At 40.1% G+C, this 282,136-nt stretch overlaps 11 protein-coding genes and 3 long non-coding RNA genes across 20 annotated transcripts in view; 2 read left to right on the forward strand and 12 right to left on the reverse strand.

Annotated features, from left to right (window-relative positions):
* LOC145436177 (uncharacterized) overlaps window positions 1–3,152 on the reverse strand; it is a 4,067-nt gene extending 915 nt beyond the window's left edge. The window contains exons 1-3 of the mRNA XM_080313520.1: window positions 2,926–3,152; window positions 2,517–2,630; window positions 1–168 (exon numbers count right to left, since the gene is read on the reverse strand). The exon at window positions 1–168 is cut by the window's left edge and continues 30 nt beyond it. Coding sequence (XP_080169646.1) covers window positions 1–168; window positions 2,517–2,630; window positions 2,926–3,070 — 427 coding nt within the window. The 5' untranslated portion in view covers window positions 3,071–3,152. The remainder of the gene's footprint in view (window positions 169–2,516; window positions 2,631–2,925) is intronic.
* A 23,876-nt stretch (window positions 3,153–27,028) lies between these two features.
* Window positions 27,029–29,057, reverse strand: LOC145436178 (uncharacterized). Its single transcript, XR_013914205.1, has 3 exons — window positions 27,674–29,057; window positions 27,290–27,612; window positions 27,029–27,151 (listed from the first exon to the last, which is right to left on the reverse strand). It is a non-coding gene; the product is annotated as an uncharacterized LOC145436178 (long non-coding RNA).
* Window positions 29,058–58,107: 29,050 nt separating this feature from the next.
* LOC145436179 (ficolin-1-like) lies at window positions 58,108–64,831 on the reverse strand. The gene is made up of 4 exons (XM_080313521.1): window positions 63,293–64,831; window positions 63,119–63,215; window positions 60,767–60,863; window positions 58,108–58,647 (listed from the first exon to the last, which is right to left on the reverse strand). Exons 1-4 carry the CDS (start codon window positions 63,338–63,340, stop codon window positions 58,338–58,340), a joined length of 552 nt encoding a protein of 183 aa, XP_080169647.1. The 5' UTR covers window positions 63,341–64,831; the 3' UTR covers window positions 58,108–58,337.
* A 10,726-nt stretch (window positions 64,832–75,557) lies between these two features.
* LOC145436180 (uncharacterized) lies at window positions 75,558–81,559 on the reverse strand. Its single transcript, XR_013914206.1, has 2 exons — window positions 79,688–81,559; window positions 75,558–76,837 (listed from the first exon to the last, which is right to left on the reverse strand). It is a non-coding gene; the product is annotated as an uncharacterized LOC145436180 (long non-coding RNA).
* Window positions 81,560–84,945: 3,386 nt separating this feature from the next.
* Window positions 84,946–89,364, reverse strand: LOC145436245 (uncharacterized). Its single transcript, XM_080313607.1, has 5 exons — window positions 89,026–89,364; window positions 87,755–87,961; window positions 86,245–86,370; window positions 85,782–85,979; window positions 84,946–85,158 (listed from the first exon to the last, which is right to left on the reverse strand). Exons 1-5 carry the CDS (start codon window positions 89,129–89,131, stop codon window positions 85,052–85,054), a joined length of 744 nt encoding a protein of 247 aa, XP_080169733.1. The 5' UTR covers window positions 89,132–89,364; the 3' UTR covers window positions 84,946–85,051.
* An 8,734-nt stretch (window positions 89,365–98,098) lies between these two features.
* LOC145436247 (uncharacterized) lies at window positions 98,099–115,801 on the reverse strand. The gene is made up of 5 exons (XM_080313610.1): window positions 115,659–115,801; window positions 106,545–106,751; window positions 105,850–105,963; window positions 99,618–99,812; window positions 98,099–98,345 (listed from the first exon to the last, which is right to left on the reverse strand). The coding sequence occupies exons 1-5, from the start codon at window positions 115,762–115,764 to the stop codon at window positions 98,236–98,238; spliced, it is 732 nt and encodes a 243-aa protein (XP_080169736.1). The 5' UTR covers window positions 115,765–115,801; the 3' UTR covers window positions 98,099–98,235.
* A 10,100-nt stretch (window positions 115,802–125,901) lies between these two features.
* LOC145436244 (uncharacterized) lies at window positions 125,902–168,453 on the reverse strand. Of its 3 annotated transcripts, none has more exons than XM_080313605.1 (5): window positions 168,245–168,389; window positions 166,965–167,171; window positions 165,516–165,629; window positions 165,070–165,267; window positions 125,902–126,146 (listed from the first exon to the last, which is right to left on the reverse strand). In XM_080313605.1, the coding sequence occupies exons 1-5, from the start codon at window positions 168,348–168,350 to the stop codon at window positions 126,040–126,042; spliced, it is 732 nt and encodes a 243-aa protein (XP_080169731.1). In that variant the 5' UTR covers window positions 168,351–168,389; the 3' UTR covers window positions 125,902–126,039. The 3 variants fall into 3 exon arrangements, with proteins under 3 accessions (XP_080169731.1, XP_080169732.1, XP_080169730.1); XM_080313606.1 differs by lacking the exons at window positions 165,070–165,267; window positions 165,516–165,629; window positions 166,965–167,171; window positions 168,245–168,389 and adding exons at window positions 127,215–127,412; window positions 128,111–128,233; window positions 130,172–130,381; window positions 130,899–131,046; XM_080313604.1 differs by lacking the exon at window positions 125,902–126,146 and adding an exon at window positions 164,266–164,478 and having other exon boundaries at window positions 168,245–168,453.
* On the reverse strand, window positions 149,646–159,977 carry LOC145436182 (ficolin-2-like). Its single transcript, XM_080313522.1, has 5 exons — window positions 158,328–159,977; window positions 156,208–156,341; window positions 156,035–156,131; window positions 153,641–153,737; window positions 149,646–151,510 (listed from the first exon to the last, which is right to left on the reverse strand). The coding sequence occupies exons 1-5, from the start codon at window positions 158,440–158,442 to the stop codon at window positions 151,201–151,203; spliced, it is 753 nt and encodes a 250-aa protein (XP_080169648.1). The 5' UTR covers window positions 158,443–159,977; the 3' UTR covers window positions 149,646–151,200.
* A 14,312-nt stretch (window positions 168,454–182,765) lies between the features above and the next one.
* Window positions 182,766–200,042, reverse strand: LOC145436246 (uncharacterized). Its single transcript, XM_080313609.1, has 5 exons — window positions 199,880–200,042; window positions 190,274–190,480; window positions 189,572–189,685; window positions 184,278–184,472; window positions 182,766–183,008 (listed from the first exon to the last, which is right to left on the reverse strand). The coding sequence occupies exons 1-5, from the start codon at window positions 199,983–199,985 to the stop codon at window positions 182,899–182,901; spliced, it is 732 nt and encodes a 243-aa protein (XP_080169735.1). The 5' UTR covers window positions 199,986–200,042; the 3' UTR covers window positions 182,766–182,898.
* On the reverse strand, window positions 192,360–196,381 carry LOC145436256 (uncharacterized). Its single transcript, XR_013914234.1, has 2 exons — window positions 195,400–196,381; window positions 192,360–194,800 (listed from the first exon to the last, which is right to left on the reverse strand). It is a non-coding gene; the product is annotated as an uncharacterized LOC145436256 (long non-coding RNA).
* A 15,413-nt stretch (window positions 200,043–215,455) lies between the features above and the next one.
* On the reverse strand, window positions 215,456–221,694 carry LOC145436183 (uncharacterized). Of its 2 annotated transcripts, XM_080313523.1 has the most exons (7): window positions 221,415–221,694; window positions 221,050–221,112; window positions 219,045–219,248; window positions 218,727–218,846; window positions 217,817–217,897; window positions 216,334–216,531; window positions 215,456–216,134 (listed from the first exon to the last, which is right to left on the reverse strand). In XM_080313523.1, exons 1-7 carry the CDS (start codon window positions 221,620–221,622, stop codon window positions 216,028–216,030), a joined length of 981 nt encoding a protein of 326 aa, XP_080169649.1. In that variant the 5' UTR covers window positions 221,623–221,694; the 3' UTR covers window positions 215,456–216,027. The 2 variants fall into 2 exon arrangements, with proteins under 2 accessions (XP_080169649.1, XP_080169650.1); XM_080313524.1 differs by lacking the exon at window positions 217,817–217,897 and having other exon boundaries at window positions 221,415–221,676.
* A 19,185-nt stretch (window positions 221,695–240,879) lies between these two features.
* Window positions 240,880–254,015, forward strand: LOC145436186 (potassium channel subfamily K member 10-like). 3 transcript variants are annotated; one of them, XM_080313531.1, is made up of 6 exons: window positions 240,880–241,328; window positions 242,388–242,508; window positions 243,748–243,902; window positions 247,385–247,469; window positions 250,041–250,163; window positions 252,191–254,015. In XM_080313531.1, the coding sequence occupies exons 1-6, from the start codon at window positions 241,128–241,130 to the stop codon at window positions 252,403–252,405; spliced, it is 900 nt and encodes a 299-aa protein (XP_080169657.1). In that variant the 5' UTR covers window positions 240,880–241,127; the 3' UTR covers window positions 252,406–254,015. The 3 variants fall into 3 exon arrangements, with proteins under 3 accessions (XP_080169657.1, XP_080169658.1, XP_080169656.1); XM_080313530.1 differs by having other exon boundaries at window positions 240,885–241,328; window positions 247,289–247,469; XM_080313532.1 differs by lacking the exon at window positions 242,388–242,508 and having other exon boundaries at window positions 240,882–241,328; window positions 247,289–247,469.
* Window positions 254,016–255,625: 1,610 nt separating this feature from the next.
* On the forward strand, window positions 255,626–262,773 carry LOC145436187 (potassium channel, subfamily K, member 16-like). 2 transcript variants are annotated; one of them, XM_080313533.1, is made up of 6 exons: window positions 255,645–256,237; window positions 259,192–259,312; window positions 260,093–260,247; window positions 261,510–261,690; window positions 261,766–261,888; window positions 262,583–262,773. In XM_080313533.1, exons 1-6 carry the CDS (start codon window positions 256,043–256,045, stop codon window positions 262,690–262,692), a joined length of 885 nt encoding a protein of 294 aa, XP_080169659.1. In that variant the 5' UTR covers window positions 255,645–256,042; the 3' UTR covers window positions 262,693–262,773. The 2 variants fall into 2 exon arrangements, with proteins under 2 accessions (XP_080169660.1, XP_080169659.1); XM_080313534.1 differs by lacking the exon at window positions 259,192–259,312 and having other exon boundaries at window positions 255,626–256,237.
* Window positions 262,774–263,263: 490 nt separating this feature from the next.
* Window positions 263,264–279,959, reverse strand: LOC145436184 (carboxypeptidase B-like). The gene is made up of 13 exons (XM_080313525.1): window positions 279,809–279,959; window positions 278,423–278,495; window positions 278,260–278,360; window positions 277,523–277,649; window positions 276,396–276,494; window positions 275,449–275,544; window positions 275,265–275,369; window positions 275,116–275,206; window positions 273,176–273,237; window positions 272,749–272,886; window positions 272,606–272,690; window positions 263,569–263,680; window positions 263,264–263,507 (listed from the first exon to the last, which is right to left on the reverse strand). Exons 1-13 carry the CDS (start codon window positions 279,871–279,873, stop codon window positions 263,426–263,428), a joined length of 1,236 nt encoding a protein of 411 aa, XP_080169651.1. The 5' UTR covers window positions 279,874–279,959; the 3' UTR covers window positions 263,264–263,425.
* Window positions 279,960–282,136: the final 2,177 nt, after the last annotated feature.

A 282,136-nucleotide genomic window follows, 5' to 3' on the forward strand; every position in this document is an offset into this window, starting at 1 on the left:
TGTAATGACCATTGATTGCGACCCATTGGTTATGTTTAATCGCTCCATACACAGGTTTGCCTTTGACACAAATTTCCGAGGCATAACAAAGTCGTCTTCCTTGAAGTCGGCAGTGATCTCTGGATGAATCGTATGTAGCGGTCTGTCCGATGAATCGGTAACTTACGGCTGGAATTGCGATATATGTATAACGGTGACTCCTGTTTTAAACGTCCCGAAGGATAAATAGATCGTATCCGAGAAATAGATTCGGAGGTGATCTTTGCTCACTAATTAAATACTAGTTCTGGAGAGTTATCTAACATATTTTGCGTACTTCCTACAACACCTACTGAGCTGACGTGATTATGTTTCAAGACTATTCCAATTCCATTTGAATAGTTTTTGACAAAAATAATTACCATTTACAATTTCCATTTTAAACGTAGAACGTGGTATTGACATACGCTTGCATCAATTTTATGGGGGAAATTGTCATTTTATAAAATTGACATTGTTAGCCAAAACGCACTATTTTTCATTAATTATATAGTGGACGAGGAAATATGGGGATAATATATCAATGTTTATATTTAAAACAAACCAAACATTGATTACATGATAACATACTCGCGGTCAGAAACATTGATAGGTTTATCACTGTTCATCCTTGATAACCAATTTGTAAAAATTAGGGATAGAAGTCGGTTGTGCCGATTCTTAAAAGAGGATATAAAGTTGAATATGTAAGGAACGATATGTTCTTAGATTTGCTGATTCTACTTCTGGTTTAGCTCCAGGACATACAATGCTGACGGTATCGTGTTGCCTCAAATACGCTTTTACAATATATATATATGATATTAATCTAAAACACTCCTACACATTTCGAGAGCGAATCTACCAAACACACGCACGAATCGGTATCTCGAGTACAGCGCTAAATGTAACAAACTTCGTGAACTTGACAATTCAAAATCACACTCTTTGAAGCAAATTATATCAATTCCGTTTCGGCTTTCCATGATGTTTAGCAATAGAAGCTTTTGAAAATGCGTGGGCCCTGCAATCGGGCTATTGCACTAGCAATAAAATATAAATCATAGTAAACCAATACCATATCATTGTCATCTTGAAACATATTAGGAAAAACGGATGTCAAGACGCTGCAACCTGCAATAATTACATTTTTCTTGCAAATTATCTTTTCTTGAGGCTTTCGCGGACCGCATGCAGCCAGTCAGCCGTAACTCACCCACCCACTCCATCAACAGGGTCATAATTAATTTAGTCGTGACGTGTACTGATTTACCCGCTGTTGAAGCAATTGCAGCGCTTTTGAGTCGGATATACCTGTCTGCATGCGTTATTTGTAACAATTATACCGTTCATTACTAATATTCGAAATATATTCGTGGAACATCGGGGCATGCAGCATGCGGGACCCAAAGCTGAGTTTTCTCTCATCTCGCGACCCAAGCATGACTGCATTTTGATGTCAGTATGCTACCAATTTTCCGGCATCTATGAAATAGAGGCGATCTGCCATTTGAACGCAATCTAGCTCTAAGAAACATGTGTGAAGCACGCGATTTTAAATCGGGTTGTAATATTGTCCTGTGCGGGTTACATTTGTAGCGCAGAGCTCAGATTGTAAAGACGAGACTATTAGGTGCCAACCATTTCGAAGACGGAAGTATCAATGTTGAAGGTTTTGCCAACCAGCCAAGGTTTTATCGCATTCATTCGATGTTTTGGCACCGTATTTTGGCCAGCCAGATGTAGACCAAAACTTCATGTTATCCCGTGTGTCTACGTGGGCGGAAAGGGTGGAGTCGACACACCGTTGCACACCCCCTAACGGTATCCAGCGGCGTTACGCGATGTTATGAATATATTGCTCTTTTCCAATCGCATATAAAGTTGATTGATCACTGTAAATTATGCGTATTCAAAAACATATCGAGTGCAGCAGTTACGGCCACGCTCGTTCCCTCACGCTATACCCTGCCTGAGTATTACCCACGCCAGATAAATTTTTCCGGGAAAACCAATGTCTGAGATATTATGGTTACCCAACACTGTGACCTTGCTCATGAACAAACCAAGCGCAGAAGGACGGCGAATGGCGAAGATTGTTGTGGCAAGGAATTTAGCAATTGATTTGGGCGGTCACGACCCAAATTGACACTCCTAACGATCCATGTTTAGGTCGCGACCCAAACTTTAGGAAACCCTGTGAAGTCGGTATCTCCACATCAGATCCGAGTATACGATGTCTTACAGAAGACCAGAGCGAAAGTTGAACGTATTCGGCATGTTCGAGATGACGAAAAAAAAGTTGGTCTGGTGTAAAATGACTAATATAGTTAAAAGAACATTCAGACTCGAACAACAACAATAAGTGTTCGTAAGCTTTTTTGAATTGGAGAATATAAATCGTATTTTGATGTGCTAAATATATATCAAACAATTTCAATATTGTAATAAATCTGAAGGAAAAACACGATGGAAGGGTCATCAAACGGTATGCTCACCCGGCTCTGTATGCGTTGATGTATCTTTACAGCAATACACATATCCCTTATAGGATCTCGGATGAGTATCTTCCCCCCACGACAGGTTAACTTCCGAGTGCCAACACGAAGTCTCTGTATTTAAAATATATTACAGCCATTTCCTTTGCCCTCATATAATTATTCCTCGATTTTAAGCGTGCAATCTCATATCGAATCGAATCGAAATCCAATTTGGTTTCACGTTGCACAAAATGAAATTTCTTGAATGTTCATATGCTAGCAAACATTTTATCTCTCCAGCGCTAAGTAATACGACTACGATCTAAGTTAAGCAAATGGGATATCCCTACTACGGATGGTGTTAGACTGGGACAATATAGCCTACGTTTAAACGTTAAGTGTAAGGAGCTTTATCAACAATACTTACGAAAATTGTCGCCTATTTGGCCCCACCGACGGCCTGCAACCGCCACCCAATTATTTCCAGGAATTATATCATGGATAAATTGCCTCGCACCGTCAATCCACGGGCACAGTTGATCAATCGTGCAAAGAGCCCGATGTTCGAACATCTCGCAATACCCTTCACTGATATCCCAGTTTATTGTTGGGAGGTAGTAGTACCGCTTTGGTTCTGCGAACAGAAATTCATGTGGTAAATTTCTGTTAGAGTGTGTATTTCACCTCGTGCCCGTATTATCCATTGTGTATCAAAAGTTTGCAGTCACCAGATTAATGATTTATGTTGGCCTTGTTTCAGACTGTTTTAGAAATTATACCTAACAAATGGTTATTCATCGTATCTCAACCAAGCGGGCAGCTACATGTTTCAACTACCGTGCTTAAAAGACTTTCAATGAAAATGTTGGCTTGTATTCGACTTGTTCAGGAAGTTTGAGTACCCTAAAATAAGATAATACTGCTTACAAGGCCGCAATATCAATGAGCCGGCTGTTCGAGTTTGTTCAAGTGAAAATCACCATTGCTCTATAACAGAGGTCTCAAACTCAAATGTGCTCGCGGGCCATTTTCCAGTTTTGACGACGCCGCGGGCCGCAGCATTTATAGGGGTATTCTAAGTTTTTCCAAGTAGGCCTTATTTGCCGGGGATGAATTCTCCTATTGAAAGTGAGCCGATTCAACAGACTGACAGTAAACAAATATCGTCAAATTTGATTGACGTTTGTATCAATTTAGGCCTGGCACGAAAAGAATCATCACATTTATAACTATTTGAATAGAATTGCTGTTGTACTTGATAAATATTAACTATAAGATACAGACACCATATGGGCGGACAAATGTATGATGCCATCATAAAAGCTATCAGGTTATAATTCTCAGCTACTATTAATATTTTGAATCCAACGGACTGATGATAGAGACTGATGTGATATCAAAACATTTTTAAGTTGAGCATTGTAATTCCAATCGAGGATTCGGGTATACTTCTGATAAGTAGGCTATTAATCTCATGGCCAAATATCTTCAAATATAGGAGCAGAAAAAATAGAAATGTAATATAAATATATTAATGAATGTGTCCTAGTGATTGAGATGTCGGAACGCCGAACGGCCCACTGCTGTTAGATCGTTGGAGCGTACCACTACGGTACTCGGTACCTTTAAGTGGCCTTAATAACATGGTTTAGCGACCAAAGATGTAACTAACATATTGCCAATGGTTGCCATAACTATAATTGCTTGGTTAGCGAAATACCAAGCTGCGACCTTCTGATCTATACTAGTCCCCTGATACGCGATGAGTTTGTTACGTCCATGGTTCTAACAAATTTAAGGCATTCGGAGTCACTTCAAATCCACTCGAGTCATTGTCATTTTCCCATCAAGCAGGGCTGTGGAGTCGGATTCGGAGTCTGGCTACTTTTCTCTTGATGAAGTCGGAGTCGGAGTCGTGAAAACTATAATGGCTGGAGTCGGAGTCAGAGTCGTGGGAAAAATACTGACTGGAGTCGGAGTCGGAGTTTGTGAAAATGACCCTGACTTCGACTCAGACTCCAACTTCTCTATCATGAAAACATTAGCTTACAAAGGATTTTCAACAGAATTTTTATGTACCACCAATCACTGTTAATAATAACCATACAGCTCAGGTGCGGCAATTCTGTGGCAGGCAGGCCAAATTTGGCACACGAGAAGGTTTGGTGTGGCCTGCGAGGTAATTCTCAAAATTATTTATAACATCAGGTACTATTGTAAGGCCAACCAAAATTTGATTAGCATGACCGCGAATTTTTATGATGACTGAAACAACAGTTCTGATGCATTGACGTATTCAGGGGCCAGCCACATTTATCCCCGATCTTCGTATATGGCCATAACGTAGAATATAGCAGATTTATTTGACTTGAATTTTTTCTCGGTACTTCGCATGATTCCTTGTCACTAGATTCTTTGCATTCGGTATTGAAGCCCCCTTCTGAAAATTATAAATACATCTTATTAACAGAATTGAGTCGAACTGTATTCGCAATTAGGAGATAACGTGTCGTCCAACATGCAGCTTCGCTTGTGCACTCGCAGCGAGATCGTCAACGACGAAACATCATCATCATCATTGGTTTATTAGCAATTTTATCAGTTCAATACACCACAAAAAATGCGAGACAATGAATAGACAGGAAGATGTCGAAGCGACTTGGATTTGTCAATGGAATCGGACACCCACCTTGGCCTAGGCGTAGTAAGGAGGAGGCATGCACACTGAATGAAAGTAAAGAATACAGTATAGAAAAAGAAAGCGACAAGAAATAGGGCGGCATGTCATGGGAAGCGAGATCGATAGGTCAGTCGTGGTCCGGTAATCTTGAGGATGGACTGTATTTATTTAGTAGTAATTGCTTGTATTTCGACTTGAATGTGGACATGCTCGTCGACTGTCGGATGGCCGGCGGGATACTGTTCCACACATCAGGTCCGGCATATTTGATGGAGCGATGATCTTTTAGGTCGATCATATGATATTTGGACGACGTGGACACGCGTGTGTTGTACTTGTGCGCTTTTGATTCAGAGGTAAAGAAGTCATTGAAATATTCGGGGCAACGACCGCAGTGAAACTGATACATAAACTTGGCGATTTCTAGTTTCCGCATATCTTCTATGTTTAGGACGCCGAATCTCTTCAGCAGCGACTTATTGGATGGGCAGCCAGGCCCCTTTGGGGCCCTAGCTATGATTCGGAGCACTTTATGCTGTAGTTTCTGCAGTGGCTTGAGTGCAGTTTTACTGGCAGCCCCCCAATAGAGGATGCCATAATGTAACTTCGATTGGATTAAGGATTTAAAGAGTATCAGGAGAACCCATGCTGGCATGAAGCGCCCAAGGCTGTAGAACAGGCCGCACTTCGGTGATAATTTAGTTTCTAGGGATTGAATATGACTCTTCCAGGACATGTTCGAGTCCAGTAAAACTCCGAGATATTTGGCATTATCTGTGTTGGAAACGGGCTGACCAGCGATATTAACGGTTAGGTTATTTTTTGAATTGACTGTCAGCAATTGCGATTTCGAGGCGTTTATGCAAAGGTTGTTCTGGGCCGTCCACTCATGGACTTTGGGCATTTGGTCACCAGTCAGGGCATCCAGCTCTGCCGTCGAAGATGCGGAAGAGAGGAGATGAGTATCATCAGCGAACAGTGTGGTGTTCAATGAGGAGGTTTCAAAAATGTCGTTGACATATAAGGTGAAAAGGACCATCCAAGTACTGAGCACTGGGGCACACCACAGGTCCCGGGTGAGGAGAGGACAAGGTGTCTGAGATCGCAACCACTTGTTGGCGTCCAGTGAGGTAACTTTTCATGAGCTCAAGTTGTGGGCCCCGAAGTCCGTAACGCGCCAATTTCGAGATGAGAATTTTATGATCTACGCAGTCAAACGCTTTTTTTAGGTGGAGAAAAATGCTACATCCCACATTTCGCTTCTCTGAGATATCATAGTACTGTTCGGCCACTGTCAGGAGGGCATGAGCGGTTTGGTGTTTGTTTCGGAAGCCAAATTGTTGAGGGGAAATGACAGACATTTTGGCGAGGAATGAGGACAGGCGGGAGAGCAGCAACTTTTCGAATACAATCCCGATGCATGGGAGAACGGATATCGGACGGTAGTTGGTGACATTAGTTCTATCCCCAGCTTTGTGTACAGGGACTACTCTGGCTTTTTTTAGATAGCTTGGGTAGACTCCATTTTCTATCTTGAAGTTGAAAAAATGGGCCATATATTGACCGATATGCAGGCTTATCATTTTTAAAAACCATGATGGGATTTGGTCATAGCCGTCGGCCTTGTGCGATTTCAGTTTGTGGATGGCTACTTCTACTTCGTATTTGGTCGTAGGTTCAAGCACAATTGACTGGGATATCGATCTCACCTCTGACCTGGCCGACACAGGTTTTGTAATAAAAGAAGCAATATTTGGGCCTACGTTACAAAAATATTCATTGAAGTGATTCGCGATGGCCGCCGGGTCTGAAAGTTTGTTTCCGGTATCCGAATTCACAATTTCCGAAACAGACTTATGGCCTTTTTTTCGATGTAGGAGAGAGTTAAGTCTGTTAAGTCTGTTAAGTCTGTTAAGTTATGTGTCTGTTGAAAAATCTCTCATTGTACTTTGCTTTTGCCTTGGAAATGAGATGCACGGTGCGATTCTTGAAACGTCGAAATCTTTCTCGTTCATGTTCTGGGCAGTTCTTGGTGTCTATTCGGTTATGCCACCGGTTACGTTTACGGATAAGTTGAATCAGCTTTGTGGTCATCCACGGATTTCGCTTCAATTTTCTTTGACTTCTCGAAAGGCGCTGTAGAGGTGCAAATTGTTCCAGCAGTGATTTGATAGCAGACATAAACTCTACAAATTTTTCGTCGAAGTTGTTTACCGAGATGTGGGGGATGGCTGATGTTTTAAATTGATTGAATGCGGCATCATCGAGCGCTTCTTCGTCCACTAACTCTCGTCGTCTGCAGAGGTGATATGTTTCGGGGGGTGTCCTTTGTTGTTCTTGTGATAGAAAACCAATATGGTTGTGGTCACTGATTGTTGCCGAAATGACAAATGGAATGATTTCCATGTCGCGCGAGTTGGTATATATGTGGTCGATCAAAGTCTTTGACTTTTCGGTTATGCGTGTAGGCTCGGTGATCATTTGGTAAAGACCGGCGGATTTGGCGGCGTTGGAGTATGCGTTGCCTTTGTGTTTTAGAAGGTTTATATTAATATCTCCCGCAGTGAAACACATCTTTTTGTCGCTGTTGACTTTGTCCAGTGAGCGCTCCAACGCTTTTGCGAATTGGTTCATGTTTTTCGTGAGATGACGGTATAATACCGCCACAAGAAAAGATTTGTGAATTCCAATTGGGTGATCAACTTCCAGCCATAGCTCTTCGCAATCTTTGACATTCAGATCGTAGTCCGTGCAAATTTCGTAAGGAATTTTTTCATCAATGTAAAGACCAACACCTCCGTAAGATTTCTTTGACTTCGGTGCCGGAGTATACTCGAAGTTGTAGCCCGATATATCAACGTTTTGCGTGGGTTTGGTTGAAAAGTTTATTTCTGAAATTGCTACGAGGGTAGGTGACTTCAGGTCAACGATAAGGTCTTTTAACTCATCATGGTGGGAATTAGATTGTAATCCTCTGATATTTGTATGAATCAAACTAATTTGTTTACCCTTCGGGGCTTGCAGAATTGATGCCGTCTCGTTGATCGATATTGAGTTACACTTTCTGATCAGTGGGAAACTATTCTTATTCGACATGATTCCGAGTTGACCCAAATTTCCATGTTAGCTTGTCAGTGAATGGAGAATTGGAGATACTTATGCGTTCGCGCAGTTCGATTCACGTCACGCAACGCTGGCTTAATCCAATTATGTGGGCGAAGAGCGCTACAATAGCGCTACAGTAGCGATTTTACAGTAGCATATATCGAAATATATTAGCACCAAACCTTTGGATGAATAATATCAAGTAGAGTTTCGGTTCAAAATTGCTATGTATTTTGTCCAACGGTTGGCGAAGCTGGGTCCAAATCGGTATTGATTGTCTGACGTTTGGTGAAGTATTGCAGCCAATGGCAAATTTCCCGATGTAGCAACCACAGTTCTGTTCAGTCTTGATATCCTATTTCCAAATGATATATCCAGTTCATCAAACTTTTTGCGTCTTCAACCGATTTCTTGCTGTATCGTTGGTGTATCAATTTGATTGGTGAAAATTCTGTCTATCTGCCATCCCAATAAAACATCAGGTTGTCATCAAAGCCACGCTGCAGACAAGGTGGCAACCCTGTCGCTCAGCCAAAGTCGTGCTGGAGTGCCTGAATCTGTTGGATATAACAGTACCTTGCCAAGGGCATCGACTCTCCACCAAACAGAATCATTTCACACATTTTGACTTCATGCGCGTTAAATTTGTCGTGTGGGCGATGGACCGTGTCTAGGTTGTTTAAAGTATGAGTCGCGATTCCAGCAGGGATCGAAAGGGTCTGATTTTTAGGTCGCGACCGTACCAGCGCGAACGTTTATTGTGTATGTAACATGTGCTAAGTTTCATGCAACAACACAGTTCTTATTCACGCTTCGCTTAAAATCCTGTGGGTCATTTATAAATGTCAAGTGCACTGTGTTTGATACTACAAACTATAAGCGCAACGCGCAGAAGATTGGTTATACATTAACATACCTCCATTAGGACGTATAATTACTGGCCCTAAATTTTGGGAGACACCACCTACATCAGGTCTACCGCTATATCTCATCACGTGGCTTTGAAAGACCAATAAATATTAGTAATGTAAGCAAGCACATATGTTATTGACAAAATACATTAATGAACTTCATAAAATTTCGAACTTTGTTATCTAGGGTTGTCATGCTACTCTGATTTAACGTTTACTCATCCGGTCGCATCCCAGTGGAGAGTCGTCATTACATCTGGACGACAAATAAACATCGCAAATTGACTAAATGGGAACTTCGCACCGCGCATAGCCCTCGTATCGTTCTGTGCTATCACCGATTTCTTGAGATACACCTTGCGTGTAAGCTTTTCTAATTATTGAAGCAGAGAATTTCAGCAAACTTACTATGTATACACTAACATCGCGAGTATAAATGTCAGAAAAGGGAACTGGGATTCGGCTTCTGTTCGCCCAATGCAGGAAAACTTACTCAACATCTTAAATGAATTTCGTCGCTAATATTGATAGTTCTCCATATTACTGTCAACAATTTATCAATTCTGATCCATTGACGGTAATAGGTAAAGCTAATAGAGGGGTGTCTTCAAAAAAAAATTGGCCACAAAAATAATGATGATGCGTCTTTCGTTATTTTTTTAATCAGTTTGTTGCATGTTTTCATTGCTTGAAATCCCAACAGGATTGTCTTGAATATGTCATGAAAATATTTTGAAATCACCCAAACCAACCAGAGATACTTCCATTTGGGAGACGCACATGTTTCTAATTTGGTATATCTTTATGGGGCGCATCATTTCCCTCTGCACTTCGCATTTGTACGATGTGGCTCAGATTGCAAGGAAAATAATGTTATATATCCCAGAAACACAGTAAGCGCAAAAATATGAGGACTAATTAAACGATGACAACATCGGGAACCCATTCGTAAATTAAAATAGAACAGCATATTAACGGTCACCGATACACGCTAATCTAATTATGTACAGAGCTGGATCAATTGTAATTCGTAATTGAGCTGAATGTAATTGATCACATTTTTCATGTAATTGTAATTGAAGCAGTTCTATTGTGTGTAATTGTAATTGTAATTTGATACAAGTTTTGCCTAATTACAATTTCAATTACATTGTTATTGAAACCTGCCAATCACAACATAAAATAAATAGCCCATGTACTAGGGTGGTCCTTAAAAAACGAATTTTGGATAGTTGTTGATCTGAACCTGTCAAAATGTTCCTCCAAAACGCCCTGCGTAAAATTTTATTGGGATTCATCGATGTTTAGAGGTGGCTCAATGGATCCGGAATTCTACCCCATAGTAGGTATAGAGCACATGTGATCACTTCATAGTTGCTATTGGGTCAACGTTTGAGAGCCTGGAATACCTCGTCTGGGTAATAGGTGATCAATTGCAGGGCTGCCATAATAACCAATATCATTTTATTTTGCCAATCAAGCTCTGCCTTGGGGTTTTGGAGCACATTTATGCGGAGGTCGGCAACAACCCCAATTGCAAACTGCAGTTGCTCATCATTTTTCGTGATATGGCCATAAACATCCTCGATCATTGCGTGGAACGTTCTGTGTGGTAGTTGGAGACAAACAATGTGAGTGTGAAGCTTTTGGCAGCAATACAACTAGGCTGCTCATTCTACTGTGCTGCCAGATATTCAAGAGAACGACCGGAAAGACTCAAGTCTTCGTAAAATAAGTGTTGTATTATTTGTTAATTTAAATCTTCTCTGAATGCTTTTGGAGTTAATTATCACACACTCTAATAGCTATTCTTCCACTTTCGTCACTTTTATAGCAACAACTATCTTATCCTTGGTGACCGTGTCTAGATCGTCATCAAACAACGCCACACCAATGAACCCCGCAGACGGAAACCACAGTCGCCAAACTATATTCCGCACTGTAGCTTTAGATATGTCTAAAATATTCGCATGGTACTTCTGCTGCAGCTTCAGAAGCTTAAAACCTTCATATCAATGTTGGTTGTTGCCCGTGTTTCAACGCGGATGCGAAATAGGATATGCACACGCACAGTTCCCGCAACCCTCGATGCTAGCTGCATAACTGCCTAAACCACGAACGAAACATCCAGATCTTGGAATATTCAGATCACTTTCGCCATCCATAGGTGTTGGTGCTTGGTTCCGGGAGTTTCAAAGTGGATGCCTCGAAAAGGGACAGCGCAATTAAAAATAAGGGCCAGCTCCAGTAGATCTCTGTAATGGTCTCTCGTCTCAGTGACTTTCACAGTTGTCTCCAATACCTTTGCTATCTCATTTGTCATGTCAGTCACAGCATCGGATGTATATTGATCAGTTGACGAGTCCTCAAATGTAGTGTGGTCAATACGACGTCATCTTCCTTTGAAGTAGCCTACTTGTAAAAGAGAAAATCAGGAGCAGATGAAGTTACCAGGTCTTCCGAAAAGACTGATGCAGGCAGGCCAAGCATCTTCTCTAAAATATGCCAGTTTTTAATGCCCCTCGGCATCGAAGCATACCCCCTGGATCTTTTTGTTTGAATCTCCGTATTTCAGAAGATAGCCTCAGCTTGTGCTTTTCATATCCTATATCTTGATGATAACTTTGGGAATTAGTATTAGCAGTGATTGACCAGTATTTGTCACCAGCATAGGCAGCCCGTCAACAGTCTCCATTCCAGTGACATCCGGGATTAGTTTGCCATCCCCTTGCACAATGAGTGGAAACTGTGGGTCTAACTAATATTTAATTTATTCTGAGATGATTTTACTATTAACTGTTGAAGGAACTATTAAAGCGAGTAATTATGAACTTGAAAAACATTCGGTAGAACACTTCATTCAACTTGATGACGAAAAAATCACTAATTATTTTAAGAAATTCGCGCCTTTCAGATGTTTTTCTTGAATACCAGGATGCTTAGAAAAAGAAGCAACCTAGTTTCATTGCCGCAAACACTTTTATCAGCACATTGGCTGTCACCAGCTTCCAGACTTAACGTTCCATACCCTTTTTCTTGTCATATCACAAAGAATAAGGTGCAACTGCATTTGCATTTAGCGTTTTTGCTGACCAACGCGAAAAAGCTTCATAACACCATGAAGCTGACCTTACTTGGCAATGGCAATTGCTATTGGTCATCATGACACCCCAACCCCTGAACAGCTAATATCTACGCGACGGAATCCAGGCTTAAACGTTGATCGGCGAGCAGCCATAGAAGTGACTATATATGCTTTATACTGCAAAAGGGTGGAATTTTCGATCATTGAGCAACCTCTGAACAGTAATGAATATCAATAAGATTTCACACAGTTTTTTTTGCCAGAAGGCAGCGTCAGACAACCAACTTTCCAAAAGTCGTTTTTAAGGACCACCCTAATGTACATGGGTGTTCCATTCAGATAATTCAGCTCTGCTAAACTGTTTCCCATTCTTCAGCAGCAACGGAAAACTAAGTAAATTACAATATTGGCTAGAGGGGGCGCGCCTCCCTTGAGAGGCGTGAAAGCATATGAAGAGGGGGGCGCAGCTCTGGTAAAATGATTTTTATTTGCGTTCGATGCGATTTACTTCCATTTCATAGTTATTGCTCTGTGTATAGAACGAATTTCATATTGGAGAATTCTCTCATCAACAGTCATAACCTTCCATGCCATCAAACTATCTGTTAGGATTGCAATATTCTGGTTTCATTGTGTGATATGACGGTAAGCAGAGCACGAAATATTTCACTGTCATAAATAGGGGCGTGTCTAAAAAACTATGAGAACCACTGGGCTTAACTAAATCCCAATATTTCAAACATGGATGAACAGGAAATTAGCTCATCTGAAGCCTGTGCCGAGCCATTTCCCACACCACGGTATGACCAGTACGGAGGCTTGCTGCAACAATTGCAGAAAGAAATTCAAGTTTTCGACAAAGGCTTCATCAAACTTGATCACGCATTTGTAAAGATGTTATCTGAAATCCTACCTCCAATCTTGGGCAAATTTACAGGGCCAGTAACTATGCTCACCCTAATCTTCATCTCATCAAATCCAATCCAACAGTTTTTGAGCGAGTAAAAATGTAAATGCGAACCGAAAATTTGTAATTCGTAGTTATCAGGAGCTTTTTTCCTTTTGCATTCATTTAAATTTTACACACCTTATCGGTATATTCCTTATCGCTGACGCATTACCAATTACATTTCATTTGCCTCACTCAGCTCTGAGTATTCGATTGATTACATTTCATCGCCTGTCTTGTAGCTTATTCGCTGTTAGTCGTTGCCAGTCGCTCAAACTTTTGGTTGTTAATAGTCGTTCAATTTTTTTTTCTGTATTTCTATTTTTCGGTATCATGATTGGGAATAGTCGGAATACGTTCGAGTTGTTTTTAATTAAACGGTATTCTGTGTATCATGAATGAAACATGGATAGCTTGATATTGTGGCTAAGTACGTCGCTACAGTTGTCAAAGAGCACCATTCCACCGAATTATTTACTCGTTTAACAGTAATTGCAATTGTAATTGTAATAATTACATTTTTAACAGTAATTGTAATTGTAATTGAACTGGATTAATGTAATAGATCCTAATCTGATGTACATACAACCGCACAATTATTGTTTACGGCAGCATGCCCTATCTTAATCGAAATAAGGATGAGCAAGACTGCAATGTATAGGAAATGCTTAATATTAATCAGGGCTTGAGATTCCCGAGGAGAGGTGGTCAGGAGCGAAGTACTTTTATCTTTTCAAGTAATCAAGTAATTCCCCTCCATTTCTACAACTTACTCAAGTACAAATATTTTTTTTCGCTAGTTCTACTTGTACTTCATAATATTTTGTGATTTACGTACTTTTCTCCATTTACAGTATGTGAAGTAGACGAATTATATTCTTCCAATGAGAGAGAGAGAGAGAGAGAGAGAGAGAGAGGGAATGAGACGAACAAATTTAGGGACTTTTTTCGTGAAATACCGTCAATAATTTACCTATCATAAAAGTCAAGGACAGTTTTGAATTTTCGTCGTGCTTCGCGCAAAATAGATATTGAGTGACAAATAGGTTTTAAGGAAAGTGTTGGTCACTATCTTTCAAGCAACATACCTGTATCTACAGAATTTGAAGGGATCGAAACCGCGTCAGCTAATATGCGGATAGATTATTATGCGACCGAGTCATAACTTTCAATGCGACACCTTACACCTATAGGAACTTCAATCTTTAGATACTAGAAATCCGCTTCGGGCAGCCGTATTTATTATCTTTAAAATTGTATTCGCTTGCTCCTTTTCCTAGCACCGACTGTGTAGCATGGATCCAATAAGCTCGGTTTGTAACCATACGGAGCAGCTACTCGATATACATACCCCATGGATAGATATTACCATCCTAATGCTCAAATCTGCCTCCTGCTGCATAAGCGCGAAGCAAAACAACAACAGTGCCGTAAAGTATATTTAGAGCGTGAAGGCACGTGATGCTCGCGAGTGTCGCATTTACCTTAGTTATCTATAGTATTAGCCAACGTCTGTCCACCCGGGCACTGGGAAACTCGGACACTGCTTTGATAGCCCTCGGCAATTATGTGTTTGCTGGGCATCTTTAAGCGGGCGTACGGTCTTGTATATGGCACGTAGGGAATCCGAGTATTGTAAGTAACTCGCAACATAAGAAGAATACTTACAAGCGACGGTTATAGAGACGCTAAAGTACAATTTAAAGCTATAACATTGACTCCCCCTAAAATTATCTTATTCGAATCAATTATTTGAAGCTTTGAATCAACATCATGTGTGTACGACGTAGTTCCTTCATAACATCGGCTGACCACTATATAAAATTTGATCTCCGCGTCACTGCCGGAGCGTGAAGTTGCTGTGGAAACCTTTTTTTCGTTTTGCCCATCAATTTGAGACCACATCATTTTTAGAGCGCAGTGCCCCTTTAATAATAATTGTTGATAACCCTACTTGCATTTGGTCGTTTTCCGAACAGTGGATTTCGGTTAGGTTTTTGACAAAAAAAAACATGTTCATATACCCATTAGGGTATACTGATAACATTTTGAAACTTGGCACTTTTGGAATATTAATTTCCGCGACAATGGCGTTTCAAAAACATTGCGTTTTGCAAATCAATGAGATCTTCTGCTGTAAAACGGTTGCTCGTTTGGTTGATTCACGGCTGCTATGGCATTCCTTGATTTGATTGCTTGATTTATGGCTTCTGCGGGATTGAATATACCCACTTATATTATTTGCTCGCAGCAAATCTTGAAAAGTATATTGTTGACGAGGGTATGAATTACAGAAAATTTGCTCATGATATGCGGCATGATTTCCAGTTTATTAGTTGATTTGAAACGAATCAAATAATCACCTATCGAAGAGGTTTGACAGCCTTTTTAGTCGCACCTGTGGCCTTATGTTGGATATTATATACAGTGTATTTCCAAAATCCCAGAAAGGTTTGTGGCACACTTGAGTATACGTGGGGGTGTACTGGTGTGCCGCGGCACACAGTTTGGGAATGACTGCTCTAGAGTTTTGAAATTGCTGGAAGGCTAAATATGTATCAGGGTAGATAACCGGGACCGCGGCCTTATTGGTATCGGCTCAAAAATCCGATATTGGCCAGTATCCCGATGAAAGGAAGAAAGTCAGGACGCCCACGAATACAAAGACAAAAAGTCATAGTTGTATTTCGGAAGCTTCGAGGCGGTGCTTTAACGACCATCCGCTAACTGATGGACTTGCATGATAGAAGTTTCCAAGCTGTGGTCGTCAATAGTAAAAAGGCCGAACAGAATACTGCTGGTGTAGTTCGATGTCAAAAGAATTTGACACGAACATCCGACTTGATTCGTTAAATCGTTCCAAAATATTATTAAGGATTAGAACGGGTGGAACTGGGTAATCGGTAAAGGGCTGTGTTATTGTTACGTTGGGTAGTGTCATTGTGTTACCTCTCGATTGTCCGGTGTGTTTGGATCGTTTCAAGGAAGTTAACAGCACACCGTCTGTTTGAGACCCTGCCTGTAGAATATCGTCCAAGATAACAAATAGCTATTTCTTCTATAGGTAGCAGCATCAATAACACAGCTTCGGAGTGCAAAGGTTTAAAGTCGAGGCACTACAAATCGAATACCGAAATAAAAGTCGTGTATTTATTAAAATGACAAATTCGAACATAGGCAGTTAGGCAGTCGACTTTATGCCGAAAATAGTTCTTTACTCACGACTTCTGCGGTAGGTCACTCGCTTATATATTTAATGTTAGCATCGGCCGTAGCTAGAAAGAACAATTTTCCAAAATCCATTTTCTTATGATGTATAATTGCATATAGTCTCATCCGAATCGTCACTCTGGTTAATATTCTTGAAGTAGCTGTCAGAGGAAGCAAATTAGTTGTAATCACTACTAAGTAGAGCAATTTTTTATACGTCAAAAAAGTCAAAATTTTGTCAAAATTGTAGCGTTACAAACTCAAAATATTTTTGCAGCCTGCATTTCGTTTGTATGGTAGATTTCACACTGTCGGTGAGCTTATCATTTTACATTTTACAGCGTGTAGACTTCTTAATAGACCTACCGTTGTAGACGGTCATTATCTGCTCATTGTGAATCATAAACATATGAATGATACAAATAGGTTGACATGGTGATATGCTCAGCGTACTACAATATCCCAACTGAAGCATGACTGCGTGTACATTGCATGGTTCTCATGCCAAGAAGCGCATGGTGAAAAATTGTGATTTAGACACCATCGTCAGAATGAAGCAAGATGGTGTGTCACCAGTGATCATGATCGTGATCATGATCGTGATCCGCATCTCAGATCTTCGCATAAGCGATGACTTAAAAGCCTTGAAAAGGGCGCGGCTACAAGCTAACTGTTCTACAGAATCAAAAATAAAGAATATCGGCCGGTTGTAAATGACCATTGTTGTCGACAAACACCATGAACCCCACAGAATATACAACAGGTCTCCGGGCAGCCAAATGTCCATTTTATAGCTCTGGACGTATCTGGATGGAGGGCCTATACTGGCGCGACCACTTGGATTGCTGCATTGATTTTGATACTATTTTGCTATTTTGACACGATTCTTGTCCTCTAAGGTTTTACTCAACCCTGAAATCTTTTGACCAATGTTATTTTTATTGAATACGCGAGTGTCGAGTAGCTTAGTGGTAAATGATCCAACTCTTTAATTTGTGTGTTCAAGTGGACATAGGTGACCTCACATTATCTATCTAAAGTGTCGGAGCTTTATTCATAATCTACTGAGAGACTTTTCATCGTCATCCGATCCGGCTAAGCATTATGATACCAAATTCTAAAAGAATAGAGGGCCATGCTATACGTCACGAATGTTATATTGTTATATAGGGCTGCTGGTGTAAAATGAGCATTGATATCGAGACACCATGAATAGAAAAATGACACTGAGTACAATAGTAGAATGGATTTCCTTAGTCAAAGAGTATACTGGCGATTCAGAATGACAAACTGAGCAAAAAGTTATCTCGTGACAATGAAAGGTATGGATATTGCGATGGAAATAACCCGGAAGTGTGGTAAAGGCACCGTAACAGTCAACTCCGACACCACGTTCCAGAATAATTATTGGTAAAATGATGGTTTTTATAATATATTTGAGACCATCGTTGAACTGATGTATTGCATATATAAATGTGCGAAGCCGGTTTCCGCTGTTTCTTTGATAGTAACCATATTTACTATTAATATCATCCCAACTGCTCACTTGAATACGGTTTCATTTTGAGCTTGACAATTGCTGTTCATTTGTCACCCGTAAGGCGATTTTTTAAACTTAGAAACCGGAAGATTTTCACCTACAAAATCAAAATTTTGACATTTAATGACCTAAAAAAAACTAATTTTGACCTCACGTATGCAAAATATTTGTTTTTCACGCATAATGTCAACGTTTTACTACTTGTCTTCATTTCTGGTTGAAACTGCTAGATCTTACGAAGTAGCTCGGTCTGAAAAAACGTTTTTGACATAAAAAGTGACTCATTTTTACATGAAAACAACTTGTATTTCAACGAAATTTAACCCTATGAAGAATTCCAATAGTTACATACATCACGCAATAAGGTAGAAATGTTTAAAATTTGTTGTGGCGCAACGAAAGATATACTTTCCTACATTCTCTGGTAGAAAGTGCCTGTCCTTATACCAAGTAGCATACTAAGAATGGAGAAAGAACGTTGAACAGCAGAAATTGTTGGCTTACAACCCTGAAGTTGTGCGTGCACCGCTGGGGACACATCGTGTTGCTTCATTCTGACAATGTTGTCTACCTACATCACAATTTTTCATCATGCGCTTCACGGTATAAGAACCATGGAATGCCCAAGCAGTTTTGATTCAGTTAGAACATTGCGGTATGCTGACCGTAACACCATGGCAGCCTGTTACTTTTCATTAAGTGTACATGTCTCCTGTTTTACATCGCCTTGGCGAGGTGGATGTCTGATTTCGAAGGCTACTCCAAGTCGTTTCGACACCATCTCATCTTTCATTGTAGCGCAGTCTTGTGGTATATTGAAATGATGAAAATTGAAGCAATAAATTGAATTGAATTGACCATTTTTGATTCCCAATGAGCAGACAATGGGCCCTCTACAACGGTAGGCCAATAAAGTAGGCTACAAGCTGAAAAATATAAAATGATGAGTTCGCCGACAGTGTAAAATTTCCAATACAAACGAAATGCAGTGGCGAAAACAATTTTGATAATTTTGTGACCTATCGCTACAATTTTGACAAAATTTTGACTTATTCTGACATGTCAAAAAAATCCCCCTAGTCATCAGTATTGATGGTGGCTCTCTGTTGGTAGTACACCACTTCGCCTGCTGTTGAACGGGTCGCAGGGAAATTCCGCTGTGTATATTGAACTGATACTAACAAGTATCAAGAGTAGAACGGAAGCCGCAGAGAATGGCATATAATTGGGACATCATTAATTACAGTCGAGAACGCTTAATTCGGACACTTTGCCCCCGATCACTCAAGTTATGCGGAAAATCATTGAGGTGGACATTCAGCATATTCGTGGCTACCCAATGGCCAAGCATTTTTGTGGCCTGCCACAAATATTCCGTGGTCGTCCGTGAAAAGTATTTATCATGGCTGACCATGAAATGTCGTTATTGGCCGGCCATGAATGAATTTCATGGAGGTCGTAACGTATCAAGTATGCTACAAGCATTGATGATCAGTAGTCTAATGTCCGTGATCCAATCGTGGTCAAATATATGTTCTGTTATTGGATGACAGTTGATAGCACTAGGTGAGAGTGAAAATATTTTGTTCAGTCACTTTAGTGCAGGGGTGGGCAAACTTTTGAGCTCGCGGGCCGCACTGGATAAAATTGGGATTATAAACTAAAACGCAATATCGGCATTTGATTATATAGTGAGGACATGGAAATAATATGTGTGATTATTAAAAGCAAACCAAACATTTCTTTGATGATACCGTACACGCGTCTGAATCATAGTGGCGAGATCTGTTCCTAGATTTACTGATGCCACTTTGGGTTCAGTTCCAGGACACACAATGCTGATAGCACCATAGCCATGTTGGCGTCAAACACTCTTCTAGTATGTGTAGATAAGATATAAATAATAAATACCCTTGTTCTCTGCATCGAACGAATCTACCTAAGACACGCGCGAATCGATTTTGATAAGCACATCACTATAATAGTTAAAACTGGAGTGGCGTCAATCTCGTTTAGGATTTCTGTGATTTTTGGCGGTTGAAATCTTTCAAGCTGCGTGTTCTTTGAGATGTTCGCACCAGAAATTAAACATAAAAAAATAACATAGGACATATTTACCTTAGAACTGTGGTTCTCAAGCTTTTTAATACATACCCCCCTTGTGATGGCGGAAGATTTCGCCCCACTCCTTATCGTCATATCACAAAACGCAACCAGGATGCTAGCAACCCTAACGGATAGTTTGATGGCATGGAAGGTTACGACTATGGATATAAGATTTTTAGATATGAAATTCAGTCTAAATACAGAGCAAAAATTATGAACTGTGTGTAAATCGCGCAGAGCGCGACAAATTTTTTCAGTTGACCTCAGCTTCGCGCCCCCTTCAGATGCTTTCACGCCCTCAAGGGGGGGGGGGGGCACTTTGAGAACCACTGTCTTAGAATTATCATGGTGAAATATACTAAGAAAAAGTTTATTCAAGTCCCTGCAATAATTCGATATTTAGTATACGCATTTAATCAATACTTTTAATAAGTTTCTTTAGACTCTCGCGGGCCGCACATAACGGTGTTGCGGGCCGCATGCGGCCCACGCGCCGTAGTTTGCCCACCCCTGCTTTAGTGTATGAGAAATTCTTACAAAATATCAGATTACCGATGCAATGAAACACTAGGAAGAAGTCTGGAAAAAGGCATGTGCTATTATTGAAACCGACAAATACGTAGCATAGCGAGAAGAAAAAGGTAAATGTTTCGCACCCTGCATTGAAGAATTGGTCCTGCAAAGTTTTGCTCTGACAAGCTCAAATTGAATAATATCAAAATGAATTCGAAAATATTCGACTACCACTCGTTAGTGGTAGTCGTCTGCAACATAGTAGCGAATTAGTAACAACATTGTAGCCTACACCCAGTGTTGGAATGACTCGAGTCACCTTTTTCGTGTGAATTGAATTGACTTGACTCGAGTCACTGTGCAAAATTGTCTTGATTTGACTTGACTCGGCGTTACAGAAATGCGGATTGACTCGTGACTTACAGTAAAATTTACGAGTCAATTTCAAGTCATCAATTACCGATTTTGATAAAAATGACTGAATTTGTATATATTAGGTTTTTATTCGCGAAGCGCTCGTGTGACCTGTGAGAGTGAGCAATCTCTCAATAGTTGTTCGTTTAATTGAGCCCCCATTGTTCTAGCAAAAAAATTACCACAAACGAAGTGATCGGAGCCTACAGATTATGTTGTCGTAAACTAGTAGTAACGTAATATCTAGTGGAAAAAATAGCCTATTTATCTCTGTTCTATTGGCAGTTCATTGTGAGCGGTGCTCATCTTATGGTTTCCCGTAATAAAATTAGGAAATATGGAGATACTAAATCGCACGAAGAAAAAATTTAGGTTGAATTCATCAGCCCCTTCGTCCCCTATGCTACGCCAATGTATACCCCTACTTATACGTAATTTAGCAGATTTGCACATGCGTGAGCAATACGACGCTTTTTAGGCATGTTTATTTAATTCTATATTCTTACCTCGATTCAAAATAAAGGCGACTTTCAAACAACTATGAAAATGCAATTACGTAATTATGCCTCTTTCTTCAAAAAATCAACTTGACTCTTGACTTGACTTGACTAGGCTTGACTCAAGTCACTTACAAAAATCAACTGACTTGACTTGACTCGAGTTACCTTCAAAAATTGATTGACTCGACTTGACTCGAGTCAACATGTGTAATGGCTCGAGATGACTCGTGACTCGAAGGTAGTGACTTGATCCCAACACTGCCCACACCAAAATATGGTAAAATCTCTAGAAGTCCCACAAAAGATGTGAAGTTCGCGTGAAATGCGAACCACAGTAAGGAATTGTTTCTAATTTTTTAATTCTGTTGAATGTTTAAGTTGAATTATGGATAACCTCAGATTGATATTGTGGACCAGTGGCTCTCAACCTTATTTTAGACACGGCCCCCCTTTGTGATAGTGAAAAATTTTACGGCCCCTATTCGTCTTATCACAAAATCCAACCGGGATGCTAGCAACCCCAAGGGATTGTTCGATGGCATGGGAGGTTGACTGTTAATAGGAAAATTGAAAATATTATTTCGATCGATATGTATATAAACACGTGTGAATTAGAGGTAGAAAACTTTTTTCAGGTTACTGCTTCTTCGCGCCTCCTTCAGATGCTTTCACGTCCCTCAATGGGGGCGCGCTCCGCAGGTTGAGAACCACTGTTGTAGACCATCGTGATTCCTATTAAACAAAAATACACTTATCCTTGACACATGTTGGTGTTTACTTCAGCAGCGGCTTAACAGGCATGCGTAAAGTCATTGAAACCCTCAATACACACACGATTTATGATATTTATTTCCTCTTTAGTTCTCCCTATGGAACTAATTGTGCAAAATTAGTTAAAATAAGTAAATTTTACCTTCGACATCCACATGGGTGAGTCTAGATCTTATTTTCAATGTTGATGATGGCCTAAACTGATCAAATATTCGATTTTATTAACTGCAGGGCAGGGCAACAGAAAACCCATGACATATGTAGCCAACGGATTTCATAGAGATATCCAGGCATGCGTAAGATCAAATAGGATTGAGATATATGAGGAAGAGATGGGAATCGAAGCAAAGGTCGGCGGGAGTGGTGTTCCGGTCGAAGCGGGAGCAGCGTATAATAATCGTAAGCATCTACAAATTCGCAATAATCAACATATATTCTATTCCGATTTTACTATACTTTGTCATTTAAATTTAAATTCCACGATTTTTGTGATCAGGTCAAAAGAAAAAGTATGTGACGCAAGATCCTGGATTTGCAACCATAAAGCCTGGTTCTCATTTCGGATTTGCCGAGTCAGGTGTTGACGGACGTGTCTTCGTAACAATACAAATCGCGTCAGACATCCCACATTCCAACGTTCAAGTGCATAACAACTCGAGTGTACTCATTGATAAGGAGGGATCTCTAAGAAACGTCAAGGATAACAAGATATGGACTGATACCTCAGGAAGAATACACCTCGTGGGCACTCCTGCAAGTAAGAAACGCATTGATTTTATATCAAAACGAAGTACCCCGATGACTCGATGTCAGTGCTCTTCAACCTTTTTGGGGCACCATTGGCACTCATTTGTGGACTTGTATGCTTGAATGCCCTCACCCGGGATTAATTGCCTGAGGTGAATAAGTCACCTTTCCACGAAAACCGTTGTTATTCTGCGCTAGGGCACTTCAAGTAATATTGCAATTGATTTAGTGCAAAAATGCAACATTGAGTTCTCCGTATAATTGCTAGCTACCCGATTGGGCCATGATGCATGACGAACAAGTCACAACTTGATACTCAAAACAAGACTTTGGCGAGTTGAAATTTGCCAAATTTGTGTTAATTTTATTGCGTTCATTCAATTATCCTTGGTATTACCATATCAAATGTTACGGAAATGTGCACACTTTTACCAGTTAATGATGTTCCTCGAAATCGTATTGGTATAGGGAGTTTTAAATGAATCTTTGGGTTATTCGCGCGATAGCAATATCATAGTACAGCGGTTCTCGACCTTTTTGACCTTGCGGTACCCCATAACAGGGTTGTAATGACTCGAATCATGACTCGACTCGAGTCCGACTGAAGTGACGATTTTCCGACGACTCGACTTGACTTGAGTCATTTTCTAAAATTACGGAAATGACTCAACTCGACTCTAATCGATCTGCGTATTTACTCGACTTGGACTTGAGTCATTGCGCATGACTCGAACACAGTCATATGACTCGAGACTCAGACAGCCAAGAAAGATATTTCATTGTAATTTCGATGAACAGTAAAGCAACCACACCATTGGGATTTCTTCTATTGGTACTGGTTCTTGAAAATGCGACCAGAAACTGCTAAAGTGGGGGAAATTAGTATATTATAAATGAAAACCATTCTATATCACCAAATATAGTTAGACTCGAGTAGTGTTATTATGTCCGTTTCGTGCAGGCCAATCATAGAGCGCCACGTCATCCTGATTGCCACGCCTACAGGACGCCCATTGCCACGTCACCCTAAATGCCACGCCTATATGACGCCCAATGCCACGCCTAGACATTCCAATGTTTTGTGAATTTCAATACCGATTTTCCATGTGTATTTAGCAATATGTATTGAATAACTTGCTTCTGAGAAATGAATAACATTCATTATTCGTGAGATGATTAAATTCCGAGACTTTATAATAACTTGCTTCCGAAAAATAAAATAAATATAATTCAGATTATACATAAGTTTCGAAAACTATGATGTCTATGCAAGGCTATATTCGCCAGATAATATTATCATGTGTATTTGGACTTTGTATTTTCAAGGATAATATGAGCAACGCTGAAGTAGGTGTGGTTTAATGATGATATATCAAAATTCTACACATCATCACTAAATAATTAATATAAAATGCGATTTTGAGCGCTGCGAGTTGATAACATTAATCCCTACGCTTCTGATGCATGATTTTTTATGATAAGGACCTTGGTAACACTCAGAGTCTGCAACGATTGTTTTGATATACATTATAGCAATACCCCACATAACTATAGGCGGTTATATTACTGTATTGGTCAGAGATAACTCATCCGTCCATATCTTTAAACTTGATTTTATGTATACTAGTTACGGTCTCTGCTGGCTCCACATTTTACGACTTATTTCCATTAGACACGGGCAAGCGATTCTCAAGTTCAGAGTTACTGAAACAAATCACTCGCATGTGCGCGTTTCGAAGTCGTAACAGCTTCAGTAGCATATACGCAAATCCCAAGGCGAAAATAATCGAAAGAAGTGTAGCCGCAGGCGCGAGATTCGCAGGGCTCTAATTATACAAACACTCTTTCTGCCTGTACGTGAACCCTAGCGTTATAATGACATGGTCCAATTAGCGCATTCTGACGCCATAAATTTATTCAACATCAAGAGATAGCCATCATTTAAAAATGGTAATCGAGTGTGACAATAGCACTCGTCAAGATTATACAAACATAACCTTGAACTAATCTTTACTTCACAAAATATAAAGTTATAAAAGTAAGCAGATTTGTATGAAAACCCTCTACATAGAAGTAAAAGTAGTCTAGAAACATAACTACTTACTGAAAAATCGTTACGTAGAAGTGGGGTTAGTCTACGAACTTAACCACTTACTTACTTTGAAATCTCTACATGTACTTGTATTGGAGCAGTATTGGGACCGATGCATTAATGATTTTATTACTTTGTATTTTAAATTACCCACCCCTATGAATCGAAATGTTCTTAAGTAACTCATGTTTTCAATATCACCTAAACGCAAAGTTTCAAAATTTCAATGTTGATCAAATACTACAAACTTTGCTTGCTTTCAGAGTTAGTAACAAAGCGCATAAGAGAATTCACCCAAAAAAGTCGGTACTCCGAAAATTTTGTAAAATAAAGCTTTTTGGTGATGGACGTAAGTTCCAATGAACCAGTGTTCACGTAGGTTCGAATCCCACACCCAGTACGTTTTACGAGAATTAACATTTTTAGATTCAAATATAGCGCATTGAGTAGTTTTTCAGCGCATTAGAGACGTTTACAATAAGGAATTCGTAAGCTTTACTTGAGTTTTTTAAATTAAGGTAGAAGTAGCCATTTCCGAGTAAGTAAAACGTTAGTATTTTAGGTCAATTTCTGCTTAATACTATAATTATCATGGTGTTGAAGCAGTCCAATACCATAAACACTTGAAAGAATTTGTTGCATGCTGCTAAAAAACTAATTGAGTACTCTGAAGAAGTACAAGTAGCACAGTTTGTGGTGTTTGTATGACATCAAAATTTACGTACTTTGCGCTTCCCTTATGTTAATAGTTTTCCTCGTCTATCTACTTTACAAGATTCAGTGTAGAAATTCAGTAGAAATGTAAACACGCTTGAATATGACTAAAACTCACATAAGCATTACACCATGATTGATTATGTCAATTAGCAAGCATAACAGATGATCACCTAATGAGTGCAAGCGCGAGTTCGCAAGTGTAAAATAAGTCAGATCGTTCGAAATTATAGTCCCGAGTTGCGTAAAGCTAATGTTTTTCCAGTAGCTGAGATCAAGGTTTGCAATTTCGCCTATGGGAATGAGGTATTAGAAAATACCAATTCGAGAGGTTCTCTAGTAGATAGTGCCTAGTTTTCTCTATCGCCAATACCTGACGCTGTCGGATAAGTTTATGAAACTGACACCTCTCATCTAGAGCAATGACAAAAGTACATTCCAACATTTTATTATCACTAAATTTCTACTAAAGTACAGGAAGTGCAGATCTCCTACAAGTGAAAAAGTACGTAATAAAGGTATAGTTTGTCAGATAACTGAAAATAATAAATAAAATTAAAAAATTAAAAAGCGCGAAATATTACATTTTATCCTGGAACGCAACAAGAAAAATCTTATCACTTTTGTAAAGTAGAAAGAAAACTACACCATTCCGATGTACTGAAGACTTTTACACTCCGGATTTTGTATAGTATATACTAATTTTACATTGCGGGGTATTCAGTAAACTTTAATCCAGTGATCCTCCTATTTTCAATCACGCTCCTCTTATTAGTCTAGGCTTCGAACCCCACATCCAGTACGTTTTATGGGGATTAATATTTTTAGACTCAAATACTTTTCCAATGTAGTAAAGTCTTACAGTACGGATTTTGTAGAGTAGATAGAAAACTACTTTTAAGTCGATAGCGAAGTACTTGTTCATTTTGGAGTACTCAAGAATTGGTTTTATCTTGGTAGCAATATACTCAATCAAGTGATTATCTATTTACAGCGCATCTACTTCTAATTCAGAGTTTTCGGTTTTCAGACAAACTATTCCTTCAATACTGATTAATTTACTCGCTCGGAAATCATCACTTCTTCACTTTACTAAAAATTTACTGATACTAAAATGTTAAAATGTACTTTTTTCAATGCCCTCGATGAGCAGCGTCAGTTTCAACTATATCCTATCATGAGTTTTCGAGAATCTTTCACCGACATTATACTCCAAATGCTGCGCACAAATTCCACATAACGTGCAGTTTCACTGAATTCCGGATGCTTCTTACTATAGGTCGTCAAGCCTACAATGGTGGAATCACTGAAAACACCTGCAAAAGAGTCAATAAATAAATACGTCAGCTTAAACCAACATTTAGCAAGTCTACTGAGATAACGCTACACACAGTAGCCAAGCCACACAGAAAGCAATAAACTACTTTTCATCAATATAGCAATCATATACTTACTTAAAGCATGCTTAGGTGACGTGCGAGCGATGTTACTTGGATTCAAAGAAACTTGTTTCAATTCATGAGCGATCTTCAAGGTCCTTTCCTCTTCAAGGGCGTGCAGTTTCTTAATGTGCTGGAAGTCCGCAGTGCAGGACATGCCAAGTATGGATTCATGTCCTACAAATAGAGGGCACATAACTCCTTTGTTGACAAAATTATTGAATATATTCTTGAAATTGTGAGTAAAATCGAACATCAAGAAGAGGCGTTCACCAGTTCGGTAAGGATGCTCGATACTGTATTCCATTTTACCACCACACAATTCGGTGAAAAGTTTCCTAAAAATGAAGAAATTGGTATAATCTGACCCTGAAGAAAAGCATAAGCATTCCCTTTTACCTATTGCAAACACGATTGTCCGTTGAAACTGCTACCACAAAGAGATCTTCATTTATTGCCTACATCACTTTATGGAACCATTTCTTGAGCATTGGTGTGTCAATTCTATCAACAGGAAGCAGGCATACAACATCCTTGTATTTCGCAAACATGGATTGAACCGTGAATGCAAGCACAGTTTTCGTAGGAGTGCCATCCTGCGGTAATCCTTCAAACTTTCCATTCGTATACTCCACTCTTTGTGCAGTATAAACTTCATCCACCATCAGTGTGACAATTCGTTCGCGTGCTTTCAGGTTAGCTGTTCTCTGCTCTAGTTAATCCATGTTCAATACTCCAGTTTCAACAGCAATTCCCTGCGTGAGTTTAGACATGTGACAAATTGATGGAAGAATAAATAGTTGAAGCATTTTTCTGTATAGTGTTCGACTCGTTAACTTCCACAAAAAAGCGGTCATTAACATATTTGTTGAAAACCGGCGACCATTCTTTGAAGTCTGCATTAAACTCAGTTGTTCAATAATGAACTTAATAAGATCAATTCTTGATTCTTCCTTCTCGGTTGCATTTTGTGGAGCGATGTAGTTTTCGAGGAAAGATTTTGTTATTTGCAAGTGCAAGTTGTGATCTCCCTCAATTCGCTTCTCGCTAATACATCTGCATAGCGCAAGAATATTCGTCAGCTGACTGTGAGTTTCCAAATGTCCAGTGCTCAGAATATGTTTATACACGTCATGTGACAAAAGGCAAGAACAGACGAACGGCTTCACCTCCAGATTCTGTGTTACAATAACAGATGCTAAGAGCTTAGGGGCTTCTTTTTGTGCTTCAGAATGATACTTTATGTAGTGGAGCGCAACATCTTCATCAGTTGTGACACAAATATAGCCACATAGGGCTGTTACATCTTGCAGTTTTCTTTTCAACATCATGAAGTTTTCAATGATATCTTTCTTCAGAAAGTCGAAGTTGCGGCGTTCAATAGCTAAATTTCTCCGGACAAGACGAGCTGATGAACCAGTGTTCTTGCTGCGAGGAGATGGGGAAGTTCTACTCAAATAACTTGACAATTTTGGAAATATATCAGGAATAGCATTAGGTTTCAGACAAAATCTTAATAAATCTGCTGATTTACGCTTGCGAGTACGGCGCTCTGTCTTGTCACAGGTACTTGTTACAAAATGGTCCCGACTGAAATGTTTAGAGCAAACCGTGTGGTTCACCGACAGTGTCCAGTTCTGCCTCGGTATCGCCCTGATCCATTTCTCCTTAGATTTTTCGTCCCGTGGAAACTTGAGCAGTGTAGCAGTCGCACCAGTTTCACTACTAGACCTGTACCAAGTGCTGCATTCAGGAATTCAACATGTATACCACATCCTAATTATCAGTGATAGTCATTGTCCCTGGGTTAACAAAGTCAAAATAATAATGTGAACCGATAGCAAGGTAGCTAAATGACTTAGTAGTAGTTATTCATATAAAGACACAGCTTAGTATAAATATACAAATAGGATGGATTGCCTGGGCAGGGATTTCAAGCTACTAACACAATACAAGGAAGCCTTTATATATGAGGAATTATGCTTTCAATTAAATGACTTGATAAACTACTAAACATGCTTCAAATACAACCAAGAGCCCCGCTAGTACAGGTGTTCGTGATAACTAATAATATATCAAAACAGTTGCAGGAAATGTAGCACAATACCGGTAATGTATACTGTATGTTGCCGGCACACTAGAATATGGATATCTGATCATCCATCACATACCATATATTAGTCTACATCCTCAAAATTGATCTAAATCTTGGTAAAATAAACACTGCAACATCTCCTTAAGCGCGAGAACCGTCCGACTCAAGAACTCAGCGAGAGTGAACTCTGAACAAAGAACATGTGGCACTCCTGTCGCTCGGCGCTGAGAGTGAAAACGAGATGGTTCGTCATCCCGGAGTTTTAGATATCCCTGCCAGAAGGTGCTTCAGAAGGAGTTTCACATTTTCATTTGCTGACGATTGCACTCAAAGAGTGTCAGCTCGAAAAGCTTCGGGTTTTTATATATTTCTGCAATGAATATATTATTAAAAAATAATATTATTTCCCGCATTCATTAGTATCTTCGCGACATTTCCACTTTTTTCATAAGTATTTGTCTGAGTCTTGCAATATTTCCTCCTGGATGCCATCCACACCCACGTTTGATAAACAGAAGCAGGTAATGGCAGTTTCCAGATTTTTTTTGCTTTATGAATGTTTAGTGTCTACGAAACAAACCTAAAGCATGACCGAAGGACGAACGCTGCTTATATATATGCATCTGAAACTTTCATAAAAGCTTCATCTTGATGTGTACTGTGTAATGATGTCTACTGGATCCCGATATGACTGCATATGCGTTCTACGAAACAGTAGCAAATGCTCCGTCGAAAATTCCTAGCAATCGCTCTGCAATGAATTGGATATTGACGGTATTGTAACAGCAGAGGTATTGTAAGCAGAGGCCGTCAACCCACACCAGGGCGGTGCAAAACACAATTTCGCTTACGTAGTTTCTATGTCAGCTACGCTATGAATTGCTATGGTAGAACTGTACATTTCGGGTCAAATATCTCATTCTCGGTATTGATTTTCTCGGTGATATCTATTCTCGGTAGCCAGCTATTACTATCTAGTGGTATTAGTAATAGTAACTGCGTCATATTTATCAATACAGATATGGAAGTCATTTCATTGGCCAGAGGACTGCTGAAAAATGCGGACGGCGATCCTCGAGCATTAGGTTTGATCGTGGTTCTGTTTTGGTAGAGCCGGTTTGGCACATCTGGTTCATTTGCCGCTTTCACAATATATACTTACAGCCTGGGTGAAGCCCGCTAACAGAACGGACGCGATAGAAGATCTTCTTTGTCGTTATCGAAACAAAGGACGGTTGAAAAAGTGAATGCCTTCAGTGTCGTCAGAAACCTTTAACTCGTTGAAATGAAATCTATTCGCAGATGTTTCGGGACGAAAGGCAATGCCGTAGGACAGATGAATCATCCACAGGGCATTTGCTCAACGGCCTCTGACGATATCGTGGTCGTAGACACCGACAACCATCGCATCCAGGTTCGTTGGTTGTTTCTACAACTCTTCTATGACTCAACATAATCGTGCTTTAAGATATTCGACGTGAACGGAAAAGTAAAGGGAGTCTTCGGGAGCAACGGAACATCAAAAGGACAATTCAATAGCGTGGCTGACGTGTGTGTGACGTCACGGGGACGTATTGTCGCTTCAGACAAAGCCCGAATCCAAATATTCGACGAACAAGGGAGGTTCATTCGGAAGTTCGGTCGCTATCCTCGAGGTGACGTGTGTGTTTGTGTGACGTCACAACGGACCGTTGAGAAATGACGCATTTTTGGTTCAGGAGATGTAAATATGAACAAGCCTGTTGGAGTTGCAGCGGACGATAAAGGTTTGATCTACGTGCACGCCGGTGACCGAATTAGAGTTTTCTCGGAAGACGGAAACTTTGTTCGGAAGTTCGGATCGAAGATCCTTTATGATGCTGAGAATATTATGCCTACTAGCATCCCGCATTATCTTTCCGTGGCTCCGAACGGCAGAGTAGGCGATTCGTACTTCAATTTGAACTCTCGTGACGTCTAACTCTTTTTGCAGGTGGTCGTCAGTCAGCCAGCCGAAAAAAGAGTTCTTGTTTTCGACTCGCACAGCGGCCGTCTGCTTTTCGAGTTTGGAACGGAAGGAACGAAGGAGGGTCAGTTCAATCACCCGTTTGCAGTCGCCACAGACAGTCTAAGCAACATGATCGTGTGCGACTGGGACTGTGATTGCGAGCACGGCCAGGTTCAGATTTTCACGAGCAGTGGAGAGTTCTTGTCTTGCTTTGGCAGCTTCGGTTTTGATCCGGGACAGTTGGCGTTACCGACAGGAGTTTGCGCTTTGTCAGACGGACAAATCGCAGTGAGTGAGTCAGGCAGCCACAGAATAAATATCTTTTGAACATTCGAATGAGTTTTTCTTGCAGTTCCAATGTATTTGAAATATTGTCCGTGTAGTCTGCATATAACGGTTTCGCATTGATGATCTCACTTCTGCGAATAACTACTTTTTAGTCCAATTTTCCGAAAAAAACTCTTAGCCCATGTTCACTTTTGCCTTCTCGGAATTCGGTGTCAATGTCATATACTTGTTCCTAATACTGTCCAGACTGGATTGAAACTGTAACACTGCTGCCGGATGGGTAAAATGGTGCTACATTTGCTGTCTTTATTTGTTACTTTAATCTCAGCATTTGTTAGAAATGTGTTGGATAATACAAGCATTTTATTTTTAATGAGAATTCATTCGCGAGCCGGATAAAACCATCCGGAGCACTGGATGCGGAACCGGATCAGTTGACTAAAGAAAAAATGATCAATTGGGTGTTGGACAGTTGAGATTGAAATTGCACCAAAGCAAAATATCCCCGACCGCAAGGCCCACGAGGCTGCAGCAAACTTTTGGTTCCTTGTTGACACCGAAAAGTATAATGGTGTATGTATAGCAACTATACATATATATATATATATATATATATATATATGCTTTGTAATAAAGTGTTCAAGTGAGATGCAAAGCGTGCGGCTGGCGATGGCCGCAAGCATTTGGAAGGTTTGAATGAAGCCGTCGACGTAATTTGAGTTTGACACCCCAGGTTTACACACCAGGATATTTAATTTCATACGGCCATTCTTTTGCTGTGGTTACTGAAGCATTAGCAGTTTGAAGCGAAACTGCTTCGTGATTTCCCTAATTTTTAAAAAAGTTACAATTTCGTTTTCAATCATTTTGCAAATTTAGAGGTCTCGCGGACCCCTGAAAATGCTTCACCGACCCCCAGGGGTCCGCTGACCCCCGGTTGAGAACCACTGCCTTAGAGAACGCACAGAGAACGGTTGTAAGCAACGCAGCACACGCTATATCAAAGTCAGGTGTATTATATTCTTCTGCATGTGGATTTTGTGCGACTGTCTACTCAGATTGCAAGGACAGGACTATTCAGCGCCGATTATTTCGACGACCGGACATATTATTATCGAAGAATCCGGCCAATCGGCTACGGTAAATTTTGGCCTAAGTTTTATCGCTTCTGATCTTTTTTGCACTGCATTTTGGGAAGTCGTACTTCATGTCTTTATAAGTCTCCGCCACGGAAGGGACTTGCCTCGAAATAACTGTGTTTCGTAGTTCCGCACCAGCTCGTTGTACACCCTTGCACTAAAGCATCCCAACCGCCACCGACGGTGGTTTCCAGGGAAATTAATGTCAGACAAACTTATCACGAATTCCAATCAACTCGTATATTATTAAGGTCAGCATATTTTCATAATCAAGCCATATTGTATAATAGGCTTTTCTACGTATGTTGCTCATTAGTTATAGTACCCAACACAGTGACCTCGGATATAGACAAACTATCCACAGGAAATCGCGCGAAGACCGAAGAATTTTGTTGTTGCTAGAAATTATGACAAATATTAAATACATATTAAAAGATATCTCCGGTGCCGTTGCGACCCATGCTTTAAGAATCCCTGCTATATACGGTATGTTTACTCCCGCTATAGTGGTGACGAAGGAGAAGACTAGCTATTTCGTAAGCATATCGTACCTTTGTCCGACTGCATGGGTACAATTGTACGCATTCCATTTTTAAAATACGACAGTCTTTTTTCTAGAAACCCGAGAGACCTGAAACTTCCTGACATCTCTACATTTCTGTGTTAGATTATGCAGACTAAATGTCGGCTAAAAATCTTTACACGTTACCGAGATTTAGTGTCGAGTTGTTTTTACACCCTTAACAGGCGGTATGGGTACAATTGTACCCTTGCACATTGTGTATCTAAATAATGCCAGTATACATAACACAAAGACAATTTTTTGAATGTTGAATGAAACAGAGTACAGAAATGATTTATTTGACACAGAAATATGAAAGAAAACTTAGTCGAGATGGATTTAGTCAGTGTCACAAGTAATACACTTTGTTTTTGTTATGGAGTGTTCGTCGCACACAGGCTGAACGCAAGCCATGCGGTTGGTAGAGCGAGCTTCCACTGAAGGCATACTTAGCAGTTTCGTAAGATCTTTCAGGAACTTTCTCCGTTGGTCATTTTTCCTAAACACTGGCTTGTGTTCCCTGTAGATGATAAACGACGCTAAGCCAGTGATGTTGATCATGTTATAGAAAAACGCCAAAGTCCAACGCACTGTCCGTCGTTTTACTGTGTATTCACCCAGCATTTTGTCCATTGTGTCCACCCCCCCCCCCTTGGTTTTATTATAGTACCTGATGATCTCTGGTTTGCTTCATTGGGTTGCTTCGACTTCTCCAGTCATGTGCATGGATAATAGAACCACAACAGCTCTGTTTTTCTTTGGCACATATAAACAGACTGTTTCATCTCGATGGTAGGCGAAATTGGTCGAGTGAAGTGCTCTTTCCTTGCCAGGCTGCATGTTACTTGGCAAAAACCTCTTTTTTCTGACTGTTCCAACTAAAGTCATGTCCCAGGTGTTCAATACTTTAGCTAGCTGCATACCTGTGAAGAAATTATCAGTGGTGACATTTCTTCCAGAGCCTTTATACAAACAGACCAGGTCCAAAACTGTTCGCTCACCAACATTTGTTTGTCGGGGACCATCTATTGGTTTTCCAGTATAAAGCTGACCATGCAGTGGGTAGGCGTTTGATGCATCACAAGCCCAGAACACCTTGATACCATATTTAGCTGGTTTAGATGGTATATACTGTGTGAATTTGGTATGTCCTCGAACTGGAAACAATTGTTCATCTATCGTGATACATTCATGTGGCTTGTAGGCTCTCTCCAAATTTTTATTCAGCATTAGCCACAGATCTCGTATTGGTGCAGCTTTATCTGTTTGCACACGCTCTGCACGTGTATTATCGTTGTCAAATCTGATAAATATGAACATCAACTTGAAGCGGTCACGAGACATAGCTGCACGTTTTAGAGGCAAAGCATCTACTTTCCACATATTGTCCAGATTGTCTATGTTATTCCTGTGTACACCAGCAGCAATAAGGATGCCAATAAATGCACTAAGCTCAACTTCAGTAAAGGGCTCGAATGTTCTTAGTGGTGGCCGTTCAGAAGCATTACGAAATCTTTCTGCGAGATTGTTGTTGAAAGCTTCATAAACTCTTCTAGCCTTCGATTTGTTTGTCTTAGTATGATGTCACACATCTCTGGACTCATGATGGATTTGAACAGCTAAGGCAAGAGACGAAGGGAGAGGACGACTGGCATGACGATAGCCAGGGTTGCCATCGACATGGACCAAAAAATAAGGACAGTCGAAAAATTAAATTAGCATGAAAAAGCGTTTTTGTACATATACTGTATTTATACGAGCCGTGGCATATCACATACCATACTTTTCACCAGAAACAATCTGCTTCAGCAACTCCCTGTTATTAGAAAGTGCTTCATGGATCTCGCGACAGCTCAGTTCTAGGTTTATCTCTATTTAGGGCCGAAACAGCACTTCGTCAGCCCCCACCCCCCAAAAAAATACCGTTTGTGTTGCCCCCTGGGGTGATAAACCAAATTTCGTCACCTCGTTAAGACGAGGCGTCAACCAAGATGGAAAAAGGCCGCACACCAAGTTTAGACAAATCACTTTTGAGCGTATGGAGCAACAACTCCAGTAACAATGCTTGTCGTCTTGATCCTGGCCGAAGAAAACTTATTTGCAATGTTGGAATCGGAGAATATTGCTTTGAACAATTGCGATGTGTAATCGTTGGTGAGGAATGATTGCTGGTGTTTGACAGTATAGAATGCCTAGGTACTCTCTGCAGCTGCTGCCTTGTAGTCTGAGGTCGTTGGTGGTGATCGACTTGTGGAAAAATTATTCATTGACTGGCTCAAATTAATCATCATGACACACTTCTTGTGTTTTGGGGTATCAATGTAAGTTGAAGTAGCGGTCTCTCCTATGGCCTCCAGGTTAATGTCACAATTGCAGATATTGCTATGTGCGAAACACTCGCCCTTCAATCTTCGTTAGATACCGTTAAATTCTCTCTCATAATCGACACGAAAAACGTTTTTACGCCTGTTTATTTCACTAATCAGATTTAGTCTTCTTTGTAGCTAAAACTATATGCGCAAGTGCAATATAATTTGGAGAAATTTATCAATGATTTATAGCTTTACTACTTTTTAACCAATGTGTCGACTGCACTGCGCCTTTTTTCACTACGCAATAAATGCGGCTTTCCCCACAGCTTGAGCTTATTCTGCTGTGGACCAAACAACAGTAACCTGGCATTGCTGTTTACTGCTAAAATGACGTCCGCTGCGGTAGCTTGGTACAGCCGAAACTGCTGTACCCCCACTTACTGCCCTAGCTATCTCACGATTTAGAAGTCAAATCTTGTGGTGTGTACGTCACGAGAGTTCCTTTCATTTATGATGTCATAAAATCTCGACGAATAAGCTTAATTTTAGAATATTATGCAACATGCAACATAGATACCAGAGGAAAACGATCGAAGTTTTGTAGCGGTTGAAAATAAGACAAAATAAGGACGCAAGTCGAAAATAAGGACATATCTTAGAAATAAGGACAGACGACTTTTCTAAGACGTGGCCCTTCAAAATAAGGACAAATCTTAGAAATAAGGACGGTATGGCAACCCTGTAGCTGATCGCGGGGGCAGAAAGGATGATAAAAATAAAAGGGGAATGGAGAGAGAACTGGTGCAGCAACACGTGCTATACTTCCCTAGAGCAAGTATTTAAACGCTCTGACCAATAAATACGGCATAACGTACAAAAAATATAACTAACTTGGAAATTTCAATGGAAAATGTACGTGGGTACAATTGTACCCATGCCGCCTGTTAGCGGTGTAAAAATATGCAGTCGGACAAAGGTTAAATAAAGGTTTACTTACCATGCGGGTGGTCTTTTCCAAGTGCCGGAAATATATATTATTTTGGTTCACAATAATGATTATACGAAGTAATTTCGAGGGGGCTTCATTTTGGTGCTTATATCAATATGTATAATGTATATAGACTATGTAGGCAGAGTGTGTAATATTGGCAAACATTGGTGAGAAATAACGGTCGTTCTGTTGCGGTTTTCGCACCGCACGTGGTTTCTACGTCGAAGTATTTCGTAACTGACTCCAAGAAAGGTTTATTTTCTACACAATCTAACAAGCCGCGACATGGATTTGTAGACTCTCGTCGAAGATTTTGTTGTTTCGTCAGAAGTGTCATAGAAGACAAACGCATACCAGGATCGGGTTTAGCAACGCTTAGCTGGCCTAAAGCTTTGATCGGGCAGGTAATGACATGTGTTCCTCAACATGAGATCCATTCGGAGACGCATTCGGAGACTGTTTAATAAATGAGAATTTTACAGTCATTTCACAGTACAAGTCCCGATGGCATCGGTTTTTTACGACACGGTGATCATGTGACAACACAACGTTGTGTAAAATTCTTCGGTCTGCCAAAGCCCGACCATGCTTGCAACCCAGATGAGATGATATCGCCTTTTTGTACGGTTGACTCAAAAACTGCCTTTGATAATTTTCCAGTTTATGAAACCATACCTACATGGCATATCTTGGCCTATTTAGCCCTGACCGCTACTTCCTTCACTCATAAATGATTAACATTAATCATGAAACTACACTCTCTTTCACAATAACTTTGGCGTCGATAAAGGCTCCTCAGCTTGAAACAAAGGCGATGAGTCACTGGAATCCACTGACGGATGTATGGTTGATACAAGTATATTTTTAATTATTGATATGGCTACACGTGAAGGATTCTGACTGGTGGCAGTACAAGTACATCTTTTCATGTTTTATATACGAGCATGCCTGGATATTAGCGCGGATTTAATTTGATTAGCCAATCTAGCATATCTTGCTTACATACGGCCTGTTGAATCTTGGTATTCGAAATCACTACGCGATATCTCAGTAAAATTTTGTCGGGTGAAAATTTCGCTACTGAATACGGCAATGCGCCGGTAAGGTTTAATGATGAAATTTTCAAGTATGGTATGGAAATTGTTTCCCATATTAATTTCATACTTTGGCAGTTCTGCCAGAACCATGACAATAACACGACTTTCGACTTGTCAAATCGATTGTATACCTACGAAAATCGTTCACTGACCGGTCCATGCTCATTGTTTATATATCAAATTTCGACTCCGACTCACCCACCCTGGTCCACATCTATTTGAAGACAAAAAATTTTACAACATATTATTAAGGATGATAACATTAATGATATTTCTCCCGAATAATGTATCATTACCGCGTTACAGCTTACACCTCCCTCATCGTAACTTCCACTACGTCTAGGGTGAACAACCCGTGACCCGCGTGCCCCATGTGGCCCCTGAGAATGCTCTGAGTTACCCACCCGGTCATTACCGACATATTTATTCAATTATTTGACTTATTCATTCAACTTGAAATTTATTCATCGCTCTACACGTGAATACGTGTGACTAGATTTCTTGCTTTCAATATGGCCTTCCACCTCCAGAAACAAATTAAACAAATTAGTATGTTACAGAATTGCGTTTAACTATGTCAGGTATAACTATAGAAAACGCTACTTATGAGAGTCAGTTGAAAAGCTTCTAGCGAATAAATTAACAATATAAAGTTACTGTTCGTGTCATTCTGGAGTTCTGTACCCAAAATGGCTCGTTTAAATATAGTCATTGTATTATGTGTACATATTTAATGTAGTCATTAAATATGCGCCCTGTCGGCCTCGAACACATTGCAACTTCATCAAATCTGATTATCACGATAGACGAATGGGAACTCCGTTGCTGGCTAATGAAAGTTATGGGTATGACCCACACATTGGTGGGGTAAATCGACATTTGAATGAAAAATCCCTAATGCTCGTAGCTGTGTAAAATTGTATTCTATGATACATTGTAATAAGTCAAAATGAAATTGCATGGAGATAAAATTGATCCATCAGGGCTTATTAAATGGATAATTACTTCCAAAATAATTAAAATATAAATGCTGTAAAATTTCTACACGTCAAAAATAGAATAGTATCTGAGAGCAATGTTCCCTCTAAGCTGGTGCAGTGCTCAGATGGTATCTGCGCACAGAGAAGCTAAGTTAAGCACAACAGTATTGGGATGACTCAAGTCAACTTTTTCGTATGACTTGACTTGACTCGAGTCACTTTGCAAAAATGACTTGACTTGACTTGACTCGACGCTTCAGAAATGGAGATTGACTCGTGACTCGGAGCAAAATATACGAGTCAATTTCAAGTCATTAAGTGAACGATGTCGATCAAATCACCATATCTTATGCATGTTCGGATTGTTCGCGATACGCCAGTGTCACTTGTGAGAGCAACCAGTCATTCACTGATTGTACGATTCACTGATCCTCCATTGTTATATCACAAATAAATTGACCGCAAACGAAACGATCACAGCTTACGTTGTCGTAGTTATAGTAGATCAGAGGTCTCAAACACGCGAGTAGTTAGTATGATCGGTCTGGGGGTGGCATGGGTTCTTATGGGCGGGGTGGTGATGTGCCTGAAAACCCGGGGTGATGATGGTACCCTTTTTGACCCCCCTTGTGGTGGTGATGTGCCATGTGTTCTTATGGATGCGGTGATGATGGTACCCTTTCTGGTATAGGCTGCGGTGATGATGTGCCGTGAAAACTCGTGGTGATGATGGTACCCTTTCAGACCCCCATGTGGTGATGATGTGCCGATGTGGTGATGATGGTACCCTTTCAGATATATGCTGTGGCGATGATGTGCCTGTCATGTATTCTTACGCGATCTCTGGTGATTCACCGTGTGTTCTTATGGATGCGTCGGCATATCGTACTTTCGAGTATAGGCATCTCTCGCGCGGTGTTGAATATGTACGAGTCACCAACAATAACCGCACAAACCGAAACGTGGTTTGTTGTGAGGATTAAACAGTGCGACCTATATTTCGAATGACCTGTGCGCTGAATTATTTCTCGTCCAGCCGCTACTATCGATTATTACACTAGACCGGTCAGTGCGAAATAGTTTGATCGTAAATTATGATATATGATGTCGTAGTTTAGTCGTGTCAAATGACCGATCGTGTTCTCTTTCCTCTCTATTGATTGCTAACTGAATAATACTTTCGGTTTATTCCGCTGTTTCGCGCCTACAGAATAGTCTGCTGTTCACAACCACAACAAGAATCACAAGTATACACATTTACACATTCGTTTATTACTCTGAAATCAAACTCTTCACAAAAGCACGTACAATCGTATCATTAAATTTTTTATCATCGCCAAAATTATCCAAGTATTCCTTAGCTGAATATCCTTGAGCTCTTTTTATCAAGAATGCAATAGCATGATCTCCACACACATCCGAAGTTTTACTCTGTAACTGTTTCCCAGTCACGGAAAATTCATCCGGCTCCAGGAATTCGATTATCTGAGGTTTTAGTGGTCCGAAACCTAGCGAATCATGAAAATGAGTATCGTCATCTCTGTATATAGACACCCAGTGAGACCAAGGCAAACTCGACTCGTCGTAATTAATGATGATAGCGAATTTTCCGCTAATTGGTTTCTTCGGTAACTGGTCTACTGGATAAGTTCCTAGATATAGACTTTGTGTGTCAGGGTGTTTATAGAGAATATCATTGATCTCAGACGTATTCATATTTCGACGACTTGTCTTTTTTGATTCAGCTGTAGAAGATGTTGAAACTCCTTCAAACATAACAAGGTTACGGAGGTTGGTAACGGCTTCGACGTAGTCAAAACCAGATGCACAGTTCCTGTCTTATGAAGTTGATAACATCCCATACTATTATCGGGTGTCAAATCAAACACAAAAAGAGTGTATCCGTTGACATAATCTTTGCGTGAAATATTTAAAGGTGCCTCGGATTCCCAGCGACCTGTCTGAGAGAATAGTGTCATATAACCTTCGAGTCCGCCGTGTTTATCAAAATCGAAATGAAATTCGCGTCCGTTAATTTGACGCCCATCCACACTTAACGAAAGATTTTGAACATCAAAGTGTTTAAAGTTGAATGGATTTTTGGTCCGAACACCGTTAAATGTCGTGGTCTCGACTAAACCAATTACGATCTTCTTTGGCATGGTGCCGCTAACTAACTCTCTATCAATTTTCGATAAACCCGCGGCGAATGTATGAGTCGACATTTGTAAGCGTATCCAGGGGTACTTGGCAGTATTCTTCTGTAATACAGACTTGTGTGCTAAGCTTACACTTTCAGCGATCTTCATCTGTTTGACATACACCTCCATTTCGAGTAAAACAATTTGTACATCTTCCGCATCACCGAGCAGACAGAAATTATCTTCGTTACGTGTAAATTTTAATTTCATGTCGACATTATCCAACATACATCTAGACTGTTCAAAAAGACTCATTCGAATTTTTCCGATCAACTCTAGCGGAGTGCTGTTTTTTGTAAGGTCTTTTCGTTTAACATATCCAGTATTCGCTGCACCAAGAACATCCATAGATCCAGCGACATCTTTATAAAAACCTTGTCCTTGCACAAAACTCTCCGCGGCCCCGTGAGTATCATTCAACAACCGAGAGATATAAGCTTTGTACGCATGACAATTATCCGAATTTGTGATAACCTCATTTGAAATAGTTACATCGATTTGTTTGAAAAGAGAATCCAACATGTTATTGACCAGGCCCACTTGTGTATCGTTTGCTAAATCAGTTCCATCGCGTTTAGTGAGCTTCAAACGTAATCTCAAGAACGTGTTTTGTAGATCCATATATCGATCCGTCCTTGGTAATTGTACTTCCATGACATTACCTAAACTATGGGGTTTGACGACGACATATTGCGATTCCTCAATACTATGGTTTGTGTGTGGGGTATACTAAATATGTTTAATCCGGAGTTATGACATTCTCGGGAACCCGCATGCATCAACATAGTTCTTAGTCGAATATATCCTGTTGTTTACGACGACGTTTGGATGAAGTGTTCTTTGACTTTGTTTTTTTCCTTTTTATAGCTTTTGGGGTTAAAATTTTATCAATCACTCGACCGCCAGCTTGTTTACTTCTCTTGACAACACTAGACTTGATCGAGTTACCCCGTAATAGATCTCTCGCTATTTCACCTCCAGTCCGTAACAATTGACCACCAGCGTATTTCGCAATAGGTGTCACTAAACGACCGAGTGATTTAAACAAACTCCCGATACCGGAACCCGCTTGAACTCCACCACTGAAATATCCATAACCATCGCCTGTCTGGTTATAATGACGATGGACAGAATGATGATCACACGTGAAAACAACTTTCATAATCGCTTCCTAATGTTAAATGTAGCTTGCAATGAGCGACTTATTATATTTATAGGTTCCCCAAACTCATCCCTGAGGTAAAGACATACAGAATCTACAACATCTTTTGAAACAGGGAAATAATACGGATTTGTCGCTACCCAATTATGCGTGACATCACCAGTTGTCAGCGGTATAACTCGTAATAAACGCGCTAACGTATCTCCAAGTAAGTGAGGGTGAATAATATCACAATACACAAACAAATATTGACCAATCGCCGGTTCGGTCAAAGTGAAATCGATATCCATGAGGGCTAATTCACAATATCTCGTCGGGATGTTGTTGATGGTGAGTAGTCTGTGTTCAAAATCAACACCAAGCATAGAGGTGGTTAACGTCACTATTTTCATCGTGCGTGGAGTGTCAATGTGGTCTCTATATCATGTACTAACTGACCGTATTGGTCTCGGATGGTGATTTTTATATCGCGGATGTGGTTAATCGACACTGGGAAATAAAACGGTTTTTCATATACAACTTCTTGTCTCATACACGTCTCGTTATTTACTTGGATCACGCGAAGCAATTGACTCATGTAATCACCCACCGGATGATGTCGTAGTACATTGATATACACAAAAAGATATCTGAGGTGGGGTTGAGTTGGTTTAGGTTTGATCGACGTGACATTACATACTGGTGTCGACACTTGATCAACTACACTGAAATAATTCGTGAATATGTCCGTGGGGTGGAGTGTGATACGTTTCGAGTAACGAATTCGGAAAAGTTCATCGTTGATTCTTTCGGTGAAACAGTGTTTGAAACTTTCAGATAATATTCATCGCGTCAACTCGAGGTTGTTTGCATAATTCCCAAGTGGTGTTAGGTACGCATCTACTATTCGGTCTTTCTCATTATGTAGCTCCCAGAGTGCTTGATCGTGATTGATTATAATTCGATCAAGAGATTCACTGACAAAACTCATATCCATCAACGCGAGTTCATTACAAATAATTTCATTCGGTAACACCGCTGAGAATTCGCCCTGGGTGCCAGACAGCGTGATGTAACTCATATTGAATCAACAGCTCTACGACGGAAGCGTAGGGTCACTGTCACTGGTGCTTTTCGAAATTTAATGGGGTTGCCAGCCGCATCACGTAGATAAATTCGTATTGTTCTAAAATTGTTTTTCGCTAAAGCAAAGAAGTATGGTTTTGGGAATATGTTGATTTGGTTTTCATTCGGTTTAGCGGTTACAGTAACCACCCGTAAAAGTTGTTGCAGCTTGTTACCGTGTGGTCTTGGTTGTATCAGATCACAATACACATAAACCTTATCAATCCGTTCCAACTTTATCGCGGGTGTAAAGATAAATTCTACCACTCCACGGCGACGAGATACAACGCGTCTAAATGTTATTGTATCCAACACAGAACCAAGTGGTATCAATCCGTAAGGCTCGGGTGAATCATGCGTGGTACGGGGTATGTGTTTATCGCTAGAGTCTGCGGTATCGGTATTTATGGGTACACCCCGCTTGTGTCTTTTTTTACTCGTGACTAATCTTCTGAATGTGATTCTAAAGTCTCCGAATCCTTGTAAAATGAAAATGTCCCCCATGTAATATTTCTCGTACCATTCTAACATTTCACCGATGCTGTAATACGAGCCTTCGGGAATATAATACCGATCGGTGTATCCATTCGCATCGACAAATCCAAAACCGATACTTTTCGCTGTCACTTCAATTCGCGGTTGAAAATCATGGGGGAAGGTCAGCTCACATAATCCTAGCTCATGGCGATTCATTTCTAATTCTTTGTAAAGTTCCGTTTGAAAATCTGTGCTAGTATTCGGAAATTTATCCAAACTCGCATTCGAAGGTAGAGTCAACAACATTTTATTGTTTCTTTCAACATATACGGTGAGGTGATGGATTCGGTAATAAATACCCAAGTGAAGAAGACAGTAGCGTTAAATATATTTCACGATCCACCCCGACGGAAATTTGATATAACGAACACACGATTGCACACACTAACATACAAATCTGTACAATGAACACAATCTGGTTTTTCAGACTGTTCGAGACTTGACCCATGCGAGATGAGACGGAATCAGAATCCATAGTTTGGTTGAACAACATTTTCAGCGTCTATTTATACAAATCCGAGACCCAGGAATTAAATTTAGACGGGTAACCCAACCATTTTACAAGATATTGCGTTTTCATTCCTTTCCCGCGAGTAGACAGGATTTTCTCGATATTATAAATATTATTATTTTTAGTTATTGGTTGTAATTCTTCACGTTGGAAGCGACCGTCTATAACTTCACCGTGGTAGTCTTTCAATTGATAAGTGGGAGGGTCACCTTTACGACATTGAGATACGAAAAAGATTTCTTCGCTCCAACTCGCCAAGGCACTTTTCACAAAATTACCACGTGATTTCGAAATCCTGACGGGTGTGCCGATAGTTAGTCTGGGTTTTTTAGGGGTCATGTCACCGTATAACCTATGGAAAATTTGTTCTTGATTTGAATAATTAACATCCGCTGGAGGGCACCCTATAGCCACGTGAAAAGTAGTGTTATACCCCTGGCATATCTCGGACAGGACATCGATATAATTCAAAGTCTTATTATGTGTGAAATAACGGTATAACACTTGCTTCACAGTACGAATAACACGCTCGCATATCGATGCTTTCAGGTCACTATTTGTATGAAAATGTCGCACATTGTTATCTTTCAAGAAAGTCTGAAACGCACGGTTAGTAAACTCAGAACCCTGATCACTTTGAATAACATGAGGTATACGATCCTTGAATATTTCCTTGAATCCACGAATAATACCTTGCGAGGTTTTGTTCTTGAGTGGATACAGATATAAAAATCGGCTGAAACAATCGATCGTCACCAACACATATTTAAAATTGTCGTTTTCTTTTGAAAGATTTTGCATATGCATGAGATCGGTTTGATACTGAACACCAAGACCGGACGTAATCACTCTAGGTCTCTTAAAATTCTTTCGATAGGGAAAATGTTTCGTGTACGCGTCCTTGCTCGAAAGAAACTCCTTGACTTTGACTCTATTCCGCCCTCTAGAGAATACGTATGCACCACGGTAACTACCAGGTAGCCCTGGCGTGAAATACTTAGTATGGCTCCCATCCGTATCGTCTCGGGGTCTTGGGTGTACGACCGCTTTTCGTCGGGGCATGCTGAGTCTTTACTTTGCTTCGTTGGCTACTCGGTGATGGTATAGGAATCCTTGATCGTTCACCCTTGATCAGGCGTCGCAGTGCGTCCAACTCACTAGCCGAAAATAGATTCCTTTGTTCTGATATATCGATTTTCATCGGTTGATTCAATGTGTCGTGTTTTGTTTGATAACGATTTAGTGCATCGTTATATAAGGCTAATTTTCGTTCTTGGGGTATGTTCATCTGTAGTATGTCACTCATACATTTGTCGATATCCAAATTCAATTTCTGAACGTCAGCTCCGTTGACCGGATTCGGATTTATGAAGATTTTTTTAAAAGAAGTCATTTTTTGAAAAGATTACCGAGTAAACCAGTGACGACGGGTAGGATGCTTGATAATAGAGTCATAAACATACCACCATTCTGATTAACCATACGTTTCTTATGTCGAATAGGGATGTCTTTCCTGACAAGTCGACGTAAACTACATTTATGAGCTGATAGTCGCTTTCTTTTATACTTTGAAAGAGGGATGTTACCGTTTAAAATGTTCTTTGTACAATCGCATATACACTCGATCAATTCTTTGCTGGCCCCCGATATAATTTGCTTGCGTATCTCGGGTTTACTTTTATGTAGGAACTCTAGTGTGGGTATATGCCGCCGTGTCCGAGCTGGTACCTTGGTCATTTTGAGTTTAAAGTCGGCTCTGTACTTGGCTATTTATACCATCGGGCTATAAACCACCATGGTTTCACCAGGAAATATATTGGTCATAACGCGTCGATGTTCAGGTGCTTCTTGCGTGAGATCGATAAATAAATAACTATGAGGTTGTCTAGCAGCGTCACGATAAGCCTCTGTTAAAAATCCAGAGTTTGGGTACATTTGTCGACCAAGAAAACTGATCTGCTGTTGGTCGCGCGGATTCTTGAAAATCACCATATACGAGCTCGAGAGACTCAAGTCACGCGCTCCTTTACCCTTGTGATACAGGTTCTGTGTGATATAGCAAATTGGCTTGGCTGAATGATGAGAAAATCTTGTAAAGTAGTCTGCAATTTTCGCTGTCTCAGTCATGAAATCATCCACTATAATCAAGGTGTCTTCAGAGCAAACCTTCAACTCTTCTAAAATATCTAGACCGGCGTGGAATTCTACGTTACGCATCGTCTTGAAAACCTCCTGATAATTATTGTAACAATATACGACCCTGGATACACTTGGTTTAATCATCGATGTCGCATGCCTAATCAGCTTTGCAACAAAAGTGGTCTTCCCACTTCTTGAAGGACCACTCACAATACACGCGAATGGGTGGATCAATTCCATCATTTGTTGTTTATTGAAAACTCGATAAAGTGTATGTGTTTATATATCAACAAGGTTGGGAATATCGACTGTTGTAGTCATCTTGTTCTAGTGGAATATATAATCCCAGTAGAGTCCGATTTAACAATTTTCCACGGGTTATGAAATCTTCATCTGTTTCTCATCGTCAGTGGAAGTTGCAGTGTTACGAATGCTTCAGGTCATCAAGCAGCTGATCCCAATCTGTAAAATAATAAATTACATAAGAGGATTCAAAATACGTTCATAGCGCTTCAAAATCTAACAGTGTTACTATACCAAACTATAGACCTTACCACGGATCACAAGTTTTGGTGGTCTGCTTTTCATCAATCGGGTATCATCGACGTTGGGAGTTGTTTGGTAGAACCAAGAATCATGAACTGTGGTAATTCCCGCTCCAAGGTAATCATCTCTACATGTAAACCATTAAAATCTAACGACACGACAGACTTTAGATAGGTAATAGTGTTATCCATCTGGAAAACAAATGATACATGAACACACAATACAAATAAATCACATCAAACATGCAGTATATACAAATAAATTAAAGTCACACAAAATATATACAAGTACACCACAATAACATTCAATGTCATGCTTAATTTTTTCTTGGGTCACTGCGAAAACGATTGAGACCACGGAAAGATGCATCGGTGTCGTATCTCACTTCCATCAAACCAGGTTGATGAAGATAATGAGCATACGTATCTTTACAGCATTGTCTCGAGCGGTCAAAAGAAATCGGATCAGTCAAGAATTCGTTTCGATGGTTATCACAAAAATAACGTGGAAACCAATTCTCGTAATCACAGTAAAATTCGTTCCTTTTCTCGGAAATGAGAATATCATCGAGCGGTGCTGAATGCGCGATGAAAAACGAGTTGATATCCACCGAAAGTAGCATGAAGCTGTCGGCACGAAAATATTTGCATAAACAGTCATAAAAAAACGACAACATCCGTAACTTGACATTATTATACAACCAGAACGATACTTGAATGCAGTTATCTTGCTCGATCTTTTGAGGGTGCTTCGTTATTTCAAATAGATCTGTGTTTAATTGTTCACACTTGATGAAAAAGCGATCCTCCACATTTGTGTCCAATTCACTTTTATCACAGAACGTGGTTTGTTTGAGTTTACGCGGATTCATTAACTCACGATCATAACAAGAATTCGCAGCGAGTTTTTGCGCTAGCTCAATAATCGCCATGTCAGGATTGCGACCCCCAGCACGTCGACAGTCTGAGACATTTTTTGTAAAGGTAGCAAAACAGGTCTTTTTGGTGAATTCGACAGCCTCATGAATTTTTGATACCACCAACCCGTGATCTACATACCATTTGATCAAGTCGGAGGTTAGCAAGATTTTCTTACCGCAGTACGACGCAACCAACATGTCAGTGGGTTTACTGGGTGATTTCCGATCTACAGCAAGCTGATTCATGTCACTTTTCACGGTATCGCGAGACACTGTGGTATTTTTCAATATCGGGCGGAGTTGAGCGAATTGCTTTTTCGAATGTGGTCGAGTACAAATATCAACCAGCAAACAACCAAAGAAAGTACCATTCATCACCATCTCCATCAATTTCTGTGGGGTGACAGACTTGGTACGAGTCAGTTGTGGTTGAATGCCATCGAGATATCGCACAATATGAGGATTTCTCTTCTCAATATTCCACTCACATTCCCATTTACATACAACCTGATAATTGAGACTTTTGTAATAATCATGAACACGTTTAGCTCGCTCTCGACGGACTGGGTCATCACATCCGAATCTGCAATCGTGGGCGTGAAAATCACATCTAAGGAACGATAAGATTACCCCTTGTCCGGCCGAATTACGATAAAACCCATCAGGTCGATAATTGCGTATCCCCACGTGAATTTCAGACCCGTTAAAAGCGTGGTGAACATGCACCTTATGAATATGAGAATACCAATTCATCCACTGGGTTACAGTCTCTGAGCATTTCGGCGCGGTCTTGACAGGTTTGAATTTAGTACACTCGGCGTCGATTGGTTGCCAACGTATCGCAAATCCAGTTGGACTTGGTCGACTTAAAGCATACAGATAGAGTGAGTCGCTGGTCAAACTTGTTATATGTTGCGCAATCTGTGCATTTTCCTTATAGACATGTTCTTTGATTCGAGTTACACCCGGTTTTGGGTATCGATGGAAAATGATAGATGGTCCACCCACTAAATTATCTCTGAATAGCGAAACCAGGTCTTTATGTTTGTCGTTGAACATTGTGAAATCACGCGGGATGCTAATAAAAAGATGTCTCGATACAACCCCGAGCAGACAGACCGCATCCTTGAATATATCCATATTGAATTGACTTTTGAAAGATTGGAATTGTTTTTCTAAAACCTCTATGAGGTCGCGAGTATCGTTCGCGTTGCACCATCCGAGATAATCACGCAGAGAGGTCATTTTGTTGTCGTTCCAAACCTTCAAACAGTTTTCATATTCCGATGTTGATATATTGTAACCTTTTAGTGGGTTATAAAACTCGTCGTGGCTAGGAAGACTCGAGTTATCCAACTTTTCCAAACTAGTCAGAAACTGGTGCGGGAAGTGAGCTTTAGTAGTGCTACATTTGAAGGCTTCCAAATATGAATCATACGAGAACCCGGGTGCCAAGTAATTCACAATATCCAAGAATTTGAGTCTGTTGGTCGTCATTGAGTGAAATTTGTTACCGCGTTTCAGTACACTAAGATTGTCGTCAACGAGAAAACCAAACAAGTACGCTTTGAGCCAGTTCAAGTCATACCGATCACCATTGAACGACAAAACAGGAATTTGACGTAAATAACGCATAAACTCCTCCTGTAAACGTTCAAGGGGTATTGGGTGTTTTGAAGGGTCAAGCGCTTTCATTTCGGTAATTTTTGATTTGAGCATGTCCAAGTAGGGTTGATATTCTGTGAGAGACAATCTGAATGAGTCGCTTTGAATATCATGAAAATGATCAATCATTTGTGCGCCCAAATCGTTTGTGTCACCGCTCGAGACAATTACATGCGACTCCGAGTAACCTTCCACATTAGACGATATGCTAACAGAGATAGGAATGTTCTGGTGCTCTCGCAAAGTTTTAGAGGTATCATACAAGCTCTCTATACTAAACGCGATACGGTATTTGAAATAACGAAGCTGGTGGGGAACGAATACCCCTTCAAGATCGAGTCTTTCGAAAATATTCAGAGGGGGGCTATAAACCCAACCGGGGAACACTTCAACAGGACCCGTTACACATTTGTGTCTGGTCAAATCATATTGTTCAGTAAACAATCGTTGACAAACATCACATTTATAGGTCTGTATATACCGCCTCATATCAGTAATGAGACAGAAGTGTGTATTTTCTAAATGTAAGTACACAGGTTTTGCTTCGTAGGTACTACGCCGGAGTGCGACAGCTTTACCTTCGGTTTTTGTGTACACGAATATGGCCACATTAAACAAGACCTCGATATCATTCAACATGTCAAGAGTTACACCAGATTCTACGTTGATCCCATATACCGAGGTGAATTGTTGAGTCATTTCCTTTGTATCTTTTCCTAGCGAGTGGGCGATGCAGCGAAAAGCACAGAGATTGTCATTATACAGTTTCCGATTTTTTCGTCGTAACATTGTCAAGATGCATTTCGATTTTGTAAGCCATGTCGGCAGCTTAATACTCGCACAACCAATCAACACACCATCGGCAGGATATTCATATAACTGCGGGTTGATCAGACAGATCGATTGGGTATCTTGGAAAACATCCGATCGCTTACGATTGATGACTCGAATATTATACACACGGTTACTGTTCGCTACATACGATTTCACCGCTTGCCAGTTCTGAGATGTAATTTGTTGGTGTTGGTCGTCGATCTCTGGCGCTACATTCCCATCCTCGTGATTTCCCCGTCGTCGACTCATCTGTAGAAGCGATAACACACAGTCAAATTCAGCACTTGGGGAACATTAAACTAGTCTTACTTACAATCTATTTTCTTTGTCGGCGTCTTCCTTGACTCTTTATGCTTAATAAAATCGGCGACATATTAAACTACGCTCGCTAACGTTGTGTTATAGTGGATAACTTACCAGTAGACTTGTGTGTTGTTATTAATCGTTGAGTTTGCTCTGCCTGTTCAACAACAAAAATCGTTACATCACACTCACTAGTTCTGAACAGTAATAACTCACCAATCCAATTCTTTGCTCAAATTTCGATGATTGTTTTGTCTGTAGTATAAACAAATAATAAATTATATTCATAAATCAAAGCACTCGTGGCGAATAACTTACTCATTAAACCCTTGATCCCTGCGTCGATGTAATCTCTATATGTAAACTATTTAAATCTAATGACATAACCGACTTGAGATATGAAATAATGTTATCCACCTGAAAAACAAATGATACATTAACAAACAATACAAAAAAATTCATATTAAACAAACATAATGTACAATTAAACCTCAATAACACCACACCCATTATATACAAGTACAGCACAATAAAATTCAATGACAGGATTATTTTCTTTGGTCGCTATGAAAATGATTGAGATCATGAAAAGACACATCGGTGTTGTAGTTTTTTTCACCGTATAAATGGTGTGGCACATCTTGATTGTGCAAGTCCTGGCGGTATTTCGATATCAGTTCAACCAATCAATATGCCGTTGGTGGGTTATACATAAAACTGTACATTAGCCAGACAGACCGCCCTGTATTTTGTATCTGGTTGAGAGTCTTGTAACACATCTAGTGCCGTTTCCAACCTTATAGATTCAACAAATTCATCGAATTCAGCTAGTGATGTAATCGCCGCTGGGACTTCTAATACGCTATCGATGTTCGCCGACGCATAAAAATACCGAAATCTCCCAGCCGCGATGTTATGTAAAATGATTCCATACGCGAAATTGATTTTGAAACGAGTCGACTCTGAGAAAAATATAGCTTGTATATCACGGAAAACATCCGCTAGCTCCCGATCGATGACTCGAATATTATACACACGCCGACTCTGATTCACTACATATGATTTTATCGCTTGCCAGTTCTGGGATACAACTTCTTGGTATTGATCACCTGTCTCTGGTGGTGTGTCTTCTTCCTCGCGAACACGACTCCGTCTGCGTCGACTCACCGACTTCAGCGACGCCTGGCGCGCTATATCTGCATGGTTTGGTCGCATTTCGATCGTTGCCGTAAGGTCGCGTTCTGCGGATTCAACTCTTAAATCAGACATCATCAGCTCACCAGGATTAATCGCGTCAAAGATATCCGCATTCTCTTCAAATTGCGATTCGAATGCATTTGGTTCATAACCAAATTTGTCAAGATTATCTATCTGAGCCTCGGCCATTGTACAATAATTAATCTAACTGATCCAACCAACGTTTATGTCTGGGACAGAGAAGTATAACAATCAGATCGCGGTGTTGGCTATTTATAGATTTAATTTTCACACGCTTACACAGACCCCTTCTTTCTAAGTGATCGAGCGGTATATTTCACCATTTTAACACCTCGCGGTGTCATGGTTTACTTTTTCAGTTGATAGTTACTCGTTATGGCAACTAGTGTGATTATTGAGAATTACCTTCTGTATTATCATAACTTGACAACCCCCACATTGAGTGAAATGGAAAAATTCATCCACAGAGTGCTAGATTTCTGTGTACATGGAGAAAACGTGAACCGTGTTCGAAAGTGTGATTTCGCCGCATTGGTTAACTCGATTCGGTTATACGGCGTCGACTGGAAGGGCGTTTTTAGTGTCATAAGCATTGCAGCGATGAAAAGCGACATTCATACCATCGCGGTGTACAGAGATTTAACAACAGACATCTTGAATACTCACTACAGTACATTGATAAGTGACTGGGTAAGAAGAAAATTCATTCGTGTCATTTACCACTTGTGAATGGTGTAATTTCCTACAGAATTCCTGTAAAGTCTACTTCAAACCAAGTCTATTCGCACGGATCATCAGCGTTATACAAAGCCTGTTAACCTGTTTTATAACACGTGGTTAATTCTATAAATGACGATTGATTTGCTGATGACTCTCACTTTACCAAACAATATGGCATCGAACAGCGTCAACAGTATGCAAGTCGGAGCAGTTTCAAATTTTCACGTCGGTGTCAAATTCGTTTCGTCACCCAAAAGAGGTGGCGTTTGTCAATATCTCAAAGGTATATTCATCGACAATAATAATGAAGAGATATCTTTCACGTGTTTCAATCGTGATTTGTTCGGGAACATTGAGAAAGCATTCTCCAAACGAAAAAAACTCATGGTCAAATCCGGTTGGGTTCAAATTGATAAATTTACTGGAAAACCCGCTGTATTACTTGGTCGGGCTTCGTCAGTAACTCTACATGGAAAATCGAGACATACGACTGAAGAATACCCATTATTGACCTGTGAATCGGTATACGGAAATAAAGATGAATACGTCTCGATCGCCGCTACTTGTGTTTCTCGAGAGGAGAAGATGGTCAATGTTGGCGTCGGAAAGGAGTTGAAATTATACAGTTTTACATTGAAGGATGATACTGGCGAGGTGGTTTTGGATCAATGGAACAAAGCCTCGCTCGTACCCGGGAAGAAATATCAACTCACTCGTGTTAAAAACTGTGTCGGTAGCTTGAAAATCGATTCGTTAACTAGACTTGTTGAATTGAAAGAATAGTTTGCATATTTGTATACCACAATATTTCATTTCGCGTAAAATGTATGACCTATGTGATTCGACAACTGGGTTAGTGCGGTGTTGCTCTACTGATCGAGGTGTGAAAATTGTGCTATCGCGATGAAGTTGTGACTGTGAACAGCAGACTAATCTGTAGGTGCGAAACAGCGGAATAAGCCGAAAGTATTATTCAGGTAGCAATCAATAGCGAGGAAAGAGAACACGATCTGTCATTTGACACGACTAAACTACGACATCATATATCATAATTTACGATCAAACTATTTCACACTGACCGGTCTAGTGTAATAATCGATAGTAGCGGCTGGACGAGAAATAATTCAGCGCACAGGTCATTCGAAATATAGGTCGCACTGCTGAATCCTCACAACAAACCACGTTTCCGTTTGTGCGGTTATTGTTGGTGACTCGTACATATTCAACACCGCGCGAGAGATGCCTATACTCGAAAGTACGATATACCGACGCATCCATAAGAACACACGGTGAATCACCAGAGATCGCGTAAGAATACATGACAGGCACATCATCGCCACAGCATATATCTGAAAGGGTACCATCATCACCACATCGGCACATCATCACCACATGGGGGATTGAAAGGGTACCATCATCACCACGAGTTTTCACGGCACATCATCACCGCAGCCTATACCAGAAAGGGTACTATCATCACCGCATCCATAAGAACACATGGCACATCACCACCACAAGGTGGGTCAAAAAGGGTACCATCATCACCCCGGGTTTTCAGGCACATCACCGCCCCGCCCATAAGAGCCCCACGCACCTCACGACCGATCATACTAACTACTCACGCGGCCCGCATGCGGCTCGCGAGACCATTTTGTGCGACGGCATTTTGGATTTCAAAGTATTCGACAATATTTAACCACCATCTTTTAATTTGAGATCTTAGAATTCGCTCTAAAACTACTTCAGAAGCCAGAAACTATTACTCGTCAAACTTCCCTATTACATCCCTTTCTAAACTTACATCGCAGTAGAAGATTACCTATCACGTGACATTACTTCATTTTGATGGTTAAATATGACCCGTTGATGATGCGTCCTGAAAATAGTGATTTGTACTTGGGCGCAAACTTTTGTAGAATTAATCGAAGTCGGACTCAACGGGTGATAAAATAAAAACGACTCGAGTTGAGTCGCGTCTAAAAGATACAAGCAGGGAAGGACTTTTGTGACACGGAACGCCGTAACTTGGTACAACCACGGATGCAACAAACCATCAAACCTGCATGGAAACGCGATAGCATTTCTTTTCTCACATGGTGTCTACAACTAATTATGTTAACAAACTATTCCAAGTACAGCAGCAATTTTACTCAAATATCTAAAAAATGTCATTTTTCCGTGCCAGACGTGAATTCACAATACTAAATAACATTCTTACAATGCGTGTGGAATGTCAGTCTGCAAGGTCCCGTCATATAAGGCCTAGCCTACTCGGAAATACATTGAATTCCCCTATATAACTGGTGCTGCGGCCCGCGGCACCATCAAAAAGTAGGAAATTGACTCGCTAGCAAATTTGAGTTTGAGACTTCAGTAGTAGATTAATCTAATAGCAACGTATCTTGTTTCTTCTACGGCTGAGTTCTTACCTTGCGTGGTGCTTACGTTTACCAACACTCTTGAATGATTTAAATCGGACGAATATAGTTTACGCGTTTATATTCTCACGGATGTGTTGATGGTAGTACATTGTACCACATCAATTTGTTCAACTTCTCGTGGCTTCGTATTCGATCCTCTATATTGGCTGATCCTGATAATAAGAGACTGTAGCATGTAGCTATACAGTCACTCACGCATTCATTAGCAGTTCGACCTGTTTTTTTTTTTGTTTGTTTATGGGGTATTCATGGTGTTTGTCGACTGCTATGGTCATTTACACCAGGCCGATACTCTTCATATTTTTCGTAACTGCCGACTTATAGCACGGCCCACCAGTTATACCTGTGCGTGAGCGACACAACACATTTTGTATGTATATTTACCTTTATATTCGTTATTTGATTCAATATAAATGACCAATTAGTCTGTCCTTCACCTAGTTAGCAAAATGTAATGACTTCGCATCATCCCTTATACTTCGAAAATTCGATTTGACTTGAATCGAGACTTGACATGACTTGACTCGACTTGACTCGAGTCACCTCCAATAAAACGAGTGACTTGACTTGACTCGATTCAAAACGTGCAATGACTCGAGATGACTCGTGACTCGAAGGCAGTGACTTGATCCCAACACTGGTAGGTATAGTGGAAATATATTGGATTCGTGTAAACGCACCAGAAATAATTTTTTTTCGCGCACGATTTCAAGTTGGTATTTCTGTATTGGGCGCTTCATTTTCCTCTGCTGTTCGTATCTGTACTGCGGGGCTCAGATTGCAAAAGACGCGATTCTATCAAAATCGAAAAATGAAGTATAGCATTAAATCGCGCATAGCGCGAAAAATATTTGAAGATTAATTCATATCTTTCGAAAATTCGGGAGTAAATTCGTAAATTCAATTTGCCTGTCGACGGCGGCCAACACAACCTAATTACATTACGTGTCACAGCCGCACAAATTTCCTGCTACGACCGCAAGTTGCCCAACCCTGGTCTAATCTGGCTGATTCACGATATATGTTAAGAAAAATCCGCTCCTGTATACATCAATAGGGAAGGCATTGTCAGCGAGACGTCATATGTGTTTATACCCGACAGAAGGCGCTAAAGAGTGTCCGGAATTTGGGCCACAAAAATATGGTATCTCTAATTTACACCAGGTCAATTTTCTTCTTTTTTAGTCCGTAATTGTCGACTTGTAGCGCGGTCCACTTCTAATCCATCATATGACACCGCATACACGAATGACTGAACGAAGAGGAGCCAAGATAAACCTTCAACACGTAGGCAGGAATTCTGGAGTCGACCTCGGTTGAACTCGAACCCGCAATCCATTGGTGTTGCAGCTGTGGGTTATACAATACCCTATATCCCCACCCACTGATGCTAGTTCAAGCAATTGCCTATCCTTGACTGAGTCAATGGATTGGTGACTCGAGCTGTACTCGGTCTCGGCAGAATTAACACTCGATTTGCGATTGCTGCCTGCGCTCTGACAAAACGACTTTCCGGTCTATTCGTAGGATCTGATATAAACCCATTCATACTTCGAAGAATCACATGGCGCGTTCTGTCGTCTGCGGCACTTGCGATCTCTATTTTCTCTGGCACCTTTCTGTGTAATTTCGTTTACGTTACTAACCGTAGTCTGCGTTTAGGTGAACCAAAGGTAGTGACCTGTTACCAACTCCGATAAATACTCGAAATAACTTAGTGAAAGCTGAAGGAATATCTAGCTTGGAAAATGGTCGATGGATGACACAGTTTGAGAATCACTCGAATATACCAACAGATTTAATTGTAATGTATATCTAATATATATGATGTATAATTGTGTACTTGTTACACTGGTCAACACATATTTTTAGGCAGACAAAGTAACAGTGGTTTTGAGGGTTCTGAAACGCACTAATTCCGAGTAGGACCTTAGTCTATTCAAATTAGCTCTAGTTTTGGAGATAGCCCATGGGGCTATTTTGACCAAAATCTCCCATTTTCGCTGTAATGGCTAGATATAAATTCGTCTTAGTCGTACTATAAAGTTTCGAAATTCAATCTACTTGTTATTTTTACATACAGAAGATTATTTTAGAAGAGGATGCAACAACAACAATATTATATTTTTGGGTATTAGATTTATCATAGTTATAGATTTTCACGGATATCATGTACATTAATAAACTCCAGTCATGCATATATTTACCTGAATACTGAAATAACGTTGCATTCGTTCAATCAGTTTAACGTCAACCGCCTATTCTAAATTTTGAAATGATCAGTTTAAATATAATATAATTTATTTCTAAACACAATGTTTTTTTTGTACGATTTTCACCTGTCCGCAATTTAGTGCGGTTTCTCGAAAGGTTCAAACAATGGTCTGCCGTAATATGTTCATCTCATCAGCCCTGATATCTTTTTATTGTTGTTTTGGTGTATTACTGGAGCCTCTCCCCATGCTGATCAACAAGATGATCAGGAAATATATCAAGATTACTGAACAGGAAGTGAACTTTTATGCTCATGTTTGTTCCATGCTGTTCATATGCAGATACGAATGCTCGGACCAACTGTTTGTAGTTGGGTGCATTGTGACCATCGAAAAAGTTTTAGTTACTACATATTAAGAGATATTCCATGCAGTAAACTCTTTCCTAATATGAAATTGGAATCTTTCATCCGTATTCGAATATGAAATCTATCAGAGACACCAGATTTAAGCTTCCCGTTTGATAGGGATACCATTGGTATACCCACTTTGTTGAGTCAGCGGAAAATTATCCATTTACGAGTCAAAAAGTGAGGCGCATATGAGTATTGTAGTTAAAGGAGAAATTTTATAGCTTAGTACTCCTCTTTAATCTTGGTAGAACGACCAATTGATGCAGGAGAATATGTATTTCCGTTGTGCAAAATTACAAATATTAGGCTTGACAAACTGCTTTTTTGACAAACAAATATTTCTCATCAGGTCACGTTAATATTGATAAATGACTGAGAACAGCATGAGCTTTCATCATAGTCAATTTTCTATCTAGTATAAAAATAGAATGAAAGATACGGATTTCTTCCTACAAAGGGAAAAATTCATAGGTAAATATAGTAATATTGGACTTTTTCAGGGGTATAAGTATATTCTGAAAAAGAGCCAATCTTGCAAAACTAATGTGATATTCGCAATCAGCAACCTCGATAACCCCAAAAAACGGCTCCCAAATGTTCTGCCAATTTTGTTTTCTTCATTTTGTTGACCATTGTTATCAATTATTCTTGGCATATAATTTCAAGCTTGTTTTATCAAAGGCGATTTAGGGTTTTCTCCGAAACTTCATTTCAGTAAATTTCATATACCTATCCAAAGAGTGGGGGTTAGGCCAAAAAACACCGGTCCAATGACGTACATTGTACTGTCCGTTTAAATTTGCTCTACTGCAAGATCTATACCACCATCCTCCTTTGTCATCTCTGGCACAGTGGTACGGAATATCTGCATCATTATCAGCATCTTTTGTGGAAAATAATTGGTAATTATGATATTCCAAGGCGTCCGAGGCGTTTCCAGAAAATCCGGACACTATAATCCGGTATTTATCGCTTTCTGGCCGGATTTCAAATGACCTGAAAGAGACAGGACATTTATCACGACGGATAACCTTGAATCCTTTTTTTTATCGCGGTCCTCATCGCAACGCAACGAGTTGCCGGCAAACTCTGACATACGCCGATATCACGCGACGTCGCAGATCTTTGTACTTAATAAAATTTAGTACAAAAAGATAGTGGAGTGTGAATCTGAAACTAATCGCAACTATTACTACATGGTAATGCTGTGATAATACCATTATGCGGAACTTGGTGAAATATGGTGAAATATTTATGAACACATTGAAATAAATTGACCTTTGAGCCTGCATTAATTTGAGAGATGGTGCAATTATCTAATATGTAGCCGACGTATACGTCTTCATAATACACAGTTTGTATTTCTCGATCTGCATGTGAATTTTGTTTCCAGTTCAGCGCACAGCATATAATGAGATTATCAATGTTGTTTTTCTTAGTATCAGCGGCTTAGGGCAGGGGTTCTTAAAAATGCAATACGTCGCCAAGAACTATAAACCAGATTATTCTGCGAGAATGACATCGTGAGTGGGACTGTGACTACCTTGTCCAATCACTAAAGCTATCTTATTTTAGGTATGAAAATGCCTGAATAGAATTGATCTTCATGTCATAACATTCCCGTCATGGACTACTTAAATTTTGGGGGTGAGTAGGCGCAACCACCCACAAAACTCGAATGGGTCCTCGACCAAAAAAGTTTAGGAACCCCTTAGGTAGGCCATTAGGGCACTCTGAGAAATTGTTTAAAACACCGTGCCTATCAGTCCTCAACTCCAAAGTACGACGGGATTGTATTTATGTGAAAACCTTAACTGCGCACAAATTATAATGAAAAAATGCTCACTGTCATTGCGCGAGGAAGATCTTTGTTTCATTTAAAAGTGCTGGAGTCAACAATTCTTCAGTTGACCAAGTCATCTTTATGTAAACTGAAGAAGTTTTTTCAAAACTAGATTTGCCATTAGTTTGTGTTGTTCCTTGTTGTTGTCGTTTCTTTACATTGTATGCTGTTACCATTGTAGCCTATCGTATATTTCAAAGTTTGTTGTTGCCATTGTTACAATGCGAATTTCATGGTGTGCAATTTTGATATATGTCATACTCAGCCTTATTGATTGCTATACAATCTGATTAAATTCTATTAGCGTGCCGATAACTCTTGAAAAGAGGCACACGAAAAGTGTACGGATTTATTAAACGGTTTATTACACATCTACAATGGATGCTGTATTGAAAGCTATCCTCAAGTTTTGTAACACGCACCAGCTATTCAAATAACATATGTTGTCATCGGGTCTATTTGATTTCAAATTTCAAGAACTGGGTAAGGTGTAGCCTACCTTCATCCAAATATCGGTCACGGTAACGTCGTATTCTAGTACGGTTTATGTATCTATATAGAGCAGGGGAGGACAGGGTAACTTTTTAGCTCAAGGGCCGCATTCAACATTGAAATTCATTCGCGGGCCGCACTACAGTGAAATCCGCATTGGAAGCTGAAACGTTATATTTTCTTGAATTATATTGTAACTCAAGACATGGCGATGCATATATATACTTAAAAGAAATCAAATATTGCTTTGACGAAAACGTACACGCGTCAGAAACATGAACGAGATTTTATACGCTGACCCTTTTCAATAAATAATTTGTTCAAAATATGGATAAAAGTAAATGTTGTACCAAATCTTAAAACATGATGGAAATATGAATCTGTGAAGAGAGATTGCGGCTTTTGGTTTAGCTGGAAAACACACAGTGCTGAAAGCGTCATAAATACGTTGCCTTTACATGCGCCTAGCAAATGCATTACTGTGTTAAAATTACCTTCTTCGCGTTCTTTTGTGAAGACGACAGCAACATAATTTTCAATTGTCTTAAACATTTCATTGATTATGTTAATTGGTTTTGTAACTCACTACCCTTATAACTTAGCAATATCATGACGAAATTTATCAAGAAAAAGTTTAATCTAGTCGATTCTAATTTTACTATTAATACCTTCAATATTTTATAACACTTCACGACGCTTTTGCGGGCAACACAAAATGTTGTGGCGGGCCGCGTGCGGCCCGCAGGCTGCAGTTTGCCCACCGCTGATATAGAATCTCACCTGTACTTTACAACGAAAGCAATTCCATCGGTATTAACCATATCGATTCTCAATTCGTATTCACCATCGCTCATCATACGGTACATTTTCTCCAGCCCTGAAAGCAATAATCATCGTGGAAAACTGCGCATAAAACGATCGGATGGAAGAAACTATATTCTACTGTAAATAAGTCACAAGGTTCCGAGTCATAGCTAAATTATACTTTTAAAGTTTCGACTCTAATCTAGTCTAGTCATTTTCAATTCACCACCGCGTCAAGTCCGAGCAAAAACCAGGAAGCAACGGGTCGAGTCTGACTCATAGTGCTGACACTCGGATCCCAAGTCCCAAGTCAGAGAGTTCCCTGTTGATTGATGAACTCACTTCAATGAAACTCTTAGGTGATATTGAAGGCCACATATTCATCATATACTCTTTTTTCTCGCTCTGAACATGTTTAATTAAACAGATCATATAGAGTTTATGCGCCGATTCTTTTACAGCAGGGCTTCCCATCCTTGGGTTCGCTACCTCAATTGGGTCGGCTGCCTATTCTCTGGGAGTAAAGGAAACGAATAAAAATCATATGGCTATTACAAGAATGCCAAGTTACCGGATGCTATCGGAGGCTCATTCCTCAAAATAGAAAACCCACACAATCGCCACCTTACCACGCAGGCTGTCAGTAGGTTTGGGCGAAGGTGCTGACAGTTTTTTAGTAATCAGAACGTCATATTGAGAGGTCTCGGAACAGTTTCAAATCGAAATGTGTCGGCTTGACCACAAAAATGTTGGTTAACCCTGTTTTTTAGTATCGGTCCCGATATACTAACGTTATAAAAAGCAATGGAAAACTTTTTAGAGCCCGTACCCCTTGAGCTGTCATGAATTGTTTCTTTTACCCTCCCCCCTCATTCAGGATCGAAACATGACATTGTCAAGGTACCCTTAAATGCTGGTCGTTGGACCCATATAGGGTTTTCAACACAACTCATGTGGATTTCAGGGACAGGAGACATTTCAACCATTGGAGATATTGATATCGTTTCGCCGATGTGCTGTGATTTTAGGGTACAAATGTTAATCGCCGCCACCGGTGCACCGAAATGTCGCAGGACTTGGCGTTCTCTGGGGCGGAAATTACGGTCAGTGCCAAAATCTCGGAGTGTGATAGTCCCGTCCAGCAGGTTTCAGAGCCCTGGACTAAAGCACTTTAATAGCCTCAAGACACAATTATCTCATAAATGCGAGAAAGATCTAGCTAGACTCAATTCTGTAACTTACGTTATATCGTATATTAAGCCTGCTATTATTTTGTCGGACGGAATGGCATACCCAAATTTAAAACAAGAATGCTTTTGAAAGGTAAGCGCGAGGAAACTTTTCGAGATTAGGAAATCCGACCAATATTTTTCCACTTCATGTTAATTTGCTAATTAATATAGAGGTAATTAAATAGCGTATAATTGCACACTGCAGTTCGTACCCCCTACTTGGGTGTTCCGTACTTCCAAGTGGTACTGTTTTAGATCATATAATATGGTTGAGTCATACGCAATGACTCGAGTACATGTGAACTCAATACACAAATTGACTCAAGTCGAGTCGAGTAACATTCGATTTTCAAGAAAGTTACTCGATTCAAGTCCAGTCAACGAAAAATTGCGACTCGAGTTATTACAGGCCTGGTCATATATGGATACCTGCAGATAGACTATATCTTCTTGGATGTGATAATCAGGATTTAGTAGTATGTGAAACAAAATTCAATAAATTTGAGCGTAATCTTCGTTTATCTTAGTCACATGACCAGGGTTGTAACCAAGTCACAAAACTCCGAGTCACAAGCCAATCTCGCTCTTATAGTTTTGACTCGAGTCAAGTTGAGTCATTTTCAATTCACCATCGAGTCAAGTCCGAGTCCAAGTCATCGAGCAGAGGTTCGAGTCCGAGTCCAAGTCATCGTGTTTGACTGCTGAGTTTCCAGTTAGAGTCTTGTTAAACACACTTTTATAACTCTGTTTGGTTATATCGAATGGTTCGCATTTATAATATACTAATTTTCCTCACTTTTAGCAGTTTCTGCTCGCATTTTCAAGTACGAAGTACCAATAGAGGAAATCTCAAATATGGTGGGCACTTTACTGTTATTCGAAATTACAATGAAATGTCGGTCTTGGCCGTCTAAGTCTCGAGTCATATGACTTGGTGTGAGTCATGCGCAATAACTCGAGTCCAGGTCGAGTCAATACACAGATTGAATCAAGTCAAGTCGAGTCATCAGAAAATCGGGACTCGAGTCTTACTCGAGTCATTACAATCCTGCGCATGACAAAAAATCTCCAAACTTTTCATAATATTGGATATTACCAAGCCAGAAGCTGTCCTCCATGTCACCAAACCCGCGTTTGTATTCATACCAGCTCCGATAAAAGCTTTCAACTCCATCCACTCGTCTTTGGAAAACCTTGCGATGAATGCATTCATTAGTCAACATGTTTGGATGCTGACTTGGGTGTATGGATTATCGTTAAAAAAGCTCACATTCCAACCGCCACCGTCCGTTTTCATGTCGCAATAAACTTGACACATACCGCGAATTGGGTGGTCTAATAAAACCAGTCCACGGTGTTGATTGGTGACTTCACTGCAATATTTTGGATATTGGCTCCTCACGGCTGTAATAATACAAATGTATACGTATGAAGATTTATTTTGACGATAATGCCTTAGGCAATCAACTGAGGCGAATAAAAACTGGAATAGGTGCCATCAAAGCAGTCTTTCTCAACCATTGTTACCGAAAACCCCACGCGCTCCCTGATTAAATCCCATGGTTTCTCTGGGGATGAAGACACGCAGTAAAATCATTCATATGATTCGTGATGATACGCCAGTCATGCTAATCATTGGCTGCAGGAAATTAGGCGCGGTCAGTAGGCCTGGGCTACTATTCAGTAGTGTGGCGATGATTGTGGTACATCGTGTGCACCGGCGTACGCAGATGGAGGTTACTGTTCGACATCGAAATCATGTCCTTTAGAAACTCCAATTCGATCACCAATATTCATATGTTCATTTCGTACATCACGCAGATTTTACTCGTATATTCTTATCATATTGCAATAACACTCACATTTATATTGACATACCTTCATAGGCTTTTTGCTCAATTATCGCTTCAATTTCGTCCATGTCAACCCCGTCATGAGAAGAAACTAATGCTAAGGCCCAGCAAACAAAGACAGCCGACGTAACAGAAATCATCTATAGTAATAATATGAGTCAAGTGTAACGTAGAGGTAAACTGCGCCATCAGTACATGCGAATTTAGGGTCGATAAAATATTTAGATTTTCATTGTTCAGAGACAGTACTGTGAGATGCATCTATATACGACTGGTTCAGAATTGTTATGGTTCGGCAAATAGATATGAAATTTTGAAATTAAATACTATGCTTCTGCGCAAACCTACATGGTCGAAAACAGTCGAAGTCTATTGACGTTGCGGGCCGGATTCACTCCTCCACATCGTTCGCTGGCCGCATCAGATAAATGATTCCAAATCATTACCTCAAAATCCATGCCTTTGTTTAACATTTGAATACGATATTATCAAGCCTGTATTCACAACAGCATATTACCTTAGGCCTATATTACGGATCATAGTGGTTCGATTCTAGCTGCACATTTATTTTCCAAACGATAGAATTGATATTAATGAGATGATTGTGCGTCTAAATACAGTTATAAACCGATGCGACAGCCGCTCTAACGATGATATAAGTTGGCATATTTCTGTATGCTCCCTGTTTTAGTGGTATGCTCGCGCCAGCGCTGTGTAGGCCTATACGCTGTGAGGAATACAAAAACTTTAATTGCAAATGCGGACATTGAAATTTGCTTCATTAATATTATACCGGGATTTGGGTTTGTCTCGAGGCCGGTAACCTATTGAGTCAGAAGTGATGCACCTCACTTCGACCAGAGATATTTTAGTTATAGATCTGTGTAACTGTTAAAATCTCCATATATCCTGCTTGGAACGGTTTCGCATTGGCGTTGTGGCTTCTATGAATAAGTGGTTTTGGTCATTTTTTCCATAAAACTCTTAACTAAATATGCACTGTTTTGCCTTCTCAGATATGGGTGTCAATATCAGCGATTCGCTCCAAATGGTGACTAAAAACCACAAAACCGCTGTCAGGAGGTTAAAATATAGCCCAGGAACTTACTCGAGAGTTCTTGGTCTTTAAGTATTTATTCTTACTAAAAATCTCAACATGTGTTAGAAATCTTGTGGATAATGCACGCATTTTTCAATCTATACTCAGAATTGCTTCCCGGGCCGGATGCGGCTCGCGTGCTTTATGTTTGACACCCCTTGTTTGAAACCAAACCCGCATAACTGGGATGTATATGGGTGACGTAGGGGGGGCTACTTTAAAAAATTCAGCGGATTTAATGCAAAAATAGTGGCGAATGATCAAGTTACGACATTCATCGAAATTGACGGCATGAGCGTTATAGCAGTAACGGAACTTCGCCAAACTGAGGCTTACGATTGCCCATCATTTCTTCCACCTCCTGGCAACACCCTAGCACCCTTATTGATAAGTGGTCTCCGTTTATGTCAATATAAAGTTCGGAACGCGTTGGTGGTGAGCGGAAAGAATATTTTTTCATCATTATTTTGCGAATTGAATCTCTCACATCCTGTCGCTGCTTTCGGAAATTTCAGAAATATCTGCTGTACTGCAACAAATCTCCTTGTTCTAATGCAGGAGTTCAAGAAACTCTTTTTGTCACATGTTGCCAGAAACAGATCAATATGATACTATATATAGGTTATGGGACAATGTAAAAATGGAACTTCCGTTAGTGGTTTATTTGATTAAATATTGAGAAGGACGACGCTGGTCTTGAAGTCAGTATTAATGTTTGCGCGAGTTATTATTTTCTTCGCGGGAGGTCTAGCAGACGGATATAAACCTGTAGATTGTGTTATATAAACTAAGCTATAGAAACTGGATTATATTGGCGATATGGCGTAACCATGATGAATGAAATCAAACAAACTTCGTTAACGCTTATAATATTGAATATAATTTTTTGGCTTTGTATGTACTTATACTTGAGAAATAAACTTATTGAATTCCCCACAAAATCGTCAAAAACATTCTGCATGTCACAATTTAACGAATTGATTATGATATGGACGTAGGCAATCATGAAAACTATTTTGTTGTAGAGCTTATGAGGCCTATGCTTCCACTTTATTGCCAAATAATCACGCACATTTAGAAAGTTTTAATTGGAAAAAACATTTTCATAAACTACGTATTTAACGACTTACTATCACAAAGCACAAGTGTGGAAAACGGATTTCACAAAATCGACATGGTTGAAAGGCATAATGCTAATGATGAAATTCCCACCAGGACGGGGCACACCCATGAGAGGTAAGGAACATTCCTACTGGTCTTGTTATGCCCTTATGCCTAACACATATTGTTTACGTAAAGCTGTCATTCGCATTGTTAGTCAATAGTGCGTGACTCGTAACAACTTAATCGTTAATGCGGTAACACAACTGACATTGCGCGTCCATCGGGAGAATCGAAAATGCTGCATTTGGAGACTTGTTACACCTGGCCATACAAGCAGTGTTCCCTCTAATTGGACGAGTCTGCGCACGCGCACCAACTCACTGCGCAAACCCTTGTACAACGACTAAAAAAGAAAAAAAAGTTCATCACTTCGGATGTTTTTGTGCGCAACTTACAATTTGAGAGCGCAGAGACTGTTTCAGCACTGCGCATTTTTGCACGTGCGCAGCTTAGAGGGAACATTGCCTACAAGTAGCTTTTTATGTGTTTCTATATATAACTAACCTAAAGAAACACAGGTCCGCTGGGCAACAGGATACGACAAGCAATTTCTGGTCACCAGATAGGCCTATGGCGCGTTTAGGGCTCGGCGCAATGATTGTAGTGCTGTAATGCAAATCCGCAGTGTCATTTGTATTGATTCAATTCGGGTAGTTAGAGAAGATTTGTTGTAGTATTGAAATGGTACACCCGATTCCGTTAATATTTATCTTACCAAGAAGACATATAGCTTCAGTGTTATTTTTTCAACAGAGAAGCCTTGAAATCCTAATTGGTTTTATCACAGCATCCAAAAAATGTTGTACAAAAGCGACGTTCGGGGAAGTGACATTTGTGTGAGGCCGTAATCAATCCACATGATTGTCACGAAGTCAAATAATTTAAGTCCACAATATACCAAATTAGCGTTATTTTTTGTAGAATTGGCAATGCAAAATACTAAATAAAACATGATCACGATATTGATACTCAATCGAAACCACTCACAAAGTAAAAATAAAATTGCCTTTTGGTCTAAACCAGGGGGTCTCAGCCCTTTCTTGGCCGTGGCCCATTTTCCGGTTTAAAAATGTGCTGTGGCCCACCTGATATCTTAGAGTCATAATCCTGTTCGATGCGTGGTCATGTACAGCTCCGATATGCCCAGGTCTCTCGAATATGCGCATTTTTTTCAGCTGATGATATTTAAATCTCGATTTCCCGGGATATGAAATCTCGCGAAGCGCGAAAAAAAAATTAAACTTGAATAAATATCCTCCAACAAACGACCAGCGACATAATCTTGGGCCCCTTCGAGTTTCGCGACTGGTGGTGTGGGTGCGGTAGTTACGGCCCTGGTAGATCATAAGCTATAACTCCTAGGTAGATTATTTTCATCCGCTGCTCCATACGCGTCGCAAAACGCAATGGTCAGATCCCCGCACTGTGTGATTGTGACTTTGGTGATATTATTGTGGGGAATATTATAATCATTCTGGGCCAGCATCGAACAATTCATTGGTGTATGGGGTACTACAGAGAATTGATGAAGAAAGATTTTTCAATATGCATTATGTACTTTGTATGTCTTGTACCAAAACAACTTAATTTGCGATGTCAGAATATTCAATCCAATGATACAATCAATTCCTGTGACTCTTTCATTATGTACAATGATTTCCAGTCCGGACATTTTAAACTGACTTCGAAGATTAATACGCTCCGATGAATCCTCAATCCATTTAGATTCGTTGAGGTGGTGCAGTATACCTTCGCCAGAAGTTGCTAATAATTTGCAATTATGGCTATTTTATCTTACAATAATACGGCCTGCCGAAGTACAGTAAATCTGCACATCAATTTCACTTCATTGCGATTTCATTGCATACCCCTTTCAACAGCATACGGCACAGCATTATCTTCCAGTTATTATACACTTGAAATTATTTTAGTTGCTGTTAGCCGTAGGTTGTCATAGCCAGTAGAAAAAGCCACCGTTTCTCCCTAACGTTATCGATTTGTACATGCTGATATCATACGTGCCACTACGTCTAATCAGGGTCGGATGAAAAGCTTTGTGGCTATGTAGCCTACGTATAATTAGGTAATACGAACATATTTTTAGCGAATAACATGAAAAATATAACTAAACTTACATTAATTCTGAAATTTTCTAAATAGCTCTGTGGCCCACCTCAAAATGCTCTGTGGCCCACCAGTGGGCCATGGCCCACCCTTTGAGAACCCCTGGTCTAAACAATCAACGGGCAACAGAACAACGACTTGTTTACATTAGGTTGAAAGAGATATGCGGCTGTCGTCGCAATCAGTACGGGGCGCTCCGATGCCGATTCCCATTTTAACGGTATGTTTGAAATATTTCGGTGGTCTGACAAAATCGCAATTTATCTTCACGTAATCAGTGTGACAGCATCTTTTGTTTAGATCGGCTGTGATAAATTATGCGTTCAGTTCCCAAGCTTTAAGATTCCTGTGTCTTTTCAGAAGGCGGCCAGAAACCGCTCAACCATACAGTCACGTATTTCTCACCTATCCGTGTGTCAGCTTTCTAATGGGGTGGTTATAAACCGCCGGATGGTATGATATTGTATTCATATTACGTCTGGCGGTAATGGAAAATAGTCAAGGTAGCACGGCAGGATGTTTAGGCCGACTCTGAAATGCTTATTGCCGATAAGAAAACCATCGACTTTGCGTGGTCGGTTAATCCACGGCCTTCGGTGCAGAAGACTGTCATCTAGTTTCGGCGATAGCACGTTTATCTGGGCAAAGCAATTTCACCTCGAATCTGTGATATAGCCGCCTTAAAATTGCATGAAACCAATCATGAACAAAACCATCATAATGTCACTTTCTAGTTTCATAATTGCGAAAATACGGTTGCATACTTTGCATTCTGGCTTCATTTCAATTTTTGAACGTTCACCGGTCCACCGAATATTTTTGAAATTTTAGCTGTCATATGCGAGTATTCCGGTGTATAAATGGGACTTCAATTGAATAAGCCACTCTAGACTATCTGCTGAGGATTGCACCTCACCTTCTGAATAACCATTGGATTTTCTACTTCCTTCATTTCTTTAGAAATCACTAGTCAATTTCTGTTAAGTCTTTCGAAAATAATGCTACAACGACAACAGCACCAACTGAAAAAGGTTTATTCAATTATTTAAATACATTTCCCTCCAGAGTTGCACCTCTCTGTGCTAAACAATTACTGAAAATTCTCCTCGTGATGTTGCGGAATTCATTTTTAAACCAAATTTAAAATAAATTCCATCGGATACATCAGCAATTCGCCGAAGTCGGTGACTGAAAAGGATACACTTTAATTGTGATTGACTAACTAAGTTCGACGTAATTAAATTCAAGTATACTGTACCACAATGAGAGCTATACTAAGCGATTGGAAGTTCCCGACACGTACGAGTCAATATACTTTCCATGGGATATCAAAGAACGTCAAGTGTTGATCTTACCACCACCGAGTCGACTTCACGCATGTCGAAATCTCAAATAAAATACCTGTAACTCCTGCACCTGGACCTTATTAAAACCAGGATGGCACCGCCAACAATCGCTTTGTAACAAGCACTCATAAAAGTCATACATATGCCTACTCATGTTATTGGGAAGTGTCGTAATGTATGCGTGAACGAGTCCTGCTTGGCAGTTCGGCTGCTATACAGCATTTTCAATATTGGATATTTGTAGTGCGTCATGGTTCATTATTCTCTGATATCAATAGTCGTTGAAAAGTTATGACGAGTCAGCAAACAACCGCAGTTATTACTGGAATTTCCGAATTACCAGTAAAATATAACTCAATTCGCGATCTTCAAGTTTCGACCTAACTTCGTGATCCGTACGGGGTAGATAAATCTATTATCCTAATGCACGGGTTCTCAAACTTTATCGAACCACAGATAAATTTATATATTTACAATTGTCCTATTGAAGTGGTTCTCGACGTCTTGACACGCTCTCAAAGGGAAAAATAATTTGGGACACCTTGTAGCAATTCGAGTAACCTGGCGACAAACAAGGTGGTACGCTGCACCTATTCAGGATTCACCACAAATGGGTCATGGGATCGAGTCTGGCGAAGGCTGAATCCAGAATCTATTCCTGAATGTTGGACATTCATCCTCGTCATTCGATCTGCATAATCGGTGTCTTATAAAGACTCAGGAGTGAAAGTGGGCCGTGCTGTAAGTTGGCCTCTCAGGAATCATAACACTGGTCAACACACATTTTGGTGCCAAGAAAGTCTCAACGGTTTCAGGATATTCTTAGGTCGCTCAATCCAAAAATGACATTTGTTTTTCTGAAATGACTCGGTTTTTAAAATATTTCATATTTTTGGTTCGGAAAGTGCGAAAAATACGCAAATTGAGACGTAGATAAAATGCGTTTTGTATGATACTAATCTTTGTATACTATGGATTTAGGGCATTCTTATGTTGCTGAATTCGAAAATGACATTTGTTCTTCCGAACACACCCTATTCTTTGAGATATTCCACATTTTTGTTTGGAAAAATGCTCAACACTCATAAATTTTGGTATAGGGAAATTTAACTTTATACGCTACAACTTGGACGAGTTCACATCTGTCTCTTCAAGTGTGTGCATACAGTATTGTTCTATTTGTGACGCGATATCGTTGAAGACGCAATCGTTAACACATAGAGCCTTCTATGCGCGAGTCCTGTTTCATGTGAAAATCAAGCAAAAATTATAAAATCAGGCGATATTAGCGGTAAACCACATATTTTTGTAAATCAAATACTGGTGCCATCAAATCCCAAACACTACGTTCAGTAACGCTCAAAGTTCAGTTAGTGAGCTGTCAAAGCACGCTAATCAATCATATACCTCCATTTTCAGTAAAAGCCTTTCGATGTCTTAGCAGTAAAATAGTGTATCTTGTTGGCTAAAATACGGAAGTAATTCTTCCTTTCTTGTACGGTAAAATGTTATTCGTGCTCTATTTCGAAACAGTTTTTGTCTATGAGTCGAATTCTTCCTCAGAGTTATGCACAGATCGCCGATAAGATTCTAAATCTGCGTAATTTCAAGTAATCTACTTACGACGATTAAATAAAATAAGTAATAAATGAAAAAATAAAAATATCGATATCTCGAAAAGTAGAGCTAATTCAGAAAATCGGATGTCATTTTCGGACTCAGCAGGCCAAACATACCTAGAAAACAATAAAATATCTTTAGCACTAAAAAAAGTTGGTCAGTGTAATAAGCAATATCGGTCTGTTGTAAAATGACCAAAAAGTTGAAACTTTTTTCAATATGTTCACTAAAAAGGAAACAAAAAAAGGTCACCAATCTACGTCAGTTCATTTTTCAGCCGTCGGTTCAGATGGCGGTTACTAGAAAAGGCTGGACACCAGCACAAGGGCGTAGCCAGAAAAGAAATGGAGTGGGCCAACAATTTGATATATTGGGTACTCAACAATAAAATAAAACTACAGAAATTATATATTGCGCGAAGAGAAATTTCAAGTTGAATACACCCTGCTCAAAATACTCCAACTTACATTAATTTACGTAAAATTTCGAAAAATTTGTGCGGGGTCATTGTCCCTTTCGCGCCCTCCTGGCTACGCCAATGTACCAGCAACGGTGCTTCCCCAAGATCGGGTGGATATTTAATTTTGAACTCCAGATGAAACTGCCAGCGGTGTCTTTAATAAACCTTAAATATCTGAGAAAGCAAATTCACTTTTTCACGTATAGTTGGAAACCCTGTCTTCTTTGCCTAATTTCCCTTTCCTTGTCGTGATCTGTTCAAGTCGGTAGTGGTGTGATAACACTCTTTAAAAGTGTACTAGCAAGCGGGATTCTCTTGAACCAGAGTCTAGACAAAAACCGTTTCTCATAACAAAAACAATTTCAACCCGAGCATATCAAGAAACCAGAACACTTCCAAGAATGTGTCATCAGTAAACAAAACAGAGGCAGTGCGATGAAAGAGCTAAGTAGCCAAATTAACATATAAGAATACTGTATTTTAACGAAATATATTGTTCACGCCATTTTAAGATTTGAGCAATAGGGAGTGTTGTGAACCTTACCTAATTCCCTGAACTGAAACCTGATAATGCCTTTGTGAGTCGCATAATTTTGTCGTGTGAACGTAGATAACAAAGTATAAATCGTACGATGTTTGGTGCATGTAATCTGTTGTGGTTATGATATATGTACGGATGTAATACAGCGTACGTATACATTCATGATTATTAGCTGATTCGGAAGTCGATAGACATATATAAATATTTCGCTGATTGAGAAAAATATATCGCATTTTGAACCGTACGTGATTGGCAAAAAAATTACAAGTCGTGGAGACGGAACAAAATATATTCGTCAGTGTGATCCATCGAATACGTGTGCAATAGACAGGCTTCGTGGTAGCCTACTTCAGCCAACAAGGTCGTACGGCGTGTACGCCGGTCGTCGAACGAAAGAAGAACACGCAGCGAATTGTGAACGCAACCTTCTTGGAGTCAGATATACAATTATACAACTACAAACATTCGCTCTGCGTTAAAGTGGTTGACCTTCCGACGTTCAATCAATCAAGACCGACCGGCCGACCGACCGAAGACAATCAATATAAAGATTCGCCTTGCACGACGGCGAGAAAGAGCAATACAGCAACGGACCACGGAAACGATCAATATAAAGATTCGCCTTGCAAAACGGCGAGAAAGACCATACGCACCACACGACGGTGAAAACGTTCAATCAACAATCAGTTACGAGGACGGACATCAAAAGTAATCGCGACGTTCTCGCACGAAGAAATTTACAAAAGTCATCGCGACGTTCTCGCAAGAAGAATTGACAACGAAGAGACGTTATTGCCAGGAAGAAATGCAGCTGGGTTGTGCTTCCGACGATCAATACGCCAAAGAGAAGACAATAATGAAGGCAACGTTTGCAGTGTCAGAAAGTGGTCGGAAATCGCAGAAGTTAAGCAGATTAGCGGACGGTTGTGCTCCAAGCATGCATCACACGGATTAGGAAAATAAAAGGTAGATCGATTTTATTTTCTTGCACTACGACGTTAGTTGGTTACCGTTATTGGGATATTGACAAAGTATAGTTTATAAAGTGACTTGCAATCATTGGTTTCTAAACCCAGGTAGGGGTCGCATTTCCTGCGAGTCAAATCTCGCGCTGCTGGCAGATGTAGGACGCAGGTGCTTATATAGCATAATGTTTTGATAAGAGATGTGTGCGGGTAAACCCGTAACAGGAAGGCTACCCTATTTATTTGATGCCATGATGCATCCAATAGCTGAATAGCTTTATGTATTGGTGATGAAAAGTGATATATTGCAAGCCTTTTGAAGAGATATTAGGCCTCTGCCATACGACGATACCCTTATGTTGAGTATATCATTGAGAAAATATGCACCGCGGTCGTGCATGATATTTGCAAACATTGCTTTGCATGTAATATAATAAATAGGGCACACTCTCGTTCTGTTGGTATATTCCAATGTTAAATGCTACGTGATATGAATTAGGAAGTTTCATGTCAATTTAGAATAAAATGATTGCAGGTGGAAATTCGATTTTTTTTATTCCCATAACAGTATCTTGCTAATTAGTTCGTGTGCGAGTGATATTATCGGTTCTCTGAATGCCCAATGTAATGTATCGTTTAATGTTGCCGTGATATCGTGTATGTATTGTTTTGAGGTATTAAGTGATGTTTGTGTTTTTTTTGAGCGCCTAATGTTGTTGATTTGTATTTCAGTAGTCTGCCTAAACAGAATGATTCTACTTCGAGTCATTTCAAGATCAGCCGAATACTATGTTATGATGGTATTTCGTATTATTAGTTACTTTTCCCCTGCATATAAAATTGTTAACTGTCTCCAGTCGCTATGATTAGTTATGACCCTAGGTATGACGTTTTGAACGATATGTTCGGTTTTTGTTACACGAAGTTCTTCGGCTGAAAGGGGGGAATTTATAACCGAACATTTTGAACAATATATTCGTTTTTTTTTACACCAAGTTCTTTTGGTAGCAAGGGGGAACTTTTAACGAAATATATTGTTCACGCCATTTTAAGATTTGAGCAATAGGGAGTGTTGTGAACCTTACCTAATTCCCTGAACTGAAACCTGATAATACCTTTGTGAGTCGTATAATTTTGTCGTGTGAACGTAGATAACAAAGTATAAATCGTACGATGTTTGGTGCATGTAATCTGTTGTGGTTATGATATATGTACGGATGTAATACAGCGTACATATACATTCATGATTATTAGCTGATTCGGAAGTCGATAGACATATATAAATATTTCGCTGATTGAGAAAATATATCGCATTTTGAACCGTACGTGATTGGCAAAAAAATTACAAGTCGTGGAGACGGAACAAAATATATTCGTCAGTGTGATCCATCGAATACGTGTGCAATAGACAGGCTTCGTGGTAGCCTACTTCAGCCAATAAGGTCGTACGGCGTGTACGCCGGTCGTCGAACGAAAGAAGAACACGCAGCGAATTGTGAACGCAACCTTCTTGGAGTCAGATATACAATTTACAGCAACAAACATTCGCTCTGCGTTAAATGTATCAGTAGTAATTGCATTAATGATGATAGATGCTGCGGGCCTCGTGTAGAGAAGTCCTGATGACACAAAAGCAGCATCAGCATCAGCATCATCGGTGATTGACCAGATATTTTGAACAGGCATTTCAGTGTACATAATGACGTCATATTTGTGCTATTATACAATTAGTTGAGTGCATGCTGTTATTTGTTATTTTTTAAAAGGGGGTCCCACCATTTTCTTGTATGGGGTAACGATAAGAAAACGGTTAAGAACAACTGCACTATAGTATCGGTGAATATAATTTTGGTAGCGGGCTGGCATGGCTTCGTTCACACCGCATTGTTGCCCTTCGCTATATCAAATATTTCATCACAGTATATAATATTATGGCTCATCATAACGTTTGAAACTGATGTTTCACAATCTAGCATTTACTTATCATATCAAATCTTATCTTATCATATCATATCATATCTAGCAGTCCATGGCGTGTCATAATCTGGAAAAGTGAACTCTGAATTTTTTTAAGTTTTAGAGGTGTTCCCAGTAAACACAGTACAGACCAAAGATGTAGAAAAGCCGTGCCGATATAGTAGATATTAGATCTCGGCAGGTTGTGGAAAGGGGGATTTTGTGTCGACTCAATTCAATGTCTTTTCCATGTTCTTCAATAATGTAAATATTATGCAGATGCTACAGCCTTTAAACATGGTGAGTAGAATGTAGATCCTACATTCAAAGAACATCCTGATATAATAACCTGTTTTCTACCACTGGGCATAACCTGATCACGGCTGCGTACACACACACACACCACATTATCTACTACATATTAATCGCATTTGCGGTAATTTAATTCAAAACGAATTGGCAAGTAAATAATGCCGGTGTAAAAAATGAAACGAACGAAATTACTTGTAGGGCCAAGTAGCAATGAATGAAACTATGAGAACAGTCAGTAATCAGAAGGTTTCATCGTCTGATGATGATAATCCCTCTGGCGTTCTCTTTTCAACACCCTGTAGAAATAAAATGAAAATGACGATTATTAGCTAAGACATTCGTACTGCGAAAATGGCAGAGGTAGCGAGTAACGAATGACTCCTACATTTTTTTTCACCCATACTTACTAAAATGGATTTGATTCTGGACTATTTCCACTCAAGTTTTCAAGTTTTTATTATTATATTTTTTATTGTTATATGACTAGAGAACTGACTTCAATCGCCACTTCTACTTGATTATCAAGATCAACGATGACTACTTCAGCAATCTTTGAAAACAGCCACTAACACAAAAAGAATTCTTAACTAAAATTTCTTCACATTCTGTCAAAAATGATCAATTCAACAATCCAAATGAATCAGTTATTTGGCAGCTAGTTGGAGAGATACATACTCAAGTCTAGAAAGTGGAATGATACTCTGCCTGGAAAGCTGAAGACCTAATAATATTGTGTACAGAGAACAAAACATTTGAGTGGCGGCACTGGTATAGACATTAACAAATTATTAGAATTGACAGCAAGATAACCAGCAAGACATTAAAATGAGAATTAGTGCAGTTTCTTAGGCTGCAGTGATACTCAGCCAGTGATTGACCTAGCAGAGAGCAAAACGTTGTAAAAAAAAGCGAGCGAAACCTCCGACAAATGATACGATAAAACATTAGAATCGACAGTCTTACTAGAAGCAGAATAACAATCATGAGGGGTTAGAGAACAGAAGCCCGGGAAGTGACCATCAGAAATTACTGCATACTGGCCGAACAAATCCATGACCACTAACAAATGGTCTTTTAATAGTCAATATTGATACCAAATGACACCACCCCTATTTCACCGCAACATTTAGCAAATACAGCGCTGCAGTCAACCTTATAAAGCGCTAACCAAACGCCCATTAGTTTTACCACCTACTACTTACTTCGCGCTTCGCGGATGGAAATACGCATTAAAGCGAATGGACGCGACTTGTCACACTCTTGCAATTTCTGCTCCCTTTTTCTCTTCCTTCCTCTTGAGGAGAGAAACAGTCGGCCGCGTTTACGGATCGTGAATTCCCGGCTTAAGGGTGATTCTTCCTCCAATGGTCAGCACCTTGAAAATTGAGAACAATGTTGTTGCAAAATGCATGACAATTTGAAAGTTACATCATTCTAATTATTCCAGTTATAGCCGTGAATCGTTACAAGTGCGGTAACCATAAGAATTATTACTATACTTCAACTACAAATACAATATATTGTATAAAATAATTACTAATTCTTTTACGTTGATCGAGTCCCAAATGGATGAAATATGTCAGAGAAATTGCTAAATTTTTTTGTATAATTTGACAGATTCCGAAATCTTCTCAAAGTGCACCTTTCAAAAATTTGATATCAAGACTCCCAACATTTAACAATTCGAAGTTGGATGGCTTTACCAATACAAGCGAACAGTTTGTATCGCAATTGACAGTTATGTAGGGAACGCTGCGAGACATGTGAGTAGGCCTACTCTAAAACGTTTCTGACATGGACATTAGGGCTCTTAAAAAATGACTTTTTTTCTCAAATCGTTCTGGTTACTTGATAAAATTGTTAGGTTACCTGATTCAAGCCTACACACCCAATTTGGTTCAATTCCAACCAGTAGCCGCATTGCTACAGGAAAAGAAAGTTTCTATTTATTATATAAAAATAAATAAAAAAAATTTGAAAATTTTCTGTTCACCCCATGAAAGTGTTAGGTTATGTATAGAAACGATGTTCATCAAATTTGGTTCCATTCAAACAAGTGGAAGCGGAGTTATTGCCATCGAAAAATTCGGATTTTATTAAAATAGTATTTACTGTGGGTACCACTATAATAAATAATTAAAGAATTGTGTCACGCTGTCATACTGTTTTACGCAACCGTTGTTATGCACTGCATTGTTGCTGTGTTCTGGCTCCATTGATGTTATTTCTAAATTCGACATTAATGCGTCATAACTCTCCATCTGGTTTTGAATTCAACTCTGTGTTGCTTCCTTTATCGTGCCGGTAGCTCTTTAATAGGCATGCGAAAAGTTCTTCGGGTTTCAATAACGTTTATCATGAAGGTACTTTTGAAAGCAGTATTAAAATTTTGTACCACCAACCAGTTATTTAATTACTATTTATCTTCAAAGTAAATGCTCATTGCATGAAGCAGGGTTGTAAGACTCGAGTCAGGATATTCTGTTGACTCGACTTGACTCAGGTCATCTTCTCAAAGTACTGAAATGACTCGACTCATTGCGCATGACTTGAGACTCAGACGGCCAAGACCGACATTTCATGATTATTTCAAAGAATAGTACAGCAAATCGCTATTGGGATTTCGTCTATTGATACTGGTATTTGAAAATGCGGCCAGAAACTGCTAAAAGTAAGGAAAATTCGTATATTATAAATGCGACCCACTCGATATCACAAAAAATATATAAAAAGCTGGTTTAACAAGACTTAAATTGGAAACTGAGCAGCTCGAGTCAAAACTATAAAAGTGAGATTGACTTGCGACTCGGAGCCTTGTGACTTGGTTACAACCCTGGCATGAAGCCTCAATATTTACATGAGTGGGGTGACTAGACAAAGAACACAGTGACATTTGCAGCATATCATGAATGTCTCTTACTCAGGGCCGTAACAGCACTTCGTCAGCCCCCCCCCCCAAAACTTTGGTCTTGGGCCCCCCAGAGGGTTATAAAACAAACTTCCGGGGGGCTTCGCCCCCCAGACCCCCTCCGGCGATACCCTTTTTACTGCTATTTATCATGTTGTTGGGAGTTTGTTTAGTGAATGAGCTTTTGTCGCCTAAGCGCGCTAAGCGCGAAAAATTTCTAGAATTCATGATTGAATCGGTCAGTATGATCGGGAATTGCATATATATTGTTATCAATTTTTATCTTCTCTCTGCTCACGTAATCAGATTTGCCGGTAGAGCTGAGTGAGGTGTATTGGACAAGGTAGGACGACTCAATAATAATTAAACATCTTCGGGCGTACCCATTGGCAGGAACGAAACAGTACCTCGTCAGGCCCCCAAAAACGTGGGTCTTGGGCTCTCATAGGGTGATAAAACGACCCCCCCCCCATCACGTTGTTCGCGCTTGTCACGAAATTATCTGTACTGCATTGTGAGCCAGCGCGAAGCGCGAAAATTTTCGATAATTTATGATAAAATCGGTCAATCAGATCGGCGATTGCATATATATTATGCTATCAATTTATTGTCCTCTCTACTCACGTAATTAGATTTACCGGTAGAGCTGAGTGTAGTGTCTTGAAAACGGGAGGGCCCGTAAATAATGATTAAACATCTTCGGGCGGACGGACCCGTTGATATGACTTCGTTACATGATGTTATTTCGTGACTTCCAGTCTGCTATATCAAAAAATATAGAATCGCCCAAACGTAGGCTTCTAAACTAAGAGACGCACACGATTTCCAATTGGTATTTCTTCACTGGAATACAATTTTTCCCAGCGGGATGGTATTTGTCTTGTGGGGTTCAGATTGCAAAGACAGGAACATTCGGTGCCAGTCATTTAGGCGCCTATGGACAATTAAACCTATATGCATTTTGTATAGCCTATATAACGAAGTCTTCGGTCTGCATAAGGGCATAGACCTTTTCGGCCAAGCTTTTCTCGCTGCCGATCGTTCTGGCACACTTCTTGGTGTCGCATGTTATATGGCCTAAAACTTGATTGTATGTCATGGTTGGTCGTGGCGCGGTAATGGCCCAATACCCTATAATATAGAGAAACGGCTACATGAAATCGCGCGCAGCGCGAAAAATTTTGAAAAAATTGCATAAATTTTCAAAAAATACTCTATGATTTATGCTAATTCACGAAATAATTTTGGGCCCCCTTCGAGCTCGGGCCCCCCCCAATTGGGGGGTTTGGGGTGCGGCAGTTACGGTGCTGCTCTTACTATATGTGATCTTGTTCAAATGGAGGTTGATGAAAGCGTATTTCCCATTCTTTCCGACTGTGCTATAATTTCACCAGACTGGCAACCTTCTTCATGATGCTTTTTGCTGACTGCCAATATTGTCGCCGCCAACGGTACGAGTGCAAATGTCTGATATGTCAATATAGGAACAGAATTAGTTGACTGTTCATGACCGTCCACGTTCAGAGTTGCATCTCAAAGATGCTAAAATAAGCCTAAATAAAATCCAAGCAATACGATCGTCCACTTTGACTGACTGAATTTCTAAAAATAATAAACATAACACCTTGATAGCTTCCACACCTTACGTTTATATATACCGTCTGCTATCGGCAAGCATTTGAAAATAACAAAACAGATTCAACAAATCACATCTCTTGCAAAGGCTTTTGCTTTCATTCAATATGTCATCAAACTTCTTTAAATCCTCCTTTGTGGTGAGTGGCTTCGTTTTATCATATACAATCTATGGCGGAATAAAAGTTTCGGATAATTTCTAAAAGGAACACAATTTTCCACACAAAAGTCAATTGCCACACGAAATGCCAAATGCTACGGTCCCATTTTACAAGGTATGGCGAGGTAACGTAGTGGTACCCTCCATTATAGCTAAACACCAATGAATTGCGGGTTCGAGCCTGACACGTCGACTTCATAATTCCTACCGAAGTGTTGGCCGTTTATCTAGGCCCCTCCTCGCCATCTGATCCGCATAGCCATGTCTTAAAAAGCCTAGGAGTGGGCCGTGCTATAAGTGGGCAGATGGTTGCCGATGAACTCGGCACTTGGTGGAAATTTTGTAATGAAGTGTATTAACAGCTATTAATATGAATTATTAAAGTAATAATAGTATTATCAAGTGATTCCTCAATCTTGTAAGGAGGTCAGGGCATCCGTAGATCACGCAGTCACGGCGTGATTAGATCACGGATTGCGTAGCCACGGGAAATAACGCAGCGCTCATATACCGACCACGCGCGGTTTGCTTGGAATCGATGGCGTGAGTGACGGTCCTGTGTCGTGTAAGTTTTGAGAAGATGGATATTGGCGTTGTATGTGAGATCGTAACTGTGGAAGATCAAGCGGCGCTTCTTCGTTTATCGATCACGACAAGCCAATGTTCCTCATCAACAAATGTTTCGCATGATCACGTCAAAATAAATTATTTTTTGCCTTTGGAGAGACGATTCCACTCTGGGGTTAGGGTGTCTTGATAATAGGGTTGAAGGATCCCAAGATTACGAGATCTACCGCGAGCCACGACACGTTTAAATTTCCTTTTTGATACTGTTCATTCATATTAAATGCATTTCTAATGCGAAGGTGTTCTAGCGCCAATTCCTCCAAGGGCCGAGTTCACCAAGTGAAGAGCGTCGCGTTATTTCCCGCGATTACGCAATCTGTGATCTAATCACGCCGTGACTGTGTGATCTACGCATGCCCTGACCCCCGTACAACATTGACAACCACTCAAAGTGCCAAGTTCACCGGCAAACATTCCAGTAACCAATCATGGTGACCGGTACCGCTACGAGATCTACCACGGCCGAATTCACCAAGTGCCGAGTTTGTGCGGCCGAATTCACTAAGTGCCGAGTTCACTGGTAATCGGGCAGATACGGAATGATAATAGGAAGAACCGGCCTGGTGTAAAATGACCAGTGTAGTCGAACCACCACCATGAACACCACAAACAAACAAACATCTAACATGGAAAAGATATTACCTTTACAACGTTTGACAAACACAGTTACCATTGAAATCAGCAATTTAGGTCTTATTCGAAAGCAGAATAACAGCTGTTTTAGCGGACATATCAAATCAAATGTTGGAAAGTTCATGTAAATTAGCCCAAAATGTTCTACAGGTATGTATCTATATGACTTATATACCTAAAAAATTCAAGCATAAATATTATGATATACCATAGGTATAGGTACCGGTAATTCAGATGTTTGAAGCGACTTCATACCAACATACTTTCAATTCCCAGTATCATATACTTTGAGTTCTAATTAATATCAGTTCTTTTGTCTGGATAACATACATGTTGAAGTATGAAAGCAAGTGTGGAGATGCCTTCAATTTCCGGAAATAAAGCTACACAGTATGCCATTTTTACGATCCAGCACCATATTTTTTATTAATCGCGAAAAGTGTTTACAACGTATCCTAAACAACTTTACCATATTGCTCTTCGATTAAACTACAGGTTTTACAATATGGGCGCCATACTATTATACTTTTAAAAACTGTTCGAGTAAACAAAGGATTAGTATCGTATTTCCATATCAATATTATCATTTCATCCCATGATGCGGACGAATGCTTTTACTGTCAGAAATTGAATACCTCAGGGCAATGCTTTTCAACCTTTTTGAGCTCCATTCGCACTTTTTTTTGAAAAATAATTTCATTCGCACCAGTCAGCCAAAATTTAGTACACGAAAAGAAAATGAAGAAACTTATCACTTTTGTATTCGAAGAGCTTCTTGGAGGTACCGAGCTTCATTATTTTGCATTCAGCGTATCGTATTATTGACTAATCAAGCACTAAAATCACTGCAGTAGAAAAATCACAGTTATCGCACTCCCGTTGTTCTCAAGAAGTTCGTTGCATTTTCAGGGGATATCGTGTAGTGATTTCGTTGGAAGCTTAAAGGGTGAACCCAAGAACAATATTTACTCACAAGTCACAACAATATCAGTTTGCCACTAAATCCACATGTTACGTCATCGCGATGTGGATGTGAATGTGTTTGCATTTAGAACGCACAAAATAGTAAAACTGCAGTTGAATCCTAGCATCAATATTGCGACTAGCACCTTTGGTTTTATTTTTCTGACAACATTCGAAAAGATGCTTCGGGTGCTACGGCTATGTTAGTTGGGGTTACCACGTCCTCCATTAGGAGGACTTGTCCTCCTTTTCCGGGTTTTTGAAAGTGTCCTCCTAGGACGGCTAAATGTCCCCCCCCCCCCTTTTGATATTTTGTCCTCATTTTTAGGAATATTGGTGAAATTTATAGCAAAATTCGACTGAGATGTCGTAAATCACCACCGAAGTGACGCTCCGGCTTGTATTTCCGGAGCTGAGCGAATGTAGACCTTTTTTATTTTAGTCAACCGACTACGAAGTGGTAAAAATTTACCCCTTTTTCAGGATTTTCCACCGGTATTCTGTGTTTGAAAATTTTGAAATACGTGTCCTCCTTTCCCGATTCCAAAATATGGTAACCCTAATGTTAGACGACTGGATGGTACGGTCGGCATTAAAATCAGTTATATCGGCCCGGGTAGCCAACTGCGGGGTGGCTCTTAGGTCAATCGTACAATATTGGAAAACCGACTGAAATAATGCCAAATTATCTTTACTATCCCACATATGCTTATACAAAAAGAGTAATAAAGTTCAACAGTCTAATTGAGCTTAAATTAGGCTGTATAAGGAATATTGTAAGACATACGGCTTGGTGAAATTGATTTTTCTCTGCAGAGGGTGCTCACTGCTCATCTGCTCAAGCTAAACCGGTGGAGTTCGGAGTATTACAAAGTTTGTAGTACAAAGGCGGTAGGAACACGAACCAGGCAAACTTTTCCTATGGATCAGCAAGCTTAGTGGAATCACCAATATGTTATATACAGGCCTATGCCTTTACGATCTAGACTTGGCCTGAGATCATCAGTCCTAGAACAGGGAAGCGTGTCTAAGCCTAAATTGTGGAGTTCGCATTACACACAGGCCATTGCTTTGGTCAGTAGATAAATTGCCCAGTGACTTGATAATTCGATCTGATGCAAGATAAATATATTCATTGGACGTAAGACACTAATGTGCTTGCACTAATTTTATTTATAACAGCCTATAATCCTTGGTTAGGTACACGAGTAAACAACACTTGTTATAAATCTAATGTGCTAATTGTTATAGTTGAAGAAACGCTAAATTCTGCAGTTAACCAACATGAATGTGTGCCAAAATTCCAATATTTTGCATTCAAATATGCCAAATGTCAACACCGGCATCAGCTACTATTACACACATTCCTACAAGGTCCGTATACAATACCCATACACGGTGGATGTATCCGAGCAAGTGAGCAACTAATACCGATCCAACTCCTTATTGTTTCCGTGCAGTGACGTAATATTCCTCTTGCGCTGAAATATTATCTCAAACTTTGCATTATACAGTTATACACGCATCAGGGGCGTTCCTCTCTTGTGAACTAGAAAAGCCTAGCTACCAACAAGTTTTTAGAATTTCTTCCAAACGAAAAAATTTACGTGCTCACTGTACTTAATATCGTGTTTATTTAAAATATTCCACGTCGGAGAAGTGAGAAACATGGACAATTTTCATTCGCACTCATCCGGATTTTTCATTCGCACCATTCGCACCACGCTTGCCATTCGCACTAGTGCGAACCGTCACACAGGTTGAAAAGCACTGCCTCAGGGTATGCAACAATATGAATCAAGCTCTGCACCTTTCCCATTGCTCAATTTGCACCTTATGACAATCTATGTGAATGAATCACGATCGTTTTCATAACTACTTACTTACTTGAGTAGATTTAAAGTCAGTCAATTCTACTTCTACTTCAAGTAGTTTTAGGTTACTTATAGAAGAAGTACTTCTTCTCGTACTTGAGTAGATTTTTTCGTCACTACTTCTACTTCTGCTTGAGTAGCTTTCTTGACTCCTTTGACCACCTTTGATTGGTAGTAAAGTGCACCAAATGATATCACTTAACAACAGTTATTATCCCAGTCAGGGGCAAACAACATTCGAACATAAATTGTCGGTCTTGCTTCAAAATGTCCATATCATTATTATACGGCTCTCATGGAAGTATAATAAAAAACATATGGTTGCAAAAATTTTCCGAATCCCGTAGGTTTGCTAAAGTGTCGCTTGCTCGTCTGTCCTTCTTCAATGTGCCACATACCAGAATGTTAGGTATAGACAGCTTGATTAGAGCAGGATTACAAACATCGCCTCGTTGTGTGGCTCTTTGGGAATTACAATTGTAGATACGAGGCTATTACGGCTCCCGACCCCTTCTGTAGTCGGTAAAGCATCATCTCAGTGATACCTCAGTATTTTATTGTGTCACAAAATAGCTTATTCCCGGGTGTTAATATGTCCTAAGTATCACTGTACTTCACTATACTGACTATACTTTGTATAGTAACCCATGTTGGAAGCGGCAAAGAGAACAAGACTCAGAAAATATTGGAAGTCATTCAGCTTTTATTGAATGGATATGATGATTGGTTTCTTAATTACGTGGAAATAGATCATAGGAACCGTGCATGGTAGCAGATCCGCCAAGTATATTACTTGCAACAGTACACATATCCGACCCAGTTTATGTCGCTTCCGTCCGTCCTTGTTCCCCACGTCGGTTGGCCGAATCTGGGACCGTGGTGGAAGCAGGTATGTTCTGCGCACAAATAAAAATTAAGTTTACTTATATCAAGAATTTTCGAAGTAGCCCAGTTTTTTATTCTATGCATTGCTACGCCCAGAGGTGGTCTACAACGAAATATGTCTATGTTTTTAAGTACAGAAGTAGGTTTTGTACTATACCTACACTACTTACTAAATAGGTTATGTTTTCAACTATTTACGCTTCTACTCACCTGCATGTGAGCCTCTGCATTTTTGATTACGTCAAGACGACATCATATCTGGGTTAGGTTTAAATTACGTTTATGAATTTTATCATTTGCAATTTCGCGTTGGTCGCGAATACGTATCTAATTCCAATTCCGAACGTAGCCACCTTCCATTGCACACTTTAAGTATACAATGCCTCGATTAAGTACACTTTCCGACAATACGTACTCTACTACAGCAGTTCATTGTAAATGTTCCTACGTCATACGTTTGAAATGGCCATTTCTACTTGTACTTGAAGAGAAATACACAACTTTACTTTTATTTTCATTTGAGTACCAACGCGGACTGCTTTGACCAATTCTGCTGATGAGTTTAAGTTATTTCTTGACATAGTTTAGGTTGGCGTGCAAAATATCTACATACAGAGACAAATCATAACATTACCGTAAGCATTCCCAATCTGTATCCATTCGTTGAATTGGCCATATATTGCGACCCATTGGTTGCCCTTAGCTATTCCGTATACAGGTTTGCTCTTGACGCAAATTTCCGACGAATTGCAAAGTCGTCTTTTTTGTTGTCTGCAGTGATCTTTGGACGATTCGTATGTGGCGGTCTTCCCAATGTACCGGTAACTCACAGCTAGAATTAGAATGAATTGTAAACGGTGGCCCATTTTTCAATGACCCCCGACTGTTCGCCGACCATTATTATTTGGTCACTGGATCGTGTAAAATTGTCTTAAAATCAACTGTTTGTGATTGTTTGGTATGGACGTGGCACTATAACTGTTTAAATTTGGGAACATAAAATAGTGTTGTGTATCAGTACATATGTATCAAAAATAATAATATTGTCATAGGTACGTGTGAAGTGCACGATGATTGTTTCCTATCAGCATGCTTACCCGGCAATTGATCTGGCGATGTATCTTTACAGCAATAAACATATCCTTTGAATGCGTACGACACGGTATTCTCTCCCCAGGCCGGGTTAGGCGACCAACGCCATGAGTGCAGGAAGCACGGTGCAGCTGGAATTAGAATACATACTATTGGGTAACTCAAACATCATTTATTTTTTCATTACCCATCGCTCGATTCGTACAAACCCATCTTTAGATATGATTTATCGCTATGATAGGTCGTGATTGAATCTCGAGAAGCCAGCAGATAACACTGTTCACCAACTTTTTGAAAACTTGTTTGCTTCCGATAAAAAAAGTTGCTGCTATATAGATTTTTGTATGGATAAATATAAATTAAAATTGCTGATTAGCTCTTGTTTAAAATATTTATCCTTTTCAATTGTTGTATGTGCTGTTCATAGTCCACATTCCACACTATAGAATACAACCTACTACAATCGGTATAATGACATAGGGCCAATAGGACGGTGATGTGTGATCGCTTCTACCGAAGCCCGTATGGAAAGTATCAACAGCGCAACGTTTCTCTGCGACGCTATTACACTTCGAAACACAAACTCATTGCCCATTGCTGCGACGCCAGCCGAGCACTCTCACTCTCTCCACGCAGCCGCTCATTTGCTCCTGAGTGGCGGTCACGTTTAGCCCGACAGCATTGTTGCGTCACACTGCCAATCTACATAACAATGAATAATTCAAGGCTTATTGTGTGGATCCCCCGGGCACCAGGTAGCCCGCGAGGACTAGACGAGTAGCCCGCGAGCCCATTCTAAAAATAAGTGGAATAGCAAACAATATAGTAAACAATATTACTATTCTGAGTCAGATAGCCGTGAAGTAATAGGAGATTTTCAATATCTGTATGCCCATTACGTATTGCATCTTTTGGCACAGCATGTTTCTCTTACACTCAACGCAGTTCAATATACAATGTTTCTAACTTTCTGTAATCGTTGCTGTGGTCCGGTATAATGAAATTTTGTCATTTGTGGATGCTGAACAGTTGGAGATTGAAATTGTAACACTGCAAAATGACCCCCACCTCAGTCTGCAGCAAACGTTTGGAGCATTGTTGATACGGAAAAGTACAGTGGTGTAGGCGCAACAGCTATGAAGGTTGCAAGCGTCTATGGTTCAACTGATTGTTGTGAATCAGCCTTTTTGGACATGAACTTCATCAAAAACAAACACAAAACACGCTAATTAATGCACATCTGGACCATTCACTCAGAATTGCAGTGTCAAGTTAAATATCAGATTACAGCGCACTAGTTGATATCATACAATGCCAGACTTCCCACTGACCGCTATAGAAACAGATAACATGATGATAACATGACAGTCCTGCTCAATGCTATGAATATCAAAGCGGAAATTCAGTGTGGTGCGGGTAAACGGCGGGAGTGAATAGTAGCCCGCCGCTTCAATCATTACGCAAAAGTAGCTTTCGGTTGCAAAAAGGTTGGTGACCCCTGGTATAGACACTTACAATGATAGTCGCCAATTTCGACCCAATCACGGTCCTTGACCGGCACCCAATGATCGCCAGGAATCACATCATGGATAAATTGTCTTGCGCCATTTATCTTCGGGCACAGTTGATCGAACGTACAAAGAGTCTGATGTCCAAACGAATCGCAAAATCCTTCTGCACTGTCCCAGTACAATGATGATGTGTAGTAGTATCGCCTTGGTCCTTCATAAGCAAACCTATACTGTATTTTACAGTTAGTTTGTTTATTTCGTTACCGTAAAATCTTATGATATGTATGCAGGAGTAGTACGACCGGTCTGGTATATCAAGAACGTACGCAGTTTGTTCATTTTTATTTTCCAGATATCATTAATAGATATTACCAATCATTTATGATGTAGCAATAAAGTGGGTTGTTGCATTTATCAAATACCATTCTTGAGCCCAGGATACTTCTGCTTTCACTTTTAACCGCGGCATGTATTCAAATAGTACAAAAATTTTGAATACCGTTGAATAGACCTATACAACTTGGATTAGCAAACTGAATCCGGACTTGAGATCCTACTAGCCTGAAGTGGTACGGGAATAAATGCGCCTTCAATTCTATAGTTTGAAGAAGCTACACTTCGCACTACCGTCTGCCAGTTATAGTCTCCCAATGTGCGCGCGTACGTGACAGAAATTGTTGCTGTATCCGATTGACAAGTCCCCTCATCGGCATAATTAATACCTTTGATATAAAAAGAACTCTCTCAATGAGCGAAATGTAATATTTACCAATTCATTTGTTTGAAGAGCTTCTGAGAAGCACAGATATTTACTTTAAACTTTATTTGGGGTGGCTTGGAGTCGTTTTGTATCGGAATGCATCAACCTATAGTTTGTGCCAACAGAAGGTGTTCGTGTACGATCTATGGATAGTAGATTTATTGAACTTAAGTCATTTCTTCGCCTCGATTATTCGAAATTTTACAGTGGTGACGTCGTATTTGGTGATAAGATTGTTGATATAAAATGTTCTTTCCAATTCTCTAATAGTTGCTGACGATTAACCCTGAAGATCGCCATCCGAATATATTCTGGTTTATTTCAATATGAATATATTATTCAGTGATCATTTTCTTCAAATATAGGCTATAGGCAATATAGAGTGCTGCTAACAAACATATACAGCGTATGAGATTCAAGCAATGTTTCTTTCACTTTGAAAGATGACCTGCATTTTTAGGTGTACACTTCACACTGTGAAGGATGTAGCCTGAGATAGGCCAGTCGCAACTCACCGGAATCATCCTTCTGCTGACTTGCTGTAGACTGTTCGCTGGCGGCGTTCCATCCACTTACCACCATGCAACCAATTAGCAACAATAAACCCTTTTCCAATTGCATTATCGCTACAAAAGAGAAGTTTACATCTATCGCCTTTCGGGGGTTCCCAATCTTTTTATTGCCACCAGCACAGATTGAAAATTTTTCGCGAGCCACCTCTCAATTTGCTATTGTGATTACTAAGAAAATTGATTAACACCATCGCCAAATCAGACTCACGGCCTGCATAAAAACCTGGTGACTCAGTGTGTATTAATCGCAATTATATAATTCTGAACTCGCCAACCCAGGCCTATCAAGACTACATGTACACAGACGTATGAACGCCGATATGTTAAAATGATTTCTGTCTATATCTAATTAAAGTAATAGCCTATAGAGTAGCATTATGACAAATCGTGCACCACGCGAAACACTACTAATCATAGTTATTCGGCCACGTCAACCGGAACTGTATGTATGATGTTAACCCATAACACTACTGGCTCACTCGTAGTTTTACCCAAACGTGAAATTCTCGTGATTTCTATACATCATTGTTACCTTAGAGTAGGTGATGCATTAAAATGGCGTTTCGACTGATACGATACCTTTTTTCATATTGCATTCCTCCAAAGTCGTCTTTGTCTAATTTGAAAAATGAACTAAAGTTTTCAGAAATGGGCCAACATTAGTATTCAGTCAATTGGCATTCTCGTAACAGTCATTGGTATTTAATTTACACGTTGCAAATCATCCCGATTCGACATGTGTTGGGTAGGTGTAAGGTATTGTGTTCCTAGCTTGTTTGAGTTTCTAGTGCATGACTGAGAAGTTTATTCCTTCAAATCACGACGAACGGGTACATCGATTCACCCCGGATTCATCAGCGGTTTCTATTGTGTGGTCCATACTGCTGCCAATTGCGGCAATACCAATATATCATATTGGCAATAGTTATGACCTGAGGAAATATAACTTCATGCCTTTACTTACAACAACATTTTAATCATCGGCGCGAATTGTTGATATATGGAGACAAAGTGTATTTAGACGATGAGAAAAAAAACATTATACATTGCCGAATGAAGATTACACTATTACACTATTTCGCTGGTAGGTTCATAGGTGACACCAGGGCTGTAGAGTCGGTAAATTTTACCACCGACTCCGGCTCCGACTCCGACTCCACACATTTTCAATATACCGACTCCGACTCCTGAGTTTTGAAACGTACCGACTCCGACTCCGACTCCGACTCCTGGGTCTTTAAACGTACCGACTCCGACTCCCGACTCCGACTCCAGCATTATTACCAATTTACTTCGAAATTTATATGCCACATTGTCGGTTGAATGATTATCCTACAACCATTAAACATATGCAAACATATGATTAACGGTGGCATGCTAAATTGTTTCACGGTGGCACAGCTCGAATTATCCACTATGCAATTAATATTAAAGAAAGATTTGCTAAATATCCTTCCTTTTTCAAGTTTTTATAGCATGGACTCTCTAATATCCTGAAATGTATGAATCATTCAAATATGGCAGATATCCAATCCTGTATTATAAAAATGTAGATAGAAAATCCAAGTGTAGCTCTTGTGTATGAGTCAACAACTAATAAAAAGATTGAACTTATTAATTTTGTCATTGCACACTATCCTGATTACAAGCACTCACACTCTTACTATTAATAGCCATTAGTTAAGTAGTCAAGGACCATAGCCTATGTCTAGTCTACATGTACTTAATCAAGTATTCAAGGATTGGGACTTGCAGTCTTTCTTAATCATTTGTTCGACACAAACAGCTAAGCCACACTACAATCATTTTTAATTTTGTCAAGTGGGAAGCATCGTTTGGTCATATTTACATCATTTTACAATTTTACAAAACCAGCCGATGCATTTGCTCTGTCACAGTATCATGGTATAATTCCAAAAAATGCATCAATTTTGACTGCATCGCGAAAACGCACATTGCGATTTTCTTCCCATGTGCAACTCACTTGTAATTTGCAAGTAATGTCTAATTTGATCTATATCAGGGGTGGGCAACTTTTTCGGCCAAAGGGACACATGAGATCTACGAACCATTGCGCAGGCAACTGTAATGTTGATAACCTTTTTTAGTCGTCCGATAGGAGCGAACCGAATTAGATAACATTGCAGACAAGGCTTATATTAATACGCTCTAAAATTGACCACAAAATATGTCATGCAACTGCGCAGTGCGCAATCAGGCCATAGTAGCGCGAAGCGCGAAATTTTTTTTCAAGATAATGACTGAATTATATCAATAAATATGATGCTAACATACATTGGGGGTCGCATCTGTATACCACTGGGCTCATTTCGCAAGGACAGGATTATTCGACGTTTAGACACAGCAAAATCGACGGTATCAGTGAACATAAAATGCCTCTATCATTTTGTGCAAATGTTTTGTCGAAGATCTCGCTGCGAGTGCGCAAGCGAATCCGCATGTTGGACGACACGTTATCTCCTAATTACGAATATAGTTAGACTCAATTCTGTGAATAATATGTATTTATAATTTTCCGAAGGGGGCTCAAATACTGAATGCAAGAAATCTAGTGACAATGAATCATGCGAAGTACCGAGAAAAATTTCAAGTCAAATAAATCTGCCATGAAATTTTCTATTTTATGGTCATATACGAAGATCTGGGATAAATGTGGCTGGCCCCTGGATAGGCCTACGTCAATGCGCCAGAACTGTTGTTTTATAGTCATCATCAAATTTCGCGGTCATGCTAATCAAATTTAGGTTGGCCTTGCAATTGTACCTGATGTCGTAAATAGTTTCGAGAATTACCTCACAGAATTACCTTCTCGTGTGCCAAATTTGGCCTGCGTGCCACGGGTTGGCCGCACCTGATCTGTATGGTTATTAATGACAGTGATTGGTGGCACATAAAAATTGTATTGAAATTCTTTGAAAGCAAACGTTTTCATGATAGAGAAGCTGGAGTCGGAGTCGGAGTCGAATTCAGGGTCATTCTCACAAACTCCGACTCCGACTCCAGTCAGTATTTTCCCCACGACTCCGACTCCGACTCCAGCTATCATAGTTTTCACGACTCCGACTCCGACTCCATCAAGCGAAAATTACCCAGACTCCGACTCCGACTCCACAGCCCTGGGAGACACCGATTGCATTTCGTTGCTAATTTATTGACTTGTTGTTGATGACCGAGTCATGATCGTGTCAAATGGCATCTGCGTAGGGTTTCATTTAAAAATATACTAAATCAAAAAACATATTTAGAACCCGACCTTTGTTAAAACCATGTTAAAAAAACAAAACAATTTATTTTAACCATAACTTCACGGCTATGCAAGTGTGACGCCACGGTATACTGACGCTGCTATATGGTCCTTGAGGAATTATATGATTTGAAAATATAGAATCAACATGGCTCCTTCGATGAAAAGGATTTCCGACCCACTTTTACACTATTCTAGTCAATGTGTATATATATATATGTAGTGTTTGAAATGTATATATATATATATGTAGCACCGTGCTATGACTGCTGAAATGATGATTATTCCGAAGGTTCCGATCATTCCAGGTCAAATACGTCGACTATACTCTCGCGAAACTACTGTACAGAAGGTACCAATTCCGGTCTGTGGCGCTCAAACCTGAACATGGTGATATCGATGCTATTCAGGATTAACCATTAGTGACAATAATAAGCGTTTGAATGACGGCATATCCTCAATGGGACCTATGACGCATCAGTTCACACTGCGTATAACGTATCTGCATAACTGCTCTGCGATTTCTGCGAACTATTCTATGTTACACGACGTTGTTAGTTTAATTACGACACACCGCGAGTTATCTCACATCACATAGAAACGTAATAAATAATTATATGCTGATATCTTAATGACGTGTTAAGGTTATTAAAAATGGAATCTTAAGTTTCGCTTTACTGTTTACGCTCGCTAAACTGGTTATGAAGGAGAATACTTGATATTTCCGTAGCATATCGTTTAAATAAATATTTACTTGCCAGGCAGGTGGTCTTATCCAAGTAGTGTAAGAACATATTGTCTTGTTTCACAATAATGATACGGATAGACAGTGAAAATGCGTCATTTTGGTGCGTATATCAATGTTCAATATTCATAGACCGTGTAGTAGAATCTTTATTATTGACAAACATTCATGAGCAACAGGCCTAACTATCGACCTGCTGCGGTGTCTTTTCGCATCGTTCGGTTTCTACATCGTAGTAGGCTATATTCCGTTACCAACTCGAAAAATTACTTATTTTGTAATGAATATCTAACCAGTCGCGACCTGTAATTGTTTGCTCTCGTCTAGGATTTTGTTGTTTCGGCATAAATCTTTTATAATCAGGCGACTGTATTAGAATTATGTGACCCTTCGTGCACTTTACAATTTAGGAGAGTAGCCTACATATCCCTACGGAGTTCTGGTTTTGCAACGCTAGCTGACCAAAAGCTTTTATCAGCACGAGTGGCATGACTGCCTCAACAAGTGATCGCTCCCGTGAATCATATTGTAGGACTAATTTAACTAGACCAGGGGTGTCAAAGTCAACTTGATCCGAGGGCCGGACTCAAAAGTTTTATTCGCTTTCGGGCTGGACCAGTAAAATTATTCCAATATGTCAACTCCAAATCCATAGCTTTGCTATTCATTGTTCTGAAATATCAGTGGTTCCTAAAGTGGGCACCAGTGCCCCCCTAGGTACGTTGACGAGCATGAAGGGGGCGCTGGCAACGAAATGGGTGATTGGGGGTCGCTGACTCCAAATTGGGCCGTAGGGGGCGCTGGGAGCAAATGGGGGCGGTGAAGGATTCGATGTCAACTGCTGCGTATTGCTGAAACGATTGATGAAAGAAACAGCATAAAATGCAGTAAAAACTGCAAAATCGGTTATGTCAAGGCAATTTATGGTCGATCCAGGCGTACCGGCAATACCGAGAAATTCGATTGTTACTTATATAGAGGCCTACTGCCCATCAATGAACTGATTCAGCAGTACGCAGAATCACGAGAAAGCGTGGTATGTTATGTGGTGAGAAGTACAAAGTGGCTTCAAAGAAATCTGTCTTCCGCGATTTTACTCTCCGTTTCGATCGGTTATGAACGGTAATGAAGTTTTCACACTGATGTAGCGTTGTCCCACAATAGTTCTGTTGCGAGAAAAGATAACGCTTATAATTGACGGACATAGGCTATTCATCAAGTGTTATGAGTGGATTTTTTCATTTTTTGTGGTAATGATGAAATCTGATCAAGATGAAATGGCGCTGTATGGATTCAGTAATAACCCTGTGTAGATCAGAGAGATTTACTAGGGCGTGACGTTTTCGAAGTCTCAATCTTGCCTGGGCTTGAAAATTTTCCCGCTCGCATAGGCCAATCTAATTTTGACGTAGTAGCAGATAGCAATCAACTCAAAAACTGCACAAGGTTTTATGGTAATTTGATTTCAAGATATATTCAAAGAAGTGCGTCACTGCATAATCAGTACATTCCGTAAAATCTCCGAGCATGAAAGGATTAGCAGCCGTCTACATTGCATAACATTTTTTCGCTCACACCAAGTTTAATATCTCTTACTATGAATCGTTCTGGATACAAAATTGAATCATATAGAATTACTTTCCCTGAAGTCGGGTTAAATTTCTCCTCATTGCCCCTCCCATGCAGCTTGTATTTATTGGAACGTGCTTCCGGTGCCGTGACAAATCTTCTGACTCACAGCATAAACCTCCTTCACATAGCCGGATGTGGAGATTTCAGATTGCTTTTTATAAAATATCAAACCAAATATTATGATGAATATGATGGCACATGTCATTTACTAAGTATTCTCATTATGTTATTGTTGTTAATCAGTCTGAGTCAGTGTTTCCCAACCCCGACCCCGAGTCCGCGGACTCATTTGAGTCCGCGGAAGGTCCTTGGTGAGTCCGCGAACACAGGAATTTTCAGTAACTTAATCGGCTCGGCACACTTTTTCTTCCACTTCCGATATGATTTCGGAACATGTAATTGACAGACCTACGGGGCTCGTTCACTTTCGGACCAAAGTCATTGCAGCCTCACGGAGAAAATAGCTTTTTGGTCCGAAAGTGAATGAGCCCCGTTCTGGTCCGGTTTCGTCAAATTCCGATTTGAGAATTAGGCTGAGTGATTTGCAAAATACCCATTTTGAAATGTTAGTAACCTTAATAGCTGTCATAGAAAATGCATAGATACCTCAAATATGTGACTGGCGGCACTCAACTTCAATAGTGCTTTCAGAACTACATTCATTGCAGTAGAATTTATTACCTCGGTGACTTTTCGGGTTTCCCTTATCAAGAATTAACGGCACCATAAAAAGGATAAAGAGTTTGTATACAATCTTTCAATATTCCATTAATATATTCCGCTAATTGTCTGTGTAACGTCTTCTGAGTATTGTATAATTTGATTCTCTATTATCCCTTTATTATGACTACCGGAGTACTGGTACAGCTGACTTTGGCCAGCTACCGTTCCTTTTTATCATTGCATTGTTACGTCATATTTTGCCAATTTGGATTTTGTTTGAATCTCTTTCTATATGCTTCTTATTGTGCCGTTACCTCTTGTTGATAAGGGGCATACGAAATTGCTGCAAGTTAATAAATTATACTGCAGTGAATGTAGTTTTGAAAGCAATATTAGAGATACCTCAATAAGTGATGTTTGGCCACGTATATTTCAAACGCAAGAACAACGAAACAGCACCACTACAAATTGATCAGCATTCCAAGCATTATTGGTTCGCCTGAGATTTTCTGTGTCTTGGGCAAACCAGTTGGTTGCAAGTATCACAGGCAAAACGGGTATGCTTTGCACATCTGTCGCATCATCCTGGTTTGATACCAACCACGCCAGGTATAAAACCCCTATTGTCGCCCACTGGAATTTTTCAAAATGCCCTACATTTATGTTCGAGGTAGACTATTGCTAAAATTGTCATAAGCAATTCTATCACGGTCATAAACTCTACATTTTTGGTCGGATTGACTTGAATGTAGTACGAATGGACTCGGAATTTAATGCTGCGTGTTCACTATTAACAATTCACATACAAAATATGCCAGGTATAAACCCCTGGAACAGCTCTCTATACACACGTATGCGGGACCGTAACTGCCGCACACCAAACCTCCATAATTGAGGGGGGACCTCGAAGGGGGGCCAAAACTATTCGTGAATTAACATAAATTATAGAGTGTTTTTTGAAAATTTATGCAACTTTTTAGAAAAATTATATCATTACATCATATTCCGAAACGTCTCACTCAGCTCGACCGATAAATCTGAATGCATGAGCAGAGATAGCATAAAAAAATTACAGCTAGATATATATAGATGCAATCCCCGATCATGTTGACCGATTCAATCGTGAATTATGGAATATTTTCGCGCCTCGCGCGGTCTATTTGAAACAAAACGACTGAATGAACGGTACAAAAATTTCGCTGAGAAGTAGCGGTCAAAAGGTTTCGGAGGGGGGGTCTGGGGGTAAAGCCCACCAGAAGTTAGGTTTATGGCCTGTGTGGCCCAAGACCAACGTTTTGTTATTGAGGCGGGCTGACGACGTGCTGTTACGGTCCTGCACGTAGGCACATTGCACAGGTTTCCGGCGCGATATACGCTGAGTGCTGGTAATTGATTATGGCGACTTGTTCACTTACATACTATTTGGAAAATTACAAATCGTAGGGACATGTGCTAATCACAGAGACAATCTATAGTTGTCTAATATAAGTGGAACTCGAGATGTGGACTGCATTACTTAATACTTGCTTGAATTGCAAAGCCGACAGATGTGGAAAGACAGATTTAAGAAAGCTTCCTTGACTCAATTTTAGCTCATTTTTTTGTTGATACCGTATTACACTCTCTTGGATAGAAAAAAATATACTTTTCAGTAATATATAGCTTGAGTCCGCGGGTATACTGGCGAGGTTGAGATGAGTCCGCGGGTAAAAAAGGTTGAGAACCACTGGTCTAAGTCAAAGACTGCTTCGCGTTCCCTCTAGGGTCCGCAAATGAGAGACGGAGAAAACGTTAGCCTGCACTTTATTGTAGAACTGAAAACATCAACAGACCGATGATAAAACATCAGATATTATGAACAGCGTTGGTGGTACAGCGTCAGTCAATCGTCAGATTGAAAGGCTGCCTGCATCGAAAAAAGTTCTTAATTAAATAGCCAGAATCCGGACAGGAACACGAACAATGATGCACAATAATTGTAATTGATGATCCGACGACCAGAGAGTTTGTGCAGCTCACCAATTCGTCATAACATTCCATTTTCCTTGTCTTTCATGGTCTACTAAATAATTTTGGCCTAAATTTAAGGACTAGTGGATACATTGTCGATCATGTGTTATTTAGTTTGCAAATCTAGTGTTTTTCACGAACCTCGAGTGGTAACATTGGTAGTCGATCGTCACGACATTGTAGATGTCGTTCAAGTTTCCGCAAACAAGTAATACGACTAATCATGCAAATGGAAATCCGATGCTAAATCAGTAAAATGGATGTCACTGGCATCGTATCTAACGATCAGTGGTTACACATAAATGAATATAGGGCCCCACTGCACCTTCTACTATCGTCTAATTCAAAGTATAGCGACTAGCAAGTAGTAACGACGCTTAGTCCTTATCGAAGTGATTGGATCCAACCGTACCACCGTATCTACGGTACCGCGACGTAGGGCGGAGTATTGGCCGGAGCCGAATTGCAGATTGCGGATGGCATGGCCAGACTTTTTAATTTTTGGCCGGATCCGGATCGGAGTAGAATTTGTACTGTTGCTGATACGGCCGGAGCAAGATCGGAGCCGGATCAGAGAATTGAAAAACAGAAAAAGAGTCGGACAAGAGAATTTGTCGATACGCTCCGCCCTCGTAAACGGTTGTTAGAATGGTACACAACGAACACATATTTTCTGTAGGACGGACACAAGAGACCAAAACTGAAAACATCAAAAATCAATTTATTTCCATCAAAAAAAAACTGGTAAATTGGCGTTTCAATTAATTTAGCAGAGGTTGAAATTACTGAACAAAATTCTCCGCGAATTCCTCAGTCCACGACGTCGTAGGAGAATGCATTACTTGCAGCAATAAACGAAGCCCAGGAAACTTCTGTGACTTCCGTCCGTCCTTGTTCCCCAACCTGGAAGGCCGTATTTAGGCCCATGGTGTCCACACGTCGGATTACCTATTCACACAAAAATTCGAAATGAACTGGTACCGCAGGCATTGCCAATTTGAAGATTAGGTTCTCAACACGATTATCACCGACGTCCTACATACTCTCATGCATTGCAATTTCCAGTAAGCTTTTTGGTTCGCCTTCATTGACTCATTTAAAAGAGCATTTAAATTAGACTTAGGTATGCAAGATTTATCAAGTAGATTTCTGCTTCATGAGAGAACGAACTTTTAGGAAAAATTATATGTGAAAAAGAGAGTAATTAAAATCCAGCGATCCCGTATTTCTAATCGCGAATTGCATGAATAAAGTAGTCCAGAGACTTGGCAGTTATCCAAAATCACAACATCAGTGACGTTCCAGAAAATCCGTGATGTGGACTCAACCAAATCGCAAGGCTGACTTAGATTGGAATACCTCATCCTCTCCATTTAAGTGAAAGCAACATCTGCCACAGAAAAAAAAGTTAGAGGCGGATTCAGGGGGGTTCAGGGCCAGTAGAATATACTATAATATAATTTACATTCGCGTCATCAGTACCGCGGTAGCTTTCGATTGATATCAATCTTATCGCATTCGGCGCGCAATCTGCAAGCCAGTGCTGTAAATTGCCGTTGGTTAAATTCAGAGAATGACGTAACTATATCATTGTTGCCACATGCCCTAATTCAAAATCTAAAATCAAAAACTGCTTTGCGGCGCAATTTAAAATGTCACACATAACCAGGTAACTTTAAAGAGAGGTCGTATCAAATAATTTTAGAACAAAAACTCTTGGAAAACTTATAAATTGATGTGAGGTCACCTATGGACCGGAAGTTACAACCATTCATGCGCAGTATGCTTCTGACAATGAAATAATATTGGGAACCCAGGGACATTTTGCTCGATTATGTCGTATCAGATGTAGATAACTTTGAAGTTACCCGCAGATGAAGGCCAATCGGGCAGAAAGGAGTCGTTTCATTATTCACGACCGGCAACATTCTCCCCTCGCATCATATTTGATACATTTTTGGTGTAGAGAGCTCTACGATTTGTGGTAAAGTTGATTTGGTGTTGCCACCAAGTTACAGCGAATGGTAGCAAATTCAAGGTGAAGTTTCATCGCAGATATTTTTTATAAAGGTAGTGAAATCTGGAGTAATATTATTCACGCGGTAGACCGTACTAAGGTTCCAACGTGTACGGAAGGCTTAGAATCATGAGCAAGGTTGTCATAGATAATACAAATGTAAACAGAACGCTCGCAACATTCCCGATGTCAGATTATATTACCGCTTGTTCCAATCTGTATCCATTCGTTATACCGATCTTCGACTGCAATCCATTCGTCATTTCTGACCACCCCATATACCGGTTTGTTTTTAACGCAAACTTCCGATGAATAGCAAAGTCGTCTTCCCTGATGACGGCAGTGATCTCTCGACATGTCATATGTGGCGGATCCACCGATGAATCGGTATGATATGGCTGGAATTTGTAAAAAAATTAAAATACAAACTCTTGTTCTCATTGATTGGTGACGTAGCAACTATCATATGATGTGCTGTAGAATATGCCAGACACTTTTCTATCGTTATCACCAAAATCTCATTATTGCATAGATTCAATCTTGAGACAATGCTTCGTGTTGAAATTCAGTTGAATATTCAGGCATATGGGGTATTCGAAAATATGTCTAGAATTTTAAATGTGCTAACTTGCTGTTGTCTTTGGTTAAGATTATTTGAGCTATTCAGAAATCCTGCAGCAAAATCCAGGAAAACTTGATTTATGGTTTATCACCTCTTCATCCAATGCCTCATTGCAGAAATTTTCATGGTCTGATTTACTCTACATATTTCAAGGGCTGTGCTATAGGCGATATCGAAGAGGACGAAGTCGGATTGGTCTTATCGGGTTTGGACTTGATTATTGGATTGATGGATTTATTGATTATTTAGCGCTTGAATCGTGTACGATGATTCCCTGACTAATTGACGATTTATTCATTGTATATATATATATATACTCTTGAGAAAAGAGTGCGTACTGTGTATTCAAACACAAAGGGTAGAAAAGGGTGATATACGAAAACAGAAATTACCTCAGAACTATATTGCGGTCATAAATCTTATGTGCCTACGTGCATATACCTTCCTACGTTCCCACGTTGTATTAAAATGTTAAACTCGATTTATACCACGGTATAAGTCTAAGGGAAGTTTGCCATTGGGATGTAAATTCACACCCATATATCAGGGGTGGTAACCGGGTGGAAATACAGACTATTTTCGTTATGGGTGTACTATTTGTATTCGGGACAACAAACAAGGCTGATGTAACACACTTCAGGCATGGGCTTACACTTATCGGGTTGAAGCCCAATATAGAAAACCAGATTCCGCCTGTGGGATTTGCGATACGGCTAGGTTGTATTGAGTTTTGTGCATTGCATTTTATAACTAGTGAATCAATTGAAAATGTGGCATAGAAGGGCTCCAATTACCCTAGTCACGATTTTCGGGCAACACGACTTGACTTGAGTCATTTCCTAACGTATGGAAAATGAGTCGACTTAAGCAATTTGTAATAACTCAACATCGAATTGTTGTTTCATATATCAGTAATCGTGTTTATAAAATAGAGCCAGAAGCTAAGTAACGAAAATTACTATGTTATCAAGGCGATGCATTCTATATGGAATAGAGTTTCGAAAAAGTGAATTCAACGATTTCATCTGGCCAGCGAAGCAATTCTGAATAGATTGAAAATTGCGTGTATTATCTAGCACATTTCTATCAATTGTTGAGTTAAAAAATAATGTATTATGCGATCCACAATGAGTTGTTTGTTTGTTTTGGGGTACTCATGGTGTTTGTCGACTACTATGGTCATTTACACCAGGCCGATATTCTTTTTATTTTCCGTAACTGCCGACTTATAGCACGGCCCACCTCTAGGCTTTTGTAAGACACCGCTGACGCGGATGAGGTGGCGAGGAGGAGCCTAGGTAAACCTCCAACACTTAGGTATCGGAATTCAGAAGTCGACCTCGGTCGGACTCGAACCCGCACCCATTGGTGTTGCAGCCGCGGATTATACCACTGCGCTATCTCGCCACATCCACAATGAGTTATAACCAAACGAATGAGAAACGAATTAATGAGAAAAGAAACCATTTTTACACAATGCACATGTAATCAAAGGTGGTCATTAATTCTACTTTTTCGAAGTACTCAAGTAGTTTTCCGCTATTTGCGGTACTTACTCAAGCAAATATGATTTCCGCTACCTGTACTTATACTTTGTAAAATTTTGTGATCTACTTACTTACTTCTCGTTATTTTCAGTCTGTCAAGTAGAAGTAGTGTAATTTTCTAATCAGAAAGATAGCCAGACGAATTTGGGGGCTGTTTTCGCGTAGTACCAACATTTAATTTTCATAAAAGTTAAGTAAAGATCAGAATTTTGTCGCGCTTCGCGCACGGTACATATTTGGAGTGACAAATATGTTTTCCCGGAAGTATCAGTGAATATACTGTAGATAGCGGGTTGTGTGGCTCAGCTCACGCCGCATTGTCGCCCATATGAAATATTTCATCATAGTAAATATGGCCGATACGTTTGAAACTACCATTTCGCAATCTAGAAATAACTTATGATATCGTAATCTAGCAGCCCATGGCGAGTGTTCTAATCTGCAAGAGTCTGGACACTGACTTTTTTGTGCGTTAGACCAGTTTTAGTGGAACACTGTTGAAATTTTCGAAACAAAATACATAAAATATATTTTCCACTATTTGGAAGTAGTAGGCTATTGGTATTTCTATTTCAATTCCCAGTATCATACTTTAAGTTCTAATTATTTTAGGTTATTTTTTTCTGGAGACCATGCATGATGAAGTATGAAAACAAGTGTGCCAATGCCTCTATTTCCCGAAACTATAGCTACAATAAATGATATTTTTTACGATCTGATATATATTTTTAACATATACTAATCGCTCAAAATGTTACCACCGTGTCCGACACAACAGCGTATCTGTGTTGCTCTTCGACTAAACTACGGGTCTTATAATATGGGGGAGGTTGCCATGCCCTGATATGTTCGAAGACGAGGTGTTCGATTAAACAAAGGATTAGTATCGCATTTCCATATCAACACTATTATTTGCATCACATGATGCAGACAAATGGTTAAGCTGTCAAAAAATTGATATCCCCTGGGATGCATCAAGCTCTCTACACGTCCCGCATCGCTCAATTCGCAGCTTTAGACAGTCCATGCGAACGATTTACGACCGTTTTCACAACTACGAACTTACTTAAGTAGATTTAAAGTCAGTCTATTGTAATTTCAGTTCATGTAGTTTTAGATTGCTTTTCAAATAAGTACATGTACTTGTACTTTTACCTTCGTAGATTTGTGCGTCGCTACTTCTACTTCTACTTGAGTAGATTTATTGACTACTTTGACTACCTCTGCATGTAAGTTACTATTGTTACGAAAGTTGAGTTGGCACATCAGATCAAGTCGATTTTCCTGGTCGGAAAATATTCCAAAATGCCTAAAACTGAGGTACAGTAATTTTAGACCAGTGGTTCTCAACCTTTTGGGCTTCGCGGACCCCTTTCGACCGTCACGGACCCTCGCGGACCCCCTCAAGTTTTAGTTCAATTTTAGCTCTATCACGGTGCAACCTTCATCCATCTTGTGCAAATATGAACTGTAGGCTTATGATAAACAGTAAAATAATGATTTTTCTTGAAAATAACATCATACTATTTTTGCAGAAGTTGGTAGACTTTTATTATTTCAAAGCTAATTTTGCTGCTGTATTTCTTGAAGTACGTGGTCGTGTCTTGTAAATACGCGTCTTCGTTTTGACATGAACGAGGACTGCCGAAAATCATTTCCGCAAAGATAGATGGAGGCTAATGCAATATTAACGCACAACGCTTCCGACGATACTTTTGGTGTGATCGCAACATTTATGACACCAAAAGGAAGAAACATATAGTTTATGAACAAATCACGTCCAGCATCTAGCGCAGGGACGGGCAACATACGGACCACGGGCCGGATTGGGCTCGCGACAGCATTTTGATCGGCCCGCAGAGAGTTTCTACCGCCAGAGTGAAATCCTAATCTAAAAGTACAGACAAATTTTATGCGCCAAAGAATGGATCCAAGTTTTCCAACCTGAGAAAGACTGTCATGAAACGACTTGTTCTGTTCGGTTTACATATATATTTACGAGCAAACATTTTCGACCATGAACAATTGAACATTAACAAGACAAGGCTGCATACCAATATAACTGGTGATATGAATTTCAGGGTTGGAGCGTAATGCGTAATGCTTTGATAGCAACGAAACACTCCTTGTTCATCAAAAAACCAGCCTTGTCGATAGGGCATCCGCAATAAGAATGCGCCAACTGTGATAGCCGAGCTTTAAGAGCAGGCATATTATTGTTCGATTTATGACGAGTGTCAGCCGAAAATATTCTGGTTCATTTCAATATGAATTTTGAATATACTATGCAATTGTATATTGAAGTTCTGTACCTCCAAGAAGCTGTTCAAATAGTGGTTATGTATTTCACGGGATGAAATGGGTTTCGTGGCGAGGTTTCAATCCATGCATTGGGACAAATTAGGAAATACTTCAGAAATATTTATTTCAAACGACTGTTCACTAATTTGATGAGACTGACAACTTCAAATTGAGAAGGTTTCGCAGACATTACGTATAGGCACCCTGATTGACGTTACTATCTCCATATTTTTACTTTTTCCACAAACCCCAACTGATCGTCTTTAAACAGAAATATGTTTGTATCAGCAGGTTATTGGAAAATTGGTAAGGAAAATGAATTTCCACACTACGATAGTTCATGTCAGACGATTATGATGATGATATGATTCATGAGGTTTTAGCAGTTGTGGTGTGAAACTGCCTCATACTTTCTCAAATAAAAAAATAAAATAAAAATTAGTATATCCCATTTTGAAATTTAGAGGTCTCGCGGACCCCCTAAAATTGCTTCGCGGACCCCTAGGGGTCCGCGGACCCCCGGTTGAGAACCGCTGTTTTAGACTAACCGCGGTATGCCACATCATCAGTGGCCCAAAAGTTTATGCTTATAAAAATGGTACCATATCAATTGGACGATTGCTGCCATTCCATAACAACGAAAATCAGTACCGTATGAGATATCAACTAGAAGGCAGTATCATTAAGAAATGCTCCGCCTCGAAACCGGAATAGATCCGCAACCCCTTGCTGGTGGGAAGCATTATCTACTAAATAGTTACTCAGAATATAATTCAAATTTCTGTGCTCCACGCCCCACCTGGAATAGATCCGCAGCCCAAATTTCATTGATTTGGCAGCGACTGCGGCGACTCACAATTATTAGAATTGAACCAAATTTGGTTTAACCTGAAAATTTAATCAGTGAACGGCTGAAATCCGAAAAAAAAATTATTTTTGTACAAATTTATTTATTATGCAGCCTACGTATCTCGGATACACAATCCCGATTCAAAATAAAGTCAATATAACAAATTATGCCGTCACTCTTTCAATATAGTTTAAATTAAACCTTCGTTGTTGAAATTGTCAAATTGCGCGATATGTGCTTTATATTGTTTCGTATACCGTTTTCGAATCCCTAATTTGTGAAGCAAGTCAATCAGCGCTCGTGATTGCCATGAGTCATGATCAAGCATACATGATGAACGGGCATGCCAAAATAGAAGGCTGAAAGCTAAAATTCAAAGTGTAAGATTTGGAGCACTAAATATTTGTTCACTGGAGTCAAGGGTAAACCTTTCTTTTTAGTTTGTGCCCAGCAGGTCGCCCAGTATGAGTTTAGACTGTCTTAAGACAACAGCACGAAGATAGACACTTGGGCAAGAGAGGGAGAGTTTCAGAACAACTGTAAGAATCGCTCAAAAACAAGGATATCGCAGTAAGATGCACAGTGCACACTGCTCGGAAGGCAGCGACCAATACAATAAGCTTTGTAGTATCGCAAATACACTGAAATGTCTTATAAATTTAAAATGTGTCATGTTCAACATTGTTTCGAATTATGAAGGCAAATAATTATATGTTTTTTTATTTATTTAACCGTCACTTTCTCATTACTTATCAACGCATCCACTGAGCAGCATTTGTTAACAGTGTGATTCACTGCTTTCAATTTAAAAATAAATTATTGCGCTGCTAGATTATTTTGACTCGGCCTGCCAACGTATTTTCATTTTTTCATTTGGCCCTTGGGGAAAAATTGTCGCCCACCTTTGCTCTTGAGTAATAATAGATGTGTTGACTATACTCTGCTCCTGTGAATCATGTTGTATTATCGCTACCTCGCACATGATATTGTGATATACGTATATAAATCTCTCACGACATGTGCACACCAGTAAAGAAGCGAGACGAAACTATCTTTGACACATTGCAACGTCTCGATAAAATGAAAATATATATTTTGCAGAGCTCTACACATACCCGGAGCAGTATCTGGTGATGTATCTTTACAACAATACACATATCCCTTCCATGGTTTTGGGTCATAAATGTCTCCCCAGGTAGGTGGATTGCCGTGCAAGAAACACGATTTAGCTGTAAATACAGTAGCAAAATCGTAAATGATGGGAGAGCCAGTGAACATTTTATTTTAATCCACATCAAAGGTAAAAATCGAAACTACGGAAGCGGATAGGGGATTAAAAAAAGAACAAGCGGACGAAATTTTCATACTGTCCGTAAATCACGAATCATCACTTAATTATTTTGCAAGATTCATGATTCAATCGATCAATCTCGACGGTAAAGCGATCTAAAATCGTATTATTTTAAATGGTTGATGCCCATGAATTCTATAATAGGAGCATGATCACTCATTTCATCGCGAATACATCGATTCAGCACGAGCAACGGTAATATACATGCATCTTACCAAGTTTTCATTTGTGGCTTTTTTAGTAGTAGATGAATTTCATAACCAGTGACACGACTGTCCATATAAACAGGTTTTTTGAATTATCAGTTGCTGACGACTACGCCTGACGAGTGTTAGCCGAAAATATTTGGGAAAACTTAAATATGACTGTGTTCTCCAAGAAAAGCGAAATATAACTTTAGCAGGAACAAGGGCAGGTATTATTACTCATTGGTATTTAAACCTTCAACACGGTACTCACAGTGCCAATCTCCAATTTCCACCCATCCGCGACCTTTGGTTGCTACCCAGTGATCACCGGGAATTACGTCATGAATAAATTGCCTTGCGCCGTTTTTGATGGGGCATAGATCATCAAAACTACAAAGATTCCGATGTTCAAACTGTTTGCAAAATCCTTCGCTGGTGTCCCATGTTAAAGTTGATTCGTGGTAATACAATCTTGGTCCTGTGAAAACAAATATCGATGACAAGCAATCGCAACTATTTCCACACCGTGTTACGATGTGTCTTGATTAACAGTTATATGGGCAAGGGAACCCCATTTCTCATCAAGCGAAAATGTAGAAACTAAATTCCAGATACGAGATAGTCCTTTACCAGATTATTGAGACAAATTAACACGAATTAACATATATCTGTCCATTTACAACACTAAATTTATAGCCCGACCGATTATCGGTTCGCCGATAATATCGAGTCGATACTACACTTTGAAAGAATTATCGGTATCGGCCATTGGCGGTGAAAAAATATCGTCAATATTCGTGACGTCACAACATGATGGTAAGAAGTAAGGAAACTATAATCCAGGACCGCTAGACTTGGAACATTGCCGCATTTCATATAGCTTAAATTTTCAAGGTGTCTAGATGCAGCCTTTCCAGTTTATTGCATGACCAAGTATGCTCAGATCATGGCTGTAAAGCTGTTGAAACAAGCGCTCTGAAGTTTTGAAAATGCGCCGTTTCAGGTAAATTCTACCTTATTTGAATATCGGCTAGATATATCAGTGTTATCGATGAAGGTGTTATATATCGGTTTTATCGGTATCGGCTCAAAAATCCAATATCGGTGGTTTGGATTATTCAGTGTCTGAATTGAGAGGATTCGGCTACATATTCCATTGCTATCCGACCAGTATTTATCATCGAAATAATACTTTATTACTTCGGAACAAAACGTTATGTCAAAAATTACTATGTCTTAACATCCTCATTGCCGCTAATGAGATTGAACCGCTCGCATAGCTGTTCATTCATACAGTCATGAAAGTATGCCAATGGTATTAAAAAATCTTGGTTTTATTCTATGAAATATCGCAGCAATAGCACTATCACTTTAATATATTGCGTCCAGTCGAAATATTTCCTAGTATTTCAAGCTATCTCCAAATATAACACACGGGCATATTTCATATATTGATACTGTCATTGCCAAAGTCAAGTTAAATCAGCATTAGCTTTTGCCTTCGATCAAATTATTATTGGAACCTATCAATAACAACTTAAATATCATCATTATTGAGACATAGTAATAGCTTTGCTTTTTACCCTTTTTAGCGATCGTACCCCCTGCGCTTCCAATAAGATTTCTCGTGGCCCTCGTCCATTTTCAACACAATTTCTGATAAAACCCATTCGCATAAAACCGCGCGTAGTTCGAAGACTATTTCCCAGTTGAATAAATTGGCGAAGAAAATATTCAACAGCATATAGGCCTATTTCCACAATGCATCTCGTACACCCTCAATTATGTGGTGTTTCGTACAACAATGAGGTCTACGGACGCTGGTTAAGAACCCCTGGAATAGAAATGCCCAATCGGCGAAGAATTCATTCGTGTTTCAGCTGTTGAGCGTACGTCTACTTTAGTCGCCACCGATAATAATATAGATGAAGAAAAGAAACAACACCCAACATGTAGTCAACTATACGTCATGGGGGTCACAGAATACCAATGGTTGCCATACTGACCTGATTAGATAGCTATAGCCTACCCTACGCAAAGCAATCTACGACCTTTTGATATATTACTAATCCCCATGACAGTTTCATAGATTGTTTCGTCCGAAGGATTACCAAGTCATCGTTCAGAGTCGCAAGTCTCCTTCTCTGATTTTAACGTTTGACCCGACTCAACTCAAGTCATTTTTATTTAATCACCCGGTCAATAAGAAATGGAGTAATTTTACGAGAAGGTCGCACCAAACCAAATCACACTTTTCAGTCACGAATCATCAACGGGTCATGTTTTATCATCACGACTAGAAATGTGACGTGATAGCTGATCTTCTACCGCATGGTAAATTTTAAAAGTGATGTGACAGTGGTATTTGTTGAGATTTCAGTGATTTTTCTAGTAGTTTTAGTGTGAACGTTAACTCCTTATATCTAAAACAGATGTATGGCACTTTAATATGTTGTTGAATAGGCTACTGGAAATTTCAAAATGCCGTCGCGGGCCGCACAAAATGCTCTGGTCTAAATGAACTAACTGGAGGCCAAATACCAACGTTAAACTGTCCATAACCAGTGCTAGTGAACTCCGGAATAATCTATTTACTCATATCGATTCATTATGCCCGCTAAATCGTGAGTAGTCATGTTGTGAATAGCCCCAGGGGCACGGTACCTACTCGCGCAAAGCGTGAATTTTCTCCCCCATTGATGAGTGAATTTCGTCATTATTATCACTATAGTTTCACATAATACGATTCAATATTTGTCCTTTAAGATTCACCGGTAGATTTGATATAGGGGGTGGTGTGTCTTCGAAATTTTAGGGAAGTTATCACTTTTGTGCTGCATCTTTGGGTGGACCAATTTTTATTAGTCCTGTTTGTTGCATGCTTTTAATTCTTAAACCCCCATCAGAATTGTCGGTATAGTGAAGAGATATTGGATTCGACCAAACGTAGGCCTACCAGAAACCAATTCCGTCAAGATGAGGATAACACCATTACAATTTGGCGTTTCTTCATGGGGAGCATTATTTTCCTCTGCTGTTAGCATATGCACTGTGGGGCTCAGACAACAAAGGACACTACTCGAAAATCAACTCGCTTGGAACCGCGCCAAGCGCAAGGAAAATTTTAAGAATAATCCAAACCTTTCATTAATTAAGGAGACAAATAATTCGTAAATTCAATTTGCATATTGACGGCCGCCAACACATCATAATCAAATTAAGTGTCGGTGGCCGCATAATTTTCCGTATACTGCCGCAGATTGCCCACCCCTGGGCTAAAGAATCGGTATCGGAGTTAGCTGGACAGGGTACTTGCTGCAAAACTATCTCCTCCTAAAGCCTGGTCTTTAGGGGAGCCCGAAGTCGTTTTCAAAGCGTCTGTGTCGTGGCTAGGGTTGCATTTAAAACAAAAATCTATTCAAAACAGATCGCCATTCGCGTCAGACCGCCGAGGTGTGCGGACGTGTCTAGATTGAGCAGCTCATCCTGCAATCAGCGTCGAGAGCTTGTTGCGAGGTTTTGGTCTTCTGGTGTAAAGGCTTACTTGTAGTAATACTCTAGCGGTACTCGGATAGGATTACGTGCAGTGAGAAGTTAATTGCTGTATAAGCCACCATCCCGCCTGATGGCAGCGGATGTTGGTAACGATGACAGGAATTTACTGTTGTCACGTCAAAACGCAGTAAAAGGGGTTCACAAAGCGAGTCTGATTGTGATAGTCCGCCATTGAAAGCAATGAATAATAAGTCTGATGCAGACTATTCTGGCCGCTCAGCCGATCCAGCTCGCACCGAAAATTTGAAAATAGTTGTTAAGGGTAAAGATAGGAAGATGAAACACTATCATCCTACCACAGTGAACAAGTGCTTACACGCAGTGATTGGTAATTATGAAGGGATCCGTGTCTTCCCGTCGGGAGACTTACTCGTCACCTGCCACAATCGCATGCAGGCCGATAAGCTCCTATCTCTAGATATGTTTACGGACGGAGTAGTGTCAATTCCAATTAATACAGGATGTTACGATGAGAGTAAATTGCATCAGCATGCGTCTAGGGCCGTTATCCGAGGTGTGCCAGCTGACATGTCAGAATACGAAGTTGTTGAATTCCTCAGCGAATCGCACGTGTGCTTTGCTAAACGTCTAAAACGCAAGTCCACTGATGGTTATGTTGCTAGTTTGTCAATGCTGCTCGGGTTTGATGTTCCAACACCTCCAGATGAGTTGTATATTGGATATCTTCGATTCAAGACCAATCCCTATAATCCTCCCCCATTGAGGTGCCACCGATGCAATCGATTTGGTCACACGAAGGCAAATTGCGGCGGAAGAAAAACGTGCTCTAAATGTGGGAGTCATGAGCATGAACATCATCAGTGCGATCAGGAAAAGAGGTGTGTCAATTGTAAAATGCCCCATAGCGCAGCTTACGGTGGGTGCCCAGTGTATAAAAGGGAAGCCAAAATACAAATAATTCGAGAACGAGAGAGTCTATCGTATGTCGATGCTAAAGCCAAAGTATCGCATGCTAAAGCAAAAGCACCAGAAACATCTTCACATACACAATTGTCGCCAGCTCCCAGCGGTAAAACTTATAGTCAGGCTGTACACAGACGGCAGGCTGTACACCAACGTCAGAATGCCTCTGCTAAGTCAACTTCGGCGAAAATCAGTCCACCGCGACAACCCCTTCCAAATGATGCGAACTTATCCTTTTTGGAGACCTCTTCTCATGTAAACGAGGCCACCGAGGCCGCCAGTACCCCGTCCGAATCAGATCACGACTCGTCAATTCTATCTATCATGTCTTCTACACATCCGTTACTATTCTTCGCATTCATATGCGAAATTGTGAACCTCACAGCTAAAACTTGTCGTTCAAGCGATGATATCGATCTTCCGTCATTGATTACCTCCGCGGCTCAGAAGTGGCTAAGCGTTTCTTTCGACCCTGAATCACTGAAAAGCCTTTTGAGCGCAGTTCCACAAAATGTATAAGAACGCTGGTGTTCTTATACTGCAATGGAACTGCAGAGGAATATACAGGAAGTTACCTGAACTGAAGAACTTTATAGAACAACTCCCTACGCCTCCTGATATTATGTTAATTCAAGAGACACATCTTATTGATAAATATGTTCCAAAGATTAAAGGGTACATCATGGAAAGAAAAGATAAAACACTTCGCAGTGGTGGGCTAGCCATTCTAATCAATAAGCAATTGTCTTATCGAATACTCGATATTCAGTCACCCGGTGGTGGTATAGATACGCTGTGCATCGAAGTGAACGGTTTGCGGATCTGTAACATATACTGCTCTCCCGAGTACCGAGTTGTTGATGGTGACTTAGACTTCTTGGGTGAACTGTCAGACAGGTCTTTGATATTAGGTGACTTCAATGCCCATCACTGGTCATGGAGTGTTGGAAACTCGAATCGCAGAGGTCACTTGTTGTATGATTCGATAAATCGGCATGGATTGGTAACCCTGAACGCAACGAGTCCAACTCGCATCAATACTGCATACAACGCAGTGAGCAGGGCCTCACTCATCGACTTGTCACTGGCGTCGGCAGATATCGCACACTCGTGCTCTACCAACGTGACAAACTCCCTATTAGGCAGTGATCATTTTGTCATACTGACATCTTTATTGGCTAAACTACCCCGCTCTAACAAACGTCCGCTTACTTGGGCCCTCTCGAAGGCAGATTGGGCGAGCTTTCGCCAGATCCTTGATCTACCCGAGGTGCCAAATTTAGGGAACAACATTGACGCCATGGTCGACAAATTCACTAGTGATGTATTATGTGCGGCCAGCCTGTCCATTCCAATCAAGAGAAGTCACAGTCGCTCATCAGTACCATGGTGGAACGACGATTGTGCCAGGGCTGTGAGAAAGAAGAAGGCAGCGTTTTTGAAAATGAGGCAAACGTTTGATGCGCAATACATTGCTGAATTTAAACGTAGTCGTGCACAGTGCAGACGAGTGATACTAACAGCGAAACGTGAATCATGGAGATCCTTTTGTGAAACACTTGGCACCAGGGGAAATCTCCAGAAAGTGTGGAGTGTCGTCCGTTCTATTTCGGGCAATCTTTCTAATAGTTCGGTGGCATCTTTGAAAGTTGAGAGCAATTATATTACTGATGAAAGAGGAAAAGCACAAATACTAGCGAAGACATTCCAACGTTGTAGCAGCTCTTTGAATTACCGTCATAGGTTGGACTTAAGAGCTTCACTCCTCATAGAAGTCGAACACCATAGGAACGATACTCTTCTGAACAACCCTTTCACGATTGCAGAGCTTGAGAAAGCACTGAAGTCGAAAAAAGACACGTCCCCGGGACATGACACTCTTTGCTACTCCATGTTCAAAAACTTCCCGCCAGATGCCCTACTCAGTATGCTTTCGGTGATAAATAACTCATGGTGCAATGGGACTGTCCCTCGCAGCTGGAAGCACTCGATTGTTATTCCAATTCCCAAAGGAAACAAGGACCGATCAGACCCACAGTCATATCGTCCTATAGCCTTAACCAGCCACCTCTGTAAAGTGATGGAGACGATGATTATGAAGCGACTATCTTGGTATCTAGAAAAGCACGGCTTACTCCACTCAGCTCAAAGTGGCTTTCGTCGGGGACGGCGGGCCCTGGATCATGTTCTCCGATTACACGATGCCACTTACAAAGCTATCCATAATGGAAGATCGGTCTTAGCTGTCTTCTTAGACATCGAGAGAGCATATGACATGGTGTGGAGGGCTGCTGTCATCCATAAATTACGGGAAATGGGTATTTCGGGGCCTTGTCTTTCTTGGATCAACAATTTCATACACGACCGTACTTTTCAAGTTCGAATCGGGACAACGTTATCCGACATTTTCCTCACCGAAAATGGTATTCCGCAGGGGAGTGTGCTTAGCCCTTTGTTATTCAGCATTATGATAAATGACCTTCCAACAGTTATCGAGTCAGACATGGGGCTCTATGCGGACGATTGTGCCATTTGGGAGGCCGGTCTTGCTGTTGACCAACTTGCTCAAAACATTCAGTCATCCCTTGATCAGATCCATCGATGGTGTGTAAAGTGGGGTTTTATGGTATCGGTCGAGAAATCCGTAGCAATGGTTTTCACGAAAAAGCGAAATTATGCACAACCTGTACTCAAACTTGGAAGTCATCAACTGAGGTATGTGGAATCCTTCAAATATTTAGGTGTCACTTTTGACAAAAGACTCAACTATAAGATACACACATCTAACGTTGCATCCAAATGCGCAAAGCGCATGAATTTACTCAAAATGGTATCCGGCACATCTTGGGGTGCATCCACTCGAACGCTATTAACCCTGTATAGGAGCCTGATAAGATCCATCATAGAGTATGGCATGGAAGCGTACTTCTTCGCACCGAAATCACACCTCACGAAAATAATATCAATCCGCAATCAAGCTCTGAGACTTTCTTGCGGTGCCATGTCCAGCACCCCTATATGCGTATTAGAGGCCTCGTGTAACGACATGCCCCTCTTTCTAAGGCACCAATATCTTTGTCTCAAGTACCGTTCCAAGATCAGAACACAACAATCAAACCCAGCACGCAGTTTACTGGAGGGTTCATGGGAGGAAATGTACAATCTACTCTCGGACCGATTTGTGACTTTCAATCTCTTATCCCGACTTCAAATATTGGATGATTTGCAAGTCAGAGGTGACCACCCTCTAACCATATGCCCTTGGTTATTGAAATGCGCTATGATTGATACATCATTACAAACAGCCCTCGGACGCGATCCACCACGTCACATTGTCGATGCTATATTCAGAGATTATATTTTTGAGCAATACCCAAACAGAATGCTAGTTTACACCGATGGATCTAAAAACATCAACGGTGCTGGGTACTCCTTCTACATCCCCGATCGCAATATAAGAACATCAAAAGTATGTTCGAAACTCCTATCAATCTTCTCGATTGAGCTGAAAGCAATATTCGATGCACTGATATGGATTTCAGAAAATTCCATCGAACGAGTTGCTATTCTGAGTGACTCTTTGAGTGCATTGCTGTCGTTGAAAAACCATCTTGGTGAAAATAACTATATTACCAATCAAATATTAGAACTAACTCACCATCTCTTACATGAAAGCCATAGAGATATTTCTTTTGTATGGATTCCAGGACACTGTGGTATTGAAGGGAACGAAGTCGCTGACCGACTAGCGAAAGAGGCTGCGGCCCATGACTTAGCTGACCAAAGTGTAGATCTTACTTCTAGCGAGGCCAACTCATTGATTTTAGGTCGCTGTAGGCAAGACTGGAACCAACGTTTCATTGAAACCGCCTCTGGAGCACATTTCAAACAGTTCTGCCCTGACATATACACAAAACTACCTACTTTTACCACGCCACGCCGTGCCGAAACCACCATTTTCAGATTACGCACCGGACACTGTCGTCTCAACTCCCATCTTAACAAAATTGGATGCTCCGATACCCCTGATTGTACCACATGCCATGTAGAAGAAACTGCAGAGCACGTTATTATGAAGTGTGCAAAGTACGTTAATGAAAGATGCCAGTTTAGAGCTGCCGTAATGGACCTGAGAGTACCCTTCACCATGGAAAATGTAATAACAAGTGATTATATATTACCTTTGCTGTGGGAATTCCTTGCGAAGACAAAAAGACAATACTAAATGTTTAGTTGACTGTATTTACTTATCGCAATATCGATACGATTAGCAACCGTTACGTCGTGACGCAAAAGACCATAGTTGTTATATGCGTCACTAAAATCGCTTTTAAATATAATAATAATAATAATAATATTCAAAACAGATATGTTTCAAACAAGCCGCTAACTTAAAACATCTTTTTTATTTCATTTTTTATTTTTTTCAAGTCATGACGTCACGAATATTCAACTGTGACGTCATAATGTTTTGACATTGACAATTGAAAATATAGGGTTAATATAGGTCCTTAGACGAAATATCTATTCTACTAATGTTGAACCGAGGGTTCCAATCATCCCATATCGATATACGTCGACTAGGTGGTAATTGTTCGTAGGCTCATACAACATGTGTTTTGGAAAGTATTTACACAATTATGGCATAATTTTACAACTTGAAAAAAAAATTTCAAAAGGCCTTTGTTTGAAACACTGTTTAAAACCTGTCCCTTCGTGTTCTTGTTGAATGACTTATAGTCCGTTACATTTAATGAGCAATGACTATGTTTCGTTGATATAAAATTGTAAGAAATAAATAATCACAGAAAGAAACTTAACCAACCAAGCTCTACAAAACTTGATATTCCATATGTTTCTTGCTTTAATATTGCCTGCTTGTTGTAGCGTATTCGCGGAAGCTTACCAGTATCAACTTCTTGGTGGCTTGTTGCTGTTTGTTCGCCGTCGTCTGCGTATACCTGTACTGCGGATACCAAAGATAACAATGCCAAAATATCTAACGAGAACATTTTATCTAGGCGTGAAGAATTGTGCGAATCAGAGATGAAGCGACCCACAAAACGGCTCGGTTACTGGCCAACACGACTTTCATGAAATGTTATTTCTTAACACGAGCACTTGTTAAATGGCTAATTCAAACACATATCCTTTGTTTTATGCATACTGTGCATTCGTGCCATATATTGTTCGAAGTCAAAATAGTCTGCTGTCAGTGAAGTCCAATCTATCTTAAAACATTTGTTCGCATATTCTTATTAGATACGTGCTTCAGTTCTCGACCTACCTAATTAGGCTGCACAGACAAGATTCGTGGCCGAGGAAGAAAAGATTTTGCACAATTATACTTTGACGGTTGCATCGTGGATACTTACGCCTAGCAATCAAGTCAGCATCTTGCTTACAACCAGAGTAATTTAATACCAAATAGTCCTTTCATGCTGCCACAGTCACGCAGCGACTAATGAATTTTCGAAAAGTACCATGTTCCGGAGTATAACGTTCGCATTGAATACCCTGCCAAGGTTTCTTCGCTAACGAAACATAGATATTATCACGATTGGCATTCCTAACACGAGAAATAACCGAATATTCGCAACATGCAAGCAAAATATTAATAGAACAATGTTTGGATCAGCTAGCCCAACAGCAACTGAATATATTGGTTTCATGTTGTGTATATTGTATAGTCGTGTAAAAGGGCCGCTACATAACCAAACAGGTGCTTTGTTGGGTATGATATTTGACTGACCCCCACTGTTAGTAGGCCTACTGTTTACTTCGTGTGTTTGGAATTCATCGTGTGGATCCAGCCTAAATTGCGCAATAATACAGATAACTTAATTCTAACAATAATATATGTACAGTACACCGACGATTTCCTGCAGTTATTTCAATTTAAACAGTCGTTAGTCATTATTAGGGCAAGTTTTTGTTGCAGTCAAATCCGTGGAAAGTTGCATTTATTTTTCACAAATATTGCACTAAAATGTTGCATTTGTGGACAATTAACTTGAATTTCTTAGGGTATAAGGTACTCGAATCGATCCGTATACCAGCTACGGTAGCATATCTCAGTATTGGCGACTTCAACAAAATTAATAGCCTGGAAAAATTGACCCAGTGAAAATATTATTTTCGGCGATCTCGCCTGAATGTAGGTAAAATCAGAAAACACCTCAAATTTAAACGCTAGTGAAATATTCCAGCGATCTATTTACATATAGTGCCTAATATTTTTAGTAAAAAGCTGGTTTCAATAAAAATCTAAAAAACCAGCAAAAAGTTTCATGAAAAAAGTTGCGTGAAAAAAATGGAAAAAGTTGCAAAAATTTGCCATATAAGAGTCTTCCAAACAGCTTAAAACACAATACTTCATAACTTCTGAGTATTTAGGAAGCTTACGGAAGCTGCCCAAAAAGTTGCAAAAACTTGCCCTCGTCGTTATTGTTGACTAGTTTTTGTGGAGGCGTATTATTTTAGTTAGACCGCGCCGAATTGCTTTCCGAAGCAAATTTCGTCGCTTGTCTAGAAACGGAAATTGCAAATCAAAAATTTGTATACTGTAAAAAAATACTGTACAAATGTAAGCGATTCTCTGTCAGTGACTTGTCTATCAATATTCCAAGGTGGGGTGTAAAATTCAACTTGGGTCGCAGGCCGGATTCAAACGTTTTGAACGCTGGCGGACCGGACCAGTCAAATCATTTCCTAATATTACCTCCAAATCCACATCTTCTGGTTTTACCGGAATGCTATATCATCAAAGTTATACATAATAGTCCAGTACATTATTTTACTCATCATATGGCTCTACGCAAGCAACACCGTTATTCGCAAGCGACAGAATTGGCAAAAATACCATGATTAACCAATTGCATAGATTTGTGAACCTTTGTTTCAGTCGTGCTGCGGCGTTCGTTCTGCGTATTCATTTTGAAGAAAAGAGATTTAATTGTAAACGCGGGTGTTGGAATTGGGTGCATTATTTTGGGATCTGAAGGTATACGACGCCGTGAAAAACGATCTTTGAATTCAAGTCTTCGTTTAACTATAGAATGTAAACATGGAATGGCAACGACCGATTTTGCAGCTTCGCTGAGGCTGTATTAAGAATTGTTATTTCGTAAGCGACTGTATAGGATTTCTGGCAATCCAAAAGTGATCTTCCAGAGCGCAGAATTTACTGATTATGGTCTTGATCGAAAGCTACTGTCGTTCCGATTTCGAAAATAAAAATTTAAATATGATCAGTCACTGATCCACCTAGAATCCGCCCTCCAAGTCTGAAATATCGGCATTGTCCGAACAATTGGAGAGCCGCGACGGGTCATTGTTTTGCGGTTATCCGATTGTTCAGAACAATGCACACTTCAGATGTTGAGGGCGATTTTTCGTCAAAGTCCGGAGCCGGAGCATAATTTATATTTTTGGAATAAGTGCAACAGTAGCTTTCGATTAAGACCATATTCAGTGAATTCTGCACTCCAGAAGATAACTTTTGAACTGCCAAAAATCCTACAGCAGCTTGCGCAAAAACAATTCTGAATACAGCCTCAGCGACGCGAAACGAAGCTGCAAAATCGATCGTTGCCATTCCATGTTCACATTCTATAGTTTAACTATTCAATTCTTTATGTACCTTAGAAACAACGGTTTGCCAGTGGCGTTTTCGTGTCTGCGAAAAACCAGAAAACGGGTGTACAGCGTGCACTTATCTGCCATATCGGATTGCGATGTCAAACTGTCAATGTCACCGACTTACTCATAATGTGAGTGAAAATCTGTCGCCGGATAGCTGTAATGAGACATATGGGCATTCAACTTGTTCGGAGTTTGTTGTCTTGTATGATTATTTTTCGTCAAAGTATTTTCTTTGGAAAAGCGCTGGATGGTACAAGCATTTTTCCATTTACTCGGAATTGCTTCGCGAGCCGGATTAAATCGTCCGATGGCCGGATGCGGCCCGGGCCGTATGTTTGATACCCTGCTTTTAAGCTGTCGTGTTTCGGGGTGAAACTATTTGCAATAAAGCAATTTATTTACGCTTCCTTTTCAAACTATACGTCATTCACAAGAGATTGGACCATGTACGGAATACCTTTCTTCAGCACTGATTTGCAATATCGGGTAAGCCTAAAGCAGGGGCGGGCAACATACGGCCCGCGGGCCGGATCCGTGATACATGATTATGGGACCCGCGGCCCCAGTCTGCCTAGATTCCCCACTACTTGATTAGTACGTCATATTTTAGTGACTGTATGTTATTATATACGTGTGTGCGCAACGTGCGAGAGTGGATCTTACGCGTAAGTTCGTCGAAGCGAGAAGACTTGCATTATCTGTGGCGAGATAGCGTAGTGGTATAATTCGCTGCTACAACCCCAATGGTTTGTGGGTTCGAGTCCGACCCAGGACGACTCCAGAGTTCCTACTTAAGTGTTGGAGATTTGTCTGGGCTTCTCCTCGCAATCGCATTCACGTAAGTGGTGTCCTACAAGAAGTCTAGAAGTAGGTCGTGTTACAAGCTGGCAGATACCGAATCAAAAACGATGAATATCGGCCTTGGTAAATGACCATAGTAGTAGACAAACACCATGAATACCACAAACATCAACAACTTGCATTATCGGTATTTACGATGTACTCAACCCTAATGTCGTTTGTGGTAATCATGGTGTTTCTTGACTTCTATGGTCATTTAAACCGGACTGATATTTCTTATCATTGATTCAGTAACCGCCGACTTGTAGCACGGCACAATTCTATAGGCTTTTGTAAGACACCGCTTATGTCAGGGGTCGCCAACTCAAAATGGGTCGCGGTCCACTTCTCAAATTGCGTAGAGGACGCGGGCACGTATTCAATATCAAGATTAATTAGTCCGCACAGTTGAACAACGACGCTCGTCACCTACTCAACCTTAAAATGAATTGATATCTTGGTAAATTTTGGGTACCGGGCTTATCGAACGCCTTGAAATCCTCATCAAGGATTGCACCGTGTGTTGATTGATCAGGTAGAAGCAGACATGGCGGCGCCTGTATGACAATGCTATTCTCAAATCACATTGTCTTAGTCATTATCGGCGAGAAATGGCTTTGAAGTTACAATACTGTCGTTAAAATACATTCATTAAATACGATTTATTCCTTATATATGTGGTTATACGGACGAGTAATGTATCGATTCAGCAATCCGGCCAGCCAAGTACTTAATTTTCCAATATCCGGCCCGCCGACTGGAGATGTTTTCCACCCCTGGCCTAAAGGGATCTTCAAAAATAAAATTGATAGTAGGCTACACTCTGAATATGTATGCCTGGCAACCGGACTCGTCAGAATAATCAACTCGACCACAAAATATATTACGATGTGATTGATATACCATTGAAACTTACATTGACATGCGGACGATGAAACGTTCTTATATGCACCGGTTCGTTATATGGTTGTAGCCGTGTGGGGATTGTCACTGAACGGCAATATCATATGTACCGTCGGCAATGTATTTTTCACAGAAATAGGCGTCGTTACTCATATTCCTTCGCGGTGGTCTCAACTTTGAGTAAACCGTTTGTTATCGAGGAGAGTATAGGTAATTACATCCGTCCCTATCCGGGGGGCATGGCCTGAAGTATGTGTCTTATTGCCGTTTTAACTATGTCAATAGAAACCTATAATATTTAGATTCATACTGCAGACTTCTTCCATCGTGATTCGGCTTATAATTGTGGTAAGCGAAGCAAAGGCCTAGAGCTAGTGTACGATACGGTATTTGTCTGTTTAATTTGTGATCACTTGTCAATCAACTTTGTTCGAGCACACAGCGCATGAGAAGATACGTGTTATGTTGCCTAATTACACATACGACCGAACAAGATATGTGTGAGTGCTAGTGTTTTCAGGTGCTGCTGTGAACTAAACGGTTACGTTATTTTAGAATCCATCATATGCGTTGAATGGTGTATATATCGACTTTGTTTACTTTCTGCTCAACAATAAACGCCAGCCCGGACTTCAAATTGTTTGCTATCTTCGTTTATATCTAGCCGAAAATAGACAGAATTGAGTAAATACTCGTCAATCGCCGAAACTCACGATATGCCTCAGTACCTTTCGGGTCAAAATGGATGATGAAATGACCATTGTTTTGACTTGGTGAAAGATATCACCGGTCGAGACGTTGTGATGTTCGACGCAAAATAAGTTTTACGTGTTTTTCCGGCTTACAGCGGAAGTTTGGGTTTAAAATCAAAATCTATCCATTTTGAAAGCCGAATAATTTATATTTCAAGGTATCAAAGTGACGCGTATAACCCTTTTACGCCGTGTGCATCACCACATAGATAATTGCACAGTTCAGTGTCATTAAATCCGTACAGTTCAGCATCTTCAACATCGTGTAATGCAGTGTCCTTGACTTTCTCGGATTCATGTTGGACCTTTGGACGAATTTCCATCAGTGTTGGGATCAAGTCACTACCTTCGAGTCACGAGTCATCTCGAGTCATTGCACATTTTGACTCGAGTCAAGTCAAGTCAATCGATTTTCGAAGGTGACTCGAGTCAAGTCAAGTCACTCGTTTTTTGGAGGTGACTCGAGTCAAGTCAAGTCAAGTCACAATTCAAGTCAAATTGAATTTTGGAGGTATGAATGATCATTCAAATTCATTATATTTTACTAGCTCTGTTAAAAAGATCAATTGGTCATTTATCTTGAATCAAATAACGAATATAAAGTTAAATATACATGCTAAAATGCGTTGTATCACTCACGTAGAACTGCTAATCAAATATGTCAGTAACTGTATAGCTACATCAGGGGTGTCAAACATACGACCCGCGCCCGCCAAATGACTTCATTCGGCCCGCTAAGAAATTCTGAGTATATGTTGAAATTGGCGCAATTTTATCCAACACATTTCTCGAATTTGTAGTAATAGAAATACTACTAATAAATATTCCTTCAAGATAGCAAATTTCGAGTATGTTCAATGTTCATAGGCCACATTATAACCACCCGACAGCGGAGTTGTGATTGTAGTCATCGTCAGGAGAAAATCGCTGACGTTGACACCCATTTCCGAGAATGCGAAAAAGTGCATATATTGAGTTAAGAGTTAGTAATATTTTGGAATCATTTGACTGATGCGGCCCGCGAGTGATCTGAATATTTGAATTCGACCCGTGACGACAGTTGAGTTTGACAACTCTGAGCTACATGCTACATTCTCCTATTATCATCCAATATAGAGGATCGAATACGAAGCCCCGAGAAGATGAAAGAAATCGATATCGTACAATACACTAGCCATCTATACACATCCGTGAGGATATAAATGCATAAAATATATTTGTTCGATTTAGATCATACAAGAAGGTTGGTAAAGGTAAGCACCGTACAATGTAAGGACAGAGCCGTCCAATAAACAGGGATACGTTGCTATTTAATTAATCTGCTACTATACGACAACGCAAGCTGTGATCATTTGGTTTGCGGTCAGTGTATTTGTGATGTAACAATGTAGGATCAGTGATTCGTACAACCAGTCAATGACTGGTTGCTCTCACAAGTTACAACGGCGTATCGTGAATAATCCGAACATGCACAAAATACATTGATTTAGTCGACACCGTTTACTTGATGACTTGAAATTGACTCGTAAATTTTGCTCCGAGTCACGAGTCAATCCACATTTTTCAAGCGCCGAGTCAAGTCAAGTCAAGTCATTTTTGCAAAGTGACTCGAGTCAAGTCAAGTCATTCGAAAAAGTTGACTCGAGTCAGACTCGAGTCAAGTCATGACTCGAGTCATCCCAACACTGATTTCCATCAGGCGCATTCACTCTTCAGGTATTTTCTCTTCATGCGCCGTCAGTGGGTCTCGGCCAATGTTCCCTCTAAGCTGCGCACGTGCGCAAATGCGCATTGCTGACACGCTCTCTGCGCACAGAAAGTCTAAGTTGCGCACAAAAAATCCGAAGTGATGACCATTTTTTAGCCATTACGCACTGTTGTCCAAGGGTCTGCGCAGGGTGTAGGTGATGCAGGACCGTAACATCACTTCGTCAGGCTCCCCCAAAGCGTTGGTATTGGGCCACCCATAAAGTGATAAACCTAACTTATGGGGGGCTTCGTCCCCAGACATCCCTCACGCTGTATGCCGTGTATCGCTACGTCTCGTATGCATTGGGGGATCGTTTAGTGAGTAAGCTTTCTCGTCTAAAATGCGCGAAGAGCAATAAATTTCTCTAATTCATGATTTAATCGGTCAATATGATCGGGAATTGCATGTATATCAACTTTTATCCTCTCTCTGCTCACTTAATCTGATTTACCAATAGAGCTGAGTGAGGAGGTGTTTGAAAAAGGATCACTCAATAATAAATAAACATCTTCAGGTGTATACCCGTTAGCAGGAATGAAACAGCACTTCGTCAGCCCCCCCAAAACTGTAGGGTCCATAAATAATAATTAAACATCTTCGGGCGGGCGGATCCGTTGGTATGACTTCGTTACATAATGTTATTTTGTGACCTGTCTGCTATATACAAAATATAGAATCACCCAAACGTACTAAACTAAAAGATAACACGATTTTAAATTGGTATTCTCTACTGGCTTATAATTTTCCCCTACGGGATGGTATTTGTCTTGTGAGGTTCAGATCGCCAAGATAGGAACATTCGGCGCCCGTCGTTTAAGCGCCTATGGAAAATTAAACCTATCTGTATTTTGTATATATAACGAAGTTTTCGGTCAGAATAAGGGCCGTCATTTTCGGCCAAGGTTTACTCACTACCGATCGTTTTGACACACTTTTTAGAGTAGCATGATACATGACCTAAAACTTTATATGTCTTGGTGCGTCGTGGTGCGGTAACGGCCAACGCCGATATACCATTTCTAAAAGTCTTGCGTATTTTATCTTGGGAAGAGTATTCAAGATATTCAAGATATTTCGTTACCTGAAATCGCGCCCCCCGCGATAAAAATTTGAAATAGTTAAATAAATTTTTAAAAAAGACTCTGTAAATTATGCTAATTTACGAACTAATTTTGGACCCCCTTGGAGCTCGCCCCCTCCAATTGGGGCTTTTGGGGTGCGGCAGTTACTGTCCTGAGTAGGTGAGTGTGTACAGACTCGTGAAAATTTAAAGGGAACATTGGTCTCGCCTGCCGACTTTTGAAAGGTGACTTACTCTAATTATTCTCGCCTTTTCAATACAGTTTATGTACAGCGCGATCGGCGATGAGGAGCCAGATTTGATCTCGAATATTTAAAAACACATGTGCAATTAATTAATTGGTATAACGCTGCTGCGTTTCGATCAAACAAAAATATGACACATAGCAAGGCGAAGCCTCGCGTTTATGGAATGGAATTTGAAAGGTAATAAAATAAATCACAATGATTTGCAATAAATATTCGCCACAATTTCTGGTTTGTGCTAAAGTCAGATTTTAAGGATCTTGTTCTCTTAAAGTCCTGTCGATTTTGTACACATATTCCTTATAATAAATACTGTATCAGATGGCTAGTCGGATGTGTGATGTGTTGGATTCATGTATTTATAAGTCAGCGAAAATTAGGGGTACGCCGAAGGCTTGAAGATTTCCGGAGCGGTTCCCAGGTTAGTAAAGGTTGAGAGCTGCTTTCTAGATTAAGCTAAGGCTCGGAAACATTATGTCGCTAAATTGCTTTCACTGTATCACATGTGACGAACATAAGAAACGTATTGGTATTGAGAAAATGCAAATAAAGCAGTGAAATAATGTGAATCTCTAAACCATTTGTTCTCAAACTGGGCCCGTGGTTCCTTTGTGCTCCATGGGACAATTTTCTTGGGCTGTGAAACAGCGATCGCGATTGCGAAGCGAAAAATGTCAAATAGCTTGTTCTGATAAGTGTGATCTATTCGAAGTTATTTTGAAGAGGGAATATTATTACCTGAGTTCACGAAAAACAATCTCCTGGCTTCAACAAAGTCGTTATCAACAACAGGCCGCCTCAAGCAACCGCCCCTGAAGTCATGGAGTGCTAATCAAGGTACACGAACAACAAGCCTGGCTTAAAATGTATGATTATTTTCCTGACTTTTCGAAGAAATCAGCACCTTTATCAACCAAACCAGAAGATCTCATCATGTGTGCTGAGAGAGGGTGAAACAATGAATAGATATAAATGCAAGTATCAATATTTTGAGCAAAATGGTTTCATTACCGACAATATAGAGAAACGGTGGAAGTCGTATGTTCGATCCGTGGCCGATCAGTCGAAAGACCTGACTAGTATCATTTATATCAATGACTGCCCCGTTTGGTGCTCAGCATTATCGGGATAGCGTGGCATGGTGGTGGTAGTGGAACACTTAGTAAGCCTAACAATGAAATATCTGCATCTTCATTATCCAGCGGCATATAGCCTACACACCATGCACTCATGGTACGAATATGGACATATCGCGAGTTTATGTAGATTGTAGATGATGTGTCAGTATGCATGCTGCAAAAACATGGAGGCCAAAAATCGTATTTCTATTGCATCAACCAAAAAAGAACATAAAATTACACTGTTATTTGTAACATTAATATACTGGTGAATTCGGTGGATATAGCAATACGAGGGAAATACATATTTGACTCATTTGGAATGTGTGATAGAAGAAATTGTTACCATTAAGTGCTGATGTTATGCTATGGTGGAAATTTGGTCGATACAAGTAATTTCTTGACCTGTGTGTTCACAATGTAGACCAGTGTTTCGTTGCCTTCTACGATCATGGACCTCTAAACAATGTTTGGCTGCTACATGGACTCCGTAACCGCAAAATGTGGGCAGCTGACGCGCGAGACAAGCTTCGGTCTAAATAACCATCAGGCCCAGTTGTTGCCTTCTAGGTCGATAACTGATGACTGAAAGTTGACAATAAGACAAAATACAGCGGAAAATCATAATTGCTGACATGTACGTCAAAAAACAATATAGTACCAACATTCCGTGTCTGAATACATTCACAGTAGTCCGCTGATCTCAAGGGGGATCATGAATCGCAGTATAAGAACCCCTGATGTCGAGTATGAGTGGAAAAGTGCAAAATGAACAAGTATATCATCTTTTCGTCTCATTTCATGCAGAAGTGTCCATTATAGTATAATTATAATATTTATTTCGTTATTATTCAACAAAAATATTTATTCAGCGTATCAATTAGGTACGGTTAAAATACGTGAAAATTCATTAAGTCGTCATTGGTGAACATGAACACCATCCAAGATTATATATTACTTGCAGCAATATACATAGCCGACCCAATTTATGTTGCTTCCGTCCGTCCTTGTTCCCCACGCCGGAAGGCCGTATTTAGGGCCGTGATGAAGGCACGTTCGTCCTATTCAAAGAATTTGTAGACATGACTACACCAGATTACGCCATATATTGACAATTGTCCGATTGCTACTCCCCAGCATTCAAAGAATATGTTTCCAACATGATGTTAATTCCCATTCTATGCGTTTTACGCGAATCAGTCATGTGATATAATTTCATGTTCAGTCAGTTTTTGTGAACATTGGATAAGTCCCTTTTACAATAACATGTCAACTATATCGATGGTGAACCAATGAAAAGTTAAGGTTCGCTTGGACATGGACTTTTATGAGTGGTTTACGGCAGAGACGAACGTGAGCACGTTCCTATGAGGTCAGATGACCCCATCACGGAACCAAATATATCATGTCCAACCACGTGGAGCAAATAGATATGATTAACCTAGTTTGAGGGAGCAAAAGGAGGACACCTTTTATATGTTACAAAAGTTGTCAGCGGAGCTAAATATGTGGGATTTTTACAACTAATGAAAAAATTTCAGATAAATCTACCGTAAGACTAGATGGGTTGTTATATTTCACCAACCCGGTCGTTCGACATGACGGGGTCCACTTTTCACATATATTATACCAATTCATCGAGAAAAAGATGACAAAATCCGAAGAACAAACTAATTAAACAATTGGGCAATTAGGAGTAAACTTTCGATTTCTTTAAAAAAGAGGACAAATCCTCGAAATATAACTATTGCTCTGCAAAAGTAGGTAAACCCCTTATCAGTTGAAGAAAGTCCTTTGATTATTCACAACCAGCTTGATATTTTAAGCAAAGTTCTCAAAAATCGATATATTCGATCAATTTCACGACGAAACCAGGTTCCTCAGTTTGCGTCGAATTTCATTTCCTCTTGCCAACGAGATGGAGCAAAAGACAGCGAATTTGCATACGGGTAATTCTATCGATGTTAAATAACTAGAAATTTCAGTTATAAAGTTTGTCATGGGTAAGCCCCTACTGACGATCTAGGTATATGGGAACGTCTGCAGCATTACTATTTGGGTTAGCATGCCGAAGACGAATGTGCACGGTACGTTCCTGCCACCCCTCCCCCTCATATAACCTATGTTACCTGAGCTGTCTCCAATCTGTATCCATTCATTGTACCGATCTTTGATCGCAATCCAATGGTCACCTCTGACCACCCCGTGTGCCGGTTTGCTTTTAACACAGACCTCTGATGAATAGCATAGGCGTCGCCCTTGATGTCGGCAGTGATCTTTAGATATGTCGTATGTGGATGTCTTTCCGATGTATCGATAAGCTATGGCTGGAAATAGGACTAATTTGGAATGCGAACTTCTGCCGTCACTACTTGATGAGGCAGCAGCACTGATTATAATACATTTGTTGTAGGCTATGCCTACATCGTGCACTTTTACAGCTTTAACATAGAAAGCTACGGGCAGCTTCCACTGCAATGGGAATTAATTGCTCTTAACACCACGCTACGTAATGCACAGTGTAGTCATCCGTGAAACGAATTACTTCATCATTTGATATTCGGAAATTTGAGGTATTAGAAAATCTGATACGATTCTGCTATTGTTGGTGATTTTGCCTCATTTGTCCGAATGCGGTGTCTTGCAGGAACACATAATGAAAATTGAATATTCGTTAAGGTTCAGCTCTTGATATTTGGTTTAATTAGATGGTATCAAGTTCCATATTCAATATTTTACAGAGTAAGCGTACATCAAGTTGAAACAATTGAATAAAAAGTTTTCTGGTCTCTAAATGGCTACTGATGACACTTTTATCTTCCACATTATGTAAAAAAGATACAGACTAGCAGAATTAGTAACTAGATACGACAACAAACTTTGTCGTTGGAACGTATCGTATGATGAGCACCTCGAAATGTAAATACAGGCAAATGAAACGGGTCAATAATCAGAATATACAGGATAATAGTCAAACAATTTTCTGCACAGTGTGACCAACGCATCCCCGTACATGAAAACATACCCGGAACAGGATCTGGTGATGTATCCTTACAACAATAGACATATCCCTTGTAGTGTCGTGTTTCAGGGACGTCTCCCCATGTAGGTGGACCCCATCTACTTGAGTGAAGAAAACACGGTACAGCTGTAAATAGAGTAGCAATATCCTCAATTTCAGCACAACCAGTTGTCATCTTTATTTTGGTCCGTATACAAGGGGTAAATGAAACTGGTGTTATCGATATGGAAGTTCAATAACAGAAAGGAAGTGAAAACAGCATAGTTTAAAGTTTCATTGTGGCAGGTGGGCCATGCGCTGGAGATCAGTACCATTGCCATACCATAACGAATTCCTCACTTACCACCTGTGACGTAATGAATATTCTACGGCAAACTGCAGTTTAAAATTAGTTACAAATATGATTACTCAAATTTTATTTTACAAAATCGTACGAATCGGTTGCAATATTCGCACGTGATGTTATGACAGCTGAATTATCAGTAAAATGCATACCAGCTACTATTGTGCTCGCATTAAATGCCATCCTCATGTTACTGAATGGAGAAGCAAGCATAAGCTGGTTCACTCCACAAAGTCACGTGTAATTGTGTTTTATAAAAGACTAACGAATCAATCAAATGGCCATAAATAATTGGGATCATCAACGATTGCAAATTGTCACGGTCGTTCATCGTATACGCGAAATTCAAATTTGTTTTAAATTCAATGGCTAAACCTCTGGTTGTTGACCTCTTTTTCAGTTGCGTCCATTTTCAAAATTTTACTACATCTGGTGCCCCCCCCCCACTAGGGCTGTTCCAAAATAACTTTTTCTTCCGAATTCCAGCCATTTACTGATTAAATTATCAGGTTACCCTAAAAAACGCTGCACAACAAATTTGGTTAAATTCTAAGAAGTATAAGACTCCGCCGATCCAATTAAAATTTTTAATTTATTAAAAAAAAAATTTTTAAAAATGAAAATTTTTCTGTCAACCCCATGAAATTGTTTAGCGGTCTTCAAAGACGATACAAAACAAATTTGAGTCAATTCCAACCAGTAGAAGCGGAGTTATCGAGTTTTTCGTTGATAATTCTCGGATTATCCATTATAGTTGGATAATCCAAAAATTATCAACAAAAAACTAAAATAACTCCGCCTCTACTAGTTGGAATCGACCCAAATTTGTTTTACATAGTCTTTGAAGACAGCTCAACAATTGCATGGGGTTGACAGAAAAATTAGAAAAATATTTAAAAAAAAATTTCCTAATAACTTAAAAATTTTAATTGGATCTGCGGGGTCTTATACTCGTGAGATTTGAACTAAATTTGGTATGCAACGTTTTTTAGGGAAACCTAACAATTTATTCAATGAATGGCTGGAATCCAGGAGAAAAAGTTATTTTTGAACAGCCCTACCTCATATCCATATTTTCAGGGCTGCAGTAAAAAACAATGGGTAAGAGGTCAACGTCCGGTTGGTCTTTTCGAGTAGGGACTTAACTATTCGAAATATTTAGCGCTTGAATCACACTCGAGGACCACTCGACTAAATAAAGCTATAATATCCGTATGTGCTCTGTTGGAATCAAATCGAGGTAGGTATAGCAACCACCGGGTACGGGCTCCAGCAATATGACTGGATCCCCAATTCACCTCTGCGATTGGCAATACGGTGAAGGTGGGCTAATTGTATTGGATTTTGTTTTATGCCTTCTTTAACTAGTAAATCAACTGAGAATGTGGTAGAGATCTTAGCTCACATTGAATTTATCACTGCACCTAGTTATTAGCTTTAACATGAATGTGTCCAAACAAAGCAACCCATATTATATAACGTGCATGTGAGGTTGTGGATCACAACAGTAGACAGGAGTATCATACTCTATAATACGATGAACAAATATTCTGAAGATTTAATTTGGTAGCTCTCAATTACCCATACTCTATGATACGATGAACAAATATTCTGAAGATTTAATTTGGTAGCTCTCAATTACAAATGTAATTAGTTCATCAATTTCGCGTGTGTAGGCCCATTTCAAGTCAGAGATATTTAGGCTTGGAACAGCAACTCACAGTGCCTATCTCCAATTTCCACCCACTCACGCCCTTTAACAGCTACCCAATGATCGCCAGGTAGCACGTCACGAATGAATTGCCTTGCACCGTTTCTCCATGGGCATAGATCATCGAAGCTACATAGATTCCGATTTTTATCAAACTGTCTGCAAAATCCTTCACTGCTGTCCCATGTCAAAGTTGATTGATCGTAATATAACCTCGGTCCTGCGAAAACAAATACCGGTGACATTTGGTATCGCACCAATCTACGCATTATGATATGGTGTGTCCAGTGAATATTTACGAGTGAAGCACATTAGTAATAATAGCATTAATAACTCATGAGTCAGTCAGCAGACAAAACAAGGTAAAAGACCCACACGACTCATAGCTCTCGGTATAACATTTGATGTATTTTGGATTTGGGTTCGTCTTACCAATGGGATCGATCTTCAAATGACAGTGCATAATTTGGATAATCACATGTTTCATAGTCTTGTTATATAGGCTACGACAATATTATCCTAACAATGAAGGGAAAATCGAGATTTATCGTATATTATCGTTATACTTCAATATCGGACATTAATTGAACAATGAATTTGTCTCGACGATGCGAATTGAAAGAACAAAAATAATCTGCGAAAGAATATATACATGGCTGCGGCGCAGATATACATTTATATATATATATTTCTTCCTTTAATATCGCCTGCTTGTCTCACCGTATACGGTAACTTACCTGTATCAACTTCTTGGTGTTTTGCTACAGTTTGTAGGCCATCGTCTTCGTATACATGCAGAGCTGCTGTTACAGAAAGCAATGCCAAAATATGTAACGAGTACATTTTCTCTAGGCGTGAAAAATTGTGCGAATCAAAGATGAAGTGGCCCACCAAACGTTTTGGATACTTGCAAACACAAAGTTTGATGAAATGTTCGTTGTTAACACGAGCAGATGTCCAAATTACGAATTCAAACACATATCTTTTTTCCGTTAGGCCTACTGTGTATTCACCTCATGAGAATTCCAGTAGCTACATTACGCATTATGGTACAACTAATTAAAAAAAAATTACATCGAAAGATACTTTACTACGTTCTCGGGTAGAAAGTGTATGTATTTTCTAAGTAACTTGCAAAGAAAGGAGAAAGAATGTTCAACAGCAGCAGCTGTTGACTGACAACACTGAAATTGTGCGACTGTGCGTACACTGCTTGTGACAACCCGTGTTGCTTCATTTCGGCAATGATGTCTACATCACAATTTTTCCTCATGCGCTTCTTGACATAAGAACCACGCAATGCCCACGCAGTCTTGCTTCAGATGGGATGTTGCTGTACGTTGAGATTAACACCATGTCAACCTATTTGTTTCATTTGAATGTTTAGGATTCACAATGAGCCGGCAATGGGCCGTCTACGACGGTCGGCCTATAAGGTAGGCTGCAAACTGTAAAATGTGCAATGATAAAGTTCACCGACAGTGCAAAATCTACGACACAAACGAACTGCAGATTGCAAATAAGTTTAAAGTTTGTGAACAGTTTGACATTTTTCGACCTAACGCTGAAATTTTGACCTAATTTAGACATTTTTTACATGTCAAAAAAAAATCGCCCTACTTATAACATATGTCGGCATATTGTTATTAGATACAGGCATCAGTTCCTGACTTCCCTAATTAGGTTGCATTCGTGGCCGAGGAAAAAAAATTTTCGAACGAATATTTTTTAGTAGTTGAATCGTGAATAGTTAACGAGAGGACTGCTCGCACTGGCTCATTTCCAGGGGCGTATGTAGCCACGGAATCAAGGCAACGTAAAGCTGAATAATTGGATGTTTTAAACAAACTTCAACAGCATACACTCTTAGAAATATTCGTAGATTTACCCAAATTATACCGGTAAATTTGTCCCGTCAGTTATATTAACGGTAAATGCCCGTTAAATTAATATACGGGCACGTCAAAAGTAAATTTACTTGTTTTTAAAGGTTAAAAATATTACACATTGAGTTCGTAGAAGCAATATACGGGATAACCAGTATTTCAGATCTACTTTTTGATTTGTAAAAGCAATTTACTGGATAATCAGTATTCCGGATTTACTTTTGCATTCGTAAAAGCGATTTACTGGATAATCATTATTTGCAACATTGCTATCGTACTTACAATTCGATCATTTTACACGCTTACGGTCTTATTATGGACATATATTTGTGATTTTCGTCATTACATCATGTTTCAATTATCAAGCAAATTACGACATCGATGGCCGTGCTGAATGCTAATCGGTGAATGGTATCCGAACATTTGGGCATTGCAGATACCATCGTTTATATCGATTTATAAATAGTATCCTTTGATACATCAAGGTCTAGCAATAGTAGCATGCCCAGCGAATTCGGTATGTTATGTAGTTTTACTGCAGGTATGATCTTTTGTGTCATTATCTGTTGGACCAGTTCTGCCACCATTGTAGACTCCTTAACGCATGTATGATGCAAACTATATATCGAAACACTGGAGCTGGCGTATAGCCGCCATGCTCCTTGGCCATTGCGACGAGAGTAGTAGACGTCCTTTACCTTTTTCCCGCGAATGGTCTTATGAATTGTTTGATCATGAATTCGTAGCTGCTCGAGCGAACAGTACATTGTGACGTCATATATATTCCAGACATAGTGGCGTCAGACGTCAGACATATCTGAGCCTTAGCACGTGCGGCTGAATGTTCCGAGATAGATATTATATCGACGCGATGTTTTCGTATTGGATAATAACAAGATGCGTTGCTGTAAGATATTGAGGGTTTCGAAGCCACAGCTTAACTCTAGCTTTAGAATATTGCAGGTGTTGATAGCAGATATTGTAGGTATAGCAGTATCCGAGCTCAAATCTGGCAAGTTATTCACAGTCCTGTTTCTGAAGACGTATGTATTTTCGTTACAGGTTAATGGTGAGCAGAAGCTATGGCTTATAAGATTCTATTACATTTTCTGACATTGAACTACACGAAAATGGAAGCGTTATGGCATTATGAATCATGACGTCGAATGCTTATGTGATAGAAAGGGATCATTTCGCCTCTCACTTCTAGCACGATGCCGTGCGAAATACATTGGACGTGCGATGCAAAGGAATATTGCCAGAAAAGTTTGCAATCACGCTGGAAAAGATGATTCAGGTACGAAGTCCTAGGCCATGGGTATCCGTATAAAACTCAACTTGCGTCGCTGGCCGGATTCAAACTTTCAAACCGTTCGCGGGTCGGATCAGTCAAATTATTCGAAAATGTTACGGTACATCAAAACAACCGACCTTACTTTTCGCTTGAATAGTTTATTATGAATCCTGTATACATTTTGCTATATTACATAACATTCACGATCATATCATATGGATATATTCTAGCAGCGCCTTTACTCGCAAACAACGGAATTTTGGCAAAAATTCAAAGATTGATCGTTTGAATTCAACCGCTAAAACACTGACTCCAACAACGGAATAAGCTGACATATTTGTATGCTTCCTTTGTTATATTCGTAATCTGCCGTTAACTCATCGTATGCGCTTTGAGGAACACAAGTGATTTAATTGTAAACGCAGACGTTAGAATTTGGCTCATTATTAATCGTCATTCGAGTTTCTCTGTCTATCTGGGGCCTTTGAGTAGAAGTGATACAGCAGTGCGACCAAATATATTTGAATTGTATTTTTTATAACTATTATATTCTCCATGCGACCTGCATATAACAGTTTTTTTTTCACTTCACGAATAACTACTTTTTGGCACATTTCTTCATAAAAATATGAACTCAGTGTGCACTTTTTAGAGTTTTGGGAATTGGATGTCAGTATCACCAACTTGTTCCCGATGATGACTAGAGTAAAACTATAACACCACTGTCGGATAATCATATCACGGTCTATGATCTTGACATTTGTGGACTTGCGGGAAGTATTTCTTACAATAACATCTCAACATTTGTTAGATAATGTGCTGGGTAATACAGGGGTTTTCAAACTACTCAGAATTGTGCCTTATGTTCGACACCGCTATCCTAGGCCATCATTATTCGAGAAATTGACAAGAATATGAAAAGTCGCAGTATGTCATACTATAGCGTCTCAAAGTTTCCAAATTGTAACTGTGTTGATGACAGCATAATCTTTGTTCAGATTATAGAAGAACCTATACAAAAGAGCATGGCCCAAAGTACAGTCCTTCAACTGCTGCTGAAGTTTTGATGAAGCGTTCTACATTCAGGCAGTTGCTGACTGATGATCTCCACAAAAAAGACTGGATTTTCGTCATTATCCACACTTACTCTTTTTTACGTGTTCCCGCACCAAATAAACCTGATTCAAATTTACTGGTCTCAGGAACGTAAAACTGCTGCAAGGGACCAGACGAGTATATTGATATTACAGCAGATTTCTGTTACCTTTAGTTACGGAAATTTTCCGTAAAATTTCCTACGGTCAGCCTATGTAAAATCATATTACGGGGAGAGTTATTTCAAATTTACTGGTCTCATCGGCGTAAAACTGCTGCACTGGACCAGACCAGTAACTTGGTATTACAGACGTTTTCCGTTACATCAGGTAACAGGAATTTTCCGTAAAAATTTTAACAGTCAGTCTTTGTAAAAATAAATTACGGTCAATAATATTTACGGGAAAATATTTTTCAAATTTACCGGTCTCAGAGTCGTAAAACTGCTGCCAGGACCAGACCAGTAATTTGGCATAGAATATTTTTAACAGTGCACGTACTGTACATGTTCATTTTTGCTATATTGTTTGATACTGAGATTGAGTAGAGTTTGAACAAGGTTTCTTCTTCTTTCGGGGGTCCGCCCACACCGGTAAATGTATATCTGGACATAGCTCTTGCTATGGCAACTATGTTGTGGATGATGGTCTGACAATTAGAATTTAGTAATCGATAATGGATATTTTAATTTCAATGAAGGCTTGTTTGTTCGAGGCTTATAGCAAGAGTACAATAAGATATTGTGTATTATTCTGGCACAACTTTATAGTAAATCTTCGATAACACGTTCTACCACCTTTCTTTGATATTTTCAGCAAACTATATATGGTCTCAGCGTCAATTCACTTTACCAACGGATATTGCATAGCCCTACAATGATAGGCAGCTGATATCGCAAACCACATATTATCGCCCGTTTATGGTAGTTCATCTACGAAATGAGGAACCGAAATTATGATATCAAGTCTACACTGCACCGCTATACTGCAGTACGGAACGTACAGACGCCTAGTTCAGTTTAGTAGCGTTACCATATGTCATCGTTTGGTCGAAATTGTCATTCTCTTTCATAAAATCGAAAATGTCCTCCGCCAAAATCTCCACTTTTTTCGGTAATCGACCTCTTTAATAGCTTTGGCAGGCACAACTAACAAACCGCCATAAATGACGCAAAATCTGCAATGCAGATGTTCGAGCGGTTAAGTCGGGAGTAGTACTAGAAAATTGACCTCTTTCAGGTAACATAAACTAAGTTTTGTGGTTTTTAACTAGTGTTTTCCGTTCCAGATAAAAAAAAACGTAACCGTAGTTTTAGCTACTAATATTACTGGCATCGCTTGCTTGGATTACACATTATGGCGCAATGCGAAAGTCCATGCAGACTTTTTAATCACCATCAAATGTTTCAACCGGAACAATCAAACACAATATTAATTCCATTAAATCATTATCTTCCGTCGCTTTGCCATTTATTTCGACGAGTACTTGAAAGGAAATATAAGCTACCGCCTTAACGGTCTTGGCTAGACCCGACAAGGTATTATTGGGGCGCGGTCAGACTATTGCTATATTGATATTGATAAAAAGTGAAAACAGTTTTATATACTTGAGACAAATATCGAATAAAAAACAAGTTACTCGGTAAAAAACATCCCAATCGGACGAATGTGGTGTTTATTATACAATAAAAAAATCACATCAAGGCAAATCCCGTATGCCTGCTAGATTTTTTTCATTAGACGTCAATAATAGATTGGTTGATAAAGCAGAATTACTGACTATTTAGCTCCTGTATTTCGTTCTTGCTATTGTGTGATTTTGAGAAAAGCTCACAGTGGAGTCACTAAATATTCACAAACGGAGATCTGCATATTCCGGGGTATACGTATCTTCTTAACTAGAGGGAATCTGGCACATCCACAATGTCAGATCCGTAATCAGTAACCCCAAAACACTACCAGATGTTCTGCAAAAGAAATCTTTTATTTTGACGACCTGTGCAATTAGACTTATTCAGCCACGCCAGGCGTGTGTGTATGTAAACTGTTAACACATTGCACTATTGGCCACTGGCAGTTTTCCAGGAATAGTACTGTAGAATTTGGTCTAAAAATGGGTTAACCTAGAAAAAATTCTTATAAAGACGTATGATATACCGTTGGAAAGGTAATTTTATCAGCTTTTTAATGATGGGTTTTGTCATTTTTTTCACTTTGGGGAAAAAAAGTTATGACCAAAAACGTGCGAAGGGGTAGAAATTTAAATTAGGGAAAAAATTGACATAAACATATGAACAAAAGGCTAGAAACTAATGAATTATCAACAGAAGAGCAAGATATAGATGCAGAAGCTATAAATGAAAATGATAGTAGAATGATATATCTGTTTCAGGGAGAAAGAGTGAGCAAGACGGGGTGGGGGGGACGTTGGGGGAGGGGGGCACCAGTAGAGCTGTCGTTGTTCGTTATAACTTCATTCTGTTATTTCTTATAAAGACGTATGATATACCGTTGGAAAGGTAATTTTATCAGCTTTTCAATGATAGGTTTTGTCATTTTTTTTACGTTGAGGGAAAAAAGTTATGACCAAAAACGTGCGAAGGGGTAGAAATTAAAATTAGGGAAAAAAATGACATAAACATGAACAAAGGGCTAGAAAGTGATGAATTATCAACAGAAAAGCAGGATATAAAGCAAGATATATATTCAGAAGCTATAAATGAAAATGACAGGCAAATGATATATCTGTTTCAGGGAGAAAGAGTGAGCAAGACGGGGTGGGGTGGGGGGACGTTGGGGGAGGGGGGAGGGACCAGTAGAGCTGTCGTTGTTCGTTATAACTTCATTCTGTTATTTCTTATAAAGACGTATGATATACCGTTGGAAAGGTAATTTTATCAGCTTTTCAATGATAGGTTTTGTCATTTTTTTACGTTGAGGGAAAAAAGTTATGACCAAAAACGTGCGAAGGGGTAGAAATTGAAATTAGGGAAAAAATTGACATAAACATGAACAAAGTGCAAGAAAGTAATGAATTATCAACAGAAAAGCAGGATATAAAGCAGGATATATATGCAAAAGAAATATATGAAAATAAAATAGAATTATATATCTGTTTCAGGGAGTAAGAGTGAGCAAGACAGGGAATGGGGGGGGGGGGGGGGCGCAAGTAGAGCTGTCGTTGTCCGTTATAACTTCATTATGTTATTGTTTACTTACTATAGTCTGTTTCATTTACCTTGCTTGTTTTTTGGGTAGTGCTTAGTCAAAATAGAAACCAGCAGTTTGTGTTAAGTGTAGAAAAGGCTATCGTGCTGGAGATTCACTGTGTCATTCGGGAGCTCATTTCTGCGAGAGTGATAGTGCCACACACATTTTAGACTAGGGTTGCATTTAAAACCAAAATCAATTAAAAATAAACATACTTAAAACAAGGCCCTAATTTAAAACATGTTTTTCATTGGTTTTTTGTTTTTAAGCCATGACGTCATGAATATTGAATTGCGACGTCATAATGGATATAAATTGACCATTGAAAATATAGGGTAAATATAGCCCCTTTGACAAAATATCTGTACTACAACTGTTGAACCGACTATTTTTTAGGGTTCCAACCATCCCAACGATATATACGTCGGCTAAATTTGGTGGTAATTGTCCGTGTGCTCATACAACATGTTTTTGGAAAGTATTTACACAATTCACAATTATGGCATAATTTTATAACTTGAAAAAAAATACAATTTTGTTTTTTAATAAGGCTTTCGTTTAAAATATGTTTAAAAAAGTGTTTCAAAACACCGTTTGTTTTAAATGAAACCCTACTTTAGACACTATAATTGGTCATGCTTTGAAACTGAATTGTGAAACGCTGATCACAACTTTTCAGAAAAATTAAGAAAATGGCCATAAGACCTACAGTACATCCACACACCATGCCGTAATTTATTGAGAAACCATGCGAGATCCAAGAAACGTTTGTGGAGGCTTTATCGAAAATTCGTATTTCTTCTCTGGAAAAAATTTTCTCTCTGAGAAATGTTATTTGACCTGTTGGGTTCAGATTGCCACGATATAATAATTAGACACGAGCCATCTAGGCAGCTATGGAAAATTAGATAGGCTTATATTTATTTCGAAGTTCCCGGTCGACATAAGGGCAATCCTTTTCGGCTAAGGTTTTATCGCAGGCGATCTATTGGCCCACTTTTCAGAGTACCATATTGGCAAATACTTCGTATGTTTTCGAGCATCGCGGTGTGGTAATGGTCGACGCCAAAATGCCTATTTTTTATTTTCTATAAATCATGCTTTTTTCGTGGGGGAAGGGTACTCAATAATCAAAAATTTGGCAACATGAAATCGCGACCAGCGCGAAAAACTTTGAAAAGAGTTGCATAAATTGTCGATAGGTGATGTATAAATAATTTATGTTCATTCACCGACATAATTTCGGGACCCCCAATTGGACGATATGGGGTGCGGCAGTTACGGTCCTGGTAAGAGGTCAAATTACGGTCGCTGTTTTCCTGTTGAGATTTTACTATTGGAAATATTTTGCGCTTCAATCGCATATATATATATATATAATAATTGCATGTGGTATATTCGGGGTCAAATCAAGGTTGTTATAACAGCCATCGGGGAAGGGTTCATACCATGTGCTTCGAACCAGATGTACGCAATAATCCGAATTCCCATTTGTGATTGGCAATACGGGAAATTAATTGCATTGGGTTTTGTTTTAGTGCTTTGTGTGTCTAGTAAATCAACTGGGAATGTCATGGAGATATCTGCCCACATTATTAATTTTAACACGAATGTATTCCAAACAAAGCTCCGCTCCGCGACGATGTTGACTTCAAATGATTTCATGAATGTAGTAGCCTTAACAGTCCCTAAAGCGCGGTAACTGAATATATTTTCGAATGTTCTACCAATGGGTATTGTGTCATTATAAACATTTTGCGTTGCCCGAGAAGATACATGTTGCGATTTCGTATGTAGCCACCTCCGACTAACTGTCGAAAGTATGCGACCACCCTCCACCCGACCAAATATACTTAGATATTTCTGCCACTTGAAGTAGTTTTCACGTGTCCTAAAAATTACTACTTATACTGTTAATTGAGTAGAAAATATAGGGAGTTACTTGTGCTACTTGAGTAGCAACGCCAATCACTACAAACTATAGTTCAGTGGTTCTCAACCAGGGGTCCGCGGACCCCTGACCCCTGGAGGTCCGTGAAGCATTTCCAGGGGGTTCACGAAGCGAAGCGAATTTACAAAATGGTTGATAAGCTAATTTATATTTTTAAAATTAGGAAAATCACGAGGCGGTTTTGCTTCATTACAGTAGAACTCACATCAACAGGATGGCTGTCTGAGATTGAATATCCTGCTGTGTGGACTCATTTTAGTTGCTAAATTGCCAATAGCCCACTGATACAAATATTCGACTGTATCGAGGTGTTTTGCTGGGCATTGGGTAAAAAATAAATGGTTTGATACGTAAAGTCAATCACGGAGACTTTGAAATGTTCGCAAAAATCCGTTTTCTCCTGTGATATAGGCCTACATAACCATTTCACTAATAACTTCAAGATGAGCTGCTAGATATAAATTAACAGGCTTGACGTTATATGTTCAATAAAAAAAAAATTGTTTGTCAATTTTGGTGTCATCATTGTTGCGATCATACCCAAATGTGTCGTCGGAACCGTTATGCCTTATTATTACATTCGCCACCGTCGTTCTTTGTCTAAATGGATTTTCAGCACTCGTTGATATGAAATCGAAGGTGCAGATTTAAAAGACACGGCCACGTATTTCAAAAAATGAATGCAGTTGAATAATTAGCTTTGAAATAATAAAAGTCAACCCAATTTCTACATAAATAGAATGCTGTTATTTTCAAGAAAAGTAATTCTGTTGCTGTTTATCACTAGCATACAGTTATCAGTTGCACAAGACAGATGACGATTGTACGATATTTGAGCTCAATTTGAACTAAAACTTGGGGGGCGGGGGGTCCAAAAGGGGTCCGCGAATACAAAAAGGTTGAGAAACACTGCTCAAGTTCGTAGTAAAAATATTACGGCAAATCAGAAACCGCCGCAAATGTAAAGCTTTTTAGATCTGGCGTTTAATATTGCAAAACACAAACAAAAAGCCTCGATACCATTTAAAAACATATCTGCCTCTATTCAAGTATGGTATTTGTTCACCAGTGTAAATGTATGGGCCGAAAAGAGCTTCTGATTGGACGATGATAGAGAATCACTGTATTCAAGTTCACCGAAAAACTCACTGATTGTGTATTACAACAACCCAGGTCACATGATAGAAGATTTCAATACCAATATTTGATCTGTTGCTATTGTATGCTTACCGTGATGTCACTAACGAAAGCTGAAATTTGATTAATTTATGAAAATGAGAAAAATTAATACGGAAAAATCTGACGTGACCGAGAAATTAAGCACAGAATCGGAGTCAGCAAACATAAATTAGCCTAAATCAATCATTAAAATTTTTGACGCTTTTTTTTTTCAAAATTCGTAAATCAGTGTTATCTCCGTCTCGGTCAATTTTTGCCCCCTTAACTTATGATAAATACCTCTTAATAAAGTTATGTTTCATTTTTTTGCTGTTCGATTGTTAGTTTGCTTTACTGAGAGTGATATTCCAAGTTATGGTGTTGTATTCTGTTACGAAGGTGTCGTGTTTTAGTTTATAATTGTATTTTAATGTCAGGCAAAATAGTGCTTTACCCCCTGGAACGTTTTTGGTCATAACTTTTTTTCCCCAAAGTAAAAAAAATGACAAAACCCATCATTGAAAAGCTGATAAAATTATCTTTCCAACGGTATATAATACGTCTTTATAAGAATTTTTTCTAGGTTGAGCGCAAATTCTACAGGACTAGAAGGAGATATTCTAGCTATAATCATATTAATTTCTATGTACCCGATCCTTTATTTTTCAGACTGATCACCATACACCATTTTTACGTGATGGCAGGTTGCTCATCAACATGACGATTCGACCTGTATGATGCCTTGTCCGTCGACTCTCATTCCTCCAGAATCGTTTTTTTTTTCTATTTGGAATTGAATCAGACTTTTCGGAAATGAGCCGCCATTAGTGCCCGGCCAGCGGGCATTTGCGTCATAGTCATTGGTATTAATTTTTCGGGTCCGCAACGCCCTGAGAATAAGCAATCGACCCCATCGGTACCGCGACTGACGTTGTTACATGGCTCCTTACGAATTATAATTCAGAATATAAGGTCAACAAGGCTACTTTGACGAAAAAGGTTTCCGACCCCTGTCTTAAACTTATTTCCGTCCATTTATATGCATAACTATGCGTGTTGAACCGACGGTGACTGCCAGGGTCAGAATAATTCCACGTCATATACGTCGACTACTCCCGCTGAACTAGAGCACAGAAATAAGCTATTCTAGTCCGTGGCGCTCAAGCCTGAAATGGTGATATCAACGCTATTCTTGATTTCCCATTGAGTAATGATAAATTCGTGTTTGAATGACGGAAATCCGCAATGTGGACTATGACGTAACAGTTCACACTGCATATAACGAATCTGCATAACTGTTATGCAATTTCTGCGACCTATTCGACATTACACGACTTTTGTTGTTTTAATTGCGACTTATATAGGTACACACCTCAAGGAATTTTACATGATATAGAAACGAAATAAATGTTGTTGTTGGAGTCCTTACAAAATGGAATCTTGACTGTCGTGTATCATGGTTCTGACCAATTCATAAGGTTCCAGGTCACAAGTCAATCTTATTTTTATAGTTTTGACTCGAGTCAAGTCCAGTCATTTTCAATTCATCTCCGAGCCAAGTCCGAGTCCAAGTCATTGTGTTGATTGTTCAGTTCCTGGCTAATGCCATGTGCAACCCACTTTTTACAACTCTGCTAGGTGATTTCGAATGCATCGTATTCATAACATACTAATTTTCTTCACTTTAAAAGCTTCTGGTAGCATTTTCAAGTATCAGTACTGATTGACGAAATATTAATAGTGTAATAACTTTATTATTCTTCAAAATCACAACGAAATACCTGTCTTGGTAGACCCAGTCTCGAGTCATATTACCTGTTCCGAGTCATGCACAATGACTCGAGTACCGCAAGTCGAGTCAATACACAAATTGACTCGAGTCATTTTTCGTTTTTAAGAAATTTACTGGAGTCAAGTCGAGTCGCCAAAAAATCGCGACTCGAGTCTGACTCGAGTCATTACAACCCTGTCGTGTATACTATATATAACAGTAGTTCTTAAACCGCGACCAAAATCTGAGTTTTTATGGCATCTCGCGACCCAATCCTGATATACATCAAAAATATTGCGATATTAATATTAGTTTGCTACGTTTTACTGGTATATGCCTTAGATAACGCAAGAGAACGGTGCAAGCAACGCAACACAAGCTATTTCAAATTCGGTTGCATTATATTCTTCTGACGGTAGTATTTTTGCGACTGTCTACTCACATTGCAAAGACGGGACTTTTCGGCACCGACTATTTCCACGACCGGACATATTATTATAGAAGAATCCGGCCAACCAGCTGCGGTCAATTTAGGCCAAAGTTTTATCGCATTTTGGCGTACTTCATGTCTTCATAAGTCCCGACGCCGAAGGGTCTTGCTCCGAAGTAGGCTAACTTTGTCTCGTAGTTCCGCACCAGCTCGTTGTACACCCTTACACTAAAGCATCCCAACGGACACCGACGGTGGTTTCCAGGAAAACCCATGTCAGACAATCTTATCACGAATTCCAACCAATCCGTGTATTGCAAAGATCAGCACATTTTCATAATCAAGCCATATTGTATAATAGGCTTTTATACGTATGTTGCTCATTAGGTATAGTACCCAACACAGTGACCTCGGATATAGACAATCTATCCACAGGAAATCGCGCGAAGAGCGAAGAATTCTGTTGTTGCGAGAAATTCAACAAATATTAAATAGATATTAAAAGATATCTCTGGTGCCGTAGCGACCCATACTTTAAGAAACCCTGCTATATACTGTAAGTTTATTCTCGCTATACTGGTGACTAAGGAGAAGACTGGCTATTTTCGAAGCATTTCATTTAAAAAGGATAACTTACCATGCGGGTGGTCTTCTCCAAGTGGCCGAAATATATATTATTATGGTTCACAATAATGATTATACGGAGAAACTTCGAGGGGGCTTCATTTTGGTGCGTTCATCAATATGTATAATTGTATATAGACTATGTAGGCAGAGTGTGTAATATTGGCAAACATTGGTGAGAAATAGTGGTCGGTCTGTTGCGGTTTTCGCATCGCACGCGGTTTCTACATTGAAGTATTTCGTAACTGACTCCAAGAAATGTTTATTTCCTACACAATATCTAACAAGCCGCGACCTGAACAGTATAGACTCTCATTGAAGAATTTGTTGTTTCGTCTGAAGTGTCATAGAATACAAACGCATACCAAGATCGGGTTTAGCAACGCTTAGCTGGCCCAAAGCATTGATCGGGCAGGTAATGACATGAGTTCCTCAACAAGAGATCCATTCCGAGACACATATTGCAGGACTGTTTAATAAAATGAGAATTTTATATTAATTTCACAGTACAAGTCCCGATGTTACAACTTCGTTTTGTGGAAGGGATTAAAACAACGAATAATTTCCTTTGAATTACTACAGGCGTGCAAACGGCACCGTGATCCGCTAAGCATGATATTTAGCCCATCATAAACTAGGAAGCAGGCCCTGCTCGCACTGACGTCCCACCTGGCATCGGTTTATTACGACACGGTGATCATATGTGACAGCACAACGTTGTGTAAAATTCTTCGGTCTTCCAAAGCCCGGCCATGCTTGCAATTCGGATGAGATGATATTGCCTTGTTGTACGGTTGACTCGAAAACTGCCTTTGATCACTTTCGAGTTTATCAAACCTTACCTGCATGGCATATCTTGGCCTTTTAAACCATGACCACTACTTCATTCACTCATAAATGATTAGCATTAATCATGAAACTCTCTATCACAATCACTATGGCGGCGATAAAGGCTCCTCAGCTTGAAACGAAGGCAATGAGTCACTGGAATCCACTTACGGATATATTGGTGATACATATATATTTTTAATTATTGATTTGGCTAACCGTGAAGGATTCTGACTGGTGGCAGTACAAGTACATCTTTTCATGTTTTATATGCGAGCATGCCTGGATATTAGCGCGGATTTAATTTGAGTAGCCAATCTAGCATATCTTGCTTACATACGGCCTGTTGGATCTTGGTATTCGAAATCACTGCGTGATATATCACTACAATTCTGTCGGGTGGAAATTTCGCTACTAAACGCGGCAATGCGCCGGTATGGTTTAATAAGGAAATTTTCAAGTATGGTATGGAAATTGTTTCCCATATTAATTTCATACTTTGGCGGTTCTGCCAGAACTACGACAATAATACGACTTTCGATTTGTCAAATCGATTGCATACCTCCGCAAATCGTTCACTGAGCGGTCCATGTTAATTGTTTATATCTCAAATTTCGACTCCGACTCACCCACCCTGGTCGACATCTAATTGAAGACAAAAAATCTGTGCAACATATTATCAAGGATGATAACATTAATGATATTTCTCTTCGACCAATGTCTCATTACTGCGTTACAGCTTACACTTCGGTCATCGTAACTTCCACTACGTCTGGGGTGACCATCCCGTGACCCGCGTGTCCCATGTGGCCCATGGGAATGCTCTGAGTGACCCACCCGGTCGTTAGCGACAGATCTATTCAATTTTTTGACTTATTTATTCAACTTGAAATTTTTTCATCGCGCTACACGTGAATTGATGTGTCTAGATTTCCTGCTTTCAATAGGACCATCCACCTCCAGAAACAAATTAAACAAATTATTATGTTACAGAATTTCGTTTATCCATGTCACGTATAACTATAGAAAACGCTACTTATGAGAGTCAGTTGAAAAGCTCCTAGCGAATAAATTAACAATATAAAGTTGCTGTTCGTGGCATTCTGGAGTTCTGTACCCCAAATGGCTCGATTAAATATAGTCATTAAACTTGTTTCATGGGAATATACGCCCTGTCGGCCTCGAACACATTTTAACTTCTTCAAATCTGATTATCACGATAGGCGAATGGGAAATCCGTTGTTGACTAATGAAAGCTATAGGTATGACTCACACATTGGTGGGGTAAATGGACATTTGAACGAAAAATCCCTAATGCTCGTAGCTTTGTAAAATTGTAAAATTGTAATCTATGATACATTGTAATAAGTCAAAATGAAATTGCATGGAGATAAAATTGATCCATCAGGGCTTATCAAATGGATAATTACATCCAAAATAAATAAAATATAAATGCTGGAAAATTTTCACACGTCAAAAATAGAATAGTATCTGAGAGCAATGTTCCCTCTAAGCTGTGCAGTGCTCAGATGGTATCTGCGCACAGAGAAGCTAAGTTGAGCACAACAGTATTGGGATGACTCAAGTCAACTTTTTCGTATGACTTGACTTGACTCGAGTCACTTTGCAAAAATGAATTGACTTGACTTGACTCGACGCTTCAGAAATGGAGATTGACTCGTGACTCGGAGCAAAATATACGAGTCAATTTCAAGTCATTAAGTGAACAATGTCGATTAAATTACCATATCTTATGTATGTTCGGATTGTTCGCGATACACCGATGTCACTTGTGAGAGCAACCAGTCATTCACTGATTGTACGTTTCACTGATCCTCCATTGTTATATCATAAATAAATTAACCGAAAACGAAACGATCACAACTTACGTTGTCGTAGTTATAGTAGATCAGAGGTCTCAACCACGCGGCCCGCATGCGGCTCACGAGACCATTTTGTGCGACGGCATTTTGGATTTCAAAGTATTCGACAATATTTACCCCCCGTTGATTTTTTAATTTGAGATCTCAGAATTCGCTCTAAATCTATTTCAGAAGCCAGAAGCTACTCGTCAAACTTCACTATTACATCACTTTCTAAACTTACATCGCAGTAGAAGAATACCCATCACGTGACATTACTTCTTTTTGATGGTTAAACATGACCCGTTGATGATGCGTCCTGAAAAGTGTGATTTGTACTTGGGCGCGAACTTTTTCGAACTCAGACTCAATGGGTGATAAAATAAAAATAACTCGAATTGAGTCTCGTCTAAAAAATACAAGCAGAGAAGGACTTTTGTGACACGGAACGCCGTAAAGGAAGGAAAGGAAAGGACGTAGTTTATTATTGTCCTTGATGTTTTTGCGGCATATACACCGACTCGTGATATACATACACACGATCTGCGCATATGCATACCATGAGTGCATGATGTGCATATGCCGCTGGACAAGGGAGTGCAGATATAGCCTTTACGACTTTCTAAGTCATGCACCACCCCTCCACGCTATCCCAGTAATTAGGGCTGGGCAAAATCGAGTACCTGAGTGATTCGATTCTGAATCACGTAAAATGCTTCGAGTCGAGTCGAGTAATCGAGTATCACTCATTATGACGTCATAGCAGAATATTATTTGTCAAAGTTCAAATACGTACCTTTTAAGCGACCGCAAAGAATATAATGCCTGTTATCCATCATATTAAGGATACTTTATTATTTTTTTCGACCATACCGATTTCATTGCACTTGGTGACAATATTGTGGGATGATAATGACTTCGGAAATGTGCTATTTCCAGTAACGTTCGTAGCTTTGTACTTCATGTTTCGTATGCTACGATAAGGCCAATCAATGTTTCAAGGCTTCAACAGTGAAATTCGCATAAACCCATTGATCATTGATAAACTCTTCGTTGATAAATCAACTTTCAGTGGCGAGGAGCGTATAATTTCAGTACTCGAAAAAATCGTCTTTTACTACTCGACTCGAATCATTAAAATTAATACTCGATTCAGATTCGAGTACTCGAATCATTGTGCCCAGCCCTACCAGTAATGCATGAGCGCCAAGCAGGGAAGCCATGGATACCAGTGTTACTAATCAGGTCTTTGGTCTGACCCGGCCGGGAATCGAACCCACGACCTACCGATCAAGAAGCCGGACGCTTAACCATTACGCTATCTTGATCGGCTTGGTACAACCACGGACGCAACAAACTATCAAACCGGTATGAAAATGCGACGGCAATTCTTTTCTCACATGGTGTCTACAACTAATTATGTTAACAAACTATTCCAAGTAAGGCAACAATTTTACTCAAATATCTAAAAATGTTATTTTTTCGTGCCAGACGTGAATTCACAATACTAAATAACATTCTTACGATGCGTGTGGAATTTCAGTCTGCAAGGTCCCGTCATAGGCCTAGCTTACTCCGAAATACATTGAATTTCCCTATAACTGCTGCTGCGGCCCGCGACGCCATCAAAAAGTAGGAAATTGGCCCGCGAGCACATTTCAGTTTGAGACCTCTGTAGTAGATTAATCTAATAGCATCGTATCTTGTTTCTTATACGGCTAAGTTCTTTCATTGCGCGGTGCTTAACTTTACCAACACTCTTGAATGATTTAAATCGGACGAATGTAGTTTATGCGTTTATATTTTCACGGATGTGCTGATTGTAATGCATTGTACCACATCAATTTGTTCAACTTCTCGAGGCTTCGTATTCGATCCTCTATATTGGCTGATCCTGATAATAAGAGACTGTAGCATGTAGCTATACAGTCACTCACGCATTCCTTAGCAGATACCTGTGCGTGAGCAACACAACACATTTTGCATGTATATTTACCTTTATATTCGTTATTTGATTCAATATAAATGACCAATTAGTCTGTCCTTCACCTAGTTAGCAAATTGTAATGACTTCGCATCATCCCTTACACTTCGAAAATTCGATTTGACTTGAATCGAGACTTGACTTGACTTGACTCGACTTGACTCGAGTCACCTCCTATAAAACGAGTGACTTGACTTGACTCGATTCAAAATGTGCAATGACTCGAGATGACTCGTGACTCGAAGGAAGTGACTTGATCCCAACACTTGTAGGCTATAGTGGAAATATATTGGAATCGCGTAAACCCACCAGAAACAATTTTTCTCGCGCACGATTTCAAGTTGGAATTTCTGTATTGGGCGCTTCATTTTCCTCTGCTCTTCGTATCTGTACTGTGGGGCTCAGATTGCAAAAGACGCGACAATGTCAAAATCGAAAAATGAAGTATAGCATTGAATCGCGCATAGCGCGAAAAATATTTGAAGATTAATTGAAATCTTTCAAAAATTCGGCAGTAAATTCGTAAATTCAATTTGCCTGTCGACGGCGGCCAACACGACCTAATTAAATTACGTGTCACGGCCGCACAAATTTCCTGCTACGACCGCAGATTGCCCAACCCTGGTCTAATCTAGTTGATTCCCGATATATGTTGAGAAAAATCCGCTCCTGTTTACATCAATAGGCAAGGCATTGTCAGCGAGACGTCATATGTGTTTATACCCGATTGAAGGCACTAAAGAGTGTCCGGAATTGGGGCCACAAAAATATGGTATCTCTAATTTACACCAGGTAAATTTTCTTCTTTTTTAGTCCGTAATTGCCGACTTGTAGCACGGTCCACTTCTAGGCCATTATATGACACCGCATACGCGAATGACTTAGCGAAGAGGAGCCAAGATAAACCTTCAACACGTAGGTAGAAATTCTGGAGTCGACCTCAGTTGAACTCGAACCCGCAATCCATTGGTGTTGCAGCTGTGGGTTATACTAATACCTTATCTCGCCACCCACTGATGCCAGTTTAGGCAATTGCCTATCCTTGACTGAGTCAATGGATTGGTGACTCGAGCTGTACTCGGTATCGGCGGAATCAACACTCGATTTGCGATTGTTGCCTGCGCTCTGACAAAACGACTTTACGATCTATTCGTAGGATCTGATATGAACCCATTTATACTTCGAAGAATAACATGGCGCGTTTTGTCGTCTGCTGCACTTGCGATCTCTATTTTCTCTGGCACCTTTCTGTGTACTTTCGTTTACGTTACTAACCGTAGTCAGCGTTTAGGTGAACCAAAGGTAGTGACCTGTTTTCAACTCCGATAAATACTCGAAAAAATGTAACTTAGTGAAAGCTGAAGGAATATCTAGCTTGGAAAATGGTCGATGAATGACACAGTTTGAGAATCACTCGAATATACCAACAGATTTAATTGTAATGTATATCTAATATATATGATGTATAATTTTGTACTTATTACACTGGTCAACACATATTTTTAGGCAGACAAAGTAAGAGTGGTTTTGGAGGTTCTGAAGCGCACTAATTCCGAGTAGGACCTTAGTTTATTCAAATTGGCTCTAGTTTTGGAGATAGCCAATGGGACTATTTTGACCAAAGTCTCCCATTTTCGCTGTAATGGCTAGATATGAATTCGACTCAGTCGTACTATAAAGTTTTGAAATTCGATCTACTTGTTATTTTAGCATATAGAAGATTCTTTTAGAACATAATACAGCAACAACACTATGTTTTGGGGTATTAGATTTATCATAGTTATAGATTTTCACGGATATCATGTACATTAATAAACTCCAGTAATGCATATATTTACCTGGATACTGAAATAACGTGGCCTTCGTTCAATCAGTTTAACGTCAACCGCCTATTCTAAATTTTGAAATGATCAGTTTGAATACAATATAATCTATTTTAAAACACAATTGTTTTTTGTACGATTTTCGCCTGTCCGCAATTTAGTACGGTTTCTCGAAAGGTTCCAGCAATGGTCTGCCGTAATATGTTCATCTCATCAGTCCTGATATCTTTCTATTGTTGTTTTGATGTCTTGGTGGAGCCTCTCCCCTTGCTAATCGACATGATGATCAGGAAATATATCAAGATGACTGAACAGGAAATGAACTTTTATGCTCATGTTTGTTCCATGCTGTTCATATGCAGATACGAATGTTCGGACCAACTGTTTGTAGTTGGGTGCATTGTGATCGTCGAAAAAGTTTTAGCTACTACATATTAAGATATCATCCATGCCGTGAACTCTTTCCTAATGTGAAATTGGAATCTTTCATCCGTATTCGAATATGAAATCTATCAGAGACACCAGATTTAAGCTTCTCGTTTGATAGGGATAATATTGGTATACCCACTTTGTCGACTTAGCGGAAAATTATCCATTTACAAGTCAAAAAATTAGGCGCATATGAGTATTGTAGTTAAAGAAGAACTTTTATAGCTTAATACTCCTTTTTAATCTTGGTAGAATGACCAATTGATGCAGGAGAATATGTATTTCCGTTGTGCAAAATTACAATTATTAGGCTTGACAAACTGCTTTTTTGACAAACAATATTTCGCATCAGGTCATGTTAATATTGATAAAATGACTTAGAACAACATGAGATTTCTTCATAGTCAATTATCTATTTATGCACAGTATAAAAATAGAAAGAAAGCTACGGTTTTATTCCTACCAGGGGAAACATTCGAAGGTAAATACAGTAATTTTGGACTTTTTGAGGATATAAGTATCTTCTGAAAAAGAGCCAATCTTGCGAAACTAATGTGATATTCGCAATCAGCAACCTCGAAAACCCCAAAAAAGGGCTCGCAAAAGTTCTGCCCATTTTGTTTTCTTCATTTTGTTGACCATCGTTATCAATTATTCTTAGCATATAATTTCCAGCTTGATTTATCAAAGGCGATTTAGGATTTTCTCCGAAACTTCATTTCAGTAAATTTCATATACCTATCCAAAGAGTGTGGGTTAGGCCAAAAAACACCTGTCCAATGACGTACATTGTACTGTCCGTTTAAATTTGCTTTACTGCAAGATCTATACCACCATCCTCCTTTGTCATCTCTGGCACAGTGGTACGGAATACTTGCATCATTATCAGCATCTTTTGTGGAAAATAGTTGGTAATTATGATATTCCAAGGCGTCCGAGGCGTTTCCAGAAAATCCGGACACTATAATCCGGTATTTATCGCTCTCCGGCCTGATTTCAAATGACCTGAAAGAGACAGGACATTTATCACGACGGATAACCTTGAATCCGTTTCTTATCGCGGTCCTCATCGCAACGCAACGAGGTGCCGGCAAACTCTTACATACGCCGATATCACGCGAATTCGAAGATCTTTGTACTTAATAAAATTTAGTACAAAAGATAGTGGAGTGTGAATCTGAAACTAATGCGAACTATTACTTCATGGTGATGCTGTAATAATACCATCATGCGGAACTTGGTGAAATATGGTGAAATATTTATGAACACATTGAAATAAATTGTCCTTTGAGCCTGCATTAATTTGAGAGATGGTGCAATTATCTAATATGTAGCCGACGCATGCGTCTTCATAGTACACAGTTTGTATTTCTCGATCTGCATGTGAATTTTGTTTCAAGTTCAGCGCACACACTATAATGAGATTATCAATGTTGTTTTTCTTAGTATCAGCGGCTTAGGGCAGGGCTTCTTAAAAAGGCAATACGTCGCCAAGAACTATAAACCAGATTATTCTGCGAGAATGACATCGTGAGTGGGACTGTGACTACCTTGTCCAATCACTAAAGCTATCTTATTTTAGGTATGGAAATGCCTGAATAGAATTGATCTTCATGTCATAGCATTCCCGTCAGTGACTACTGACATTTTGGGGGTGAGTAGGCGCAACCACCCACAAAACTCGAATGGGTCCTCGACCAAAAAAGTTTAGGAACTCCTTAGGTAGGCCATTAGGGCACTCTGAGAAATTGCTTAAAACGCCGTGGCTATCAGTCCTCAACCCCAGAGTACGACGGGATTGTACTTATGTGAAAACCTTAACCGCACACAAAATCATAATGACAAAATGCTCACTGTCACGGCGCGAGGCAGATCTTTGTTTCAATTAAAAGTGCTAGAGTCAACAATTATTCAGTTGACCAAGTCATCTTTATGTAAACTGAAGAAGTTTTTTCAAAACTAGATTTGCCATTAGTTTGTGTTGTTCCTTGTTGTTGTCGTTTCTTTACATTGTATGTTGTTAGCATTGTAGCCTATCGTATATTTCAAAGATTGTTGTTGCCATTGTTACAATGCGAATTTCATGGTGTGCAATTTTGATATATGTCATACTCAGCCTTATTGATTGCCATACAATCTGATTAAATTCCATTAGCGTGCCGATAACTCTCGAAAAGATGCACACAAAAAGTGTACGGATATATTAAATGTTTTACTACACATCCACAATGGATGTTGTATTGAAAGCTATCCTCAAGTTTTGTAACACGCACTAGCTATTCAAATAACATATGTTGTCATTGTGTCTATTCGATTTCAAATTTCAAGAACAGGGTAAGGTGTACCTTCATTCAAATATCGTTCACGGGAGCGTCGTATTCTGGTACATTTTATGTATCTATATAGAGCAGGGGAAGGCAACTTTTTAGCTCAAGGGCCGCAATCACTATTGAAATCCATCCTCCGGCCACACTATATAGTGTAATCCGCATTGGCAGCTGAAACGTTATATTTTCCTTAATTATGTTGTAACCCGAGACATAGAGATGCATATATATACTTAAAAGAAATCAAATATTGCTTTGATGAAAACGTACACGCGTCAGAAACATAAACGAGATTTTATACGCTGACCCTTTTCAATAAATAATTTGTTCAAATTATGGATAAAAGTAAATGTTGTGCCAAATCTTAGAACATGATGGAAATATGAATCTGTGAAGAGAGATTAAGGCTTTTTGTTTAGCTTGAAAACACACAGTGCTGAAAGCGTCATAAATACGTTACCTTTACATGCGCTTCGGCAAATGCATTACTGTGTTAAAATTACCTTCTTGGCGTTCTTTTGTAAAGAAGACAGCAACATAATTTACTATTGTCCTAAACGTTTCATTGATTATGGTAATTGGTTTTGCAACTCACCACCTTTATAACTTACCAATATCATGACGAAATACATCAAGAAAAAGTTTAATCAAGTCGTTGCATTGATTCCAATTTTACTACTAATACCTTCAACATTTTATAACAGTTCACGGCGCTTTTGCGGGCAACACAAAATGGTGTGGCGGGCCGCATGTGGGCCGCATGTGGGCCGCAGGCTGCAGTTTGCCCACCGCTGATATAGGATCTCACCTGTACTTTACAACGAAAGCAATTCCATCGGTATTAACCATGTCGATTCTCAATTCGTTTTCACCATCGCTCATCATACGGTACATTTTCTCCAGTCCTGAAAGCAATAATCATCGTGGAATACTGCGCATAAAACGACCGGATAGGAGAAACTATATGCTACGGTAAATAAGTCACAAGGTTACGAGTCATAGCTAAATTATACTTTTAAAGTTTCCACTCTGATCTAGTCTAGTCATTTTCACTTCACCACCGCGTCAAGTCCGAGCAAAAACCAGGAAGCAACGGGTCGAGTCTGACTCATAGTGCTGACACTCGGATCCAAGTCCCAAGTCAGAGAGTTCCCTGTTGATTGATGAACTCACTTCAATGAAACTCTTAGGTGATATTGAAGGCCACATATTCATCATATACTCTTTTTTCTCGCTCTCAACATGTTTAATTGAACAGATCATATAGGGTTTATGCGCCGATTCTTTTATAGCAGGGCTTCACATCCTTGGGTTCGCTACCTCAATTGGGTCGGCTGCCTATTCTCTGGGAGTAAAGGAAACGAATAAAAATCATGGCTATTACAAGAATGCCAAGTTACCGGATGCTATCGGAGGCTCATTTCTCAAAATAAAAAACCCACACAATCGCCACCTTACCACGCAGGCTGTGAATAGGTTTGGGCGAAGGTGTTGACAGTTTTTTAGTAATCAGAACGTCATATTGAGAGGTCTCGGAACAGTTTCAAATCGAAATGTGTCGTCTTGACCACAAAAATGTTGGTTAACCCTGTTTTTTAGTATCGGTCCCGATATACTAACGTTGTAAAAAGCAATGGAAAACTGTTTAGAGCTCGTACCCTTGAGCTGTCATGAATTGTTTCTTTTACCCTGCCCCCTCATTCAGGATCGAAACATGACATTGTCAAGGTACCCTTAAATGCTGGTCGTTGGACCCCATATAGGGTTTTCAACACAACTCGTGTGGATTTCAGGGACAGAAGACATTTCAACCATTGGAGATATTGATATCGTTTCGCCGATGTGCTGTGATTTTAGGGTACAAATGTTAATCGCCGCCACCGGTGCACCGAAATGTCGCAGGACTTGGCGTTCTCTGGGGCGGAAATTACGGTCAGTGCCAAAATCTCGGAGTGTGATAGTCCCGTGCAGCAGGTTTCAGAGCCCTGGACTAAAGCACCCTAATAGCCTCAAGACACAATTATCTCATAAAGCCGAGAAAGGTCTAGCTAGACTCAATTCTGTAACTTACGTTATATCGTATATTAGGCCTGCTATTATTTTGTCGGACGGAATGGCATACCCAAATTTAAAACAATAATGCTTTTGAAAGGTAAGCGCGAGGAAAATTTTCGAGATTAGGAAATCCGACCAATATTTTTCCACTTCATGTTAATTTGCTAATTAATATAGAGGTAATTAAATAGCGTATAATTGCACACTGCAGTTCGTACCCCCTACTTGGGTGTTCCGTACCCCCAAGTGGTACTGTTTTAGATCATATAATATGGTTGAGTCATACGCAATGACTCGAGTACATGTGAACTCAATACACAAATTGACTCAAGTCGAGTCGAGTAACATTCGATTTTCAAGAAAGTTACTCGATTCAAGTCCAGTCAACGAAAAATTGCGACTCGAGTTATTACAGGCCTGGTCATATATGGATACCTGCAGATAGACTATATCTTCTTGGATGTGATAATCATGATTTAGTAGTATGTGAAATAAACTTCAATAAATTTGAGCGTCATCTTCGTTTATCTTAGTCACATGACCAGGGTTGTAACCAAGTCACAAAACTCCGAGTCACAAGCCAATCTCGCTCTTATAGTTTTACTCGAGTCAAGTCGAGTAATTTTCAATTCGTCACCGAGTTAAGTCCCAGTCTAAGTCATCGAGCAGAGGTTTGAGTCTGAGTCATGGTATTATGTCTCCAGTCCGAGTCCAAGTCATCGTGTTTGAATGCTGAGTTTCCAGTTAGAGTCTTGTTAAACCCACTTTTATAACTCTGTTTGGTGATATCGAACGGTTCGCATTTATAATATACTAATCTTCCTCACTTTTAACAGTTTCTGCTCGCTGTTTGAAGTACGAAGTACCAATAGAGGAATTCTGAAATAGGGTGGGTACTTTACAGCTCTTCGAAATCACAATGAAATGTTGGTCTTGGTCGTCCAATTTTCGAGTCATATGACTTGGTTTGAGTCATGCGCAATGACTCGAGTCGAGCCATTTTCGTATTTAGAGAAAGTGACTCGAGTCAAGTCGAGTCATCAGAAAATCGTTACCCGAGTCTGACTCGAATCGAGTCATGACTCGAGTCATTACAACCTTGCACATGACAAAGAATCTCCAAACTTTCCATAATATTGGATATTACCAAGCCAGAAGCTGTCCTCCATGTCACCAAACCCGCGTTTGTATTCATACCAGCTCCGATAAAAGCTTTCAACTCCATCCACTCGTCTTTGGAAAACCTTGCGATGAATGCATTCATTAGTTAACATGTTTAGATGCTGACTTGGGTGTATAGATTATCGTTGAAAAGCTCACATTCCAACCGCCACCGTCCGTTTTCATGTCGCAATAAACTTGACACATACCGCGAATTGGGTGGTCTAATAAAACCAATCCACGGCGTTGATTGGTGACTTCAGTGCAGTATTTTGGATACTGACTCCTCACAGCTGTAATAATACAAATGTATACGTATGAAGATTTATTTTGACGATAATGCCTTAGGCAACCAACTGAGGCGAATAAAAGCTGGAATATAGGTGACATCAAAGCAGTCTTTCTCGACCATTGTCACCGAAAACCCCACGCGCTCCGTGATCAAATCCCATCTGGGGATGAAGACAAGCAGTGAAATCATTCATATGATTCGTGATGATACGCCAGTCTTGTTAATCATTGGCTGCAGGCAATTAGGCGCGGTCAGTAGGCCTACCACTCAGCAGTGCGGCGATAATGGTGGCACATCTTGTGCACCGGCGTACGCAGTGGGAGTTACTGTTCGACATCGAAATCATGTCCTTTGGAAACTCCAATTCGATCACCAATATTCATATGCTCATTTGTATTTAGACGATTGGTATCACATTACTGCGTTTCGCCCGTGCAATACGATGACACTTTCCAAGAAGAAGCCTCTTATTTCTGAAATGTTTTCTCAAAAGGAAAGCAGTAGTCTAATTGATCTGCAGTGAATATTCAATATTATCTTTTTGTTCTTCAAAAAATCATATTTTAAGGGCTTCGTCTGTTATTTCAGTGCGCTTGTAGCCTATAGTAATATAGTTAGGTGTGTAATGTGGTGGATAAATGGTGGGAAGGACGTGGCGAAGACGGTTTAGAGTCGCCTGCGCGGTGATTGTCGGAATATAATAGCCCACGTAATATATTGTGAGCTTGTAAGGCCAGCCAGAGCTTTTATCCGACTGACTGCGTAATCGGGGATGTTGATATCTAAAAGTACAAGTTCCGTGGTGCAGCGGAGGCCGCGTAAATGGCCCGTCCCCAACATTTGCGGTAATCTTTGTCAATTATACCATAAAGTAGTGTATTTCACGGAAAATTGATGACGATTCTGGTGCGTAGTAACATATAGGTCTTGCGTTCAACTTAATAAAGCTCTAAACCAGTGGTTCTCGACGTTTTTGCCGTCGCAGATCCCTCTTTGACCGGCACGGACCCTCGCGGACCCCCCAAAGTTTTACTTCAATTTTAGCTCAATTATGGTACAACCATCCTCAGTCTTGTGCAAAGATGAACGGTAGGCTTATGATAAACAGCAGTAATATGAATTTGCTTGAAATCAACATCATACTATTTATGTAGAAATTGGTTGGACTAATTTTGCTGCTGTATTTCTTCAAGTAGCCTACGTGGTCGTGTCTTGAAGATCGACGTCTTCGATTTGATATGAACGAGTGCCGAAAATTCATTTGATCGAGAGATGAATGCTAATGTAATATTAACGCGTAACACTTCCAACAACACTTTTGGTGCGATCGCAACATTTACAGTACCAAAATGAAGAAACAGATTTTTAATGGTCCCGTACAGTTTCGTCATTTTTATCTAGCGTCTCATCTTTAAGTTATTTTGGAATAGTGGTTACGTAGGCTATATCACTGGATAGAATATATTTCGTGGCGAGGTTTCATTACCTTCATCGAGACAAGTTAGCGAAAATACTTCAAGAATTTTCATTTCAAACGACTGTTCACTAATTTGATGAGACTGACAACTTCAAATCGAAATGATTTCGCAAACATTACGAAGTCACCCTGATTGACATTTGTATCTCCATATTCTCATTTTGCCACAAACCCCAACAAAACGTCTCTAAACAGCCATATGTGGTTCACGTTCAGGACATATTCGGTTAAATAGTTGGACATTTAGTCTCTTATAGGTCTTATAGCTTTCCTAAACTCTGACGAACAGATCTACGTTATTCTCGAACACTCTGAATAATCTTGCAAATATACGCATACGAATGAATACCGCAGTGAAATATAGTTCTACATAATAACTGGTAAATCACCATGGACATGACTATGAAGAGATTTCATATTAGGATTTGTATTGTCCTTTTGTAAATCACGCAGATGTAACTCGTATATTCTTATCATATTGCAATGACACACACATTTATATTGACATACCTTCATAGGCTTTTTGCTCAATTATCGCTTCAATTTCGTTCATGTCAACCCCGTCATGAGAAGAAACCAATGCTAAGGCCCAGCAAACAAGGACAGCCGACGTAACAGATATCATCTATAGTAATAATATGAGTCAAGTGTAACGTAGTGGTAAACTGCGCCATAGGGCCAACATGCGAATTTAAGGTCATTAAAATATTTAGTTTTCATTGTTCATAGACACTTAGACAGTAATGTGAGATGCATCTATTTACGACTGGTTCAGAATTGTTATGGTTCGGCAAATAGAGATGAAATTTTTAAATTACATAGCATGCTTCTGCGTAAACCTACATGGTCTAAAACAGTGGTGTCAAAGTCTATTGACGTTGCGGGCCGGATTCACACCTCGACATCGCTCGCTGGCCGCAACACATAAATGATTCCAAAACATTACCTCAAAGTCCATACTATATTATTATATTATCAAGCCTACATTCACAACAGCATATCACATTATGCCTATATTACGGATCACAGTGGTTAGATTCTAGCTGCACATTTATCTTGCAAACGATAGAATTGGCATTAATGAGATAATTGTGCTGCTAAATACTGTTATATACCGACACGACAGCCGCTCCAACGATGACATAAGCTGGAATATTTCTATATGCTCCCTGTTTTAGTGGTATGCTCGCTCCAACGCTGTGTAGGCCTATACGCTGTGAGGAATACAAAAGATTTAATTGCAAATGCGGACATTGAAATTAGCTTCAGTAATATTATATCGCGATTTGCGTTTGTCTCGGGGCCGGTAACCTATTTACTCGGAAGTGATGCACCTCAGTTCGATCAGAGATACTTGAGCTATAGATCTGTGTAACTGTTATAATCTCCATCTAACATGCTTCGAACGGTTTCGCATTGGAGTTTTGGCTTCTATAAATAAGTTGATTTTGGTCATTATTTCCATAAAACTCTTAACTAAATATGCACTGTTTTGCCTTCTCAGATTTGGGTGTCAATATCAGCGATTTGCTCCGAATGGTGACTAAAACCCACAAAACCGCTGTCTCGGGGGTTATAATATAGCCTAGGACCTTTATCGAGATATTCTTGTCTTGAATTATATATTCTTCCTAAAAATCTCAACATGTGTTAGAAATCTACTGGATAATACACGCATATTTCATACTATAGTCAGAATTGCTTCCCGGGCCGGATGCGGCTCGCGCGCTATACGTTTGACACCCCTTGTTCAAAACCAAACCCGCATAACTGGAATGTATATAGGCGACGAAGGTTGGAGCTACTTTACAAAAGGCAGCGGATTTAATGCAACAATAGTGGCGAACGATCAAGTGACGACATTGATCGAATTGACGGCATGAGCGTTATAGCAGTAAAGGAGTTTTGCCAAACTGAGGCTTACGATTGCCGATCATTTCTTCCACCTCCTGGCAACACCCTATCACCCTTATTGATTAGTGGTCTCCGTTTATGTCAATATCAAGTTCGGAACGCGTTGGTAGTGCGCTGAAAGAATATTTTCTCATAATTATTTTGCGAATTGAATCTCTCATATCCTGTCGCTGCTTTCGAAAATTTCAGAAATATCTGCTGTACTGGAACAAATCTCCTTGTTCTAATGCTGGAGTTCAAAAAAATATTTTTGTCACATGTTGCCAGAAACAGATTAATGTGGTACTATATATAGGTTATTGGACAATGCAAAAATGACAATTCCGTTAGTGGTTTGTTTGATTAAATAATTAGAAGGATGAAGCTGGTCTTGAAGTAACTATTAATGTTTGCACGAGTTATTATTTTCCACGCGGGAGGTCTAGCAGACGGATATAAACCTGTAGATTGTAATATATAAACTAAGCTATAGAAACTGGATTGTATTGGCGATATGCCGTAACCATGATGAATGAAATCAAACAAACTACGTTAACGCCTATAATATTAAATATAATTTTTTTGCTTTGTACGTACTTATACTTGAGAAATAAACTTATTGAATTCCGCGCAAAATCGTCAAAAACATTATGCATCTCACAATTCAACGAATTGATGATGATATGAACGTATGCAATCATGAAAATTATTTTGTTGTAGAGCTCAAGACTCCTATGCTTCCACTTTATTGCCTAATAATCACAAACACTTCGAAAGTTTGAACTGGAAAAACATTTTCATTAACTACCTATTTAACGGCTTACTATCACAAAGCACAAGTGTGGATAACGGTTTTCACAAAATGGATATGGTTGAAAAACATAACGCTGATGATGAAATTCCGACCAGGGCGGGCACACGTATGAGCGGTAGGGAACATTTCTACTGCTCCATTTATGCCCCTATGCCTAACACATATTGTTTACGTAAAGCTGTCATTCGCATTGTTGGTCAATGGTGCGTTACTCGTAGCAAGTTAATCGTTAATGCGATAACACAACTGACATTGCACGTTCATCGGGAGAATCGAAAATGCTGCATTTGGAGACTTGTTACGCGTGGCCCTACAGGCAATGCTCCCTCTAATTTGACGAGTCTGCGCGCACGCACAAACTCGCTGTGCAGACCCTAGGACAACGACTAAAAAGAGAAAAAATTTGTATGTGCATAGACCGCTTCAGCACTGCGCATTTGCGCACGTGCGCAGCTTAGAGGGAACATTGCCTAAAAGTAGCTTTTTATGTGTTTATATATATAACTAACCTAACAATAGATGCGAAACACGGGTCCGCTGGGCAACAAGATAGAAAAGCAATTTCTGATCACCAGATAGGCCTATGGCGCGTTTAGATTTACATTACCAAGAAGACATATAGCTTCAGTGTTTTTTTTTCAACAGAAAAGCCTTGAAATCCTAATTGGTTTTATCACAGCATCCAAAAAATGTTGTACAAAAGCTGCGTTCGTGGAAGTGACATTAGTTGGCAGCCGTAATCACCTCATATCATTGTCACGGAGTCATATAATTTAGGGTAAGTCCACAATTTACCAAATTATCGTTATTTTGCGTAGAATTGGCAATGCAAAATACGAAATACAATCTGATCACGATAATAATACTCAATCGAAACTACCCACAAAGTAAAAAAATAATGCCTTTTGGTCTAAACAATCAACGGGCAACAGAACAACGACTTGTTTACATTAGGTTGGAATAGATATGCGGCTGTCGTCGCAATCAGTACGGGGCGCTCCGATTCCGATTCCAATTTTAACGGTATGTTTGAAATATTTCGGTGGTCTGACTAGATCGCAATTTATAGTTACGTAATCAGTGTGACAGCATCTTTCGTTTAGGTGAGATTTAGTAAATTATGCGTTCGATTCCTGAGCTTTAAGATTCCTGTGTCTTTTTAGAAGGCGGCCAGAAACTGCTCAACCATGCATTCACATATTGCTCACTTATCCGTGTGTCAGCTTTCTAATGCGGTGGTTATAAACCGCCGGGTGGTATGGTATTGTATTCGTATTACGTCTGGCGGCCGTGGAAAATAGCCAAGGTAGCATGGCAGGGTGTGTAGTACGACTCTGAAATGCTTATTGGCGATAGGAAAACTATTGACTTTGCGTGGTCGGCTAATCCACGGCCTTCGGAGCGGAAGACTGTCATCGAGTCTCGGTGATAGCACGTTTATCTGGGCAAAGCAATTTCACCTTGAATCTGTGGTCTAGCTGCCGTAAAATTGCATGAAACCAGTCACAAACATATTTAGCTACGAGCAAAACCTTCATAATGTCACTTTCTAGTTTCATAGTTGCGAAAATACGGTTGCATACTTTGCATTCTGGCTTCATTTCAATTTTTGAACGTTCACCGGTCCGCCGAATATTTTGGAACTTTCAGCGGTCATATGCGAGTATTCCGGGCTATAAATGGGACTTCAATTGAATAAGCCACTCTAGGCTATCTGCTGAGGATTGTACCTCGCCATCTGAATAACCATTGAATCTTCTACTTCCTTTATTCCTTTAGAAATTACTGGTCAATTTCTGTTAAGTCTTTCGAAAACAATGCTACATCGACAACAACAGCAACTGAAAAAGGTTTATTCAATTATTTAAATACATTCCCCTTCAAGGTTGCACATCTCTGTGCTGCACAATTACTGACAATTTTCCTCATGATGTTGCGGAGTTTATTTCCGAACCGAATTTAAAAAAATCCTTCGGATACATCAGAAATTCGGTTTTCCTAATTTCATTTAGTTTTTATTATTTTCAATGTAGACAATGGGTTAATTAACCGAAGTCGGTGACTGAAAAGGGTACACTTTAATTGTAATGGACTAGTCAAGTTCGCACTAATCAAATTCCGGTATGCTGTACCACAATGAGAGCTACTAAATGAATTGAAGTTCTCGACACGTACGAATCAATATACTTTGCATGGGATATCAACGAACGTCAAGTGTTGAGCTTACCACCGGCGAGTCGACTTCACTCATGTCGAAATCTCAAATAAAATACCTGTAAGTACTGCACCTGGACCTTATTAAAACCAGGATGGAAACCACCAACAATCAATGTGTAACAAGCACTCATAAATGTCATACATAGGCGAACTCGTGTTATTCGGAAGTAAAGTAATGTATGCGTGAACGAGTCCTGATGGGCAGTTCGGCTGCTATACAGCATTATCAATATTTGATATTTGTAGTGCGTCATGGTTCATTATTGTCAGATATCAATAGTCGTTAAAAAGTTCTGAAGAGTCAGCAAACAACCGAATACTTCAAAATCCAAAATGCTGACATGGACCGCAAAAAATGATCGGAGCATGTGTTTGAGACCCCTGGTACAGACGTAGTAGACAAGTTTTCTGAAGCTATATTCAACTCTTCGCAAAAGTATACAAAAATTACTGTACTCTATCAAGTGCATCTCTTTTACTGCGGCCGATTAATCTTATAATTATTTACAATTAGCTTAATATTGCCAATATCATAAAATGATTTGCTAAATGAATCAATTAGCGTGTGGCGTAGTAGAAATTAATTAGCTTGTCATGATTTCATTACTTAATGAAAATACAAATAATTATTTTACAAATTCTGAACCAAAGTTTCAACTTTAGAATGCTCATTTTTATTGATTTAAGCCATACTAAATCCGGAAATAATATATCAACTCTTGGACAAATTTTAAGTTACGTACTCAAAAAGTTGGAACAAATGGACATGATGCAATACACCGGAGTTACCATACGTCCTCTTTTAATAGGATTTGTCCTTATTTTTGAATGTTTCGAGAGTGTCCTTGGAGCTCGCCCAAATGTCCTCTTTTTAAGAATTTTGGTTGAATATATGGCAAAATCCGACTGAGACACACTAACTCAGCACTGAAGTAACGCTCCTGCGGCTATTTCGGGAGCTGAGTCGGAAAGTTGAAATTTTTTTAGTCAACCGACCATGAAGTGCAAAAGATTTACCATTTTTTCAGGATTTTACTCCGGTATTGCAAGTCTGAAAATTTTGAAAAATTGTCCTCTTTTCAGATTTCCAAAATATGATCATGAACGTAGAACATAAATTGACGGTTTTGCTTCAAAATGTCCATATGGCTCTCACCGAAGTAAAATGAAAAAAAAACACATAATGGTTGCGAAAGTTTTTGGACTCCCTCAGGTATGCTAAAGTGTCGCTTGCTCAACTGTCCTTCAATGTGTCCCATTCCAGAATGTCTGCCAGCCCGACTTGATAAGAGCGTGTATACAAACATCGCGTCGTTGCATGGCTCTTTGGGAATTACAATTGCAAATATGAGGCTATATGCGGACCGCTGTAAAGCATCATACCAGTGACACCTCGTTAACTTCTTGTGTCGTAAAAGTGGTTATTACGGGGCTACTATGTCCTAACTATCCCTGTTCTTCACTAATGGATATATTTTGTTTCGTGACACTATTGGAAGCGGCAAAGAGAACAGAACACGTAAATATTCGAAGTCATTCAGAATTTATTACTAGAATATGATTATTGGTCTCTTAATTACGAGGAAATAGATGATAGGAACCATGAATGGTAGCAGATCCGCCAGGCATATTACTTGCAACAGTACACATATCCGACCCAGTCTACGGCGCTTCCGTCAGTCCTTGTACCCCACCAAGGCTGGCCATATCTGGGACCGTGATGGAAGCACGTATGTTCTGCGCACAATTAAAAATTAAACGTTAACAAATATCAATGATTTTCGAAGTAGCCCAGTTTCTCATTCTATGCATCGCTACGCCCAGAGGTGGTCTATACCGAAATATGTCTGCGTTTTTAAGCACACAAGAACGTTTTGTACTATACTTACACTACTTACGCAATATATTATATTATGTTTTCAACTATGCTTCTAGTTTCCTGTATGTGAGCCTCTGCATTGTTGATTACGGTAAGACGGCATCATCTCTTCGTTAGGTTCAAATTACTTTTACGAGTTTTATCATTACTAATTTTAGGAACTAATTCCGATTCCGGATGTAGCTACCTTCAATTGCATACTTAAAGAATGCGACACCTCGATTAAATATAGCAATTCATACGTAAATTTCACCCTCCCACTCGATGCACTTTCGAAATAAACAATACTACTTCTACTTGAAACCAAATAAACAACTTCACTTTCATTTCCATTTGACTATCAACGATGACTGCTTTGACCAATTCTGTTGATGAGTATCAGTTATTTCTTGACAGAGTTTTGCTTGGCGCGCAAAATATCTACATGAATGGACAGATCATAACATTACCGTAATGATTCCCAATCTGTATCCATTCGTTGAATTGACCATAGATTGCGATCCATTGGCTGCCCTTAGCTATCCCGTAAACAGGTTTGCCCTTGACGCAGATTTCCGACGAATTGCAAAGTCGTCTGTTTTGTTGTCTGCAGTGACCTTTGGACGATTCGTATGTTGCGGTTTTCCCAATGTACCGGTAACTCACGACTGGAATTGGAATGAATTTTCAGCGGTGGCTCATTTTTCGATGACCCCGACCGGTCAATTCCCAGTATTGTTGGGTCATTGGATCAAGTAAATTTGTCTTAAAATCAACTGTTCGTGTTTGTTTGGTATATGTGTGACACTATATCAGTTTGAACTTGAGATTATCTGTATCATATGTATCAAAAATAATAATATTGTTATAAGTCCGTGGGAAGGGCATGATGTGAGGTTCCTATCAGCATGCTCACCTGGCAATTGATCTGGCGTTATATCTTTGCAGCAATATACATATCCCTTATGGGCGTACGACACAGCATTATCTCCCCAGAACGGGTTGGGCGAGTGCAGGATACAGGGTACAGCTGGAATTAAAATACAAACTAGTCAGTAACTCAAAAATTGAGAAAGCGAGTGGCGCAGTTGGTTAAACACTGCAATCACGACACCAATGAACATGGGTTCGTATCTTTGGTTCTGACCAACTTCTACGTGTCGGAGCGTTCTCCATGCTCCTCATCGCCGACCTCACTGCTACGGTTGTGCATTGAAAAGCCTAGACTGAAAGTGACTGCGAGAGTCATTTAATGACGTACGTACGAATACAAAAAGCAAAGACCTGAACATTATGAAATTCGTGTCGTTGAGCACACGGGTTAATAAGGCGTTAAGCTCCATTTTGTTGTATCCATTAATACAAGCATACTCAAAAATCATTTCTTTCTTGCATTGCACATCGTTTGATCCGTACAAACCCATCGTTAGATAAAATTTATCATTATGATAGGTTGTGATTGAATCTCGAGAAGTCAGATACCACGGTTCATAAACTTTTTGAAACTTGTTTGCTTTCGATAGAAAAGTTGCTGCTATATCGATTTCTGTATCGATAAATATAAATTAAATTACTGATTAGCTCTAGTAAAAAAGATACATCCTTTTCTATTGTTTTGTGTGCTTTCCACGCTATAGAATACAAGCTACTATCTACAATCAGTATAATAGCGTAGGCCCGATAGGCTGGTAATGTGTGCTCTCTTCTGCAGAAGCGCCTAAAAAAGTATTAACAGCGCAACGTTTCTCCGCGACGCGAATACACTTCTATACACAAGCTCATTGCCCATTTCCGTGTCGCAAGCTGAGCACACGCACTCTCTTCGCACAGCCGCTTATTTGCTCATGAGCGTCATAATGCCAATAACTATAACATTGAAAAGTTTGAGGCTAATTGTTGGGGTTCCAGGGCCATGAGCGGAATTAAATTTATATTTTGGTAATCGGCACAGCGGCAGCTATCAATTGATTGGCCTACCCGTTTTATCAAATTTAATGCTCGGCAAGCCGGTAAAAAATCATCTTCAAATTGCTTTTAGCCAAATGGAAAGTGCGACAGAGCAATCGCAGTGAGTCACGAGATTTGTTTGTGTCCACACCATATAGGACCATGTTGTAAACATTGATTGTTGACAGATTCTGTCGACTGTGAATTTGCAGTGGATATATAGAACTGCTGTTGTTCTATTATAATCATATGTCCCTGCTTCACTCTCTACTGCGATGCAATTTTTCTTTCGCGACCCCTTTACTGCCCCCCGACCCATCGCCCCCTGGGAGTTTCCGCCCCTTTCAACATCCAGATCGCCCTTCGGGGCTGCTGGCAACAAGGTTACGAAAAACTGATCGATATTGTTGACACTTACTATGATGGTCACCTATTTCGACCCAATCACGGTCCTTGACCGGCACCCAATGATCGCCAGGAATCACATCATGGATAAATTGTCTTGCACCATTTATCTTCGGGCACAGTTGATCGAACGTACAAAGACTCTGATGTCCAAACGAATCGCAGAATCCTTCCGCACTGTCCCAGTACAATGAGGATGTGTAGTAGTATCGCCTTGGCCCTACATAAACGAACATATATACTGTATCTTACAGTTAGTTTGTTTATTTCGCTCCTCGAAAATCGTATGATATGTATGCAGGAGTGTTACGCCCGGTCTTGTATATCAAGAAAGTACGCAGTTTATTCATTTTTCTTTTCTAGAATTCTCAAATAGATACTACCAATAATTTATCATTTAGTAATAAAGTGGATTGTTGCATTTTTCAAATACCATACTTGACCACAAGGTATTTCTGCTCTTAACTTTCCACCGCGGCTTGTATTCGAATAGTTCAGAAATTTTCAATATTGTCGAATAGACATATACAACTGTGGATATCAATATTTTCGTGAATCCAGACTTGAGATCCTACTAGCCGAAAGTGGTACGGAAACAAATGAGCCATCAATTCTATAGCTTGAAGAAGCTACACCCCAAATTGCCTTCTCTCCGTTGTAATCGCATAATGCGCGCGTGCACGTGACAGAAATTGTTGCTGTATCCGATGGACAAGTCACCTTATCGGCATAATTAATACATTTGATATAGAAGTAACTCTCTCAACGACCGAAATGTAATAATTACCGATTCATTTGTTTGAAAAGCTTCTAGCTAGGAGGTGATGAACTTTAATTTAAACTTCATTTTGTGTGGCTTGGAGTAGTTTTGTGTAAAAATGAACCAACCTAGTTTGTGCCAACAGAAAGTGTTCGTGTACGATCTATGAATAGTATATTTATTGAGCTTAAGTCATTTCTTCGCCTCGATTATTCGACAATTCACAGTGGTGACGTTGTATTTGGTGATAAGATCGTTAACATACAATGTTCATTCCAATTCTCTACCAGATGCTGACGATTACCCCTGCTGAGTGTCAGCCGAAAATATTTGGGTTTATTTCAATATGAATATATTATTCATATCAAATAATTTCAAATATAGGCCATATGCAAATATAGAGTACTACGAACAAACATATTGAGTATGAGATTCAAGCAATGTTACTTTTACTTTGGAAGATGACCTGAATTTGTATTAGTAGACTTCACACTGTGAAGGATGTAGCCTGAGATAGGCCAGTCGCAACTCACCGGAATCATCATTTTCCTGGCTCGTTGTAGACTGTTTGCTGAGGAAGTTGTATCCACTTACCACCATGCAACCAACTAGCAACAATAAAGCCCTTTCCCAGTGCATTATCGCTACAAAAGATAAGTTAACATCTGTCGCTATTCTGGGGCCCCCAATCTTTTTATGGCCACAAGCACATGCAGATTTCATTTTGAAAATCTTCTGCGAGCCATGCATCTCTCAATTGGGCGTTCTGATTACTGAAAAATATGATTAGCACCATCGCTCAAACCTACTCACGACCTATGTGAAGATCTGGCGACAACGTGCGCATTAATCGCAATCATACAATTATGAACTCACCAACTCCAGCCTATCAAGACTACATGTATACAAACGTATTTAGGTCGACCTTTAGTAGCGATTTCTGTCTATATCCAATTAAAATGATAGCCGAGTAGTATTAACAGAAATCCGGCGCCAAGCGAAACACCGATAATATTTATAGTTATTTGGCTACGCCAAGCGTGTTTTTATGTATAATTTCACCCCTAGCACTACTGGCTCACTCGTATAGTATTCACCGATCGTGAAATTCTCGTGACATATATACATCCAGTCTTTTATTTTTCATAGTAATATTCTGTTATCACGGTTATGTTGTAATAGGTGGTACATTAAAATGTCGTTTAGAGGCTGATAAGCTACCTTGCCTTTTCAGGTCGCATTCCTCCAAGGTCGTCTTTTTCTAGGCTAATAGGTAGGTTAATTGACATTCTCGTAATAGTCATCGGTATTTAATTAACACGCTGCAAATTATCCCGATTTGTCAGGTCTTTGGTCGGCCAGGTATTGTGCTGCTAGCTTGTCTGAGTAGTTAGCGCTGGGCTGCGAAGTTTATCCCAACATCATGACGAAGGGTTCACCTCGGATTATCGGCGGTTTGTATTGTGCGGTAAATATACTGATGCCAATAGTTAGGACAATAGTTATGACCTGAGGAAATGTAACTTAATGCCAGTACTAACAACAACATTTTTATCATCGGCGCGATTTTTTGATATATAGAGACAAATTGTATTTATTCGGTGACTAAATATATAATTATACATGTTTTGTTCACAGAATTTGCCAAATAAAGAATGGTATAGGTGACACGATCACAATTTGTTGCTAATATATTGACTTGGAAGCAAATATTATTTTCGATCGCCGATTTCATCATGTCAGATGCCATCCACATAGGGTTGCAGTTAAAAATATTATAAAATTAAACAAACATATTTATAACATGGTCCTTGTTGAAACCATGTTTTTTTAAAATGATTTTAACCATGGCCTCACAGTAGACTGAAGCTTCTATATGGTTCCTTAAAAGTATATGATTGAAAATATAGGTTCAACATGACTCTTTTGACGAACAAGGTTTCCGACCCCTTTTAAACTATTCGAGTCCATATATATAGCGACGTGCTATAAATGTTAAACTGATGATGATTCCGATGGTTCTGATCATTTCATGTCAAATACGTCGACTCTACTCTCTTTATATTACAGTACAGAAAGTGCCAATTCTAGTCTGCGGCGCTCAAGCCTAAACAATTGCCCATGGACATTGGACATGTTGATATCGGTGCTATTCAGGATTCACCATTAGTAATAAGAATAAGCGTTGAATGACGGAAGATCTTCAATTTGAACAATGACGCACCAGTTCACACTGCATATAACGTATCTGCATAACTGCTTTGCGATATCTGCGAACTATCCGACGTTACACGACTTCGTTAGTTTATTAGCGACACACCGCGAGTTATCTTACATCACATAGAAACGTAATAAATAGTTATATTCTGATCTGTTTAATGTCGTGCTGGGGTTATTACAAATGGAATCTTGAGTGTATTCTATACCAGTGCTCTTCAACCTTTTTCGAAGTGGTACACCCTTTTAAGGTTTGCTCAAAACTCGTACACCCCTGTTCATTAGGGGTCTTCAAACATGACTATTTTTTAAATCGTACTGGCTACTTGATAAAATTGTTAGGTTACCTAATTTAAGCCTACACACCAAATTTGGTTCAATTCCAACTAGTAGCCGCCTTGCTACGGGAGAGGAAAGTTTCTATTTACTATACAAAAATAAATAACGAAAAATTTGAAATTTTTCTGCTTACCCCATGAAAGTATTAGGTTGTCTATAAAAACGATGTTCTTCAAATTTGGTTCAATTCCGACCAGTAGCAGCGGAGGTATTTCCGTCAAAAAAAATGGATTTGAATAAAATAGTATTTGGTCACAGAGTCTATTAGCAGCCAGTTAGGCAGCCCGCCACGCAAATTTAGGCTTACCATATTTTGGAAATCTAAAAAGAGGACACTTTTTCAGAAATTTGAGACTTGCAAAACCGGAGAAGAATTCTAAAAAACCGGTGAATTTTTCGCACTTTGTGACCGGTTGACTAAAAAAAAAAGGTCATCATTTCGCGCTCAGAGCTCAAAATATCGTTTTTCTCTCCGCATTGCTAGGTGGATGACTAAAAAAAGGTCAACTTTTCACTCAGAGCTAAAATCACAGATTTTCACTCCGAAATACCCGCCGGAGCGTCACTTCTGTGCTGATTTACGGCATATCACTTTGCTCTAAATCTGACCTAAATTTTCAGAAAAGAGGACAAAATCTCAAAAAAAAAAGACAAAAGGGCGTCCTCCGAGGACACTTTCAAAAAAGTGAAAAAAGAGGACAAATCCTCTTAATAGAGGACGTATGGTAACCCTACGCAAATTGGAATTTATTTCGTGTCAGAGCAAAAACAGCATGATATAACGAACGATAATCAACCTAAATGTAACAGTATTGGGGGGAGAGTAGGTAAAGCTACTGCTGCAGAAGCGGTAATTCAGATCAGCGATGATAGCAGGCGCACCAGCCTACTGCGCATCAGGCCTGCCACACACCACACACAGTCGATAGTAGCACATGGGCTGCAAGAGATGTCAGTAACCTCAGATCGTATGCCGCTTTCACAGTCTATTGTCGCTAATTTACATCACTTATAACAAAATACTAGATTGCAAATGTATGGCGAAAGATTGGACATACAATCGGCATTTTAAAACAAAAGGGTTTCGATTTCAACATGGAAGCTGTTTCGACCCTGGCTAGCTACGTCACTTCATTTATGTGCATTGCGGTATTTATTAGCGTCGGGTAGGAAGCACGGATTCAAAAAGTCTGAGCTATCGCGGCGGTTTCCTCACAAATCACTAAAAGACAAATGACTAGCTGAACACATGTTTGTTAACTGCATACTTTACAACACCAAACGGAACCACTGGTCTATTGCCGACGGCTAAATGAATAGAAGAAATATTTGCTTATGACATCACAATCAAGCGGTGTACAGTATTACACTTGAGATAATATTGTACCATATTGCTCGTTAACCTGTGCGTCAACCTGTCTGTACTGACCTATAAACCGGCATTTGTGATAGCTAGCCATCGGCTCATTGTTACTCATATCTGGTACACCCCTGTACACCCCATCCGAGTGATACACCCTTTGCGAATTCTGGTACACCCTAGGGTGTACGACCACCCCGGTTGAAGAGCACTGTTCTATACTATATAAGGTAAGTTTACGCTCGCTATACTGGTTACTACGGACAAGCTTAGCTATTTCGGAAGCATATAGTTTAGATAAAGGTTTCCTTAATACGCGGGTGGTCTTCTTCAAGTCGTGTAAGTACATATTATTTTGGTATTTTGATTACACGGCGAAACTTCGACGTTGCCTCTTCTTGGTGCTTATATCAATATGTATTGACTCTGAAGGTAGAGTTTATATTACTCACAAACATTGCTGAGCTATAACGGTCGGCCTGTTGCGGCAAGTTTTCGCATCGCACACGGTTTCTATACTCGGTAAAGACTCCAAGAAGTGCATGCTTATTTTACCCGCACTATCTAACTAGCCGCCACCCGGAATTGTTGACTCTCGTCGACGATTTTGTTGTTTCGTTAGAAGTGTCCTCTAATTAGGCGCCAGTATTAGAATTATGCAACCCTTCACGCAATACATAATTTAGGAGAGTACATACGCCTACTAGGATCGGACTTAGCAACGCTTAACTGGCCTAAAGCTGTTATCGGGCCGGTAATGACATGTGTTCCTGAACAAGAGATTTCTCCGGAGACGAATATTGTGGGACTGTATAATAAAATGAAAATTTCATACTCATTTTACAGTACAAGCCCCGGTGGAGAGATAGCATCGTGGTATAATTCACAGCTGCAACCCAATTGGTTGTGGGTTCGACTACCACCGACGTCAACTCCAGAATTCATACGTTAGTGTTGGAGGTTCATCCAGCTAGGCCATCTGATACGTGTAAGCGGTGAGTGATAAAAGCCTAGAAGTGGGCCGTGCTACAAGTCCGGCATTTACGGAATAAAAAAAGATCAACCTGGTGTAAATGATGACAGTAGTCGACAAACACCTTGAATACAACAAACAAACAGTACAAGCCCCGACGATACACCCTCATTTTATGGTAGGGATTCAAACAACGAATGATTTCCTTTGAATTACTACAGACGTACACACGCCAACATCATCCCCTAAGCATCCAAGGATATTTAGCCCATCATAACCTAGGAAGCAGTGTTGGGATCAAGTCACTACCTTCGAGTCACGAGTCATTTCGAGTCATTGCACATTTTGACTCGAGTCAAGTCAAGTCAATCGATTTTCAAAGGTGACTCGAGTCAAGTCAAGTCAATCGATTTTTGGAGGCGACTCGAGTCAAGTCGAGTCAAGTCAAGTCAAGTCACGAGTCAAGTCGCATTTCAAGTCAAGTTGCCTTTTCGAAGTATGAGGCATGATTACGTCATTGCAATTTGCTAGATGTCTGAAATACAGATTGAATGGTCATTAATTCCTAACCGATGAACGAATATAGAGTTGAATATTCTCGCAAGAAGACACTCTATCGCTCACATATAGGTAGAACTGTTGAACCTCGTATTTGCATAGCCTCAGTTTAAAGTCACCAGCCAAAATAGAGAATAGACAAACGAATTGATAAGATGCAACACATTACCCATTTACCAACTGATGATACAATTCGAGCCTGCGCCAATGGTTGAGAACTATATTAACTATATTCGATTTCAATAAGACAAGAGGTTTGGTTAAGGTAAGAACAGAGAACAGAAATAGACATTCCGCTATTTTATTACTTTACTGCTCGAGTTACGACAACGTAAGCTGTAAGCATCGATCACTTCGTTTGCGATCAATTTATTTGTGAGAGAACAATTGAAACTTAGTGAAACGCACAATATTTGAACGATTATTCGTTCTCACGAGTTACACCAGCATTTCGCGAACAATCCGAATATATGCAAGATACAGTGATTTTTATCCACTTGATGACTTGAAATTGACTCGTGAAATTTGGTCCGAGTCACGAGTCAATGCACATTTCTGATACGCCGAGTCAAGTCAAGTCAAGTCATTTCAGCAAAGTGACTCGAGTCAAGTCAAGTCTTGCGAAAAAGGTGACTCGAGTCTGACTCGAGTCAAGTCATGACTCGAGTCATCCCAACACTGCTAGGAAGGAGACCCTGCTCGGACTGACGCCCCACCCGACATCGTTATTTTTTATGCGTCACGGTAAGCATGTGAAAACACGTTGTTTAAAATTCTTCGGTCTTCCAAGGCCCGCCCGTGCTTGCAACGCAGATGAGATGATATCGCCTTCTTATACGGTTGACTTGAACGTCGCCTTTGATCACTTTCGAGTTTATGAAACCTTGCCTACATGGCATACCTGGGCTTATGTAGCCCTGTCCGATAATTCATTCACCCATGAAATGATTAACAAAAATAATGAAAGTACTTTTCACTTCACTAAATTAGGTATGTAACAAGTGAGTATTTCAGCATTAGAAATCGAGGAAACGGAAGTAGAAGTAGTAGCATACAATCCTAACTACTTGAGTGTTAGTACCAGACTCACTTTAGCGGCGATAAAGTTGCATCAGTTTGTATGGGAGTCGATGGATCACTGAAATCCACCTTCGGATATTTTTGTGATGCATATATATATTTTTATTTGGTGATATCGCTATATCCGTGAAGCGTTGTGACGCGTGGCAATTCAAGCATATCTTTTTATGTTTATATTCGAGTATGCATGGATATTAGCGCGAATTCAATTTACTGTGCCACTTTAGGCCAGTCATATTCAACCTTTTTCGTCGTGGTACACCAGGGGTCACTAACGCGGTGCCCGCGGGCCCCAGGTAGCCCGCTAGCCTGTCCTAAAATAGATCGAATAGCAGCACTTATGAGTAAGCTTTTATTTATTTATTTAGATTAGACTTACGAATGGCAATACACACTTTAAATGATGATATCGAATGTCCTTAATTACAATTAGTAATATACCAACGTCGGCAAGATGTATTCGACTCACAAGTTTGAGGATACGGCTCGCTGCCTATACAGGCGACATTGGAACGCTTCGACGGTCTTCAAATTTCGGGCGGGAGGGGATTTCTAGAGTCCGTTATGTTAGCTCGACGTCCAGGACAATGCCAAAGGAGTAAACAACATTACTATTGGGTAGCGCAGACAGTCGTAAAACACTAGCAGATTTTCGACGTATGTATGCCCATTACGTATTGTATCTTTTGACACAGCTTGATTATCTTACTCTCAACGCAGTTTAGTAGCATGTTTCTAACTTTCGGTATACGCTGCTGCTATCCGGTATAACGAAATCTATTAAGCCTGTATGCTGAACGGTTGGAGATTGAAATTGTAACAAGTACTGCAAAATGACCTCAAGGTTGGTGACCCCTGATATGGACTTGTTATATCGGAAATTTCACAAACAACAAAGCCCTACATTCTCGAAAATTAGTATAATTCTAGGAATTTTGTCGAAAATGTCAAGCTGTTCTGTTAATATTTGTGCGAATAAATGACTCCTGTCCATTAGAGTTAGCGTGGTTAGGTACTCAAGACAGGTCATGATGTGGTATGTTAAGGAATGGGGAATTTCCACACTCCATATCCGCCTCAATCGTTCCATACTAAAGTTACAATTTTCCATAACATAGCAGCATTTTCCATATCATATATATTTATACTTTTCTTACACTTTCGCGTTTGCCCAACCTCTCAGATAATATTTTATTTTTTACGTGTAAAAATTTTATATTCTAATTATTTTGGATAAAGTTATCCATTTAAACAGCTTTTCTGCACCAGTTCGATCCTCAACTCCTTCGTGCCATGTAAGCGATGTCGGTTGTCTATTCAATGAATATGAAACGTAAAACGTAGGGGTTATTTGGGAATCACAACAAAAGCTCATGACATGTTAAACTAGTGGGTTAACGCACTACTAGCAGTAATATGGAGATATCATCAACTGAATTGACATGTTTGTTTGTGGTTACGCACGTCCAAGGTAAACCATATAGTCTATATTACGACAACATGCAGAAAATATGTTTTAAATTTTTAAATCAATTTTCAATTTAATGTTCCATTTTCTCCATACAGGACAATCGCTCAATTTCTTGCATGTTCGAATTGAGAGGTAAAATTCAAATATATTCAGCGGACCGGCCGGACAGGCGTCACGGACGGTCGGTTGAGAGCCACTGTGATAAACCATGAAATAGCATATTTGATCATAATATGCGCATGCATGTTTGCTGACGGAAAACATAGTTGGTGTAGAGCGGAAAAGAGAGTAAACATGTGCTAGTCAGAGATTAGAATTTCTGATCTTAGCGGGCGTCCCTTCAGGGTTTGTCATACACTAGATGTTTATCTAGACCAGAGGTCTCAAACTCAAATGTGCTCGCGGGCCAGTTTTCCAGTTTTGACGACGCCACGGGCCGCAGCATGTATAGGGGCATTCTATGTCTTTCCAAGTAGGACTTATTTGGCGGGAACGAATTGTCCTATTGAAAGTTAGCCGGTCCAGCAGACTGACGTTAAACACACGTCGTCAAAATGTGATTTACTCTTGCATCAATTTAAGCCTGGCACCAAACGAATCATCACATTTATAACTATTTGAATAGAATTGTTGTTGTACTTGATATATATTAATTATAAGATATAGACGGCATATGGGCGGACAACGGTATGATGCCATCATGAAAGCTATCGGATTATAATTTTGCAGCTTGAATTTAACAGATTGATAATCGAGACTGATCTGATATCAAAATATTTTTAAGTTAAGCATTGTAATTCCAGTCCAGGATTCGGCTATTCTTCTGATAAGTAGGCTAATAATCTCATGGCCAAATATCTTCAAATATAGGAGCTGAAAATCATACAAATAAAATACGAATATATTAATGAATGTGTCCTATTGATCGAAATGTCGGAATGCCGAACGGCCCATTGTTGTTACATCGTTGGAGCGTACCAATACGGTACTCGTTACCTTTAGGTAGCCTTAATAACATGGTTTAGCGACCAAAGATGTAACTAACAGATTGCCAGTGGTTGCCATAACTATTTGTCTAGTTAGCGAAATACCAAGCTGCGACCTTCTGATCTATTACTATTCTCCTGACACGCGATTAGTTTGTACTGTCCATGGTTCAAACAAATTCGCGGCATTCCGAGTCCACTCGAATAATTTTCATTTTTCCGTCGAGTTAGCCCGAATCTGAATAATTTTAAGAAAGGTCGCGTCCAAGTCCCACTTACAAATTTCAGTCACGAATCGTCTAAGGTTCAGGTTTTGTCATCATGAATTGGAAATGTGGCGAAATATTGAATCTTCCACTGCATGGTAGTGTTTGCAATTGATCTGATAGTGAAGTTTGATGAATGGTTTCAGGCTTTCGGCATAATTTAAGAGCGAATTTTCACTTTATAACCTGAAAAGATATATGTGACACTTAGATATTGTCAAATTAATAAAAATCTAAAATGTCGTCGCGGACCGCACAAAATGCTCTGGCTAAGTTTGACATACCTGGTGTAGAGCACCCTGCGCAAATTCTGACGCGCCATCTGCTACTAAGTACAATACCTAGTTCGAAGCATTTTGCCGAGAACACCTCTTCCTATTGAGGTGTAATTGTATTAAGGGTGGATAAACTGAGATTTATCAACGTAAAACTCAAATAACTCCGCTTCTACTGATTGTAAGTGAGTCAAACTTGTATTGCATTATTTTGAAGTCACCGCGACAATTTGTATGGGGTTGGCAGGAAAATCTGAAAACAATTTAGTAATTATTTCTTAAAAAATTGAAAAAATCGATTGGCTCTGCCGCGACTTGTTTGTTTGTTTTGGGGGTATTCATGGTGTTTGTCGACTACTATGGTCATTTACACCAGGCCGATATTATTTTTATTTTCCATAACAGCCGACTTATAGCACGGCCCACCTCTAGGCTTTTTGTAAGACACCGCTGACGCGGATGAGGTGGCGAGGAGGAGCCGAGGTAAACCTCCAACACTTAGGTATCGGAATTCGGAAGTCGATCTCGGTCGGACTCGAACCGGCACCCATAGGTGTTGCAGCCGCGGATTATACCACTGCGCTATCTCGCCACCTCTGCGGCGACTTATACTTGTTAGAATTGAACAAAATCTGGTGTGCAGCGTTATTTAGTGTAATTTGAAAATTTAATGCAGTGCTTTCCAAAGTGGGCGATGGCGGTCATGAAGGTGGCGCTGGCGACGAAATAGGCGGTTGGGGGGCGCTGACTACAAATTTGGCGGTAAGGTGGCGCTGAGAGCAAATGGGGGCGTTGGAGGTCTAGAGATAAACTGCTGCGCAGTGTTGAAACGATTGATGAACGAAACAGCAAAATATGCAGTATGAACTACAAAATTGGTTATAGCAAGGCAATTTATGGCCGATCCAGGCGTCGGTCCGTTCAAGCGGCGGTACCGGGAAATTCGATTGTTACCTGACAATATATATATCCTGCCCATCAATGAACTGATTCAGCAGTCGGCAGAATCACGAGAAAGCGAGGTATATTGTGTGGTGAGAACTACGATGTATTTGAAAACTTCTATTGATACAGCGTTAGGTGCGATGGCTCTAAAGAAAACTGCCCTTCGCGATTTTAGGCTACTCTCCGTTTTAAACGGTCGTGAAATTTTTACCCTGATGCGACCTTGTCCCACAATAGTTCTGGTTGCGATAAAAGATATCGCTTATATTTGAAGGACAAGACCATTCGTCCAGTTCTATGAGTCGAATTTATCCTTTCTTAGTAATGATGAAATCTGATTAAAGTGGATGTGTTGCGGTCTTGAATCTGGATTCAGTAATACGCCCGTGCTAGATCAGAGAGATTTACTTAGACGTGAACTTATTCAATTCTCAAGCCTGCCTGGTCGTGATAACGGTTCTGCTCGCATAGGCCTATCTAATATTGACGTATAGTAACATACAACAATCATATCGCAAAACTGCACAAGGATTTATGGTAATTTGATTTCAGGATATATTCCAATCAGAAGTTTGTTATTGAATAATCAGTCCATTCTGTGAAATTTCCGAGCATGAAATGATTACGAGCCGTCTACATTGCATAACAATTTTACGCTTACACCAAAGTTCAATATCTCTTACTATAAATCGCTCTGGATACAAAATTGAATCATACAGAAATATTCTCGCAGGAGTCGGGTAAAATTTGCACCTCCCAGCTTGTATTTATTGGAACGTGCTTCCAGTGCCGTGAGAAATCTTCTGACTCGCAGCAGAAACCTACTTCACATAGCCGGACGTGGAAATTTCCGATTGTTGTTATAAAATATCAAACCCAATATTACGATGAGAATGATGACATATGTAATTTACCGAGTATTCTCATCATGTTATTATTTTTAGTCAGTTCATGTTCCGTATCGTTCATAATTTACTCAATAGTGTTGGCCTAAATTTAGAAACTAGCGTTCATTTTGTCGATCGCAAATCTAGTGTTTTTTCACGAACTTTACGTGTCAACATTGGTATTCCAGCATCGCGAAATTTTAGCTGATGGTTTTTTCATTTCCTGAGTATTATCGTCATGTTATTGTTGTTAATCAGTCTAAGTCAAACACTACTTCGCGTTCCGTTTACGGGCCGCAACAGAGAGTCGGTGAATACGTCGGCCTGCACTTTATTGTACAACAGAGAACATCGTCGGACTAAGGATAAAACATCGGATATAATAAACAGCGTTAGTGGTGCAGCGTCAGTCAATCGTCAGATTAAAAGGCCGCCTGCATCGAACGAAGGTCTTATTTAAATAGCCATAATCCGGACAGGAACACGCACAATGATCAACAATGATGGTAATTGATGATCCGACGTCCAGAGAGTTTGTGTAGCTCACCAATCCGCCATAGCAGTCCATTTTCCTTATCGTTCATGATCTACTAAATAGTTTTGGCCTAAATTTAGAGACTAGTGTATATATCAGTGGTCGGGAACCTTTTTTGTCTGAAGAGCCATGTTACCCCTATATCTTTCATTTCAACTCTCAAAGAGCCATACATGCCAATCAATTGTTACGTCGCAATTTAAAATTCGTGACGTCATAGTAGTACTAATTCGAACTCTCTGCATGGGATTCGTCGTGGGCGCCATATTTTCTCTGTAAAAACTCGTAGGCTCATCCTGTGATAGTGAATTTGTCGTAAATAGCTCAGATTTATGGTACCTGATAGTAATCCAATATATATATAGCCAGGGTTGCCATCGACATAGACCCAAAAATAAGGACAGTCGAAAAATTAGATTAGCAATAAAAAGCGTTTTCTACATAGGCGAGATGTGGTACCGAAGGATCACTGGGACCGAAAATACTTTGAAAATTGTCTATGATAATTCCATGATTACACTCCGGGAACTTGTCTACAGTTGCATGCTGCCAAAATCTTTCCTCACATACAAAAAAATTCGACGTGCGCGAGCTGTGCGGTCTCTAACAGATGTTTTTTTGTTTTGGGGGATGTAAACTAAATTTAAATCGACATATACATTTTTCTTTGTAACCTTCAACAGGAACAAACCAGCAATCATTTTTATCTTGAAGTGTAGGGCTTGTATCAGGCTATATAATGGCACCTATGATTTTTTTCGGTACCTTCCTTGGGTGGAATTTTTTCGATTCATGTATAAAATTCGTAGGGTGGGGACCGATGATACAATAGCCAAATGAAACAAAATAATCAAGCATACTAATCATGAAACAAGTGGAACATGCCTACGTACAGAAAATCTTTATGTAATAATTGCACATGATGTTTTATCGCTATAACGAGGTATTTCGAAGTCACACTGTCGATTTTCGGGCAATATGTATGTACCCTCAAATTTATAAGTTCGAGCCTAAATCGGAACGTGATTTTATGACAACATTTGATTTAATATTCATTCTATTTTTTGACGGTTGCGACCTAACATTCTTGTTTGGCTTGCTGTAGCTTAGATTATAATACTGAGCAAGAAAAATTGTCACGTTTGAGTTTTTTAGGGTATATGTGTCATAGGTCCCCGGGTCGTGGGCCATTGGACCCACTGGGTGGGGACCGATGATACGTTCGAGCATCAAATTTTGAACGTCCATAAATATTTTTTGAAAAGACGGATATTCATGTATATGTGCGCGATAGGTAGAGCTTGTATCGAAGTGCTGAGCCAGCAAAAGATCTGATGTTTTTGGCTGAACATTTTGGGGCCAGCGATCATTTTCCAATTTTGGATCCATCGGTACCACATCTCCCCTACTTATACGAGCCGTGGCCTATCACATTCCATACTTTTTGCCAGAAATAATCTGCTCCAGCAACTCCTAGTTATTAGAAAGTGCTTCATGGATCTTACGACAGTTCAGGTCTAGGTTTACCTTTACTCAAGGCGCTTCGTCAGTTTCCCTACCCCCCGAAAAACACTTTGGTCCTGGACCCCCCCTATAGCGTGCTAGACCAAACTTCTTCTCCTCGTCGTGATAAGAGGCATCAACAGAGATGGAAAAAAGCTGTACACCAACTTCAGACAATATCATTTTTTGAGCATGGAGCAAGAATATTATTTTGAACCATTGCGATGAGCAATCGCTGGTGAGGAATGATTGCTGGTGTTTGACTGTATGCAATGCCCAGATACACACAGTAGCGCAGCTGCCTTGTAGTCTGTGGTCGTTGGTGCTGATGGATTTGTGAAAAAAAAATTATTCATCGACTTGCTCGAATTAATCAGTATGACACACTTCTTGTGTTTTTGGGGATCAATGTGAGTTGTAATAGCAGTCTTTCCTATGGCCTCCAGGTTAATGTCACAATTAGAGATATTGCAATGTGCGAAATACTCGCGCCCTTCAAGCTCCGTTTGATGCCTTTCAATTCTCTCTCATTATCGTCACGAAAAACGTTTTTACGCTTTCTCATTTTAAATAATCAGATTTAGCGTTATTATCAGCTAAAACTATTACGTGCAATATAAATAGATAAATTTATCAATGGTTTATAGCTTTACTACTTTTTAACCAAAGTGTCGTCTGCACTGCGCCCTTTTTTACTATGTAATAAATGCCGCCTTCCCCACAGCCTATTCTGCTGTAGACTATAGCCTACAGCAGAAACATGGTACTGCTGTTTACTGCTAAAATGACGTCCGCTGCAATATAGCTTGCTATAGCTTGGTACCGCCGAAACTGCTATGCCACCAACTATGCCCTAGATATCTCCCTACTAGACGCCACGGGAGTTTCTTTCATTTATGATGTCATAAAATCTCGACATAAAAGCTTTCACAAACAGGTAATACGACTAACCAAGCAAATGGAAATCCGATGCTAAATCAGTAATTTGCATGTCATTGGCATCGTATCTAACCATCATTGGTTACACATACATGAATATCAGGCCGCACCGCACCTTCAACTATCGTCCAATTCACAGTAGCGTCTAGCAAGTAGTAACGACGCTTAGTACTTATCAAAGTGATTGGATCCAACCGTAGACAGTAGGGCTGAGCATCGACAGGAGCCGGATTGGATATCGGGCTGGACTTTTTCATTTTTGGCGGGAATCGGATCAGACACGGATCAGTACTTTTTCTGATACAGCCGGAAGCAAATCAGTACTTTTTTATATGGTCAGAATCTTTATTGATAAACATGACTTTTACCTAAATAATTACCAACCACACGCAAATAGCTGGCAAGCCAGTGCGAAAATAATCGATCCGCATTTATAAATTCACGGAATCACCGTACCGCCACGCAGGGCGGAGCATTGACCGGAGCCGGATTGCAGATTGCGGATTGCATGGCCGGACTTCTTAATTTTTGCCGGATCCGGATCGAAGATGGATTAGCACCTTTGCTGATACGGCCGGAGCCGGATCGGAGAATTGAAAAACAGAAAAAGAGTCGGACCAGAGAATTTGTCGATCCGCTCCGCCCTGGAAAGCGGTTGTTGGAATGGAACACATCGAACACATATTTTCTGCAGGATGCACACAAGTGACCAAAACTGAATACATCAAAAAATCAATTTATTTTCATCCAAAAAAAACTGGCAAATTGGCGTTTCAATTAATTTAATAGAGGTCGGAATTACTGAACAATATATCCGCGCCGTCCTCAGTTCACGACGTCGTAGGAGAATGCATTACTTGCAGCAATAAACGAAGCCAAGGAAATTTTTGTGACTTCCGTCCGTCCTCGTTCCCCAACCCGGAAGGCCGTATTTAGGCCCATGGTGTCCACACGTCGGGTGACCTATTCACACAAAAATTCGAAATGAACTGGTACCGCAGGCATTGCCAATTTGAAGATTAGGTTCTCAACACGATTATCACCGACGTCCTACATACTCTCATGCATTGCAATTTCCAGTAAGCTTTTTGGTTCGTCTTCAATGTCTCATTTAAAAGAGCATTTCAATTAGACTTCGGTATGCAAGATTTATCAAGTAGATTTCTGCTTCATGAGAGAACGAACTCTTGGGAAAAGTTATATGTGAAAAAGAGAGCAATTAAAATCCAGCGATCCCGTATTTCTAATCGCGAATTGCATGAATAAAGTAGTCCAGAGACTTGGCAGTTATCCAAAATCACAACATCAGTGACGTTCCAGAATTGCCGTGGTGTGGACACAACCAAATCGCAGGGCTGACTTAGATTGGAATACCTCATCCTCTCCATTTCAATGAAAGCAAAATCCGTCACAAAAAAAGTTTGAGGCAGATTCAGGGGGGTTCAGGGCCAGAAGAATATACTATAATATAATTTACATACGCGTCATCAGTACCGCGGTAGTTTTCGATTGATCTCAATCTTATCACATTCGGCGCCCAATCTGCAAGCCAGTGCTGTAAATTGCCGTTGGTTAAATTCAGAGAATGACGTAACCATATCATTGTTGCCACATGCCCTAATTCAAAATCTAAAATCAAAAACTGCTTTGCGGCGCAATTTAAAATGTCACACATAACCAGGTAACTTTAAAGAGAGGTCGTATCAAATAATTTTAGAACAAAAACTCTTGGAAAACTTATAAATTGATGTGAGGTCACCTATGGACCGGAAGTTACAACCATTCATGCGCAGTATGCTTCTGACAATGAAATAATATTGGGAACCCAGGAACATTTTGCTCGATTATGTCGTATCAGATGTAGATAACTTTGAAGTTACCCGCAGAGGAAGGCCAATCGGGCAGAAACGAGTCGTTTCATTATTCACGACCGGCAACATTCTCCCCTCGCATCATCTTTGATACATTTTTGGTGTAGAGAGCTCTACGATTTGTGGTTAAGTTGATTTGGTGTTGCCACCAAGTTACAGCGAATGGTAGCAATTTCAAGGTGAAGTTTCATCGCAGATATTTTTTATAAAGGTAGTGAAATCTGGAGTAATATTATTCACGCGGTAGACCGTACTAAGGTTCCAACGTGTACGGAAGGCTTAGAATCATGAGCAAGGTTTTCATAGATAATACAAATGTAAACAGAACGCACGCAACATTCCCGATGTCAGGTTATATTACCGCTTGTTCCAATCTGTATCCATTCGTTATACCGATCTTCGACTGCAATCCATTCGTCAGCTCTGACCACTCCATATACCGGCTTGTTTTTAACGCAAACTTCCGATGAATAGCAAAGTCGTCTTCCCTGATGACGGCAGTGATCTCTCGACATGTCATATGTGGCGGATCCACCGATGAATCGGTATGATATGGCTGGAATTTGTAAAAAAATTAAAATACAAACTCTTGTTCTCATTGATTGGTGACGTAGCAACTATCATATGATGTGCTGTAGAATATGCCAGATAAATGTAAAGTTGTAAACTTTTCTATCATTATCACCAGAATCTCATTATTGCATAGATTCAATCTTGAGACAATGCTTCGTGTGGAAATTCAGTTGTATATTAAGGCATATGTGGTATTCGCAAATATGTCTAGAATTTTAAATGTGCTAACTTGCTGTTGTCTTTGGTTAAGATTATTTGAGCTATTCAGAAATCCTGCAGCAAAATCCAGGAAAACTTGAATTATGGTTTATCACCTCTTCATCCATCGCCTCGTTGCAGAAATTTTCATGGTCTGATTTACTCTACATATTTCAAGGGCTGTGCTATAGGCGGTATCGAAGAGGACGAAGTCGGATTGGTCTTATCGGGTTTGGACTTGATTATTGGATTGATGGATTTATTGATTATTTAGCGCTTGAATCGTGTACGATGATTCCCTGACTAATTGACGATTTATTCATTGTATATATATATATATACTCTTAGCGAAAAGAGTGTGTACTGTGTATTCAAACACAAAGGGTAGAAAAGGGTGATATACGAAAACAGAAATTAACTCAGAACTATATTGCTGTCATAAATCTTATGTGCCTACGTGCATATACCTTCCTACCTTCCTACGTTGTATTAAAATTTTACACTCGATTTATACCACGGTATAAGTCTAAGGGAAGTTTGCCATTGGGATGTAAATTCACACCCATATATCAGGGGTGGTAACCGGGTGGAAATACAGACTATTTTCGTTATGAGTGTACTATTTGTATTCGGGACAACAAACAAGGCTGATGTAACACACTTCAGGCATGGGCTTACACTTATCGGGTTGAAGCCCAATATAGAAAACCAGATTCCGCCTGTGGGATTTGCGATACGGCTAGGTTGTATTGAGTTTTGTGCATTGCATTTTATGACTAGTGAATCAATTCAAAATGTGGCATAGAAGGGCTCCAATGACCCTAGTCACGATTTTCGGGCAACACGACTTGACTTGAGTCATTTCCTAACGTATGGAAAATGAGTCGATTTAAGCAATTTGTAATAACTCAACATCGAATTGTTGTTTCGCATATCAGTAATCGTGTTTATAAAATAGAGCCAGAAGCTAAGTAACGAAAATTAGTATATTATCAAGGCGATGCATTCTATATGGACCAGAGTTTCGAAAAAGTGAATTCATCGATTTCATCTGGCCAGCGAAGAAATTCTGAATAGAATGAAAATTGCATGTATTATCTAGCACATTTCTATCAAATGTTGATAATTTTAGATAATATATTGTGCGATCCACAATGAGATATAACCAAACGAATGAGAAACAAATTATTGAGAAAAGAAACCATTTTTACACAATGCACATGTAATCAAAGGTAGTCACTAATTCTACTTTTTCGAAGTACTCAAGTAGTTTTCCGCTATTTGCGGTACTTACTCAAGTAAATATGATTTCCGCTACCTGTACTTCTACTTCGTAAAATTTTGTGATCTACCCACTTACTTCTCGTTATTTTCAGTCTGTCAAGTAGAAGTAGTCTAATTCTCTAATCAGAAAGATAGCCAGACGAATTTGGGGGCTGTTTTCGCGTAGTACCAACATTTAATTTTCATAAAAGTTAACTAAAGATCAGAATTTTGTCGCGCTTCGCGCACGGTACATATTTGGAGTGACAATTATGTTTTCCCGGAAGTATCAATGAATATACTGTAGGTAGCGGGTTGTGTGGCTCAGTTCACGCCGCATTGTCGCCCATATGAAATATTTCATCATAGTAAATATGGCCGATACGTGTGAAACTACCATTTCGCAATCTAGCAATAACTTATGATATCGTAATCTAGCAGCCCATGGCGAGTGTTCTAATCTGCAAGACTCTGGACTTTTGTGCGTTAGACCAGTTTTAGTGGAACACTGTTGAAATTTTCAAAACAAAATACATAAAATATATTTTCCACTATTTGGAAGTAGTAGGCTATTGGTATTTCTATTTAAATTCCCAGTATCATACTTTAAGTTCTAATTAGTTTAGGTTCTTTTTTTCTGGAGACCATGCATGATGAAGTATGAAAGCAAGTGTGGTAATGCCTCTATTTTCCGAAAATATAGCTACAATAAATGATATTTTTTACGATCTGATATATATTTTTAAACATATACTAATCGCTCAAAATGTTACCACCGTGTCCGACACAACAGCGTATCCGTGTTGCTCTTCGACTAAACTACGGGCCTTTTAATATGGGGGAGGTTGCCATGCCCTGATATGTTCGAAGACGAGGTGTTCGAGTAAACAAAGGATTAGTATCGCATTTCCATATCAACACTATCATTTGCATCACCTGATGCAGACAAATGGTTAAGCTGTCAAAAAATTGATATCCCCTGGGATGCATTAAGCTCTCTACACGTCCCGCATTGCTCAATTCGCAGCTTTAGACAGTCCAAGCGAACGAATTACGACCGTTTTCATAACTACCTACTTACTTGAGTAGATTTAAAGTCAGTCGATTGTAATTTCAGTTCATGTAGTTTTAGATTGCTTTTCAAATAAGTACATGTACTTGTACTCTTACTTTCGTAGATTTGTGCGTCGCTACTTCTACTTCTACTTGAGTAGATTTATTGACTACTTTGACCACCTCTGCATGTAAGTTACTATTATTACGAAAGTTGAGTTGGCACATCAGATCAAGTCGATTTTCCTGGTCGGAAAATATTCCAAAATGCCTAAAACTGAGGTACAGTAATTTTAGACTAACCGCGGTATGCCACATCATCAGTGGCCCAAAAGTTTATGCTTATAAAAAATGGTACCATATCAATTGGACGATTGCTGCCATTCCATAACAACGAAAATCAGTACCGTATGAGATATCAACTAGAAGGCTGTATCATTAAGAAATGCTCCGCCTCGAAACCGGAATAGATCCACAACCCCTTGCTGGTGGGAAGCATGATCTAAATCAGTGGTTCTTAACCTGGGGGTAATTACCCCCAAAGGGGTAATTTGCCAATTTTTTGGGGGTAATTCAAATTGACGTTTTTTTATATACTTATAACGAAGTATTTTCAAACGTAAATATGAATGTAGGCTATCATATATTTTCTAGAGCTTGTATAATGTATATATTTCGTTTCACTTACCACACCATCCTTGCTGTGATATCATAGTAACCATTAGTGATTATGAATAACAGGGCCGGATGCAGTTTAGTATAGTGCTAGGTAAGTCCAAGTTATTTTGCAGTAATGCAGATAATATATTGTTGCGCATGCGGGCAAATTAAAAGGCAACAAGGGGCTTCTGAGTTTAACTTTGAACCTATAATGTAGCAACAATATCGTATAATTATAGTTGTTAGTATTTAAAGTGTAGTGGTCTAGTGTAGTCTATAAAATTAATTCTGAAATCATCAAAATGTCTTTTCGGTTCGCCTTCAAAAGGAATAACCAATCTTTGCCATGATGGCATTGAAATTCTGATTGAATTTCCCTCCAACTTATTGCTGTGATTACATGAGATGCTGTCTATTACCCTACTCTTCGATTCGACCAGTGGATAACACCAAAACAGCAGCCTTCTCATTGACATATTTTTAACAGGCATTTTCGTGCACATTATGACGTCATCTTTGTGCTGTTTTACAATTAATTGATTGCAAGCTGTAATTTGTTATTTTTTGAAGAGGGGTAATTGCATCCCGTCATTTTCTTCCTGGGGGTAATGATATGAAAAAGGTTAAGAACCGCTGATCTAAATAGTTACTCAGAATATAATTCAAATTTCTGTGCTCCACGCCCCACCTGGAATAGATCCGCAGCCCAAATTTCATTGATTTGGCAGAAAAATTTCAAAATAATCGTTCTAATTTTTTTAATAAATTAAAAAAATTGATTGGCTCTGCGGCGACTCACAATTATTAGAATTGAACCAAATTTGGTGTAACCTGAAAATTTAATCAGTGAACGGCTGAAATCGAAAAAAAAAATTTATTTTCGTACAAATTTATTTATTATGCAGCCTACGTATCTCGGATACACGATCCCGATTCAAAATAAAGTCAATATAACAAATTATGCCGTCACTCTTTCAATATAGTTTAAATTAAACCTTCGTTGTTTAAATTGTCAAATTGCGCGATATGTGCTTTATATTGTTTCGTATACCGTTTTCGAATCCCTAATTCGTAAAGCAAGTCAATCAGCGCCCGTGATTGCCATGAGTCATGATCAAGCATACATGATGAACGGGCATGCCAAAAAAGAAGGCTGAAAGCTAAAATTCAAAGTGTAGGATTTGGAGCACTAAATATTTATTCACTGGAGTCAAGGGTAAACCTTTCTTTTTAGTTTGTGCCCAGCAGGTCGCCCAGTATGAGTTTAGACGGTCTTAAGACAACAACACGAAGACAGACACTTGGGCAAGAGAGGGAGAGTTTCAGAACAACAGTTAGAATCGCTCAACAACAAGGCTATCGCAGTAAGATGCACAGTGCACACTGCTCGGAAGGCAGCGACCAAGACAATAAGCTTTGTAGTATCGCAAATACATTGAAATGTCTTATAAATTTAAAATGTGTCATGTTCAACATTGTTTCGAATTATGAAGGCAAATAATTATATGTTTTTATTTTATTTAACCGTCACTTTCTCATTACTTATCAACGCATCCACTGAGCAGCATTTGTTAACAGTGTTATTCACTGCTTTCAATTTAGAAATAAATTATTGCGCTGCTAGGTTATTTTGACTCGGCCTGCCAACGTATTTTCAGCTTTTCATTGGGCCCTTGGGGAAAAATTGTCGCCCACCTTTGCTCTTGAGTAATAATAGATGGTTTGACTATACTCGTCTCCTGTGAATCATGTTGTATTATCGCTACCTCGCACATAATATTGTGATATACGTATATAAAGCTCTCACGACATGTGCACACCAGTAAAGAAGCGAGACGAAACTATCTTTGACACATTGGAACGTCTCGATAAAATGAAAATATATATTTTGCAGAGCTCTACACATACCCGGAACAGTGTCTGGTGATGTATCTTTACAACAATACACATATCCCTTCCATCGTTTTGGGTCATAAACGTCTCCCCACGTAGGTGGACCATTGTGCAAGAAACACGAATTCGCTGTAAATACAGTGGCACAATCGTGAGTGATGGGACAGCGAGTGATGCCTACATTATAATCCTCATCAAAGTAATAAAACGAAACTACGGAAGTGGACGGGGATTAAAGAATAACGAGCGGGCGAAAATTTCATATTTTTGGTTAATCACGAATCCTCATCTGACTATTTGGCATGCCAAGTTGAAGATTCAATCAATCAACCTCGATGGTTCGTTAAGCGATCTAAAATCGTATTATTGTAAATAGCTGATGCCCATGAGTTTGTTAATAGGAGCATGATCAATCATCTTACTACGAATAATCGATCCAGCTCTATACAATATACAGACATGCATCCCACGAAGTTTCATTTGTGACTTTCTGACTAGTAGATGAATTTCATAACCAGTGAAACAAGCTTCGATATACACAGGCCTTTTGAATTCTCTATCAGTTACTGACGAGTACGCCTGACGAGTGTTAGCCGAAAATATTTGGGATTACTTAAATATCACTATGTTCTCCAAGAAAAGCGAAAGATGACTATAGCTGGAACAAGGACAGGTATTAGTACTCATTGCTATTTAAACCTTAAACACGGTACTCACAGTGCCAATCTCCAATTTCCACCCATTCGCGACCTGTAGCTGCTACCCAGTGATCACCAGGAATTACGTCATGAATATATTGCCTTGCGCCGTTTTTCCATGGGCATAGATCATCGAAACTACAAAGATTCCTATGTTCAAACTGTTTGCAAAATCCTTCGCTGGAGTCCCATGTTAAAGTTGATTCGTGGTAATACAATCTCGGTCCTGTGAAAACAAATATCGATGACAAGCAATCGCAACTATTTCCATGTCGTGTTACAAAGTGTCTTGATTAACAGTTATATGAACGAGTGAGCCCCATTTTTCGCCAAGTGAAAATATAGAAAATGAATTCCTGATACAAGATGCCGTAGTCTTTTACCAGATTATTGAGACAAATTAACACATATCTGTCCACTTACAACACTCAAATTAGAGCCCGACCGATTATCGGCTCGCCGATAATATCGAGGCGATATTACACCCCGAAAGCATGCCCCACACCTTTGATAAACTGGTTTGTTTACCAAGGGTTTCACAGTAGTTCTGCCAGCTCTGTTTCTTCGCACTCATGATTGTTCTTCGGCATGCAGCTCTTCGCTGTTTAAATGCTATAACATGTTGCGGGGAGAATGTTCGTTTCATTTTGAGATAAGCGGCACGTCGTAATCTCTGCGTTTTCGCACAATCTTCATTCCACCGAGGTACAGGTATTTTGCCACATGTGACTACTGGCTGCAGAGGTTGAAGGTATGGATTGCAATCCTGCATGAAGCTGGCAGCGTGTAATGAGCTCGGCGCTTTCATTTAATGTTAGGTCACTTGTATTCATGGTTGTAATTTCATCGGCAATTTCCGCAAACTTGACCCAATCCGCCCTCACAAAATTCCATCTAGGAATTTTTACGTTGTCTGATTGTTCAATATTGCAGTCTAAATATGTCAATATGACGCAATGATCACTCCCCATGAAGTGTTCGGTAACTGAGGTGGTAGCCTACATCTGTGAGCGATATCTGAAGATGCGATCGAAAGATCAAACAGACTCCATCTGCGCCTTGCGTTGATTGCCAAGTTCAATCTTGTCGCACTTGTTGTATTCAAAAGTACTAAATTATTTTCGCTAAGAGCACTGTCGATGGATTTGCCCCGCTCGTTCGAGAAGCATTTACTGGACGGCGCCAATCAGTATTTATTCCCACACTTAACAACGGTCAACTTGTTGCATCAAGTAACACAGAAAAGGTAAATTTGTTAGCAGACATGTACAGTCAAGTTAGCAGTGATAATAACTACTCCGGCACTTTTTCGAACAGAAAAGTGTACTTCGATAAAAATACATTTGACTCGCTGCCACTGGAGCTGGAAAATGATGATGCGATTAACTGCCCATTCACTTTGGACGAATTGAAGCGAGCGATATCAAAGAAAAAGCCCACTGCAACTGGGCAAGATGAGGTCAGTTATGAAATGCTAAAACACTTGAGCTCAACCGCACTGGAACAATTATTACGTTTGTTCAATGACTCCTGGAACGAGGGGACGGTGCCTAAGGCTTGGCTCGATTCCATCATAATACCGATACCTAAATCCGGGAAAACGAAGTCATCGGCAGCATCTTACCGTCCCATTGCTTTAACCCAGTGGTTCCCAACCTTTTTCATCTCGTGCCTACCTTGGCCGAAATTTGGGCCAAAATTCCCCCCTTACGAGAAATCTGCTCGAGGATTAAAGAAAGTCATTTTTACCGCGCAAACACCTGTTGACTGGATAATAAGACGAGCGGAACCGAGTGTCTGTTTCTAGAAAGGCTGTAACAACACTTTGTAGACCTCCAAAAACCATGGTCTTGGTCCCAATCAAACAAATTCTGGAAGGCTTGACTCAACAGACCCCCACACTTCCATTTGTGTTTTTCGGCTTACCAAGCACCAATCGCCAATATAACTGCTGTGAAGAATCAGTATGCACAAATTTACTGGTCTCGGGATTTTTTTCTCAAGTTTGCGTATGCATTTGGCCAATAATATTGATACTTTCATATACAGCAGGGTTGACCAGACTCGAATCACCATTTTCTGATGACTCGACTTGACCCGAGTCATTTTCTCAAAATACGGAAACGACTCGACTCGAGACAATCGGTGTATTGATTCTACTTGGACTCGAGTCATTGTGTATGACTCGAACCTAGCCATATGACTCGAGACTATAAGACGGCCAAGACCGAAATTTTCATTGTAATTTCGAAGAACAGTAAAGTAACCACCCTATTGGAATTTCGTCTATTGATCCTGGTACTTGAAAATGCGACAAGAAACTGCTCAAAGTTAGGAAAATTAGTATATTATAAATCCAAATCATTCAATATCACCAAACACAGTGATAAAAAGTGGGTATAACAAGACTTCAACTGGAAACTGAGCAGTCAACACAATGACTTGGACTCGGACTCGAGTCATATTACCATAACTCGGACTCGACTCTCTGCTCGGTGACTTGGATTCAGACTTGACTCAATGGTGAATTAAAAATGACTCCACTTGACTCGAGTCAAAACTATGAAAGTGAGATTGACTTGTGACTCGGAGCCTCGTGACTTGGTTACAGCCCTGATATATAACATACACGTGATCAGATTTCCTGCTGGAGCTCATTGAAATTTGGGACACCCATTCCGTTTCAGCAACATGGCACCAAGTTTAACATGTCTTTTTTCGATCGGGTAGCTGTTCACTAAAAATAAAGATTTGCTAGCGATCTCTTTGACTTGAATAAGTGACGTTGGAATATTTTGTCACTGTCTGAAAATGTTGACTTGAAAATATAAGATACATACTTTCACTATAGGCCTTGTTGTGATAGATTCGGCGCGACATTTGCTCGCTTAGGATATATTTGATTCAGAGGCAGTCACTGGCCTACAAAATTGTCTTGCGAACTGCAGCACATCTGAATTAATTTAAAAAAGGGGGGAATTAGTATGTGAAAAAGACATTTAAAATAGCATTTGAACAAAAACAGCCATAAGGAGCATATGTTCGGATTTAACTGGTTGACTACATGACATGAACAATTTGGGAAATCCGTTACAATTCTAAAGTGGGATTCCTCCCTAAAAATTCCGAAATTCCCCCCAAGGGGGGAATTCCTCCCCGGTTGGGAACCACTGCTTTAACCAGTCATCTGTCTAAGATAATGGAGACAATGATAACAAATCGATTAAAATGGTATCTGCAACAGTATGATATATTGAGCCCCGTTCAGTCTGGATATCGGGCAGGCCGATGCACACTTGACCATATCCTAGCACTACATGATGATATCGATAAAACGATTTACAATCAGCGCTCCGCAGTAGCAATATTTGTGGACTTCGAACGCGCGTACGACACGGTCTGGCGCAAGGGCCTCCTGGCAAAATTTTTTGCCATCGGTCTACGCCCTACGGGGTAAAATCATTAGGTGGTTGTCGTCATTCCTATCGAAGAGAACCGCTCAAGTTCGTGTGGGAAATGATCTGTCACAGACATTCGATATCGAGACAGGCATTGCACAGGGCAGCGTAATCAGTCCAATATTGTTTTTGATCATGATTAACGACCTTCCAGAGTGTCTTTCCACCAAGAACGCTCTGTTTGCAGACGATCTTGTGGTTTGGGAGTCTGGACTGAACATGACCGAGGTATACGACTCCTTACAGAATGACTTGGATTGTCTTAAACAGTGGTGCGATCAATGGGGAATGAAAGTCAATACGACAAAAACGGTGTCAGTTGTCTTTAGCAACAAAAGGAAAATACCAAATATCCAATTTAAATACAGTGGTCAGAACATAGCGACAGCAGAATCGGCAAATTACCTCGGAATTACCTTCGACAAGAGGTTATCATATAAACTACATGTTGAATCTGTTTTACATAAATGCACTGCTCGAATAAACTTTCTGCGGATGATTTCAGGAACCTCTTGGGGAGCTGCAAAATAAACTATGCTAACCTTGTATCGTAGCCTACTCTTATACGATAGAAAAAGTCGAGCGTCTGCAAAACAACGCAAGCGGCTTTGTTGCGGAGGGATGAGGAGCACCCCAATTATTTCCATACTGTCTGTCACTGGACCTACGACACAGGTATTTATGTATGAAATTCAGATCCAAGGTGAATGCTGATTCGCAGCATCCGTGGCGAGAGCAGCTTCTCCAGTTATCGTGGGAGGAACAATGGCCGAAAAGAAAGCAATTCGTTTACTTCAATCAAATTACATATCGACCGAATTGCGACGAAAATGGAGATGGTCTGTTGCAGTTATAACCCATCCACCTTGGACGTTGCGTCGAGCACGTATAGATTTGACATTGACGAGTCTGCAGTTTAAACAATGTTCCTCTTTGTTACCGCTAATCAATGAACATATCTGCAGACGATTCCCGGGATACTTGCAGATTTTCACTGACGGATCAAAAACTACGACGGGCACTGCGGCGGCGTTTTATGTATCGCGAACTATCAACGTCGCAACCACTATCATAAAGGAATCGAGTTCCTTCACTGCAGAATTGGTGGGAATAAGCTTAGCTCTACAATGGGCTGTGGAAAACAGCAATACCAATATACTAATACTCGTGGATTGCTTGAGCGCAATTCAAGCGATTGACAATATTTATTGGCGATCACATCACCTCGTCGCACCAATTTTACAGACGATCCATCGGATATCGGAGGCAGGATACGAGATCGCTATTGTTTGGATACCTGGTCATTATCAAATTCCCGGTAATGAAAAGGCAGATGAATTGGCCAGACGAGCGAGTCAAGCCAGTGTGCAAACGACTGAATTCAAACCTTCCGTACGAGACATCGCTGCTTCGCGTCGGAAGGCGTGCATCGAACTATGAAATAACCGCTATTCACTATCGGATAAGTCACAACAATATAAGGAATGTTTTCCAACCGTCTACCACAGAGCAGACGTGAATGGGCTACCGAAAAGGTATCAAGCGATCATGTTTCGACTACAAACCGGACATTGTGGACTAAAAGCACATCTATTCAAATTGGGAATAGCAGATTCAGCGAATTGCTCAACTTGCCGCCAAGAAGAGAGTGTCGCCCATTATTTATTGACGTGTCGAAATTATAGACACCAGAGAAGAGTTCTCGAGGACACGTGTCGGAGGAAGAATATCGCTCCCACAGTAACAAACGTTTTGAGTGAGACTCATATTTTTCCATACGTTGTGGAATTCGTTCTCGCAACAAAGCCATATATTTGAGTTTATATTTTGTAATGCGATACCCACCCCTAGATGATAAATGACTTTTTGGATATGGCGAACAAAACCACTTTCGTTATAATCGCCAATCAAATAATAATCAACAACAACAACACCCCGAAAGCATTATCGGTATCGGCCTTAGGCGGTGAAAAAATATCGGCAATATTCGTGAAGGCACAACATGATGGTGGGAAGTAAGAAAACTGTAATCCAGGACGGCTAGACTGGGAATATTGCTGTATTTCGTATAGCCTAAATTTTCAAGGTCTCCAAATGCAGCCTTTCTATTTTCTCACATGACCAAGTGATCATGGCTGTAAAGTTGTTAGAATAAGTTGTCTGAAGTTTTAAAAATGCATAGTGCATAGTCTCAATGAATTAACTGGAGGCCGAATACGAAAGTTAAACTATCCATGTACCTTGCTAGTGAACTCCCGGATAATCTATTGACTCATATCGGCTCACTATGTGCGCGGAAATCGTGAGTCATGTTGTGAATAGCTCTAGAGGCGCGGTTCCTACTCGCAAGAAGCGCGAATTTTTTCCCACATTCATGGGTGAATTTCGTCATTAATATCACTATAGTTTCACATATTACTATTACATATTCATCCTTTCTCAGAACATGTGAACAGATTGCAGTGGCGGCTCGTCCTATAGGGCAACTGGGGCATTGCCCCACCTAAAATTCTGTTCAATAACAATTCTTCACCATTTATAGACGCACACCTATCTATATAAACCGAAATCACAGCGATAATCGTATACTTCTAGTCCTTTCGCTTGTAAATGCCCATATATAGCGAAGTCTCTGCGAAAATCGAATTCTCTTCTGTGTTTTCGCTTTGCGAATGCCTAGCCGGGCTTGCCCCGGTAGCGCTCATAACAAGCTTTCACTGTCTATTCTCTCAAAGCCGCGCACAATAAAGAAACGGTGATTTACTCTCTCCTATTCATAAAATTACCGAGCAACCGGGGCACGATAGCTCTGTGCCCTTAAGGTGTGATGTAACAATCGTATCTATAGCTGAACTCTGCTACTGTCATCTGCGTTTAGTCGACCTTTGCTGGTATAGGTCGATTTTAATGGGGTTTCACACCATGAAAACTCTTGAAACTTGTTCTGTCATGTCGTGATGGTGGTATTTAACACTGCCCCAAGTTTCAGGGTTTCTACTTAAAGTTTAGGGTAGTAATGCCGTTTCCGAAGTTGAGTGTGTGCTGATCCGTCATGTATCGCAAACAGATTTTACTCAAAAGCCGGTATTGGTATCCATTGGTTTTGACGATGTTCAACACCGAGATCGGTTATGACATTTGGCACGGAAAGTCTTAATGTTAGTATCGAACGCTGTACCAAGTTTTAAGTTTGTCACTGAACTGTGTTAGTGGTAATTTGGCTTCCTAATTCGAGTGAGAGCTGACTAGTCATTTATCGCTAACAGATTATACGCAAAGCCGGTATTGGTCTCTATTGATTTTAACGATGCTCCTTACCTAGATCCGTCATAAGCTTTTGCACGGTATGTCTTGATTTTAGTATCGAACGCTGTGCCAAGTCTCAAGGTTGACAATCAATGATTAGGGCAGTAATTTCGTTATCAAGGTCGAGTGTGGTAAAGATGTGCTCCGATCTGACACTTTAGCCTACAACACATTGCGGATTTCACGCAAAAGCCGGTGTATCTGCGGTAACGTTAACAGAGATGGTGATATCATTCTCAGTTTGCATTCAAATATTTACTTTGATATCATATTCTCCAATGTCAATTTCACCGTGAAATTGTGGCCTTCAAGCCATTTGCTTACAACCCCCTGTCAAGCGCGATAGTTATTTCGTTTTCGATGGCGGCTAACAGCTGATCACTTGATCAGCCTATTCCTCAGTAAATTTTACGCAAAATTCGGTGTTGGTCTGTTCGCATTAATTTTGACAGTGTACCATACCGAAAAGGGCCATGAAGCCACTTCTAGATAATGTCATGTAACAGTGTACCAAGTTTAAGGCTTTCATCCACGTATTTATTCGGTAATATATTTTCCAAAGGCGATTTCGCAGCAGACCTATAAGACAGTAATAAAAACGTATGTGTCGTGTTACAGTCTCCAGTTTCAAGGCCAAAATCTCTTATGCTGTACCGACTACTGAGACCAAATTTCCGAGGCTGCTATTCTTAGTTCTTTAGAATGATGTTTTGGATTCAATAGGACAGGCCCAATCTATGAGATAACAATTGCGTATCTGTCCGAATTCGTTGACCTTTCGAATTAGGCTTACGCTATCTCTCGAGTTATAGTCATTTCCATTTCTGCAGATAATTAGTCAGGTCTAATGCGAACATGAACCGTGTTGAATCTTTGTTCCGTACGCCGTTTACGCAGTTACCACACTTCAAGTCACAGCTCACCAGCAGACCTCTCGTGGCACATACGTTAAAATCACTGTTGCCGGGAAATTCATGTTACCGTACCATCATTAAGTTACTTGTTTACGTTGGAAAACGCCATTGTGATGTCATCTTGATAAAAGTCGCTTGCAGCCCTTGCCCCACCGCCCGATATTGTCACGAGCCGCCACTGACAGATTTACCGGTAGAGTTGATAGAGGTTGGGGTGTGTCTTCGCAATTCTAGCGAAGTTATTAATTTTATGCTCCATCTTTTGGTGGACCAATTTATTAGTCCCGTTTGTTGCTTACTGTTATTTCTTAAACTCCCATCAGAATTGTCGGTATAGTCACTATAGTGGAAACATATTGGATTCGAGCAAACATACGCCTACCGTCATGATGAGGAGAACACGATTAAAAATTGGCATTTCTTTATAGGGAGCAATATGTTCCTCTCCTGTTCGCATATGTACTGCGGGGCTCAGATAACAAAGCTCACTACTTTATTAAAATCGAAAATCCACTCGCAGTCCGAGGAAAATTTCAAGAATATTCCAAACCTCTCATTAATTAAAGAGACAAATAATTCGTAAATTCAATATGCATATAGACGGCCGCCAGTACATCCTAATCAAATTAAGTGTCGACGGCCGTAAAATTTTCCTTATACTGCCGCAGATTGGCAACCCCTGGCGTAAAGAATCGATATCGGGGCTAGTCGGACAAGGTACTTGCTGGAAACCTATGTCCTCGTAAAGCCTGGTCTTTTGGGGAGCCCGAAGTCGTTTTCTTCGCGTCTGTGTCGTGGCTAAGGTTGCATTTAAAACAAAAATGAATTTAAAACAAACAAGTATAAAACATGGCCCTTATTTAAAACATGTTTTTTATTTTTTTATTTTTTCTAGCCACGACGTCACGAATATTCAACTGTGACGTCATAGAGTATTGACATTGGCAATTGAAAATATAGGGTAAATATAGCTCCTTTGACGAAATATCTATACTACCAATGTTATATCGGGTGGTAATTGTCCGCAGGCTCATAAAACATGTATTTACACAATCGTGGCATAATTTTTCAACTTGAAAAAAATACAATTTTTATTTTTTTAAAGGCCTTTGTTTGAAACCTTATCATGAATTCAATCCAATTTGGGTAATTAAAAGGTCTGCACATTTTCATGATCAAGCCATATCTTAGTAACGACGTTACGTGTCTGGCTTGTTGGCTATAGTCGGCCTATAGGCCTACCCTGGACAATGACCTCGAACATTTGGCGCTGCCGCGACCAATACCTTACGACCAACTGCAATATAAGTATATTGTCAAGCAATATTGCGTTTTGCAACCAATCAATCACAACCAACAAAATTATTAGCCAGCAAGGTCTACTGAACATACATTTATAAACAGCTGTACCACGAGAATGTTGATTGTATAAGTGCTTCCCACTGCACGCTGACATTTAAAGGTAAATTGTCTTGTACATACTCATTACTTGATAGTGTCTGTCCTGAAATTTTCACAGAGTAGTGACACTAAAATAACGTGCATCTTGTATAATAAGCAGTGACTAAAACAACTTGTTATCTATGTTTGGGGTAGGTGAAGGGGGTATTTACTATACCCGAATTAGAAACCAGGTAGTTATGACAAAAAAGTATGGAAATAAGAATGTAATGAAAAAAAGTAATGAAAACAGAGAGTATGGTACAGTGGTTCTGAAACTTCTCAAAAAAGTTAACGAAACAGTTCCATCGAATTCTTTTTAAATGACTTATTGTCCCTTATATTAATTCAAAAATGCATGTTTCGATAATATAAAATCGCAGGAAAAAAAGTATTCAGCGAAAGAAAAAAATATGTACCTCTGACCAAGATATACAACGCAAAATATTCCATATGTTTCTTGCTTCAATATCGCCCGCTTGTTCTAGCGTAGACGTGAAAGCTTACCGGTATCAACTTCTTGGTGTTTTGTTGCTGTTTGTTCGCCGTCGTCTTCGTATACATGTACAGCGGCTGCCACAGATAGCAATGCCAAAATATGTAACGGGAACATTTTCTCTAGGCGTGAAAAATTGTGCGAATCAGAGATGAAGCGACCCAAAAAAACCGGCTCGGTTACTTGCCAACACGAACTTTCGTGATATGTCCTATCTTAACACGAGCACATGACAAATGGTTAGTGGCAGCACCGTAACTGTCGCACCCCAAACCCCCCAATTGGGGGGAGCCCGAGCTCGATGGGGGCCCAAAATTATTTCGTGAATTAGCATAAATCATAGAGTATTTTTTGAAAATTTATGCTACTTTTTCAAAATTTTTTGCGCTAAGCGCGAATTCAAGTAGCCATTTATCTTTATTATTGGGTATTGGGCCATTACCGCGCCACGACCCACCAAGACATACAATCAAGTTTTAGGCCATATAACATGCGACTCCAAGAAGAGTGCCAGAACGATTGGCAGCGAGAAAAGCTTGACCGAAAAGGTCTATGCCCTTATCAGATCAAAGACTTCGCTATATATACAAAATACATATAGGTTTAATTGTCCATAGGCGCCTAAATGACTGGCGCCGAATGTTCCTGTCTTTGCAATCTGAACCTCAAAAGACAAATACCATCCCATCCCGCTGGGAAAAATTTTATGCCAGTGAAGAAATACCAATTTGAAATCGTGTGATTCTCTTAGTTTAGAAGCCAACGTTTGAGCGGTTCTATATTTTTTGATATAGCAGACTGGAAGTCACGAAATAACATCATGTAACGAAGTCATATCAACGGTTCCGCCCGCGCGAAGATGTTTATTCATTATTTACGGGCCCTCCCGTTTTCAAGACACTTCACTCAGCTCTACCGGTAAATTTAATTACGTGAGTAGAGAGGACAATAAATTGATAGCATATTATATATGCAGTCGCCGATCTGATTGACCGATTTTATCATAAATTATCGAAAATTTTCGCGCTTCGCGCTGGCTCACAATACAGTACGGGTAATTTCGTGACAAACGCGAACAACGTGATGGCGGGGGGGGTGTTTTATCACCCTATGGGAGCCCAAGAACCACGTTTTGGGGGCCTGACGAGGTGCTGTTTCGTTCCTGCCAACGGCCAACGGGTATACGCCCGAACATGTTAAATTATTATTGAGTGGTCCTACCTTTTCAAACACACCTCACTCAGCACTACCAGCAAATCTGATTACGTGAGTAGAGAGGACAATAAATTGATAGCATATTATATATGCAGTCGCTGATCTGATTGACCGATTTTATAATAAATTATCGAAAATTTTCGGGCTTAGCGCTGGCTTGCAATACAGTACGGGTAATTTCGTGACAAACGCGAACAACGTGATGGGGGGGTCGTTTTATCACCCATTGGGAGCCCAAGACCCACGTTTTTTGGGGCCTGACGATGTGCTGTTTTGTTCCTGCCAACGGGTATACGCCCGAAGATGTTTAATTATTATTGAGTGGTCCTACCTTTTCAAACACAGCTCACTCAGCACTACCCGCAAATCTGATTACGTGAGTAGAGAGGACAATAAATTGATAGCATATTATACATGCAGTCGCCGATCTGATTGACCGATTTTATCATAAATTATCGAAAATTTTCGCGCTTGTCGCTGGCTCACAATACAGTACGGGTAATTTCGTGACAAACGCGAACAACGTGATGGCCGGGGATCGTTTTATCACCCTATGGGGGTGCTGTTTTGTTCCTGCCAACGGGTATACGCCCGAAGATGTTTAATTATTATTGAGTGGTCCTACCTTTTCAAACACACCTCACTCAGCTCTACCGGCAAATCTGTTTACGTGACCAGAGAGAAGATAAAAATTGATAACAATGTATGCAATTCCCGATCATACTGACCGATGAAAGCATTAATTCTGGAAATTTTGCGCGCATGGCTCGCTTAGGCGACAAAAGCTAATTCACTAAAAAAACTCCCAATGAATATGATGAATAGTGGTAAACAGCGTATCGCCGGCTTCGCCCCCCAGAGGTTCGATCTATAACCCTATGGGGGGCCCAAGACCAAAGTTTTGGGGGAGGGCTGACGAAGTGCTATTACGGCCCTGGTTAGTGGTTTTCGTTTATGTCAATATCAAGTTCGGAACGCGTTGGTGGTGCACTGAAAGAATATTTTTCCATCATTCCTTTGCGAATTGAATCTCTCACACCCTGTCGCTGATTTCGGAAATTTCAGATATATCTGCTATACTGGAACAAATCTCCTTGTTCTAATGCTGGAGTTCAAAAAACTCTTTTTGTCACATATTGCCTGAAATAGATTAATATGGTACTATATATAGGTTATGGGACACTGTGAAATGAAACTTCCATCAGTGGTTTGTTTGATTAAATAATGTGAAGGACGACACTGGTCTTGAAGTAACTATTAATGTTTGCGCGAGTTAATAATTTCTACGCGGGAGGTCTAGCAGACGGATATAAACCTGTAGATTGTAATATATAAACTAAGCTATAGAAACTGGATTGTATTGGCGATATGGCGTAACCATGATGAAGGTAATCAATCAAACTACGTTAACGCTTATAATATTGGATATCATTTTTTGGCTTTGTATGTACTTATACTTGAGAAATAAACTTATTCAATTCCCCACAAAATCGTCAAAAACATTCTGCATCTCACAATTTAACGAATTGATTATGATATGAACGTATGTAATCATGAAAATTATTTTGTTGTGGAGCTCACGAGCCCTATGCTTCCACTTTATTGCCAAATAATCAAGCACATTTCAAAAGTTTGAACTGAAAAAAACATTTTCATAAACTACCTATTTACCGACTTACCCTCACAAAGCACCAGTGTGGAAACTGTTTTCACAAAATCGACATGGTTGAAAGGCATACCGCTAATGATGAAATTCCCACCAGTGCGGAGCACACCCATGAGCGGTAAGGAACATTTCTACTGCTCTTGTTAGTTGTTAAGCCCCTATTCCTAACACATATTGTTTACGTAGAGCTGTCATTCGCATTGTTGGTCAATGGTGCGTCACTCGTAACAATTTAATCGTTAATGCGATGACACAACTGACATTGCGCGTCCATCGGGAGAATCGAAAATGCTGCATTTGGAGACTTGTTACGCGTGGCCATACAAGCAGTGTTCCCATTAATTTGACGAGTCCGTGCACACGCACCAACTCACTGCGCAGACCCTTGGACAACGACTAAAAAAAGAACAAAAGTTCATCACTTCGGAATTTTTGTGCGCAACTTACAATTTGTGTGCGCAGAGACCGCGTCAGCACTGCGCATTTGCACACGTGTGCAGCTTAGATGAAACATTGTCTACAAGTAGCTTTTTATGTGTTTCTATATATCACTAACCTAACGATAGATGCGAAACACAGGTCCTCTGGCCAACAGGATAAGACAAGCAATTCCTGGTCACCAGATAGGCCTATGGCGCGTTTAGGACTGGGCGCAGTGCTCTAATGCTATTCCGCAGTGTCATTTGTATTGATTCAATTCGGGTAGAGAAGATTTGTTGTAGTACTGAAATTGTACGCCCGATTCCGTTAAGATTTATCTTACCAAGAAGACATAGAGCTTCAGTGTTATTTTTTCAACAGAGAAGTCTTGAAATCCTAATTGGATTTATCACAGCCTCCAAAAAATGTTGTACAAAAGCTACGTTCGTGGAAGTGGCATTTGTGTGAAGCCGTAATCAACCCACATGATTGTCACGAAGTCAAATAATTTAAGTTCACAATATACCAAATTATCGATATTTTGTAGAATTTGCAATGCAAAATACTAAATACAATATGATAACGATATTGATACTCAATCGAAACCACTAACAAAGTTAAAAAAATGCCTTTTGATCTAAACAATAACGGGCAACAGAACAACGACTTGTTTATATTAGGTTGAAAGAGATATGCGGCTGTCGTCGCAATCAGTACGGGTCGCTCCGATTCCGATTCCCATTTTAAGGGGATTTTTGAAATAATTCGTTGGTCTGACTAGATCGCAGTTAATATTTACGTAATCAGTGTGACAGCAACTTTCGTTTGGGTCGGCTGTGGTAGATTATGTGTTCGGTTCCCAAGCTTTAGGTTTCCTATGTCTTTTTATAGAAGGTGGCCAGAAACTGCTCAACCATGCAGTCACGTATTTCCCACCTACCCGTCAGTTAGCTTTCTAATGCAGTGGTTATAAACAGCCGGGTGGTATGGTATTGTATTCATATTACATCTTGTGGTCGTGGAAAATAGCCAAGGTAGCATGGCCGGGTGTTTAGTCCGACTCTGAAATGCTCATTTCCGATAAGAAAACTATCGACTTCGTGCGGTCGGTTAATCCACGGCCTTCGGAGCGGAAGACTGTCATCGAGTTTCGGCGACAGCACGTTTATCTGGGCAGAGCAATTTCACCTTGAATCTGTGGTCTAGCTGCCGTAAAATTGCATGAAACCCATCATGAACATATTTAGCTACGAAAAAAACCTTCATAATGTCACTTTTTAGTTTCATAGTTGCGAAAATAGTTGCATACTTTGCATTCTGGTTTCATTTCAATTTTTAAACTTTCACTGGCCCGCCGAATATTTTTGAAAATTTGGCGGTCATATGCGAGTATTCCGGGCTATTTGATGAGGATTGCACCTCGCCTTCTGAATAACCATTGAATTTGATACTTCCTTTTTCCCTTTAGAAATTACTGGTCAATTTCTGTTAAGTCGTTCGAAAAGAATGCTACAACGACAACAGCAGCACCCGAAAAAGGTTTATTCAATTATTTAAATACATTTCCCTTCAAGGTTGCACCTCTTTGTGCTACACAATTACTGACAATTATCATCGTGATGTTGCGGAATTCATTTCCGAACCGAAGAAAAGAAATTCCTTCGGATACATCAGAAATTGGGTTTGCCTAATTTACTTCAGTTTTTATTATTTTCAATGTAGACAAAGGGTTAATAACCGAAGTCGGTGACTGAAAAGGATACACTTTAATCGTAATGGAATAATTAGGTTCCACGTAATTAAATTCAGGTATGCTGTACCACAATGAGAGCTAATAAGCGAATTGATGTTCTCGGCACGAACGAATTAATATACTCCACATGGATTATAAACGAACGTCAAGTGTTGAGCTCACCACCGCCGAATCGACTTCACTCGTGTCAAAATCTCAAATAAAATGCCTGTAAGTACTACACCTGGACCTTATTAAAACCAGGATGACACCACCAACAATCACTGTGTAACAAGCACTCATAAATGTCATACATAGGCGTACTCGTGTTATTGGGGAGTATAGTAATGTATGCGTGAACGAGTCATGATTGGCAGTTTGGCTGCTATAAGGCATTATCAATATTGGATCTTTGTAGTGCGTCATGGTTCATTATTCTGAGATATCAATAGTCGTTGAAAAGTTATGAAGAGTCAGCTAACAACCGAATACTTCAAAATGCAAATGCTGACACGGACCGCATAAAATGATCGTGGCATGTGTTTGAGACCCCTGGTACAGACGTAGTAGAGAAGTTGTCTGAAGCTATATTCAACTCTTCGCAAAAGGATACAAAAATTACTGTACTCTATAAAGTGCATCTCCTTTACTGCGGCCGATCAATCTTATAATTATTTACAATTAGCTTAATATTGTCAATATCAATATTGATTTAGGCCATACTAAATCCGGAAATAATATATCAACTCTTGGACAAATTTTAAATTTACGTACTCAAAAAGTTGGAACAAATGGACATGAGTCAATGCACTGGAGTTACCATACGTCCTCTTTTAATAGGACTTGTCCTTATTTTTGTCGCGACCTTTAATTGTTTGCTCTCGTCGAGGATTTTGTTATTTCGGCATAAATATTCTTGAATCAGGTTACTGTATCAGAATTTTGCAACCCTTCGTGCACTTTACAATTTAGGAGAGTAGGCTACATATCCCTACGTAGTTCTGGTTTTACAACGCTAGCTGACCAAAATCTTTTATCGACACGAGTGGCATGACTGCCTCAACAAGTGATCGCTCCCGTAGGACCAATTTAACTAGACCAGGGGTGTCAAAGTCAACTTGGGTCGAGGGCCGGACTCAAAAGTTTTAATCGCTATCGGGCCGGAACAGTAAAATTATTCCAATATGTTAACTCCAAATCCATAGCTTTGCTATTCATTGTTCTGCAATATCAGTGGTTCCCAAAGTGGGCACCAGTGCTCCCCTAGGTGCGTTGACGAGCATGAAGGGGGCGCTGGCGACGAAATGGGTGATTGGAGGGGGGCACTGGCTCCAAATTCGGTCGCAGGGGGCGCTGGGGGCAAATTGGGGGTAGTGGAGGATTCGATGCCAACTGCTGCGTATTGCTGAAACGATTGATGAATGAAACAGCATAAAATGCAGTAAAAACTGCAAAATCGGTTAAGTCAAGGCAATTTATGGTTGATCGGGGCCTACGATATTCACGGCATTGTCTGATACATTACACTTGCAAGAGCTAACAGGCCGACGCCCACAAACCAGATATCCGTGATTACTCTTTACGTAACAATGGGCGATTGTTCCGATTGGACGATGACCCTCGACGTGACAATCGGCAATTGTCTTGGTTTTGCTTCTGATACCAGTCTTCTCTCATTTTGATGCGAGTTCTGGGATGGAAGGTTTGTAAAGATGTTTCAAGATGTCGTTTTTACCGCCTTGTACTATTAGGCAGACTACAGTAATGAGATTGAACAACTCTGTAGCAGAACCATCACGTTTGAGATGAAGTTTTTGAGCTGGTCGCCGCGTTTGAAATGTTATAGAATGATGCCATGATTAGCTAATGCTAGGGACTATATTTTGACTGTAGTGGCATTGCTGTTTGGCTGTCGTTTGGGCCGGCTTATAGCATGAGGTAGCATACCGGTATACCGTGGTTAAATAATTCTTTGTGATGCGTATTATGCAAGCTCAGCACTATCGGTGAATCATTCGCGGTGGTATTTCATGTGGCCAGCTTTCTTACAGTGGATTTTGACTGATTGTATACTTGTTACTCGGTGACTCAGGTTTGGCTTTAAGCGAAAATATTGGTTTCCTCAATAAAGGCTCCGTTTATGGTTGTTAGTCTGGATATTAGACAACTAAACAAAAAGTTTCATCGTTTCAATCTTTTCATTGAAGCTACAAAAATGGATGTCTTTTGTGAATAGACGTGATTGGATGCCGACGAAGAATTCTGTCCTGCTTCAAATCAAAGTACATCAAAGACTGTGGCTTGCGAAAAACAAACTGCTTTTGGATAGAAAAGCAGATCCTTCATAATGATCCGAGCAGGAGCTGCAGCAGCCTTCAGTGATCCCGACTGTGAGTACTCACAGAAAACCACCAAAGAGAACAGTATTTCAGAAAGATCTTCACAAACTCAGGGAATGCGATGATAAGCTGGATTCGAATTTACGTGAAGCGCCAATATTGACATATTACTTATTGCTCAATAAGAAGCAAAATGTCAATTTTGCTCTGACTTCAATCCATATGTCAACTATTGTAACTTGCTAAAGTTACTTGCCTCGCAAGGATGATATGGCTTTATTCTTGAGCCTTACCAATGCCCGGTGGACCATTGTCAATTGATGACATAGATTTTCAACAACCGCTATGCTAAAGCAGTGGTTCCACAAGATAGCAAAATCAATTTTCTTCCCGATTTCGCTAGTTGGCTTATAAAATGGAACGGATCCAACCCCCAGAATTAATCCCTGTCCAAGCAAACTTCAGAAGCTCCGATTGAAACCCTGCAGTCACAGTTACAGATTATGGCAGACTTATTTGCGGAGGGGTATATGTTATTATAAGAAAATTCCAAAGTGAACCGATTGAATGAAAGTTCTCACGATATGAACAAATGAGTGGGGGGACGTTTCTGGTGGTTAAACAGAAGTTGCCAACTGTGAAAAGATAATACTGTTCCGCTCCAGCCTGAAAATTGACTCAAGTTACTGTGAGCATAATATTTGTGTGTCGACTTAAACTCAATTTACCATTCTAAACAAGTCATTGATGATGTGGCAGTATAAATTACCGGGTCAGTTCTATCTCCTGACAGTGAGGAGGTGTTGTATGTTGTTTCTGGGTACATTGGTAAGAAGGTCCTCAAAAATTGACTTGACAGATATGTTTCAAGTTGATAATGATTTGGCCTGTAAGATAATGATTTGGCCTGTTATACGAAAGCAATCAGCTTATCCGAGGCGAGGCGTCTGGTAGCTAGAAGCAAAATCGTGCATAAACGCGAATTTCAGTTTGGCGAGCATTGGCCTATTAGCTCTGGCAAGCGCAATGTACCAGATAAGGCCGTGAATATCGTAGGCCCGGGTCGATCCAGGCGTACCGGCAATACCGAGAAATTCGATTGTTACTTATATATACTGCCCATAAATGAACTGATTCAGCAGTAGGCAGAATGACAATAAAGCGTGGTATATTGTGTGGTGAGAAGTGCAATGTCGCTTCAAAGAAAGCTGTCTTCCACGATTTTACTCTCCGTTTCGAACGATTATGAATGGTTATGAAGTTTTCACACTGATGTAACCCTGTCCCACAATAGTTCTGTTGCGAGAAAAGACACCGCTTATAATTGACGGACATAGGCTATTGATCAAGTGTTATGAGTCGATTTTATCCTTTTTGCGGTTATGATGAAATCTGGTCAAGGTGAAATGGCGCTGTATGGATTCAGTAATAATCCCGTGTTAGATCAAAGAGATATACTAGAACGTGACTAGGGTTAGTTCGGATATCGATAATTTTCACTATCCGGATAACGGATATAGCCGTATATTTGGAATTTAGCTAACCGGTTAACCGGATAGTGAATCCTAAGTGAGATAATCGATTTCACGAGGTCTGCATGAAAAATGGATCGCAAAATAATTAGACAGTGTAATTGCAGCTTCCTCCTTATAAAGCACAACGCATCAATAGTACCATCCTGTGGCTGGGACCGGAGTTTTGTAACAAAGAGTCCACACGTATTAAATGGTCTTTCTGCTTCCACAAAATGGGCTGAATTATAGTAAGCAAGGCTGAATATAGTAAGCAGCGCTTCCTTTTTGCCCATTCTTCTGTTTAGGTGTCCAGTACTGGAATGACGAGTAGCTGATACCAGAATTGAGGGCGACATGATAGCTCGATCCAATTCCTCCATGAGAAATTCACGTGATCAGGCCCGTAGCCAGTCGGAAAATAAGGGGGGGTGTTTTAAATAACACGAGGTGGTTTCGATTTTTTTCGAATTTAGTATCAGCGGGAATCCATTACGCTTGCATGCATGAACAAGTTTTCGGAATGCGAACATTGTCATTCAGGTTCGCTATGTCACTCATTAATCACAATCGCTGATCATAATAATATCAGCGGCATATTGTCTCCAAGCCACCAAGAGATAGGAGCCAACGCATGTCAGGCCCGAGACTATGGTTACGCAAGCGATGATATCGTTCGTACCATGCCTATTGCCGATACGATTGTGCAGGCCAGCGATAAAATCGTGGGCACCAAGCCAATGCACATGCGATTATGTAGGCCAGTGATGGTATAATGTCCACAGAGCCTATTGCAGATGCGATCCTGCCAGCGGAACTATATGTTTGTTGAAGACTCGAAAAATCAGGCCAGCAACGATAGCCGAGTTCGCGGCAATCAATGACCTAATTTGGCGATCTTCTCAGCGGGGGATTACGTCGCGTTACATAGTGCATTGACGTATCCCGCTAATCGGCGACACGCTTCTTGCTAATTGGCCGCGCGAAACACTGATAATACGACTTATTGAAGCTTCCTAAAAGTTTCAAACACATTATTACCGATACTATTTTATCCGGTTAACCGGCAAATTTATATCCGGATATCGGATAATAAAAAAACCTGCGGTTATCCGGATAATCCAACCCTAAACGTGACGTTTTCCAAGTCTCAAGCTTGCCTGGGCTTGGAAATGTTCCCGCTCGCACAGGCCAATCTAATTTTTACGTAGTAGCACACAGCAATCATCTCAGAAACTGCACAATGTTTTATGGTAATTTGATTTCAAGATATATTCCAAGAAGTGCGTCACTGCATAATCAGTACTTTCCGTAAAATCTCCGAGCATGAAAAGTTTAGGAGCCGTCTACATTGCATAACATTGTTTTCGCTCACACCAAAGTTCAATATCTCTTAATATAAATCGTTTGGATACAAAATTGAATCATACAGAAAAATATGGGATATCATGCTATACTCGAGCCTTTGATTCAAGATTTGAAAACCCTAGAAACATAAGGAACTGATGTAAATTTGTGGGCATCCCTAAAAGACGGAGAAGCGGAGGCAGCGGAGACAGCGGAGGAAGCGGAGAACGGGCCCTAAAACGCGGAAACAACGGAGACGGCAGAGAGAGCAAAAAATGCCGATTCCTAAAAGACGGAGATAGCGGAGGAAGCGGAGAGCGGAGCTTTCGGTCATTGACCTTTATAGACACGCGCATACGCAACTCTAAAATGTGTAGACGGCGGATCATATAAACTTTCGAGCTAAATGACAATTAGAAGACAACTTATGAAGCTGAGATCAGAATCTATGTAAGCCAGAGGTCTCAAACTCAAATGTGCTCGCGGGCCAGTTTCCCAGTTTTGACGACGTCGCGGGCCGCAGAAATTTTTATAGGTATTCTATGTCTTTCCAAGTAAGCCATATTTGGTGGGAATTAATTGTCCTATTGAAAGTGAGCCGATCCAGCAGACTGGCAGTAAACACACATCGTCAAAATGTAATTTACTCTTGTATAAATTTAGGCCTGGCACGAAAAGAATCATCACATTTATACCGATTTGAATAGAATTGTTGTTGTACTTGATATATATTAATTATAAGATATAGACACCATATGGGTGGACAAATGTATGATGCCATTATAAAAGCTATCGGGTTATAAGTTTGCAGCTACTGTGAATATTTTGAATTTAACAGATTGATAATAGAGACTGATCTGATATCCAAACATATTTAGGTTGAGCATTGTAATTCCAATCCAGGATTTGGGTATACTTCTGATAAGTAGGTCTAGGCCAGTGGTTCCCAACCTTTTTCGTCTAATCACCCCCTTTTGACACACCGATCATCGCCCCCAAATAATTGGGAACCGAAAAACAGCACTTCGTCAGCCCCTCCCGAAAAAACGTTGGTCTTTGGCCCCATGGGGTGATAAACCAAACCCCAGACCCCCCTCAACCAGTGGGCTTTTTGTCGCTACATATCAGCTATACTCTATTTCATGTAAGCCTACTGTTTGCTGAGTCACCGTATTTATATAAACGCGCGAAGAGCTACAAATTTATTTAATTCTTGTTTGAATCGGTCAATATGGTCGATGTGGTATGTTGGAAAAGGTAGGACCCCTAAATGATAATTAAACATATTCGGGCGGAATCGTTGTTATATTGACTTCTTTACATGATGCTATTTCGTGACCTCCTATATCTGCTATGTCAGAAGATATGGGAATCGTCAAAACGTACCAAACTAAAAGACGCACATGATTTCATATTGGTATTTCGTTACTGGCAAATAATTTTTTCCTTGCGGGATGGCATTTGTCCTGTAGGGTTAAGGTCACCAGGACAGGAACATTCGACGCCAGCCATTGAGGCGCCTATAGACAATTAAACATATATGTATCGAAGTTTTCGGTCAGCACAAGGGCATTTCTTTTCGGCCAAGGTCTTCTCGCTGCTGATCGTTCTGGCACACTTCTCGGAGTGGCCTCTAACTTCATATGTATTGGTGCGTCGTGGCGCAGTAATGGCTGACACCGAAGTATCCCATTTCCATAAATCATGCGTATTTTTGTTGGGTGACGGGGACCCCAACATCAAGATACATGAAAACATAAAATCGCGCACGGCGCGAAAAATTTTTGAAAAAGTCGCATGAATTTCGAAAAATTACTCTATTATTCATGTTAATTCACGAAATAATTTTGGTCTTCCTTCGATTTCGGCCCCCCCACTCCCAACTGGGGGGTTTAGGGTGCTGTAGTTACGGTCCCGACTCCAATATAGTCGTTTTAACGCACCATCGCCCCCTATCGCCCCTTCGTTGTTTTCGCGCCCTATCGCCCCCTTCGTTATTTTCGCTCCCCTAGACCGCCAAATCGCCCCTGGGGGGCGATATCGCCCACGTTAGGAACCAGTGGTCTAGGCTATTTATTAATCTCACGGCCAAATATTTTCAAATAATATAAATATAATAATTAATGTGTCCTAGTGGTTGGAATGTCGGAACGCCGAACGGCCCATTGTTGTTACATCGATGAGATGACATAGCGGACGGTTATAATATACTGAAAGCGGCGAGTTTGGGGCGTAGCGAAATATATTTCGAAACAGCAGAGAATAACGGAGAAGTCAGCAATACGAGTTTCAGGCCAATTTGGCGACTGATTGCCCATCGATGAGATGACATAGCGGACGGTTATGATATAGGCTACTGATAGCGGAGTTCGGGGCGTAGCGAAATATATTTCTAAACAGCGGAGAATAACGTGATTCAGAGGCCATGTCACGAGTTTCTTGTGACAATTTAACTGATGATAGTTGTGGAATATTATACTGAACTACTTTCTACTTAACAAAAACCTAATTGCAATGTAATTAATTCATCCAGTCGCCAAATGGGCCTGAAACTCGTATGGCTGACTTCTCCGTTATTCTCTGCTGTTTCGAAATATATTTCGTTACGCCCCGAACTCTGCTTTCAGTATATTGTAACCGTCTGCTATGTCATCTCATCGATGGGCAATCATTCACCAAATTGGCGTGAAAATGGTATGGCTGACTTCTCCGTTATTCTCTGCTGTTTCGAAATATATTTCGCTACGCCCCGAACTCCGCTCTCAGTATATTATAACCGTCTGCTATGTCATCTCATCGATGGGCATTGGGCAATCAGTCGCCAAATTGGCCTGAAACTCGTATGGCTGACTTCTCCGTTATTCTCTGCTGTTTCGAAATATATATTTCGTTACGCCCCGAACTCCGCTTTCAGTATATTGTAACCGCCGCTATGTTATCTCATCGATGGGCATTGGGCAATCAGTCACCAAATTGGCGTGAAAATGGTATGGCTGACTTCTCCGTTATTCTCTGCTGTTCGAAATATATATCGCTACGCCCCGAACTGCGCTATCAGTAGCCTCTATCATAACCGTCCGCTATGTCATCTCATCGATGGGCATTGGGCAATCAGTCGCCAAATTGGCCTGAAACCCGTATGGCTGACTTCTCCGTTATTCTCTGCTGTTTCGAAATATATTTCATTACGCCCCGAACTCCGCTTTCAGTAATTACAGGCCCTCGTATTTCCACTTATATTTCGAGTACAGGTCATGTTAATAGTATTATGTTTCATGTATCATGTGCCAAATGAATACTGTGGAAATAATTTCACAGGCAAACAACGCATGAAGTGGATGTTGTCCTGTGTTGATGTGATTGTGTGGTGCATTCCACGGTGTTACGTGTCTTCATCACTTAATTTACGTCGGTAAGTATCCGTAAAACAAGCTGTCTCATATTCTCATAGTATAACATATAAGGTATATCACACTGAAGAGTCGTGTCGCGAAACCGACTTGAGTGGTTTCAGACGATGAAGTTTTTAAAATGAGAGCTTGACAGCATTTCCGTCGGACAATCGCCGAATATGAATTTTGAGCAACTCTTCACAACATCACGTGAAGAAAAATTGAATCCGCATAGCCAACGACTTGAAGACACTAACGAAACAAGCATAGACGGCAATAAGCTCGTATCTGCCAACCAGTCCACATTCTGATTTTTGTCCAATTTACAATTACTAGACCTTCTGCAAATGACCATAACGAAGGGTTTTGTAGTTGAAATAAGGCGGACTACATGTAAATAACGGGTGGAATAGTTATCGTCAAAATATCCTTTCTAGTGGTTGCAAGCACACTTAAAGAGTTTCGGTACAGACATTAAGTTCCCACATTCGATTCAAAATTTCAATCGTCAAGAGTGAGAACCATCATCAAACTAATTATATTGACGAGCATGCAAATACGCCTTACCACTACGATTAACTTTATTAAAAATCGAGTCGCAAAGCATTTGCGAATCTGAAATTCTTATCCAAGTAGCATCGATGAATTGTTTTAACTGGATTCTTGACGATTGGTGCACCGGTACATGTATATTTTATGCGGCAGCAGCTTGGTTTCGGATTTCGGAAAAGCACGTGTTCAAACTGAATATTCATACGCTGAGAATAATACCAGTTGTCAGTAGCGACAAACATGATACTAATGTCATCTAATACGCTCATGCCCACCACATTGCATGTTACTTTATAAAGAGGCTTATGTCGGTAACACCGCCCTGCACTCGATGGCAAACCGTCTGACACCAATGGATATAGGACTCGACCTAAGTGAAAATACGTCAGACGGAAACAAAGCACGAGCAACGAGCACCCACCACCAACGATAACGCCGCAATAATTTCTTTTGTAGCGCTTTTTTCAGCTTGTTTTCATAGGCTGACCAGTATACATGGTTTTGGGCCTACTCACTTTGAAATTTCAGAAGCTGGGGATAAAAAAACAAGTCATCAGTTGCGCTCAGTCTTAAAACCATAACCTCATATTGCCAACTGGCACAATGTTTCGAATAAAGAGACTGAAGTAAAATTGTACAAAATAAAGACGCAAGTCTAAAGCCACGACATATTCTGTGAAGGACAGTGCGATTGTAGGTAAATTTTCAAGAATTGTCGATCACAGTCCCATTGGGAGTTATTTCGCGATCTCCAAAATGCTCCGTGCAATTCAGGCTACGAATACATGTAGTATCGGGTGCTCGCCGGTCAATGTCATCGGATCTATAGATACACACCGTGTTGTCCTGGAATAGTCTCAACGTGTAGTCCTCATTTCAGTTACACTCAAATTTTATAAAATCCGAGAAAAACGAGCGTGCAGATTGGATGAAAACATAGTTTTGCGGAAATGGGTAACTGTTCGTTTTCCGGACACAATAAGTCAACACCAGCATGTCTTATCGGCTTTACAAGCGGGCCTCTCGATTTCAGAACAAGATACACTGGTAATCAGCTAAGGCAGATTACGAAATACCCAGGTCTGTTTCGAAAGGCAAACAAATTTGTTACAATAACGACTTGGTTTTACAACGGAGATTTTTATCGAATATAAGCGTAGTCATAACATCAATGCTAAACGAAGCCGTCTTTCGCTCGCCACAGGCAGACGAACATTTGCAATCAATCTTGAATAAACCTCGCCTTTTTTGTGCAACTTAAGATTTTCTCTGCGCGGAGACCGTGTCGGCACTGCGCATTTGCACACGCGCTCAGCTTAGAGATACATTGCTCTCCATATTCACTGCAATGAGTCGCCAAGCATCAGGTCTGACTCATAATACAAATTGGTTTCGTAGTTCATATGAAATATATACATGATATTTTCGATTTTTATTCACGCAGATTCAATATAATAAGTAAATACGCTTATAGATCGAGTTACAGAGCAAATCGCTTTCGTGAGTCAACGAAATATCGTAGAACATTTCAAAGGGTTAGCGTAGAACATTTTTGAAAGGTATAACTCGATTATATTTCAATATTGCGGTAGAGCGGTACCAGGTTGTATAAATGGCCCCGTACCCATAAGGATCGAAACTGTGCACCACGCCCGTACGATCTTATTACCGAATCAATATATAATGTCGTATACAATGGATCATGGGTGGAAGTGAGTAGTACTAACAGTGTAATAATACAGCAAAACGTGTATACATGTATAAAACGTGTATATATGTATACAAGTAGCATTGATGAATGCTTTGGTGTTTGGCTGAAATCAGCATGTAATATATATTATCCTCCGACGTAAACTAACGAAGAAGTCTGCAAGCATAGGCCATAACACACAGCTGCTCAGCATAACCATTAAGATATATTATGGTGAATAAGTGTCCCAATTTTGTAAATCTTTTACGTCAGTAAAACCTGGAAGTACTACAGGTTACTTGCAGCAGTACAGATATCCAATAAAACTATGGCCGCTTCCGTCAGTCCTTTGTCCCCACGAAGGAAGAGTGTGCGTTACTCCGTGATGGCGGCAAGTCAGATCTAAAATAGGATAGTTGAAATAAGTTCATGATGAGAGCTTGTACCAAACCAGTCAATAGTCAGATACTGTGGGTACTTATTCATAATTTACCACCACTAGAAGTTCGAATTCAGCACATGCAATTCGCCCTACCGTTCTGCCTGAATCACTCGCAAACTGTAAATTTTGTGGTATAATAGCATGATAAACTCATGTTACTTTGGTGGGTTCCAATCTGTATCCATTCGTTCTCTCGATCCTTGACGGGTATCCAGTGGTCGCCTTTGAGCACACCGTATGCAGGCTTGTTGCGAGAGCAAACCTCCGAGGAATAGCAGAGCCGTCTCCCGTGATGTGCGCAGTAATCACTTGAGGAGTTGTATGTAGCAGTCTCTCCAATGTATCGGAAAGCTACGACTGAAATTTAATTTTCAAGATGTGTCAAGAAGTCGCCAGAATTTCGGATTTATTACAAATTGTATACTGCTAGCTCAAGGGGAAATGTCGTTAGTCACAGGCGGGAATTCACATCATAGTGAAAAATGGTTTTTGAAGCGAGTAAATCGGCGGCCAAATGCTTAAGTGAGGGCCAAAATAATCTCTGCATCATGAATGTCGAACTCAAATTGCGTCGCGGGCCGGATTCAAACTTTAAAATCACTCACGGGCCGGACCAGTCAACGACTCCATAATGTTATCTTAGACCCTTGCTTTTCACTTGAATACTTTATTATCAAGCACACATAGGTACTCACTATCATAATAGTATATATTACACTGCAACCAGAATGATAGTGGGTTATTTTTTCTAGCAACTAGCATAACCTTTATTCGCGAGCAATGGAACTGACAAAAATAAATTGACTGGCGGGTTAAATACGAATATGAGCCTCCAAAAGAGTGACGCTAAACTACGATATTAGTTGGCCTGTTTCTGTACTACCTTTATTTCAGCCGTAATCTGGCGTTCGCCCTGATGCAGCGTATGCTTTCCGAGGAATACAAGAGATTCGACTGTAACTACGGACGTTAAAATTTGGTTTATTATCATTAAATCGCAGGTTTATCTGTAGTCAGGGGACCTTTTAAGTCGGAAGTGACGGAGAAGTGCTACCACAGATATTTGAATTATATTTTTGTGTATCTAATAGATTTACCATGTAAACTGGGTTGTCGTTTCGACTTCTGTGAATAACTGCTTTTTGTCCCATTTTTTCACAAAACTCCGAAGTCAGTGCGCACTGTTTTACCTTCTCGTAATTGGGTGTCAATGTCACCAACTTGTTCCTAGTGGCAACAGAAGGGAAATCACAATACCGCAATCGGGTGTCTAATGTCTATTGTGGCCTATGAACATTGAACTTGGTCGACATCTGTGGCCTCGAGGGATTATTTAATGGATGAATCTCCTATAAGTAATCTTCGCGGACCGGATGAAACAGTCTGAATGGCCCGATGTTTGACACCTCTGCTCTACATCCTCACATTTTCATGCACAAGCTAAACCTGCGTGACGCGGGTGTCTCTGGTAACAAACAATAAAAACGTCAAATTTCAATATCGCATTGCATGATTGCATGCAGTGTCTCTTATAATTATTATGCGGAAATCATGCAATCTTAACACAATTAATTGTCGGTAGCTGACATACAGGTGAGCAGACGTGCTGATTGTCATGTCAGCAAGATTTTAAATGACTTACGATGGACAACGTGTGCAGTGTACAATTTATTGCTGCAATAAGAATACGAATTCAACCCGTAATTTCGGAACAAATCGGTGTCTGAAACGAAAAAGTATAGAGATATGGAGCGCGGGGAAACTGAAGTAATCTTTCGCATCTCTCATTGTATATATATATATATGACACGGAACACGGAAACAGCAACACGGCGAATACTAGCACCAAGACATCACTGACCACGCGTTTGAAATACCAGGTTATAGCCGGCTAAACTATATGTGACCGCATTTACAGGGGTAAACTAGTTATTCGAGGACTTTCCAAACCTTTCACTTTCCAACTGTACTGAAAATAGTTTGGACCAATGTTCCCACTATGGTGCGCACGTGCGCAAAGGCGCAGTGGTGACACGGTCTCGGCGCACAGAAAGTTTGGGCTGCGCACAAAAAATCCGGAAGGGATGACCGTTTGTTTACCAATTGTACCGAAAATAATTTGGACCAGTGTTCCCTCCGAGCTGCGCACGTGCGCAATGGCGCAGTGGTGACACGGTCTCGGCGCACAGAGAATCTAAGCTGCGCACAAAAAATCCGAAGTGATGACCTTTTTTTAGTCGCTACGCACTGTTGTCCATGGGACCGTGGAGTGAGTTGGTGAGTATGCGCAGACTCGTCAAAAGTTAGAGGGAACATTGGTTTGGACATGTCTTAGAAGTCCCTACTTTTATTTGCAATCGAGTAGAAATTAATGTATGTGCTTCCAGACATATATATCCGAGTAACAAACGCTGATTACTTTGGCTATATACCTCTTTGTTCGACGTACACCTATCCAAATAAATTCCCCGCCAACAATATACTAACTGCAAGACGGTCCTTCACTTGAACGTGCCAAGTCATATCGCGTACTTAATATCAAATATCAATACCTGGCTCAGTTTCTTTTGTTTCTTTACAACAAGACACGTATCCCTTCCATAGTTTAGCTTCATCAGTGTCTCCTTGCGTAGCGGGCCTTCCCAAACTGGCGTGTCGGACACACGGCATGCCTGCATAAACACAATGGAATGTCAAGGATACCTCGTCCCTATCTCTGTCAATTTACATCGGGCCGCAGATATCAGAGGTTCCATTACATTGTATGCTATATGTAAACCAATTTTCTTAATGGTGGCACGACATTTTCTGCATTTCTACGTCCGCTCGTAACGTAAAATGAACCGAGGATGACGAGTGAGTATACGAACCATATTCAGTTCCGACTGCTAGCCATTCACGACCGTTAATCGCTATCCAATGATCTCCAGGAATCACATCATGAACGAAGTGTGCTGCGTTATGTATTTGTGGGCACAGCTGCTCATAACTGCAGAGAGCGCTATCCTTTTCTTTGCAGAATCCTGCACTGCTGTCCCAGGTTAAGTTTGATTTGTAGTAGTAAAGCCTTGGTCCTGTGATGATAAACGAAGGCCACCCGCTATTGTTAGTTTATTGGAATGTAATCGGGGTTGTCTGGCATTTCAGCACACAGGTCAATGAAAAACTGCAGTACAACGTGCTGCACTATTACTTTATACCCGTTAACCAAGTCATAACTGTAATCTAACCCTCACCTTATCCGCTATCCGATATACTCAAAGTGTCGTATGCCATTTTGTCGCATGTTTGATATTTCTAAATTATAGATTATCGACATTTGTAAGCTAATACTCCCAGTCCACGAATGGCTGTTGAACATCACGTCTAATTTCGAAATATTTACTTCATATAGTTGTAAGTTGATACTGCGGCTGTGCACAATGAGCTCACAAATTCGAATCGACCAATATTTGCAATGGTCGAGGCGAGCAGTGCGACTCTATTTTTCCGTGTACCGGAATTTGCTAAGCATGCGATTGGGAATTATTTTATCCAGGATAGTATCGTATCGATACTTTCGAATATACTTATAGCCACAATACAGTGGTCATCATATTGTGTCTCTCCAGCTAAATCCGTGTTGATTACGACATGTGTATGCCGACATCAGGACTCCACATAAAGCTAAAAAAATTCGAGGCCCGGAACTAGAAGGGCGGAGCCGATCGACAAATTTTCCGGTCCTATTTTGTAAAGCTCTGATCCGACTCCGGTCCCACTCCCAGGCAGGATTCTATAAATGACCATGATCCAGTACAGAAAACTCCGATATCTATTATCTACTCACAGGATGGTATCGAATATTGATTGAAACAATTCAAACAAAAAATTAAAAACTCGGAAGATTAAACCCAACCCTTGTAAGTAAATATGACCACTTGGACTTTGCATGTGGTTCATTTCCAGGAACGTTTCACTTTAACTATTGATTCGAGGGTGGAAGACGTAAGGCCGTCATATATACTTAGTGACAAGTACTGGTCCTGATCCGATCCGACGCCTGCCGTATCAGAAAAACTGCCGATCCGGCTCCGGTCAAAAATGAGAAAATCCGGCTCCGGTCCACGCTCCACCCTATAGCACCGACAAACCCATTGCGTAGCCAGAAGAAAAAATGGGACGGTAAAAAAATTTTGATGAGCGAAAAGGCAGGGCCGTAACAACATTATTTAGTTGTCCAATACCATGTTTTTTCAACCCCATACGGTGAACTGCTCAATTTATCCCAGAATCACATACCTGTACATATAATTCCAAGACATACACACATAACCACAAGCATTATGTGGCGGACTAAAGAGCTGTTTTACGCGATTCCCAAGCATAGCCGTATTAGGCAACACCGAACGCAAAGATGTATCCGTTTACGTCCATCGGCCTACTGTACGTACTAATAGCAAACGCAATTCATATGAAGAATCATAAGAATTTATCGCCTAGTCACGAAACGCGCAAGGAGTTTCCACAGTCCAATCGTCAATAATATTGGTATACCTCCATATAATCATTATACGTGGTAAGATTCATAGGTAGAGCTGATGCCAATGTTGCTTCCGAAAATTTATGGCACATATGCCGCACGGTCAAAACTATTCGCTAAGTTCTTGCGGGTTTGCTTCGTGTGGATTCTTGATGAATGGAATCGCACACACGTATCTAATCTTAACTAAATGAAAAAAGTACCATATTGAGACGCATGCGATTCAACAATGTCTTACTTCATGGGATGCGATATGTTTCTCTGCAGTCGCATATGAACAGCGGAACTCAAGACGGCGACGTTAGAGGCATATGACGATCGAGCCACGCGGTGTAAAGTATACCTCAACTCACCGATGTTAACTAGCCTGGCCTTTGCCGCATCGGTTGCTTGTCGCTCTTCAGCTTCTCGTCGTTCTGCGAGTATATGTAGCCTATGTGTATTTGTGAAGGGGCGTGCAGTTGCGCATGGTTATCTCAGCAACACCATTTAAATTTTAACAGAGCCGATCAATTGCAAGATAATATCACAAATTCTGTTACTGATGTACTGGTATGGGCATGGCACTAACGGGCATGGCACTAACAGACATATCAATCCACATTGCTTACATTCTTGATAATAATTCAGTGTCGCCAATCAAAGTTGACAACGCGTGAAATTCAACGCGACACAAATGCCAATAGGACAGAGATGTGAAAAGTATACCGTAACTCACCAGCCTCTGCTGCTTCAGCAGCTCGTTGTTCTTCAGCTGCTCGTTGTTCTTCGTCTAGTCGTAGTTCTTCGGCCAGTCGTAGTTTTTCCGCTGCCTGTTCTTTTTCCCTGTCTTGTATTTTCCCCAGTTGGTACCAGTACAAATAAAGATAACGTCCGTGCACATTTGCGATCATAAATAGCAAAGCAAAAAGGCGTAGCGTGTACATGATCTCTAGTAGATACAAAACTATTTGAACTATTACACCGTGTCGGGCCGATGGGTCGGCAGTACGAAGCAACCGGTATTCCATGCGCGCATAAACTATTGGGTCCTAATACTTCCTTATGGCGGAGTCGTGTGGCCGAGTGGTGTCAAATAATTCGGGTGAAAACACTTTTGATAACACATTGGGTTCGTTCAAGATGAAAGCAGCGCCTTTCTGATATAGAATGGTAGTCGACTCCGGCTCCCAACTTCATATAAGAAAGCAACTGCTTTTCAAGGTATCGAAAAATTACTCATATTGAATAAAAATAGGACTTGTATGCACTTGTATGTACCAACATTCACTGATATTAATAACGATCTTGATAAAATTGGAAATTATTGAAAAATTGCAATTCAGTTGCATGAAGGGAAAAACATTGCATGAAGCATCCTCGTGACTAACGCAAAATTTCCGGTGCAATCACAAATCGGTGCATTTTTGGGAATTATTCCGTGATAGTCTAAAAGAGTAAATAAATCGTTCGGTTTTGTAAGTGCCAACATCCCTTGTAGAGCTGACGCAAATAGAACCAGGCTCTGCTTCCCACTTGACTAAATAAAAACTATTTCGAGTCAATAAGTAACTCAGTCGCTTGGGTCGAACAAACCTTCAATAAAGAGTTTATGTAATATATGACTCGTAGATGCAGTAATTGGCACCAGGGAGACTTCATCAATGTAATCGATTGCGATTCCGATTACTTCTAAATCACGCGACTACCATTGCGATTACAACAAATTCCGGAAGTAGTTGATTACGATAGCGTGGAGACGAAATCACGATTAATCACGCTCACATTTATTTTACTTCCATTTACTTGGGCCTTAAACACATATCAATTGTGGCGAAAAAGATGCGAAAACAATTTTTCAATGTAACTTCATTTGCTTGTCACGTAACGATATATCCATTACCCAACTTTATAGCTGGTGATTTTTACCCCAACGATATTATTTCTAGCTGCAATCCACGCTAGGATTGTATAGAAGTGAATTGCTTCGGCGGATGTTACATACCGAATTCTGTAATAGAGACCGCATCTCGATATGAGCAGTGGAATCTGAGAATAAGATAAAGGGAACCTACAATTGTATACCATATTGAATAATATACTGCTGCTCTCCGGTGACATGCAGTCGGGGAAGCAGGTAAAGCAGCGCCTCACCAGCAATAGGAATTGCAGGAATGAATAAATTATAAATATTTTTACACAAAAAATCACAGTATTTTATATATTTGTGATATATTATTGTCGGTGTAACTCTGTTATCCACTGGATCAAATATGAAGGCCACGACAGCACCTGCGAGAAGAAAATAAGAGGCGCCGATTCTTTCTAATTGGAACTTTTCTAATCAATCCTCGGACCATGGTTCCTCTAATCGGATATGTCCTGCTCGTAGGTCGCGATAAATGCTACACAACGTTTCAGTGAGCTTGATTAAGGATAGTTATTCATGCCGATTTTACTATAGAACTCAAAAACCACGACAGATCGTGCAAACGATGAATGCCGATATATATTGCAACAAACGGCGACGGATTGTCCTGAATACAGGTAATAAGTAAGGTCAGGTCTCCCAACAATTATGGCATCCTGCATAGAGACAAACATACACACCGCAGAAACACGAGTCTGCAACTAGCGACTAAAAACAACAACGTAACTAGAGGCATACTGACGGCACACTGAAGAGGCCATCCCAATAAACGGAAGAGTCACGCGGCGCCTAATCACTTAATAATTACTACTGCAGATTCATGGAGTAAAACGACTATAAGATCAGTTGCAAAGCTCCATTATAAGTCTAACATATATAAGGAATTCACATACTATAACTATATCAAGACTATATGTATTCGAAAACCTCAGCGAGTGCGATTTGTAGGCTTTTCGAAATTTCTTTTGGAATGAACATTAGGGATGGTGCAAACGACAGGTTCAGTATTGCGAACCTCAGGTATTTGCGGAGGTCGCGTTCGCAACAGTACCTTGCTAGGTTCTAAACTGAGAATCTTTTTCATGTATTACAATTTTCCACATCATTATAACATCTTTAGTTGAAATTATATCAGTTTTGCACCACTCTCTTCGTGGCGCTGACAGCATGAAAGAAGAAGCTCGGCTCGAAACGACACTCGTAATCATCAACACCACTATCGACTCTGACGCTTCTATCTTGCTTGATTACGGTGACCGCAAGGACCAGATGCGACTTGGCGAACTGAGCCATCTGCTGTTCCCTCGGCAATGATCAATGATCAATTTTTACAGATATCAGTCATCTCCATTTTTGTCAGAAAACGCAATTCCTTCTTCAATAACCTATCAAGCTTTCGTTTCGCCCATACTTATCGACTTTGATATCTGACTATCAGTGATGGCATTTCACAGACTGTCATCTGGTGCTCTGCAATAAAAGCAGCAGTCATGCGTTCTGCTTTTGCTATTTCCTCGGCTTCACTTAGCTTCCTTTTCCCGACTAATAAATCAATACTTTTTACGGTTTGATATACTTCCACAGACTGCATACGCTTGGTAGATTTCCCATGTGCCAGCAGTAGCATCGATTTAATGGTATTTCTTATATTGATGCCACGTTCGACACAAAAACTGAATCCTGTTTTCGCCACTCTTTCAGTTTCTGATCGGTTAACCAACTTCTTTTTAAAATCTGTTTATGCGATCTTTTAACGTTTTAAGGACATAACACAACGGAATTATGACCATACAGATCAGTGGTTGGGAACCTATGGCTCGCGACCCATATATGGCTCTTTTGGGTATAAGATCTGGCTCTTTGTACTGAATTGATCGATATTGCAGCGACAGAGCAACTTGTTAGTAAATTTGCATCGCGGCCATAATAATTATTCTCGTGACAGTATAAACAACTGAACACGTCCTTGAGAGGTAAAGACAATGCCATCTGCAGGTTTAGGGGCTTGAACTCCCTCTTTCGAAAATCCTCAAATTCAAGTTACTGTCGCGCCGGCGAACAATATCACTCACGAATTCTGTGTACCCGACTCGAAATCTTGGATTGTGTGATACGCTGATCAAGGTTAGCGGAAATGGCAACGCCCATATTACAACGCAGTTTTCAAATACACACTGTCTTGCTGATCTGCGGTGCGAAATGAACTGCCTTGCAGGTGAAATTCACAATTACAAACTCGAATTACAAACAACGCCATAGCTATCCACGTTCTTGATTGGTAAGTAGCTCTGTAGTACCGGCGATAAAATGTATGCGGGTAGCGCAAACTTAAGTTACCGCCGAATACTTTGAGAATTGATAAGTCGATCAGTATTTAGATTTTCGGAATCAGTGTGACAGTTACATTCGATTATTATCAGTTATAGTAAATCCTAAGCTATTTACGATGGGTTGTGTTATCAATAGTGAGGCTTGGCCAGTCTGTGCCTTACCCACCGTTTCGAGATTTATTTTCGAACAATATAAATACCAGTTTTAACTGAGAAAATGTGGCGCACTCGACAAATCCCATGTAGTGAGTTCGAACTAGTGCTATCATGACGTCACGAATTTTCAATTGTGACGTAACAGCTGATTTGCATGTATGACTCTTTGGGAGTTAAAATGGAAAAAATCGGTCCAATATGACTCTTCGGACAAAAAGGTTCCCGACCACTGATATAGATGAACTCTCTGTAAGTTCACAGCATGCGCATTTTAGTGCAGCTGTCGGATTCTTTTTCTTGTGTTTTGTAACTTTCAACTTTCAGGACCCAATCTTTGCCATTCATCGTTTCTTATCTATAAGACCAATCTCATCATGGTAAAATGCTGGGATTCTTGTTCAAATTAGTACTGTATTGATGATTGGTACTCTTCTGCCCTCTATCTAAGAGAATCGCGTCGGGTAGTACAGATTTAAACTGTGTTCCACTCACCTCCGCTGGCTTGAATAAATCGCGACAAGGGTAGTTTAACCATCAAAACTGAGTTTTCAACACAGAGTGGAACAATAAATTAGCAATTAAAAAACCCGATGTGTCTTATTTGTCGACAAACAGCTGTCGCAACGAAACGAGGAAGTTTAAAACGACATCATAGACAGTTTTAATCGGAGTTCAGAAATACATCTTGAACGCATCCTAATGTATGATAAAGTTCTAAGACCATGTCGTTTTTCTCGCGTCTTAGGGTGTTGGGTGTTATTTTTATTGAGAAACAGAGCCTCACAAATTTCACAATCACCCCCGACTTCGATAAAATGAACAATTGCACAATGCTTAATTGCCCATGCATCTAGCTACAATATATCACATTACGTATAGCAAGCTTTTTTTTTATCACGAGTTATCTTACCCCGGGTATCATTACAAAATTAAAATTAACCCTAACACTTCGTGACCTTATTTCAGATCTCATTTTGAATAATCAATCAATTCATTTCTGGTTTAATTTTCACTGGTGGGCGAAGAATCGGAACCTTTGTTGAGTACTGCACTGCCGATCACATGTAGGCTATTGCATAACAATTTACGGGGGCAGTAAGACAGCTATGCAAGTAAGCTGATATATTTTGTGGAACTTAAGGAAAAATCGGGATGCGATCGGGGTAGAAATGAAACCGGTCTTGTCGGTCATGTTACACCGCAACTAGATATAACTTCACGTAGACACAATGAAGTAAATTGGTATCACCTAAATTACATTTTGTACAATCAATAATTATACAAACCGATAAAACGGGACTTCATTTTGAGATGTGTTAAAACTTATTGATTACGGTGTATTTTAGTATCCTGGTGATTTCAGGTGATACAGTAGGAGATGGAAAAGCATAAAGAGCAAGTAGACTTTGCGATTTATCCGGAAATTACTATAGTACAAGCGAAGATAAATCTTTAAAATGTAGGATGATGTGTAAAATTTATAGCAGTGGCTGTGATTGTTTTAAACTTGGTTCTGTTACCAAAACTAATTTTCACTCAACAAGCTGGACCCATCTATAGGCAGGGGGGAAAAGAACTCTCTACTTGCGCAATTTGGAATCTGCATATACTTCAAATGTATCATTTAGCAGCGTTAATGCATAAATGCATAAATAAATAATGCCTTCACGCGCAGCGTGTTGTAGAGTCGTGAGCTACCTGCAAAGTGATCCATTCAGTGCTGGGGCACTGATATGATCGATCGGGCTTGAATCCCCCCGATCGGACTGTGAACTAATAAATGAAGTAAAATTCGGTATACTTACGTGTTCAAATCCAGCCGCGATAAGACCCGTCGGGTATGAGATCGAGGCTATTTGATTATTGGTAAAGGAAATATGTATATAGGCTAGGACAGTGCTTTTCAAAATTTTTGAGCATTATTAGCACTTGTTTTGCAAAATAAATTTCAATCGCACAAACCAGCTGAACATTGTGATACATAAAAAAGATCATATTTTGCTATAGCTTAAGGCGGTTTGGCCATAAACTATAAAAGGGCTACTTTATTCCGCCGTTTCGATTTGAACAATAGTGCACTAAAACCCTTATCGGTGAAATAAGTTTTAGGGTTAAGCATACAAGAACGTTTACCAGAGATAAGATTGCAAGATTTTCATCATAACCATCCAGCGCTCATATCCAAAATACAGCGTATTTTCACCGAATGACAAATCCTTGCTGGCAGAAATCGTTTTAAGAGATGACACGGTGGAGGCTCCAGTCGGTCGAAAGGGTGAAAATCCACATGTTTTTCTAGGCTTCCGCCTGATGGCTTTGAAAATACGCTCCGAAACTATCAACGAGCGTGGCACATTAAACCTCGCTACCTTATGATACGTTGCTACAACTTGTGTTCTGTTTTATTTTTAAATTTTTCATTTTCTGTCTGGCCAGTAAATAAAAAGAGCAAAAAAAGTCACGATATCGTGTGTTCGGCTCTTTAGCTCAATCTAACTTGAAAATTCATAACATTTCGGTAATCTTAAAGCATATTTTAAGACGACGAACAAAATCTGAGTTTTAGTAGCATCTCGCGACCAGAGCCTCACTCATAAAAACAATGCATTTTTAATAATATAGTACTATGGAGCTATTTTACGGACATGTATGACATACAGAAGGCGCACACCACCATTGTACCCAATACCCGAAACATGTCTCACACAAATTCCGCTGCGCGTCGCATTTGTACTACTGTGTTATCAGATTTCAATAACGGGAATATTCGGTGCCGAATCCCAACCATTACGTCTTCGTGTGCTCCAACGCAGAAGGGGTTGATATCGTAAATGAATGTGTATCATTGTGGCGAACTAGCTCGTTGCACACACCTACGTTCATCTCAATGGTCTTCGACGATGTTTTTTAGAGAAACCTGTCGGACACATTTTATCATGAATTCATACCAATTTCAGTAATACAAAAGTCGGCACATTCTTATGATCAGGTACCCAACACAGTGACCTTGAATATATGTAAAAAAAATGTCCACGGGACTTTTTGCAATAAATTCAACATAACATTAAAATCACCAGGGTGCTCTGGTACCGTAGCGACCCAACATTATAGGCTACCATTTGCGACCACTTTATTAACCCTTGAATGGGTAAAAATTTGCGTTTTGGTTACAGTAACTTGTAAATGTGTGTCTTTAATGTTGCTATTTATCCACCAGTGTTCGTATGACTTGACTTGACAGAAGTCACTTTGCAAAAATCTCTTGACTTGACTCGGCGCTTCAGAAATGTGGATTATTGACTCGTGATTCGTAGCAAAATTTTCGAGTAAATTTCAAGTCGTCAAGTAGACGGTTTCGATTAAACCATTTTTTCTTGTGAATGTTCGGGTTGTTCGCGATACCCCGTGTCACTTGTGAGAGCAACCAGTCATTCATTGATTGTGCGTTTCAATGATCTTCCGTTGTTACATCACAAATTGACTGACCGCAAACGAAATGAGCAGAGAAAACGTTGTCGCAGTAGCAACGTATCTCTTTTCCTTTGACTGCTCAGTGCTTACAGTGGGCAGTGCTAAATTTTACCAACCCACTTGTATGATTTAAATCAAACGAATATAGTTAATGTGTGAAGAGGTATTTGTACGATGTACGATGTTCTGTGTCACGAATCCCACTTGAGCTGTTTCAGATGTTATAGTTTCAAACTGCACAATGGATAGAATTTCCGCCGGGGAATCGCTGCGACGGAATTTCCACCAACGCATCAAAACATGATATATGATGATATTTAGCCTTCGAGCGAGAAAAGAGTTACAGTGTCTTTATCTCGTTGTTTCTAATCCCTAAGCAATAAGCATACAATGATAGACATCGATAAATCTGCAACTCCCAACCTGTTAGTCGCATTCTGATATTGACTCAAATCGCAGTTATTAACGCCTTTCGCATGTGGCCATAAAGATGTGTCCGACACCGCGGAAATAAGCGTTGTCATGAAGGCCAAGCACAAAATAATCCAGAAGTAGTCCACGATCCGGTTGATGGGGACGTAGGTAATATCGGTGCTCGTACCTGGGAATTACCGAAATAGTATAACATTCCGCTAGATAGCAGGTGATAACACAAAATACGACTTGTGACATACCAACGCACACGGAAGTCGAATAGACATGACCATCAGTGATGAGGGGATAGTGCTTTTCGAGACTCCGAATCCATCCGACAAATTTAGTGTCTGAGGAAAACTCCCTGGGACTCCGAAGAGTTCAATCCCAGACTCCGAGATATTCCGATGAATCTCGTTAAGTATCCGAAACAGTGGCAAGCATGGTACACTTGGTAATGTGTTTTACTAAATTAATGTGATAATAGGGTTGAGCTCATAGTATTATCCAGTCTCCGATTGCAGTGCAGATGGCTGATATTTATGCACTTGGCAATCATTTCTGCATGTTACCCGTCATATTACAACTTTACAAGGTGTCAACTGTCTGTGTTTTGGTTTGTAATCATTATCAAGAGTGTATTCTGGTCAGAGCTATCCAAAGATATCGGAGACAAAAGTTACAATACCCCGAAATTCTCCGAAAAAATATCTGTAGTAAACTCCGACTCCGCTCCGCCCCTGGGGGCGTTGGCGAGCGTCAAGGGGGCGCTGGACATGAAATGGGGGGCGCTGGCTATACAAGTGGGCGTTAAGGGGGCGCTGAGAACAAATGAGGGGTATAGCATTGGACCCCAACTGCTTTATAATGCGGGAAATAATGATAAATAAATCAGGCCAATCGCAGTAAAAGAATGAAATATCGATTCAGTCAGGGCAGTTTACGGTCGATCCCGGCGTAGGTGTTTTCAATACCGATCCGTAAATGTGCCAGAAAAGTCTGTTGTTAGTTGACAATGCTAATCCTGTCCGTCAATCGACAGATTTGGCAATCAGCTGTGCCAGAAAGCCCATTATTATCTGACAATGCTAATCCTGTCCGTCGATGGACATATCCGGCAGTCGGCTGAATCCCAGAAAGCGTGTTTCATTTACTTTCAACCAGGCGTAGGGACGTTTATTATCCCTAATTGTTACTATGACATCACAGCAGGCATCGGCGTGTCGAATGAAACAAACTCACACATCGAAAAATATATGTAAGCCTACATTCATATTCACGGTTAAAAATACTTCAGTGCAGCTTTATAAGTATATAAAAAGCGTCAATTTGAATTACCCCCCAAAATGGTAAATTACCCCCAGGTTAAGAACCACTGGCCTAGAGGCTATTTCGCTGGAAGAGCAAAAACAGACAAAATCACTAAATAGGACGATGAACGGCGGTGATATTGACAATTGTTTTGGCAACAGTGCGGATCGATACAAAAACAAAGTCACGTCATTTCCGAGTCCACTGTAGCACTTGTTGCATATTGCATCTGGAATGCTTTTAATGTATTTGCAAATTATGTAGACTTGACCCGGTAAACACATGTACTATGCTGATATTAACAGCAGTGAAAGAATCTGACACTCCTTCTCAGAAACCACCATCGATGCGATCTCTGATGTTGTGACAAAAGTCAGACTGTGACGTTATCAGAAGATTATGTAATACTTTGTCACGCTTGAGGTGATGTTGTGAGGTCCTGCGCGTCAATGCAAATGCATCCGACCATCCGTATGTCGCTCTCGAACGAATGAGTGAATGAATGGCGATCGACTGGTATGCGAAATGCCGGTTGCTGCCTTACGGTTTCGGAAATTTTCCTGTTATATGACTAATGGTTGCTTGTGGTTAAACTGATCGGAATATGCGTAAAGGACATCCGTTTGTCGAGGTAAGTCAGAATAGTGTTCAGTATGTTATATGAATGCAGCGGTTACCTATGTTGCAAAATATTGAAGTCTTAAGGGTCTAAATTGCTGTAGACGGAGAGTTTTACTGCAATAACGTGCTAGTAGCCCTGCATATAGACCAGTGGTTCCCAACCTTTTTCGACCCATCGCCCCCTTTTAAAGGTCAACACCAATCATCGCCCCCCAAAATTTTGTGCACCGATAATTGGGCATACGGACTGTAATCACCGGCGGGTTGACTAGAAAAAAAAAAAAAAAGGTCATCTTTATCCGCTCAGAGCTGCAAATAACGTTTTTTCTCTCCGAATTGCTAGGTGGATGACTAAAAAAAAAAAAAAAAAAAAAAAAAAAAAAGGTCAGCCGTTTTGACGCGTCATCGCCCCCCTATCGCCCCCTTCGCTATTTTCGCCCCCCGTCGCCCCCTTTGTCCATTTTCGCCCCCCTATCGCCCCCTTCGTCATTTTCGCCCCCCTAGATCGCCAAATCGCCCCCTCGGGGGCGATATCGCCCACGTTGGGAACCACTGATATAGACCCTCTCATTGCATAAAAAATCTCCAAACCACGGTACTTACTGTTTACGTTTATTGCATCATCAACATTTATAATGAAATTGTCAGCAACGTTTATGTAGGTAAGACATAGCACAGCATGTGCTTTCGTATTCGTTAGCACGCAAGGTTGCAGGCCATTGTATTGCCCACGATACCAGTAAGCTCGGCAGATTAGTAATGCTATCGGCGTTGTAACTAAATGCGATCATGCGTATCGTTTCACTTCCTTATGAGAAAACGTGTATCTGTCGTTCTATGCTATGTTCAAATGCTCATACAGCGAACTCGGCAAACCTTCACCGTAACGAGAATGGCCACAAAATCATTTTATGATAAAGGCTACAAACTGTTACTACCAGCATGACATGCATCATTGCGTTTTTAAAGCCGGGAGAAACAGTCTTCGTTCCGCTAGTAACTTTGTTCAAATGCTCATTAACCCAGGCAGTGGAAGGGGGCATTGCGCGATGTATTGATCCGTACGCGTGAGACACTCGTAACTAATTATCAAATCGATAGAGTAGATCGTAGTTCTAGGCGGCAACGTATAGATAAGACGCTTGTAAACGTAAAGAAGTAAAAGTAAAAAGTTATTGCATGCAATTATATTGCTATGTAATTAACTACACAAAGTTACGTGCGTTATCCTGCGCGCATTTTCAGAGTGCTGTTCATTTATCTGTTTAGCGTGGCGTTATTATTGAAATATGGGCGGCTGTATATTGAATAGCTGATTAGGATTATTATGACAAAGCTTCTACAATGAAAGCATTAGGCATTAAGCGCGCGAATATCTGTGAGGATATATAGTTCTAGTAGTAGCATTGAACGTGCGTGGAGACGAGAGAGCTGACTATAACAACGTAGTAGTACGCAATAGTACTTTTCTAGTTTATAGCCAAAACACTCGCTTAAATAGTCTACCTAATTGTCGCCGTAACCATCCGTAATTTGATAAAAGGAGGGAGCAAGGGCAGGGAGAATTTAGCCGATACAATCATGTCTCGAAATCGGTCGACCCGTCAGACTTATTGTACATGCAGTATGGTCATAGCTGTCTTGGATGTTATCGAATCAGATAATATTACCGAAACTCGTTTTTATTTGTATAGTGAGTTATAATAAGCGAGAAACTGACCGACTATACTTTCCAAACGTCTAACCTACAGTGAATTCCATAACGTTAGGAGCGGAATTTCAAACCATGTAAACAACTAGCCAAGCCATACTTCACACTATTACAGGTTGGTACAATGATTTGCGGCTATAAATTGAATGGATTCGGGCTAAGCAGCGTCAGGTTCTTCTTTCCACAGCTGAGAGTACTGCAAATATGGAACTCACGGGAATTGCCGTTTCAGCGTGGGTTTTGGTTCACTAAGGTCTTTTCGTCCGCGGCAATATCGCAGCATTTAGTCGCAACGGGACATAAATGCCGAAAGTTGAATTCTTTGACGCTGCCAATGTCAATCATCATCGTCATTTAACGCAGTGGTTCATAACCTTTTTTCCTCCAGCATCCCCTTTCAAAAGTTATCGTGCTCCAGGACCCCCACCCCATATTGTCCTCCTTTTTCAGGGCTTTGAAAATTGTCTTTCGAGGACGCCTAAATTTCCTCATTTATGGCTATTCGTCCTCCTTCACAGCTTTTAGAGCTAAGATGGTGGATAGTTTCGACCGAAAATGGGCATACACGCTGCTAAACAGAAAATCCTGGTTCGAACGTAAGCGATGATTTTTTTAGTCAAGCAACGGATAATCTAAAAGAAAAAATGTATTTCGGGAGTTGAGCCTGAAAGTTGACCCTTTTTTTAGTCAACCAACCGCAATTTTGTGGTATATGTAGGCTCTATATCCTCCTTTCCCGGTTTCAATATATGGTAACCCTACGGAACAGCACTTCGTCAATCCCCCTAAATATGATTGTCTTGGGCACCCATAGCGTGATAATCCTGATTCTTGGGACTTCACCCCCAAGAACCCCGTCGCGTGATTTCGATGGTCAGCAAAGTTTGTGTGACCTGTTCGCTCTAAGCGCCATTTTTTTATAATGCATGAATGGTAATTGCATATATATGTCTTATCCTCTCATCCCACGTAATCAGATTTACCAGTAGCGCTGAGTGAGCTGTTGTCTTGGTAAATGAAAGCCACGAAATTATTAATTCGAGCGTGCCCGTTGGTACAATTACTTCATTACATGTTGTTATTTTGTTACCTCTTGTCCGCTATATAGTCAAAGGTATTAAACGTATTAAACTATAATAAGCATTCGATTCAAAATTGGTATTTCTACACTGGCAAATAATTATTTTCCGGTGGATGTTATTTGTCCTGTGGGGTGCATATTGTGACGACATGATAATTCGGCACGGGCGATTTAAGCACCTATGGACAATTAGATTTATATAATACATCAAAGTTTACAGTCAACATAAGGGCAATCCTCTACGGCTAAGGTCTTCTCGATGACAATGTTTTTGACACACTTCTCGGAGTCTCATATTGGCAGTAACTTCATATATGTCTTCGTGCATCTTGGCGTGGTAATGCCCGACGCCGAAATGCCTACGAGTATTTGTATTTTCTATAATTATGCGTCTTTTCGTGGGGGAATCTTCTAAACATGATGTGTAATATATGTTCATTCACCGAAATAATTTAGGTCACACTTCGAGCATCTTGGCAATACGGGAAAATTAATGGTATTGGATTTTTGTTTTAGTGCTTTGTGTGACCAATTAAGTCAACTGAGAATGGGATGTATATATCTGCTCACATTCAGTCGAGTACTGTACCCAGTTAACAATTTTACCATGAATGTATTCCAAACAAAACAACTCATATTATTTAACGGACGATTTAATTTTGTAGCTCTCAAATACAAGTATATTTAGTTATTCCTTTCGTGCAAAAAGCTTCAAAGCATGATTTATCTACAAGAGGCTCTCACTCTCAAAAGTGATGAAAGTGTCTCCGTTGATATCCACATGTGCGCTGCAGGATATAATACCCATAATACCAGAATATAATTGGCGATCTAAATTAACGCCTTTTTATATAAATTATAATAACCCACTACATTTATGAAAAGATATGTAGCAAACGTCGCCGCGTAGCGCGACCACCGATTTCGAGATTTGACATGTTTTGTGGAATGTTAGTTTGCTCCTAATACTCAGCAAGGATATGTCCTACTGCAAATACATTTTTCTGCAGCTCCCGACATATTACCCCCCATCCCCCTCCGAGCCAACGTTAAGAACCACTAATTAACGTTATATCATGGTTCTCGATTGTCGAATATGACATTTTCCGGCATACGTGAGACTGCTGTGATTGTACGTGAACGTCATTCGAATCAGTTTCCATCATGGCACCCTATGTATTCGACACGATATATATTAGGTAATCAGATTAATTTTTATTAGAAATGTGGAAATACCTTGGCGTACGTCCCTCAAACAAATCCTACCATGACCTACAACTGCAGCAATGCAATGGGAGCGCGTTGGATGTTTTATGCACAATGCACAGCTCACATATTAACTCTATCCAGAATAGAATCAGACGGGTCCTTGATTATCCTCGTATCCGTTTTATAATCAAACACACTCTTAAATTCAATTGCGACCTCGAGTCCAAAAGCTATTCTTGGCGCCATGGCATCTTTCCACTGAATTTACCGCACTTTCCCCCGTTTACGTTTTGATGCATTATTTATTAAAGAAGCTTTTAGATCGTGTACAAGTGCGTCTGCACATAAATAAATCACCTGAAGTGAGGTACTTTCTCGGCTTGTTTGTGTAGTGCGTGATCGCATCTTTCTTTGGGTTATGTCAGTGTCATCGAAGCAGCGACACGCGAATTCGCTTTGCGCGACCCACAGCGTAACTCATAAAAAAGTCCTCGATAATTTATTCTCAAATGATCCGAATAATGTTTTTAGCAGGTTGCAAGCTCTCATTGATTTATATTTCCCGATACCTACGAAATTACCGCTGTGGTATTTTAACTAGCTTTTTCACCAGCTTGCATGGATATGTTATTTCACAGTGTAATATGTGGGTTGTGGGCTGTATAAGTGTAAGCTGTGCGCGGTGTGTGTAGTCGGCTTTTGACGCATCATAAAGCAAACAGGATCATCTCGTCCTGTGTGGGATTGGCGAGAAGGTACTATATCACATATTCTTGACGTTACAGAAGCTATATGACATTAAATCATCGGAACTAAGTTTTACCGTTTTTAGCGACACTCTATTTCTATGGTTAAGGCACAAAAATCGCAAATTTTCAATATCCGTGATGTTGATGTTCATCTTCTCGGATTGCAGAGTTTAGCCATAATAAAATAGATGACTTCGGCAGGGCAATATTCACTTATATCACTTGTTCTCTGTTTTGTCACGACCCAAACTCTGCTCTGTGTAAGAAGGGTGGCTACCCAAAGTTTCGAAGTCATAACAACAAAACACAACAAACCCACTCGGAGGCGTAAATACGCTACATGACAGTTAGGCTAGGGTTGCCATACGTCCGGAATTTCCCGGACATGTCCGGAATGTCACTGTTCAAACTAGCGTCCGGGAGGAATTTCTAAAATATGCTAAATGCCCGGAATTTTGAAGATTTGACGACGTAGGCTCATAATTTTTTCGTAAATCAACATAAAAACATTATTTTGGCGAATATTTATGCTGATGCATGATATTTTTCTTCGCGCTGCGCGCGTTTTACCATCACATTTGTTGATTTTAGTATGAAGACTACCACACCCTCGCAAAAACTGTAATAAAATATAAATAAAAACAACCTTCATTTACTGGAAGAAGCCTAATTGTAGTCGCAATTATGGGAGAACGGTATATTCCTAGAGATCGATAAGGACGTTTAAATGCTTTATTCAAAGATAGTGGTTCCAAACGGGGGGGTCGTTTGCCTTTATTCTGGGGTTCGCGAATATGTTCAACGTATTCAGCTTCCAATATAGCCCGTGAGTAACTCTGGGCAAAGGTGCTGACTTCTTTTAGTAATCAGCTCGTCAAATTTTGATCTTGGCCACGGAACATTTTCAAATTGGAGATGGAGTTGCGACCATAAATGGTTGGAAACCACTGGATGTAGGGTGTTTATGAATCTCCGTGGTGCGCACCGGCATAAGACTGATAAACGATCTTATCGGACTTAACGATATACAATTACGCTCCCTGTATTTTCATCATCATCCACCACCAGCTCTACTGTTAACTCAATTGGGCGGAGAGTATACTAACTATCTATAGTAATATATGGAACAAGCGAACAACCAATATTATTGACCGAATTCATGCAAAAAATTTAACGACATGATGCATATAGAAACCAGATTCATATAGCAAGCACCCCCCCTCCCACAGAAGTTGCATCGATTACCCTATGGTGGGCTCAAAATCATTGTTGATTTGGGCAGGAAAGGACTGAAAACATGTGCTTTCGGTCCCGGTTACACAACACACAGCCACATACTCCTGAACCGGATCGTGACCACCTCTGGTCTATCAGCAAAGCTTTACCAGTGTGACGTCATAACTCATTTTTAAATCCGCTAGTGGGCGCTAAAGGGTGTCCGGAATTTGTATCACAGAAATATGGTAACCCTAAGTTAGGCTACATCAGTAAGAAAAGTCATCTGTGTTGCACAATACGTTGGCCGTCGCAACTTCACTATTCATACCACACCGCTGGACTACTAAGTCGATAGCATTTGTTTCATTGCGCTGCAACTCTCGGATCGTTATGTGAACAATTGGTGCGGCAGAGGGGCAGATTAATTTGTGCTTCACGCCGCAATTTTCAAAGCAATGTCATTGTACGAAACAAAGCCGATTTCCGCGTTTTGTGGTTCTAGTTCTGTAACAACATTGCTATTTTGATTGTCGGAAACAGCGCGATGTTACCATTCGATTGATAGCAGTCAGTATAAATACTACAGTCTTGTCTCTGCCTCATCACTACTGTCCACTATTTGTGAACAATTACGGAAATACGACAATTCCGTATATTTCAGTTCCAAATATTCAAAAATAGGCATTCATGAGCATAATATGATGAATAAAAATAATTGTAGGCTTTCACTTATGTTATAGACTCATCCTGTGTGGTGACGGCAGGTGAGGCACTGCATTGCTTGCGTCCACTCACCGCACATCACACAATGCCATTATCGCCGACGTTTCATTTCAAACATATTGTGGACGTAATAGAAATTTATTCAAGCATAAATTTCGTAACCAGAACGGTGTCGAAGCAATTGGGGATCACCTCATTAATACACCGGGCATGTGCCTTGTGTCGGGTCATATCAGCGCGTCACAAATTCTGATACACCAGTATCTCTGGACGGTCTGTTCGAGCGTAAAATTCCGAATATAATCGCATTCTTATGACCGACGTTGCGTAGGTCGTCGCATGTTTTCAGGAAAGACGCGCAGCGTTCCATAAGTAGTCAGGTCGTGTTCAAACACCGAGGAACACGAATTCCCAGACATAAATTAAAGATACGTGGAAGGCCATGTATTCTGCGTGCTTTAACGCGTCAAACGTACGTTATGTAGATATATATGTAAATACGCACGCAGCCGGTGTGTGGATGTCTTTTTAGTTAGATAGACTGCATGGTACCAATGTTAAGATGCCTATCACGCATGCCTTTCAATTACGTCAGTAATCAGTTACGCGGAGCTGTTTTGCTATTTCACATTCTGTTTATTTTCCTAGTGCTCTTATAGGTATTCCTATGATATTAGTCAGGCGCATCTGCTGCGATTGGCTCAAAATGGTTATGCGACTATCCGTATTTATATGAATATTGCTCTGTAGAATGAGTAGATAAATTCGGTTGTATTTGGTGTTCTAGGACATTCTAGAAACTGTATGGAGGTGGTTTAAGCATTTAATTCAATTCAATCCATAACAGCGGTACAATGAAACGATAGGATGGTGTCGTAACGACCTGGCATAATCTTTGAAATCAGACACATACCGTCCCAGGCGATGTAAAAAGGAGGCATACACGTCGAATGAAAGCTTGGGACAGGCGACAAAAGAGGTGATATGTGTCGGAAGGCGAGATAGATATGTCAAGTCGAGGTCCGGTAAACTAGAAGGCTAACTGATATTGATTCGGATAGAAGAGTCTTCACCGGACTGTGCCTTACGATTTGAATGTGACGTGATTCAAATAGACTACAGAGGAAAAATTCGGTATTTTAAATATGATTCGAAGTTCGAGTTCCCATCTGATCTCAATACTTTTAATGTAATCAATACAGTGTATGTGTATTCTTTTTCTATAACATAGAGAACATGACGGTATATCCCTACTGCGAACTATATAGGGTTAAAGATAGCGAATCGACTGTAACATAATGCACATGATACGCCTTTGCAACTATTGTAGGCGCGTGTCTAACCAAGATCTATTACCCTACCTAAGTGCTGGAACCTGGAAGTTTATCAAGACTTCGAACAATCGTCGAATCTACTTGTTAGCGCCGCCTTACCAAAAGCCTACAATAAAATCGCGAATCAAAAATCTACTAAAATATAATAAAATCGAAACCCGAGGGATAAAGCATTGCCGCGCGTAGATGCGAGAATTAATTATCGGACTATACTTCATTTGATGAGAGATAACCCAGTGGTTCTGACTCTGTAGTGACAATCCGCGACATAAATGTCTTTTGAAAACTTTCGACTTATCTCTTGCAGCGCTTCTTTCAATTAAATACGATTTTCGAATAGGAAAACTTCTCTTATTGCTAAAGCCCCGAGGCAACTGTTAAGTAATGTTTTCAGGACGATTTCGCCCCCAAGCCCGTCTTCAGTGGGTCATATATAGATTACACTTCTATAGCTTCTTAGAGGACGGGAGAACGGGGTTTAAATTCATTTCAGTTATTAAGATTAATATGATGAATATTAGTCATATTTCGAACGGTAATATCGTTGCATAATTGCTGACAGCAGCGTATTCGAGACACGGATTTACATACCAATACCATGAGGTGTAAGTTCGAAAGCAGACTCGGGAATTGAATGCATGTCGGTTTGGTTTGAGCTGAGGCCCTACTAACTGCGCGTCTTTTAATTTCTTGTTGGGATAATTTTAAGAAATGGTTTAAGCCGCACTGCATGCTATCTCGTACCACTGCCACGCTGTGTGTGTCTGGAGAAAGCGATCAGATACATCTGTCACCGATTGCCGGGCAAATAGTAAGCGTTACCGCTTGCGCTAGAAAATAGCACCATTGATCATATGTGTAAACACGACATGAATAGACCACAGCTGTTGACGTAACGTCGGTACACACAGCTCGCGTTCAGCGCCGATCGGCGCAATTTTGCGTCAGACTCCTTGCGTTGTACGTTCACACCACGAGATGGTCTTATCGCTAGGGTTGGGATGATTCGATTCCGGAACAAATAGCAAACATCAAGCAGTGTTGAGTAATTATTGTCTTGGTAATGATGGTGCGAGGTGTTTCGGCACCAATGGTTATTTTAAACCTGGATAATATTATATTATGATCATTAAGCAGAAGGGTAGGCCTACTCGAATATTTCTGCATAAGTGCAAGTAGAAGTACCTATTTCCAATTAACTTTAAAAAAAATCAAAATATTAAGTCTAATGTTAATGTTGCCTGAAAACTGAAGAATATGACGTAGAAGCGGTATTAGTTTGAAGTCGTAACGACTTGAGTTAGTAATGCAAGGTAGTCAAACCTTCTCTAGTAGGATATTCCAAAAAAGTAGAGGTACTTTGTTACCGACCACCTCTATTCTGCAATTCACGACTATAGTACAGCCCACTACTGTTCTAGGCTTTCTTAAGACACCGCATACGCGATTGAAATGTGAGGAGGAGCCTAAATAAATATCTGCGTAGGAAACCACAGCGTCAAGCGCACGAGTAAAAATATATTAAACGTTTACGCTTGACGTTCTGATCGCGGTCTCATTGTTTCTAGTCGAGCAATATATAGTCGTAATAGCTTTCATTACTAGCTTAAGGCACTGGATTTTATCGTATTCGCGCTTGGAATATGCTCAAATCCTGAAGATTAATACAGTCTAAAGACGAAACCGTGGAAGGCTTCCGGTCCTCTATGAAACATACGCAATGATTCAATGAACGAATAAAGAGTATATAAATGCAGTCATGCGAAACTTCAAGTAGAAGTATAATCGATATCTTGAGATAATTTCACGACATCTTGAAAACTGAATTCTCAAAACTCTGATTGTCGATTTCACAGATTATAAATTACACCAACATCCCTAAATAGTAAACGCTGTATATTATGTGTATTATATCTTAATCCGAATGTTTTCCCGATTGGTGATAAATATTCTCAATCGTTATCAAAAACCGTACCATAATTTCATTTCCGATACGTTAGTACAACGGCAGGCTGGAACAATTTATTTGATGCAATTCACAATTATTCGATCTCGATCAATTAAATATTGATGGTCCGAGGTCCGTGTACATTGCGTGGCGGTATACGCTCGCCGCTCATTACTCCACCGATTGATGAATTCAAAGTTATAAAGTTTTGTCCGCAGCCTACGATAAAATAGTTTGAAAAGCAGCATGAAGTTGAGACTTCTGGTCGGGTCGATGGTAGCGTACCTCGTGTACCTCTTGATCGGCGCGGCAGTATTCAGCGCTATAGAGCGACCGATGGAGGTGACGAAATGCGGCGATACGCGAAGTGCTATCGAGAGATTCCGGACCCTGCTGCAGGACAATGCAGGAAATCTGACGATCGCCAATTTCACGGACATTGCGCGAGTAAGTCGGCTTTTGTAGGATCAGCATATTGACAGTCATAGGTCACAGTTCAGTTATTGGATCGAACTAACACTAGATACTATGATAGACATGTCCACATCAATCTGTGTCGCATTATCATTATTTGCATTGATACATAAAGTCAGGTTATCTGCAGAGTTGATCGGCAACGAATGTCGTTGTTCCGCTTGATATAGTTTTGACACCTCTTTTAAATCGCATCTTTTAATTGTACTGGAGTAGAACTTCGTGACGTCACTTCAACTAGTATATACTTGGGTACCAATGATGACTATTTAGACACTTATGATTATATGAGGCGAAATGTTAGAATCTCCAACAGTTTGATTAAAACAAATCCCTGTAAAAATGAAGCAGAATAATCCATATTTTCTCATATCAACATATAGCACGGGTGGATCATGGCGCTTCGTAATCTTACCTGTGTTTTATTTACAACTAAAAACTGTAAATTGAATAGCTACATAATTTCCTCTTCTCTTTGAAAATTTGATGATGTAAAATCAGCGTAATTTTACTTCGTTTTGATACAAACGATTGCAGAATGCCGTGCAAATATCTCCAAAGATATTTAAATTTCACTCTCATAGTCTCATATCGACAAGTGGAGAATTGACTAATTACGCCAATTCATAAGAGACGTTATGTGTAGGTTGAACACAGAATTAGGTGGTGTTAATGCCGAATTATGAACCACACACCCACTGAATTGACACGCCGTAATCTAAATATGAAAATGCGGCTATGATTCAACAATTTCATTTGCAGTGTAGCGTCGTAATACGCACTCTTTTCACCAACAGTTTACGTAACTGACAAGCCTGTGAGCAACATTTCACCATGTCAATATAAATGACTTCTAATTTTCATTTTGTTTTTTCATTTCGACTGAAATGAGAGTGTCCTGACTTGTAAGGGATAAACACAGTTTCGGTTGCTAAGGAAAGGCTTGCTTAGTTTTGCACCAGACCACGGTTACCGGTTCCTCGCGTTATAATCAATACCTAACTTCGGCAAATATCGTTTTTCAATCTCCAGGTCATTCAAACTGCGGGGAATTTCGGAATTCGGGTTGATAACAATTTCAACGTCGTGTGCTCTATAAACTGGGACTTTGAAAGCGCCTTTTTCTTTTCCGGCACCGTGGTCACTACGATTGGTGAGATTATATCGCTTTAAGCGTTCGTTCACACATATAAACCCCGCTATCATATCATGGAAAGAAACGACTTCAATCCACAGAAGTTACATCACAAAATGTGGATCCGCGGGACGAGTAAGTAAGCGACACAATATCATGCGACACCGAGCATGTTCGCTGAAGTTACAATGGGAGTTTCGTCGGGGCTAGGATTAGTTTGAATAGTTAGGCCTATATATTATCGTGCTCAGATGTCGCAACTGTCCTTTTTCATTGTGTTGTGTCATCAAATGAAGAGGTGGTTTCAGTAACGAAGTACTTACGCTTTTTGGAGTACTCAACTAGATCTTGAGTACTTTCACTCCTACTTGAACAGTTTTTTAAGCAGACTACTAAGATTTTTGGAATTTGGATTTTGAAACGTAGAAAGTAGTTTGGGCATGATTTGTCAAAGTTTTATGAGTGAAATTCCCACAAGAACACAAGATCTACCTTAAAACACCCCGGTATCAACGTAACTGAATGTATATTCGAAAATTGCACCCATTTATTTGTAGTGTGATCTGCCAGTTTGCGTTAGTCACGAACGGTAACGATTGGCAAGTCGCTCTGCCTCACCTGTCTTCAGGATAAGTAGAAGACAATTTCCATAAACTTCAATGATTGTTATGTTACCACCGACGTTCATGAATGACTGATTTTAAACATTTTATACCCAAAATCTCACAATTCAGATATTTATTATTGAAGTATATAGGGGAAAACAGAAGTAATGTACAGGTGAGTCACAGACGAGTCAAGCACCACCTGTGATAGGGCAGTTCATCATAAACAACACACAATTATATAAACTGCAGTTACTATGGTAATAATAATATTACCATGAGATCAATTAAATGCTATTGTCGCATTCATTCTGAATTTCCAACCATTGCTAATGACAGGCCCCCACAACCGCCTCATAATTATTACCAATGTATGTGAAATTCCACATTGCTGTGGACAGCGGCAGCCCAGTGAAACAGTGTAACGTGAGGCACGATTTATTTCGTCTCGTCGATTGTTGGCCTAACAACTGAAACACCTCCACGAAGTCTACTTTTGAACTTATTTTTTTGAGTACGTTTCACAGTTTTATTTCCAAGCCAACTTCAAGTAGATTTTCCATATCACACGAACAGCTGCCAGTACTTGTATAGCAATGTTGACTGCTGCTCAAATGTCGGAAAATTAACATTTGGTCGCTACTCCGCACAGGATACGGGCACATTTCGCCAAACACGGATCTCGGTCGTTCAATCTGCATTATTTACGCCATCATTGGCATTCCGTTGTTCGCTCTCATGTTCACCGGAATGGGAGAAAGCATATCGAAGCAGATCAAGCGACTTCACAAACGTGCCCAGGGAAAGGTACGAATTTCGAAAACAGAAATCGAAAAATATTCTATATATATCATTCTTCAAATAATATCCGAATCACATTGTTATGACAAGCTGTATGTTAATATATCTTACCAGATCTTGATTACACAGTACACATCCAATGCAAGGACTGAAAACGGGTCAAATACACCGCTCCGTGTGTGGATATATCCTAGGGGTGTAGTGGACTGTGTTATGTTGCAATGGGCTCTGCCGACCGCCAGCCTTTCCGCGTTCATGTGGTGGTGCAAGAAAAAAACACTCCACCCTGGAATATACTCCAAAATAATTGGTGCATTTGACTGGTTTTCAGTCATTGCAATGGGTGTATTATCAGGATTTTGTACCTGAAAGAGCAGTTTACCACCTCACGCGACAGTGTAAATCGGGATACATGATTTTCGTTCACGTTCCATAAAATTGGCATCCCGTTACCGATTGTGTTCATTTTAATATAAATTGATACTATTTGTGCATCCCTCTGACTTTTCCTCCGATTCGGCTTTTTATTTCATTTCATTCTCAATCTTAAATCAAATTCATTTTTACCACTGCGTCATGTTCCAATATTCGCTTAACAGTTTTGTTCAACTTTAAGCTCGTTCGGATTTTGCTCATTTAAGCCCGAACTCGAATCCTGACCGGTATGTAGCCTACTCAACTAGAGTTTTGCATATATTTAGAATTCAGAGGTCTCAAACTCAAATGTGCTCGCGGGCCATTTTTCCAGTTTCGACGACACCGCGGGCCGCAGCATTTATATGGGGTATTCTATGTCTTTCTAAGTAGGCCTTATTTGGCTGGAGTGAATTGTCCTATTGAAAGTGAGCCGATCCAGCAGACTGACAGTAAACATCGTCAAAATTTGATTTACTCTTGTATCAATTTAGGCCTGGTACGAAAAGAATCATCGCATTTATAACTATTTGAATATAATTGTTCTTGTATTGGATATATATTAATTATAAGATATAGACACCATATGGGCGGAAAAATGTATGATGACATCATAAAAGCTATCGGGTTATAATTTCTCAGCTACTATGAATATTTTGAATTTAACAGATTGATTATAGAGACTGATTTGATATCAAAACATTTTTAGGTTGAGCACTGTAATTCCAATCCAGGATTCGGGTATGCTTCTGATAAGTAGGCTATTAATCTCATCGCCAAATATCTTCAAATAGGAGCAGAAAAAAATATAAATATAATATAAATATATTAATGAATGTGTCCTAGTGATTGAAATGTCGGAACGCTGACTGGCCCATTGTTGTTACATCGTTGGAGCGTACCACTACGGTACTCGGTACCTTTAAGTGGCTTTAATAACATGGTGTAGCGACCAAAAATGTAACTAACAGATTGCCAATGGTTGTCATAACTACTTGCTTAGTTAGCGACTTTCTGATCTAGTACTATTCCCGTGATACGCGTTTAGTTTGTTGCGTTCATGGTTCTAACAAATTCACTGTATGCTGAGTCACTCCGAGTCCACTCGAGTCATTTTCATTTTGCAATCGAGTTGCCCGAGTCTGAGTAATTTTAAGTAACGTCGCGTCAAAGTCCAACTCACAAATAACAGGCACGAATCGTCTAAGGGTCAGGTTTTGTCATCATGATGTGGAGATGTGGCGAAATAGTGAATCGTCCACTACATGGTAGCGTTTGCAATTGATGTGATAGTGAAGATTGATGAATAGTTTTAGGCTTTCGGAGCAATTTAAGAGGGAATTTTCACTTTATAACCTGAAAAGATATATGTGACACTTATTTTTTTGTCAAATTATTAAAAATCTAAAATGTCGTCGCGGGCCGCACAAAATGCCCTGGCGGGCCGCATGCGGCCCGCGGGCCGCGTGTTTGAGACCTCTCATTTAGAGCGATAGTACGCGAAACCTCTAGCGCAGTGGTTCTCAGCCTTTCTGTCTTCGCGGCCGCCTTTCGGACCGTCACGGAACCCCGCGGACCCTCTCGAAGTCTTAGTTAAAATTTAGCTCATTTATCGTGCAATGGCCATCTGTCTTGTGCAAATGAAAACTGTAGGCTTAGTGATAAGCATCAACAAAATGACTATTCTTGAAAATAAGATCATACCGGGGCCTACCATATTCGAATATCGATCATACTATTCATGTAGACATTGATTCGATACTATTATTTCAAAGCGAATTCTACAACTGCATTTCTTGAAATACATGGTCGTGTCTTGAACATCCGCCCCCTCGATTTGATATGAACGAGTGCCGGTAATCCATTTTCACAAATATTGGTGGTTGGCAAATGTAATAATGACGCGTAACGATTCCGACGACACATTCGGGTATGATCGCAACAAATATGGCACGAAAATTGACAAACAAATTTTTGTAATGATCATATAACGTCAAGCCTGGTCATTTCTATCTAGCACAGTGGTTCTCAAACTTTTTTGTGACACGCCCTCCTTTGTGATAGTGAAAAATTGCGCGCCCCTCTTATCGTCATATCACAAAATGCAACCAAATGGCTAGCAATCCCAACAGATAGTTTGCTGGCATGGAAGGGTATGACTGTTGATGAGAGAATTGTCCAATATGAAATTGGTACTATACACACAGCAATAACTATCGATTGAAAGGAAATCGCGCCCCCTTCAGATACCTTCACGCCCTCCAAGGAGGGCGCGCCCCCAGTTTGGGAGCCACTGATATACCAACTTATCTTGAAGTTATTATGGAAAACATGGTTTGCAGAAAATGGATTTTTGTAAACATTTCGAAGTCACCGTGATTGACCTTACTCATCCAACTTTTTCCCCCCACAATCCCCAACAAAACATCCGTAAACAGCAAAATGTTTGTATCAGTAGGCTATTGGCAATTTAGCAATTAAAATGGGTCGGCGCAGTAGGATATTTCATCTCAGGCGGCTATTCTGTTGATGTGAGCTCTGGAGTTTTGCTAGTCATAATAAATAGGTTATCAACAATTTTTAGGCTTCGCGGACCCCCTAAAATTGCTTCGCGGACCCCCGGTTGAGAACCACTGCTCTAGCGTGATAATTTGAGTGCCATGCAACTCTAGGATGACGTCACACATCCATTTTGACGTGACGAATGACGATGATGTCACAAACCCCAAATTAGTGGAGTCCAACTCCGGCCAAAAAACATCTTTCCAACATCCACCCCGCATCTGACAAACACCTCTACACTACTCCCTCGTAATCTGGCAGCATCAGAAAAAAGAACGAATCCGACTCCGATCCGGCGGGTATCCAGTCCATGAATTATCTATGGCTCGCTCTACCGAAAATTGAAATGTGTAGAATTGTATTATCGACCCTTTATTACGTTGGTATTTTTAGCCATAACTATTTCGTCTGTCAAGGCAAAACGGACATGGGTGGCGAAGACGGTCGTTATCCTGATTGTCGCCAGCAGTTTCCTCGTGTTTTGCATTTTCATACCCGCGGCCATATTCCAGGCGTCTGAGGGCTGGACGTACCGGGACTCCATTTATTACGGCTTTATCACGCTGACCACGATCGGATTTGGTGATTTTGTAGCCGGTGAGTTGGAATATCTGATAGGTCAATTCAAGGAACAAGTTGAATAATTCTACGGGCTGTTTTGAATAGGTGATCCTCTAATCTAAGTTGAAGAGTGTTTAAATATAAGGACCTTTGCTTTGGTTTAGTTCAGGTAGAAAAAATATCCTATATTAAAAATATCATTCAACCGGTAAATATATCAATTTACCACTGTCCAGTTACATGGGAAATGAAATCGTATTGTCCTAACATCCCAGTTCAAGTAGGCCTACTATGTCATTGCACGTCCGAATCCCAATTCCCTTCAGTAAACGTTGTTAACCCAAATCCAACAAAAATAGTGAAATTTAATGTTTATAATCGGAGCGCATGGTCCATGGTCATCACAAGTAGTCGGTAGGTATACTATAGGATAGGAGCTAGGTATTTAAAAATGTCTTTACGCATATTCAGTTTCGGCCGCGGGGTGTAACAATGTTAGTGGCGTCATGGTATGTCATATTTTCGACCGACACTCCACTCTTCCGTCTGCACAAGTCATTAAGATCACGTGCGTCGTACTACGCGAGCTTAGAGCTAATGTACATTATCTTCACCTTTGGTAAAATTTTGTACTCGCTGTAAACAAAAACAGTGTATTCCCCCCATTTACACCATAGCGTAACGTGAATATTAGGTTAACAGCATTTTCTAGTAAAAAATATTGCTTTCGCAGTCATTTCAATGCGGGGGAACGAGTCAAATACACCACGTCTTATGGATATGTATGCCGTGGGTGGAACGAGGTTTGTTCTGGTGTAGCACCCCATAAAGGCGCATGAAAGGTGTCACAGTTAAAACTACACTCCTGTAATACATGTCAATATTGATAGAAGTATATCACACGTTTTCACGCATGGGTGTGATGTGAAAGCAAAATTTGGTACCGGAAAGTTGCAATGACCGGATATGCACCCTACGCTGTGGAGTGGGAATCTGGTAAATACATATATTTAGTATACCCATACCCATATTGCCCATGTATTTACAATGGCCATGTGATCCATGCACTTCTTACGCGTACAGGTATTCGTTATGAAAGGGTTCACACTTCCACTCCTTTGATATTTGTTGGAAACATACATACCCCGGTCATTAAAAGGACTGTCCGATCCGCTTTATTGAAATTGAAAGCGTGTTGACACAGGCTCACAACCGTAACCAAGGCATTACCGTGGTATGTGACTTATGATTTGTCGTGATTCCAGGTATGGAATTCCGATAGCAATATGTAGCCGGTCATACACGCCGAGTTTGCATGGTAAAGGAATTGGGAGTGACGCTGTCCGTATTTCATATTATAGGGCCATAATGTCAAAAAGTCAAAAATTAGTCGCGATATTGTTCCAACTCGTGATAAAGGATATATATCCTTTACCCGTACCTAGTATTATGACAACTACGCGCATCTCATTTTATCCAGTACAGATATAGGTGGATGCGTGGTATTGTGTCAATTGCTCATGCCATGTCGTACTTCCATCAGTGTTGGGATCAAGTCACTGCCTTCGAGTCACGAGTCATTTCGAGTCATTGCACATTTTAACTCGAGTCAAGTCAAGTCAATCAATTTTCGAAGGTGACTCGAGTCAAGTCAAGTCACATGATTTTTGGAGGTGACTCGAGTCAAGTCGAGTCAAGTCAAGTCAAGTCAAGTCACGAGTCAAGTCACAATTCAACTCAAATTGCCTTTTCGAAGTATGAGGCATGATTACGTCATTGAATTATGCTAGCTGTCGGAAATACAGATTGTGTGCTCATTAATTTTGAATCGATGAACAAATATAGAGTTCAATATATACACGCAAGAAGGCGCTCTATAGCTAAACGACGTAAGTAATTGCATATCCTCAGTTTATAGTTACCAGCCAAAATAGTCAATGGAGAAACGAAATTGATAAGATGCAATACATTACCCATTTACAAATTGATATGATACAAATTGGGCACGTGACAATGGCTGAGGTCTATATAAACTATATTCGATTTCAATCTTCATAAAATAAGAGGTTTAGTCAAGGTAAGAACAGAGAACAGAAATATATATTTTGCTACTTAATGACTTTACTATACTAGTTTACGACAACGTAAGCTATAACTTTCGATCCCTTCGTTTGCGGTCAATTTATTTGTGAGAGAGCAATGGAGGCTCAGTAAAACTCACGATCATTGAATGATTGGTCGCTCTCACGGGTTACACTAGCGTTTCGCGAACAATCCAAACATATCCAAGATACAGTGATTTTATCGACACCGATTACTTGATGACTTGAAATTGACTCGTGAATTTTGCTTCGAGTCACGAGTCAATCCACATTTCTGATACGGCGAGTCAAGTCAAGTCAAGTCATTTTAGAAAAGTGACTCGAGTCAAGTCAAGTTATACGAAAAAAAGTGACTTGAGTCTGACTCGAGTCAAGTCATGACTCGAGTCATCCCAACACTGACTTCCATGCGTGTTGGAACATGTAAGTCCGACGATAAGTGTCCCATTTTAGGTTCTCACCTGCTATCTAGCGGAAGTATATTCGTAATTTCCCGTATTCTCAGGTACGAACGCAGATATTAACTACTTCCCCATCTACCGGATCATGGTCTATTTCTGGATTCTGTTCGGCATGGCCTTCATGGCGACGCTTATTTCCTTGATATCAGACTTTTTCAAGAAAACAGGTTTGGAATTTTGCAGTAATTGACCACCGTATGTCGCACTGCTATGTGTAGAGCTTAATATCAAAGTATTAATTTATACTATCAATGCCGCAGAAATAGCCACGATTCTCAGTAGAGTCTATCTCTTATCTATTTGGTGATTTATAACTATATTGATCTTGTAGTCACGAAGGTATGGCGTGAACATTACTGGGCTAGATAGGTAGGAAAATAAAGTATGGTGGACTAATGATGTCTCAGATAAGTCCATTTTACGGAGTAAATTCATTAGCCATAATAAGAGGCTAGTCTGGCCGGTTGATTTTGTGATTTCACTCAAGAAATGATGCAGATCTATGCAAAAGAAAATCCATAATGACAGAATTTAGGATTTGTATAGAGAAACTGATCAAGCGCTAACAGCTGTTGAAACATGGAAATAGAACTAATTTAGGTTCCATGCTGTGTTGAAAGAAGGTAGATGAAAACTAATACTTAATAAAATAAAAAGTACTTTGATACCTACTGCCTGATATACATCATCAGGCTCGGTGTTGAAACGTCAATCGATTCGAAAATCCTGCTTTGTTACATCCCGTGTAAGGTCAATATGCGGTAATGCAAATATCGGTACGAAAAGAGGTTTCGAAGGTAACTTGACATTTGAGTATCCTAAAGGTACGTGGCACTCGTGGCTTCGCGCATTAACCCTGCTTTGCTCGTCGATGTAGCACGCTTGCGATGGCATGACCAGTTTTTCAATATTCAAAAGTGAATGTTGGACTTATTGTGAAAACTACGTTTGGAAGCTGTGCATAATGTAGATCTATTGGCCTCGTATTCTGCTTGGCTTGAAATTGTGATTGTGCTTAAACGTAGGTAAGTTAATATTATAAATATTGTGCATTTAAAAGTGTCACTTGTTGCCTTCCATGGAGTTGTGCCATTTTCAAATCAGCATATGAGTTTCCCAAAAAAGACTTGCAGCTTGAATACTCAGTAGACATTGGCCCAATGATTCGGGTCTAATCAAATCAAATGTAACGATACATGTCCAGTATAGTGTGAGTCGAAATTTTCGAGGGCTGAATTTATATCCGCTAATAAAACTGGGATTTTTTTGTCTACGAGAAACATAGTTTTAATACTCTCTTCCCACCGTGGGGGCCCTGAAATCCGCAGTTTGTCATATCATAGTTTCACCATTTAGCTAGGGTTACCACACGTCCTCTTAGGAGGATTTGTACTCTTTTTCACAAAATTGAAAGTGTCCTCGGAGGACACCTAAATGTCCTCTTCGTTGGTAAGTGTTAAAATGCCACGAAAAAGTCGACTCATAGGCAGAATTAGTAAGCCGAACTGTAGAAAAGTAGGTAATGCTGCAGAATTTTTGAAAACTGTCCTCCTTCTCGGATCTCAAATTATGGTAATCCATATCTAGCACAAGGCTACAAATATTCAAGCAAACAACATCAGCCTACGATAGGGTCACGAAGCGCGATGGAATGATCAATATTATCCTGGATCACTTGTAACTTGGGCCGTGCCCAATAATCAATAGTAACGATTCGAATCAAGCAGTGAGACACTATAATTTGACCGAACCTATCTTATACGCCCACTGCGTATTATTTTATCAATTACTATTATAGTGTCGATACTTTCGCCATCATCCTAAAATTCGAAGGATATATCACAAGGCTGCGCAAGATATTCAAAGCTACATAACATAATTGTAGGCCAGTAACTCTATTCAGAATATAATCGACCAGGTAGGCTTACTCAATTCCACCATATACCTTATTGGTAACGACCAATATTTTTCTTGCGTCCGGAAATAGGTGCATATTTTGACCTTCGATCATAGCACTGTTATTTTGCCATAATTAGTGATACTCGATTACTCGTCTCGGCTCTAAGCTTGATTTTAGACTCTATCTCGAATCAGACAGGACCTCGAATTTCCCATGTCTTTATACTCAGTGGAAGTATACATTTTCAAATACCTATGATACTAACGAAATTTCATCTCGACCGTGTTTTGATAGGAGAAAAAGTACGCACCAAGCGGAAGGGTTACGCCACCGAAGAAGACGGCGCTGTGATGGAAAGCGGACTAGCGCAGGAGAATACACAACAGCCGCCACCTGCGGAAGAAATCAAACCAGATAACGCGAACCGCAAGCCAGATTCGCAGACAGAGGGCTCCAGCGAATCCTTGGAAAAGCGACCTTTCAGAGACAACGAGGACGACCGCCTGTGATAAAATAGAAGCAGATGATGCTTTCTCGCGCGGATGATATTGGCTCGACAGTATTGAATCGCATCTTCGTGAGTCGGGCCCACTGTTTTACGTTAATGCTTCCATTCCATCATCGTTGATCCTCTCATTTGACCAGTAGTGGATGCGAGCCTATTCGACTGGGCCCGACACTCCAAACTTGCGTCCATGACATGAAATCTGTACCTGTAACACAACCGCTTGGTTTGAAGTAGAAGCAACGCTTCAGACGTGCGCTCCAGAACGATGTACACGCAACCTGACTTAAATCAAGCTACTGGAGGAATTGGTATACCGCTGACTCTATTTAAACCGGCAATTACTACCTCAATCCCGGATTCTACTTGAGACTCTGAAATGCAAACACGCTGCAATTGTCTTTTTTTAATCACAACCCGATTAGTGTTTTAATTCCAGTCTCTGGTTTACTGGACTACAGCAACACACTTCGATAACATATTTATAATAGCTTCACCATCTGGTTTCACCGTGGATGATGTGGAGATTTACTGAAATCCACAATTTCGTGCTCATATTGCAATCTCTCGCCGCTACGCTCATCAAGGCGTGTCATGTGATTTTAGGTTCGACTAATGCTTATACTCTTTGGGAAAGGTCCACAAAATCCAGGAAACTTCGCAATGGTGACCTGTTCATAGGCGAAAGCTGCAAATTTGCCCATGTCTGAAGTTTTGTACGATGTGGTTACTGACAAATAGGTCAAATCAACTTATTCTATATACGAATGCCTTGAAGGTCATTTGCCAAGCATAATTCCGTCGATTTTAGCGCACTGGTTATACATACATTGTAAAGCAGAGACGTATGTTTATTGATATCATGCGTTACGAATTTACACTTATCCTAATCTAACTTACAATAATATCTCCGTACACTGTCTGCCAGGTCCACCGGCTGCCATCGCTATGCTCCCGTACCGCATGTACACGCTGATGTGTCGTGGCTATGACTGGCCAATTATATCAATTTATGGATAAAAGCGCATTTTCCTGGCTATTCGTGGTAATTGTCGGTATCACCGCATTACCCACTACTGAAATAGCGGAGTTCACTATAACCTCAATAGCCCTTCAGATCATTATCCAGCCGTTTTTACAACTTCATGGAATATGTACATGTATTGGTTGCTCCATCTTGACACTGTATTCTTATGTAGCATTGCATCTTTTCTAGCGTATTCGATGTACTTACACAGTTGCGGTACAGTAATCTTGATTGGTTAGCATTGCATCTTTTCTTGCGTATTCGATGTACTTACACAGTTGCGGTACAGTAATCTTGATTGGTTATGGCATGTTTTTACATATGTCCGATGCGTTTATAATGCAAATGTTTATAACATATACAATACACTACACATATTTTATTTTTGTTGTATGCCAGAACGAAGATTGCTTACTTTCACCTCTGCGTGATCGGTTCAATTGTATCACGTTATTACTGTTCGCTTCGTTTTCTGTTTTGGATGCCAACTTTGCATAATATATTTATTTGCACGTTATTTCCTAAATAAATTATGTGCGCCACGGGAAGTTGCCGACAAGTACATATCCTGGGCGTATTAAAACTTTTGTCTGAGTGTTTATGCTTGTCAATGACTCCATAATATATGATTTATAATGGGTACTCTGTAAAAATGCTCTCAAGAAAGCATGGGATGTAGGATCACGGTGGATAGCATTAGACTACCCTGACTCACTTTGTTGCAAACTATGTTTATGGTTCTTGTACATTCGTAACGAAATTGAAATATATAGCATGAGGAGAAACTCAATAGAAACATTACCAAACTAAATACTATATTGAACCTAAATAAACTTCAGCGCGGTGTTTAACACGGTCGTAAATTCAACTGAGAAGTTGTTGCGCCATGTGTTTTCCTCAACATGTCGACAGTCAGGCCACGATATGGGTAGATTTAGTCTGCAACCTAAAACGTGCCTGCCTGCAAAATAAAGGTAAAATTATTCTCGTTAGTCAAGTTATGTAATGGGGTAAAGCAGTATCATGACAAATTTGTGTGTCAAGACAACTATAGACTACAGGACTTGAAGTCGGTCCGTTCAACTTCTCTATCTTGTTGGTGCCTAATTGTCATGATTGATCGATTACCACTATACGACGTTTCGTGACTACTGTGTGACGTTCGCCGAAACATTATATTGCAATCACATCCAGCTACCTGGTCACGATGTATATATTCTATTGATAAGTGCATATGTAGTGTTCGCGATACACAGCGGCTGACAGTAAGTTTGCATGAAGCGCAGCGCCATACAATGGATTATTTTAGGTAATATATGGGCGAATGCAGTTTAAAGCTATGTAGTTGTTGTTGTTGTGGTGTGGTATTCATATTGTGTTTTTCTATAGCAACAATCATTCTCCTGACCGATACCGATATTCCTTATTTGGATTCCGTACCTGCTAGTGCTGACATGTAGCATCGCCAACTTCTAGGCTTTTTAAAACTTTGGAAGAGATTCTGGAGTACACCGTGGTCGGACTCGAACCGGCAACCTATATTGGTCTTGCAGCTATGGATAATAACACTAAGCCGTCTCGCCAATGTTTTTGTTTTGCCTTATTGGTCACAGCACTTCTCGCACAGATTGAGATCCATGACTGTTTTGGTTATCTGAGCTTACGATCCGATACGTAAGACACACCACAAGAGATAAATTAGCTCAGGTCAAAATCAAATATGGCAGACATCCAAAAAGTCATATATATGTGTACTTGTGCTCACGTTAATTTTATATCATAACAAAATAATTTAGTAAGAGTGATAACATCTATAACGTAGAGACAAACTGCTGACGAAGCAGATTACCTACACGACATTACGCAAGGACAGTGTTCTTAGGACAGGCAACACGCGTGATATCTATATCAGCTTCGTATTGTAAATAACGTCAGATGTTTCTCAAACATTACGCCGGTAAAGCAAACACATGCACCATGAAACACGCTAACAGCTGTGCGGCATAGTACGATGTATAAACAGAAGTATAACATTCTTGATTGATTCCAACAGTAAAGTTTATCTCACTAATTAGGGAGAGTAAGAAAGGCCGACGCAGCGTCTTGGGGATGTAGGCCTATTTATAGTAGATGAGGTTGCAGGGTCACTTCTTATTTATAAATTGTGAATAATTATGCTTCTACGTTTTACATCTTCCTTTCGGATGTATATGCCAAGTATGAACGCGTGACGAAGGGCTTGGTGTCGTTTGTTATCGGGTACTGCGAGACAGTCGGAAATATATTCACAATAAAGAACCGAAATATTATTGTGAATTTGACACAAGTTCAGTTATATGGTAACTCAATATTATATTGGCTTGATTTATTAAATTGGTCACGTGATTAGGATTGCGGTTGGGAGGATGGGAGAGCACATCGCAGATAACTTCAGCCAATTTATTATGCGCCGAAATGAGCATCAGATATGATCCGATGTGACAACCTCACAATCGGTATGCAAGTCGAGTCCATGTTCTCTCTTAGCAATTACTTAGACATCATTATATACTAGCCGGCTTCAGTCTTCTTTGTATCACAGGTATGGAGCAGTAAAACCAATATTATTAGCATCATGTTATGGAAAACTATCATCCTGCTTATAGTTATTTTTATTGCGTATCTGTTGATCGGCGCGGCAATCTTCGAAGCGCTGGAAAAGCCGCTGGAGGACGAGGACTGTCAATATGTTCAAGAGAGAGTTTTGAACATATCCGAACAAATAGCGGATGCATCCTTGTCTTCGGATGTCTTACCGGAATTCAAAGACGTTAGTAACACATAGTCAAATATTATCTTACTTACTGTGCCACGTATACCTAATACGACCATATTGAGTATTCCAGACCAACGTCAAGATTTTGCATTGGCAAGTTGCTTCTAATTTCAATTCATTATTGCCATTAGGCTAATAATAAGGTTCCCTACATTTCATCGTACAACATTCAAGGTTCACACCGATACCTCCCAATGCATCGATTCTTGTAAGGCTATATATACATTATTGGTGCCGCTGATTCTGTTCTGTGTGTCACCACCGAAAGCCTCAAACAGCTTACACTGGTAAACATTATCAACTACAACCCATGCCGGTATCCTAATTTGGCTCAATTCAACCAATTGCTAAAGTGTAAATGCTGAATTACATACCTGAAAGCAGTACTGAAATAATCCTCCGCACGCCATTGACAATAAATACACCAACTACATATACAGCATGGTCTGGGAAGGACATTATGATATGAAAACTGAATAGTAATAAGAGATTTACAAATCTACAAACGATAAAACAGACAAATGTGCATCACATTAGCGAATTATGGCATATTTACAGGGGAAATATTCGATCGAAACTTTTCGCGAAATTGGCAAAGCAAACATGTTTTGAAATCGTAGCACATATAGTGATATATGATTACTGGTTGTTTGACATTTGACTCACTGTGCGCGCGACATAACATTTCTCAAAAGGCCAGGCTTCCGAATAGTTTAGAGCAGTGGTTCCCAACCTGTGGTACGCGTACCACTAGTGGTACGCGAAGGTCTTCCAGGTGGTGCGCGAGCAGATTCTGTTTTTTTTTCGATCAAAGGGAGTTATTAGCTCAGGTGAGGTTGATTTTGAGTTTTTTGAAGCCGTCGTCTTCCGCTATTCCCCATAGCTGCTAATTTTCCCTTATACGTGGGAATGCGAGCAAGGATTTTCATCCCCGATGATTATCAAGTCGAAAAAACGAAACCGACTTGTTGCGCCCATACATGACTTCGATGCACTGTAAGCAAATGTATGCCACGCGTCGACAAGCTAGTGGAAAATAAACAAATGCAGCCATCGCATTAAATAAATTGACTTTTGTTGTGTGTTGTTATTTCAGTACGCTGTTCTTCTTGTGACTGGTTGTGAGAAAAACAATTCCATACATCCCATCAACCCTGGCTGATAATGCTTAGTTCAGGGGTGTCAAACTCAAATTTCATCGCGGGCCGGATCGAAGTCATGAAATCACTCGCGGGCCGGACCAGTCAACGGAATCGTAAATGTTGCCTCGTACCATTGCTTTTCGCTGGAATGCTTTATTATCAAGCATATATAGATAATACACGGATCGTAGGGGTTTCTTTCTAACGAGACGCAACACCATTATTTGCGAGCAATGCGAAAATATGATGTTTGTCCGGTTGAATACAGTTAAGAACCGCTAAAACCATGGCATTACCGGCGATACAAGTAGACATATTCAAGTGTTCCCTTTGCTTCAGTCCAGGGGTGGCCAACCTGCGGCCGTAAGAGGGAATTTGTGTGGGCGTAGGAACGCAATTCAATTGGTATGTGTTAGCGGCCGCCGACATGAAATTTGAATTTAGGAATTGACTCCCGATTTCTTGAAAGATTTTCATTAATTTTGAAATTTTCTTCGCGTTGCGCGTGATTCAATGCGATTACATTTTTCAATTTTACTATAGTAGCACCCTTTGCAATCACAGCCCCACAATACAGATGCGAACATCAGTGGGAAATGATGCGCCTCACATGGAAATATCAGCGCGGAATCGTGTGCTCCTCACTATGCTAACAATCCGGAGGGGAGGTCAAGAAATAACAGCATGCTACAAAGTGACTAATACCAATTGGCCCACCCGAAGATGCATCATAATTTATAACTTGCTTTAAACTTTCGAAAACACCCCTACATCAACTCTATACCAATGAATCTGATCGCACGGGATGAGAAAGGAAAAATGTTTGAGGGTAATATGTAAAACTACTAATATCAATGACGAAATTCATTGGTGAATCTGAATTTTTTTCGCACTTTGCGCGACTATGATGACTTCCTTCCTTAACATTACCAGTGACCACTCGCGATTTTGTGCGCATAGTAAGCCTATCATTAAATAGATTAGTCCGGAGTTCACCGGAAATGGACATAGACATTTTAACCTGGGTATTTGGCGTCCATCAGCTCGTTCATTTCGACTATGCCCTGGAATGCAGCCGTAGGCTACACGAGTAGTCGAAATGCGGCCGTGAATGGCAAAAAGGTTGGCCACCCTTGCTTTAGTCATAATCTGGCGTTAGCCCTGCGTATGCGTTGTGATGAATACAAGATATTTATTGGTCAACGCGGACGTTGTAATTTGGTTTATTACTGTGGATGTGATTGATGATATAATCTTTTGTCAATGTACTCAGAATTGCTATGCGGGCTGGATAAAATCGTCTGGCGGGCCGGATCCGGCCCACGGGCCGTATATTTGACATCACTGGTTTAGTTCAATAGAATTTGTTGATACACCTCGCGTAGGTCAAACACGTGAGTATGACGTCATAAATGGTGGAAACGCGCGTAACTTATATAGGTGGTACGCGAGCACTGCATAAAACCTCAAAATGGTACGTGGGTGGAAAAAGGTTGGGAACCACTGGTTTAGAGGGCTGCTTAGGTTTAGAGGAAAGTTTAAGAGGCCGGCCACTGTCCGGGTTGGATTTAAGTTCTGAGTTGACGTTGGGATATATGGATTTTGATATCGGGTGAACTTTGAAGCTATGAAGTCACATGCATATATTATGCGAATAATATGTGGCATGTTCAAATGTCGGGCTACCTGCGTTATGACGCATAAAACTACAATACCAATTCTGATACATCACTGCCCCATTGTATCACTAAATTCGATTAGACATGAAAGTGAAAAGTGCCAGTTATCACGGAATGACTTTCAAAGGTGATAGAGTTCGCTGCAGAGAGAGGAATTTTCATCGATGATAATCTCAATGTTACGTGCTCCACAAACTGGGACCTGGAAGGATCCTTCTTTTTCTGTGGGACGGTTTTGACAACTATAGGTAAATTGACATGTCAATCGCGTTATTCCTGCTACCAGCCTGTTGGCCTATATTGCGTAACCTCACATTGCCTTTTTATCTATTACGGGAAGACTTGTGATCGTGACAGCCAACTCGGGAAAGAAAACAAACACGATAATTATTGACCAAATGTTTATATAAGCCAGATATGATAGGTATGCGCAGGTTTCAACGTTTACCAATCAGCAAGTTTCTAATCCGGTGTAAGAGTTGTGACAATTGTGGCACAGCGACAGCATGCTATGGCTAGCAGTGACTCATAATCTATTTATGCTTGCAGGGAGTCCAAGAAAAGGTCACTGCTATAATTCGCCCGTCAAGAGAGTTTTGCTGTTTGTGCTTCCATTTTAGGTCCTTCCAGATCTAAACTTACTGATCCGTTTGATCTGTGACTCACACTCAGGCCGCATTCCAGATTAATCATCTCTGTGTACATTAGTTTATTGTCTATTCGCGGTGACACTTTGTGACTTTCATCCGATACTATTGGATAGATGCAAAGTCGTGCTAATAATTATTTTGTATGTTAATTAAGTAATTAAATATACCGCCCAAAACGGGCTGCGAAGCCACAAAGGAAACTATACCTAGTTACCTACGTCTCGATTTTGTCTTGTATTGCGTTTAGCATCATGTCATTATGAATTTTGTTATGATCCGTCCTTCCATCGGACAAGTAGACTATTTTCGACTAGAACTGAGGTCATGTCAATTTAAATTTCGCGTGATACGGGGGAACAATATTACGTCGATTTTCAGGGTATGGTCATATTGCACCCAGCACGAACACTGCAAGAGTTATATGTATATTCTATGCGATTATCGGAATTCCACTCTTCGCTGTTATGTTCACCGGAATCGGAGCTAAATTCGCGGCCAGAGTAGAACGATTGGAGTCTAGAATCAGAGGAAGGGTGAGTCATGTTACGTAACTAATGCATCATTTATCGCGGCAAAGTTGGTTACACCCACCATTCCAAAGTACTCACACGGGCTTACTCCTGTTCTCGATACTTTATCTCATGAATCATAGGTTTTCTTCAAGCTATATATAGGCCTACCGCTAAATCAGGGTTGGGCAACTTCTCCAGTAGGCGGGCCGGATATGGGGAAATGGAGTACTTGGCGGGCCGGATTCCTGAATCGATACATTACCGCGTATTTATCCACACAAGGATTAACCGTATTTAATGTAAATTTTAAGTTTGATTTGTTGAAACCAAAACAGTATTCGATGAATTTATTAACAGTAGCTGTTGATGTATCTGTAGCTGTTGAAATCAATGAGACATATATGGTCGATCAAAGTTGTGAACAGGTTCTTCGAGCTCTGGCTGCATGTCGCACACAAAGAAAACAAAGAACTAAAGAATAACTAAAAATAACTATTGTTTGTGTTTGAAAAAAAGATTCAATAACCTACTGTCACTAACATTTGACGAATTGAGCAAGTAGGGTAAAATTGCGGCAGACTGTGACCGCGGGCCGTATGTTGCGCGCCCGTGGTATAATGTATATACGAACGAGGGCTTGAGATTTTCCCAAATTTACCAACACATAAATTCAGTGCGGTTGAGTCTTGAGTAGCCTACATGCGTAAATGCCAGTCTCGCACTCAAATCACACACACACACACGCTAAAGAATAAACCTACAGTCACTATCATTTGACGTATTAATCAAATACTGGTGGGTTGCGGCACACTTGACCGCGGGCGACATTGGCATGTACGGCCGGAAACTCTCTGCGGGCCGCTCAAAATCACGTCACGGCCGGATCCGGCCCGCGGGCCGTATGTTGCCCGCCCCTGCGCTAAATTGTACTTTAAATGATACTCTTTTGTTCATTTAATTTCTAGTTATTCTCCATGATGCTAATTCCTTCCTGCAGTTGTGTTTTGTTAGTTAATCTAAAGGTTTGAGTGTAAAGATTGATGTAGAAGATGCTCCATGACTGGTAGCTTGGCTTTTATGACTCTGTTATGTCGAGCGGTCAGTCGGCGTCTTCTCATCTGTCCATCACAATTCGCCCAACTGCATCCTTGTTATGCATGTTATTGATCAATGGACCAGTGATGGTGTACATTTGGAATCGATTGTGTCCTAGCTACAGTACACCTACGAAAAATCTTCTGTATTTTTGTCCGTCTTCGATTCTGTTATTCTTTACTTTTTAGACCAAACGTGGTTGGTTGCGGAAGACAATCTTGGTGCTGTTAGTACTCACAACGTTTACCGTCCTGTTTTTACTAATACCGGCTGTCATTTTTGTCCAAGTCGAGCAGTGGGACTACCATATTTCATTTTACTACGCGTTCATAACTCTGACGACGGTGGGATTCGGCGACTATGTCGCGGGTATGTTGAATATTACTTCCATCAAGGTCATGCTCTGATCATACGTCGAAAATTTCGCACCCGTTGAGATTTTAGGAGTGAATCCGGAAATCGATTACGTGCCAGTTTACAGAGTGATGGTGTACTTTTGGATACTTTTTGGTCTGGCGTCTGCAGCGACTGTGATTAGCTTATTATCAGATCTGTGGATGAAAGCGGGTGAGTTGATCCTGGCTAGTTACCACTAAGTACGTAACTCCTTTGTGTGGGTAAAGGAACATTTAGTAGGATAAACATAAAGGTATACCTTTCAGCTATTTCATGTTGTGATACATTACCGCAATATGTACTAATGTCATACCTTATCATATCATAAAATTGGAATTTATAGAGTCGCCCATAGATACACGCTAATATTTCCACTGGCGTTCAGGATTTTCAAGCAATTAATTATGAGTGATCAAAATTTCCGAGCATGAACCATGCAAAATTGGCACTGATTTAACTGATTCTATTCGAGTATTGTTGGAGGCAAACCATAATCGTTGTGGTTGCATCAGAATTTGTTAAAATTTCACAATAAACAGGCCATCTTGACCATGTATCGCGGCATCAGATTAACATAATTTGCACTCAATAGTGGCGGTCTTAACCATCATGTGAAAGCTATCTCCAGTGATTTACTAACAGACTAACAGACTATATATAACTAATCTTGTGATTCGTATTTTCGGAATCAGTGCGACGGTAGAATTCATTTGAGATCACTTTGGCAAGTTTCAGGATTACTGTTAGTCTAAGATAATCAACTTGAACCAGCTTGAAAAATTATGCTATCACATCTACCTAAATTTGGAGAGCCTAACACTTTGCCACTTAATCACTTTTACCACATCTGCTCAATCAATTACAGGCCCGGAATCTAAAAGCCGAAAGAAAAAGAACAAAGTCGAACCGAATCAAAGCGCCCGGTCAGACGTCGTACTCGAAAACAGGGACACAATGAACGACTACGAATTTTAGAAGCGACATCTATTTAATCGGGGCGATTTGCGATTTTTTTTCAAACATTTGTTCATCATTAATAAATTATCTTCGTAAAAATGTGCCACTAATTCTCGGCGAGTGAATCAAAAAATTCAGCAATGGAATCGCTTTATCATCTCGGTAGACGTTATTTTTTTATTATTAGCACTCGATTATGGCGATTCTAAAATCTTAACACTCGCGCCTCATCAGTCAGGACACATGTCGATGGCAGAATAATAGAAGATCATGAATGAAACCTCAAAGTATGTTGGCGCTTATCACCAAAAGGGCCTGTAAAATTGATGCTGATGTTGGTATGTGTCATAATTTATTTTTCGTTGCAAGCTCAACTGAAAAACTTCAAATTTTACACTCTCCCGAACTCTCTACTTCTACCTGTGTGTGTGTGTTTGTGTGTGTATGTATGTGTGTGTGTGTGTGTGTGTGTGTGTGTGTGTGTGTGTGTGACTTGCATCCTTTGAAGCATCTGATCTCTTGACTTTCAACTATGGCGCTTTCACAGCGGTCTAGGTAATGAGGAACACAAAAAATAGCGTGCCACATATTTTGCTGAGGGTATATCATTTATTGATATCATGCCCGCAATCATACTCTTCTCAATTTACAAAATTATCTCATCACTTATTATAAACTCCAAGTTATATCTACCGCTGAATCCCTATTTTTATTGACGATTGTAATAGAATCAATGCAAACATAGAATCCTTCAATCGCAAGTTCCATCCACTATCGCGTTCGCGATCACTAGTAGAGCTGGAAACGTTTCTTCGAAGGTAGGCTGGATTTGACTGAAATATTCAATACGAGGCTTAGCTCCCAAATTTATCAAACTGGAAAATAAAAATATACTCTTCCGGCAGCAGAAATCCATAGCGTCCCCTGTCCCTGAGCTCAGCGGCGAAGGAACACTTGACCTGCGCGACATCGTACATGTAATCCGCGCTACTTCCGCTCGCCACATCTGTTTGTGTAGATTTGTATTGCATTTAAATCAGGAAGATATAACGCACGTTTTTGCCCACGCAGAATATTTAGGATATACATTGGCAGACATTCCTTTGCCTTGTTTCAATCGCCCATCGATTTGCGATGATGATCGGCTTCGGATAGGCATTACAATTTTTCCGCATCTTGGGAGATATTTGTAAGATGGACCAAATGAAATGAGCCAGTGACCTTCATGAGTTTCAAGCATGCAAAACTAGCACATGCGACTGTGTGTCTCCAAAACTAGCCCGAGGAGGCAATATGGTGATGCGATTTGATAACATTGCGATACCGCCGCATCTAAATCGTTGTAGCATATCAATTTTGCAGACTTTTTCGCCTAACTCAAATCTCAGCCAATCCTCAGCTTTTACCCAGGGGTAGTAAATCATTTTTTTCGGTGGGCCAAATATGTAGCAGAAAATCCGCTGGCAGGGCGAGACCAACATTTAAACTATGTTCTGCGGTGTGCACTTTTATTTTTTATAGTGAATGCAAATAATTGCATTGTTACCACACATGTTAGGCTACTGAGTGGATGGGTTAATATTAGGCTGCGTGCCTATAGCTTTATGTGGCTTGGTAAAATAGCATTGTTGTTTTGCCAGCTTCGCTAGCATATAGGTCCACAATAACCGAGACCTGCTTGGCACTGGCGTAGCAGCATGTGCTGCCGCCCCTGGCTCTCTTGAAAATGCCGCCCCCCCCCCCTAGGTAGACCGCATCAAATTTCGACATAGATTGATGTTCAAGTAATCTTGTCAATAGGAATAATTACAAATAATATGCCGCTTCTCAGCCTCACCGTCTCGACGTTAATGACGCCAAAAATAATAAAAACAAGAAATAGCGAACGAATGTGTTGTACAAATAGAAAATCAATGGCCGCCTCAAAGCAAAAGCAGCGATAATATCCTCAAATTCAAGTTTTTGAACGTAGTCTCTTTCTATAGACAGAATGGATGGAGCTGATAGCCGATCATTATTCATGATAGAACTAAATATATAAGACTTAATCAGTTTGAGCTTTGAGAAGCTCCTCACACATCTCGCAGTTGAAACACCAATGTTCAGATAAAGTTTCAGACACGAGCATAAATACGGTGTCGAATCAAGTAGCTTTGCATTAAACAACCACTGTAAAACATCAAACGTTGTTGCACTACGATCAAACGTGGTTTCACTGCTCCGCACCAGCCTCTTAACCCTGTTAAAATCTCAAGTTGAACAACTTCATATGATTATAACTTAATTTGTGTTCGTCCTAGAGCAGTGGTTCGCAACTTTTTTTTAGACACGCCCCCCTTTAGGATAGTGAAAAATTCCGCGCCCTCGTATCGTCATATTACAAGATCCAACTGGGATGCTAGCAACCCTAACAGATTGTTTGATGGCATGGAAGGTCATGACTGTTGATGAGAGAATTCAAAAATAAGAAACTGGGTCTATATATAGAGAAACACGCATGAATTGCAGGTAAATCACGCATAGCGCGAAAAAAAATCATTTGACCTATTCTTCGCGCCCCCTTAAGATGCTTTCACGCCCCCCCCCCCCCCCCCCAACGGGGGCGCGCCCTCCAGGTTGAGAACCCCTGTCCTAGAGGCCTCATGTTGGTTTGTACGAAAAGCTAGCAATCTTCTGCTTTATATGATCCCTAATTCGATGTATAAGGCATGACAATTTTCGCAGCTAACTCCAAAAAGTCCACCTCGTCGTCATAAGTGCTTCTAAAAGCGCTGGTGAATAAATTGTGACTTTCGCTTTGCAGCAGCGCGTGGGAATTCAAAAATCCAAATATATCATTTAAGTGATGAATGCCTGTAAACCTAGTTTCAGCTTCAAGTTTAAATCTGTCCTATGCTTGAAACATGCATCGTCTAAATTCTTCAACAACACTGAGGCCAGCATCTTCTGTTTGTTCGCCAGACATTCTCCTTTTTCTGCGAACTCTCCGAACAATCGGCCGTAACGGCTATTTCGGAGTGATTCCATCGCCATGTTAACATATTAATTCGTGTTTTCGGAATCAGCGCGACACTAGCTTTCGATTGAGACCTGTTTGATTAAATTTTAGCTGACGGGACGCCAGCTATAGGACTACCAAGCACTCTTCTTTTAGCCGGCGGTCTACACGCCGCGCGAGATAGTGTATTGGTGATGCGTCCGGCTTCTTGATCGGTAGGTTATGGGCCCGATCCCCGGCCGGGTCAGACCGAAGACTCGAAAACTGGTATCTGCGGTTATCCCGCTAGACGCCCAGCAATCACGGAGGAGCAAAAAAACGGGGTGCAGACTAGATGACCTTACTATAAAGTCCTTATCGCATCTCCGTCTTCAAACCATCACGATGATGCAGGCATCTCTCTCACTGTGCAGCCTCATTTTGCCGCCCCCTTGGAGCCTGCCGCCCCTGGCGCAGAGCCAGAACCGCCAGGTGGCTGCTACGCCACTGCTGCTTGGTGCTTATCATAAGCTAAAAGACCGGTTCACGGATGACTTCAGTAGCCTACCTAAATATTTAGTGCTCCAAATCTCGTTGAAATGCCAATCTTCATCCGCATCTTTAATTGCTTGACATAATGTCGTTTGTTAGTGATGATGGCCGCTAATCACGGGCACTGATTTCATTATTTCACGAATTCGGATTTGGAAACTATGACGTGACACGTGACGGTTTAAAGCACAGACCTGACAACAATCAGCATTTGAATTTGAATACGGAAACAGCGACTTGTAAATTCAGTTGTTGTAGCATAATTTATTATATTGGCTTTATTTTTAGCCTGGATTATTCACACGGCGTACGTGCATAAAATAACTAGACTTCAAACTATACGCATTTACGTGTCGTACGAAAAGCCCAGATTGATGAGGTAAAGTCGAGCTTCGAAAATCAGCAGCAAAAGGCACTGATGAGGACTCAGAAACGAGATAGATAGATAGATGATGAATGGATGCGTGACTGGAAGTCGTCCGAAATAATACCATAGACCAAAGAGCATTCATTATCACGACGAACATAACCAGATTAGGCGATAACCGCCAAAATGTTCAACAAAACAAAAAAAATGTATTTCTGAATCAGTTTATACAGCAGTTGTGGTCGACACATCAAAATTATTAAGGAACTATTCGCTGACCGCTCACAATCGCGTCACGGGCTGCATAATTCCCGGTTCTGCTTTAACCCAACCCGCATGCAGAAAAACCGGGTGTGTAGGTATAGCTTGTTATTGCGCCGTCTGTTCATGGCTGATTTAGGGTATATCTATAACAGGGATTAGCATGGATTATGATTAGTATTTGGGTAAACCGGATTTGTGAAATTTTGACGTATTAGGATTAGGATTGGATTTACCAATTTTCGGGAAGATTGATGTCCTGCAGTTTCACGTCCTACCAAAGTGACTTCATGTACCTTGACACTCATTTAGCGTTTTATTTCTTTTTACGGAATTATAGCCATAAGACGTAGGCTCTCTAAGTGGAATTCTACCTTTGAATCGGATTAGGATTTGAAGCTTCGGATTTGGATTGGATTCGGATATGGAAATTTCAAGTCCGCTCATCTCTGATCTATAGGCTATTCGCTTTCAAACTGCGGTCCGTGGCACAGTATATAGGCCATCAAGACGTTTTCAATAAGCCACTGAGCCAATGGGGCTGTTCCACTTCATTTTGAACACGCGGTGGCGACAAAGGTAACTCGACCCAAATCTGTTTTGTTGCTATATACTTTACTATGGGACTGGACTAAACATCGACCTAATTTCGTCTCTTGACGTACAACGAGGATGGTGAAAGTATCCATATCAACTTAAATCATCCATATGGATATCAAATAGCTGTTAGATGACGAAATGATGCTATTTCTTGGCGTCTTGACCTCGTGATGGAAGTGCTGAAATTATGATTCTATCCTTATCACCAACTGCAATGGTTCTATCATTATCATTTTCGCCATTTAGCGCCCAATACTACACCAGGTTGGACTGGGTTCAACACAAACCCTTTCTAGATACATTATTACCTAAACCAAATAGCTGTCTGGTTGAAAGACTTAATGTCCTTCCCATACCTTCCTATTCTTCAATCTCATCACTATCTGTTGGTGTTTTTAAATGATAAAATACTAATAATACCAACTAGTTCTCATCCTTTCTGATGATTGACAATTAAACAGTGTACCAGTAGTATTGTAGCAGTTATAATACTAATAATACCAACTATAGATCTCATCCTCTCTGATCATTGACAATTAAACGATGTACCAGTTGTATTGTTGCCGTTATTTTGTTGAATAAAATGGAACTGTTATAAACTGAAGTCGCAAAGCGTATATAGTCTATAAAGCAAAGGTTCTCGAATATTTTTTTGCCCGACCCGAAAATAAATAGTATGGTAAGCACATAAACATTAGATTATAACATTCTAAGCAACGGATTTATGCATGCTCATTAGTCATTATTACATATTAACATAATTATTAGGAAGAAGGAATGTCAACCTGCTATTTGACAAACCCATGTATGGGACTGAGACAAAAAGCAAAATACTATGGTGTAAACCAAATTGATACAAATAGCATTACCATATCCAAGACTTGTAAAACACAAATATGAGCTTGTGAGCCTTGGTCATTTTTGATCATCGAGTTTGTACTTGAAAATCTTGAAGGTTGTAGCAAAGTTCGTTGTGCTACCAACATAATAGGTATCAGATAATCAGATACGTATAATAAGAGTCCATGTAGTGAGCAACCGACAATAGTCCTGTTTTGTTGAAGTAATATGAGATAGTTGTCTTACAACTAAGCCTGATTGCCAAGTCCTTCAGTTGGAAGTACACAAATGACGCCATGCTTTCAATATCCGACAGTGCTGAGTGTTCAGGATTTATAATTGGAATGATGGTTGCTTTACACTATCAACTATAGAGTATGCTTCTTTCAATAACGGGTGAATCTCTGTAGATTCAGCTATCCCCTTTTCCGAATTGTTGAATTGTCAGAACAAGATGCCGTGACTGATGACTTGTACGTTCATTCTTTTGCAACAGCTTTTGACACTGACGTCTCTTCTGCAACCTCTTTCATTGAACACAGAATAGATGAGGCTGCCTTGACTGAAGTTTCATCAGCTTCATTGTAATTCAAACACATGATTTTTATATGTTGTAGGACCTCACAGCAGCAAATGTACAATGTACATAGCATCATTTTCCACAACACACAACACTCATGGGGGTACTGATTTACTGCAGCGGAAGCAGGATAAATCATGCTGGTGAAATGATATTCTGCAGACTACTTTTCCAGGAGAGGACCAGGCATCCATAATTCTTCGTCGTAAACGGAACCCATCCTCCTGATAACTTTTTGTTTCTAATTGATGCATCTTCTGCGATCAAATGACCGTCATCCTTACACAATGAGGCATATAACACTTGCCATATCAACGACTCTCGGAAAATTTACAGCAATGTACCGGTAAGCTGCAACCTGCCAGGGTGCCAATGTCCAGCACGAGGACAAGACGCCAAGAAATAGCCTCATTTTCGTCGGCGAACAGTTATTTGATATCCATATGGATGATTTATATTGATGTGGATACTTTCACCATCCTCGTTGTACGCCAAGAGACGAAATTCGGTCCATGTTTAGTCCATTCCCATAGTAAAGCATATAGCAACAAAACAGATTTGGGTCGAGTTACCTTTGTCGCCACCGCGTGTTCAAAATGAAGTGGAACAGCCCCATTGTGGAGACTTTAATTTGTAGTTGTACGTTTAGATCAGGGGTTCTCAACCTGGGGGCGAGCCCCCCTTGGGGGGCGCGGGAGGCTCTCAGAGGGGGCGCGAGAAATTTTTGTCAATGTCTGTATAAATTGTGACTAAAGATGTGTTTCACAACCATTCTGAAGAGACGATTATTGAAGATTAAACTTAATTCATATTCTAGAAAGCTTGCCGAACTCAAACTCCAGCAGTCGCGCTCAACGGAGTGTAGGCTGACTTCGACTTCATTTGAGCAAATTTTTGACATTCTTTGAAGATTTAGAGAAATTCCTGCGTGCAAGTCATTCATTACTTTATAGCTTTGGCAGTAGCCTAAATCTCTGTGCGCTAGGTGGCTGTTGATGATAGCTGGCGAACTGCACTGCCTAAGACAGACTTAGATGCAATATAGGTTGCCCGGTTTCGCCCTCAATTTGGCTCTATAAATCAATACAATTTAATTCATTTCCAAAACTGATCAAATTTAGCATGGCAGGACAGAACGACGCCGTGCTCTCTGTAGTCACTACTAGCATCAGGATTAGTCTCAGTGAAATCTACCTTGAAATTAATTGATGTCCTTTTCAATGTTTTTTTTGTTATGTTCAAACGAGTTTGGGGAAGTTTGTCAGCAATGCAAAAGACTAAACAACTGGAATGCGGGTTCAAAATTGGCGTAAGATATACCTCATGTATACTATTAGATCAGGGGTGGGCAGCCCGTACGACCGCATGCGGCCGTAGAAGGAAATTTCTGCGGCCGACGACGCCTAATTCAATTAGTATGTGTTAGCAGCTGTGGACATGCAAATTGCAATTACGAATTCACTCCCGAATTTTCGAGAGATTATATTTAATCTTGAAATTTTCTTCGCGCTCCGCGCAATTCAACAAGACTTCATTTTTCGATTTTAATGCAGTAGCGCCCTTCTTACTTGGAGCAGGAATGGGAACCCTCAAGAAATAACAATTCATTCGCGGCTCTGAAAAATTTTCGTGCTCCGCGCGACAATATGCACTCCCAGCAACTATTCATAACATTGCCACTCGCGATTTCGGTGCGTACAATAGGCCGTTGTGAAAAGTAGAACAGTCCGGAGTTCACCGGGAATAAATATGGACAGTTTACCATAGGTATTTTGCGTCCAGATCGTTCATTGCGGCTATGCCCTGGAATGCGGCCTTAGGCTACATAAGTAATCGAAATGCGGCCATGATTAGCAAGAAGTTTGCCCACTAATGTAATAGATGATGTGCTCTTTTTGACATGACGATAAATGTAAGGGGGGTCAGTGGGCGCGATTTTTTGACCATCGCCAAGGGGGTGCGTGTCAAAAAAGGTTGAGAACCGCTGGTTTAGATGTTATGCGCTTTATTGAAAAACTTAATATTTGAAAAATAATAATTTATAACAGTAAAAAATATCATCCATAAATTCAGAAATGGGCTTTGTTTCGATCAGTCGGAGATCTACGTTACAATTAATGTAACAATGAGTAAACGTGTTGTATAGGCTTATAATTTTGAACAGTTTCGTAGAAAACTTACAAAGTCCAAAGTCGACGATAAACTTTGTATAACAACCAGATGAAGAAGAGAACTTTTCGCATTTCTAATCAATTTCCAATTTATTGTTTCATTTTTCTGGTTAAATAACATGCGTGCAACTTCTTGCGTTATTCGCAATTGAGATATAAAATTGTAGTATATACGGCGGCCTAGCAGGAAATTTAACATGAATCGGTGGTTGAAATGACTGTAATAAATTGCTTCAAGTTGTTGTCCTATTCAAAAATTCTGTGAATAATTATTTTGTTACAAAATTGTTGAAAACAAATGTCAACAGGAGTTAAAAGGACCGCGTTACAAGCAAAAAAACAATTGCGGGAAGTAGAAATTTTCAAACGGTGTTCCGCGCAATAGCTTCAAGGTAGGTTTCAACCTGATTTCAAGATGAGGGGTGATTTGATTCGCAACGATGGCATATTTTATTGATCAGCTCACCTAATGCGAAAGTATGAGAGGGAACGCTTTCAAATTGGAATTTGCGCCGCGAGTCCTTAAAGTTTGGGAACCACTGACCTGGGATTGCGACCGGTCTTACGAAATGCTTGGGCGTATAAAAGGAGACACTACCAGGTAAATTATCCGCACAAATAAAATGGAGCCACGCTTCAATCACGGTGTGTATACCATGCGAAGCTCCATATATGGACTGCAGTCGACGGTCACATATTCTACATAAAGCTGATTTGAGTGAAATCGTCGTAGCGACCAGAAGAAAGGACAGAATATGTATTTATTTTTGATATCACCTCCATTACCTCCATGATTAGTAAGGCTGCATATAAGCCGTATTGATTCATCTTATCACATTTGGAAGTTATCGGCTTAATTTGGCATATGTAAATCCGGCGATGCTTCATTTCAATCTAATAGATTTTATATAACGAATGCTTTTAAAGCACCCTCTTTCTACATTTGACTTAATCAGTTCGGACATGTCAAGGAAATCGTCATTTCTTGATGTAATCAAATAGTATTGTTTACTTCACTGTTTTTTAATTCTAAAGCAGTTACTTCGATTACATCTCAGATCACTTCTGCATTTATTGCAGGTCAGCAACGAAATACTTCGAGTATTTTGATGAACACATATGCATATATCGTAGACTAGACTACCAGTCGGGTCATTGTGGTTTATGACTACTTCCTCTTCTAATTACTTACTTTGTAGGTCGAAGCTACGCTTTCACTTTTAATTTATAAGGTAATGTTAAATTTGTAGTGAAATTTATCGGTGACATTGTTGCAATAACTAGTAAAAATATAACGCGCGTTATACTAACTGAATACACATTGTAAAATTGCCCCTATATGTAGATTCGTTAGTCATTTTAGTTGTGAAAATTACCCCTAGCAAGTACGACAGTGATATAACTGAAGTCGCCTCAGAAAGGATACATCCCCTTGATCAAATTTACGTATTGAATATACGCGATTACTTTTCATATCTTCGTTTTCTACGACTTTTCGGTTCTTGAAAGACACTCAGTTACAGCTCAATCAGGAACCCGTGGCGAGCGAGACCAGAGATACAGTAATATACAATGTTACTCACAAATGACTGTCGCGATCGGACCGGCCTCGTACGTTTTACCATGTACAGCCTGTATCGCGTTTACTCCATCCACTGCAATTGTGGTCTGAAAATCATTGTCTGATCACCGCCACGAAAATCACCATGGCAGACTCGCTAATTACCAGTGTGGCGTTGTCCGCGCATGGGTCGGTCGTATATCCGTAAGGTATCATCCACAGCTGACTGTAAGCGTGAATATCAATGTATCCCTTTACATTTCCGATTGACATGACGATATCTCTTTGGGCTTGCGTTTCTGTCTGCAGACGACAAAGAGTATTTCAGAAATTTGATATTGAATGCATTTCTTGTCCGCCTGTGGTTAATTTCTGTAACGATCTGTTTCCCACGTATTTCCCTCACAAATATGAACACAATTAGCAGAGGTAGTCAGTAACAAAATTCTTCCATTTAATTTGGTAGTACTCAAGTACGTTTCCCGTAACTAAATTTTTAAAACACCAGCACTTCTACTTCGATATTCAGAATGGAAAGCATCTTGAACTTGAAATTAACCTAAACTGACTTGGTCATAAAATAAAATATTACCTCTGAAAACGCAGATGGTCCGTGATATGCGTCGCTACAGCCATTGCTGCTGGACCCTTCCCCTGCAAAACAAAGTTTGATAGCTTTTAATGAATAGATAAAAATTTACTGCTGAGTGAGGAGTGCGTTGGTCGGTATCAAAGAGGGATGAGTCGGTGCATTTGTACCGAGGTGAATTAGTTTGTAGAGGTTACCTGGTCACATATAGTAAATAGTCACAACTCGTATTCATCGTTAATAAATCGCCAAGAGATAACTGAATTATTGTGTTATTATTATTGATGAAAACGGGAGTAACGCTTTTCACCTGTAAGACCAGGTGCGTCACGGACTAGAGAATGTACGGACGGTAGGTATACAAATTTTTACAAAAGTACCAATGGTGATGAACAATAAATCTTCGTTAATAAATCGCCATTAGATAACTGAAATATTGTACATGCTAAAAGCACGTGTTTTTCACGTAATATTATTCGAAGATCTTCTTGGAGGTACAGAACTTCAATATGCAATTGAATAGTGCATTCAAATTGAAATAAACCCAATATTTTCGGCTGACACTCGACACTCGTCAGTCGTAATATTATTTAAACAAATTCATTGTCAACCAGTAGGGCATGGACTGCCGAAGTGGTGCAAACAGCAACTGTATACTCGTGGGACATTTCCGAACATCGTATTGGGAAATTTGTAATGGGCAAATGTACTTATGTACTGAGCTTTCATGACTGCGAGAGCCAAACTTAATTTAATCTCCACTCACAATTAACTGTTACCAAACCAGACCCTAACTCATATAACGCTTCGACGAACTTACGCGTAAGCTCAACCTCGCACGCTGCGCACACACGTATATAATAACATACAGTCACTACAATTGGACCTAGTAAGCAAGTAATAGGGAATGTCGGCAGACTGGGGCTGCGGTCCACATTATCATGTAAGACGGAAAACAGTCCGCGGGCCGGATCCGGAGGAAAGAAGTATCCGTATTAAAGAAGTAACTCGCTTATAGACAGCACTGATGATACGAATTACCGGATTGCAAATCAGCTGAGAAATATTGGAGATATCATCGACATTTTAAAAAGGCAGCGGGGCATCCAGTTTGACATGGCATGGGTTTGAACCTTCCAAGTCCATCCTCTGGTTACGCCACTGTTGGTATTGTTTTTGATCTGAGCAGCGGTGTCTCAATGGATGTGAAATGGCAACACGAGTTTTAGTTTTTCGGCTACTATTTTCACTGCATGCGCCTTCAGAACTATAACGGGAACTTTCAACATTGCAAACTCTGCAACTACACCCAGGATTACTGACCTTTAAAAATTCGTAACAAGAACAAGAGCTAGAACTACCCTAAAACCGTACTAGAATGGTAGTTTGTACAAGTCAGTTCGTACTTTCGGAGTTTTTTGAAATTCATTTCGATGAAGTCGTCATCAAGGAAAATGTAGAAAATGTATGGTTAGCAGAAATTATGAATTCTGTACTCACAGAAAGTAATTAAGTTAGTGATGGTTCGGCAACTTGAACATCATGAAAACTTCTGAAACTGCAACAGCAGTTTTAAGTTAACATTTGGTTCAATTTTTAGGTACTTGGAATCGGAGTCAGAGAATATCATTGAACTCTGATTCCAATAAGAAAAACTTTAACGAAACTCTGACTTTAACTCCACGACGCCGACTCAACAGCACCGATTGTGACGCGCAATAATGATGTTACAATTCTAGTTAAGAAAAGAATCATGTTTTACAACAAGATGAACAGTTTAGGTAGAAACTACTATGGATCGTATGAGAAAACGAAACTAAAAAGATTGAGGTTCGCTTCAAGGACTAAAATGCGAACAGAATGTTCGAACCATCACGATGAAATATATTATTCGCATCTTACATTTAAATCTGCAAGAAGTAAACTCATGAGCTCATACTTACCGCCAAAATGACTATCGAAATTTCGGTTCGGATCAACTCCATCGCAGATTCCTTTCGTATCAGTGTTCCTGGTTTTTCTCCACATACGATCCTACGCAAATAAAGCGGATTCGTTGCTAGTAAAATTTTCGCGCCGTGCCTATACTCACATCCGTCCAGGTATACACGTAACCGTCCGGGTTAGCCGATGGAATAATGTAAATCGCCAAATTATTCAACAGGTTGATGAGTGTTGCATCATTTGTTTCAGCCAGCTGTGTATAGATTGAAAGCGCAGTCAAAAATGATGTCACTCTGACTATAGCTCCATATCTCACATCGTATGAGGCTTACCGTCTTGGCAGTTAAGATGCAAGTGGAGGGACTGACCCATTCCCTGGAATGAATTCCGCAATTGATGACGAAAGATCGCTCTTGACCGGTTCCGAACTGTGTATGAAACATTTATCGAAAAAACAACTCGCGGTACCAGCAGATTTCACTGCTGCTAAATTAATTTTCCATGTTGTAGGTATTCGTATCCATAGAATATTCTGCTCAGAAGTATTCAGGAACGATATATAATTATACTTTTTCGATGTCTACAAGTATGATTAGATTACTTGATTAGGTACTCAAGTAGCAGAATTTGTACTATACTATTGCTTCCTACTTGAAGACTTTACAGGCGAAACTGCTAACTCTTTTACACTTAAGATTTATTTAAAGTGAAAAGTAGGTATGCGTTGATTTAGCATCACCTTCATCATACAAATTGTAATAAAAGGCGATGAAGTGCCTTTAATCCTTTTGCGCAAAGATACATCTTGTATTTCCGAATTTCTCCACCTCCGAATATCAGCTAAAATTGTGTTATTCCTCAACAAAATCTGCTTGTTCAAACGACTTACTTCAGTATTTTCGAAGTTTCCATGTTGTACTCCTTTTTGAAGTAGCTTTCGCATATCATGGAAATCACTAGATTTATTATTAATTAAGTAGAATACTACTGTGTTATTTCTAGTAGACCCAACGCCGATTTCGTTTTCCCACTCCATCATACTATGGTATAGAGAGTGCGCTTTTAGCATCGATTAAAATTATTGTCACTGTTATAGATATGTGGATGATTGCTTCGTATGTATACAGATGATGGAATTATTACATAGAAACTGCTGCTGTTACTTATTTTTTTGCAATCTCAATCGACGAATTTGCTATTTATAATCACTATTACAATCGCACCGTAAATTTGTCCGTAATCAATATATTGGCGATTGCAATTGGTTCGGTAAACTTGCCTTCAGAGCGAAGATATCTCTATCTTCAAACGATTTTCCAATAGACATCTTTGATACGGACGTGTGCTCAGCAACCAAGGCATCCATCCAATCGTTGATCTGGATAATGTATACTCGCGTCAAACATTTCGTCACGTGACTCGTAAAGGGATGTAATTCTCTTCACAGATGGAGCGGGACTCTTATATAGTGAAGCAAAGTAGGCATGATCGGTATGGAAACAATCGTTTTACAAAACAGTAACGCTCGAAATAGCGATTGTCATAATGTTGTTGTTGCTCATTAAACAAAAATATTTGGCGCTTATCACCTGACGGCCTTCCGCACCGCGGTCAACAACATTATACATGAATAACGACGAAATAGCGGAGGAAAGTGGAAACACTCCGATCTTATCAGGCAGTTTCACAAGAACACGGTGGTAAGGTGGTTACACCAAAGCACAAATCAAATATTAGAATAGTATGATTAACTCAATTTACAAATTGCGGTTGCACGATAACAGAAATTTAACGACATAAGTAGTTATTTGAAAATTCAGGATTGAATCGCCAATAAAAAATTCACTTTCAGTTGAGCACCTTTATCGATAAGAAATTTCCGATAAAAATCTTATTGTGGACAACTGATTATAAAGTGATTCACGGTTTCAGGGTAGCGACAGTAACTAAAACAGGGAGAGCCATTTTGAAGTCCGAGGCATCGAGTACAGCTATTATCAGAATACCAACTTACTGAAAAAGTGATTTCGAGGTTAGGGTTAGTGGTAGCTGGTGCTGTGGATGGGTTAAGTTACCTTTTGATACTGACAACCAACAAAACCAATGAACAGTATAAAATTCGTGCGCCGGCGGCTTGTCCTTTCGTCGCAGTTACGTATTCTTGGATATATCGTAGTCATTTACAGGGGCTTGAGTTTGATTTCGTGGCAAAGTACGCACAATCTGCGACCTAAAACTGAATCATTTAAACGGCCACATCTAAACCATATGCCGTGTACAGACGGGCGTTAGCAATTTCCATGTCTAACCAGCATCATTCACGTGACGGTGCATGTACAGTGTTAGTGCTGATATTCCATGCATATATCGTGTCCTTTACGAAGTCCGCGTGTATTTTCGACTCACCTCGTCTAAAGTGTGATATTGTTCGTAATTGAATGCGTTTCCAGCGTCAACGTCCTGGTCTAATGGTGGAATGTCTCGCACTTTTGCCAAGCTTCCAACGTCTTCGATAAAAGTCTCGTACGAGATCCTAAAGCATTCGAGAAAACACAAAGTTTGAATCAGTCTGCCTGGACTTAGATCGAAATAGAATCTATGTATAGTAGAAAACTGCGACTTCGGCAATTAAAGCGGAAATATCAATTGAGAATTTCGACCATAAAGTCTACTAGCTTCAAACATCGCAATTACCTGATTATGTTTAAATAAAAAGCAAACCACAAAATGCTGAAGAGCGAGTAGCGATGTGTATAGCAATTGATCGTCATGACGTCGGCTCATTGAATGCAATACACATAGGGTTCTATTAAAAATCAATTTTCGTCCCATTAAAATCGCTTTTAATCGAAGCTATGGTATCGAGATATAAAATTCTTAAATATTCGGAGGAAACTTTCCACGGACCGGCGGTAGAGAACCGCTGTTTTCGGGGTCAGTGAATTAGCATTATGTCATCAAGAAATCACAAAATCAGATGCTTTTTTGAGAATGGCATCATGAGTGAAACTGCTACTTTCTTTTCTAATCATTACTTATATTGCTTAAGGCATGGAATAGCCTTGCAAATACACCTGAGCTTGATGTGAGGAATAAGTGAATCACTGAATCAGTGAAGGACACTATACCTAGTTGAAACGTACCCGAAGTGAGTCATTCTGTCTTTTACTAGAGATTGTATTCGCGGGCTGACCATGAAGTCCATAAAATCACCTTTGTGTCGATAGTCTGACCAAACGTCAAGCTGAAAGAGGATTAATACTAAATTACATTAATGACGAATATATGTTTCTCACCTGATCTTACATCGTATTCATCAACCAAAGCCTTGATGGTAATCAGCTTCTCCGGAGTTGGGTGTACTCGAAATACGCGGTACCTATTTTGAAAATCGGTACAATGTAGAATTGAGTGTTTGTACTCGACAATGTTAGGAGTAACTATCACACGATATCGACTTGCAAACCGAAATTATTAAAATTCAGGACAGTCAGTCAGATTGCTGCGATGACAGTTTTCGCCATGAATGTAGTGAACAAGCGAAGACACGCAAGAAAGAATCAATTTATAATGTAACAAATTGATGGTAACCTACTTTATTCCTAGAGAGCGCATCGACTCGAAGTCAGATAATCAGTGTAAAAATTCGAGGAGTATTGTCAGTGATAACATAGAAATAGTACTCTACTGTAGAGGTGCCAAACACATTGCGTCGCTGGCCGGATTCAACCTTCAAATTACTCGCGGGCCGGACCGTTCAAGTGATTCCAAAATGTTACCTAATGCCCTTGCCTTTCATTTGAATATTTTATTATGAATCATATAGAGATAATAGTATATTGCATTGGACCACGCAGCATTAAGGTTTTATTCTAGCGTGTTTAGTGGTAATCTGGCGTTCGCCCATCGAATGCGTTGTAAGGAAGACATGAGAGTTCAGTTTTAACGCGGGCGTTGAGATTGGAGTTCTTATTATTAAATCTCGATTTGGGTTTCTCTGGAATCCGAGAACCTTTTCCGTCGGAGATGGCACAGCAGTGCGACCACAAATGCGCAAATCATATTTCTGTGCAACTGATATATTATCCATATAAACTGCATATAACGGTCCCGTATTGACGTTTTCGCTTGTGTAAGTGACTTCTTTTAATCCATTTTCCATAAACTCTGAACTAAGTGTGCACTGTTTGTTGGGTGTCAATGTCACTAACTTGTTCCTATCGTGGTAACTAGAGTGAAACCACAACAGTGCTGTCTTGTCCTGCGAAAAAATCTCGACACTTGATGCAAATGTCCTGTATAATACAAGCAGTTTTCCACCACTTAGAATTACTTAAATCGTCTGGCGGGCTGAATGTCTGTATTCTTGCTGGTGTTTCGACATCAATGGTGATGTACCACCAGGATATATTATAGTCGGTGAATTTTTAGCTGTCGTCTCACACCACAGCCCCTTCTGATCTTGAATTTGAAAACCCTGCTTAAGCGGTTCAGAAAGTATTGAAGAGCCACAGAATAAAGCAATATTCGGAATGGAGTCAACTACGATCGAATTCGAACGCACAACCCATTGGCGTTGGCGTGGTCTAATAGACCACTATTTGCGATACTCGCTACCTAAAAGTCATTTAGTAGACGTAAATTGGCTACATCGGCCCCCGTTGTAATAACAATTACTATAGTGAGACTTACCCGGTGTAGTCGACTTTGGCGACTGCCATTGAGAACAGCGCAAGAGATAAAAATATATTCCACATCTTTTAGTCTGTGCACCTGAAGTAAAAATGAAGTATGAAGTCCCTTCTCTTGCCTTCTGCGAATTTAAGTATCACTTCTGTAGAGTTCGCAAGAAAAAAATGTAAGCTACCTGTTCGCCAAAAATACAAGGTAATGACAAATATTTTTGCAGACACGTATTGATATCCTGCTCGAGCGATAACATTTATTTGTTTTATAAGCGCGTTCATCACCCGTTGAATTCGCATCTACTGTTTATTTTTCCAGCAAGTATTTTGCCTCACTCCGAATTGACAATATACACTGTATGACATCGGTGATTATACCTAGCCTACATTTCTGGCATAATGCGCTTCACATATGGCTTGTCCTAGCTGTAACAAATAAATCACTGTGTCCATCTCAATTTGCAATTGAACGCACAGAAACAAACCCGTGGTCGTCATGCCCCCTATGCAATTTCACTACTTTCCCAAGTTGTTATGTTTTCGGACTACTTCCCGCAGAGAGATCTTGATCAGCGGTTCCCAACCTTTTTGGATGTCGGAGCCGCATTTCAAACTTCAGAGTACGTATGGAGCCGCATGGGAACAATCGAGTAGTCTACTTCTGGATCTCATCATCCAACGAATGCAAAAGCATGCACATTGCACATAGACTTCTACAGATTCTATGTCGGTTATTTCAGCATTGATAGAAGCAGATTGGCGAGTGCTATACATTGAAATGAACTGAAAATCCATAACATCAGGCCTGCTACATCATACTATACATCTCGTTGTGTGGCAGCTCTTCGCACATTCCAACACTTAATGCACAAGTTTGAGGGGGATTAAACGCTGAGTAATATTGGTAATATTGCAATGGTGGGGGTGGAGTGACCAATAAAAAATGTTATCATTACAATCGGCGTAAATTCAATATCGACATTTCATCATTGCCGGTGAGGACTTTACATAGTCTTACGGGTTGGGTTTCTTTGTATTGGCTCTGCGCGGTCAATATGATGTGGTCATATACGAAAATTGAAACGAGGAAACATTTTGGAAGCTGACAATCTACTTAAAAAGCCACCGTATTCCCACTGTGGCTAAATATATATTCATAGATAGCAACAATCGAGTAATGATAAATACCTGTAGTAGCGACGTGACGGATCATCGCTTCTCAACCATTTGCACAATTGTGGCACGTATCTCGTCCAGTGTTGCCAATTGGCGCACTTGAGAGCCTGATTTCTGAACTTTAGCTCATTTTCGTGCTGGTTGGCACCGGAATACTGAGTTGGGCACGTTGATACTAGGGATGGTGTGAACGTGAGGTTCACGTACGCGTTCTGTGTGTGAACATCAGAAATTGAGAGGTTCACGTTCACAAACGAACCTTGGTAGGTTCAGCACTGTGAACCTTTTCATATATCACAAGCTTGACTTCATTATAACATCTTTGGTTGAAATTTACCGCATTTCAACTGCGCGCCACTCTATGCGTGGCGTTGGCAGCATAAAAAATAAACACTAAACGAACATGCACCTTGACAATCTCAAGAACCTTACTGGCTTTGTTACAAAAATTTGCTCGAGTATTTAGTCACTCTCTGCTGTGAGCTTGGCCTGCAATCACACAACATCAAGAGAGAAAAACACTTCATGTAGGTAGTCAGCGAATGATACTTATTCAACCAATCAATTAAATTGATTGTTTGATCTAAAAAATCTAGCGATTGTTTATTGTATCATAAAAAGCAAATCCGTGCAATTGGGGTGTTGGCTGCTGCTGTGTAACTTGAAGTGTTCACGTGTATTACAGGGCCATGGATTTCTAGGTAACTCGACAAGATAGCGTAATGGTTAAGCGTCCGGCTTCTTGATCGGTAGGTCATGGGTTTGATCCCCGGCCGGGTCACACCAAAGACCTGATCAGTAACACTCGTATCCATGGCTTCCCTGCTTGGCGCTCATACAATACTGGGATAGCATGGAGGGGTGGTGCAACACTAAGAAAGCCGTACAAGAATATATATCTGCACCTTCCATGTCCGGCGGCATATGCATATGCGCAGATCGTGTGTATGTCTATCATGAGTCGGTGTATATGTCGCAAAAACATCAAGGGCGGCAAAAGTAAACTACGTCCTTTCCTGTCTTTTTAATCATTCGACTGTTGCGATCCGTGAGGGACCTGAGGACTTGAATCTGGCCCGCATCGCAGGTTGAGTCTGATATCCTCGGTATATTTAGAACTCGTACCAGCGAATGTTATCGAACTACTGTACAAGGCAAA

Source organism: Botryllus schlosseri, chromosome 3 (assembly GCF_051294905.1).
Source record: "Botryllus schlosseri isolate E-star chromosome 3, Bs_hap1, whole genome shotgun sequence".
Classification (NCBI taxonomy): Eukaryota; Metazoa; Chordata; class Ascidiacea; order Stolidobranchia; family Styelidae; genus Botryllus; species Botryllus schlosseri.

What these genes read in the sequence shown, in the direction of transcription:
- LOC145436179 (XM_080313521.1), bottom strand. Translation starts at nt 63,340, where the DNA reads ATGTGTCAAGTTTATTGCGACATGAAAACGGACGGTGGCGGTTGGAAT. An exon ending in CGGACGGTGGCGGTTGGAAT is followed by an intron (nt 63,216 to 63,292) that starts GTGAGCTTTTTT and finishes ATTCATCGCAAG; the next exon opens with GTTTTCCAAAGACGAGTGGA. An exon ending in GCTTTCGTTGTAAAGTACAG is followed by an intron (nt 58,648 to 60,766) that starts GTGAGATTCTAT and finishes TGTCTCTTTCAG; the next exon opens with GTCATTTGAAATCCGGCCAG.
- LOC145436245 (XM_080313607.1), bottom strand. Translation starts at nt 89,131, where the DNA reads ATGCAATTGGAAAAGGGTTTATTGTTGCTAATTGGTTGCATGGTGGTA. An exon ending in TCAGCAGAAGGATGATTCCG is followed by an intron (nt 87,962 to 89,025) that starts GTGAGTTGCGAC and finishes TTGCTTATGAAG; the next exon opens with GACCAAGGCGATACTACTAC. An exon ending in CGAAATTGGCGACTATCATT is followed by an intron (nt 86,371 to 87,754) that starts GTAAGTGTCTAT and finishes TTCTAATTCCAG; the next exon opens with CTGCACCGTGCTTCCTGCAC.
- LOC145436247 (XM_080313610.1), bottom strand. Translation starts at nt 115,764, where the DNA reads ATGTTCTCGTTAGATATTTTGGCATTGTTATCTTTGGTATCCGCAGTA. An exon ending in ATCACCAGATACTGCTCCGG is followed by an intron (nt 99,813 to 105,849) that starts GTATGTGTAGAG and finishes TACAAATTCCAG; the next exon opens with CCATATCATACCGATTCATC. An exon ending in GATACAGATTGGAACAAGCG is followed by an intron (nt 98,346 to 99,617) that starts GTAATATAATCT and finishes TTGTGTGAATAG; the next exon opens with GTAATCCGACGTGTGGACAC.
- LOC145436182 (XM_080313522.1), bottom strand. Translation starts at nt 158,442, where the DNA reads ATGATATCTGTTACGTCGGCTGTCCTTGTTTGCTGGGCCTTAGCATTG. An exon ending in TGAGCAAAAAGCCTATGAAG is followed by an intron (nt 156,342 to 158,327) that starts GTATGTCAATAT and finishes GTATTATTACAG; the next exon opens with CTGTGAGGAGTCAGTATCCA. An exon ending in GCTTTCGTTGTAAAGTACAG is followed by an intron (nt 151,511 to 153,640) that starts GTGAGATCCTAT and finishes TGTCTCTTTCAG; the next exon opens with GTCATTTGAAATCAGGCCGG.
- LOC145436244 (XM_080313604.1), bottom strand. Translation starts at nt 168,434, where the DNA reads ATGAAATCTGCATGTGCTTGTGGCCATAAAAAGATTGGGGGCCCCAGA. An exon ending in CGAAATAGGTGACCATCATA is followed by an intron (nt 165,630 to 166,964) that starts GTAAGTGTCAAC and finishes TTTTAATTCCAG; the next exon opens with CTGTACCCTGTATCCTGCAC. An exon ending in ACAGATTGGGAATCATTACG is followed by an intron (nt 164,479 to 165,069) that starts GTAATGTTATGA and finishes AATTGTGCGCAG; the next exon opens with AACATACGTGCTTCCATCAC.
- LOC145436246 (XM_080313609.1), bottom strand. Translation starts at nt 199,985, where the DNA reads ATGTTCCCGTTACATATTTTGGCATTGCTATCTGTGGCAGCCGCTGTA. An exon ending in ACACCAAGAAGTTGATACCG is followed by an intron (nt 190,481 to 199,879) that starts GTAAGCTTTCAC and finishes TTGTTTTCACAG; the next exon opens with GACCGAGATTGTATTACCAC. An exon ending in GATACAGATTGGAACAAGCG is followed by an intron (nt 183,009 to 184,277) that starts GTAATATAACCT and finishes TTGTGTGAATAG; the next exon opens with GTCACCCGACGTGTGGACAC.
- LOC145436183 (XM_080313523.1), bottom strand. Translation starts at nt 221,622, where the DNA reads ATGTACACGCTACGCCTTTTTGCTTTGCTATTTATGATCGCAAATGTG. An exon ending in TGCTGAAGCAGCAGAGGCTG is followed by an intron (nt 221,113 to 221,414) that starts GTGAGTTACGGT and finishes ATATACTCGCAG; the next exon opens with AACGACGAGAAGCTGAAGAG. An exon ending in AGCAGTCGGAACTGAATATG is followed by an intron (nt 218,847 to 219,044) that starts GTTCGTATACTC and finishes GTGTTTATGCAG; the next exon opens with GCATGCCGTGTGTCCGACAC.
- LOC145436186 (XM_080313530.1), top strand. Translation starts at nt 241,128, where the DNA reads ATGAAGTTGAGACTTCTGGTCGGGTCGATGGTAGCGTACCTCGTGTAC. An exon ending in ACAAACGTGCCCAGGGAAAG is followed by an intron (nt 243,903 to 247,288) that starts GTACGAATTTCG and finishes TCGTCTGTCAAG; the next exon opens with GCAAAACGGACATGGGTGGC. An exon ending in ATTTGGTGATTTTGTAGCCG is followed by an intron (nt 247,470 to 250,040) that starts GTGAGTTGGAAT and finishes CCGTATTCTCAG; the next exon opens with GTACGAACGCAGATATTAAC.
- LOC145436187 (XM_080313533.1), top strand. Translation starts at nt 256,043, where the DNA reads ATGTTATGGAAAACTATCATCCTGCTTATAGTTATTTTTATTGCGTAT. An exon ending in GACGGTTTTGACAACTATAG is followed by an intron (nt 259,313 to 260,092) that starts GTAAATTGACAT and finishes GTCGATTTTCAG; the next exon opens with GGTATGGTCATATTGCACCC. An exon ending in AGATCTGTGGATGAAAGCGG is followed by an intron (nt 261,889 to 262,582) that starts GTGAGTTGATCC and finishes AATCAATTACAG; the next exon opens with GCCCGGAATCTAAAAGCCGA.
- LOC145436184 (XM_080313525.1), bottom strand. Translation starts at nt 279,873, where the DNA reads ATGTGGAATATATTTTTATCTCTTGCGCTGTTCTCAATGGCAGTCGCC. An exon ending in CTTTGGTTGATGAATACGAT is followed by an intron (nt 278,361 to 278,422) that starts GTAAGATCAGGT and finishes ATCCTCTTTCAG; the next exon opens with CTTGACGTTTGGTCAGACTA. An exon ending in AATATCACACTTTAGACGAG is followed by an intron (nt 276,495 to 277,522) that starts GTGAGTCGAAAA and finishes TACATTATCCAG; the next exon opens with ATCAACGATTGGATGGATGC.